At 41.8% G+C, this 202,823-nt stretch overlaps 3 protein-coding genes across 9 annotated transcripts; 2 read left to right on the top strand and 1 right to left on the bottom strand.

Moving 5' to 3' along the window:
* Positions 1 to 42,826: 42,826 nt before the first annotated feature.
* MTMR7 (myotubularin related protein 7) lies at positions 42,827 to 132,066 on the top strand. Of its 2 annotated transcripts, none has more exons than XR_012158656.2 (14): positions 42,827 to 43,016; positions 72,983 to 73,105; positions 75,271 to 75,433; positions 81,409 to 81,566; positions 85,300 to 85,428; positions 86,099 to 86,233; positions 97,562 to 97,694; positions 107,768 to 107,877; positions 115,311 to 115,436; positions 116,061 to 116,110; positions 121,312 to 121,512; positions 123,663 to 123,803; positions 126,904 to 127,121; positions 127,969 to 128,037. XR_012158656.2 is itself a non-coding variant. In XM_073341923.2 (14 exons), the coding sequence occupies exons 1-14, from the start codon at positions 42,993 to 42,995 to the stop codon at positions 129,120 to 129,122; spliced, it is 1,977 nt and encodes a 658-aa protein (XP_073198024.2). In that variant the 5' UTR covers positions 42,827 to 42,992; the 3' UTR covers positions 129,123 to 132,066. The 2 variants fall into 2 exon arrangements, 1 of the variants encoding a protein (XP_073198024.2); XM_073341923.2 differs by lacking the exon at positions 126,904 to 127,121 and adding an exon at positions 128,766 to 132,066 and having other exon boundaries at positions 127,969 to 128,095.
* On the bottom strand, positions 129,279 to 154,338 carry VPS37A (VPS37A subunit of ESCRT-I). 4 transcript variants are annotated; one of them, XM_073341926.2, is made up of 12 exons: positions 154,023 to 154,336; positions 148,823 to 148,897; positions 147,367 to 147,481; positions 145,199 to 145,299; positions 143,901 to 144,108; positions 143,620 to 143,690; positions 141,945 to 142,072; positions 141,803 to 141,861; positions 141,653 to 141,721; positions 137,897 to 138,040; positions 136,618 to 136,698; positions 129,279 to 136,294 (listed from the first exon to the last, which is right to left on the bottom strand). In XM_073341926.2, the coding sequence occupies exons 1-11, from the start codon at positions 154,148 to 154,150 to the stop codon at positions 136,618 to 136,620; spliced, it is 1,179 nt and encodes a 392-aa protein (XP_073198027.1). In that variant the 5' UTR covers positions 154,151 to 154,336; the 3' UTR covers positions 129,279 to 136,294. The 4 variants fall into 4 exon arrangements, with proteins under 4 accessions (XP_073198027.1, XP_073198025.1, XP_073198028.1 ...); XM_073341924.2 differs by having other exon boundaries at positions 137,897 to 138,058; XM_073341927.1 differs by lacking the exons at positions 129,279 to 136,294; positions 136,618 to 136,698; positions 137,897 to 138,040 and adding an exon at positions 138,254 to 139,860 and having other exon boundaries at positions 154,023 to 154,338.
* An 89-nt stretch (positions 154,339 to 154,427) lies between these two features.
* CNOT7 (CCR4-NOT transcription complex subunit 7) lies at positions 154,428 to 186,078 on the top strand. Of its 3 annotated transcripts, none has more exons than XM_073341934.1 (7): positions 154,428 to 154,452; positions 156,031 to 156,231; positions 156,733 to 156,926; positions 159,954 to 160,115; positions 174,582 to 174,726; positions 180,648 to 180,758; positions 184,421 to 186,078. In XM_073341934.1, exons 2-7 carry the CDS (start codon positions 156,115 to 156,117, stop codon positions 184,547 to 184,549), a joined length of 858 nt encoding a protein of 285 aa, XP_073198035.1. In that variant the 5' UTR covers positions 154,428 to 154,452; positions 156,031 to 156,114; the 3' UTR covers positions 184,550 to 186,078. The 3 variants fall into 3 exon arrangements, with proteins under 3 accessions (XP_073198035.1, XP_073198033.1, XP_073198034.1); XM_073341932.1 differs by lacking the exon at positions 154,428 to 154,452 and adding an exon at positions 154,459 to 154,629; XM_073341933.1 differs by lacking the exon at positions 154,428 to 154,452 and adding an exon at positions 154,459 to 154,625.
* The last annotated feature ends 16,745 nt before the right edge of the window (positions 186,079 to 202,823 follow it).

Genomic DNA, 202,823 nt, shown 5'->3' on the forward strand with positions numbered 1-202,823 from the left:
TTTACATTACTTTTTTTTTTAGACACCAAGATTTATGCAGCTCCACCTGTAATGTTTTTGTTGGGCTTCCACAAGTGGTAGTAACAGCCAGATTTAGAGGAAAAGAAGCAGTCTGCCTTAAAATGAGATTTGTTTGCAGTATTGTAGCCGTTTTAGTCCCTGCATATGAGAAACACAAAGCAGGTGAGGTAATATATTTTAGTGGCCCAATTTCTATTGGTGGCAGGTACAAGCTTTTGAGTTTCACAGAGCTCTTCTTCAGGGCTGGGTAATGTAACCAGAGTGTCTGAACTAAATACAGTTTAGGACAGAATGTTAAGCAGAAGGGGTTCACACTATATATAATATAGGAGACCATTTAAATGAAGTGGCCAATTAAGAGTTAACAGGCAGTAGGGTGTGTTGAAAATTGTTGTAATGAGCCATGAAACCCAAGTCTGGGAGTCCATCATTTTTAGTATCTAGCAGAGTGATGAACTTAAGTTCCCATGCTTGCCTTTTGAAAGTGTTGTGAAGGTGTCCTTTGAAGGTGAGGCCTGAGAGGTCAAATACGGAGTGATCGCTTTGTGAAAGGCATTCATCCATGGATGATATGATGTTTTTGTCTTTTATCATTTTTCTGTGTGAGTTCATTTGAGAGCATAGTGATTGTCTGGTTTCAGACACATAATTGTTGAGGCATTTGATACACTGGATGAGGTACACCACATATTGTGATAGGCATGTTTAGGATCCCCTAAAGGTGTATTGTGGGAGGGGTAGTGATCATCATAACAGTGGAGATGTGTCTGCAGGTTTTGCACCTGTTGTTCTGCAGGGGCTGGGGCTGCTTTGAGTTGGTGTGCCCTGGTCTGTGAGGAGCTTTTTTCTAGTAATGAGCGTGGTGAGGTTGGGGGGTTGTAAGAAGGCCAGAAGAAGGAGATTGGGAAAGATTTCTTTCAGGATGTGGTCCCTGTCAACTATGGGTTGAATTGTTTGATGTATACTGTATGGGGTGTCAACAACTGGGGGGATGTGGTCATTCTTTCCTCTTCCCCGCCCCCCCCTGCCTCCCCATATTGTAGCAGGTTTCCCGGTACCTGGGTAGCCTTTACCATGTTGTGATCTATGTCACTGGTGGAGTGCCCTTGTTTAGTGCAGGCAGTTTTAAGGGTGTTAGGTATATATCCTGGACTTTCTCTTCAGAGCAAATTCTGTGGTAGCTGAGTGCCTAGGATGACATATCAGCACCTTTGTGGTGTTTAGATGTTGCTTCTAATTATTAGAATTGGGAGCACTGGCTGTTGGGAGTCTGAAAGGACAGGAAACAGGAAGGAGGGGGGAGGAGTTGAGAGGCTGGGAGAAAGTTATAGAGGGTGCAGCAGCAGCTTGGTAAAGAGGTTTCCACTTTGAAAATAAAGTTGAAGCTTTATTTATTTATAAATATAAATTTATAAATAAATTATTTATAAAGTTGGAGTTTGTTAGTACCTTGCCTGGTTGATACAACATTTTGGTGACGAGGATGGATCTTCTGCCTCTGAACCCACCTGCACCCTTTCTGCAGAGCACAGGTGAGCCTCCAACTACTTTTACTACCTGGATCCATATGTTTGAGACTTATCTGCTTGCAATCAGTGCTACAGAGATTTCTGAAGTAAGAAAGTATGCTCTGCTAATCCACTGCCTTGGAGCAGAAGGGCAGCATATGTTTTACACTTTTCCCCTTGCAGATGATAAATATGAGACTGCACTCACTGCATTAAAGATTTTTTTTGTGCCAGAAGTGAATGTAGTAGCTAATCGCTACAGATTTTGCCAGCGTGAGCAGAAACCAGGGGATACTATAATGCAGTATATTGCTTCCCTGAGGAGTCTGATTGTAATTTGTGACTTTGGGAATATGGCAGATGAGATTATTAGAGACCAGCTCATTGAAAAAAACAGCCATGCTTCATGTAAGAGAACACTTCTAGAACCACAACTTACATTAGAAAAAGCAATAACCATTGCTACTCAGATTGAGTCAGCTACAGCTGAAGACAGAATAATGAGCATGGATACAGTCCATACAGGCACAGTCCAGACACACAATTGCAAGAGGAAAACTAATGAAAAACCACCGAATCAGCAAATTCAAAATACAGTAAAAGCATATTTTCACTGTGGATTCCCACAACACTTTGCAACCTACACAGGATGTCCAGCAAAAGTAGCTCAGTGCAATCGTTGCAAAAAGACTGGACATTTTGCTAAAGTATGTCGCAGTAGCCAGTTCAATCAGCAGGTGCATGCAGTTACAATACCAGATGTTATTGTGCTGAGCATGGACAAAATCACTACTTCACATATTCCAGAACAGATAAAGTGCACTGTAAACGTTTCTGCCATACCCTCAGGCAAACCACGCTCTATTCAGCTAATGTTGGACACTGGCTCAGCAGTAGCTATACTACCCGATTCCATCTATCTGCATTACTTTAAAGATGTGCCTCTTACTGAACCCAAACTTCACTTGGTGTGCTACTTGAAAAACCATATTCCAGTACATGGCTGCCTGCCAGTAAGAGTTACTTTTGGTGATTGCTGTGTAACTGCAGGGTTCTACATTGTCCACAAAGGCACTCCTATCCTTGGCAGAGATTTATTGGCTGCTTTAAATCTCAGGGTAGTTAATGGACGAATTGATCTTCCTCAGCAAAGCATTCTTGCGGTACACACACCAGTTTCAGCTGGGACCCAACACCAGGTTGAGGAGAAACTCGGCTGTGCTTATGAGTTTCTTCATAAAGTTAAAATGCGGAATAATGTGGTGCCTGTACGACAGAAGTTACGGCACTTACCATTTTCAGTCAGGGAAGCTGTTTCAGAGGAACTTAGAAAACTTGTTCAAAAGGACATTTTTGAAGAGATCGACCCCTTGGAATGGGTTTCACCTATAGTAGTGACACAGAAGAAGGGTGGAGGCATTCGCCTTTGTGTGGACTTAAGGGAGCCAAATAAAGCTATTGTGATGGACAGCCATCCTCTTCCTCACACAGAAGAAGTATTCGCAGAACTCCATGGAGCAAAGATATTTTCTACTCTTGATTTGCAGAGCGCATACCACTAGGTTATGTTTCATGAAGATAGCAGAGACCTCACAGCATTTATTACACATGAGGGACATTTTGTTTTAAACGTGTTCCATAAGGTCTCGCATCTGCCCCAGTGCCTTTCAAAAAATGTTATTGATTCTGAAGACTCAACATGGAATTCAGTGCTATCTGGATGATATTATCTTGTTTGGAAATACTTCTGAGGAGCATGACAATAACCTGCAGTCTGTACTAAAGTGCATCAGCACAGCAGGCCTCCAGCTCAATAGGTCCAAATGCAAATTTAGACAAACTGAACTCTCCTTTCTGGGGCACACAATTTCACAGGCTGGACTAAAACCTGATCTAGATCATATCCTGGCAATTTCAAATGCTCCTCCTCCAACAGATTTGCAAACCTTACGTTCCTTCTTGGGTCTTACCTCCTGGTATGCAAAATTCATTCTCAATTATGCTTCTGTCATTGAACCATTACGGGAATTACTACGGAGAAGTTCAACCTTAGTGTGGACAACAGATGCACGAGCTAGTTTCGAAACGGTGAACGACTTGATTGTACATAGTCCAGTACTTGCACTATTCAGTCCTGCATTGCCCACAATTGTAACTACCGATGCTTCTGATTATGGACTTGGGGCTGTTCTCACACAACTGCATGAGGACAACACAGAGAGACTGTTGCATTTGCTTCAAGGACACTAAGTAATGCTAAGAGAAAATATTCTACAGTCGAAAAAGAAGCACTTGCTTGTGTCTGGGCTACTGAAAAATGGAGAACTTACCTGTGGGGCCACACATTCAAGTTGTGCACAGACCGCAGCCCTTTTACGACGTTGCTCACCATGAAAAGACTGGGAAGAGCCGTATTGCTCGATGGTCTGCAAGACTACTCTCTTTCAATTATGAACTGGAATATAAGCCTAGAAACCAAAATGTGGTCGCTGATTGCCTTTCTCACCTGCCTTTGCCTTCACCTGATGGTCCACCGGAGGATGAGGATGTAGTGGTTGTGCTTATTACAAGCGCTCTCACTGCAGTTACAAGAGAACAGTTTCAAGCTGCTTGTTCAGCGTGTCCAATTCAACAAAAACTACGGGAGATTGAAAGAGATGACCCAGTTTTGCTGCCTTCTTTTAGAGTTCGGGATGAACTTTCTTTGTTTGATGGCTGTGTGCTACAAGGTACACACCAGCTCCTTGTGCCAGAAGAATTACAGTCAAAACTCATACACCTGGCACACGATACTCATCAAGGAATTGTCCAAACCAAACAACGACTACGGGATCTGTATTGGTGGCCAGGGATGGACTCTCAAACTGAAGAACTCATAAAATCCTGTGTCACTTGCCAAATGCATGATAAGACAGCAGTGACATGTACCCCTCCATTACAGCCTGTTCCTCTTCCTGATCTGCGTGGGAAAAAGTGGCGATTGACATTGTAGGGCCCTTTGGTACTGCTCCAATTGACTGCCGTTATGCCATCACTTTAATAGACTATTTCAGTAAATGGCCTGAGGTAGTGTTTACATCGCAAATCTCTTCTGCTACAGTAATTAAGTTCCTCTCTTCAGTTTTTAGCAGGGAAGGTAACCCCAAAGAACTGGTTTCAGATAATGGTAGTCAATTTTTTTCCCTGGAGTTTGAAACTTTTCTAGCACAGAGGAACATTTTACACAGAAGGTCATCCCTATATTACCCTCAAGCCAATGGGGAAATCAAATGGTTTAACAGAAGTTTGAAAGAGAGTTTGTAAATGGCTAAACTGGAAGGGCGATTGTGGATAACCTTCACTACTGATTTCTTACAAGCATACCGGGCTACACGACATGCCACAATGCAAAGATCACCCGCAGAGTTACTGCATGGGAAGCAGATGAATACTAAACTGAACATTGCTGTATTGTTAAAGGCATGACCTGATGCCCCAAAGGAAGATGATGTGAGAAAAACAGTTGAACAGAACCAAGCAAAGTCTAAGGCTTTCAGAGACAAGCAGCGGGGTGCTGAGGAACCAAAGTTTGAGTGTGGTCCCTTCGTTAGAATATGAAAACCTGGAATTTTACGCAAAGGGGATCATAAATTCACAGCTCCTCTTAAAATCATAGAGAAAAAGGGACCTTACACCTGTCGACTTTCTGATGGGCAGGTATGGAATGCTTCTTATCTTGCACCTGCCTATGCACTAGGAGGAGATTATGCCAACACCCAGTCTGCATTGGATGACTTCACCATAGTACCAACACAACAAGACGACATTGCACTGGAACCAGGGCTTGAGAGACGGACTGTCAGACCCGGACGACAACCTGTCTGGACTAGAGACTATGTTATGTAGTATCTACAGTGTTTTCAGTGTAATATTTCTGCCAACAGTATAGTGTCTTGTTTCATATTTGTTCCTGTGGTTAGAACAATAATGTTTATTTTAATTGGGAGCGTTTCTTAAGAGAGGAGGGAATGTGGTGTTTAGATATTGCTTGTAATCATTAGAATTGGGAGCACTGGCTGTTGGGAGTCTGGAAGGAGCAGGGAGGAGTTGAGAGGCTGGGAGAAAGCTACAGAGGGTGCAGCAGCAGCTTGGTAAAGAGTTTTTTCCACTTTGAAAATAAAGTCTGGTTGAAGCTTGTTAGTACCTTGCCTGTTTGATACAACAACCTTGTTGTGAGATGACATTGCATGCAAACTCCTGCTGCCAGCCTGCGGGATGCAAGAGATTCCATCCAGGATCCATGACAGGGCTGCCAGATGCACAAGTATCACATAAGATACAGGACATGCAGAAGCTCTGTCTCTCCATAGCTTGTCGAACTTGTCTTCCCCGCATATGCTAATGTTCAGCTAACATATCTGAGAGCTGCATATCACTTTCCCCCAATCCATGAGTTTAGAATCTTTGTGTAGACTACAAACACCAAAAATAGCTAGGGGAAATTCTTACAAACTTCTCTCACACGCATCACATACAAGCATATAACTTTTCCCTCATTACTACTCTAACATAAAATATGCCCATGATTAATAAAATCGCAGAAATTATTGTTCTCCAAGTTTCTACCTATCTACTTTCCACTCCATTTGTAAAGCCCCATCACCATAGTTTCTAGGTGCCAGAAATACTAACCACAACTTTTAAATGTTCAAAGAAAAACACAAAACAATGATTTATCAAATTATATTCTCACTTGAAATCTTGAATTTATAGCCATTGTAATATTAATTATTTTGGTATGATTGGTAAAATATAATTTAAGACATTCCAAATGGTGAGGACAGAAGTGACATATTCATCCATCAAGGTTATGCACACTGTGCTGTTATTTACCTTAGTAAATTAGATAAGATTAAAAGCAGCAGTGTTGAAAGAAAACAGAAGCCAGAGCTCCAAGTAGTTTTTATTTATTAGTGAATTCAACAATATTTTTATTGGTTTACTTAAACAAGGGAAGTGTGAGGGATGTTAAATGGTTTAAAGGAATTTAGGTCTGTTCTATACTTAAAAGTTATATTGACATAGCTATAGCACGCAGGGCAGGTCTACACTAGAACGCTACATCAGTGCAGCTGGACCAATGCAGCTGGGCTGCTGTAGCGCATCTGGTGAAGACATGCTACGCCGATGGGAGAGCACTCTCCTACCAGCATAATTAGTCCACCTCCATGAGTGGCAGAAGCTGTCAGTGGGAGTATGTCTCCCGCTGACATAGTGCCGATGTGGACAGTGATTAGGTTGATATAACTTACTTCGCTCAGGGGGGTGTCTTTTTCTCACCCCTGAGTGATGTAAATTAGATTGATGTAAGCGGTAGTGTATACCAGCCTTTAGTGTGAAAATCTACATCTCTGAGTGCCGTAGCTATGCCAACCTAACCCCACACGGTAGATGCAAGTAAGTCAATGCAAAAATGCTTCTGTCAACCTAGCTACCACCACGCAGGGGAGAGGGTGTTCCTGCAGAGATTGGAAAAAAACCCTTCTGTTGCTATAGGCTTCATCTACACTACAGGGTTACACCAATCTAGCTACACTGCTGTAGCTATGCCGTTCTAGTCTCCATAGCATAAACATGGTCTAAAATCTGAAAAAGTAAAAAGGGAAGGGAGTTCATTCAAGGCAGTGTTCAGACATGTCATTTTTATTTTACCATATGAGCTCCTGTAGTCTTCTCCCTAGTGCAAACTTGCATTGCAACAGTTCAGTATATGTTAAGGCCATGATCTTTCAAACACATGAGCTTATCTGTGTAAATTAGTCAAGTGCATAAGTGCTTGCAGGATTAGAGCTACAGTGTGTAAAAGTGGTATTAGTTTGAATGTATTGTAACTTGAGTTAGGCACTTGGAAATAGGATGACTAAATGTGACATTCTTTGCCATCTTTGATAAAGATCCTACATTAGTATGGACAAAGTTCTGTATTAAAGGAAGGAAGCCACCATGTCTTGACCTATTCTCCAACTACTCAAAGAGTAGTTCTACTATTCAATACACTATTGTCTCATCATTCCTGTTTTAAGGGCTGATGATGAATAGGAATTCTCTTTTGCCCTGTATGCTCTTACATTTTTTTTAAAACCAAGAATGAGTTCATCCACTTCTTTTCTTCCTAATTCTGAGCAGAGGCTGCTGTGCTGCTTTGCCATTCCTCAACATGGAGAGCTCCCAGAGCTACTCATGATGCTGCTCTCGGCAGCTGAGGGGGCTGTGGGAGAACTTAGAGAGAATCCCAAGATGCGCAGCGATCAGCTCTTCCTTCCCACATCACTGCACTGTGGGATACATACCTCCGGTGCATTGCTCACCCTGCCGACGATGGTATCCCCAATATGGACATGATCTGTCGACAGAGGGAGCAAGTGTGAACACACTTTTGCGATTTTTATTTTGTCGACTTTTGGGTGTCGACATAAGTTCTGTCAACAAAACTTGGTAGTGTAGACAAGCCCTAACATGTCTTTGTGGAAAAAAGATTCTGGCCCTTTGTGACGTTATTTGATTAAAATATGTAGACCATTATTGCTACAACTGTTATATAATTGCAACAAATATTGTGCAAAATATTTCAAGTAAGGTGTCTATGGAAAGGGTATGATTTGCTGAATATGATTATGCTATCTGTATGCATGTATCATTTTTGTATTTGAAATTATGAGTATTGGCACTATACCTCTATTTCAAATATGTCTGCTCCTGTGATAACGCCGACAAGATATTTAGCCTGCACATCTTGAAGGGACTATTCAAGTTAATTGGCACATCAAGGAACATTTAACTCACAATGGACCATGGGAGATGCCTATCTACACTTAATGGACTTTCCTGTAAATATTCTATCTGGAGTATAGGTAATGGCTTCTGCTGTGACTAAGAAAAATTATGCATGGACATGTGATTTGCCCATGTGACTCCAAACACATCTTGTTCCTTGTAATTTTCCACAGTGAGAACAACGGGTTTCCCTTCACTTGGCAAAAGCTATAAAAGGCCCTGGAAACATTTCCATTTTGTTTCTTTCCTGCTCAAACCTCTGGACTATGGACTTATACTAATGGGAGCATTCTAACCAAAGGACTGAGGAACTGCCAATGATTTGGAAGCAAACAAAGACTTGACTTAAGTCAACAGTTTATTCAATCACTGCTACAAGCTTGAACCAAGAACTTTGCAATTATTGTATGTATTTGATTCCTTTAGCCAATTTTAACTCTCACCTTTCTTTCTTTCTTTTTATAAATAAACCTTTAGATTTTAGATACTAAAGGATTGGCAATGGTGTGATTATTGGATAAGATCTGAGATATATATTGACCTGGGTATGTGGCTGGTCCTTTGGGATCAGAAGAACCCTTTTGTTTGATGAAATTGGTTTTAAATAACCACTCAACATTAAGTCTAGTGTTTTTGGTGGTGATACAAGAACTGGAATGGCTAAGGAGACTATTTTTCTGACTTCTTGTTAGCCAGTGTGGTGAGACAGAAGTTTACTTGTTAGCCAGTGTGGTGAGACCAGACGTTGCTGGTTTGGTATATCTTATGGGAGAATAACCACTAGTTTTGGGGTGTGTCTGCCCTATTTCTCAGCAGTTTGTCCTGAATTTGGTATTCGCAGTTGTGACCCATGAGATATGGTGACACCTTTAATTCTCTTAAAGGCTAAATTAGTGCCCTTTAGGAAATGTAGTAGTATTTTGTCAGATTTATCGTCGTAGATGAATAGGTTTTGCCTGTTAAACTGTGTATGCTTCTCCACCTGTTCAGCTCTTTAACAACTTACTATTATTTGTATTATTATAGAACCGAGGAGCCTTAGTGAGGGACAGGGACCCATTGAGCTGGGTGATATACAAATACAGAACACAAAGACAATCCCTCCCTCCAGGAGCTTACAATCTAAGTATAAAACCAGAGACAACAGATTAATATGGGCGCGAGTGGGCTAGAGGAGGGGAGTACAAGGAAACAATGGGACGGTATTGGTCAGCATGATAGACAGTGGTCTCAGTACACCTAAGCATTGTTGAGGTTTTTGTAGGCATCACAGAAAAGAAGAGTCTGAAGGAGGATAATGTATTTGTTTTGTAGATGTTTACAGGGAACTCCTCCCAAGTGTGAAGGGCAGCATAAGAGAAAGCATGAAGTTGCTTGTTTGAAAATTTAACAAGAGGGTGATTGAGGCTGGTATCATGGGCCAATTGGAGGTGGGAGTCAACAGATCAGTAGCGAATAAGAGATGATAGATAGTGCAGGGATAGGCTGCAAAGGACTTTGAAGGCGAAGACAAGCAACTTATGTTTGATGCCATAAAGGAGGGGTCAGTGAAGAGATGCAAAGAGAGGGGTGAAATGGTCACAGCGACCAACTAGGGAAATGATCTTTGCAGTAGCATTCTGAATGGATATCAGCAGAACAAGATTACATTTGTCAAAACTGAGAAAAAGATGTTGCAATAATCAAAATGCAAGATTATGAGACCCTGGATGAATGTTTTAGCTTCATAGATGGATAGGAAAGGCTGTATCTTAGAGATGTTATGCAGAAAGAATATGCAAGTTTTCAACAGAGTGGATGTGATGATCTAGACAGAGATTCAAATCAGAGATGACATTGGTATGTGTGACAGGCAGGATGGTGGGATTGTCCATAGTGATCAAGAAAGGAAGTAGAAGGGTGGGCTTGTGGTAGTGGTAGGGGGGAGATTAAGAGTTCTCTTTTAACCATAAAAAACCAGGAGTACTTGTGGCACCTTAGATACTAACAAATTTTTTGGGGCATAAGTTTTCGTGGGCTAAAACCCACTTCACTGCATGCATGCAGTGGAAAATACAGTAGGAAGATATATATACACAGAGAACATGAAAAAATGGGTATTGCATACCAACTGTTGTTACTCACACCTTCTTGTCAACTGTTTGAAATGGGCCATCCTGATTAGCTCTACAAAAGTTTTTTTTTTCCCCTCCTGCTGATAATAGCCCACCTTAATTGATTGGTCTTATTACAGTTGATTGGTCTCATTACAGCCTTAGGCTTGGTCTACACTGTGGGGCGGGGTGGGAGGGGGGAAATCGACCTAAGTTACATTGACTTCAGCTATAAGAATAGTGTAGCTGAAGTCAATGTATCTTAGGTCAACTTACCTAGTGTCCTCACGGCACGGGGTCAACTGCCTCTGTTCCCCTGTCGACTCCGCTTCCGCCTCTCACCGCAGTGGAGTACAGGAGTTGATGGCAGAGCAATTGGGGATCAATCACTACCTGCCTATCCGGCGGGTAGTGTAGACATACCCTAAGGTGCCACAAGTACTCCTCGGTTTTTTTTGCTGATACACACTAACACGGCTACCAGTCTTTTAACCATGTTGAACTTGAGCTGATGACTAGACATCAACAAGGAGATGTCAGAGGGACAGGCTTGAGATTTTAGTTCGGATTGAAGGAGACAGGTCTGAAGTAGGGAGGTAGATTTGTGAGTTGTCAGCATAAAGAGGGTAGCTGAATTTATGTTTGTATTTCCTCAAAATTTAAAGACAGAGTAGTTGAAAGAAGTCACAATGGTTGCATAGCAGCATATGTCACATTTTACATGGAATAGTTTACAAACTATAGTAGTTAAAGGAGCAATAGAAGCAATGGCCATCTTGCCTATGAGGAGAGAGGAAAGGGAAGGGAAAGGAAATTAACAGCTTGTCTGCACAAACAATTAATTTATGGCCATCAGCAGGTTCATGGGGATAGTCAGAGCATGGTAGGCTAGTGCAGGGGAGATTCATATCAAAGCTTGTCATGAACTAAATGTTTGTGTAGACAAGCCCTATGTTAACAGAACCATTGAGCTGTATATGAGCAACTGTCATCTTATTAGTATGCAATGTCGTTGTAGCTGTTTTGATCTTCTTCAGGTTTAGAGTTCTGTGTAAGTTCAAAAGCTTGTCTCTCTCACCAACAGAAGTTGGTCCAGTGAAGGATATTACTGCACCCACCTCATCTTATAAGTGCCACTCTGCCCTTCTTAACTCATTCCCTGCTTTTTTGTCTTATGACTCTTGTTTATTGTATCATACCAAGTTTAGGTTGTAATCTGGTTGGGGTAGGGGTCATGTCCTGGTCTTTTGTGAAGTGCCTAGAATATTTTTGTTTACTCAGATTATAGCTACTGTTGTTAAAAGGAGTTAGACAAGTAAATGGGGAGAAAGCCAATTAAAAAAAGGCAAGTTGTAGGGGACACTAGAGCAGTAGCTCTCAACCTTTGCAGACTGCTGTACCCCTTTCAGGAATCTGTTTTGTCTTGCGTACCCCAAGTTTCACCTCACTTAAAACTACTTGCTCACAAAATCAAACATACAAAAGTGTCATAGCACACTATTACTGAAAATTGCTTACTTTCTCATTTTTACCATATAATTATAAAATAAATCAATTGGAATACAAATATTCTACTTATATTTCACTGTATAGTATATACAGAGCAGTATAAACAAGTCATTGTCTGTATGAAATTTTAGTTTGTACTGACTTCACTAATGCTTTTTATGTGGCCTGTTGTTAAACTAGGGAAATATCTAGAGGAGTTGATGTACTCCCTGGAAGACCTCTATGTACCCTGGGGGTATGTGTACCCCTGTTTAACTCTGGCTCTGTTGGACTAGAGCCTCTTCCATCGCTACAATTTCCTTTCCTAATGGCCTTTTTAAAGCAGCAAAAACTATCTGGTTGGTTAGGTCAATGCATTTCCTATAAAATATGCGTCACTAACATGGATGAATGACTTAATTGAGAAATTTTCTTTTAAAAGGAGAGAGTTTAGCAGTAGGATAAGATTTGTCCGGGTATAGTGCAGAATACTACGGAATTGACTTCAGTCAATTCCACTTTGTCTTGTCAATTTATTTTAACTACTGGAAACAATACTCAGGGCATAGAAATTTCCCTTAGACTCGTGTACAAGGTGCTAAATAGACTAACATTTCATTAGAGAGTTAAACATCAGGTAAAAGTTACTGCAACCAACGTTGATAAAGGCTCTAACAATTCAGTTCTTCTTCTCTTCTAGTTTATCACTAATTCCATTAGTTTTCAATTCTTTTAAAACTTGTTTTGCCACATTCTAGAGACAGCCTACAGAAGCTATTGGTCTAGAAAGATGTTTTAAATTTAAATCCAGATCTAACTATAAAAAGAGCAATTCCCTCCAGAATCGAATTAGATAATGTTTGGAATAAATAACTGTTGATCAGGACCCAATCAGTGGCGGATTAACCAATGGGTACATGGGGCCTATGCCCAGGGGCTCCGGCCTATTGTGGGGCCCTGGAAAAATGTGCACCCCACCCCCAACAGACAACCACTGGGGTGGGGCGGGGGAAGTCTCCACACCTCAACCCTGCTCCCCAGAAGAAGCACTGGGTGGGTGGGGCAGGGCAAGCCCCTGAATCCTGACCCCATTCCCCGGCAGCAGCGCCAGAAGGGCTGGGTGGGGCAAACCCCCATGCCTCAACCCCAATCCCCGGCAGCAGCACCAGGCAGGGCAGGGGAAGCCCCCTGACTTCGCTCCACTCCCCAGCAGCAACGCCGGGCGGGCAGGGCAAGCCCCTGCACAGTGACCCCACTCCACTCTCTGACATCAGTGCAAGGTGGGAGGGGCAGGATGAGGGAAGCCCCAGCACCCCAACTCCACTCCGTGGGGGAAGCCCCAATGCCTGGATGCCGGCTGCAGCCCCGGGACTGGAGGAGCTCTGGCTCCCTACTGCAGCCTCAGGGCAGGGGGAACTCTCACTCCCCGCTGCAGCCCTGATGGGGAGAGAGAGCTTCTCTGGCCTTGGGGCCACAGTGGGGGGGGTGGGGGAAGAAAGGAGCAAATGGGAGGGCTGCAGTGGGGGGGTGCAGAATGAGCGGTACCGTGGGTGGAACAAGGGCAGGGCTGCAGGCAGCATGGGGTGGGGCCATGGGATAGGGTTGCCTGATAGGATTGCCAGTTCTCTGATTTTCAACTGGAACGCCCGGTCAAAAAGGGACCCTGGTGGCTCTGGTCAGCACTGCTGACCGGGCCATTAGAAGTCCAGTCAGCGGTGCAGCAGGGCGAAGGCAGGCTCCCTGCCTGCCATGGCTCTGTGCACCATGCAGCTCCCTGAAGCAGCGGCATGTATCCCCTGTCCAGCTCCTACGCATTGGGGTAGCCAGGGGGCTCCGCACACTGCCTCTGCCCCAAGCATCGGCTCTGCAGCTCCCATTGGCCGGGAACCACAGCCAGTGGGAGCTGCAGGAGTAGCATCTGCGGATGGGGCAGCGTGCAGAGCCATGTGGCCACACCTCTGCATAGGAGCTGGAGGGGGACATGCTGCTGCTTTCAGGAGCTGCTTAATGAAAGTACTGCCTGGAGCCTGCACCCCTGACCCTTTACCATGCCCCATTCCCCTGCCCCAGCCCTGAGCCCTCTCCTGCCCTCCAACCCCCTTGGTCCCAGCCCAGAGCACCCTCCTACATCCCTGGCCCCACCTGAGAGCCTACACCCCCAGCCAGAGCCCTCACCCCCTCCCACACGTCTACTCCATGCCCCAGCCTGGTGAAAATGAGCGAGTGAGTGAGGGTGGGGAGAGCAAGCAACAGAGGGAGGGGGGATGGAGTGGGGGACGGAGCGTCAGAGGAGGGGTGGGGCGGGGGTGTTCAGTTTTATGCGAGTAGAAAGTTGGTAACCCTAGCTGCAGATGGAAGGGGCAGAAGATGTGGGGTGGGGCCCCCCCACTTGCTCTGGCCCAGAGCTCCACAAAACCTTAATCCGCCTCTGGACCCAACTGAGTTTCTTTTTAATTAAATGTTTTGGTTGTGAATAAGGTGATTGACATATATGTTTCAGAGTAGTAGCCATGTTAGTCTGTATTCACAAAAAGAAAAGGAGTACTTGCTCAAATAAATTGGTTAGTCTCTAAGGTGCCACAAGTACTCCTTTTCTTTTGGCATATATGTGTAACCCATGTGCCTAATAGGGAGATCTCTTTAAGAGATCTATTGAGGGGTGGGTAGGAATGAGTTGGTCTGGGTCATTGTTGCTAGGCAGATGCACAATTAGTTTTCTACACTCAGAACTTTCTGGAATTGGATGTGGTGGTTTTCGGTGTGCTCAACAGGTTCCCTGTTGCTGGACTCAGACTCCACAAGGACGAGTAGTCAGGGCAACTGCTTTGCACAAGGTCATGTGCACTGTGGGGGTTGGGAGAAGCTGTGCCCAAGGAACAGAAAGCAGGCTGTTGTCCCTAACTCTGAAGCATTTTGCAGCAGGTTAGTGATGTTGTTAACTCTCCAACAAGGAAGCCCTGGCAGTGTTAATTATAGAAAGGGGAAATTGGGAGAAAAAATTAATTTTTTATTTTAATTCTATACTTTGGATGTTGTTTGATTTTAGCCAAACTCTTTTAGTGAAATTGTCTCAACCAGTATGATTCACATTTAAATAATAGAAAAGTTGGTGATAATGGGGAAAGAGTTATTTATATTTTGCTACTCAGATTTGTATTTTCTTGTCAGAGGTTTTTGTTTTTTTTATTTATATACTTAACTGGAGTGGTTGGTTAATTGGTTAGCTGATGAGCTAACAGTGATTTCAGCAGAGGAGGAGGAAGAGTCTACATGGATTCCAGCTGGAGATTTCTACAAGCAAGTGGAGGGAAGACCTTGCTTTTGACACAGCAGACTGTATAAATTTGATGATCAAAGACTAACTGAGATTCAGGTGAACTCAGCCTAAGCTTTTGGGAGCTCTTGAGTTTCTTCTCGCTGTGCTTCTGTTGGGCGTGGGGACTGACCTGTTTAGATGCAACTTGTTTTTCTTTCTTTATGTTTATCCATAACTGTAGATAATGTAAGTAGCTATGTTATGTTGTAAAAATTATTATTTATGTTTCTTTATCAAAAGATTTTATAAAGTTGGTACTTAAGAATTAAGTTCATTCCTGTTGTTCATTTGGGCTTGAATGTGAGGCGGTTGACCCTGTGCAATCCTTGCTGAAAATCCTCAGTGGCTGAATTCTGGGTCTCCAGTACTTTTCAATGAGATTTGGGTTTCTTAGGCACTGGAAAAGGGCAGTGAAGTAAACTTCAGCCTACCCAAAGATGTCCATACACCGCAAGCAGTTGATGGCCCTTATTATTGTGAATTTAGGGACAGATTGTGCCTATCTCTTGCTTGGGTGGGTGCAGAGGGATCCTCCCTCCTTTATACCATGCAAGGCCCCAATCTGTCACAGCCTGTCACTCATTGGATAGCTCCCTTCTGATGTTTCTAGGGGCTCAAGACACCCCATGGGGGCAAGAAAGAGGCAGCATAATGGATTCTCTCCTCCCTACTGCACTGGTAAAAGTGGCTGGGCACAGAGATGGGAGTTTGCTATATCACTAGGGATTCTGCAACATGCACACTTCCTCCGCATGCCAGGGAACTTTGGGACACAATCCCTCCCACACCTCCCTATAGGGCAGTACAGCTCTACACCCCCACCCCAAGTGAGCCAGTGTTTACATTGCACAATCAGGCCATTTATGTAATTGTACGCAAAGTCAACTCTACCAAACAAGTAGGACAGAAAAACACTAGGAGCAGCAAAATGTTTAGTGACACAACACTGCGTCTGTGACTGCAGGACTGGAAGGAGTGAACAAAAGTCCTAGAGCCACTGACTGTCAAGTTTTTTTCTCCATATGGGTTGACCTCTATTACTCTTATTCTCAATAGATTTTTTCAGACTTTTCAGGTCCAGCATGGAATGTCATGGGCATGCTGAGGGGAAAAAAAGATCTACACTGTTAACTTCAACAGTACATCAAAGAGTTTTTCTGTATTGCACATCACTTATTTGAAGGGATTACAGTACTATGAGGAAGGCTATCCAGCCAAAACACGATCTCCAGAATGACAATAAGGGTTTTAACTGAGTATTATAATCCGTCAGAATAAATGGTGTGCATCACCGGAAAACCCTTTGAAGTACTATTGAAGCAGTAATTTTATACCAATCAGATCTGACAGTGACCCTTTACCTAATCTCACTGTGCTCAGATATTACAATACATATATAATATCAGATGCGGATGGTAACTCTGTGGCACAACAGGACGAATTACAGGCATCACAGCAACTGTAATACAAACTTCTACTCTTTTTGCAAGTTTCCCTGAACATTATCATTATTGTTGAACTTCATGTTTATTATTGTGGGAATACACAGGTCCTTTTCCATCCCCTTCATTTATTGGGCCAGTAAAAGATTTTTTTTTTTAATCACAAATAAAGAAATCTATAGCCATTCACCCTGTCCTCCCACCCACAAAACTCCTACTGAAATGGTGCATGAGGAACATAGGACTGGGCCCTCAATTTGTAAGATGTTTCTTTCTGTCAATAGCTTAATGGATTGCTTTTCCCTCCTGCCATTTCCCTTTAGAGAAGATCCCAGTACAATTCTCTATGGGCTTATTAAATTGTATCTATGTAGAGCATCACTCAGTTATTAATGGCTTGCTTTATGTGATAAGTGAGCCTTTTACACTTGGGGGGAAAAAAGCTGCAGAGATATTTTTATATTTTGTGGCCAAATTTTTGAAACGTGGATCCCTGAAGTTAAGCTGGTTAATCTAAATTTAGACACCTAATAAAATGTATTTTCAAAGGTGTTAAAAAGTCCCAGAACCTTCTTCCTCCACCCTTTACAGTGGAATTATATAATATTCCAAACTTTTAACTAATGTTGTATGTAAGAATGTTTTCTAAGCAAAATGCAGGATTACGTTGAACTATACATTTTTTTGCTACAACAAACTTTGACGTGCTTCTCTTGCATATAATATATTACATGACCACTGAATACGTGCAGTAGTTAAGTTTCAAACAGAATACCCAATCCTGCAAACAGTCCAATATCTATGCTCGTTTTAGGGTTGCCAGCCCTCCCAGATTGGCCAGGAGTCTCCCAGAATTGGCTTTGTAGCAGGGTGCTTGTGCAAAAGCACCTAATTAGCCCCTGCCTGGTCAGCTCCAATTAGGGGAAACCGATTGAGTCTGATGGAAAAGGCCTGATGCTGGCCTGAAGATTGGCAACACCTGGTGGCCTGACAAGCCAAGGGTATAAAAGCTGGGAGTGAGCCAAAAGGGAGGGGGCAGCCAGGGAGCAGTCAGTCAGGAACTGGAGATCTCCTAGCTGAAGGCTGGCTCTGCCTGGAAAGGAGGAGATTAATCCTGTAAAACTTGTACATAGATGGATACTGGTTGGGCGGTTAAGTTAATAAAGGCATGGTTGTTACACAACCCTGCAGCCTCTCTGAGCCTTATTGGGGAGGGAAGAGGGGCAGGTCATGAATCCTGTTATAGGCCTTAATCTCCCAGTTGGTATTGAAAGCAATCCAGGAGATTTTAATAGGCCAAAAGTCTGGTCAGCAGCACAGTGGGGCTAATGCAGGCTCTCTATGTGCCCTGGCTCTGCACAGCTCCTAGAAACAGCCGGTATGTCCAGGTCCTAGGTGCACGGGTGCCCAGGGGGGTCTCTGCACACTGCCCCCACCCCGAGCACTGCCCCTGTAGCCCCCATGGGCTGGGAACCACTGCCAGTGGGGGCTGCAGGGGTGGTGTGCAGAGCTGTCTGACCACCCAGGAGCCACAGGGATATGCCACCGCTTCCGGGAGCCACCTGAGGTAAGCACTGCCCGGCTGGAGCCTGCACCCCCTCCCACACCCCAGCGCTGAGCCCCCTCCAGCATCCAAACTCCCTCCCAGAGCCCACACCACAACCCCTCTCCAGCACCCCTGCCCCAGGCTCAGCCTAGAGCCCCCTCCCACACTCCAGAAACCCCTGGGCCCCAGCCCAGGGACCCCAGCCCAACCCCCTGCTGCAGCCCAGTGAAAGTGAGTGAGGGTGGGGGAGAGCAAGTGATGGATGGAGGGGGGATGGAGTGAGTGTGGGATGGGGCCTCTGAGAAGAGGCAGGTCAGGGATGTGACCTCAGGGCGGGGTGGGGCAGGGCAATGGTGTTTAGCTTTGTGCGATTAGACAGTTGGCAACCCTATATGATTAGTCCCATTTATCTCAGTTAGACTATGCATAGTAGTAACCATAAAGTATGAGAATGAGATTGCAGCAGCACATCCTTCAATATCTCATTTAATTTCTCCCCCCTCCCTTTCTAAGTAGAACTAAAAAGAGGACTCACTTTCTGGGAAACTTTAATTAAAAAAAGCTAAAACACATACACAGGTAGTTCTATTGAAATCAACGGAACTATTCAGTTAGGGAGAGCAGGATTCAGTCTATGGTTTATTAGTTTGAGGAAAAACAGCCAAAGCCATATATATCTATTTCTATAGTTCTGTAATTTCTGCTTGCTTGATCTGTGCATCATTTATAAAAAAGAAAGTAAATACCTGTAGGGTTTACAAACTTGGGCCCTAATTCTGCAGTATTTCTGCACATAGAACTCCCATTCACATCAAAGGGAATTCACCACATCCAGTGAGTGGTGACTTAAGTAAACTTGATCTCTATATAATTTCAAACAGATTAAAAATTAAGAAACTTTTAATAATTGTTTGTCATTTTGCTTTTTTTCTTTTTTGGTAAAATGATACTTATGAAAAATCCAGGATTAGTTTTTTTTTTTAAACTCTTTGCTCTGATGTCATGGTTTATTACCATAGCTTTTAGTAAAGCTACTCTAAGTAATTTTTTTAAAAAATGACTTTAATTAACTGGTTCCAGATTGGGGGTTGCACAGAAAGGTGACAAAGCTTCTTGAATAAATTCACTTGACCTTAAACTCTCTCTTTAGGTTTCTAGAGAAAAGGTGAGGGAGCTTTTAGAGTTTGTATATGGGATTTGTTCCAAGATCAGTGAAAAATTTAACAAATTAGCGTTAAGTCTAAAGCATGCTCTCTGAGCTCACACAGAGCAAAGGAGATCATTTAACCTCACAAATCAGTAATTCCACATATTAAGAGCTGCATAATCTTTGGGCAATGGAAAAGTGCTTTTTGTGAGGATTTGAAAGCTTGCGGAGAGTTTTTCAGGTTGACAGTATGTTATTTTGTTATGGGATGGATTTACAGTGTAAACCACTAATACATTTTCCTCAAGGGTAAACTTCTGACACTATGTGATTTAGCTACATATGGCAGGCTTCTGATTAGAGGCACCAAGGGGGTGTGTGAAGGGGTGTGTGAGGGGGAGTGGTAGGGCAAGCCGCAATTGCTTTCAAACTTCCCCAGAACACTGAGGTTAGTGCCAAATACCAGGAGCAACTTATGACAAGCCTCAGATGTTGGGCAACTGAAGTGGTGTCAACGTTATAAAAAGTAGCGCAAATACGCGTGTACAATTTTCTTGGCACATCTGTGTGGAAAATATACGGTTTATTATCAGCAGACTGTTTACATATTAACCACTGCTGTACAGCCTCTTTTCTTGGCAGCTAGAACAGCTCACAAGCTCTACATTTTCTCTACTGAGGCTTCAATCTAACAAAGTACTTAAAACTATGGTTAAAATTAATCATGTGAGTAGTCTCACTGACTACTCACGTGCTTAAAGTTAGGTGTGCCCTTAAGTACTTTTGCTGAATCAGGACCATGCTAGGGGAGTTTCTTCACACTGAAGGAAGGAAGAGGTGCTCTCTGTGATCATAAGTGTTGTCTGGCTATAGTCTCTATTGGAGCTCTTAATTTTTTTAGTTAACTGCGTGAGTTAACTGCAATTAATCAATTGCAGTTTTAATCGCACTGTTAAACAATAGAATACCAATTGAAATGTATTAAATATTTTTGGATGTTTTTCTACATTTTCAAATATATTGATTTCTATTACAACACAGAATACAAAGTGTACAGTGCTCACTTGATATTTTTATTACAAATATTTGTACTGAAAATAAAAAATAGTATTTTTCAATTTCATACAAGTACTGAAGTGCAATCTCGTTATCGTGAAAGTGCAACTTACAAATGTAGATTTTTTTTTGTTACATAACTGCACTCAAAAACAAAACAATGTAAAACTTTAGTGCCTACAAGTCCACTCAGTCCTATTTCTTGTTCAGCCAATTGTTAAGACAAACAGGGTTGTTTACATTGATCAGAGATAATGCTGCCTGCTTCTTATTTACAATGTCTCCTGAAAATAAGAACAGGCATTTGCATGGCAATTTTGTAGCTGGTGTTGCATGTAGCTGGTGTTGCATTTACATGCCAGATATGCTAAACATTCGTATGCCCCTTTGTGCTTTTGCCACCATTCCGGAGGACATGCTTCCATGATGATGCTCATTTAAAAAAAAATACATTAATTAAATTTGTGACTGAACTGCTTGGGGAGAATTGTATGTCTCCTGTTCTATGTTTTACCCGCATTCTGCCATATATTTCATGTTATAGTAGTCTCGGCTGATGACCCAGCACATGTTCTTCATTTTAAGAACACTTTCATTGCAGATTTGATAAAATTCAAAGAAGGTTCCAATGTGAGATTTCTAAAGATAGCTACAGCACTCGACCCAAGGTTGAAGAATCCAAAGTGCCTTCCAAAATCTGAGAGGGATGAGGTCTGGAGCATGCTTTCAGAAATCGTAAGAGAGCAACACTCTGATGTGGAAATTACAGAACCTGAACCACCAAAGAAGAAAATCAACCTTCTGTTGGTGACATCTGACTCGGATGATGAAATGAACATACATCGGTCCACACTGCTTTGGATCATTATCAGCAGAACTAGTCATCAGCATGGAAGCATGTCCTCTGCAATGGTGGCTGAAGCATGAAGGGACATATGAATCTTTAGCGCATTTGGCACACAGATATCTTGCAAGGCCGGCTACAATGGTGCCATGCAAACACCTGTTCTCACTTTCAGATGATATTGTAAACAAGAAGCAGGCAGCATTATCTCCTGCACATGTAGACAAACTTGTTTGTCTGAGTGATTGGCTGAACAAGAAGTAGGACTGAGTGGACTTTGTTTTATTTTTGAATGCAGTTTTTTTTGTGCATAGTTCTACATTTGTAAGTTCAACTGTCATAATAAAGAGATTACACTACAGTAATTGTATTAAGTGAATTGAAAAATACTATACTATTTTTAGTGTACATATTTATAATAAAAAATATAAAGTGAGCACTGTACACTTTGTATTCTGCATTGTAACTGAAATTAATATATTTGGAAATGTAGTAAACATCCAAAAATATTTAAAATAAAGGGTATTCTATTGTTTAACAGTGCAATTAATTGACTTTTTTTTATCGCTTGACAGCCCTAGTCTCTCTTTTATCCTTCACACATGAACTGCTCATCAAAGTGATGCCCTAATCCCCATGAGAGGATGGGACATAGGGCAATCTCTAAAGTCAGGTAGATTGTGATTTTTTTAAAAAAGTGTCTCCCTAAAACATGAAATAGGGTTCAGTTCTGCAATCTGATCTGTGCAGGAGGATAGGCGGAGTTCCACTGAAGAAAACAGGGTTCTGCACTGACATTGGATCTGACTGTGAAGATTTGATTGCAAGGCTAGGATCATAAATAGAGAGAACAACAATGCCTAGCAGCAGCAGGGTGGGGGATGGGAGACTGTGGGACTTAAATTGCAGTTCCATTTTGAAAAGCAGTAGTGCCAAAGTGGCATTATGGGGTACCATGGCAATTATCTCTAAATGATATCCAGGACCAATGCCCTCAGTTTACCAATAAGAGAGATTCTCTTCCTCCCACCCCAACCCCCCTGCCAGCCCTGCAAACTCAAGGCAGGCTCTAGAAGGCAAGCTGGGTTATTTTCGTCTTGTACATTATTACCAGAGCCAATTCATTCCATGATTCTGTGGCCTCAGTTCTCTTCCTGACACAAAAATGTGCTCTCAAAATCTGCTTTTAATTCACAATGGTGTTTTTTCCTCTTATGATTGTAAAGAGAGCCTAGAAAACATGACCCTAATAAAGAGATGCAATGGCCATCTTACGGGGTTTGCAGACAGCCTGAAACAACTGCTCTTAGAGACATGAACTGTCCCATTCATCTTAACTGGCATTTTATTTTGAAATCTAGAGAGAGCAATTTAAATGCCAGTACTGTTAAATAATTTGCTGCCAAACATGTGAGCAGAAGCATGAAGCTAATATGCTTACTCTGCACTTCTATATGGTCTCCTATACCTATCAGCTACCAAAAGCCTCAGTTGTCCTCTACTCAGCTGCCAAAACCTCCGGTTTCCTCCTGGTGCTTTCTGTGATGCTGTTAGGTACTGTTACAGAGCCCCAACTGGCATTTTTACAGCATCACTTTACATTATTAGAGCTGCATTTTAACCAAGATTTCCCAGGAAGATTCCATTGACCTCAGGGTTGTAGCACAGTCCCACACACAGCTATTCTTCCCCTTTCCTTTGGTTAGGGACATGAGAAGAGAGCTTCCCACAGGAAAAGTGTGGGAGAGGGCAGCCAGATGTGGAAGACTAAACAGCCATGCTGTCCTTGGAAATGAGAGCATATGAACACATTTTAATCTCAGCATCTGCCTAAGAGAGAGGGAAGGAAGTTATCTGGATCATTCAAACCCACACTAGTTACACCACTAATGAAACAATAGTGTCAATATGCCCGGTTCCCCCCCTTTACGTGTCAAGAATATTCTGAAATGCTCCCCAAGGAACATAATTTTTATACTTGGGGCCTGTAAAAAACAGTAGATAATGTCACCAATATCATTATTAGGAATTCACATATTCTGAAGGTTTTTTTTTAAAGCAGGGGGGAAAAAATCCCTAAAGAGTATGTTTGCAGGTTTCCTCCCTAGAGATAAAAATATATATGTTTAAAATGGTAAGGAAGAATTAAACACTTAAAATATGGGATTGTTTTGGATATTATTTCAAAAGTCCCCCATTTGTTTTATAATTGATCATTTGAAGCTGTCTGTACATTTGGGAAAAAATTAAGACTTGGGGCTCTTTTCTGAAGTTACCACTGGATTTGGCATTCTTTTTTACTTCCTGCTGTGAACTCTTTAATACTAGACAAGAAGACAGCTGAACAGTTCCATCCCAGAGTTTACTATGCTTCAGCACTGGATGAAGTGATCCTTGTATATTTAGTTTGTAAAGTTCTTTGGGATCCTTCAAAGTGAAAGGTGATTAAATATCTAAGATATTATTCATATGATAGACATGCATATATCTTGGCTACAGGTCTTTATTTCATACACAGCTAATGTGGTTTGTACTCAGTTAATTCTGTTCTGATATCTACAATGTTGGCCTCTTAAGTGATGAAAGAGAGCTTTAATTTTCTGCTGTAGAATTTATGTGGATCAGCAGCCATATTTATGCCTTTTCCGCTTTTGGCACCCTATCCTATAGCTATCATTCTTTAGGCAGAGGAACTCCAAATGTCCCTCCTAAGCCGCTTTAGGTTGAGAAGCACCTGTCAGTACCATTCATCAATCAACAGGAGGGGCTGTTGAGAAACTGAAGGAGCTCCATCTTTCTCAAGACCTCAATGGGATTATTCTGGAGCACTCCTAAATTTCAATTGTCCTAATCAAATACATGCATTTGCTCTGAGTATAATGTCTGATTGCTGGATGCAAGAACTTATTGCTAGACGGAAGGATCCCATTTTATACAAGTTTCACAAATTAAAGGTAGAGGAAGTGATTTTGATATTGTTAGACAATTGGTTTTATTACTCATAATGCAAAGAGGTTAAAAGAAAAATCACTCTGGTCTAGCGATTCTAGCAGAATAGGAACCAGCTTAATTGGACCATTTTCTCTCTACAATACAAAGACGCTCCTTAAGAAAAAATTCCACATCTGCAAGGCCCTCTGTAGAAGCCCATGGGAGGAATCAGTAATTCTGATTCATGAGCACATGCAGCTGTGGGAGGAGTAAAGCTGAAGCATTATGCTGTGAATGCTGGTACAAGGAAATCTGCAAATTTTCATGGCTTTAAAGATAAATTTGGACAAACTTCATTAGAATCACTATGTTTGGGTGACAGAGTAACAGCCGTGTTAGTCTGTATTTGCAAAAAGAAAAGGAGTACTTGTGGCACCTTAGAGACTAACCAATTTATTTGAGCATAAGCTTTCGTGAGCTACAGCTCACTTCATCGGATGCATACTGTGGAAAGTGTAGAAGATCTTTTATACACACAAAGCATGAAAAAATACCTCCCCCCACTCTCCTGCTGGCAATAGCTTATCTAAAGTGATCACACTCCTTACAATGTGTATGATAATCAAGTTGGGCCATTTCCAGCACAAATCAAGTTCCCCCCCCCCACACACAAACCCACTCTCCTGCTGGTAATAGCTTATCTAAAGTGACCACTCTCCTTACAATGTGTATGATAATCAAGGTGGGCCATTTCCAGCACAAATCCAGGGTTTAACAAGAATGTCTGGGGGGGGGTAGGAAAAAACAAGGGGAAATAGGTTACCTTGTATAATGACTTAGCCACTCCCAGTCTCTATTCAAGCCTAAGTTAATTGTATCCAATTTGCAAATGAATTCCAATTCGACAGTTTCTCGCTGGAGTCTGGATTTGAAGTTTTTTTGTTGAAAAATTGCAACTTTCATGTCTGTAATCGCGTGACCAGAGAGTTTGAAGTGTTCTCTGACTGGTTTATGAATGTTATAATTCTTGACATCTGATTTGTGTCCATTTATTCTTTTACGTAGAGACTGTCCAGTTTGACCAATGTACATGGCAGAGGGGCATTGCTGGCACATGATGGCATATATCACATTGGTGGATGTGCAGGTGAAATCATATGTTGAAATCATGGTGGAATTCTTCAAGGGCTTCTTTTCCATGGGTCCAGATGATGAAGATGTCAACAATATAGCGCAAGTAGAGTAGGGGCATTAGGGGACGAGAGCTGAGGAAGCGTTGTTCTAAGTCAGCCATAAGAATGTTGGCATACTGTGAGGCCATTCGGGTACCCATAGCAGTGCCGCTGATCTGAAGGTATACATTGTCCCCAAATGTAAAATAGTTCTGGGTAAGGACAAAGTTCAGCCACCAGGTTAGCTGTGACATTATCAGGGATAGTGTTCTTGACGGCTTGTAGTCCATCTTTGTGTGGAATGTTGGTGTAGAGGGCTTCTGCATCCATAGTGGCCAGGATGGTGTTATCAGGAAGATCACCGATGGATTGTAGTTTCCTCAGGAAGTCAGTGGTGTCTCAAAGGTAGCTGGGAGTGCTGGTAGCGTAGGGACTGAGGAGGGAGTCTACAAAGCCAGACAATCCTGCTGTCAGGGTGCCAATGCCTGAGATGATGGGGCGCCCAGGATTTCCAGGTTTATGTGTCTTGGATAGTAGATAGAATATCCCAGGTCGGGGTTCCAGGGGTGTGTCTGTGCGGATTTGATCTTGTGCTTTTTCAGGGAGTTTCTTGAGCAAATGCTGTAGTTTCTTTTGGTAACTCTCAGTGGGATCAGAGGGTAATGGCTTGTAGAAAGTGGTGTTGGAGAGCTGCCGAGCAGCCTCTTGTTCATATTCCGACCTATTCATGATGACAACAGCACCTCCTTTGTCAGCCTTTTTGATTATGATGTCAGATTTGTTTCTGAGGCTGTGGATGGCATTGTGTTCCGCACGGCTGAGGTTATGGGGCAAGTGATGCTGTTTTTCCACAATTTCAGCCCGTGCACATCGGCGGAAGCACTCTATGTAGAAGTCCAGTCTGCTGTTATGACCTTCAGGAGGAGTCCACCTAGAATCCTTCTTTTTGTAGACAAATTGTTAATTTTCTTACGAGTGAAAGACCCAGAAAGCTAAATAAATTGTAGATAATGATAGAGTTTTATAAAGAGGAATACAGTATTTGGGGTTAGATAGCATCTGATTTAGGCTGTAATACTTATTTTGGTTCTTTTATGTAGCAGTGAAGTCATTACCTTGTGCTCTCTGCTAGTCAGTTGGTAGACTTTGTCTATGTGTTACGTTATGATTTGGTCATCTGTGATCGATATTTAAGTTTGTTAAAATTCAGGCCCATTATCTTGTATATAATATGTTAAACATATTATACATTAAGTATTACTAAAACACTGAAACTGAATATAATCTGGATTCTCCCATGGCAGTGTAGATCTGACTGATTGAAGTTAATCAGAGATTTGCCATTAACATTGACAGGGGCAAGATCAGGCAGGCCTGTTAGCACATTAAACCCAGAATAAATGGTTATCTAGCCTCTGCACACCAAAATGATCCCACATAACCCCATAGCCTGCAAGCATGGGCAGGAAAATCCTTGAGGATTTAAAATTTTGATAGCTTACAATTTTATTGTAGTTTTCAATACATCACATGCAGTTCTCAAGCCTTTGGACTACGTGGAGCCCCAATAGAATTCCAATGCTGGAGTTTCTCAATATCTTAAATATATTTTTGAAGCAGGCAGCTCTTACACTACTGTCAATGACTGCCTCAGTTTAAAGATGAAGATATTTATTCACTGAGCATTCTCTGTGTGTGCCAGGGAATGTACAAAAATAAAGAAAGCACAGTTTCTGCTCCAATTAGCTTATGATATCTACAAGTCTGATCCTGAGAAATCCTGAGCTCCCACAACTCACTGAAATTGGGCACAATCTATATGTTCGATGTAGCTAATATAATTCACATAATACAGAAGATACTGACCTCATTTGATGAGGACTGCCACTTGGTGGCTGGAAAAGGAACAATTTTATTTTGAGTTCTATATAGTATGACTGGCTGCAGTTTTATACATATGCAAACTAAAACAAGGTTTTGAACAGGTGTCTGACTGGTTGAGATGATAGTTATATAAAGTGATCACCACACCCAATCATATGAGTGAGTCACCAATCGAAAAACCTGGTTTTAGCAAATTATATATGCTACATCAAGTTTGTATAGCAGTTTTAACAAGACAAATTCTTTGTCACTTAAGTTATGCTACCTTCTTGCAAGCCAGCCTAGATGAGCATGTAGCTTATATGTACTGTTAATAATAGTCAATCATTAATATCTCAATTTTGAAGAGAGGTGAAGCTTTTATTCCTTTTTTTATTTGGCAGAAGAAAAAGCTCCTTGAGAAGTCAGCTGACTTTCCAGACTTATCACTGCTAAAAAGATGCTATACTACAACTAGAAATAAATGTAAATAAAATGTAAAGAGCTAGATGGTAAATTCCTCTGATCCTGGGATACCCTCAAAGTATCAGCGTACTAACTGACAGGCATGGTGCACCACTATGTTATGTCGTTCCCTGGATTCTTGTCTTAGCAAGGTAGCCATTGGCCAACTCATATCAATGATACCATTGACATCTGAACCCATCTTGCTTGTCATAACAGTATGTGACCAAATAGAATGTACCTGAAGAGTTTTCAAATGGTTGCTTAATCAGCATAACTGCAGTAAGTCAGCACATCAGCTATGGATGCAACCCTACCATCTTATGTAGGCAAAAGAGCCACTGAGTTCAATTAGAGTTTTATATACAGGACTATATACACATTGTGTAGGTTTCAGAGTAACAGCCGTGTTAGTCTGTATTCGCAAAAAGAAAAGGAGTACTTGTGGCACCTTAGAGACTAACCAATGTATCTGAGCATAAGCTTTCGTGAGCTACAGCTCACTTCATCGGATGCATACTGTGGAAATACACTTTGTGTATTAACTGATGACAAGTCCCAGATAATGGTGTGTAGATACCTATCCTGCCTGACATGAAACGTACATGGTTATTGCTATTTTTTCTTGTTGTTGAATACTGATATAGGCTCAATGATGTTCTGGAACAGAGATATCATATTTCCTGTTTTAAGGAGAGTAAAACTAGAGAGACTTGGTATCTTCCTACTTTGTGTCTATAAAAAGAATTAAGGAAAAAGCACCAAAGTTTTACTAATCTTGCTTTCCCATATAGCATCTGTAACAGGTTTTGACAGAGGCATGGATCAAATCTTGCACTTAGCAGCTTCAGAATAAAACACACTTTTTAACTTCATATGGTCTTACTTAATTTGATAACACTTGAGGGTTTTAATGTCTACTTTGACATTACTGTTAGTGACAGATACACACTAGTAGAGGATGGGGTAAGGACATCCCTCTTCTGAATAGATCAGAATTCTCATTTTGAGTCTTTTGACTCACCTAATTGTCCTTTTTCTAGAACCAGGTTGGTGTTACAGATGGTTTGAGCTCATACATTAATGCATACCAGAGTGGTCAGTCTCTTTTCTCTTGGCTGTAGACTTCAGACTTGGGTTAGCTGGTGGTTCACCTCTCCTTCTCCCAGAAGATAGCAGTGTAAGGCTTCAAGTGTCATCATTGGCATGAGAGAGCACTCATACATATAACAGTAGCTGAACTGCCAATGCAACGTTTTTTCATGGATTGCATGCACTGAATGTAAACTTATTTTAAAAAGAAGGGTCTTGTACTCAGGACCCAATCTTACAAGATGCTGAGCATCTTCTGGGAGGTGCTAGGCATCCCCATAATTCCCACTGAAGTCAGTGGGAGCTGGGGGCACTCAGTATACTGCAGGCTCGGGTCCTCAATCACTAGAGAAAAACATGTTTTCATTAGAACAGAAAGAGCAGTTTGGGTGTAGAAGGGTGTGGGACTATTCCCAGAAAAATGAAGATTTGCAGCTGACTCACACAAAGTACTATCTAGTAACAATAACAGAAACACTTTTTCTATACTTAATGTAACCCACACTCCTTCTGGATGTGGTGTTCTGTCCCATCTAGTGGCACTGAGACCCCTTATAGCAATGGTTCTTAACCTACGGTGCGAAATGCCCTTTCTGGAGGTGCGAGACATGCCAGATTGTTTTAGAAGGTAAATCATCAAAAACACAAATTAAGCACAGGTATGTAAGTACAACTATTTTGTTTCATCAAACCTATGTATTTATTAACATTATACATTTTTTAATGATTATTGTAATATACAAACAAAAAATATATCTAGGTTTAAAGAACTGACCTACTTCAACGATTTTTGAGAAGGGGTGCAAGAACATATTTTGAGAACCAAAGAGGTGTAAGCTGAAGTAAAGGTTAAGAACCACTGCCTTAGAGAGAGAGATAAAATGAGTCTGCTCTATAACCTTAGCTAACAGGCAGTTGGCTTTTAGCTCATGTGGTAGAGGCTCATGCATTAAGCTCCAGAGGTCCTAGGTTCGGGATACAGACATTACATTAGCACTACTTGATATGTGTCTTTTTTTAAGTGGAGGTTGGAAAAGGGATTGCTCTATTCCTTTCCAGCCAGGCCTGAAACTTTTTGTTATGACTCACTATACTAAATGAGAGCTCTCATCCTGTTCTCATTCTTACCCTCTAAATAAGGCTAATTTTGGCAAAATATTTTTAAATTAGATCTTTGATTTTATCTTACGTATTTGTCTCATTGGGTTCCACTCAACTAAAGCAAGGGAGACAGCTACATATTTTAGATGTAGCTTTTTCCTACCAGTTTTCTACAGTTAACACACACGAGTACCCTCAGCTTAATTTTTTGATCATGTACAGACATAGAAAAGACAAGATTCAGCTTAATCTTTCCTGTCAGGTACAACAGCTCGTAAGAACTCTTTACACAAAAACGCCTCATCTCACAATGACTCAATTACACAGGAAAAAATGTTTTTATAAACATTCAGAGTAATACAAAACACTTCTCGCATGTCATAGAAATGACATAAATTTCTTCTTTGTTTTATTTGCACTCTCTGGGCCAAGCTACCATTTATGGCTCTGCTTTTTCCAGTACCTTTCAGCTATATGATCACTATAAATCCTCAGAAAATACAAATATACTTTGCTCCAAAGAGATAAAGAGTTAAAATCTGCATTTAATCCAGTGGTGTAAAATCAGATTCTTGCCCATAGTCTCTGAAATTCTGGTCCTTTTCAAGTCAATGAGAGCTTTATATCAAGGGGATACAGGATTTTATCATCTATATCTATACAGCTTGCTTAAATAGATACTCAAAGATCTACAATTACCAGTATGATGAAGAGTTTTATTACTGTTATTGTGACATCATAACTATGATCCAAATTCTAATAGTCACCAGTAAGCCTGCTACTTATGTAGGATGGCCAGGTGTCTGGTTTTTGACTGGAAAGTTCAGTCGAAAAGGGGACCTGATGTGTCCACTCAGATCTACTGACTGGACACCCAAAGGGTGTGGGCAAGGAAGGCAGGGAGGTGCCAAGTCATCACCTGCACCAGCCCCTACTCAGCCAGGGCCACCTCCTACCTGCATCAAGTGGATGCAGCTCCTAGCCCCGGCTCTGCAGGTGAGTCCCTCCCAACCCATGCATGGGGGTGAGGGAGAGTGGAGAAGGAAAGAAAAGCGAACAGGGGGCGGGGTCTCAGGGGAAGAGGCAGGGCAGGGGTGTAGGCCAAAAGCCTAATGGGAAAAAAATTGTTTCAAGTAAATTGTACTCCATTTTGCTTATTACTCCATTTTGCTAGCTTTAAATTAGTAAAAACAAAAACTGTAGCCTTAAATTAGTAAGAAAAAATTGTTTTAAGTTTATTCTTTGCTAATTGTGTTAATAATCATTCTTAAAAGAATAAGAGTTTTATGCTGTAATTATTGCCTTATTTACTGTTTGGTGTGTAAGTAAAAAATGTTTGGTATACTAATTAACTAAGACGAGACAGCTGGGCTGAATAGTCAAAAGGGAAGTAAAAAAGTCAAGAGGCACCAACTTTATTATCAAAATCACCCTGATGGCAAATTAACAACCCTAAAGCAAAGGCATACACCCCAGAAACAAATTAAAAAGTTAAGCCAAAGGAACAAAATAAAAAACAGCTGCGGATCCTCCTGGTAACAACTCAAAGTAATGCTAATTAAGAACAACCTTGAATACCACATAATTAACAGCTCCAGTGTGACACAGCAAGGTCCATAGACTTGTATGGAAACTTATTACTATTAAAAAAGGGTGTATTGCCATGGAACTTTGCGTTCATTCTGCATCAACACTGGAGCTTCAAACGTGTTCAACAAAGACCCAGCTCCCCTCCCTCGTATGCAGTTTTCAGCTGGCCACTGGAACTGACTGAGCAACACAAGGAACTGGTAACTATAAAATCCAGCTGCAAAGCCTTTTGGTGTGTGTATGTGTGTGTTAATTTTAATGCTTAAATTCTACTCTCAATAAATGTGGCATATTGCCTTTTCCCTTTAAAAGGATTCTGTGTGCTTCTTATAAGCATAACAGGGATGAGGCCTGGGGGGAAGGTTCCAGTACTCCTGCTGGAGTGTCCAGTTTTTAAATATTACAAACTTGGTAACCCTATGCAGTAGCTCAAGGCAGAAGCTGACTGCCTCAGTGCTGGTTCTTCCTAAAACCTGTGGAACTGTAGGCTATGGAACCTGTATAATATGTGGAATCTGTAGGCTGTCCACAACAGGAAGTATCTTCTGGCGTAGGGCCCAGGCAGTATGGTTTACTTGTCTGTGTGTGAACATTGCGTAGCTAACCAATGATACCTTCATACAGGTACCTGTGAAGACTATGCATTCTCCTGGTGGGAGACAGCATGAATGGGCTGCTGCTGGGCAGGATAGTAGTGCATATTAATTCTGCTTTTCCAGGGGGGCCACACCACTTTCCACTTGCAGTAAGCATTTGACTCATAATTAATTAATTCTATAGTATGTATGAATATAAAAGAGCCATTCAAAAGAGAAGAATCTAGCTGCAGAAGTTCTGGGTATCCATAAAGGCCACACACATTAGGCCCAATTATCCAACTGTTACAAATTTGATAAAAACAACATGTGAGGAATTAAAGTTACACTAGTTATAGAGACAATGGCTGAGTGTTGCACTCATTTACACCCTATATATCAACAAAGGGTATAAAACGGTGCAGAACTCCCCACAAATTCACTTCTCAAATGTCTGAATGGATTCAGCCTCTGGTTTTGCACCTTATAACACATTCAAAGTTAATCTTTTGACGTTAGTTCCAGTACACTTTATCTTGTGGGGATTGTACCATTCATGAGTTGTGGGCTTAACAAATGTTACAAAAATGTGTGATTATGACGAAAGCTCTTTCTCTAAATTATGCTGTGAACATTTTATTTTATAAAATAAAATATATAGCTCAGGATTTGTCTCTCTTTATGCCTAGAGCATGACTGTGGCAGGCAGGTCAACAGTTATTGCTAAATCCAATCCAAATACAGGTCACTCATTGCAAGTTAGAGCCTCACATGGTTTAACAATTGTGGGGGAAAATATTTCCTGTGTTTGTTTACAGAAATAAATCGCCTGCAAATGAAGGAGCCTCTTGTCAAGCCAGCATTCTAAATAACACAACACCTCTGATCCCAACTCTAATCTAGCCATATTATGTGCCCCTATTAAAGCAAACTCCCAGGTCTAACTGACTGTGAAATATGTTGTTATACACATTGATAATGTCAAACTTTGTAAGAAGTTCAGACAAAATCGGAGGGACTATATCTGTTGTTTGAATCATGCATCTTCTGATCATATCAGCCAGCCAACTTACCTCTAACTCATGTTGGCTGTCACATAAAAATAAAAATACTTCGTATTCATAGGAAAATGTTTATAAACATTTTAAATTATCAGCTACCTAATACCGCTGCTCCTCCCAAAAACATCTCAGCTTTGTCACTTTAACTTTGCTGCAAAAAGGTCTATGCCTCTCGTCAAGGTGGTTTTATTTTGTTGGCAAAACAGCAGAGTTTTGCCACCAAAAGTAGCTTTGTAGTGTCTCCACTGTTTTGTCGGCAAAAGTTGCCTTTTGTCAGCAAAAACTGTGTAGCGTAGACCAGGCCTGAGCATGTAAGCAGTATACACCATCCAGGCATCTAAGAAACAGAGTTCTCTGTAACACTTTAGAGCACTAGTCGACCCCATCCAATGTCCAACAGCCTGCTTTTCAGCCTCTGAATCATTTTTGTTAGTGCCTAGCACACACTCTGAGTTCTCCATGAGTATTTAATTTTCTTGCAACCATTTGGAAGAGACATACAAAAACTGATGGCTGCACATTAACCTAGGCAAAACAAAGGAACATAGGAATTGTCATCTCAGATCACACCAATGTCCCACTTAGTCTGGTTTCCTATCTCTGGCAGTCGCCATTAAGGTGTAAAACGTTCAGGATGGACAGTTGTACCCAATCTACCGTGACTGTTGCCTCCACTGAAGATATCTGTGCTTCATGAAACACCTTCTACTACCTCTGCTTTTACCTAAAGATCACCTCTTTTCTTCTCTGACAAGGACCCATCGGTCATGTTGACTACATGCGGCAGCTCAGGATAGGACTACCGAAATTCCTAGGGTTGTTAGCCAAATCCATCAGAAACTCCACCTTGAACAGCATGCAGCAATTCTTGAACAGGACTCGCCAGCAAGAACATAATATGCCAGTACTCCGGACATCCCACTAATCCTAATCTTCAAAGCCTTCAGAGGTTTGGGAACAAATTATTTGAAAGACTACCTGTGGGCTAGTGCCTTAGTGCATCCGCACCTCCTTCTGGTCAGGTGGATCGTTCCACAGAATCAAGTGTGTGTCTGTACAGTAGTCGCATCCTTGGAGTAAGGATGTTAGTTTCTGTCTCTCGGATGTGCATGGGCTTCCCCTGTCGTTTGTCGGGGGACGGGTCCTTGTATTCAAGGGCCTTGCAGGCCCACTTTGGTCCTAAGTCTGTGTTAAGGAGCAGCTTAAGAGACCAAAGCCTGAGCCAAAGGGTTAATTGGAGTCACAGTCAGAAGGTGGAAGTGAGGGTCAGAGCCAGGAAGGAGCTGGAGCAGGTATAGCCAGAAGCAAGGCTAGAGACCATGGAGGTAGGGACAGAACTAAGCACAGCTGCAGGCTAAGAATGTGGTAAGCAACCGATGGACTGCTGCTGCTACTTAGCTTAGTATCAGCATGCAGACTCCTGCAGCCAATCAGATGCTGTGGTCAATCAGACAGCTTCTATCAAGGCCAGCTGCATTCATTGAGGTCCCAGGATAGCCGCTCTGCTGCAGGCTGTCCCCTGAGATGCCCACTTCTTGGGAGAACAAAATCCTCCTTCTTCTTTTGGCAGCCAGGGTGATGCTCTACTGAAAAAAGGCTGCCTAGAATCTGTTCTATTTCACTGGCCACCTCTGTTCAGCTTATCAACAGGTCTCTAATACTATCTTAAAGTGGGGCCAATCCTGTCCCAACAGAACTGAGTGTGGTAGTTTATGTGGTGGCCCGTTTGTCTGCCTACTGCTAAGTGGACGTTAGTATAGAAGTAGTCCCTCGTGTGTCCATGAAAACATGTCAGGGACACCAGGCCTTCTGAGTGGACTTTGGCCTCCTTCAGCAGGTATTCCCTCAGTAGGATTTGTTCGCAACTCAAGTCCACCAGGGCTTGTAACTCTAGGTCATTGATGTGTACTATGGTTGTCAATTTTGAACTGACCAATGTTTGGTTGAGGCTGGGGAAGTTTGAACCTGCACCATAACAACACTCCATGGTTAGGCAATTTTTCTTCATATGATCTTCCTGCTCACACTGGAAAGAGACCACCCTCCCTGGGAATCCTGTAATGGCAGGATACTCAGGACTTCAGCCTGGTGCAGCCTCCAGGGTCAGAACTTCAGAACATGGGTGGGGAGTAAGTTATGGAAAATTCTTTTTGTGAGGTCTTATCTCTTGGGGGTGACATTGGAGACCACAGGATGAGGGCCAATCAGATGCTCCCCGTTCAGGCAGCCCTTGTTGAATCAGGAGAGACAGACTCCATCCTCCTGGGTCAGGTTTGTGGGGTTTCAGCCTCTAAATAGTTCTGTTAGCCTCATTGCTTCTTCCAGAGTCTCCAGTCAGTGTCTCTGTAGCCACTCTTGCATGGCAGTGGGGAGGACACTAAGGAACTGTTAAGGATGATCAGTTCATGCATCTGCCTGCTTGTCCTAGTCTCAGGTTTCATTAACTTCCATCTGACATCTTTGAGTTTCTGGGCCAGGGCCATACAGGGTGAGTTAAATCTCTGCTGTGAAATGTGATGTTAAGTTTCTTCACTTAACTGCAGCCCGTCATCTATGGCCTTTACCATTGGATGCTCAAGGGTGGTTTGCAGCTCAAGGACCCTGTTGGTTGCCTGTGCTTCCTCAGTCAGGATGGGCACTAGGCGGATAGCCCATGTCTCATGTTTCCAGCAGATATAAAAGTGGCGAGTGTTAAAAAGTCTCCAGAAAGGCCTCCAGATCATCATCGGGTACCATTTTGGACAACACAGGGCTGCTGGACCAATTTGTCAACTCCATCCTAACCCCAGCTGGTGGGAGTGGTGTTGCCCTGGTGATTTCCCTCATCAGTTTATCCAGCTGCTGTTGCTGGGTGGCTATCATGTCTAACATTCATTGGCTCTGTTGTTGAGCCACAGCCTGGGCCTCCTGCTGCTGTAGCTGAGTGGCAGCTCGTTTTGCCACTGTTGGGCTTATAAAAGCGGTAGCATGAAGGTGAGCATTTCTTGTTGTTGTTCCTGTGCTGTTTGCTTATCTAGAGCAGTGGCCTGTTGCTGGGCTAGCAGTCATAGGGCTTCTTCCATCTTGGGTCTTGCCAGGGCTTGCTTCTCTGTGCTGGGGTTGTGGGGCAAGGACACAGAGGAATCCCATTTCTGGTACCACATGTGGCCTGGTGCCTGAATGCATCAGCACACCCTTTTGGTCACAGAGTCTGCTCAGTCCAGCTGGGTGGTCAATCAATCCTCCAGGTCTGACTCTCTGTAGTAATCACATTCTTTGGATATGGATGTTAGTTTCCTAGGGTGCACAGGCTTCCCCTTGTATTTGGCAGGGAACTAACTGGTCTTTGTCCACAAGAGAGTTGGAGGCCCCCTTTGGTCCTAAGTCTGTTAAGGAGTAGATTAGGGAACCCATGCCCACCCACTCCACTGGGTTCCAGCTCAGGACTCTTAAACCAGGCAGGCAGAATCAATCTTCAGTAATTCTCCTGCTGAGCTCTGAGCACCTTCCTACCTCCCTTAGTTTTCAGGCTTCTTCAGCTTGTGATTCTGGTCATCCCTTCTCTGGTGTGTTGTCATTAGTCAGGATGGCATCCTACCAGTTTGCTGGTAGCACCTTCTCTCTCTAGCCTGCTTGCTCCTCTGGTAGCCACCCCACCCCTCTGCTTCTCAGCTCTTTTATTCTCCCAGCTGTTGTGAGGCTGCCAATCAGGGTTGGCTGGTACTTCCTGCATTAGACCCTTGGTTGCCAGGCCAGCATGGAACATACACATCCCATAACACTACCTCTTCATGCACAATCCAGGAAGGTAATTAGTAGTTACCAAGGATATAGAGCTAACAGGCTGGAGGATGAAACTTTCAATAGTCACAGGCAAGGTATTTTCTGAGGCTTTCACAGGGACTTGAGCTGGGTCTTAGACTGTGGAATATTCTGCTAGGGAAGATCAGAATGAATCTAATTGTTTTCAGAACCCAGTCTAAAACTCACCTTTTCACAAAATTCTACCTGTAGCTGTGGAAACTGAAGAAGGAAGAACAAGGAAGAGAGATGCAAGGAAGGATAAAACACAGGTATAACTGGTCAAATTATGGAACAGCAAACACAGAGTCCGTTTTGATTCGTTTATAGGCTTAGCTACTGAATGTGGTGCCCAGAGATTGTGTTGATAGATGCTTTACCAATTAGATAGATGATTAGATTAGATCCATCCTCAATTTGGAGAGGAAAAAGTCTCTTGGTTGACACAAGGAAAAATGTGAGTGGGATGGAGAGAATTCAATCATTTTTTTGCAATTTAAACACTGAGGTGTCTATGATCCTTGATTAATCAGCTATTTCTTGGAAAACTATAGTTATTCTCTGTATTTGAAAGATTATCACTTAATCTTAACCTCTTTTCTCAAAATGCTTGGTAAAACCTCATTGACTGTACTTTTGGAAAAATCAGCTTAGCTTCTTAACACCAGAGTAGGCAAGGAGCCAATAAAATCAATCCCTCCAAAGCTGGGAAAGTGATAAGTCTTGTCAAAGATGTAGAAGTCAGCCAAAAGTGATTCTGACCACTTACTGTGATGAACGTTTGTCACTCAATGGCCTAGCACAGTGTGACATTTTGGTTCTTACTCGGTTACCAGTAAAAGAATATTAAACTGTATTTTCCTGGTACCTTTTCAATCATTTGTATATATATTTGATGTAACATCCAGCTGTTTCACGCTATTTTTCACAGAAATTCAACATATTCTATTTGTTTTCATGATTTTAACAGTTAGGTCATCTTATTAGAAACCCCACATCCCTATATCAAGTCCTTTGTGCTTTCCTCTCATGTGCAGAGGGGAGCAAAATATTTCTTTCCATTGTTTGATGAATTTTGTTTGATATGAAATCATTTATGGATTCTTCCAAACTACATTTCTGTATCATTGGATTACGCTTACCTTAGACACACAGAACAGTTAGGAGGTAATAGAAAATATTTTAATAAAGCTTTAGCTAATTCTTATGAGGCTCCTATAGGAGACAGTGCCTCTATCATCCACTGTCTCGTTCTCCTCCCTCCTTTCCTTTCTTTCCTTATATTGAATGCTGCACAGTCTCACTCTTCTTTTCTCTCATGCTGCAGAGCATGGTTTATGCAGACCACTTACAGGTATAGCCCCAGCCGTTCAGGTTTTCTTCTTGAAAATTTTGGAAGTTGCTTTATAATCATTTTATTTTTATTATTTTTCAGACAGCAATACCATGTTCAGAGGAAAAAAAAAGAGATCTGCTTTGAATACAGAGGTTTTATTTGTCTCTAAGGGAATGTGAGAATTTTGGAAACTCTCTGAAATCTGCCAAGGGTTTGAAAAATGTCCAGGCCTTCTCAATGTACTGCAGAAGATCATGGGGTGCTGGAAGAATTCCCAGTTCTGATTGACCTTCTGATTCTGAACTTTGGGATGAAAAGAACTTGAAAAGATAAAAATATACTTCTCTCTTTTTATATTACTCTCATATAATTTATGGAAAAGTTCCCTGTATGGGATCTTGGATGAAATGTTCTAAAAACATTTAATGTAACACAGCCAATGTCATCTGGAGAACCCCTACATGATTCTTTATGTGTTGGGATATACTTAACATTTCTTCAAAAAAGAGAAGATCACTCACTATTATTCCCATTATTCATGGTTCACATTTGCACGTCAGTAGAGTTAGTTGTAAAATCTCAAATTTTGAATTTGTTTTCTGAAAAAGGGACACATTTTCATGAAAAATGTTGTTTGTTTGTTCTAGTCTTCATTCTCTTTCCACAGTTGTAGACTTATCAGAGGACCAGGCTGGCCCAAATACATCCTTTCTGGGGCTGCTAGCACTGCTGATATAGTGGCTGGCCTCCCTTTGCAGGATCCCCAATAGAGACATCCAAATATAGCTGTTCAGATGCAATGAGGGATGAGGGGAGGAATCATCTTTCCTTTTATTATCTAACCAACTAATTGGCAAGACAATGTGGTTAGAAATATTTCCATGGTCTTGGTGATGGATTCATTGACCCAAGTGAAAGTCTGTGCTCATTAGCTCCTTTGTTTGTCTACTGTACCTTTTGATGTGTTGTAGCGGATCTGTATTGTGTTCTTCTGTACAGTGGGTGCCCTTAAAATTTTGTACATTTTGAAAGATTGTAGCATTTCAAGTGAAATTCCCCATTCTGTACCCTGTAAATATTGCTGAAAGGAGTAGGATCTTCCAAAACAGTGGAATTTTTTAGTTTGCCTACTGTATTCACAGAAGTTTTACAATCTTCTCTTCTAGTTATGGTGAATCTTTCGCTCAATAGGGAGACCTTTCTTATCTTGCCAATATACTAACAGCTGTTTGCTCAATTTTGAGGATCCTTGCCCTAGTGGTGACCCAAATTAAATCCTCAGTAGTTCTACAGTTGGATCTATTTTATTTCTCTCTTTCCTACTTCAGACCAATAGCATTTCAATTCAGGACATTCTGACCATAAAAGTCAGAAAGCTCCTCATTGCTACGGTTTCCCTAGCACAACTAATTCCCTCTTTCATTAGATCTAAGGTAAGGTAGCAATGAAATATTTATTTGAATGACAAAGTAAAAGTTAAACCAAATGGCTTTTAACCAAATTAAAGGTTAAAGTTAAAACTGACCTATCCTCAGGTGCAAGTTCTGTCACATGCAGCTTCCTGCTGGACCAACTGGAGGAGAAGTTTATTTGTCCAAGCACATCAGCAAGGAGAAACTTGGGATATGCACTTTCCCAGAAAATGGCCACATATGTTTATATTTGTTTAAAGACTTATCTAGCATTTCCAGATCCATAAAAATTCATTCCTCTGGTTACATATACAAGTACTGTAAAAACACAGACGCAAAGTATAGGTGCATTTGCACACTTGGATGCATGCCTATGTTCTTTAAATTAAGCATGTGCTAAAATGCTTTGCTGATACTGGGGTCTGAAAGCTGTCTCACTCTAATGACTATTTGGGGGACTATATGAATAAGTGTAGTGGTCCCAGTTCTCAATGGACAGGTATTCACATGACAAAAAATATAATCACTCCTATGCTTGGTGTTAATTGACAACTCGGTTGGAGGTTTCAGCAGATAACTCAAGCACTGAATGGGCATGAAAACTGAACTATCCTGTCACCCCTGAAGATAGTCACTCTAGGTCAGGGTTGAGGTGCATTGAAGGAGTTTATTGCCACTACCTGGGCTGTACCTCTCATCTAGATAAACAAAGGATTTCAGTCTCCAGGGTTGTCAAAATGGCACATTTCATGAGCACTAAATACACATGAAAAATGTAAAAGAAACTTAAAAAAAAAAAGCAGAGCTTACTACAGCTTTCTATGCAAGTGAGACTGTCATAACTTTTATTTAAACACTGTTTCTATTGCCGTTTCTACGTGCAGTTCTCCATTAATGATTTAATCAGTTCAAGACAGTAGCAAATTCTTGCAGCATATTCAAAGGCTGGTAAATAAACAATACTGTGTACACATTCTTGTCTTAGCACCCACTTAGGAATCTGAACTGGAGATGAAGGTACCGGTCATGTTCCCATTTAAGTCTGGTAGCTTTGCTATTGACTTGAGTGGGAGAAGGACTAGGTTGAGTTTGCACAAAATGTACCCAGGAAAATATAGATATCAGCGGTGACAGGCAGGAGTGCTGGAACAATTTTTATAATGGGGGTTCTGAGAGCCATTGAACCAAACTGTCAATAATGGAAAGCATTTCAAGCCAGGGGTGGTCCTATGGTGACAGGGCACTGAAAATTGGAAGCCTCTTTCTTATTCCAACATGATGATGTTCTCTTTCAATTTTCCCTATTGTACTGACAGCAATGACTGCCAAATGATGATAATATAAGCAGTGCACCATATTATTGTTACTACAAAGGAAACATTTAATGACTGGATAATTCTTAGCAGTTGTCTTTGCCAAAATGCTCAGAAGAAAGAAAAAAGTGCCACTAGTTAAATGTCTGTGAGATTCAAAACCTAGTAAATGCAAATAAGTTTATGGATCCCACTCAGTGTATTTTCAAGCAAGGCAGTGCATCCCAGCCCTCATTCCAGATCATAATTAGATACTGTCAAATGAACCATTAAAACCTCCCACCCTATTAGTTGATGATGCCTAGTGGTGTCTCAAAACAGAGGAGTTCAGGGGCTGCACAGAGATGTAGAACTCCTCCATGAAGTTAAGATTTATGGAGGTGAGCGCACACATCCGGACCTCCAACCAGGGATTTTCCGCAGGAGAGTGCAGCAATCCCCACGCAGGCACAGCCCTGGCAAGTTTCAGGGTAGATTATCATCCTCCGTTAGGGAACGTGCTTAAGCCATCCGAGCATGCCCAGTAAGAAACATCAAAACATCCGCTGAAGCAGCTGCAGAAACGGGGAAGAGTGTGCAAAAATGGGGGCGAGAGACGGGGAGAGCTGCAAAAATAAGGGAGAAGGGCTGGCCCTTGATAGCACCCCGTACACAGAACTGCGGCACTGAAGTCCCAGCCCAGCCCAATGCTTACACAATGCAGCGGTGCTCTGTCAGGAAAGCTGTAAACAGCTGCCCACTAGGGATTGATCCAATTACTCTCAGGCCGGCCCCCATCTCCCCCCAGGGTTAAATGCTTCCTTCCAGATATGGTTTCGGTGTTTAAAAGAATATCCTGCCGATTGAATCAATGCTCACACAGGCGCTTTTTGCCCCACATTCACCCCGCTGAAAAGCAGGGAAGAGGCATGAAACGGGGGCTAGGGGAGGACAGCTGCTGATCCAGCGGGGGCGTCGCTCCACACCCCCATTCTTCTGCGCTTTTGCGCGCCTGCCTCTCTCCCAGCCACGCGCGCCTCCAGCCCTCACGCAGGAACCGTCATTTCCGACAGATTCAGCACAATATTTACGTCCGATCCTCCCAGAGGATCAAAGTGAATCCCTAGGGTGGTTCACGCCAGTCTCTCTGTCTTATTGACGGGTCTAGCCGGAGGCACATAGAACGGAATAGTGGCTACAGTTCCCCCTCTCTGTTCAGAGAAGGGTGGCAATTCCCGGTTGGTTTAGAGACAGCTGTTTCTCTCCACTTTGCTCTCCGGCCCCAACAGCAAAGGACAGGCTGGGGGAGTCGAGGTGGTTCTCTTTGGTCCCTTAGCCTGCATCCTGGGGCAAGGAACGGGTGGGGGCAATTTCTGACGCAGGGCAGTGATTGTGTCAGGATTGTGTCTCCCCTTGCACAAAGTTGGGGATGCGATTTCTGACAGGGCTGTCTGTCAGATATCAGAAACGCCATCTCCTGGACCTTGGGGTCATGGGAGGCGGCAAGGCCAGCGACCGCAGCGTCCAGGTCTCATCCTGGACCAGGGGATGAGAAAAGGAGAGGGGATGCAATTCGGGCAGAGTCCCTTTCTCATCTGTCACATTTCCCTTCCCCAGGACCTAGGATAAGGGGATGCTTTTTAAATAATGGAGAAAATACTGATGTCAGCTAACGTCAGAATTTGCAACTGGATGCAAAATTAGACAGAGATGCATTCATTGGCACTACTCCGGCATCTCTGGAGCGGCACTAGATAAAGGCAAGCCTGAACCTGTCAGTCTTTAGGGCCTTGCTGACGGCGGTTCCTTGCCGCCTGTGCGGGCTCAGGCTGCATCTAAGCTGGGGGGGCATGGCAGCTGCCCTTGGGGGTGGAGCCAATGACTGACCTGCAAGCATCGAAACAGAGGTACAATGTATCCCCCCGCCCCATCTTCCCCGGAGCCCAGGAAAATAAAAATCTGATCTACAGACTAGAGATCCCTCTGAATCCATCCCTGCTCATTGTGGAAGGTGCACGAGACTCTCATCTGGGAGCTGCCTGGACGCCATGGAGCACATCCGAATGCCCAAGGTTGGTACCGGAGAAGCAAAGCGGAGCAGGTTGGATGTCTGCAGTGATGAGTGATGGCGAGGCTTCAATGCTTGGCTCAGGGGAAGCCAGCAGGAAAAAGATGTCTCTTGTGTGTTGCTGATGTTTTATTCTGGTTCGTATGGAAAAAGATTAGTTCATCTCTAGTTATTAAAAATAATAATAATAAAGCCCTGCAGATATCAGGGATGAATATCAACCTACCTAGCTGCTTTAACATTTTAGACAACTTCCTATTAAATTAGGCAAAATATTCCAAGACATGCAAAGCATTGCTCTGTAAAGTTGATTGAAATGTATGCGACGGCTTAGTTACCCTGGCTTAGCCATTGTTGCTAATGGAGACCTCAGCCATGGCTGCTCTTGCTTACCAGAAGTAAGGGAACCCAAGCTTATCTGCTTTTCATATTCCTTTACTTTTATTTTACTATTTAATTATCTTGGCCAAGATTTTATTTAGATTTTGGAATCTTGTATTTACCTAGTCTAATCAGTATATTTATATAGCTGTGCAGAGAGAAGGTCTATATTTATTAACAAAACTACAGGCTTCCTAAACAGAAGGAAATGTGATTTCAGCATACCAAAATTCAATATAACAGAAAATTCAATCTGAAGCAAAAAATTAAATTGTAGCTACAAGTAACATTTAATTTAGAGGAATAAATGCTAGTTTAGTCATTTATTTATTTTAGTTTTGGCTAATTTTGTGTGTGTTTATAACCCTAAATCCGTGCTTCAGCATTGTTGTTTTTATCTGGTTTGTATATATTCCTTGTTCATTATTGTTAGCCATCATGGTACCATGAATTCAAGATCAGGGCCTCTTGCTGCTGAACCAAGATTACTAGGCCTGTAGCTGCTGGACAGTGAGTATACTGTGAAAATAGAGTGATTTTCTGCATCAGAAAAGGCCTTCTTATTTCTTGGGATTTTGCTGCCTTCCTGGGTAGAGGAAGAATACCTGTTTTTAGGGTCTGTTCTACCATGGAAGGAAACACCCATTGAGAATAGTGTGTGTAGATCTTCTGCCCATCACACAGTGAAAGTGTGCATGAGTAAAAATTGAAAATACTGACAGATGGGAACAAAAACTTAAACTAAAATAAATATTTGTGTTTCACTTTAGATAAAGGGCCTGATCCAGCTGCCATTAAGGCAATGAGATTTGGCTCATTGGCTTTTCCAGAAGCAGGCTTTCAAATTGTTCCCACATAAAAAGAAAATATATTGTATATCAGAGTGTCAGTGACTTGAGACTCCCAATGTTTCTTTTGCATTGAATACTCTATTCAAAATTGGATGGCGTTGGCTCCTTGTCTTCCAGCCAGGGCCTTATATTGTGTATCAGTAATAATGAAAGAAGTTACCTCTCTGATATAATACAAGACATTTAGAATTAATATGTTTATTTAGAACAGTAGCGTTGTTACAAAATCATTTGTAATCATAATCATAACAGTTGATGAGAAAACAAGATGCTACATGTGAGTGGGGTTTGAAATAACTCACCTGCCCAGTTACTCCCAGATACCACTGAAATATCACTACTATCAGCAGTTAGCTGACCTGCCTGGTAACAAAACAAAAATCTTTGGGTTCAATGTGAAAAAAAGAAAAAATTAAAAAAGGAATTACCAGAAAAATAATTGTGTTTCATTGACTTCAATCCTGAAGCACTTACATGAGAGGAAAGTGATCAGGAACAGTTAGCATGGATTCACCAAGGGAAGGTCATGCCTGACTAATCTAATCGCCTTCTATGATGAGATTAGTGGTTCTGTGGATGAAGGGAAAGCAGTGGATGTATTGTTTCCTGACTTTAGCAAAGCTTTTGACACGGTCTCCCACAGTATTCTTGTCAGCAAGTTAGAGAAGTACGGGCTGGATGAATGCACTATAAGGTGGGTAGAAAGTTGGCTAGATTGTCGGGCTCAACGGGTAGTGATCAATGGCTCCATGTCTAGTTGGCAGCCGGTGTCAAGTGGAGTGCCCCAGGGGTCGGTCCTGGGGCCGGTTTTGTTCAATATCTTCATAAATGATCTGGAGGATGGTGTGGATTGCACTCTCAGCAAATTTGCGGATGATACTAAACTGGGAGGAGTGGTAGATACGCTGGAGGGCAGGGATAGGATACAGAGGGACCTAGACAAATTGGAGGATTGGGCCAAAAGAAATCTGATGAGATTCAATAAGGATAAGTGCAGCATCCTGCACTTAGGACGGAAGAACCCAATGCACAGCTACAGACTAGGGACCGAATGGCTAGGCAGCAGTTCTGCGGAAAAGGACCTAGGGGTGACAGTGGACGAGAAGCTGGATATGAGTCAGCAGTGTGCCCTTGTTGCCAAGAAGGCCAATGGCATTTTGGGATGTATAAGTAGGGGCATAGCGAGCAGATCGAGGGACGTGATCGTCCCCCTCTATTCGACATTGGTGAGGCCTCATCTGGAGTACTGTGTCCAGTTTTGGGCCCCACACTACAAGAAGGATGTGGATAAATTGGAAAGAGTCCAGCGAAGGGCAACAAAAATGATTAGGGGTCTGGAACACATGACTTATGAGGAGAGGCTGAGAGAACTGGGATTGTTTAGTCTGCAGAAGAGAAGAATGAGAGGGGATTTGATAGCTGCTTTCAGCTACCTGAGAGGTGGTTCCAGAGAGGATGGTTCTAGACTATTCTCAGTGGTAGAAGAGGACAGGACAAGGAGTAATGGTCTCAAGTTGCAGTGGGGGAGGTTTAGGTTGGATTTTAGGAAAAACTTATTCACTAGGAGGGTGGTGAAACACTGGAATGCATTACCTAGGGAGGTGGTAGAATCTCCTTCCTTAGAAGTTTTTAAGGTCAGGCTTGACAAAGCCCTGGCTGGGATGATTTAATTGGGGATAGGTCCTGCTTTTGAGCAGGGGGTTGGACTAGATGACCTCCTGAGGTCCCTTCCAACCCTGATATTCTATGATTCTATGACTTTGTCTTTAGTTTTTACCACCTGGAATTTAGTATAAAGCAGACCCCTTTCAACCCCAGCAATTTTAAAGGAAATAAAACAGAATAGTGTGCAGGTAAAAGATATCCTCACTGAGCTGTCTGTGTTCCTCTGAAATGGATTCCCCCATTCCAAATCCATCCTCAATCAAGTAACTGGCTTGTTCTGTGACTGTATCTCATCATACTGACACCCCCTTACACCCAAAGAACCCTAACCAACCCCTCAAAACAAATGTCCCAGGAAATTAATAAAATCTAAAAATTCAAAAGAAAATCCCTACCCAAAGAGAATTTTCACCCTGAAAAGGGAGAAGTGCTGAGATTCCTTGAAGTCCACTAGGGGCTTCATTATTGCTATTGTTTTTACGAAGAAGGTGGTTAGATGCTACTTTGATGGCTGCCAGTATAAAACCCTGAGATAAACCAAAAGTGTTATACATATAGCTTTGAATATCCTGGCATGCAACTATTTATTATTTTTAATAATCTGTAATTATTTCACAAAAAGAGTGACTAGCCAATCTACTGTTGTTAAACTACTTAATAACGATCATGTCCTCCCTCTGAAATATATTGTGTAAAATATATACATATTTTAGGAACAGTGTATGAAATATAGTAAGTCCCTGAAGTGTAATTTATAGAGCTGTTTGAAAAAAAATCAGATTTTGAAATTGTCTAGCAAAAAAGGGGGACAAATTTTCCACCAAAAGTTCATGAAAATTTCCAACTTTTCAGTGAGCGCTAATAATTTAGTCAGGCAGATCCACCTTTTTAATCTGAAATCTCCGTAAGAATCATCCTTTTAGAAGTTGAGGCATTAAACCAGGGGTGGGCAAACTTTTTGGCCCGAGGGCCACATCTGCTTGCAGGGCCGGGGCAGGGGGTTGGGGTGCGAGAGGGTGCGGTGTGCAGGAAGGGGCTCCAGGCAAGGGGTTGGGGCAGAGGAGGGGTGCAGGGTGTATGAGGGGACTCACGGAAGGGAGTTAGGGTGCAGGAGGGGTGTGAAGTGCAGGAGGGGGCTCGGGCAGGAGGTTGGGGTGCAGAAGGGGTGCGGAATGCAGCAGGAGGCTCAGGGCAGGGAGTTGGGGTGCGGGGTGAAGGAGGGGTTCAGGCTCTGGCCCGGCGCTGCTTATCTAGAGTGGCTCCAGGGTGGCAGCGGCGCGCACCTGGGCCAGGGCAGGCTCCCTGCCTGCCTGCCCCGGCCCTGGCCCCACGCCATGCCACTCAAGGAAGCAGCCTGCACCACATCCCTGTGCGGCCTCTGGGGGTGGTGGGGGAGTGCAGAGGGCTTCGCGTGTTTCCCTCGCCTGTGGGTACCTCCCCTGAAGCTCCCATTGGCCGCGATAACCCGTTCCTGGCCAATGGGAACTTTGGGGGAGGTACTCACAGGCAAGAGCAGCGTGCGGAGCTCTCTGCTGCCCCACCCCCACGGGCTGCAGGGACATGGTGTGGCCGTTTCCTGGAGCGGTGCAGCGCCATGCGGGGTGACAATCCCATGGGCCGGATCCAAAGACCCAAGGGGCCGGATCCGGCCCGTGGGCCGTAGTTTGCCCACCCCTGCATTAAACTATGGCTATATTGATCAGGGTCCTTCCATTTCCAAAAATTTCACCTTAATTCTGAAGGTGTGCTCCAAGCACAGTACTTTTTGGACAGTACTCAAGTCAAGTAGAGAAGCCCATTTTTGCCACAGTTGACTTCAGCCAGTTTATCAGTTCCCAATATACTACAATTTGTGACTTGTTCCGTTAAGCATGTTTTAATCATAGAGGCTGACTGAGTTATTTAAATACTCTGTGGCCAAGAGAAAAAGATGCAAGCAATTTAACAATTATCTAACAGTGATATTCAGAAATGGTATAAGTGAATGTACAGCTTTTCCTGCAATTAGTGATAAGAAAGAGACATATTATTATTATTTACAACATGTATTACAATAGCACCTACATGCCTCAACCAAGATCAGGATTCTATTGGGCTTGGTATTGTACAAACATATAGTAAGGGATAGTCCCTGCCCCAACAAGCTTACAGTTTAAGTAAACAAGACCAGCAAGTGTGGGAAGAGAAACTGACACACAAAGAGGTAAAGTGACTTGCCCAAGATCACAGAGCAGCTCAATGGAAAAGGCGGGAATAGAAAAGAGATCTCTTGATGCCTATGCCTATGCCAATGTGCTAGCCACTAGACCACACTGCTTTAGTTCAGTACTCTCTCTTTTGCATTCCTTAATCTCTTTGGGAGCCAGTCTCTTCCAAAAATTGTAGCTGGCATGGGAGTGGATGGTAATTTCTGCCATTAGCACTGTTTAAGAACATGAATTCTTGCCATTGAAACATTCTGATTCTAGTGTGCTTGATAGCTATGTTTTCTACAAACCTGTTAAGATCCAGCCTTATATTTCTAAGGGTGTTGTAGGTCCTCAGCACCAATCAGAATCAGGTCCAGTAACGGCAATAGAGTCATTCTAAGTTAAAAGAAGATATGGAGACCTTGAACATGAAGCATTCTATTTCCAGTTACACACAAACCAATGCACATATTTCTAGTAGCACATATAGTAATAATTAACTGCACATAATCCATTGAATTCCCCAGTAAGTAATTATGTAAGGCTACATATGTATTATACTATGGTAAGGTCCTCTTCACACTGTAGATGCCTTCTTATGCAAGAGAGGTATAATGTGACCAGATTTAGCAGCAGCTTACAATCACCCATTGTTAAGCAGTGCTGTGCATACCATGAAAAAAAGGACTATCTTTTTAGAAGCAAAAATGAACAGTCAATCACTTTCTGCCATTAATATGGATCAGACAGTAAGGAACTTTAGAGAAGCTGCCACTAAGTGAAACTAACAACCCACAACAATCTTCAAAAATTAATAAACTATGTTCATGCACAGACTAAAAATACACGTTGTTAATCTATATAGAAATGTTTCTGACCATGGACATGTTAAGAGAAAAAGAGCCCAAAAGATACATTGGCTTCAAATAGAAATTTCATTCACCGTTGCTAGTGAGATGTTACATTTTGTTTAGCCACATCTTGTAGCGTTCATCTTTCACTGTGTATTGGCAGCAGGCCTTCTGAACTGCAATATTATCATAATGAATATACCAGACTGATCCCTGGTGTAATTCTGTTGTCTTCAGTGGAGTTATTCCAGGGATGCATTTGGCTCAGTATCTCTTGTTAACATAGCACTTACGATGGTTAAGGTTGCTCTAGTACTTCCATTTTTATGCAGTTATAAAAAGATCTATTTTGATAGTCTATAGCTCAGTAATTATTTAAGGTAGTGGTTCTCAGCTGGGGGTATGCAGCAAGGAGGTTTCGGGGGGTCCACCAAAATAAATCATGCTTCAGCCCTGGGTGACAGGGCTCGGGCTTTGGCTTCAGCCCCACTTGGTGAGGCTCAGGCTTTGGCTTCAGCCCCAGGTGGTGGGGCTCAGGCTTCAGGGCTGTGGGGCTCGAACTTTGGCTTGAGCCCTGTGTGGCGGGACGAGGGCTCTGACTTCAGCCCTGGGCAGTGGGGCTCGGGGAGGGATTGTTATCTTCACCCCCTGACTCCCCTTAGTGGGCCACCCAGTAACAAGTTTCACACTGAGTAAGTAAAACAAATATTTTTTTATTTTTGTACCTATTTTATCCTTTTCTCTTTTATATTATATGTGTGTGTGTTTAACTGTATAACTATCAATCTAATACAGCTTTTAAGCTCCTGGGTATGCAGAAAAAAAGCCATGCACAGGTGGGCTGAGGCATTGTGAAAGCACGCTGGGAGGCATCAGAAAGCAAAAGGCTGAGAACCCCTGAGTTAAGATATAGATACCATTGTATATGCTTATATGACAATATTCTTGCCTGCCATATTACACTCCAAAGATAATTTTAAGTAGCCAGACTGAAAATTTGTATCAGAGTATTGTCTCCTTTAGTTTTAAATTCATTTTTAACTATTTTCGGCCAATAAAAATAATAATACTGTGCATTTATATCGTGCTTAGCCTACTTTTCTTCTGAGGAACTCAGTGTGGTTTCTTAAAGCTTTTTAACACTTCCTCTGTGAGGATGCAAATATTAGCACATACTTATATATAGGGCACAGAGTGCAGATGATTTGCCCAATGTCACATCTGGGTCAATGGTAGAGCCAGGAACAGAATTCAGGAGTACAGTCTTCCACTCTCCTCTTATGATCACAAGACTATGTTCCCGAATGGGAGCAGAAGCTCATACTTGAATCATCCCTGTTGACTTGCCAACATTCCAGTTTCAATGGGCAGAACATATTATCTAAACTGATTACAAGATTCAAATTGGTGAAAGTGGAAACAACTTCTGACCTCTGATCTTTTACTTGCAAAAAAGCACACGTGCTTTTTTTTTTTTTTTTGATAAACCACTCGTGCATGTAGAACATGGACTGTCAGCAAGTTTCTTTCTTTTTTGGAGCTGTGTAATGATTATGTGACCAAATTATAACATATGTCCAGTTTCACTGCTACTGAATACCACCCCATGACTTCACTTTTGAATGCTTGGCAAGTAGCTTGGCAACAAATCTGTGTTTTCCATGACCTTTATGTCTCAAAAGAATTGGATTGGAGGACTCCGCCACTTCAAGGACAACCTCGACTAAAATTAGCTATTCTTTTTCTCATTCTGTATGTAGAGGCATAGCAGTGATGGGGCTTGTTTGGCCTTTGCTCCTGATTGAGGCTTTGGGTCATTTACTTAACACTGTGTAAGGTACTTGTAACACAGTGCAGACTCACCACCACAGCATCTCCTGCTGGTCACTCTGGGAATTAGCTCACATAGCCACAGAGCACCCTCTATGGGCCGGTGTCTCGCCCTCTGTTACTTGCCCCATTGTCTCCACCACCTCTGGCCCCGTGTCCCTCCCAGACCCCAGTGTCCCTTACCTGTGGGTGCTGCCCCACAACAGTGCCCCCACACTCTGGGTCTCCGCTTCCAGGGGAACCCCAAGCCCCTATACCCACCTTGCTTCAGTGTCTGCTACAATTCCTCATCTAGCCCCTTCTCTCAGGGGCAAACACTCATCACGGGCAAGGGAGTTGGACCTGCTGTCTTTTTAGTCCCAGCTGCCTCCTTACAGTCCTAGTACCTCCCCTGGCCTTTAGCAAGGCCTCAGCCTGGAGACTCACCAGGCCAGAGCTCCTCAGCTCCGCCTGCCCTTCCCCAGCCCTGTTCTGCCTCAGATACCCTGCTTGCTCTCCCGGGTAGCCTGGTCCTCTCTGCTCCCCAGCTGAATCAAGAGTCTCTCCTATTGTATCAGCCTGCCCTTTTATTAGGGCCGGCTGTGCCCTAATTGGGTGCAACCACACCTGTGGCTGACTACCCAACCAGCCTCCCTGGGCTGCTTTTAACCCCCCACTACAGTACTATGACCCCTTTTGAGTGCCAAGTTTTTTGTCTGCTTTCCAGGCACTGTTGTGGCCATTATTTTCCATTCTGTTCTGTAGGCATGTAAAAGAACTCAGCAAGTACTGGTGCTTTCAGATTTGGTAACCATTGTTCGATCTTTTACTGTGTTCAGAAGATTTTAGTTTACATTTTGATTAGCCTTTTTCTTCTATTTTGAATATGATCACGGTATTTGACTTAGATTTGAAGTAATGGATTTTAACAGTTACTCACTCACTTAACTGAAAACGGCCTTGATGTCATGGTTTTGTGATAGTGCATTATTGAGTTTTTCTTATAGATAAGACTCCTATTTTTAGGCCACTATTAAAAGAATTTTTAAAAGATTCCAGTTACTTTGGTTTTGTGCCCTTTGACCTTGACAATGACTCAGAATCTGACTGCTAATGACATTTAAAATGTAATGCACTGGAAATCATTGTGATCAGACACTCCAGAGATACATTTTCTAGAAATGGGCAAAAACTTGAACTTCACGTCTGAACCATTGGGAATATTTGTGGACAAAGGGTTGGATTTGAATCCCTAGATCTGTACTTAATCCTAAAATTTTGGTTCTGGGTTGAATTAGAGTGCTGAAGGGGCTTGTTTACTACTATTAGTTTGGATGTAGCCTAACTCTTTCAAGAACAGCTATTCTAATAATATTTCATCATAAAATTGTGGAAATCTTATGAAAACAATTGGTTTTGTGCAATTTCCATCATTCATAGAATCATAGGACTAGAAGGGACCTTGAGAGGTCATCTAGACTAGCCACTGCACTCTTGGCAGGACTAAGTATTATCTAGACCAACCCTGATAGGTGTTTGTCTAACCTGATAGGTGTTTGTCTAAAAAATCTCCAATGATGGAGATTCCACAACCTTCCCAGGAAATTTATTCCAGTGCTTAACTACCCTGGCAGTTAGGAAGTTTTTCCTAATGTCCAACCTAAATCACCCTTCATGATCGTTACCTAATGAAATGTCAACCATTTGGGTCTGAAATTATACACAAGAACATCTCACAAGATTTCAGTCCTTTCAAATCTCAGCAAGCACTCTAGTAGAGATTTGAACCCCAGACCATAGCCTAACTACAGTGTGGCTCAGAACAGCTCTAGAATGGATGTTTATGTTCTAGTTCACTCACACTATTTTATTTCATAAGCTAATGACACTGACCTACAAGCCAGCTAGGAATTTCCCATCTCGGTTTCAGTTTTCCTATCCGCTTCATGGTACTTTATGGTACTGACTACTTTATGGTAGTCAGTACCTCTTTAGGAGTAGCACTGTTGGAAATCCAGATCTGTCTTTGATTTGGGTAGGCTTCAACATGATTTAATTATCTAGAGAGTTAAATTAGCTTCTTCTAATCAGCAATACTACACTACAGTTTAAGTGTATGACATAGCCAGAATTGCTCTTCAACGGTTTTCTTCATTACTCTAAGCATCATTGTTGTCTCGCTCATTTCCCACTATGAGGAGACATTGGGATGTTTTTGTTTATCTAGATTAGCAGGATTCTGCTCAGTAAACTGTTTTTCCTCTTCCTTGTTCACCATCTTTGATATTTGATTCCTTTCCCCCAGGTTTATTTAGTAGTATTGTTGTGCTCGTGTCCTCTGTTAGAGTGTTAGTTTAAATTACTCCCCTCTGTCTACTCTCCATCCTCAAGTTCCACAAGTTATGGCTGATCCTCTTAACAGTATAGTTAATTTATTGCATGCATCTTGCTTTCTGTCAGAATTTCAATGTGCATTAATTGTTCCTGTTTATAAAAATGTGTCATTCATTCATAGCCTTCTGTAATTCACAATTTCTGGCCTATAGGCCTGATTCCAAGCTCGCTTATGCCAGTGTAAATCAGTATTAACTCCACTAAAGTCCCTGGGCCTCATTCATCTGTGCCTCACAGTTCCTTTATGCCAATGTAGCGGAGTCATAATATGGTTGTAGGTACCGGCTGGAGAAATTCCGCCAATATTGAGGGAGCTCTTCGGTAGTTGTAGAGACAGATTCTCAGGCACTACGCCATCCTCCCACACAGAACCCCAGGCATAGGAGATGTTCAGGGAGTTGGAGAAGACATGGCCAGAGTGTCCCTTAACCCATAGCAATACATCGTTGCTGAAATTGGGCACAAGTTATAGGGCAGGCCTCAGGGCTGCTCCAGCTTGACCCAAGGGCCAAACCAACCTCCAGGAGCTCCAACATAGGAGAGGCACAGAGGTGTCATAAAACCCCAAATGCCCTCCTCCCTCCCCCTATGCCAAACTTGACTGTAGTATGGGGTGAAGTTGGCCTGATGAAGTTATACTGATGTAAAATTGGTGTAAATCAGATCAGAACCAGACCACAAAATGTCTTGGTTTTTTTTGTCTCAGAATTGTTGGAATTTAAAAATTTTATCTGAAAATTGAAAAGGAGTACTTGTGGCACCTTAGAGACTAACCAATTTATTTGAGCATAAGCTTTCGTGAGCTTAGGTGTAGCTCACGAAAGCTTATGCTCAAATAAATTGGTTAGTCTCTAAGGTGCCACAAGTACTCCTTTTCTTTTTGTGAATACAGACTAACACGGCTGTTACTCTGAAACCTATCTGAAAATTGTTGCTCAGGATCAGTTCCTAACAATCCTCTCTCTTTTTTTCATCTGAGCTCAGAGTGGGTCACTCAACAGAAACTGATATGTGGTCTGTAAAGACCTTGACAAGTCTAAATCAAGTGGGTTGTCATTTCTCTTGATATTTTTGGCTCTGGTGACAGCATTTGACATATTAGTACATGCAATACTGGTATCTAAATGATGTTGTTCATTTGGCACCAAATCCTGTTCCTGTTGGAGTCAATGGCAAAACTTGCTTGATTTCACTTGGGAAGGATTGGAACTTTGGTGTCCAGTTTTGGTTTGAATTTTACCTCTCTGATCATTTTTTCCCCCAGGTAGTTTGCAGTACTATTTTCCCCTCATGATTTCCTTTTTGGTGGTCATTTGGGCTCTATGCTTTATAAGCACCTCTTCCCCTTATGTCTTTACCTTCTCATTACACTAATCTATGTCTCTGGTTTTCATTATGTTTTAGATCTCTTCCCATCTCCTTTAGTCTGAGTCACATCTCTAAATGGATGTATGCTAATCTCCCATTATAAAAGAAACAGAAAACTGCTTTTGGCATGTCCACTCATCTTTCCACTTTTGAGCCTTTTCTCATTCCATATTATAGTACTTCTGTGTCTGTAATATAGAATCTGAGTAACATCTTTGATTCTGGCCTGTTGTTTCATATGCAGACTTGATTAAGTTGTTAAGACCTACTGAGACATTTGAAAAATTTAACATTTGAAAAATCTATTCTGGTTTATCAGTCATTACACCTAAAATCTGGTGAATGCAGTTGATTACTCTATAAATTCATTGCTGATTAGCATTTACTGGCTATGTCCGAACTGCTGTCTATCTAGAATCATCTGGCTCATCTGATTATTTGCTGTTCATACTTGTGTCAAGGGAATCAATTATTCAAGTGCATTATACAGAAATTGTCATACCAGCTGTGCATCTAGTCCAATACCCAGGGTTTCTGACAGTGATTACTAGCAGATGCTTCAGAGGAAGGTGCAAGAAGCCGCATAATGGAATCACCTGCCTATATGACATTTCTTTTTAATTTATGCCCTGAAGCATGGGAGTTCATGATCCTGATCCAAACCCCAGTTAAGTCAGTAGAAGACTTTCATTGACTTTAATGTGTTATATCCTTCAGACATTTTTTTATCCTATTTTCATTGGTGACTTTTATTTTTATACAACAATTGAAAGTTTGGGTCTAACAGCAGAGCTCTCCAGTTTTGGATGTTTTTCTAAATGTGAGATTTGATTTTCACGAACATCCCTGCTCACAGTCTCTGGTACGATTCTAGTGTAATACTTTTTTTTTTTTTTGCCACTCTGTCTAAATATCATGTTTTTCTCACAATGTCCAAGCTTGGAGGAACTTGCTCCCTTGTGAGATCCATGTCATTGACTCATTGTATTAATTGAAAAGAAAAAAAAAAGTTTAAGTCTTTTTATATTTTTATATTTCTAGCTATTATTTTTCCTAGATCTTGTCTCTATTGATATTACATTGCTACAATTCTTGCAATGAATGATTTAATAAATCCACCATAATGTAAGTATTTTTCTCGTTCTCATGAAATTGACAGACTATGCTCAGATTTTCTATACCAATCTTGTATATTTTCAATAATGTTAATCTTACTTACTGGATTAAGCAGTATAAAGTGTATGATATAGCCACCATCTTTCAATTTACAGCCTGTGTCAATATCAGCCTCTATCTAACACAGTGCATCCAAAGTTTAAATTCCATTTAAAATATGAAACTGATCTCATTAAGCAGCTTGACTGCAGTACAATCTCTTTATAAACTAAACTGGAACACTACATGTTTGTTTGTGACTGATGTTCTGGCGGGTATTTATGGGGAGCCGATTGTTAAAATTCTGCTAACAAACTGAAGGGAGGATTAGGATGATTTCCCTGAGTCCGCTAGAGCAGTGGTTTTCAACCTTTTTTTGTTTGCAGATACCTAAAAAAATTTAAATGGAGGTGCAGACCCCTTTGGAAATCTGAGACATAGTCTGCGGACCCCCAGGGGTCCGTGGACCACAGGTTGAAAACCACTGTTCTATGATAATGACAACCTTTCGCAGACCCCTTAGACACAGTCTGTGGACCACCAGGGGTCCGTGGACCACAGGTTGAAAACCACTGTGCTAGAGTTAACCTCCCTCTGGATACTGCTGACCTATTCCTGACAGAAATCTCTTATCTCTGAGGCTCTACAACAGGGGTGGGCAAACTTTTTGGGCTGAGGGCCACATCTGGGTGGGGAAATTGTATGTAGGGCTGGGACAGGGGGTTGGGGTGTGGGAGGCGGTGCGCTGTGCAGGAACGGCTCAGGGCAAGGAATTGGTGCAGAGGAGGGGTGCAAGGTGCATGAGGGGGCTCAGAGAAGGTGCAAAGGGCTCATGAGGGGTGCAGGAGGGGTGCAGACTGTGGGAGGGAGCTCACGGCAGGGGGTTGGGGTGCAGGAGGGGTGCGAGGTGCAGGCAGAAAGTTGGGGGCGGGGGGCAGGAGGGGTTCGGGCTCTGGCCTGGTGTCACTTACCTGAAGCGTCTCTGGGGTGGCAGCGGTGTGCACTGGGGCCAGGGCAGGCTCCCTGCATGCCTGCCCTGGCCCCACGCTCGCTGCTCCGGGAAGCTGCCGGAAGCATGTCCCTGAGCAGCCCTGGGGGCAGGGAGGCACAGGGCTCCTCACACTGCCCTTGCCACGCCTCCAGGTACCTCCTCCGAAGCTCCCATTGGCTGTGGTTCCCCATTCCCAGCCAATGGGAGCTTCAGGGGGCGGTGCCTGGAAGCAAGGGCAATGCACAGAGCTCCTCCCCCCACAGCCAGTTCTGAGAGCAGTGCGGGTCCTGCGGCACCATGGGGGGCAATCCCACAGGCTGGATCCAGCCCGCGGGCCATAGTTTGCCCACCCCTGCTCTACAATATACTGTTGACATGCACATATTTTTGCATGTGTAATGGAGCAGCTTACTCCAAATGGTAGGTATTTAAAAATTAATTTTCCCCAGGAAAGGATACTTCTTGGTTTCATACAAGGTCTTCACTCTCCACTCCTGGTGATCATTGTGCTATGCTGTCAGAATTCTCTGTATATATTTCAGGAACAAAATATAAATATTTTGAGTAAATGCAATAAATTTGACTGGCAAGAGGGGTTGCTTCTTTTCATGGTCATAGCTACATGAAAGGATTTTTGTCCAAATGAGACACCAAATTAATAGATTCCCTAGTCCTTCTCTTCCTCCCTCCGCCCGCCCCCGCTTTCCTATGGGCACACACATTCCTAGTACATGAGGTTTATCGCAGGCTACGGGTGAGAAATTTTGTGGAAAACGCTTGTTAAAATATTCACATTGTATCATTGGGTTATGTCAGTGGTCCCCAAACTTTTCAGGGTCATGCCCCCCCTTACCCTTGTCCATGCTCCCCCTCCTCCAGAACCGGGGACAGGAATGTGGCCATGGCTCCCAGGGTCGAGTGGGGGACGTGGACAGGGATAAGGGAGCTGAGGCTCAGGCTTCAGCTGGGAGTGAATCTGGGGCTGGGAGCAGGGCTGGGGCTGGGAATGGAATCGTGGCCAGTGCCCGAGGATGGGGGTGGGGCTGGGTCCAGGTGTGGAGGCGTGGCTGGGCCATGGCCAGGGGCCAAGGCTGCGAGTGGGCCTGAGCGAGGGGCCAGGAACTGGAGCTGGGGTTGGGGGCAGGGCTGGAGCAGAACTGGGAGCGGGGCTGGGTGGCGCTCCCTTCCTGCCTCCCATGGGGGCTGGCCTGGGCCCTGCAATGCCTCCTGAATGTTCTTCCCTGCCCCCCAAGGGAGTGTGCCCCATAGTTTGGGGACCTCTGGGTTATGTGAAACTGTAAAATGGCACAGGAAGTGAGTGCTGTGCTATCCAGCATGTGATCACTTCTCAGTTATATGTGGTAGGATGAACATGACATCCTATCTGTCCTTCAGATCATAGTAATAAAAATTAGAGACGAGAAGGATCTATTAGTTATGCTAATTCATTCTCCTGCCAACGTACCAGTTGTTTCCTACAATATATTTTTCAGTGCTTTGTCTTTTCCAGTTTTAGCTATTTCAGTTAATGAGATTTCTACCATTTTTCTTGGATGATGGCCCTCTAGTCTAATTAAGTTTACCCTTAGGAAGCTTTCCTGATATTCATCCTAAGATGTCTCTGTCTTAATTTTATTTTATTATATCTTGGCCATGCTAGTTAAATCCTAGTGAGGAAAATAGAAAGGAGCATAAACACTGGCAAATGAAATGTAAAAATACAATTTGGAAGGCCAGAAAAGAATTTGAGGAACAATTAGCCAAAGACTCAAAAAGTAATAGCAAAAAGTAATAGCAAATTTTTTTTAAGTACATCAGAAGCAGGAAGCCTGCTAAACAACCAGTGGGGCCACTGGACGATGGAGGTGCTAAAGGAGCACTCAAGGACGATAAGGCCGTTGCGGAGAAACTAAATGAATTCTGTGCATCGGTCTTCACCGCTGAGGATGTGAGGAAGATTCCCTCCCTGAGCCATTCTTTTTAGGTGACAGATCTGAGGAACTGTCCCAAATTGAGGTATCATTAGAGGAGGTTTTGGAACAAATTGATCAATTAAACAGCAATAAGTCACCAGGACCAGATGGTATTCACCCAAGAGTTCTGAAGGAACTCAAATGTGAAATTGCAGAACTACTAACTGTAGTCTGTAAACTATAATTTAAATCAGCTTCTGTATCAGATGACTAGAGGCTAGCTAATGTGATGCCAATTTTTAAAAAGGGCTCCAGAGGTGATCCTGGCAGTTACAGGCCTGTAAGCCTGACTTCAGTACCAAGCAAATTGGTTGAAACTATAATAAAAGACAATATTATCAGACACATAGATGAACATAATTTGTTGAGGAAGAGTTAACATGGTTTTAGTAAAGGGAAATCATGCCTCACCAATCTACTAGAATTCTTTGAGGGGGTCAACAAGCATGTGGATCAAGGGGATCCAGTGGATATAGTGATTTTAGATTTTCAGAAAGCCTTTGACAAGGTCCCTCACCAAAGGCTCTTACGCAAAGTAAGCTCCCACGGGATAAGAGGGAAGGTGCTCTCATGGATTGGTAACTGGTTAAAAGATAGGAAACAAAGCGTAGGTATAAATGGTCAGTTTTCAGAATGGAGAGAGGTAAATAGTGGTGTCCCCAAGGGATCTGTTCTGGGACCAGTCCTATTCACCATATTCATAAATGATCTGGAAAAAGGGGTAAACAATGAGGTGGCAAAATTTGCAGATGATATAAAATTACAAAAGATAGTGAAGATCCAGGCAGACTGTGAAGAGCTACAAAAGGATCTCTTAAAACTGGGTGACTGGGCAACAAAATGGCAGATGAAATTTAATGTTGATAAATGCAAAGTGATGCACATTGGAAAGCATAATCCCAACTATACATATGAAATGATGGATCTAAATTAGCTGTTACCACTCAAGAAAGAGATCTTGGAGTCATTGTGGATAGTTCTCTGAAAATGCACAATGTGCAGCAGCAGTCAAAAAAGTGAACAGAATGCTGGGAATAATTAAGAAAGGGATAGATAATAGGACAGAAAATATCATGTTGCCTCTATTTAAATCCATGGTACGCCCACATCTTGAATACTGTGTTTAGATGTGATTGCTCCATCTCTAAAAAGGTATGTTGGAATTGGAAAAGGTTCAGAAAAGGACAACAAAAATGATTAGGGGTATGGAACAGCTTTTGTATGAGGAGAGATTAATAAGACTGGGACTTTTCAGCTTGGAAAAGAGATGGCTAAGGGAAGATATGATTGAGGTCTATAAAATCATGACTGGTGTAGAGAAAGTAGGAAGTGTTGTTTACTACTTCTCATAAAACAAGAACTAACAAATGAAATTAATAGGCAGCAGGTTTAAAACAAATAAAAGGAAGTATTTCTTCACACAGTGTACAAAACAAATAAAAGGAAGTATTTCTTCCACAGTCAACCTGTGGAACTCCTTGCAGGAAGACGTTGTGAAGGCCAAGACCATAACAGGGTTCAAAAAAGAACTAGATAAATTCATGGAGGACAGGTCCATCAATGGCTATTAGCCAGGATGGGCAGGAATGGTGTCCCTAGCCTCTGTTTGCCAGAAACTGGGAATGAGCAACAGGGGATGGATCACTTGATGATTACCAGTTCTGTTCATTCCCTCTGGGGCACCTGGCACTGGCCACTGTCGAAAGACAGGATACTGGGCTAGATGGACCTTTGGTCTAACCCAGTAGGGCCATTCTTATGTTCTTATGATAGCAACACCTTTCTTTCCTTTGATGTTTACACCCTTCAAAATAGTTCTGTTTCAGACCACCTATTATTCTGCTGCACATAGCTTTCAAGAAGTTAGGAGCAGTCTTTTCAGTTAAGAACATGTAAGGAAGAACATGGTAACATGGGTGAGGCTTCATGACTTGTGAAATATTTGGTAGAAAAGCACATTGAATGGCAACATCAGTTCACAAATCAGTTTTCCTGTATTCTTATTCCAAACCTGGGTAGAAGACTAACAATGTATATTGTGTTTGATGGACACTATATTATACTGTATTGGCATTAGCACGTTGTGCTACAAAACCATTGGTTGTCACTGTTCCACATTTCATAGGTTTTTTTGTTTTCAAGATTGATGGTAAGTGTAGCAAAGAGGTGTGGCCGCCCTCGGAGATTGACAATGAGGGACAGCCAGACACCCTCTGTTGGGCAGAACCAGGAAGGCCACGCTCTCCATACCGTACGCAGAGGGGGGGGACAGGAAGAGGAAGTATAAAAGGTGGGCCCTGTAGCTCAGGTGGGAGGCAGCTGCCAAAAGAGATAGATGTGTTCTCCCCACTGCTGATGCAGGAGCCCACAGAAGACTACTGCAGTCCCGAGGGGGCCCTGAGCTACCTGACATGCCTGATGTTGAGGAGTTCCTGGGATTGCTGCTTGCAGTGTACCCTGTAGAGATGGAATATGACCCTTGGATGCAGGTACACCCGAGGGGAAGTGTAGAAAGCAGCCCGGGGAACCAGACTACTGTCTGGCTGTGGTGCTGCCAGAGATATGGTCAGCATGTTGCTGGTGGATTCCCCGCTGACCCAATGGCAGACCACTCTACCACTGTTAGGATCCTGTGCTGGGATGTGGGGGAGTTGGGTGGGTCTGTGTCCCACCCCACCTAGGGGTGGCAGTATTCCCCCTCCTGAGGTCAGGAGGCCTGCACTTCTTGGATGAGCATGCTAGACTGTTTGCTGGGTGCTCTACCTCTGCCCTGCCTAAGGGCCTGAGCCCCTGAACTGTTTGCTGCTCTACGCTGCCTGTGGATATGAGCCCTAGAGACAGCTAATTTCCCCCATGTACACACTGCCGTTCCAGGTGTGTGACAGCAAAGAGGCATGGCTGCCCTTGGAGATTGACAGTAAGGGATGGCCATGCGTGCCTACATAAGTATGTAGATGGTTGGAGTCAAAATTCAGATATTCCTCTTGGGCGCAAATTGTACCAGCTGTGCTCTGTTTTTACTGCTAGTCTCAGCCTCTTGGCTGTACAAGTTCTTTCCTGTAACTTTCATTACTGTAGCTGTGTGCCGGCAATATTGAAGTCAATGGGAGTTTTGCCATTGATTTCACATGAAGCAGGGCTGGATCCTAAAAGACAATTCCTGCTTGCTGTACTCACACATATGATACTATTGAAGCCAGTGAGATTATTTGGGTGAGTAAGGGAAGCAGGGTGTGGCCCCCAACTGGCTGTTCAGCCCCAATGGCTCCCAGTTTCCGTATTCCTTCCTCCATTGACACTTATGCAGCGTGTGTTCCAAATAGTCTGGATCATCGTTAATCTTTCCTTTTTTTATGTCTTTCTGCTGCTCCCCTTCCTGAGTCAACCCCAGACTTGCAAAAACCACATTTTCATCAAGGCTTTCTTGTAATAAAATCCTCATTGGGAAGGGGGATTGAGATATCGCTGTTGTCATTTTTACTCATGCGAGTTGCTCTGATGCTATGGTGATGGGGGCTGGGGGCCATAGAAGAACCTAGACAGAAAGACATGTCCTTTAGAGAAACTTTCAGAATTCAGTCTCTCAGTCATGGCTTCAGACGTTCCACTGGGCCTGGTGACGGAGATCCTCCCATATTCTCATTTTCTTTTACTAACTCCTGATGAGCCACAACAATCTCTATTTTTTACAATTGAGGCCAAATGATGTGGGCCTTAACTCAATTTATTCAGATCGTATTCAGGCAAACTCCGTTGAAGACAATGGAATTTTACCTTAGTAAAAACTAAGTCAGGTCCTCAAGTTTTGGCCTTAGCCAGGACATTTTCTTGTTGCCATTAGCTACCAGAACTCTCAATACCTGACATGTAACATCTACAGATTTTATTAACTGTCATACCTTTGAGGCTTGTCTTACTTTCTTTAATGGTGTTAAAGAAATGAGAGCTTTAAAGGGGTCTTTGGTGGTGTTCTGTTGTAGGAATATTTTTTTTCAGTTTGGCAGTTAGCTGTGGTCCTTCCATTTTCCTTCAAGATGTATAATTTTGATGCCTATTGCCCTTATGGCGACAGACCGCAGCAGCTGCTGAAGAATCGGTGATAGTAGGCCCCTGTAGTTAAGGTTTAGTTAATAAACTGATAAAACTGATGCAACTTGGTTTATGAGAGGGGTCCATTGGGGTGACTTTGCCTTCTGTAATTTTAACTTTCATTGTATTTGATATTTCTGAGGTGAGACTGTTAGTTTATGGCACTGAAACAGGTAGACAAATGTCACTGTCGTATGAAAACATTTATTGCACCCAGGGGCAAGGAGAAAGCAGGGTTGCAATTGTGACTGAGAGGTATATCTCTGAGGCACAATGCTTCTCAAAGCTTCGGCGCAGCTTGCACAGGGCTATACTAGAAATAAAAATCTAGCCCACGTTATTTTAGCTGAAAATGCTTTTCTGTACGAAGTTATAAAGGACATGAAAAATAGAACTAATCCCAGTTGCCTGATATTACAGTGACGTGGTAACAAACCCCTGCCCTATTCATATTAAAACAAGTTGTCTCATGGTTGGAAGTGCTTTCATTTGCCAGCTGTAATATTTAGTTAGGCACGAGATTAAAGAAGCATTTAAATACAAATACTGCTGTCAGTACTTATCCAAAAATATCTGTATCAAATGTGAAAACATATTAGGGTACACTAATATTTTTAGGGATGCTTTTAGGGGCATTCTGGCATGCTAACTTTTAAAAAAAATCTTATAGGGTCACATCTTTGGAGTCCTAAAGGTCCCATTGAAATTAATGGGAGTAGTTCCTGAATAAGGATTTGGCCCATGCTTTTCCTAATGTGACATTTTTCTTGAATGACCTCCCAGCAACCTGGTCCAGAGGTCATTTGTCATGTTTATTCTCTGAGTAAAAAGTGCCAACATCTGTTCTTAATTTGCTTTCCCATTAACTTCTATTTTTGCCTTTTTTTTTCTCTCATCTGTGTTTTATTGCAAATAGCATTTCTGGTAAACTTTATTTATACCCATGTAAGGGGTTCTTATAGTCAAAATAAGTCCCTTGAGTGTCTTTTGTTCAAGTTTCACATTCTCCTTTAAGCCTACAAAATCCAGAGTCCTCAAGCAAAAATAAATTATGAGGAACACAGTTTGATAAGTGACTGAAGTTGTATTTAGGTGCACAGGCTGGCACAACTCTGGAGACAGACTCAGTTCTCTCTCCCTCTCTCTCCTCTTTCCTTTGTGAGCGCTCCTAGCTCTCCACTATATTTCACAGGTTGGCTTAGCTATCTTTTGTCCATTACTGGCCATTTCAGATCTACCCTCCCTCATGTGTGGCTTATGTTGGGCAAGGCTCTTGCAAGTTACGTAGACAGCTTGACCCAAACTCCCAGATTCTATGGCACTCCAGTGCAGCAGAATATAGTTTATGTGGCATCTTCACATGAAAAAAATTGAATGGTTTTAGGTAAATTAAATAGGAAAATCAAGTAATTATTAGTTTCTGTTCTGTTCTGACTCCTTTGATGAACTTAATGAAATCAAAACTTGCTGCTGCGGCTCTTTCTGTCTAAGGGTGAAATCCACTTCTCTTGCATAAAGTTTGAAAAAGGGTGACAGAGGCAGGTGAGTCTTTTGGAAAAAATCCACACAGCCACCAGCCTGGGGCTAGGGAATAGAGCTTCAGCACAAATGCCCACAACTGCTATTCCAGCCCTAAACATGACTTGCTCATTACAATCATACAATTAATAGAGAATAATAAAGGGAGCCTTGTCACAGAATGTGCTATATGCAGTTCTGAATTCCAAATAAGCATATGGATTGGAAAGGGGATTATAGGAACAAGTCCAAACAATGCAAATGTACAATATTCCCTTTAAGAGGTGGTAACCATAAAGCTCTATCCATGCTACCAGTTTCAAACTGTGTGGGTTTAAAACTGGATAGTGTACTTTGCATTTGCATGACAGCGTTACAATAGAGTTGTTCCAGCACTGTGTTTGAGTCCTGTGTTGGAGTTTAGAGTTTAGCATGACCCTGATTTAGCACAGTTCACATTGCCTCTGGAAATAGTGCTAGATGCACAAAAATAATTCCCAGAGGGCTAGTTTATTAGTAAATCTGTTTTCAGAAGTGATTTAGCTTTCTGTTAGTGTAACCAGAGCTTGACATAGGTCTTCTAAGAACTCACCAAGACGAATCAGTGAATCATAGCAATTTTTATTGAGCCAAATCCTGAGGTCCTCACTAACTGTAACTTCCGTCACTCAGTTAACTTGAAATCACTGATAGTAAGTATTGAGTAAACACTCATTAAGGACATTAGTCACCCACCTCTCAAACATTCCCTTTTTTTTGTTTGAGTAGCTTGACAGGAAATAATTCTAGTTTGTTCTGATCCACACCCATTCACTCTGAAAAGCCTGATAAGGATTCGGGTGTGTTCCCATGTAGGATACTGAGAGTTTATAATATTTTGAACAGTTGGCTCATTTTAATGAGGCATATCTTACCACAGTGGCCTATTTGCAACTCTTTCCATTAGTTTATATCTTTTTTTGGGGGGTGGTGGTGTATATTTAATATACATACAAAGGTCTTTAGCATTGTCATGTCTTAGAGTACATTTCCTATTTGCCAGACAGTACCTTAGGTACCTGCTTTTGTTTGGCAAGCCTAATTTTTTCTCTTTTGTTTATTTGTTGGTTTGTGATGGGGTGCACTCACTCCCCACTGAACAGGTAAGGGTTAACTCTGCATTGTGGGCTGAGGATGCCACACCCTCTTGACCCTACTGGGCATGCTCCAAGAGTAGCTGTAGTATAAAAGGGAGCAGATCAGCTCAGACAGGGCTGACAGCTGAGGAAGAAGGATGCTCACTGTAGGTGCCAGCCCAGGAACTGCCAGAGACTCTGACAGCAGGAACTATGGATGTTGAAGCCTAGGTGGAGACCCAGACACTGGCAGAGGTCTGCGAGAACCCGGGGTTGCTGGTAGCCATCTGCGCTGGAAACCTTGGAGATGCCCCGTGCTGATAGGAAGTATCCCTGGGAGAAGTGGCAGCCGCACACTCGGGAACAGTCAGAATGTTTCAGTCTGGATCCCTGCTGACTCAGTGGCAGAGACCCTTGCTACTGATAGGGTCCTGGGCTGGGACCTGGTGGAGCAGTGAGGGCCCAGGTCCCCAAACCCTGGCTGTCACCCATCTCCAGGTGGTGGCCCACTTTCCTGACTGGCTGCTGGGCCGTTCAGCCCCAAGAGAGGGGGCAATCCTATTGACTCTGGCCATGAGGCCTTACAGACCTGAGAGCCAGGGTGACGCTATTGACTCTAGCTGCTAGGCCTTACGGGGTGAAATCCACTTCTCTTGCATAAAGTTTGAGAAATGGTGACATAAACAGGAGAAGTGCAGGTGGATCTTTCAGATAAAATCCACACAGCTGCCAGTCTAGGGCTGGGGAATAGAGCTTCAGAGGCCAATAGCAGTCCATTGAAATGATTCATGGGGTGCACTGACCCTGCACTGGATGGGGTACACCCACCCCATCAGATGGCTCTTTTTAGAAAGTATTTTTAAGCTACCATTTTATTGCAATCCCTGTTTTGTATGACATTCAGTTTTTTTCATGGGATCTCCTCTTTCACTTGATACCAAATGTTTACTGGGGTTGTGCTGTGTTTCTTCCAGAGGTCACATACTGGGGAAAGGAAGAATGAAGTAGATGGTCCTGGGAAAAGACTTCATCCAGGCTTTCTAGCAGTTTTATTTTTGTTTAAAACAGATTGTAACTGGCCTTGTGGGAGCATACTTGGTTTTATAATTTAAGAATTTTTCTACCAAACTGGCAAATGGTGGTTTTGAGGGCTTCTGTGTAAAATCACTGATTTCTCTTTCCTATTTTATAAAGTGGAACAATACACTCAGTCTGCATATTACATGCATGTGATTCTCAGGTGATGTCAAAAACAGAATAATGCCTTACTTCCTAGCAATTCATCTGAAGTTTGCATGTGTACGTCCATTTTTAATGTACTTGTTTTATTGCATACCCCCATGTAAACAGTAAGGTCAAATCCAGCTCGTTTAAGGGTATGTCTACATGGAAAAAAATACCCACGGCAATGAGTCTTAGAGCGTCGGTGTACAGATTCAGGCTCATGCTGCAATGCCAAAAATAGCCATGTAGATGTTTGGGCTCAGTCTCTAAAATCCACCCTCTTTCTTGGGCTGCGTTTGTTTCAGGATGGATTTTATTTTAATCAAATTGATTTAAAACACTAGTCAGGAAGACTCAATTTAATCATGGATTTCTACATAAAAGTGCATTCTTGGTGGTGGTTATAACCTTAATACATATTCTTCCCAACTCAGAGATGGATGTAGGTTTCATGTTTAGAAGGTATACACTATACATTTTTTTTAAGTGATTGATTTTGAAAACTTTTCAGATTAGTTTTACAGCTGTATCAGAAAATGAATGATTGTTTGGTTATTTCAATTACCAAAGATAAGTGAAGCAGATATTTATGAAGTCATTGGGAGGTGAACTATCTCCAATTCAACAGGTTAATATTTGGAGGATTTTCTTGCCATGCTATATTAGGAGGAGAACATCACCAGACAGACATTTAAATTGTTTTATTTAACTAAAACAATAATGTTATGTATTCAACAGCGAATAGATAATATTTTAACAAAACAAGCATATGAATTTTTGAAGTTAAACATTCAAGTTTTTTAAAATCAGTTTTTGTTAAAATTGTTAACTAAAATAGTTAAATGAAATATATATTTTTTATAAAACAAAAATTAAATCGACTTTGTAGCCAGGTCAACATGAGAAACTTAAAATATTGGCTCCTGCAGCTAACTCAGTCGTCTTCACCTTCATTTTCCTGTTTGTTCATAATCTGGAAAAGAAAAACAAGCTTTCCTGCTTTTTCAGGTCCCAACGGATTTCTCAATTTGGAATAAATTAGTCCAAAGGAAGAAAATATTCTTTCTACACCAGCAGAAGAAGCTACTGCTGTTAAAAGTGAGACTATCTCCAACAGTCTCTGAATCCAAGTGCTTAAGTAACTTTCACCAGTTTACTGGTGTGACTTTCTTTAAAGCATCATCTGCAAACATATGTTTCTTGAATGGTTCTTATTCTCAAACTGGGTCTCTTTTATGGCCTGCTGCCATTATAGGTTTTCCCTTCTAGTGAGAGGATGGTATGGTAGATCTCAAATCAATGAAGGCTACGCTCAGAAAGACCTCAAGAATTCTGGAATATGCTGCTCAAACAGTTTCACTTTTGTTTCTAATGCCTGTCCTTCCCTTCTCACATTTATTTCCAGACTTCTCCTTGTCCAGATCTATTCTGCCCCCAACAATCTTTGCATTTTTAGAGAGAGGTAAGGGATTGACTCTGTGTATACAAATTTGAAGAGGGACAATAGAGTTGAAGTCTCTTATTTCTCACCTTTATATATTTATTTATTTTAAAACATTTTTTGCTGTTAACTGTTAGAGGGCTTTCCCTCAACCCTCCCACTTCCCTGGTTCTTGTCATGCAGACAGCAAGCAACAAAAGACCAGAAGTCCGAAGTGCAGACAATGCGATGTTCATTGGGGTTAGTTTCCAAGCAAGCATATTCCGAAAGTCCGACTGTTGTGAAGGGCATCTCTATACGCCAATAGAATTGGTTCCCCAGTGTCTCCCTTCCCAGCTCTGATGCCGCAGAGCCTTGCTTGTGTCCCTGTTCCCCATTCCCGTTTCCCACCCCCCCACTTAGCAAGCATGATTCCAATTTCCCCTTTCATTTCCTGTTTGACCCCAGTTTATATAGTAATATTCTCAACTATACCTTAACAAATCATTTTACTGAAATTAAACTAACCAATCCTAACACATTGTAACACAATTCTCTAACCAATTATATCACACTACCCTAATTAACTTACACCTAGCAAAATTAATTATACAGCAGACAGAAACAATTAGAGAACCAGACAAATAAACAATAGAAAGGTGGGGGCAATACAGATAAAACAATATAGAAATGAGGGTTTCACAACCATTGATAAGTGATTTCTTGCCAGACAGGATGCTATCAGACTAAGTTTTCTTTAACTATCTTAAGATCTGTTTCTTTAGCTGGTGGTGATGGGCACTATCAGGACAGGATGGTGGTGATGGGCACTATCAGGACAGGATTGTCTTCCTAACAGCCCAATACCACCTTATTTCAGTGTGATTGGTTTGGAATGTGAGGATGAGCCAAAGGCCTTAGCGTAAGAACAAGGCCTCAGACTATCCTAGTGAGAGAAGGCCCATACACAGGCAGACTTGTAATTTTGATTCTTTGTCTTATACCTCTATAACTAGCTAAGTGATTAAAAATACACCTGTGTTCTTAAATTATGTGCCTTTATAGGCAGGCCTGAATATCTATATTCTAACATTAACAAGCATGGAGTACTAGTGGCACCTCAGAGATTAACCAATTTATTTGAGCATAAGCTTTCATGAGCTACACCTCACTTCATCGAATGCATCAAATAAATTGGTTAGTCTGTAAGGTGCCACTAGTACTCCTTTTCTTTTTGCGAATACAGACTAACACGGCTGCTACTCTGAAACCTGTCATTAACAAGCATGTTATCTCTGGAGACACAAATCCACAGTTTGAGAACTGCAAAACTAAGCATCTCTGATGGTATCTTCTAGACTGAGTCCCATTGGATAGAGAAAGATTAACCTCAGTCTATACAGAAACCCTTGGAACCCCGTAAGATTGGATCCCTAATCCATGAACTACTGGAACTCACTTACAAAATTTTTCATAAACATTACATGAATATGTTGTCTCATACTATAGAATTAGAATTTATAATCCCTATTCCATGATGAGATATCAGCAATTTCCACCCCACCATCAACCTCAGCCTAGACCAGTCCACACAAGAGATCCATTTCCTGGACAGTACAGTGCAAATAAGCGACGGTCACATAAACACCACCCTATACCGGAAACCTACTGACCGCTATGCCTACCTACATGCCTCCAGCTTTCATCCAGACCACATCACATGATCCATTGTCTACAGCCAAGCCCTAAGATACAACCGCATTTGTTCCAATACCTCAGACAGAGACAAACACTTACAGGATCTCTATCAAGCATTCTTACAACTACAATACCCACCTGCTGAAGTGAAGAAACAGATTGACAGAGCCAGAAGGGTACCCAGAAATCACCTACGACAGGACAGGCTCAGCAAAGAAAGTAACAGAACGCCACTAGTCATCACCTACAGCCCCCAACTAAAACCTCTCCAGTGCATCATCAAGGATCTACAACCTATCCTGGAGGACGATTCCTCACTCTCACAGACCGTGGGACACAGGCCAGTCCTTGCTTACAGTCAGGCCCCCAACCTGAAGCAAATATTCACTAGCAGCTATTCAAGGGACACGATCATAGGACCTAACCACATCAGCCACACCTTCAGGGGCTCATTCACCTGCACATCTACCAAAGTGATATATGCCATCATGTGCCAGCAATGCCCCTCTGCCATGTACAACCGGACAGTGTCTATGTAAAAGAATAAATGGACACAAATCAGACATCAAGAATTGTAATGTTCAAAAACCAGTAGAAGAGCACTTCAATCTCCCTGGACATTCAATAACAGACTTAAAAGTCGCCATTCTTCAACAAAAAAACTAAAGAAACAAACTTCAATGAGAAACTGAAGAACTGGAATTAATTTGCAAACTTGACACCATCAAATTAGGCCTGAATAAAGACTGGGAGTGGCTGGGTTACTACAAAAAGTAATTTTCCCTCTGATACTCACACCTTCTTGTCAACTGTTGAGAATGGGCCACATCCACCCTGATTGAATTGGCCTCGTTAGCACTGACCTCCCCACTTGGTAAGGCAACTCCCATCTTTTCATGTGCTGTATATTTATACCTGCCTACTGTATTTTCCACTCCATGCATCTGATGCAGTGGGTTATAGCCTACAAAAGCTTATGCTCAAATAAATTTGTTTCTAAGGTGCCACAAAGACTCCTCGTTGTTTTTGCTGATACAGACTAACATGGCTATCCCTCTGAAACCTAATAAATGAGCGTACCCCAAAGTAACAGGCAAATCTGGTGACAATCCTGATCATGAACCGATTATGTAGGTTTTGGTAGTCAGGAGTTTTGTTAAACCCACAGAATTCCTACATTTTAGGTGGGCAAATGGACTCAGTCTCCTTTGACGTTCTGTAAAATTCTCTCAGTGCCTAAGAGCACTGTCTGCTGAAGGTCACTGATAAGTCATGCACTCCTAATATGTTCTTTAGCAGCTCATTCATAACCTTAGGGTTTATTATTTATTTTATTAATACTGAAATACATCAGAAAATCTAAGTGGAGATTCAGGTAGCTCTAAATTCCTGTCACACATCACGCCCTCCACCCCCCTATGTATAAACAGTCATTTTGTGCAGCATCAAATGAACTTGGTTTTGGAGGTGTTGGGGAACATCATTTTGTCATACTTTTGCATTGTGGAGTGTATTTATCTGAACATTTTCTGGTTACAAACTGGTTTAAACTCTGTTTTTTTCTGTGCATTTTTTCCATGCTGAGGCTAGCTTCCCTCATTATTTACATGTAGTTTGGCTATGCTAATACTGAGTTTGCTTGTTTTCAATGTTATTCCCCTTGTAGTCATTCTGTACTAGTCTAAGAACCAGTAGTGCTATGGTTACCCGGTGGGATTTTGGTGGGGAATAAACTGTATTCTCTGCTGCCACACCTTTCAAAGCAAAACAAGAACCTTAGGGTCAAATTCACATCCCTAATTTCATCTGCCCCAAATTCCAGATTAGTCACTCATCCTGTCAATTGAATGGGGTTGCATGTATATTACTGAAGACAAGACATGGAACGCACACACGGCTTCCACTGAGATCAATGGGAGCTGCATGCATTTGATGGCAGAATATGGGTCTAGATGTACTTTTTGCTTGTTTTGTTAAAGAAAATAAATACAATGGTGTCAAGGTTCCTCCCCCACTCTGAACTCTAGGGTACAGATGTGGGGACCTGCATGAAAAACCTCCTAAGCTTATCTTTACCAGCTTAGGTCAAAACTTCCCCAAGGTACAAAATATTCCACCCTTTGTCCTTGGATTGGCCGCTACCACCACCAAACTAATACTGGTTACTGGGGAAGAGCTGTTTGGACGCATCTTTCCCCCCCCAAATACTTCCCAAAACCTTGCACCCCACTTCCTGGACAAGGTTTGGTAAAAAGCCTCACCAATTTGCCTCGGTGACTACAGACCCAGACCCTTGGATCTTAAGAACAATGAACAATCCTCCCAACACTTGCACCCCCCCTTTTCTGGGAAATGTTGGATAAAAAGCCTCACCAATTTGCATAGGTGACCACAGACCCAAACCCTTGGATCTGAGAACAATGAAAAAGCATTCAGGTTTCTTACAAGAAGACTTTTAATAGAAATAGAAGTAAATAGAAATAAAGAAATCCCCCCTGTAAAATCAGGATGGTAGATACCTTACAGGGTAATTAGATTCAAAGCATAGAGAACCCCTCTAGGCAAAACCTTAAGTTACAAAAAAGATACACTGACAGAAATAGTTATTCTATTCAGCACAGTTCTTTTCTCAGCCATTTAAAGAAATCATAATCTAACACGTACCTAGCTAGATTACTTACTAAAAGTTCTAAGACTCCATTCCTGGTCTATCCCCTGCAAAGACAGAATATAGACAGACACACAGACCCTTTGTTTCTCTCCCTCCTCCCAGCTTTTGAAAGTATCTTGTCTCCTCATTGGTCATTTTGGTCAGGTGCCAGCGAGGTTACCTTTAGCTTCTTAACCCTTTACAGGTGAGAGGATTTTTTTCTCTGGCCAGGAGGGATTTCAAAGGGGTTTATCCTTCCCTTTATATTTATGACAAATGGTATAAAAAGAAGATAATTTCCTTGAATGAAATCTGTAGGCATGACCAGAGTACCAGGTATAATGTAATATTTGTATGTTTCACTCATGCAGTCATTTGTTTTCTTCAAAATATTTTTAGTCTTAGAATTCATTTTGTTTATATAAATGGAACAACCTCTGTTATAATTCAGTTAGTGTTCTTCTTTGTTTACATGGTAAAATGTGTTGTATGTTTTAGCATATAAAACTATATTTGATTCACTTTGTTGTTATGGGTACAAGTATAAGAAATGGGATTGCTCTACAGTAAAATCAGACTTGCATGTCTTAATCTAACTTTCTTTCTTTATATGTCATCTTTTTGTTTAGGTGGAAAATGTCCGCTTGATTGATCGTATATCTTCCAGGAAAGCTGCACTGGGGACTCTGTATTTAACAGCTACTCATGTTATTTTTGTGGAAAATGTGTCTGAAACTCGTAAAGAAACCTGGGTATGATTATGTATTCGACCTAATTTTTACACATAAGCTTCTTGTAGTGGCGATCTTATCTTATTTTACAATAAAAATCCATTCAGAATCTGAATTTTCCATTATCCATTCAGAATCTGAATTTTAGATGAAAACTTAATTACCTAGATAAATTTAAAAATTTTATAAGAGAATTGGGATTAGAAACACAGGAATAGAAATGTAAGGATCCCCATAAAAATATTAGGGTACTACTGTAATCCCAATGGGAACACTGTTTCAAACTAGAATTAGTGGTATCCTGTGGGGAAGAATAGTCCAGAAATCCTGAGCTGCTCTGAATTTGTGTTCCTACATGAAGGTTAAGATGCTGATATCAATAGCTGTCTGAGCAGTATCAGTTATTTCTCTCTGTCCCCCTTCCACACAGAGAGGTAATTTAGTACAGTAACTCTTCGCTTAACATTGTAGTTATGTTTCTGAAAAATGTGACTTCAAGCAAAACGACGTTAAGCGAATCCAATTTCCCCATAAGAATTAATGTAAATGGGGGTTGGGGGGGAGGTTCCAGGGGAAATTTTTTTTACCAGACAAAAAACTATATAAACACAGTATAAGTTTTAAACAATTTAATATTGTACACAGCAAGGATGATTGTGAAGCTTGGTTGAGGTGGTGAAGTTAGAGGGTGGAAGAGGTTGGGATATTTCCCAGGGAATCCCTTACTGCTAAATGATGAACTAGCATTCGGCTGAGCCGTCAAGGGTTAATACATTGTTGTTAATGCAGCCTCACACTCTACAAGGTAGCACAAATGGAGGGAGGGGAGACAGCATGGCTGACAGAGACAGACACACCCTGTATGAGAGAGAGAGACGTGCATTGCCCCTTTAAGTACACTGACACCACTCTAAGTACATTGCCTTTTTAAAAAGAAAAGGAGTACTTTTCTCCTTTCTCCACAAGTACTCCTTTTCTTTTTGCGAATACAGACTAACACGGCTGTTGCTCTGAAACCTGCCTTTTTAAGTAGATCAAGAAGTTGAGACAGCAGCTGCGGCCAGTAAGCTCCCTCCGCCCTGAGCCCTCTCGTGTTCCTCCCCCCAGCTCTGTGGAGAAGGGGTAAGTGGGGTGCAGGAGCAGGGGGACACCCTGACATTAGCCCCTTTCTTCCCCCCTTGCACAGCAAGTAGGAGGCTCCAGGGAGCAGCTCCAAGGCAGAGGGCAGGAGCAGCACATGGCAGCGGGGGGAGGCTCAGCTGAACTGCCGGCAATTGATAGCCTGCTGGGCGGATGCCGCACAGGGAACTTAGGGGAGCAGGGAGCTGATGGCGGGCTGCCGGTCAACCCTGGTTCCAAGCCCCTCCCCTCCCCCCCCCAGCTAGCTGCAACGGGCTGCTCTTCCTGCAAGCACTGGACAAAGCAGGTGGCTGCCAAACAACATTATAAGGGAGCATTGCACAACTTTAAACGAGCATGTTCCCTAATTGATCAGCAACGTAACAAGGAAACAGCATTAAGCAGGATGACTTTAAGTGAGGAGTTACTGTATCTCTGTCTACCTGTTTTATGTGTCTCAACCAATTTGTCTGTCTATTTTATCAAATCTATCTAGGTACTGATGTGCCTCCCTCACTATACTGAGTGTCTATCTGTAGTTTAGTTACTAATTCTATTGCCCATTTGACATTAACCATAAATTCTGTCATTCTTCCCTCCAGTCCTCCCCTTTATTGTACAGTATCATTAAATAAGATCTGATATTTGAGCTTTTGCCAGTGGAGAGGGGCAAAGTTTTGGCCTAGATTTTTTTTTTATTCATATCACTGGTGCTGTTTCAACTTCTCATTATAAAGCTGGATCCAAAGAGCTGTCTCTTTTATAACCACTAACTTACATTTTAAGAAAGCAATTAGATGTCATGAATTAGATAGTGTTTGTAACACCCTTTGAATATCTGAAGCATTAGAGAACTTTTTCTTCTGGGTTATGTTAGGAGCAATATCAGTCTCTTATCATTTGTGCCCGGAAGTGGAGAAAAGAGGAAAGAGCTATAAGAGGAGGGTTGTGAGGATTCTCTGAAATGTCTTTGCTATTGTTTAGACCATGGGAAATCAGTGTAGTGTTGTCTCCTTACCACAGATGTCATTTTTGCTTGGCATACCCAATTTTTGTCTTTTTTTCAGATTCTTCACAGCCAAATTTCCTCCATTGAGAAACAGGCCACAACTGCTACTGGCTGCCCTTTGCTGATTCGCTGCAAGAACTTCCAGATCATCCAGCTTATCATACCTCAGGAAAGAGATTGCCATGATGTTTACATATCTTTAATACGTCTGGCCCGGCCAGGTATGCAAGGGGAGCGCAGCACTAGACGTTAATGCTTGTAAGCAATTAGCCTGATTGAATGCCCTTTGACAGGAGCTGAGGTTGTTAATGGACTGTTGCCTGCCTTTTGAAAAAGATGCTGACATCATCTCACCATCAGGGCAAGGGCAGTTTCTGTTTGTAATCTGCCTGGAGAGGCTCCCCTCGCTCCACCAGCAGCACTCCTATAAGAGGCAGCCATAATGTGGCAGTAAGTGCTAGTGAGCGCATATATAGTGGGACAACTAATGCTGTCAGTAGAACAAATAAAGCCCAGGGGCATGGCTAGGTAGAGGTCACTAGCATGCACTAGCTGGGGAGCACTGGGCTGATGGCAGGCTACCCCTTATGGAAAGTCTGAAAGAACTTAACAGTTATAACCTTTCCACGCAGTTTTGAAATGTGGCTGTACCTCACTGAAGCCAACCACAAAAAGCTCAAATACCCATGATCATGCTGTGAACAATTGTACAGTCTTCTGTGAATGTCATCCCATTCTGTGCCTCAAGTGGCTGGATCTAGTTTAAGTGACAAAACCTGGAAGAGATTTTCTGCCTTTTTTCTCCTCAGTTCATTCTGGCCAGTGGCACTAGTCTAAATTGTTTCTTGCTATGTGCAGATTTGCACATGACAACAGGAGGAAATGAACCTCTCCCTGCTTCACACCTGCTCAGGATCCAACCACAATGTAGCTGAGGAGTGCAGAAAACAATCTGACCTTTCATTTGTAATATTACTGTTCTGATATCACAGCTGCAATATACAAAACAGCCTCTCTTTTTTCACCCCTGTATTTAAATTTCTGGAAAAATGTTCAAGGAAGGTAAAATGAAATTCAATAGCCTTGGATGTTTTCATGCTTGTATATTCCTTGTCTGTACTTTGCAGTTTCACTTCTATTACATCTAGGGTCAATACGAGGATATAATGATCCTATTTTATTCTTTCAAGATAACTAATTGGTTAAGTATAAAACTTAAGAGAATGAACTTAACTGAATTAGACACATTAGGAGTAAATATTTACATCATCATAGCACCCAAAAGCTCCAATTGTGCACAGCACTGTGCAAACACAGAAAAAAAGATTATCTTTGCCCTGAAGGGGATAGAAAATAATGGGAAAAATGTAGCTGCCTTTGTGCTTCCCAGTTTTAGGAGATATATTTCATCCAAATATACCATGTAATTTGTGTGATGGGGAAATAGGGCAATGAGCACAATGGGATATAATTAAAATAATGGTAAGTGCTGGCTGTACACAAAAAATTGCTTAAAAAGTGAAGAGTTTGTGTTAAGTTAAGTATCTCCTGAGAAAGATTTAGCTGTACAGCATCAGTGGTATGACATTACTTTGTGAATAACACCTGCTTTAAGGATGTTAAGTTAAACTTGGGGGCCTTATTGAATGTGCTTTGAATGTATAACCTGTTCAGCTTACAGCTGTTGCTAAAAGGCTACACTATATCTTGCAGATATGTCAGATTTCATTATGTTTTGTTTCTTTTTACACTGAACACAGATTGCCAGGTATCAAAGAAAAGCTGCAGAGCAGGTGTTGTATAAAGAATATGCAGGTTGGCAGCTTGGCAGTGATTTAGTCTACCAGTGAATCTGTGTTTTGATTCACCTGTATCTGGATTTTGATCATGTTCAAATCTAGGACCTACTGTCAGTTTAAAATACTGAATTCAACTGTGCAACCAAAGGTAATTTTGACCCTTTACCCTTAAAAGTGAGAATCCAAGTATTGTAGCGGAGTCCAGCATCTCCTCCTGTGTTTGTGCTGTTAATTTAAGAATTAATTGGAAAGAATGCTGGACGCAGACTGGTTTGATGCAAACAATCCAGTCTGAAGCACAAGGTCCAACTCTGTCTTTTAATGTTATTTTGAACTTTGTGTAAAGGAAACATTGCTATAGTTCACACAAAACTGACAACATCAATGTTAATTTTCATCTTGCAACAAGACAGCTTGTTAGAGTCGATTTTCTCTGGTGTGTTAGAAAAAATTGCATAGCAAGCCACAGCAGCAGTTGAAGTTGGTAAAGTGCTTACTATAACTGGAATACTATGAGGGGAATATGTACACTGGAGTGCGTGTATTTGAGTGAGCTAGGTGATGTAGGGTGAAAATAATTGGAGTGAGTTATAGAAACAGTTAATCAATTTAAGCTCTTGGTTACGCTGATGTAAATCTGGATTAACTCCACTGGCTTCAGGATCTCATCATGTTTTCATACAAGACTGGAAAAATGAGATCCTGTAATGCTCCTTCCCTTGACAGGACAGAAGGTGTATATTAATGCCCGTGGAGAGGTGGGATTTTGACCCTGGTGTTGCTGTTCTCTGGAATGCCACAATGAAGAACAAATGAGGCCAGGAATGCAAATTGAATGGTAGGCAGCTTTTGAGAAGATGCCTGTTGGGCAGATCCACTGGTAGCATAGCAGAAGCAACTTGAGCAGGACACCTCTGCGAATGATGACAGACAAAAGGATGGATTTAAGTGGCAGGCCACAACTCAATTAAACTTAATACTGGGGAGGGACACTATCTACCCCATCTCCCTCATTTAAGTGAGTCTAGTGTGGGATTTACAGGCCTCCTATAAGATATCCCGTAACTCAGGATAGATATTCCTCAGCTTTCACCTTGGATTTAGCTCATTCTGCTGAAACATCTCATCCCTTTCTCCCATGAGGGAGAAAGACAATACCAAAGAGATCTCTGTCTGCAAAGGCTTATGGTCTTTCTCTTGCTCCCACAGACCTAAGGTCTATTATTTCTGGGCAATGACCCTTTTGGCCTTTTATTTGCACTGGACACTGTCTGCAAGTTGTGTAGAATAAAATATTCTTACAAATTACTGAGATGAGACTTCTAAATCTTATTCCTATTGAACCTAACTGTCCTTCCATGTTGCTGTCATGAAGCCAAAAAAAACCTACCAGGCTTCTACCAATTTTTTCCTAATGGGAAAAATATTTCCTGACCTCTAAAACAGGCAATTGGTCAGACCCACAGTATCCTAAAAACACAGTCTTTACAGTATAACTACAGAAGGGGAGGTTGGGGGTCAACTAAAGTGGAACAAGAGGCAAGAAAAATCTTGGGCAAGGATTTAAATTAATGGGGAAGGACAGGGAGTCCATTGGCTCCTATCTCCCTCTGGCTGGCCAATGAGTGGCAGAGTGCCTATGGGGATTAGAGACCTACCCTTGCAAGGACTGCCCCTCCCCTTTCCTTCTGAGGCTATCCAGTGCTCTGCAGATCCAGTCACATTTTCCACCAGGTGGGGGACATTGCTGCAGAGCAACATCATGTTTTGCCTCTAGCAGCAAAGCATCTGACATTGACATGGTTGGGGGGATGGGAATCTTACTCACCTGATGTTGAAAGGACTGATTGTAAAGTGAGCAAGATTTGGCTTACCAATACTAGTGGTTGCAACTTTTCTATCCTCGGTTTCCATCTGCCAGAGTGCTGCACCCTCTCGAAGGGTAATATAATTGCTGTACAGTTGTGGACTGCGAGTCTTCCCCAGGAGGAACTCTGGCTGAGTCAGGCTCTATTTTCCCTCCCCCACTTGCCTTTTTTCGTGCATTATACCGTACCTGAAACTGTGTAAGATCCCATCTTCTGTAGTGATATTGTGTAACGTATTGTAACAGTTTGTGACATAAGGTGGCCAAACCAAACTAAAGGGTCTAATTCTACTTTCAGTTGTACCTGTCAACTTCTAATGGAGCATGCAGAGGTACAACTGAAAGCAGAATTTCGCCCTTTAGCTTGGGCTACTTTGTGTCACAGTAACATTTGAAGTTGTACAAAAGCAGGATTTGGCATAATGACTATAATACTGTGTTTGTGTCAGGTCCTAAATATTACAGAAGGTATATGTTAACTAAGCTTTAAGGCACAATTGATGCATTTGGAAAACCTGTATGTACCACCATATGATATTAAAACCTGAGATGATAGGCAGGCTAGATTTACATACAACCAAGATATGTATATTTTAATTTGATATACAGTAGTTGTGAAAGTTTCCACTTAATTTTGTGAGTAGGTACAATGGAAAGGAAATATCTGAAGTGTAGTTTTATTCAGCTAGTTTAATGCATGCTTTGGCAACTGGGGTGCAAAATAAATGTCAAGATTCCAGCCAAATTTGTTATTTGAAGTTAAGCTTAACCTGAAAAAAGTAACAATTGTACATTAGCAAATGAGACATAAGCAAATGAGACACAGGCTTATGAAACCTGTGCTATAAAAAAACAAACAGAACGAAGTTTGATCTATCAAACTGCGTTTCAGTGGTCTTCCTTCTCTTTCTCTAAATAATGACTTTGCTGATCTTGAGTTCAGTGCCTGAGTCACAAAGATTTAACAAGGGAACTTTCCTTCCTTTCTGTCCTCATATTTGTTAATAATTGTTTCGAAAGAGGGAACTGAGTTCCCCAAGGAACTGTGATAACATTACAAACCACACCAGCTTTTTAGTTATGGAAACCATGTTATTAGAAGCCACAGACGTGTTTAGCTTTATTTTTTACCCCTAGATTCCATATACTATATATTTAATGGAAACTTAAAACTACTCTTTATTGCTCTGTTAAATCTAAAAAAAAAAAAAAAAATTACCTATGATGGAAGTACAATAGATGCTTGCTGCAGAAGAGGATGGAAGTTAAAATGAAAACTATTTTTATTAAAGCCATACATAAGTCCCCATTCTCTATTTTTTGACCTATTCTCCTTATCAAGGGCATAAAATAGAAGTAACTGAGGGTTGTATTTAAACCTGTCTGAAATCAAGACAGTCTGAAACAGATTTATCAAATGGTGACGTTTTGATAACAGGTGTGACTCAGTTTACCAGAATTCAGTGTACTTCAGTTCGTTTATATGCTAAAATCTTTGATCCAAAAGCTATACGGACCTTACAGTGAGAGGATGAAACATGAACTTTTGATGTGCTAGAGTTATAGTTCTTATAACCAATTTTCTTCAGTTTATATTCAGATTGGTGGGATCATCTCATCCACAGAACACAATAGTTGGCAGTGGAGTTTGGCCATGAAATATCTGTTTATATATAAATACTGTGTTTGAATCCAGTCAAGTCACTTCATATGCATAAATACAGCTATTCTTAAAACAAAGTTAAAACTATTTAAAATTATATTTATTGTATGTTCATGAACTGAAATGTGAGAATTGGCATAATTATGCAAACAAGAGTTTGAAATAATTTACATGCAATAATTTAGATAAATAATATTTTCATGCTGCTACAAAGTAGTCTGTGTAGCTAGAATGTCATTGCTAGTCATTTAAGGACAGATTTTCCAGTCTTTACTCATACAAACCATGGAGTTAATAGAAATTTTACTTGAGTCAGGGCAGAGTAAAACTTGAGTTAAGATTTAAGAATTGATGCATTATTACTGAGTCCAGTGAAAACTTCAGGATTTGGTCCATTGTCTCTGCCACTGGCTCTGTAATCCACTAATTAAAACAACTAAATTATCTCTGGTAAAAGAATTCTGCTGGACCACATGTGTTGATCCTTTCTTGATCTTAGTTTTTCCTCCTTTCAAGGAAACATGTTAGCTTTGACACTGCACCCTTTTGCTAGCTATGAGAATGTTTACAACTGAGCAGCAAAGAGGTGTGGGAGAGCTACTATATTGTAAGTAGGATCGATAATACAGGCCTATACAAGTAGGGGGCAAAGGGCCACAAACAGCAGAACAGCCCATTACTTTCAAAGTAAGCTTCTATGGAGTTAGATGCCGGTATGTGGGCTTTTGCATAGCAAAACATATGATCTGAATGGGATAACAGAGAATAGCATCCCATACAGAGAATAACATACCAGCTTTGCTTTTGGAGACTTTGATCTCAGCTTAGATTTATTGTCCTGTCTTATTGCCTCTTTTTCTCTTTCAGTGAAATATGAAGAGCTCTACTGCTTCTCATTCAACCCAAAATTAGATAAAGAAGAGCGAGAACAAGGATGGAAGCTTGTGGGCCTCAATAAAGAATATAATCGGATGGGCGTTCCAAATAACTATTGGCAGATCAGTGATGTAAACAGAGACTACCAAGTGTGTAATTATAATTTGTATTACAGTAGATTTTAGAGGCCCCAACCAAGGCAGGGGCCTCATGGTGTTAAGTGCTCTACATAGCATCCTAAGAGATAGTCCCTGTCCCGAAGAGGTTAGACAGAGTGGGAGAAAGGACTCATAATCTGTTTTACCCATGTGGAATGGAAGTACAAAGAGATAAAGTGACTTGTCAAAGTCACTTTAAGCACATGCTTAACTGCTTTGCTGCACAGGGCTAGATTTAAGCACATGCATAAAGTTAAGCACATGAATAATGGCTTTGGTGAATTGGGGCTAGTGAGTATTTAAAGACAATTTTTTTTCTGCCTAATAATTACACAAGCCATTAGTTTGAAAGAATTAATTTAACACTTAATCTTACCTTCTTGTTCCTGAAATTACATGCAGTGCTGCTGAGAATTGTTTGTGATGGAATATTCTCACAATGGTCTGAGAAGTCACAAATCTTAATTCCACTCCTTTCTACCTAGCTAGTTGATGTTCCTATCCTGCCCTACATTTGTTCAATTCAAACTTTAAAAATGTGATGAAGTAACACTAATGGAAAGAGATAACAGACTAAAGTTCTGAAGTCAGCCTGTCGATACAGGTCAGCTCACTCCCATTATGCCTTGGCACTGGAGCGCACACATGCTACACGTAGATCACTTGGGATTTTGAGACCTCCTCAGAGGGGACTGTATGTTCTGCCAGAAGTTAATTGTTTTTTCTTGTTTCTAATATAAAAAGCTTGAATTTATTATAGAATTGTGGAAATAGTATGATAGCAGTCATAATTTAGGGCAGGGGCTCTCAACCTGGGGATTACAACCACCCCTGGGAGTGGGGCTGGTGTTTCAAACAGGTGTCAGGGGTTGTGTCCACCCTTCACTTCCTAAATGATAAGGGAGGAGGAGAGAGAAACAGGTGGGACCTGGTAAGGAAGAGGTTGAAAACCTCTGGTTTAGGACAAATTTAAGGGTTAGTGTGACACAACTTTAAATGTAAGGGATCAGAATGAGCCACAGAAGGAAGGATGAATCATGAAATGTTATAGAAAAGCAAGGGAAATTAGACACCAAAAGCACTGGAAATGATTCTTCTAGATGGATCATAGAAGGGAAGAAAAGGGTAATGAAGGCAGGGTAAGGGAGAAAAAGGAGGAAAGGATACACAGAAGGAAGAGACAAAGTAGTTATTTTTATTATTTAATATTAAGTAATATACATTATAAATAAAGAAGTGTTTTTCATATATACATACATAAAAATCAGTCATTTTTTCATGCCCCAGAAACAGGCCTGAATCTGATCTCACTTAATCAAAAATAACTACATTGGAGCCAATCTTCATTGTTGCAAAACCAATTTCTTATGTGACAATGGTAAAGAATTACAAGAATTCAGTGCTCTCTTCCAACACTGAAAAGGGAACTCTATTAAAATAACATCCAAAAGAAATACCGTAAAAGAACATTAAGGTTGCAAAGTCAAGCCCTTACAAGTTAGGAAATGCCAGCATTAAGGTTGCATGTGTAACCTCAGTTCAGCCTCCCTTATGTGGCTAATTACATGATCACATTTTTTCCATGGCATCCCTGCCTCATCAGGGAATGAGTAGTTATTAAATATTTCTTTTTCTCCTCAGTCAGCTTGTGCCCCCAGATCTTAACCACACAATATCCAAACCCAGCACTGAATATACAGTTATTAATTTCCTCCTGAGTGTTTCTGTGGTGCTCATCATACTATGGTAGGTGGTATTTTTATCCCCGTTTTACAGCTGGAGAACTGAAGCACAGAGAGGTTTAGACCTAAAGTTGTCAAGTGTCCATCAATTTTGGATGCCCAGTTACAGATACTTAGGAACTGATTTTTCTAAAGAACTTAGCATTTTGATTGCACTTTTTATATTCAAAGTACAGCTCCTGGTGACTTCAGCTGCAGCTATGAGCACTTAGCACTTCTGCAAATCTAATCTCAGGTGTCTCATGTTGGGCACCCAAAAATGATGAACATACAGTTAGTCACTGACTGCAGACACTTCAGATGAAGTGAGCTGTAGCTCATGAAAGCTTATGCTCAAATAAATTTGTTAGTCTCTAAGGTGCCACAAGTCCTCCTTTTCTTACTTCAATTTAAGTGACTTGCCCAGCATCACCTAGGAACTCTGTGGCAGAGGCCAGATTCCTCAGGACAGCATTCAACTGTATAACCATGAATCAGCCAGGAAGAGAAAAGGCAATTTCCTTGCACACCTTCCAAATTCTGCAACTGATAAGACGGGGTCCTACAGACAATACCTTTCTTTACTACACAATCCTGATTCATTCCCAGAACCCCTGTTCAGCCTGTGTACTGAAATAGGCACATAAAGTTATTGGATACACAAATATATAGCACTCCCCTTTTTCTGCTTCAGTTTTACCATCTGTAAAATTGGGATAATGATAATAATAATTTCCTATCTCCTAGAGGTCATGTGACAGCCTGTGAACACACCATAGCACTGCCTCATGCCAGAACATGGCATTGCAAGCCTTCTTCTGTTCTTGTACTGCCTTCTCCACTGTTCTGGTTCTGCAATGGTCTGCAGCTTCCATGGCTGGGCCCGCCTGTCTGGTCACCTTTCAGTTCAGTCTCCTTCTGGAGTAACAGAAAAGTCCAAACAGAAAACCCAGAATCTTTATGCCAGGCCCAAGGTCCCCAGCCCCAGCTAGTATTCAGCTGTCTTTGCCTCTTTCAGTCCCAAGACTTGTACCTTCCGTATTGCTGGGGGAGGAGAACCCAGGTCCACCTTCTCCTCTGGGTTCCAGCCCAGGAACCCTGCGTTAGGCAGCTAAGGACCACTTCTGCCAATCTTTTGTCACTTCCTTGAGCTGCTTCTCTTTCCCCCCACATTTGTCCACCTTTCTCTCAGGCCTACAGCTTCCATTACTTCCACCCTGGAGTTTTGTCTCTTGGTGTGACTTTTCCCCAGCCTGCTGCTGAGGAGCTTCCTTAAGATCCTACGCAGTTTCTCTGGCAGCAGCTGGGTTGTACTGCAGACAACCACCCTCTCTCTCCTTAACACTGACACACACCCTCCTTCTGGAGATGGGGTTGTACTTCAAACAATCTTTCTGGTTTCCACTCCTCTTAGAGTCAGGGTTGTGATTTAAACAAGCTGTAGGGCCTTAGCTAGCTTTTCTTTCAACTAGCTTCCTTTCCCCCAGTCAATACTCAGAGGATGCACCAGACAACCTCCTCTTAGTGGTGTCTCCCTTGCTATGAAGGAGAGACAGCAGATATACTAGTCCCTTCCTAAAGCTCATCCCAGTTGGCTGAGAGAGAGAGAGGAGAGCCTTGTGCCATCCACTCTGCAAGGCTCCTGGTCCTAGGCCCTTAAAGAAACAGTAATGGGATTTCCTTCCAAACACTCCTTATTTCCAAACCACTTTCTTTCTACTGGTATCTGCTTGGTCCTTATATATATCAGGCCTTCCAAAATATTAAAAGGACCGTGCCAAGTGGTGGGGGTGGGTTAACTCTGAGGCCCTCTTCCATTAAGGGGATTAACTACCCCGTCACAGGGGCATAATTAATGTTTGAAACACTTTAGGATCCTCAGAATGAGGGTGGTATGTAATTGTGATTTTGTTTTTGTAATGGTGATGATTAAAGTTAACATTCATGCTAAGTTCTGTTTGAATAAACAAAGCAAGCAGACAAACAAAAGTTTCCTTTGGCAGGTCTGTGACTCATACCCTACTGAAGTGTACGTACCAAAATCTGCAACTGCACACATCATTGTGGGGAGCTCTAAATTCCGGAGCAGAAGACGTTTCCCAGCCCTTTCCTACTACTGTAAGGATAACAATGTAAGTGTGGAGCTGTGATTTGGGGTGAGAGGGTGTGTGACCACCTGCCCTGTAACCCTGGTGCCTTAAATGTTCTGCTGCTGTAGCTCACAGCCTGGACACCAACAGTCACCCAATAAGCATATAGTTCCCTGACCCTGCTGGTGGTTGCTACTCTGCAAATTATCTCTTCCTGCTGCAACCTCTAAACAAATGAAGAGCCCATTGAATTTGGCCACACCTGGTTTGAGGTGTTGGACTCTTTCCATTGCCTGAACAAAGGCGTTTATCAACGCCTCCTGACATGCCTGGTTTAAACGCCTTTTAGTCACAGACTTTAAAGCATAATATCAGTGAGCATCCATAATTTCACATACAGCATTGTTACATATATTTTACAATGATACTATTGACCAGAATATTAGTTTTCAAATGGTATTTCACAAAGCATATTTTATACAAAAATCATTGCAGTAATATGTAGGGTGTGAATACGGGTGCCTACAGACACAACAACATTAAATTATTAATATTCAGCTACATTTAATTAATAATATTGCTCTACTCTTCCTGTTAATTGTACATGTAATGGAGCTATTTTGTTCATTTCCTAGTGATCTGTTTTGTAAATAACTTTGTGTAGTAAATTATTAATGCACATTAAACACACGGGGGATTTGTTTTAATTCAGGCCTCAATCTGCAGGAGCAGCCAGCCCTTGTCTGGCTTCAGTGCTCGGTGCCTTGAGGATGAACAGATGCTACAGGCCATCAGAAAGGCAAATCCTGGAAGCAATTTCATATATGTTGTTGACACTCGGCCTAAAGTAAGTATGTTACAGTGCTGGCACATTTAACAACACCAGGTATGTGTTGCGAAGTCAGAGAAAATATAAAAGTCCAAAGTATGGTGGCCACTAGGGGCTAGATTCTAATCTCAGTTGCTTCCAGGTAAATCCACAGTAATGCCGCTCTGTAAAGTTACTTTGGATTTACCTTTTGAGTCTGAACTCCAGGTTATAAATCTTTGAAATATCACAGTTCACACATGCTTTGTAGAGAGTTGCTAGAGCTTAACAGCTCAAATCTCCAAGATTCTATCTGCACTGAGCCTCCTCCATCCCCTCACAACTCCTACCTGTGAGTGGACTGAGTATATGCCATTCCAACAGAGTGACTGAACATGCTCCAGCCCAGAGTTAAGGGCTCAGAGAGACTTCCTCAGTAATGGCTGCTCACAGCTGCTCCAGGCCAAGGTGGGGCCAGGCACGGGTACTAAGAGCAGTGAGCCTGTCTCTCTTGGGCTCTCAATGGTGGCACCCAGGCAGTGTGGAAGAGGAAAAGATCTGATTCAAATTCAGGGTGGACAAAAGCTGAGTCGAGGGCATTGCAGAAGAAGGCTGGGGGAATATATTGGCACAAGGAGCCTGGGAGGCAGAGACTGATACTGGCTGGGCAAGGAGACTGGGACCTGGGTGGGGTAGGGAGGCTAGGACTGGCTAGGTAGGAAGGCGGGAAGGGGAGGCTGGCACTGGGAGCCAGGGGAAGTAGAAGGCTGGGACTGGTTGAGCAAAGAATCCATTGGGAACCATGGTAGGGAGATGGGAGTTGGAATCTGTTGGGACAAATAGGGGGGTTGGGATGATTTTTTGCATGGTTGGTTGTTGTTGCTGAGAGGCTACATCACTTTGTGTTCGAGAGAACACTCATGTCTAATTCAAAAGGAGAGAGAGAGAGATTTGAATTCAACAGATTATTTATATCCTCCTAGCAAGGCATGCTGAGGACCGTCCTGAAAGAACACTGTCCAGACGCAACTTCTTTTACATTGTTCACTGACATTAAAAGATGAGCAGATGGGCGTTTAGTGCACTTGGTAGAAAATAGTCTGCCTACTTCTATATATATATATAATAAAGTCTGCTTACTTATATATAAATAAATGAATGTAACCCTTCTGTCCATCAGAGTTGGCAGCAACAAGGGCCGGGTTCAATATCTAGGGGATCCATTCCAATAACACAATGCAAAACTGGCTCGAGCCCCCACCCAGTGACCTGGGACAAGTATATACCACCCCCGCTGGGCACCTCTAAGAGGCAATACTTCCCCTCTCGCAAGCACAGAGTCTGAGTGTAGCAAAAGCCTTTTAATAACAGAGAGAAACAACGTGGCATTATGTTGGGGAAACACCACCAACAGGATCCATAACACAACCCATGAGCAAAGAGCAAAACCCCACCCCAAGCAAATTGGGCCGTGTTCTTTCTCTTCGGCTCTTGAGTCCAGCAACCCAAAAGTCATCCAAAGTCCCAGAAGTCCAACAACCTAAAAGTCTCTGTCCCTGGTCAGGGCAGCCCCAGAGTCTGAAAGTTTATCTGCAGAGTTTTACCTCCCAACCTGGGTGGAAATGGGGTGGGGGGGAGCTAAGGGGCACCTTACGTGGTCCAAAGCCAACTGCCCCACCTCTCCATGGGGGCTCTGCTCCACCAGCTGTCCCATGAACTGCTCTGCTCTGCCAGCTGCTCTGCTCCACCAGCCATCTCGTGAGCCACTCCAGCCGTCCTGCAAACTGCTCCATTCTGCCAGCCGCTCCGCTCTGCCTGGTGTCCTGTGAGCTGCTCCAGCAAACTGCTCTGCTAGCTGTCCCATGAGCCACTCGACGAACTGCTCTGCAATATATCTTCAGCCCCCCCCCCCCCTTAACACAACACTCAGTGATTTCAGCTCTTAGTAATTTTAGCTCTTTAGTGATTTCAGCTTGTAGTAGGGGAGCCTCAGTGCTGGTGCACCATTGGCTCAAAGTGAATTCAGCTTAGCAGCCTGTAACTAGACTCCAAGTGGAATCAAGACTAGCTCTGATATTCCACAGTGGAGAGAGGAAAAGGTGCAATTGGCATGTAGAGTCTCTCTCCATTCACTGGGTTTTGGAACCCATGACCCTTGCCTAGCGAGTGGTGCTTAGTTGATGGTGGGTCCCTCCATCATAACAAAAGGCCAAGTACAGTTCAACTGTCCTTGATTCACGTGATCAGGATAATAACAGTTTATTTTTCCTGCCCCAATAACAGAGAAACTGGGGCTCCTACAGCAGCCAAAGTGACCGTCTAGGCGGGGTGGGTGTGCCTATGCAAATGAGATCAGCCCCTGAAGTTCTTTTCCACAACCCACCACGACTCGCCACCAGATGTCAGGGTAGAGCTCATCCTGACTCTGCTTACATCTATCTATCTGTCTATCTGTCTAACTATCTATCTATCTATAACACACACACTGCAAGTTAAAAGAGCTTTCTGTATTAGAGATCTGGGATTAGATTCACAGGACACCCAACAGCCCCTTTAGGCTGCTTTGTCCAACATTTAGGTGCCATTCTGAGTCACAATGATTGGGCAACTGAGCGGTCCCAGTCTCTTTCATGTGAGGCGAGGAGAGAAGCCTGGAGTGGGGTGAGGGCTCCATCTCTTCATGCTGCCGCCTCCTCTTTTGCTCCCAGGCCTGCTCCAGAAGGAGAGATTGTGACTTGGTTTGGACATGATGGTAGGTAACCTGAGAAAAAACCTGCTCCTTAGGAAAATTCTAGTTGTGCCCTTGCATCACTGGCATTCACAAGACCTTTGCTCAGCCACTGTTTAACCCAGCAGGTGCCTAAGTTTCCACTGCTGAAGTCTTATAGGTGCCTAAATTTCAGCCAATGGGCATGTGCAAAGTCCCTAAATCCTGACACCACCAAGCTGCTCTGAGCCTAACTCATAAACCCTGGTGGGATTCATAAACTAGGGGTTCCCCTGCCTGTGTCACCTGTGGGGCCCAAGTCAGTAGACATGCTCAGAGTACATCTAACCTGCATAAAAGACAGAGGAGGAATTGGAACCCACACCTTAGCCCGCTTGCTAAAATACCCAGTGATTAGAGCACTCATCCAGGATGTGGGTGACCTCGGTTCAAACCCCTCCCTGTTCTGGAGCAGAAATTGGAATCCTAGTGTCCCACATTTTGGATGAGTGCTCTAACCATTGGATACTAGATGTAAGGAAGTGGCATCACCACTATCTCCCCATTGTTTTTCACAAGAAAGGGCTGGCTTAGGCACTCAGCTTTGGGAGAGGGTTCACAGCTGTGAATCCCAAGTGGAGATAGGTGCCTCCCTCTGACTAGGACCTAGGCATCTAACTTCCTTTGAGAGGCAGGGCCACCATCCTACTGGCCATCTGACTAGAAGCACATTCCTGTATGCCTGCCCCTGGTACCATTTCTTGAGTACTGAAATATCATACTATTGTCAATTTTAGAAGAATGTAGAAAATGAATTGTGTGTATAGAGCTGCTCCCATTTTAGAAATGTGGTACTCTGGTGGAATGAGGCCTGCAGATTAGCAATCAAGGGAGGAAATAGGGCATACAAACAAGCAAAAAACTCAATGAATAGTAAAAAGTTAATGAATTATAAAAGATGTAAGGCGGTGGCACAAATGATTATCAAAAAGCCAAAAAAAGAAAGAAATTGGAGAAATTTCGGTGGGAAATTGAACAAAGATTCAAAGCTTTCAGAAATATATAAACACATTAAAAGTGAATGGATTTCAGAGTAAAAGGAAATATCTATCTGCTCTTACTGTAAGCCATGAAACTGAGGTTTTCAACTTAGGAAAGGAATCTTTAGCAAAAGAATCCCGAAAGGCCAGTAGTGATATGAATCAAAACAACGAGTTTGGGGGTGGGGGGGAGAGGGGAAAGGAGGTTTATTGAGGATAACTGTGATCGATTATATGGCTGGAGGGTCTATAGTGATGATGTGTTAAACAAAAATGTTAGTGTGTAGGAGCTTATTGCAGCCATTAGAAACAGGAAAAATACAGCTCTAGGTAAAGATTGAACACTTGTCAGAAGGGAGCCTTAAGATTCTATTATGATTTTGTTATAATGATATATGGAAAAAGGACTGCTGGTAATAGAATGGAAACAAGTATTGGTGCTACTAATTAAGAAACAAGGTGTAAAACCCTGTGAGATTAGAACCTGGGACTATTGGGGATGCTGCTACATTACCATTGAAAGCTTAGAGGAGACTTTTTCTGGAGGACCCTGTAAAGCTAGGCTCTGCAGGAAGTACCACCCAGCAGGGCTTGAGTAGCAGCTCCTGCAGCCCACTGATTGGCTCATGCTGGTATATAAACAAGAAAGCTATCCTAGAGAGTGGCCTGAACAATGATGCAAACTGCCTGCTTGCTTCTGCTATAGACCCTGCTTTGTTGTAGACCCTAGACTCTGGCTTCTGTCACTGCTTTGTCCCTGACTTTGCTATTTGCCTGCTGTCTGTAAGCTGGTGCATGACCCTTACTTCCTGGTATCCTGACCCAGCTTGATCCTGATCCTGCTACAGAGAAACAAAGAAGCATGAGGACCAAGAACTTTATGATAATGGTCTTCCTGGACATTGAAAAAGCTTTTGACAAGCTATGGAGGGAAGTTTATAAACTAAACACACTTGAGTAAAAGAGACAGTATTTCAATGGATAAGGGACTTTTTAAGTGACAGAACTATACAAATTAAAGTTGGAACAGCTTTATCAAAAATGTACAGATTTACAGATAGAACTCCACAAGGCCGTATTATCAGCCCACTTTATTTTCTGTTATGATGTATGACTTCCTGGAAAGTGTGCAAATGGGAGTAGGTTCTTCCCTTTTTCCAGACAACTATGCTATATGGATTAAACATAAAAGACTTAAAGTAGCCATGGAAAAGACAAATCCGGTACTCCAGAGGATTTCCAAGTGGTGAAATGATTGGGGATTTGAATTCTCACTTGTAAAAACTAAGGAAATGCTTTTAACTAGAAAGAAAATTAGGGAAGAATAGGATTTATGGTGGAAAAAAATCAGATCATTCAAAAGTTTATGTACCTAAGAATAGTGTTTTGATAATAAATTAACTTGGAAAGATCACATAGATAATACCATGTAAAAGTAGGATCAATTTACAGGTGTAGCTCAAAGCAAATGGGGTACAGAAAAGAAGGTATTGATGATGTTCAGAGCATTGATAAGACCAGTTTCAGACTACAGATGCCAAGCTTTTGGTTTAGCCTCAAAAACAATTCTTAAAAACTTGGAACTACTCCATGCCCAAGATCTGTGATTGACACATGGTGTAATGTGACACCAATGTGTGTGCTGCAAATAGTCACTGGAGAGCACCTGTCATAAATATAAAGGGAAGGGTAAACCCCTTTAAAATCCCTCCTGGCCAGTGAAAAAAATCCTCTCACCTGTAAAGGGTTAAGAAGCTAAAGGTAACCTCGCTGGCACCTGACCAAAATGACCAATGAGGAGACAAGATACTTTCAAAAGCTGGGAGGAGGGAGAGAAACAAAGGGTCTCTGTCTATATGCTGCTTTTGCCGGGGATAGACCAGGAATGGAGTCTTAGAACTTTTAGTAAGTAATCTAGCTAGGTACGTGTTAGATTATGATTTCTTTAAATGGCTGAGAAAAGAATTGTGCTGAATAGAATAACTATTTCTGTCTCTGTATCTTTTTTGTAACTTAAGGTTTTGCCTAGAGGGGTTCTCTATGCTTTGAATCTAATTACCTTGTAAGGTATCTACCATCCTGATTTTACAGGGGGGATTTCTTTATTTCTATTTACTTCTATTTCTATTAAAAGTCTTCTTGTAAGAAACCTGAATGCTTTTTCATTGTTCTCAGATCCAAGGGTTTGGGTCTGTGGTCACCTATGCAAATTGGTGAGGCTTTTTATCCAACATTTCCCAGGAAAGGGGGGTGCAAGTGTTGGGAGGATTGTTCATTGTTCTTAAGATCCAAGGGTCTGGGTCTGTAGTCACCTAGGCAAATTGGTGAGGCTTTTTACCAAACCTTGCCCAGAAAGTGGGGTGCAAGGTTTTGGGAAGTATTTTGGGGGGAAAGACGTGTCCAAACAGCTCTTCCCCAGTAACCAGTATTTGTTTGGTGGTGGTAGCGGCCAATTCAAGGACAAAGGGTGGAATATTTTGTACCTTGGGGAAGTTTTGACCTAAGCTGGTAAAGAGAAGCTTAGGAGGTTTTTCATGCAGGTCCCCACATCTGTACCCTAGCGTTCAGAGTGCGGGAGGAACCTTGACAGCACCTGTAAAATTATGATGCTAGTAGATCTAATCTTTTGGGCAAAGATAAAAGGAAATCTTGAAAATAAAAGAACATAAAAGATTTATGAGGATTGCTAGGAACTTAGTAGACAAAAGTAGTATGAGGAAGTCTTTGACAATCCATGTATCAGGCCAAAAAATGGGTAAAGGAATTTTATCGAAAGAAAAATTGAGAGAACTAAAATATTTTAATAATGGAAAATCAAACTACAGCTGGACAATAATTCACCCATATGTGGATATGGAACTGTATGGAAAAAACTGAGGGAAAGAAAAACCACACATTATGACTAAGGCTGCGATTCCGTGACTTTCTGTGACTTCTGCAGCAGCTGGTGCTGGCTTAGGGGTTACCCCCTGAGGTCAGGAGCAAAAATTTGGGTGTGTGGGAGGGAACTTGGGGCAAGGAGTTTGGGAGTGCTGAGGGGTACTTACCTTGGGGTGGGCAGCTCCCCGGCTCCAACTGGCATGGCTCTGCAGCTCCTAGGTGGCAGAGGGGCCGGGGGCTCCGTGTGCTGCCTGCATTCGCAGTCACTGCCCCGACAGCTCCCATTGGCTGCAGCGGGAGCAGCATGCTGAGCCCCCGACGCCTCGACTGCCTAGGAGCTACAGGGACACGCAGAGCCGGGTAGAGAGACACCCTGCCCCCCAGCACCAGTGGGGGTCCCGGGCCATGCGCTGCTGCCCCCCCTGCACCAGTGCCCCCCCCAAAGTTTTAGTTAGGGATATATAGTAAAAGTCATGGACAAATCCTGGGCCGTGAATTTTTGTTTACTGCTCGTGACCTGTCCATGACTTTTACTAAAAATATCCGTGACTAAAACGTAGCCTTAATTATGACCAATTAAATTTTTGAATTTATTTGTGAAAAACTGGGCCTGCTTTGCCAAATCTATACAGACAGATCAAAAGATGATAGCATGGGTAGAGCGGGAACAGCCTTCTGTGTTCCTAGTCAGAATCCAGAAATCTAAAAGGCTGTTGAATTATGTGACTGTTCTGATGGCTGAACTAATGGGGATAATTGTGGCAGTAAACCTGTGTTGGCACTAACCTGGATAAGAGATGTGCATCCGGCTGCAGCTGTAATTTTAACTGATTCCTTCTCAAGCATAATGGTAATCAGAACAAGGACTTCAGAAAGCAGAAATGACATAAGTGAAATAATGTTCCTAACTATGGAAGAAATGTGAACAGGTATCCATAACAACAGCACGGATTCCGGTTATATTGGAATACCTGAAATGAGATGGCTGACAAAACAGCAAAACATGCTCTACAAAATGAGGAGGTGGATATTAAGATACCTTTAAGCACATAAGAATTTAGAAGTGTGGTCACGAAGGAGCCTGCAAAGGAATGGCAAGAACTATGGACAGGTGATGGTGGGAAAGGACAAACTTTCTGTGATGTAGGCTCAAATTGAAGATAATACTGTACTCCCCTGCCATGCTAGAAAAAGTGAAGTAGTCATTTTTAGAGTGTTCGGTCATTGTGCCTTAAATGATAAGTTAAACCTATTAAAAAAGACAAAGTGTGCACAACCAAATAAACTGTGGATCATGTTCTGTGGCAGTGTAGTGGGCAATATTTTATGGAAAGAAAGTCTCTATATGAAAACTTGACTTGGCTTGGAATCAAAGATTTTTCCCTAAAGGGACCAGTGAGAATGCCAGAGAAATGTAACAGTTATTCCCCCCCCCCCCCCATGCAAAAAAAATCTTTGCTGCATTTTCTTAAGGATACTAGAATGAGTGAAAGGATATTTTAAAAAACAAAAACAAACTTTGGCTTAAAAATGATGAAGATAGTGATGGTCAACTCGTATGATGAGGCTGCTGGGCCAAAAAACAAATAAAAAATAAATGGGGGAGAGAGAGACTATAGGAAGTAGGTTGCATCTTGTGGTAGTCCTTAGAGTAGGGAGAGAGATGGAAGAGGAAAGGCAACTGGGTGTCTGTTGAAACGTGACCCATAAATCCCTCAATGCCAGCTGACAAGGGGGTTACCAGAATATCCTGATACTGGTATGTACATTCTAGTTCACTAAAGAATATCATGTGAGGTCTTAAATGAAAGCCGGGATCACACTGGTTGTTAATATCATTGTAAAATGTATGTACAGATACTGTGTAAGGAGATATCTGTGCATACTAAAACATGTTCCGAAAGTCTGTATTGAGGCAGAGTTGAAAAACAGGTTTCTGCCAGACAAAGGATGTTTATTCACCTGTCCTCTCAGTCAGTGTTTAAATTAAGCACTGTTGGCCAACACAATGGAATCTCCTTTTACATACAAAGTTGACGGGAGGAGCACACTGGAGAATGAGCTATGTGAGGTCATTCTGACTCAGAGATACAAACAGCCAACTTCGGAGAATATAAGGAGAAGGCAAGGGAGACACCCCTTTAACCTGCACATAGGATGTAATTGGGCAGTGTGATTACATTCCTGAAGATGGGATTACAACCAACTTTGGTTGAAACACTGCAACCTCCCCAAGCTTCAAGAAAGTGTGTTTTGTTAACTCTCTGGTACGTTGGGCAAACTAATTCTAGCCATGGAAGATTAATGATCAGGGAAGGATTAGTATACTTACAAACATGAAGCTGTGGAGTGGTCAATAGGACACTTCTGGTTATATTCTACCATTAAAGGCAATGTTCAGTAATTGATTAAAATAATAAAATTAGGTCAGCTGTGTAAGAACAAATAAAACCCATGACCTTGCAGTAAGATCCCAATAATCTATATACAAATGGAGCTTATACAGAAACAAGGATCAGCCTCTCTGAACTACAACTTATATAGACCATACTTTTAGTCCTTAGGGCCTGGCTAAATCCTAGGTGTTTCATGCCATAAGGAAGCTAGGAGGAGGGAATGTTTCTAGCTACAGTGGGAGGGCTGGGTTGGGACTATTGGGAAGAGCCACTTCAGATCCAACCTGTCGCCACCTCACTTGGAACCCTCTCCAGCCTCCCTCAGCTACTCGTTTAGGCTAAGAACCAGCATGGCACCTGTGGTGCATGTCTAGAGGTCAGGCCAGAGAAGGGAAGAACTGGCACAGACACCAAAATGGCTCCATGTGACTGTTGGCCCACTAGAACATGGGACCTCTTCTGGCATGCAGGGTTCAGAGGTTTGGAAGGGGCTCATTTGTGTTATGGGAAAGAGGGTCAAGAAGCAGGGAGAGAAGCTGAGCCCCTGATGACAGAGGGTGAGAGGAGTGTATTTGCCTCATGAGTGTAGAACCCTCAGGATGTTGCATACTCATCCCCACAGGGTTAAATTGCAGTGCTGTACTCTCCTCTGCCAATGTCTGATTTGATTATTATTTAAAATTCTGACATTCCAGCAGCTTCGTTCAAGGTGACAATGTTGGTACTAGACAGTGTCTGTCCACTTATTGACAGATTGACAGAGCCAGAAGAGTACCCAGAAGTCACCTACTACAGGACAGGCCCAACAAAGAAACTAACAGAACGCCACTAGCCATCACCTTCAGCCCCAACTAAAACCTCTCCAACGCATCATCAAAGATCTACCACCTGTCCTGAAGGACAACCCATCACTCTCACAGATCTTGGGAGACAGGCCAGTCCTTGCCTACAGACAGCCTGAAGCAAATACTCACCAGCAACCTCACACCACACAACAGAACCACGAATCCAGGAACCTATCCTTGCAACAAAGCCCGTTGCCAACTGTGTCCACATATCTATTCAGGGGACACCATCATAGGGCCTAATCACATCAGCCACACTATCAGAGGCTTGTTCATCGGCACATCTACCAATGTGATATATGCCATCATGTGCCAGCAATGCCCCTCTGCCATGTACATTGGTCAAACTGGGCAGTCTCTACATAAAAGAATAAATGGACACAAATCAGACGTCAAGAATTATAACATTCAAAAACCAGTTGGAGAACACTTCAATCTGTCTGGTCACTCGATTACAGACCTAAAAGTTGCAATTCTTCAACAAAAAAACTTCAAAAACAGACTCCAGCGAGAGACTGCTGAATTGGAATTAATTTTCAAATTGGATACAATTAGCTTAGGCATGAATAGAGACTGGGAGTGGATGGGTCATTACACAAAGTAAAACTATTTCCCCATGTTTATTCCCCCCACCCCCCACTGTTCCTCAGACGTTCTTGTCAACTGTTGGAAATGGCCCACCTTGATTATCACTACAAAAGTGATAATTATTCCCCACCCACTCTCCTGCTGGTAATAGCTCACCTGAAGTGATCACTCTCGTTACAGTGCGTATGGTAACACCCATTGTTTCATTTTCTCTATGTATATAAATCTCCCCACTGTATTTTCCACTGAATGCCTCCGATGAAGTGAGCTGTAGCTCATGAAAGCTTGTGCTCAAATAAATTTGTTAGTCTCTAAGGTGCCACAAGTACTCCTTTTCTTTTTGTCCACTTATGAGTGATTGAATAAAAACCTTTAAGGCAGTGGTGGGCAACCTGCAGCCCGTCAGGGTAATCCGCTGGTGGGCCGCGAGACAGTTTGTTTACATTGACCAACCACAGGCACGGCTGCCCGCAACTCCCAGTAGCCATGGTTCGCTGTTCCCAGACAATGGGGTCTGGGGGAAGTGGTGGCCAGCATGTCCCTGTGGCCCCGCCGTTTCCTGCAGCTCCCATTGTCTGGGAATGGAGAACCGTGAACACTGGGAGCTGTGGGTGACTGCGCCTGCGGATGGTCAATGTAAACAAACTGTCTTGCGGCCAGCCAGCGGATTACCCTGGTGGGCCGCAGGTTGCCCAGCACTGCTTTAAGAGTTGAAGCACCCTTCTAAAAAAGATAAAGCTACTAGAATACACAAGTGACATGAGAATATTCAGTTACAAGCTTTGCATTTTTAAATAACAGCTTAATTAATCCCTTTTTCTTTTCTTCACTGCAGTAGACTGAGAGTTGTCTTTTGAGCATGACCTGTTTCCTGCTCTCACCCAGTGTCTTTTTTTTTTTTACCTTTGCAGCTCAATGCAATGGCAAACAGAGCAGCAGGGAAAGGATATGAGAATGAAGACAATTACTCCAACATCAAGTTTCAGTTCATTGGTATTGAGAACATCCATGTCATGAGGAGTAGTCTGCAAAAAATGCTAGAAGGTAAAACTTTTCTTGATATCGATATACAGAGAGGTGGCCTAATTCTTCTGTCATGCAGGTGTAAATCCAGAGTAATTTTCTTCGAAGTCAGTTGTATTTCACTTGTAAAACAGGTGAGAGAGGAGAATCAGGCCTATTGATATTGTACAGTGTATATCTCCCTGTTTGCTAAAACACTTGTGCCAAATATCATCATCCAGAGAAGAATGTTCTCTTGATTACAACAGTGTTTTACTTTAAGTGATATTTCACCAATATTACTTTTCTTATGTGGTTTGTAACTCGGCTGTTTAAAAAAAACCAACAGTTTGAATTGAGGGGGGAGAAGTGGAATGCCATGGGTACAGACTGGAGCCAGGAGGTTGATAAGAGTGTGTTGGCAGTGTCTGGGGGGAGCATGGGAAAGAGTTTTACGACAGCGGTTGCAGGGGAGGGTGGGCGTGGAGCTGCTTGGTTTGAAGAGCTAGTATCTCCTGGAGTGTGGCTGCCTGGCGTTCCATAACCTTTAAGAGCCGCTCCGTGGCTTCATTCTGGCGCACCGCATTCTCCTTTCGGTCCCTCTTCTCACTGTCCTGCCTCTCCTTCAATTCCTGTTTGTTGGTGGCGGAGTGCATCATAACATCACGCAGAAAGTCCTCCTTAGTTCTTCTTGTCCGCTTTCTAATTCTGCGCAGCTGTTCAGCTGCCAGTAACAAAGAGGGAGGCTGGGCTCCCAAGGTAATCTCTGTGAAGTTTTTAAATGCAACATTTTACAGAAGTAGTGTTGTTTGCAACACAGAGGACACTGATTCAGTGGTTTAAAACACAGCCAATACTCTCACACCTCTCACTAACTGGCTGCCCCAGGCAAGTACACATGAGCCACAAGACATACAAAATGGTGACCTGGACCCTGCCATACACTGGGCACATGGCTCTTGGGGAGAGCTAGCACTGTAGGGGGGTGCCTGATAATCATTCCTGTCCCCACACTTTGCTGCTGAGAGTGAGCAGGGAATCAAGGGAGGGTCTTTTCCAAGACTGCGGCTTCCGCCCTTGTCCCTATGTGGCTCGCCTGTGTACAGCAATGGTCAGTGTGTCGTTGTCCCCCCTCCCCCCCGTGACGGCACAGTGATGTGGGAAAGTTACCGTTAATGGGGCAAGAGACAAAGCAGCTCTGCCAAAGAACCTGTGGCAGCAGATTGCCCAGTATCTCCATGAGAGTTTCCTGGAGATCTCTGAGGGTGATTCCTGTGAAGTGAGCGAGTCAATCAACAGCCTGTTCCAGCACTCAGACTAGGCATGTGGTGGGAGACAAGCCTGCTTTCTGCAACCCTCCTGCCCCCAACAACTCACTTCAGCAATTCCCAAAATCAAATCCACTTACTAGTGGCCTCCTCTCCTGTTTGCGCTTCTCCAAGATTGAACAGCTGTGACTGGTTAGCCTCCTCCGGGGTAGAAAACAGCTCCTGGTTGCATGCATCTCTGGCCTCCGAGTCATCCCCTGCCTCTGGGTCCCCCTCCCTCTCCACATCCTCATCCAAGATTTCCTCTTCCTGGCTCAGTCCACTTTCGACTGGCCCACAAACCACCTAAGTATCCACAGTGGCCTTTGCAGTGGAAGTGGGGTCGCTGCCAAATATCGCGTCCAGCTCTTTGTAGAACCGGCAGCTCGTGGACTCAGCACCGGAGTGGCAGTTTGCCTCCCGTGCCTTGTGGTAGGCGTTCTGCAGCTCCTTCACACTGCAGTGTGTCCTGGTCATGTGCCCTTTCAGTCATGCATCATGAAATCTGCCCGTAGGTATCATAATTCCTATGGCTGGAGCGCAGCTGGGACTGCACAGCCTCCTCTCCCCAAATGCTGATGAGGTCCTGCAGCTTGGCATTGCTCCAAGCGGGGGATCGCTTAGTGCGTGGAGCAGGCATGGCCACCTGGACACGTCACCGAGCAAACAGGAAGGGGACTTTCAAAATTCCAAAGGAATTTATGGGGTGGGGATGACAGTTGATCACCTGAGGGCAGGGCAGTAGAGTTCAAACCGATGACCACAGAGGCGAGAACAGGCATTGTGGGACACCTCCTGGAGGCCAATCGCAGCGCTGTAATTGACCAGGGTGTCTACATTGGCACCGCAATGCTGTAGTCCCGGCGCAGAAAGCTGTACGCCTCTCATTGGGGTGTTTTTTTTAGAGCACTGCAACTGCGCAGTTTCTGCACACTAAGTGGCTTAACAGTGTGTGCACCTTGGGAGTTACACCGAGAAAGCTTCTTCACTGCGCAGAAACTTCCAGGTGTAGACAGGGCCTAAGATATTAAACTCTAGAATTAACTATTGCAATAGCATATGTGTTGTGCGAATTACAGACCGCACCTGAATCTTCAGCTAATCAGTTAGCTAAAACCTCTAGAGTAGGTTTTGCCGCAATAGTGCCTTAATATCATAGTGAAATGACAGAAGCATAAATCATGGTAGTGAGATCTGCATCTGAAAGAAAATCACAGCCTCCTGGCCAGATGCAAAGGTAAGAAAAACTCCCTGGGCTGTCCACTTTTAATGGGAAGTGCAGTCACAATTGCTCTCCTTTGTATGGTGCAGCATAGACCCCTGCTGCAAACCAGTCTCAGTTTGTAGACTGATACAGAATGGTGGGGAGGCCATGACACCCCCCGCACCACCACCACCACCACCCAGTTTGGACACAGTACATCTCAGGGGAGTTTGGAGGGACTGTAGGCTTTCCTGGCCTGTTAAATATGCTGTCTGATTCGGGGGAGAGTCTCCTTGCACACGTCTCCCCAATTATGCACCCATGTAAACTCGGCCCTAAATGAGTTTGCTGGTTAATCCAATATCTGCAAGGCAATTTATTTTCATACAATACATCAGCTTCTCTACGGGGTATTATTATTAAGTTCCTTAATCTAAGAGTTTTAGGATTAAGGCGCAGTGGATTTCCAGTTAATGGTAATGTATTGTTTGGCTAGAAGTAATGCCAAGTGAAGAAACCTGTCCTTGTATTTGTTCAGCGCAAGTCCATCAAAGATAATATAGTAAAAAAACACCAAGCTGCGTGGGATACTAATGTGCTTTGGCTCTAAAATGATGCAAAAGTTCATCAGATGGGACCATGCCCAAAACCCCTATCAAGCAACATCATTTATTTATTATGTATCTATGGTCTTAATATCTCACACAGTTTGGGAACTAAGCATCACAGCATCTATTTTAAAGAAGACAGTGTGTTGAAGCAGCCTTTTTTTCTTATAATATCCCATCTATAAACCTGGAAAGATTGATAAAAATTAGAAGTTTGAGAGGCCCAGGCCATGATTACAGGTACCAAGATATTTAAGCACATCACCATTATATTGGCAGATTTCAGAGTAACAGCCATGTTAGTCTGTATTCGCAAAAAGAAAAGGAGTACTTGTGGCACCTTAGAGACTAACCAATTTATTTGAGCATAAGCTTTCGTGAGGTTATGAAGTTTCATAACTTCATCATGAGCTGTAGCTCACGAAAGCTTATGCTCAAATAAATTGGTTAGTCTCTAAGGTGCCACAAGTACTCCTTTTCTTTTCACCATTATATTGAATCTTTTACTGAGTCTTATGGCTTTCAGCTCATGAGGACAAGTTAAGTCTGGTTTAAGAGTCAGGAAATCAATTTTAAAACAGTTGAAGATGTTTTATAATATACAAAGATGTACTCTGGAGCCTCTCTCTTCTCCTAGTTACAGTAGCATGCCATCATCTGCTTCTCTTGTTGGCCTTTTTCAATAGGTCTTACCTAAACTGTTTACAAAAAGTAACTCTGATTCAAAAGGAGACAAATAATATTAATATACATTTAATACTAGTTTTAAACCTTTGTATCAATGTGTATTTAGCTTAACCCAGTCCAATCTACAATGTAAATGTTTGTTTTTCTTACTTTCAAGCAAATATTTAGATATTAACACACAAACTGTCTACTGAGTGTGAGACATTGTGGAGCATTTCAGGGAACATAGAAATCTTTTAAAAGAGTAAACTGTGGATGCTGATCGAAAGTGATTTCAGTTCACCATGTGCTGCTGCTGGTTTTAAGTGGGCAGTGTAGAGAAGAAGATACGGAGACACAGAGCACCTGTTTCTGATTTCCCACTGGCATAAAATAGGGGTACAGTAACTCCTCACTTACAGTTGTCCTGGCTAACATTGTTCTGTTATTTGGTTGCTGATCTATTAGCAAACATACATGTTTAAAGTCGTGCAATGTTCCGTTACAAGGTTGTTTGGCTCGCCCCACTCCGCCCACCTGGCGTTCCAGGCAGGGAGTGGGCAAGCCCCTAACCCTGCTCCCTGGCAGGAGTGCCAGGCGGGTGGAATGAGGCAAGCCCCCCTGCCCGAACTCCTCTACGCCCCTGCCTCAACCAAGCTTCACAATCATCATTGGTGAGTACAATATTAAATTGTTTGTTTAAAATTATTTAAAACGTATACTGTATATGTATATAATGTCTTTTGCCTGGCAAAAAAAAAATCCCTGGAACCTGTTTCCACCCCCCCCCCCCCATTTACATTAATTCTTATGGGGAAATTGGATTCACTTAACATCGTTCCGCTTAAAGTAGCATTTTTCAGGAACATAACTACAACATTAAGCGAGGAGTTACTGTACTATAATTCCATTGACATCAATGGAGTTAAGATGGAGCAAGAGGAGAATTGGTTCATGAGTCTAGGATAGTGAAGGTTGCAGATGGCTTTTCTATGATGGAGCTCAGATAAATTCCCTGATAGAGCTAGCTGAATTTTTTTTTGACAGAACAGTTTTCCATCGGAAAATCTAGTTTCTTTGGGACTGAAATGTTTCACAGGTACATGTCAATTGTGAAGAAGAAATTTTCTATGGGAAAATGTCAAAACAGTTCATTTCAATTTTGTTTTGATTAAAGTAAAAATATTTCTTTTTGGCTTTATCAATTGATATAATTTCATTTTGACTTTATTGTATATTGATGCATGTATTTAATATTATATATAATTTGTATTAAGATTTACTCATCAGAATGAAACCATTTGATATTATCAAAATAACTTGATGATTGTGAATCAAAAATTTTTCAGAATTTCCATTCCAGGAGAAGTTCTGAAATTTTGTCTTTTTGTCCCGATTCAGAATGAAAACAAATTTCAAAATGTCAGAATTTCCCATTTTTCAACCAGCTCATTCTTCGCTAATTAGTGTGAGAGAATTTAACTGTAATACTGTAATACACACTTAATGACTAAGGGAAAATCCTACCCCATTGTTCACCCATGGGAGAACCCAAACAGTGGATGAACTGCACATCCATTGCATGGGGAAGCCAGCTTGCAAAGGGGCTGAGCACTGCAGTGGCTCTTTGTGCTGGAACATAGCGGTGATATATGTGCAGTAGAGAGAAATACCTGAACTCTGGAACAATGATTATAGCCACTTTTCTTCTTCATTCTGTGGAGGAGCACATCTGTTGTGCCACCCCACACCCTAATTATCCTTCCTCAGTTTTTCTCCATTTTGCTTTACCCTCCCCCACCCCCCAACAGGATTTAGCTCTAATTTTAAGGACAATAAACTTTCACTGAATTGTTGTCCAGATGAATAAAAAAGTAATGTTTAATGTACTGAATTATATTAACAAAGGGCCAAATTCTGGCCAGTGCTCCACATACTCACCTCAGAAGATCCACAGCCAACATTGGGAGTGCTGGGCAGAAGTTGGCTGACCATATCCTGCCTCCTGTGAAAAGCTGCAGGGAGATTGCTCCTCATATGTCTGGAAGGACATAACAGGGCATGGCCAAAGGGTCAGGCAGTGTGGTCCACACCCTCATGTGTGTACACATTTGTGGTCACTGTGACCAGGCAATAGCCCCTATGCACAACCCTGTGCCAAATCATTCCTGTGCTAAGTAGGAAAGAATGCACAAGGGAGCTGTTTGTAGGGCTGGTCTCAGCCAAGTAGGGGAACCAGATATCCCAATTTTATAGGGACAGTCTTGATATTCAGGGCTTTTTCTTATATAGGCACCTATTACCTCCAGCCCCGGTCCCAATTTTTCACACTTGCTATCTGGTCACCCTACAGCCAAGATTCAGGGGCCCATTAACATGGATTTGGTAGCATATTTGTATTCCTCACTGGGTGAGTTTAGTTTCCAGGTGGCAACCAGAATTTGATCCATTATGATCTTTACATTTAGATGATGCACATCATGCTTTTTGTCTGTATTTGAACAACAAAAATAGTGAAGAGGGATTTCTCTTCTATTAGTATTCAGAACATCAGTTGCTTAGATAGGAACAAAACCTACAGTCTTCGGACTTCATTGAGAGTTCTGCTACAGTAACCCTGTAAGCACTGCAGGGTTTGGCCCACAGACTTTAACCCAGTGGTCTCCAACCTTTTTACACCCAAGATCTCTTTTTGAATTTAAGGGTAACCCAGAATCTACCCTGCCCCTTCCCCAAGGCCCTTCCCCTTCCCCAAAGCCTGACCCCACTCACTCCATCCCCCCATCTCTCTGTTGCTCGCTCTCCCCCACCCTCACTCACTTTCACTGGGCTGGGGTAAGGGGTTGGGGTTCGGGAGGGGGTGCAGGCTCTGGGCTGGGGCCGAGGGGTTTGCAGTGTGGAAGGGGCTCTGGGCTGAACCTGAGGCAGGGGGTTGAGGTGCAGGAGGGGGTGAAGGGTGCTCGCTCCAGGAGGGGGCTCTGGGCTGGGGTTTGGGGTGCGGCCTCCTGCCAGGCACTTACCTCTGGCAGCTCCTGATTGGTGGTGCAGTGTGGCTGCTGCTAAGGCAGGCTCCCTGCCTACCCCAGCCCCACGCTGCTCCCAGAAGGGGCCAATGGAGGCAAGCAGGGGTCACATCGCTCCATGCGCTGCCCCTCTCTGCAAGCACTGCCCCCGCAGCTTCCATTGGCCACAGCTCCCCATTCCTGGCCAATGAGAGCTGCAGGGGTGGTGTTTGCAGGCAGGAGCAGCACGTGGAGGGAAACCCTACCTCTGGGACCGAGCTGGCCGCTTCTGGGAGCAGTGTGGGGCCAGGGCAGACAGGGAGTTGCGACCAGTTGATTGCGATTGACTGGTTGGTGACCACTGCTTTAACCCTTCCCCCAACTGAGCAAAGGCCAGCTATAGGATTTGTGGGGCCTCAAGCTGCTGGAAATGGGAAAATTAATCCGGCAGTTGCCTCCCCATCTGGTGCTATTGCTGGTGGGCACTATAGATCTGACAGTATGCTGTTTCTTCTCCCCCTCCAGTACAGTTAATGGGGAGAGAAATAAGGGCAGCTTGTGAGTTGCTGAGTTTCCATACAGTGTACTGCCCCAAGTGGCTCCTTGATTTTCCTGTGTGTAAAGTCAGCTCTGCCCCATACCATTCTCCTTATGAAATAGCTGAAGAGCCTTCTATAGTTCAAATGTTTTGATTCCTTTTCTGCTGATACACAGATATTTTTGTGTCTTCATATATGTTTTGCCTAGTAACTGAATTCAGCATTAGTTGAATTTAGTATTAAACTACAGATCAGTAGCCAGCATTACAGATCAGTAGCCAGCATCACTTAAAATATGTGGCATTTGTCTCTAATTTAGGACAAAATGGACTTTGCTCAGTAAAATGGTAAGTAAATATTGATTCTGATTTGGTAGCAGGAATGAGCAAAGTAGTATTTCAGCTTTACCCTGGGCTTTTGCAAACAGAGCCAGCAGCTTCAATTAAAATTCAACGTCTAATTGCTGATGCTTCCATCTGCACAGGAGCATTAATCATCTGAAAGACTGTTTGCTTTCAATACTGTTACTCAGGGTGTTTTTTTTTTGTTTTGTTTTGTTCTTTTAAGCCTTTCAAAAATGACTTGTAAAATAAACTTCCGTGAGAACCTGTATATTCAAAGATTGCAATGCTTTATATAGTACACGTTAGGCTAATGTGCCTTAGAATGGAAAAAGGTTAAAAAAGTCCAAAATTGAGACCTGGTGTGCACTAATTCTGAATTTCACTTATAGAGTGAATTTCTAGCTACACTGAAGAAAATGGGAATTTATTTCTTAGGATCAAATTCACTGATGCAGCTGTACCCAAGTCACCGGAGTTGCATGGTCTTATGTCTGTGATGGATATGGCACATGAAACTTTATAATGGCTGACACAGAATTTTATTGCCCTTTTAAAGAAGGGTTTCTACTGGATTGAGACCACATACCAGATTTCAGATGAGAGCGAGGTGCTTTTTTTATTTTTTGATTATTTTTTTTGACAGTGTTACTAATTTTGGAATAGTTAAAAAGAGAGAGAGGGAGAATGAAGATACACACTTAACTACAATGGGATGAAACTATCTCTATCATACAGACTCTAAAAAAAATTCAGACATTTTATAGAGATGAAAATATATAAATGTTATAGTAATTTATGTGTAGCATATAAGATTTCAAGGGATGAATTTTCATGTAATATAGCATGTCCAGTTTTCACTCACAGATGGTTTAGCAGAACATCTGAATCCCATGTTAGGTACATAAGTTCTCATTGTGTATATCTACAAATTGATTTAGCATTCACATTTGGGATTTTGACATCCTGTTAAAGCCACCAACGTTGGAAAGATGAGCTGAGTAACTCTCCTCCCTAATATTTGATATCTGCTTTGAATGTTGTGTGAATTGTGTGTTATTTCAAAATTAAAGGGAAATAATTAATAGAGATTATAAACTCTTTGAGGCATGGGCCATCTTTTTATTTTGTGTTTGTCCAGTGCTGGGCACCATGGGGTCCTTGTCCACAGCTAGGGCTCCTAGGTGCTACAGTAATACAAATAATACAAAAAAAACTACATGAGAAATCTTCACCCAGGGTAGTCAAGCTAAATGATGTTGTAATTTCAAATTAAACTCTTGCTGAGATGGTGGCTGTTGGGATTCCCTCTCAGACCTTTTCCACTTGGCTTGTCCAGAACACCTCAGCCAATTCTAGGAGAACACTTGTCTGCACCTCCACTAACATATACGAAGAAAATAACTTTTGGAATAATATGTGGGCTCCTAACAAACAGTATCGATTCTTTGTGAGAGGAAAAATTGTTCTGAATGGATTGGTGCAGTGGGCAATATCTCTGGCTATAGTGGATGAAAAGGGGCCCCTACGTATCACAGGAGGTGCCTTGGAGCCTGCAGGCAGCCAAGAGAATGGATTTTATTCACCCTGTCCATTTGCAGGATATCCAGATAAACATCAAATATTTTTGCTGTATACAGGGCTTCTGAATGTCACCCTTGGATGCTTAGCCCAGCACATATATGAATAAAATGGCCATTTACCTGCCTAACAGCTGATTAGAGCATTAGAGTGTGGGATTTAGACTTCCTAATACATTTATTTTCAATATTATTTAACTTCTTTAGGACCTTCTATCTGAGGAGCTCAAATTTTTTTCACAGTATTATTGAGTTAATTCTCAGAACCTTCTTACAGATGGGGAAATTGAGACACAGTGAGATTAAGGCCAACAGCTTCAATGGCTGGCTTAATTTCTTTGTGCCCAACTTAATGGCCACTTTTGAAAATTTTATCCTGCAGGACTTGGCCAAAGTCACACATGAAATCTGTGGCAAAGCTGGGAAAAAAACACAACCCTCTTGACTCCAGGTTCTGATAATTAATAACAGGTTAATCCTTCCCCACAGTAATGGATTTAATTACTACTGTTAAAATGGTTATGCTTATGGAAAACCTGCACCACGGAAGAAATATTTATATAAAATTCCAAAGTACTGCTTGGGAATCTTTTAAAAGAAGCATTTCTCTTATAAGTTTTGTAAAACCTTCCTTTTTTTCAACAATTTTTTTTGAGGCCAGATTTCACCCAATGCTGTCCCTTTAATTTATGCTTTCATACATACTGTATAGAACCTTATATATACTTAAAAGTAATCTTTCCATTTCAGAAACTGTCTGTTTTAACCAGAGAATCTTCAAACATATCAATTCTTAGGTTGAACAGTCAGTCGGAACTTATGAGTTAAAATGTTATGTTGTGCGTTAAAAATGTGGCTTACTTTGCAGTTTGTGAGCTGAAGTCCCCTTCTATGAGTGACTTCCTCTGGGGCCTGGAGAATTCTGGCTGGCTAAAACACATCAAAGCCATCATGGATGCGGGCATCTTCATTGCAAAGGTAAATTATGTAAAACTAAATCAAAATTGATTGACCTGATGCAGAAAACTGAGGGCCAGCGTCTCTGCCGGTGAAACTTCATTGACTTAGATGAAGTTACACTAGAAAATAATCTGGCCCTAAATGTGTAATGTTTCTGTGATGGAAGAAGAGACAATTTTTAGTGTGGCAAAAGTTGTCATTTGGACACTTTGCTTTTAAATTAGTGTTTTATTTCCCTCTATTCTTGTGTGCTATTTACCTGAATTGCAGTGCAGCCTCCACTACCCAATGCTGTATATCTTAATTTCTTAACTTTTCCCTGCAGACAGTTACTAAACCTGTTTCTCCTTAAGTTCCCCTTGTTGCAGGTTAAGTGTTGCAGCACTACCTCAAGGTATGATTGTCCCTGTGCACACATGTCAAACTTAATTATACTCTGGTCCCACTTATTTAATGGCTCAACTTCATTCATCGCCTGAACGAACTCCTTTGTGTTACCAAGGTATGCAGTGTTGTGACCATGTCGGTCCCAGGATATTAGACAGACAAGGCGGGTGAGGTAATATCTTTTATTGGACCAACTTCTGTTGGTGAGAGAGAGCCAAGCTATCAAGCTTACACAGAGCTCTTCTTCAGGTCTGGGAAACTTACTCAGAGGGCAGATTTACAGTACAAACTTCCATCGACCCAGCTGCGTAGCACTTCTGGTGAAGATGTTCTAAGCTGACGGGAGAGAGCTCTCCTGTCGGCTTAAAACCTCCACCTCTGCAAGAGGCGGTAGTTATGTCGGTGGGAGAGCTGTCTACGCGGGGGTTAAGGTAAGTATAACTACCTCACTCATGGTGTGGATTTTTCATACCCCTGAGTGACATAGTTATACTGAATCAGTGTGTAGTGTAGACCTGGCCAGAGTGTCACAACTAAATACAAGGTGGAACAGATGATTTAGCATAAGTAGTTAACACATATTTCAAGGAACCATTCAAGATAAGTGGCCTGTTAACACTCCTCCAGCCATAGGGCAGAGAGCTTGTGGGAGTGGGGAAAGCAGCTGGGGGTGGGGGAGGAGTAGCATTGTTAGTGGGTTATAGACCCTTGTAATAAGCCATAAATCCAGTTTCTCTATTCAGTCCATGATTTTTAGTGTCTAGCAAAGTTATGAATTTAAGCTCCCAGTGTTAACTTACTTAACTAAACAGTGTTAACTAAACAATCTGTTCCATTTTGTATTTAGCTGTGACACTCTAAGTAAGTTTCCCAATCCTGAAGAAGATCTCTTTGAGTTCGAAAGCTTTTCTCTCTCTCACCAACAGAAGGTGGTCCAATAAAAAATATTACCTCACCCATCTTGTCTCTCTGTTACCAATATCTAATTCAAGAGAAGCCCCTTTTATTCATACTTACCTATTTGTCCCAAGAAGCAGTTGTTTATGGTACTGAGAAATTGTTTATCCAGTATTTTGCATTTCATAGAATCATAGAATATCAGGGTTGGAAGGGACCTCAGGAGGTCATCTAGTCCAACCCCCTGCTCAAAAGCAGGACCAATCCCCAATTAAATCATCCCAGCCAGGGCTTTGTCAAGCCTGACCTTAAAAACCTCTAAGGAAGGAGATTCCACTACCTCCCGAGGCAACGCATTCCAGTGTTTCACCACAATCCTAGTGAAAAAGTTTTTCCTAATATCCAACCTAAACCTCCCCCACTGCAACTTGAGACCATTACTCCTTGTCCTGTTCTCTTCTACCACTGAGAAATAGTCTAGAACCATCCTCTCTGGAACCACCTCTCAGGTAGTTGAAAGCAGCTATCAAATCCCCCCTCATTCTTCTCTTCTGCAGACTAAACAATCCCAGTTCCCTCAGCCTCTCCTCATAAGTCATGTGTTCCAGACCCCTAATCATTTTTGTTGCCCTTCGCTGGACTCTTTCCAATTTATCCACATCCTTCTTGTAGTGTGGGGCCCAAAACTGGACACAGTACTCCAGATGAGGCTTCACCAATGTCGAATAGAGGGGGATGATCACATCCCTCGATCTGCTCGCTATGCCCCTACTTATACATCCCAAAATGCCATTGGCCTTCTTGGCAACAAGGGCACACTGCTGACTCATATCCAGCTTCTCGTCCACTGTAACCCCTAGGTCCTTTTCCGCAGAACTGCTGCCTAGCCATTCGGTCCCTAGTCTGTAGCTGTGCATTGGGTTCTTCCGTCCTAAGTGCAGGACCCTGCACTTATCCTTATTGAACCTCATCAGATTTCTTTTGGCCCAATCCTCCAATTTGTCTAGGTCCCTCTGTATCCTGTCCCTGCCCTCCAGCGTATCTACCACTCCTCCCAGTTTAGTATCATCCGCAAATTTGCTGAGAGTGCAATCCACACCATCCTCCAGATCATTTATGAAGATATTGAACAAAACCAGCCCCAGGACCGACCCCTGGGGCACTCCACTTGACACCGGCTGCCAACTAGACATGGAGCCATTGATCACTACCCGTTGAGCCCGACAATCTAGGCAACTTTCTACCCACCTTATAGTGCATTCATCAAGCCCATACTTCTTTAACTTGCTGACAAGAATACTGTGGGAGACCGTGTCAAAAGCTTTGCTAAAGTCAAGAAACAATACATCCACTGCTTTCCCTTCATCCACAGAACCAGTAATCTCATCATAGAAGGCGATTAGATTAGTCAGGCATGACCTTCCTTTGGTGAATCCATGCTGACTGTTCCTGATCACGTTCCTCTCATGTAAGTGCTTCAGGATTGATTCTTTGAGGGCCTGCTCCATGATTTTTCCGGGGACTGAGGTGAGGCTGACTGGCCTGTAGTTCCCAGGATCCTCCTTCTTCCCTTTTTTAAAGATTGGCACTACATTAGTCTTTTTCCAGTCATCCAGGACTTCCCCCGTTCGCCACGAGTTTTCAAAGATAATGGCCAATGGCTCTGCAATCACAGCCGCCAATTCCTTTAGCACTCTCGGATGCAACTCGTCCGGCCCCATGGACTTGTGCATGTCCAGCTTTTCTAAATAGTCCCTAACCACCTCTTTCTCCACAGAGGGCTGGCCATCTATTCCCCATGTTGTGATGCCCAGCACAGCAGTCTGGGAGCTGACCTTGTTAGTGAAGACAGAGGCAAAAAAAGCATTGAGTACATTAGCTTTTTCCACATCCTCTGTCACTAGGTTGCCTCCCTCATTCATTAAGGGGCCCACACTTTCCTTGGCTTTCTTCTTGTTGCCAACATACCTGAAGAAACCCTTCTTGTTACTCTTAACATCTCTCGCTAGCTGCAGCTCCAGGTGCGATTTGGCCCTCCTGATTTCATTCCTACATGCCTGAGCAATATTTTTATACTCTTCCCTGGTCATATGTCCACTCTTCCACTTCTTGTAAGCTTCTTTTTTATGTTTAAGATCCGCTAGGATTTCCCCGTTAAGCCAAGCTGGTCGCCTGCCATATTTACTATTCTTTCGACACATCGGGATGGTTTGTCCCTGTAATCTCAACAGGGATTCCTTGAAATACAGCCAGCTCTCCTGGACTCCTTTCCCCTTCATGTTAGTCCCCCAGGGGATCCTAACCATCCGTTCCCTGAGGGAGTCGAAGTCTGCTTTCCTGAAGTCCAGGGTCCGTATCCTGCTGCCTACCTTTCTTCCCTGTGTCAGGATCCTGAACTCAACCAACTCATGGTCACTGCCTCCCAGATTCCCAACCACTTTTGCTTCCCCTACTAATTCTTCCCGGTTTGTGAGCAGCAGGTCAAGAAAAGCTCCCCCCCAGTTGGCTCCTCTAGCACTTGCACCAGGAAATTGTTCCCTACGCTTTCCAAAAACTTCCTGGATTGTCTATGCACCGCTGTATTGCTCTCCCAGCAGATATCAGGAAAATTAAAGTCACCCATGAGAACCAGGGCGTGCGATCTAGTAGCTTCTGCGAGCTGCCGGAAGAAAGCCTCATCCACCTCATCCCCCTGGTCTGGTGGTCTATAGCAGACTCCCACCACGACATCACCCTTGTTGCTCACACTTCTAAACTTAATCCAGAGACACTCAGGTTTTTCTGCAGTTTCGTACCGGAGCTCTGAGCAGTCATACTGCTCCCTTACATACAGTGCTACTCCCCCACCTTTTCTGCCCTGCCTGTCCTTCCTGAACAGTTTATAACCATCCATGACAGTACTCCAGTCATGTGAGTTATCCCACCAAGTCTCTGTTATTCCAATCACGTCATAATTTCTTGACATCACCAGGACCTCCAGTTCTCCTTGCTTGTTTCCAAGGCTTTGTGCATTCGTATATAAGCACTTGAGATAACCTGTTGATCGCCCCTCATTCTCAGTATGAGGCAGGAGCCCTCCCCTCACAGACATTCCTGCCTGTGCTTCCTCCCAGTATCCCACTTACCTCAGGGCTTTGGTCTCCTTCCCCCGGTGAACCTAGTTTAAAGCCCTCCTCACTAGGTTAGCCAGCCTGCTGGCAAAGATGCTCTTCCCTCTCTTCGTAAGGTGGAGCCCGTCTCTGCCTAGCACTCCTCCTTCATGGAACACCATCCCATGGTCAAAGAATCCAAAGCCTTCTCTCCGACACCACCTGCGTAGCCATTCGTTGACTTCCACGATTCGACGGTCCCTACCCAGGCCTTTTCCTTCCACGGGGAGGATGGACGGGAACACCACTTGCGCCTCAAACTCCTTTATCCTTCTTCCCAGAGCCACGTAGTCCGCAGTGATCCGCTCAAGGTCATTCTTGGCAGTATCATTGGTGCCCACGTGGAGAAGCAGGAAGGGGTAGCAATCCGAGGGCTTGATGAGTCTCAGCAGTCTCTCCATCACATCGCGAATCTTAGCCCCCGGCAAGCAGCAGACTTCTCGGTTTTTCCGGTCAGGGCAGCAGATAGATGACTCAGTCCCCCGGAGTAGAGAGTCCCCGACCACCACCACCCGCCTCCTTCTCTTGGGAGTGGTGGTCGTGGAACCCCCCATCTCAGGACAGTGCATCTCATGCCTTCCAACCAGCGGAGTTTCCTTCTGCTTTCTCCCCCCAGACATATCATCTGGTCCACTCTCCGCAATGGTACCTGTGGAGAGAACATGAAAGCGGTTAGTTACCTGTGTCCACGTTGCTGGAACCCGGACATTCCCCCTTCTTCTTCTGGAGGTCACATGTTGCCAAGCTTCTTCACTGGCCTCTTGGCTCCGCTGTGCAACCTGCTCTAAATCTTTAAAGCTTTGTGCCTGTAGAAGCATATCCTGACTTTTGTCCAGAAAATCCTCCGTTTCTCGTATGCAACGCAGGGTCGATATCTGTTGCTCCAGACCTTCAATCTTCTCTTCCAATATGGAGACCAGCTTGCACTTTGTACAGACAAAGTCGCTTCTGTCCTGTGGAAGAAAGACAAACATGGCACATCCAGTGCAGGTCACAACAGCTGAACCCCCCCCTTCCATATCACCTTCCTACTATGAGCTTCCTCAGAGAAGTTGGCAAGATGTAAGCCTCACTGGGCTCACTCCAGGCGAACTCCCAGGCAAACTCTTGCTGTGTGCTGCTCTGCTGTTCCCCGCTGCTCAGCTGGTTCGCGAAGCTCTAGCTATTTTTAAATAGCCAGGCTTCCCTGAAACAAACAAACAGACAGCCCCAGTGCCCGCCCCCTGCAGGCTACCAGCCAATCAGGCACTCGCTCAGGCTCTCCCACTGCCCTCCCAGCAAACACACACTCGGATACTTACTCAGCAAACACGCCCTCGGATACTCACCAATCCCAGGCAAACTCCTGCTGTGTGCCATCAGTGTTCTACTTTTGAGCCTGCTATTACTCTCCCAACTAGTGTATTTTATTGTAAAGACCTGGTGTTTCTGCCTAGAGCAGTTCTACTTCATGGTATTCTCCTCAGAAATTTTATTTTGTTAGTCTGTGATATCTGTTATGGTTACTGCTATTCCCCTGCCTATCGTTTTTATAGTGAATAGAAATTATGCCATCCCTTTGATAATCGCATACACCTCATGTTTCTGAAATGTCAGCTACTTGCAGGTCTTCCCAATGTCAGACACTCCAGTTCTCTCCTTTTGGCTCTTACAGTGGTAATTAGTATATAAGTGTTTACATGACTATTTTTTTAAAATGATGTGCCCACTCTCACGTTTTTGCTGTCACTCTGTAACTGTCAGAGTTCTCTTTCTTGCCTTGCTTCTGCCTTTCCCATATATAGCTGCAACTGTCTGTTTTATCCCAGGTGCAGGCTAGATATATGTGTTTGTCTATCTATAGCAGAATTCATTAGGTGAAATCTTGGCCCAACTGAAGTCAATTGGCATTTTGCCATTGACTCCACTGCTGCCAGGATTTCACTCACTGACCTCAGCAGTTGCCATCTTTCCCCCAGTGGCAAGTTTAAGTAATGTCTGCAAATCTTCTTTATTTTTGTTGCATATGTGCCCACCGTCTTCCTGTTTCTCTTTGTTCTGGAATGCAGATCTACTTGTATAATTTTGGTTCCTGGGTAAAAAGCTACTTGGAATTTTTGCTCTATTTCTGGCTAGTCTCTAGTATCCAGAATTTTACCCTTGCCAATTGTTAAATATTGGTATTTTCCCCAAATGGATCCATTCTGGTGGAATTATCTGCCTCCTAAAATAAACATTGGTGATTAATTATTAGTCATTGTTCCACTTCGATTTAAAGTTTTCTAGAGTTTATTTTTCTAGGTACTATCTTTCTTAACTCATTTTATTTTTCCCCATTGAGATTTAAGTACAGCTTTCTTTACAAACCATAAAGAAACAAAAAAAAGGCAAAAGTCTTATTTAAAATAAATCCTTTTAATCCACAATGAATTCTAACTTCCCCAAAAGGATCTCCCAGATTTACTAAACATAACCCCTTCCTTGTACGCATCGCTTATCTATGCCTGAAACAGCTCTCTTCCTAATAATGTAAATTAAGATTACAGAATTATAGACTTCAAATCTTGCATATCGAATATTGACATATATCCCAAACACAGGGTTCCCCTGAAGTTTCCCTACGTGCTTTGGGGTCTGATACTCTTGTGTTCAGTAAGCTCCTTGAACTGAGAAACTACTTTTATCGGTCTAGATACCTCAGTGCTTACATATCCACTGTTACCATGGTATCTGAGCACCTCACATTCTTTCATGCAATTACCCTCACAATATACCTCTCAGGTAGGGAAGACTTGCTATCCCCATTTTATAGATAGGGAAACTGTGGCACAGAGAGGCTCTTTTGAAATCAGTAGGAGTTAGGCTTTTGAGGACCTGGGCCTCGGCTTACACAGGAAATCTGTAGCAGAGCAAAGACCTGAACCCAGGCCTTCCAAGTGCTAGGCTACTACCCTAAACCACTGGACCAGCGTGCATCTCTACTGTTACCCATTGCCATAACCTTATTTACTACTTCTATGAATCTTTCTGTATTTTTAGGCTGTGGCAGAGGAAGGCGTGAGTGTTCTGGTTCATTGCTCAGATGGCTGGGACAGAACAGCTCAGGTTTGCTCTGTAGCAAGCCTTCTATTAGATCCATTTTACAGAACTATGAAGGGATTTATGGTAAGCAAGTGTATTTTACAGTGGATGTAAATGTTCTGTTACATCATGTGCACAGTATTAACACTAATGTTCTTTCTGTGTGTAGAGAAAATAAGCTTTTCCTTAAAAATGTCTTTTTTCTTAAGTAGAAAGTTTAAAAAAACCCAAAGTGGTTCAGATTATTGAAGCCAAATTATCCAAATTAACATCAAACATTTGGTTCCATCAAGTGCAGTCTGTCTTTGCTTTTTGAACCATGTCAAAGAAACTGTCCTGGGGGCATCAGTTTATATTTAGGATAAAATTTTCAAAGATGGGCATCAAAGTTTTGCCTATCAAAATTGGGTGCAAACCAGGGGGGTCGGTTTGGGGAAACCATGTTTGAAATCTGTTCCTTTTCAACAAGGGGACCGATGTACAAATTGGCTCTGGCAGAGTATGCACGAATGTTTACCAACCTTATCGTCATTCCTGCGAAGATAGGTTTGCAAGGCTTGTAGAGTTTAATAAAAAATGATAGGCGGTCATTCTGAATCAAGCTTTGTTAAAATACAGCAGTGCTCATTTCCATCATTCTTTTGCTTGTTCTAAAAGTTAATCTTGATTCCATGACATGACACTTAAGTGCACTTTTGCTCATTTTAGGTATTAATTGAAAAAGATTGGGTTTCCTTTGGGCACAAATTTAATCACAGGTAAGGGTACTCTCAGGTTTGTTTTCTATGTACACTTTTTTCATAAGGGAAGGTCAGCTCTCTTCTGATGCTATTTTAATTTTATTTTCAAATGGCAATGAGAAAGTAAATGAACATGATGCCCTCAAGTTATTCCTCATAACTTTTTTCATTATTTATTATAGACCGTTGGAAAATAAAATAGAAATATTATTTTCTTACCATTCTTTCCCCATTGTTTACTATTGAGTATATTGGATGCTTGTCTCATGCTTACTTTTACCATTGAAGCATTCATTTTGGAGAGAAATTTCTGTTGAAGTCAATGGGAGTTCTGTCATTGACTTCAATAGGAGACAGGATTTCACTCATGCAGAATTAAGGCCCAGATCATGAAAGCATTCCTACTCAGGACAGCACTTAACTTTAGGCATGTGCTTAAGTGCAGTTGACATCAAGGATCTGTGATCTGAGACCTACTGAGTCTATAGGTAAATATTCTGTCAAATTAAAGCAAAACATACTTCAGGTAAAGGGAATATAAAATGTACTGATTTTACAAATTGTTTTATGCCTCCAAATATCATAAGAACGGCCACACTGGGTCAGACCAATGGTCCATCTAGCCCAGTATCCTGTCTTCTGATGGTGGCCAATGCCAGGTGCTTCAGAGGGAATGAATAGAACAGGCAATCATCAAGTGATCCATCTCCTGTTGTCCGCTCCCAGCTGCTGGCAGTCACATCCTAAAGACACCCAGAGCATTGAGTTGCATCAGTGATCATCTTGGCTAATTGTTGTTGGATCTATCCTCCATGAATGTATCTAATTCTTTTTTTAATCCTGTTATAGTTTTGCCCTTCACAATATTCCCCTGGCAATGAGTTCCACAGGTTGACTGTGCATTGTGTGAAGTATTTTCTTTTGTTTGCTTTAAACCGGCTGCCTATTAATTTCATTGAGTGGCTCCTGGTTCTTGTGTTATGTGAAGGTACAAATAATACTTCCTTATTCACTTTCTCCACACCATTCATAATTTTGTAGATCTATGTCAAATCCCTCCTTAGTTGTCTCTTTTCCAAGCTGAAAAGTCCCAGTCCTTTTAATCTCTCCTTATAGGGAAGCTGTTCCATACCCGTAAACGTTTTTGTTGTCCTCCTCCAATTCTTATTTATCCATCCATCCATCCATCCATCCATCCATCCATCCATCCATCCATCCATCCATCCATCCACTAATGGTTCCTAACATTTTGTTAGTTTTTGTGACTGCCGCTGCACACTGAGCAGATGTTTTCAGAGAACTATCCACAATGACTCCAAGATCTCTTTCTTGAGTGGTAACAGCTAATTTAGATCCTATCATTTTGTATGTATAGTTGGGATTATGTTTTCCAGTGTGTATTACTTTAACATTTATCAATATTGAATTTCATCTGCCATTTTGTTGCCCAGTCACTCAGTTTTGTGGAATCCTTTTGTAACTCTTAGTTAACCCCAAAGCAGACTATCTTGAGTAATTTTGTATCACCTACAAATTTTGTCACCTCACTGTTTACCCATTTTGCCAGATCATGTATGAATATGTTGAACAGCACTGGTTCCCGTACAGATCCCTGGCAGATACCACTATTTACCACTTTCCATTGTGAAAACCGACCACTTATTCCTGCCCTTCCTTTCCTATCTTTTAACCAATTTCTGATCCTTGAGAGGACCTTCCTTCTTATCTCATGATTGCTTACTTTGCTTTAGAGCCTTTTGGTGTAGGACCTTGTTAAAGGCTTTCTAAAGTCCAAGTACACTATATTTGCTGGATCACCCTTGTCCACATGTTTCTTGACCCTGTTCAAAGAATTCTAATAGATTGAGGCATGATTTCCCTTTACAAAAGCCATGTTGTCTCTTCCCCAACAAATCGTGTTCATCTACATGTGAGATAATTGTTTTCTTTACTATAGTTTCAACCTGCTTGCCTGGTTCTGAAGTTGGGCTTACCAGCCTGTAATTACCAGAATCATCTCTGAAGACTTTTTTAAAAATCAGCATCACATTAGCTGTCCTCCAGTCATCTGGCACAGAAGCTCCTTTAAGTGATAGGTTACATACCATACTTAGTAGTTCTGCAGTTTCATATTTGAGTTCCTATAGAACTCTTGGGTAAAAACCATCTGGTTCTGGTGACTTATTACTGTTTAGTTTATCAGTTTGTTCCAAAACCTCTATTGACACCTCAATCTGGGACAATTCCTCAGACTTGTCACCTAAAAAGAATGGCTCTGGTGTGGGCATCTCCCTCACATCATCTGCAGTGAAGACCAATATAAAGAATTCATTTAACTTCTCTGCAATGGCTTTATCTTCCTGGAGTGCTCCTTTAGCACTTTGATCATCCAGTGGCCCCACAGATTGTTTGGTAGGCTTCCTGCTCCTCATGTACTTAACATTTTTTTTTTGCTGTTAGGTTTTGAATCTTTTGCTAGTTGCTCTTCAAATTCTTTTTTGGCCCACCTAATTATACTTTTTAATTTGACTTGCTAGAGTGTATGCTCCTTTCTATTTTCCTCAGTAGGATTTAACTTCCAATTTTTAAAGGATGCCTGTTGGCCCCTGACGGATTCTTTTACTTTGTTGTATAGCTATGGTGGCACTTTTTTGGTCCTTTTACTATGTTTTTTTAATTTGGGGTATCCATTTAATTTGAGCCTCTATTATGGTGTTTTTTAAAAGTTTCCATGTGGCTTGCAGGCATTTCACTTTTGGGATTATACCTTTTAATTTCTGTTTAACTAGCTTCCTCATTTTTGTGTCGTTCCCTTTTCTGAAATTAAATGCTGCTGTGGTCAGCTTCTTTGGTGTTTCCTCCCACCTCTCCACCCCTCACAAGGATGTTAAATTTAGTTATATTATGATCATTATTCCCAAGTGGTTCAGCTGTATTCACCTCTTGCATCAGATCCTGTGCTTCACTTAAGATTAAATCAAAGAACTGCCTCTCCCCTCGTGCATTCCAGGACTTGCTGCTCCAAGAAGCAGTTATTTATGGGTGTCTAGAAACCTTATTTCTGCATCCCATCCTGAGGTGACAAATATTTAGCCAATATGAGGACAGTTGAAATCCCCCATTATTATTGAGTTTTCTATTTTTTTCGTCTCTCTAATTTCCCAGAGCATTTCATAATCACCACCATGATCCTAGTCAGGTGGTTGGTAGTATATTCCTACCTCTACACTTTTATTATTCAATCATGAAATTTCTATCCATAGAGATTCTATGGTACAGTTTGATTCATGTAAGTTTTTTTTGCTCTATTTGTCTCTATGCTTTCTTTTATATCTAGTGCCACTTCCCCACCTACTCTGTCATTCATATATATTTGGTACCCTGGTATCACTGTGTCCTATTGATTATCATCATGCCACCAAGTTTCTGTGTTGCCTATTATATCTAAATCCTCATTTAATACCAGGCACTTAAGTTTACCAATCTTAGTATTTAGACTTCTAGCATGTATCACTTTTTAGTTGTTTGCCATTATGTGATACAATTGAATGGGACTCTTTTTCATTTGACTGTTTCTCTTCAGTTCCTACCTGTGCTTTATTAACTTCTATCTTCTCCTCCTTGCTAGAATAGAGAGAATCCCCATTAATAGATCTTCTCGTAGGGATGTCTCTGTCTGAACCATGTGCTCCTACATACCTGTCGGCTTTCTCCCAGCCCTTGTTTAAAAATCCCTCTACAATCTTTTTAAATGTACATGCCAGCAATCTGGTTCCATTTTGGTTTGTCTGGAGTCCGTCTTTCCTGCATTGGGTCCTCCTTTCCTAGTCTATAGGCAAATATTCCATCAAATTAAAACAAAAGATACTTCAAGTAAAGGAAATATAAAACAATGTACTGATGTGACAAGTTGTATTTTGCGTCCAAATCTCAACTGTCTTTTTGCTAATTAAATAAATTGCAGGCTTTTTGTACATAATGTGGACATATGTCTACAGTTCCCTGGTTTCGTGGGTTAAGTCAAGTCCTTAGAAAAGTGCAAAAGTGCAAAAGTTATGCTGAAGGTTCATTGTCATATTACTTAATTTCTCTATAGGCTGAGCTACCGTGAGAGTTATTAAATAACATTCAATAATTTGAGGCGGTTTTTACTGGAATAAAGTTTTATAAGATTCCAGCAGGAGTTTCAGTGGTTAAAATAAAAGGAGGACTTGTGGCACCTTAGAGACTAACCAATTTATTTGAGCATGAGCTTTCGTGAGCTACAGCGCTGTAGCTCACGAAAGCTCATGCTCAAATAAATTGGTTAGTCTCTAAGGTGCCACAAGTCCTCCTTTTCTTTTTGCGAATACAGACTAACACGGCTGTTCCTCTGAAACCAGTGGTTAAAATGACATTCTACAACATATTTATAATAATTTCTACATATGTAGATTGTAGGCATACAATCACCATTGATAACTGTGATCTCCTTAATGATACTGTTATACCTCTTTGAGCACTTAAGTAATGGCAGGTTCTAATTTAGAAGAAATTATTTTTATGGTTTCCTACTCCATTGGCCTATATATACTATATACAGAATAAACAACTAAAGATACTTCCTCTTTTACAGGTCAAGGTCAGACATACAGCATATTGCCTCAACTGTATGCATTACATATTTTCAGTCCCCTCTTAATTGAGGTAATCCAGTGTGAACAGTACCAATAAACCTAATTCTATATAGAGAAGCGGTTGAAAGCACACCTGCTAACACAACAGAATGTAACTGTGCCCCAGGATGCTCTCCCCAAGGAATTCCACCAACAAAGGGCAGCCTTAAATTACGATTGGGGGGCACCATAAAAGTCTTTCAGCAAAGGTTGTCCTGGAGATGTGCTAATTAATAGTACATAGACTAAGGGTGTTCATGGAAGTGAGAGACTTGCAGCGCACACTACTACCAGGTATAAAACAGCAGGGGACTCTGGAAGTTTTCCCACAGAGCTTCTCCTGTGTGCTCTGTTCCTGACTGGCAAGCACCACGCTCCTTCTGTTCTGTGAACAGAGGTTTCCAAACCTGCCTGATGTTGTGATGTGACTAAAAATTCACCATGAAACCCATGACTCAACTCTCTCTCACAAAGTATTTTTTTTCAACCATGTAGTGCTCTGGTTTTCTTAAAGGATTCCTATTGGATTTCAGGTTATAATGGTAATATCTTGCATTATTTTAGGTACGGCAATTTAGATGGAGATCCAAAAGAGATATCCCCAGTTATTGATCAGTTCATCGAGTGCGTTTGGCAGCTAATGGAACAGTTTCCCTGTGCCTTTGAGTTCAATGAAAGATTTTTGATCCACATACAACATCATATCTATTCCTGCCAGTTTGGTAACTTCCTGTGTAACAGCCAGAAGGAGAGACGAGAGCTGAAGTATGATTTTCTGTTCTTAAACTACATAGGTATATGTTGGTTTGGCAGATTGTGTGTGTATTAAAGATTAAAATGTCTATATAGATTTGTATGCCACAAAGTGAAGCAATGTAAAATTCTTGCCTGCCTTTATCTGGCAAGATAATTCAACAAAAAAAAGTTGAGCTTCTGTAATGTAGGGCGTCACTTGAGCCTTGGCATACTCCTCAGTGTGATTGTTCCAATCCCAGAGTTATGTATGTATGAGAAATCCATTTCCCCTCCTAGGGTTGAATCTTCAAGTTTCCCCAGAGCCAGATTCCTATCTGTCCCACCCACTCTTTTTGGGTAAAGAACTGGGGTTCCCGGTGGTGACACCCTGGTTACCCTGGTCAGGGGAGACAGTGAACTGACCTCCTGCACTGTTAGTTTTGTACTCTCTGATTGTACTGGAGTTCTTGTGTTCATCACATACTCATCCCACTTCCTGTCCAGCAGTGCAGATTTCCTGGTTTCTTGTCCACTAGCCCCATTTTAAGATCATGTGGCTGGACATCGTAGAACTGTTCCAACCCACCCAGTGCACACAAATCATCTAGTAGTGGCTGTCCCGGTTGCAGATGTACTCTCCCTTCTGCGTTGACATTTCCATATAAGTCATCTCATTGTGCTTTTGCAGCCCCAGAAATTTTTTCCTGTAAGCCTCAGGAGTCAGTTCAGGTTGAAGGATCGAGGCTTTTAAAAATTGTTCATGGTCCACAGAACCTGTCCCTACATTTGACTGTTTCCATCTATGCCTCTTACTCCCAGTAAGAGGTGTTATAGACCAGAATGTAAGCAGTCATACCTAGTGGTCAGAGCAGTAGTGGTCAGGAACCATAGGTCAGAGACAGAGTCAGTAATCAAGCCCACGGTAAGAGCTGGGGCATAGGAGCAGGGACTTGGAGCAAGGCAGGAGTACAAGACCTAGGAACAGGATGGGAAGGCAGGAGTCAGGAAAGAAGGCAGAATCCAATGTAGCATCCAGCCAAGGATTCCTGTAGTTGCTCAGACAACCTCCTTTGTCTCCTTCTGGCTTAAATAGTGAGTCTGGACCATGCAAAGAGGCTGGACATCTCCTCCAATTGGGAACTTTGTGGGCAGTGCCTATGGTGAGCTAGGGTCCACCAGCCCACACTCCCTGCTGGTATCAGCAAGCTGCCATGGGGTGGCTTTGGCCTGAAGACCCAGGTTCAAGACCTGTGACCCCTCCGAAGGGGGTCAGAAAGGGCTCACCCTCCTTTCTGGGTTTCAGAGTCCAGGCTGAGCAACAACATCTACAGTGCTGCTTTTTAGCACCATAGGTCACACAGCACACAACTGTTTCAAATTGTATCTGCACAAACTGCTGATCCCTAGACCCTGTAGTGATCTACCCGCAGATAAAAGTAGAACTTGGCATAACTCCTGTAGCCTTGTAAGGGAATGGTGCCCCACTGGTAACTGGCCATTCCTCCTGTAAAGGCAGAGTTGTCGTTATTTGTTACAGTGCCACTGTGGCTGATCAGCAATCTGGTGCCAACTTGAAATGTCAGCACACTTGCATGTGGCTGAAATTCACCCATGGTGTGGAGAACCAGTGGAAGGTCCTCTGTCTACTTATGGCCTGTGGGAGGAGGGTTAATCATTGAAGAAGCAGCCGCAGTGGAGTGCCTGACCCATTACATGCTGCAAGAAGTGTCTGTGCACCAGGCCCATGTAGGTCAGCAAGGCCATGAAGAGCGGTGGGCAGTGAGAAAGTGTGGGAGAGGCCCAGGGATTCATGAATATACAAATTAGGTGGCCTCAACACAACACAGAACTGATACAAAGAATCAGTGGCTGCTGTTTAAACTCATAGAAGCCCTGGCATGGGCCCTGAAATGGAGGCTGTGTTTTATTTACTCAACCCCCATACATTCCATGTCCAGTTACTCTTCCTTTTCAGAGGTGCATTGAATTTCATCTTTAAAGTCCAATGAAGGAAAAGGGGCCTCTATATTCTACAGCTCTAATTTGTGTAATTTTCTTAAGAGGCTCTGAAGCTGATTCTAGTGACTAGCAAAGAGCACTGAAGTGTCTTCCCTAGTCTCTAGCTATACCTGCACCTCTGGAAAGCAGTTTATGTATTTTTCTTTTAAATCCTTTCTCAGAATTCAAGAACGAACATATTCACTTTGGGCTCACTTGTGGAAGAATCGTGCAGATTACGTGAATCCTCTGTATAGAGAAGACCACAGTCAGACCCAGGGGACATTGCGCCCACAGACAGCTCCCTGCAATTTCTTGTACAAGTAGGTGACTTCACTTGTTGTTGCCACTGCACTGTGAATTTTACTAGTGGGGTGTATTAGAACAAAACTGCACATCTCAGAACTTAATCTTGCACTGTATATTTTATTCTACAGTGGTTAATTCAGATAGCGTGGTAAATTCAGTGCCAGCTACAGTGAGTAAACTCCCTGCCTGCCAATACTCAGACAGGGCCTCTGCACTGTGTCATAGCATTGGATTGGCTACAAAAGAAGCTTGTGACTAAGACTGCATTGATTGTTGAGTGTACTTATTACATGCATAGGCACTTGTTCCACAGGGAGATGGCTCTTTGAATTCTAGTCTAGTCTGTGGGTACTAGATTTCTGCCATATCAGATTTTGTGATGAATCTTTGACTCCCTGGGTCAGTCAGCATCACAGGTGAAACAAGTGGTTTCAGAAAGATGGTAGGGTCTCACTCACACTTGTTCAAACAAGTACTTCATAAATAAGCAAATTCAATACTCTGTCCAATGTTGCTGCTAAATTCTGGGTAACACTGGGAGGGTAATTTAGGCCTCACATATTTTTTACGTGTGTACAAGTGTCTACAGAGTCTAATATAATCCAAAATGTTACTGTTGTTTTTTTCAAATAACAGTCTGTTTTGCTGCTAATACAAGAGAAGTGAAAGTGATTGATTGAAAGTATTAGAAGTACAACTACATAGTTAATTTCATATTCCAAGCTAGAGGATATGTTAAAATGTAAACAAACAACCTAAATGATTAAAAATTAATTAATGTTATTATTCTTTCAGGTTTAACACTCTAGGTCACATTTGCAACCCAGGTTTAAAAAACCAGTTTAACTAAAAACTCTCATTGTAACCTGTCAGTGTCCCTTTAGGTACAACGATATTTGCAAAAGAGCTTTACAAAATAGGGGCCTGATACTGCAGACACTTACTCATGTGAGAAATCCCATTAATTTTAATCAGACTACTTTGAGTAAGGGTTTGCAGGATTGGGCCTTCTGTGTTAATGAATATAGGGTTGGTGGGGGGGAACATTACTAAATTAACATAGGTTGTTTGGCAAAGAAAAAAGAAACCACTGAATACTAGGTAAAAATCTCCTAGAACTAGGGTGACCAGATGTCCCGATTTTATAGGGACAGTCCTGATTTTGGAGGCTTTTTCTTATATAGGCACCTATTACCCCAGCCGCTGTCCTGATTTTTCACACTTGCCCTCTGGTCACCCTACCTAGAATAGCTCTGCCAGCCCTTTGGCTAGACAGCTGAATTCAAGTCTGTTACTTAATCTGTCTGCTGAGCTACTTACGTAGACAGTCAGGTGCTGGCCAAATATTACCAGAGAATTAGAAAATAGAGGAGTGATATTACACAATTATCCAAACATACTTATGGCATACACCCTCATCCAAGCTGACTTTTTATTTGCAGGCTAACGGGAACAGTTATTTAACTGAGGACTATGTCAACAAATCACACAAGAGCACGCAGATGGGTGCGTCGCTAAGGACCAAATACACAGAAACTGTCTTGTAAAACCCCATGCTGCTTCCATGTTCCCAAAGGCTTCTTTTTTAGCCTGGGTTATTATTTTACAGGTCTCTTACTTTAAATTAATTGCAGTGCAGTCTACAGTAGCTTGGTATCACTAACCTGCAAAGATTTCATAAAATCAGTTGTTGAGGACTCCTTTCAGGAATGCTCTTTAGCATATACTTAAATCCATCCGTATTCAGCATGCTCTAAACCCTGCCTCTCAAAGGGAATTAGGTGCCCAAATCTGGGTTGAAGGAAAATGCCTACCTCTTTTTGGGATTCACAGCCATAAACATACGCCTGGAGTTGACACCTAAGCCAGTTTTTGAAAATGCTATACCAGGAGTCCCCCTTATAAACTTTAGTCCAGTAATTAGGGTACTCACCCTAGATGTGGTTACCCCAGTTCAATTCTACCCTCTGCCTGATGTGGAGAAGGGATTTGAAGTGGGGTTTCCCCTCTTCCCACAAGACTGCCCTAATCGCTAGGCTATCGGGTTATCTGGTCGGGTCTCTCACAATTTCTCCTATTGGAGCTGTTCCACTGTGTGTAAATAATTAATACGGGGGGCAGAGACTTGAGTTCAGATCACGCCTCCACATCAGGCGAGGGGGGTGGGGGGAATTGAACTCAGGTCTCCCACATGCCAGGTGAGTGGGCTGACCACTGGGCTAAAAGTTATAAAGGGGGTGGAAGAGTGGGTGCAGGTCGTGGGTCTTTCTCTTCCTCTATTTTGTGTGGGTTTAGAGATTTAGGTTTAGGGTTTAGAGAACACTTACTGGATCAGGCCCCGCAGGCGAGAGCGGAAGGGAGGATCCCCAGTGGGGTTTAGGGGTGAGAGAGGCGCCTGGTGCCCAGACTGAGATAACTATGCATATGTTCACTGGCAGACACTGAGATGCTTAGGGTACTTTAACAGTGGAAATTTAGATGCCTGTAGGGTTAGGCCTGTGTGAGGGTTCTGAGGATCTCAGTGATGCCTAAATATTGGACTTAGGCACCTAAATTGGCTGTTAGGCATCCAACTGCTTTTGTGGATCTAGCCCTAAATGCTTTCCTGAATCAATCTGGGACCTAATCCTGAAAGTTGTAGAGTATCTGAGCAGAACCAGCAGATTTCATTAGTTTCATTGAGAGTTGTGGCACTCAGCACCTCTCCAGATCAAGTTCTATGATTGTTCTGTGACAACCTGAGAAGAAATCATCATAATAAAATACAGTTTTACCCATGTGATGCAGCAGGTGGAAACAGGCCCCATGAATCTGTCAGGTATTTCATTTTAAACACATATTGAGACATCTCTGTGCCAATATGTGTAATTTTGTCTTTTAACATTAGGATCAAATTTAGAGCAAGTGTAAATGGGTACAAGTCCATTGATTTCAGTGGAGTCATGCTTATCTACACCAAGGACCCAAAAGCACTTTTCAGCCAAGCCAACAAAACACAAACTCATCCTTGAGATATTTTTTGGCTTTTGCTGTTAAACATTTTTGTTAAATATGAATTTTTAAGTAACATTTCACACCATAACTTTTAGATGACTCTTCTGCTTTTTACCCAAGGTTCCAGAAAAAACTACGCTCAGATGAGCTGTGGCATACAAAACTTCAGGAGGATCAGTTTTTGTGGAAAACTGGAGAAGGGCTGAAATAGGACTTATAATGGAAAGCTGGCTTCAACCTTAATTTTGATGCAGCTATTACTGCTCTATAGTATATTTAAATAGAGGATATAGAACAAATAAAAAATACAGCTTAAGTTATTGTTCTTCTCAGCAAAGGTGTGTATTTATTTTGACAGACCATGCATTTTTGTTGACAGTAAATACCTTTAATAAGTTAATGTTTTTTTAAAAAAGAATTACTATCCATCAGAACTCCAGACAGATTAGATCAAAGTTGTGGTATAACTCAAATGTAGCCAGATGTTTCTTAAAATTTTATATAATGGATTTATGCCAGTTTTAGTCTATAGATTTACATTCTTATGCTTCTTTTTCATTGTCAGTCATACATATCAAAAGTAGTAAAACACGATTTTGTGGTAGTAAATCTGTTTTTCAATTAACATAGAATATCAGGGTTGGAAGGGACCTCAAGAGGTCATCTAGTCCAACCCCCTGGTCAAAGCAGGACCAAGTCCCAACTAAATCATCCCAGCCAGGGCTTTGTCAAGCCTGACCTTCAACACCTCTAAGGAAGGAGATTCCACCACCTCCTTCGGTAACCCATTCCAGTGCTTCACCACCCTCCTAGTGAAAAAGTTTTTCCTAACAGCCAACCTAAACCTCCCCCACTGCAACTTGAGACCATTACTCCTCATTCTGTCATCTGCTACCCCTGAGAACAGTCTAGATCCATCCTCTTTGGAACCCCCCTTCAGGTAGTTGAAAGCAGCTATTAAATCCCCCGTCATTCTTCTCTTCTGCAGACTAAACAATCCCAGTTTCCTTAGCCTCTCCTCATAAGTCATGTGCTCCAGCTCCCTAATCATTTTTGTTGCCCTCCGCTGGACTCTTTCCAATTTTTCCACATCATGCAGTACAGTGCTTACATATGTTTAAGACCGTGTACTCCTGCATAACGCCTGCATTTAACACTTCTGAGAGTCCCTGCTATCAATTCCAGGTTCTGGAGTGGTATGTATACCCGCTTTGAAAAGGGGATGCATCCCCGGCAGTCAGTTACTGATTACCTGATGGCAGTGAAAGAAGAAACTCAGCAGTTAGAGGAAGAGCTGGAGGTCTTAGAACAGGTAATAGACACGTGATCTGATTTCCCAGACTTCATATTCTCTAAATAAGGCTAGTTACTGGGGAAGTCTTTGATGAATTTCAATTGGTTAGTCTCTAAGGTGCCACTAGTACTCCTTTTCTTTTTGCTGAATAGGTAGTTTTTGTTCACCTTTCTACAGGACATGTGCAATTCAGGTCAGGCATATATAATACCAAGCTGGCAAGAATAATCCATACATTTATACTGTTATTACTCAAAAAGTGGTGGCACCTACCATCTGCTGTGTGCTTTTCAAACACAGAGGGAGTTTCTGGGATTGAATTCAATGAGAATATTTTGCCTTTGACAGCTGTAGAAGCCAGGATTGGGGTTTCTTTTTGGGGAGGGGGGGAGAGGGAGGGTGAAATTTGGCCCTGATACCTTCACGAAACACACACATTCCCAAAGAAGTTAATTTTTCTTGGTCCCATATGGCCTAAAGGCTGACGTGATTAAAGGTCTGTGTAATCCCACTGCAGTTGAGGGAAGAACTCTGATTATCAAATAAGTAGTTGCAAAGGGTGTATGTCAGATTTTGACCTCAAGTATTTACATTGTGCCCATCACCAGGGTACACAAGAGCAGAATTGGGCCCGAAACTTGTGCGTGTGTGTGTGTGTAATATATAAACTATATTGTTTCTCTTTCAGAGATTGGCAGATCTCAAAAAAGTGCAGTTAAACAATAGAAAAGAAAACTCTAAGCAACAAGACCAAAACACACATTTAGGGCTTTCTACCTCTAACAACAGCATAGCTAATACACCCCAGGATTACATTAACAGTGTGAAATCATTCCCATCCCGGAGCCCTTCACAAGGAGACGAAGAAGACTCAGCCCTGATTCTGACCCAGGACAACCTGAAAAGCTCTGATCCTGACCTATCAGCCATCAGTGATCAGGAGTCAGGTGTGGAAGATTTGAACTGCAGGTCCCCAAGCGGTGGTTGCCTGCCTAGTGAAGATAGTGGCAAAGATTCAGATGAAGCGGTGTTTCTCACAGTCTGAAATGACATCTGTTCATCAGATGAAGAACAGGGACTGTCCTTGAACATTTTTAAAAAAAAATTCCAAAGAAAAGGAGCTGTGCAACTGTGTATGTAAAGGTCCAGGCAGAACAAGCACTTAATAGCTGTAATAAGACACAATGTTAAAGAAAGGTAATCTCTGCTATTATGAACATTTATTTAAGCCCCTTGCGGTTGCTTCTTTTAACCTTATCAGAGCCATACAGAATTATTCATTTATTTTTGCTTTCCAAATGTTATTTTTATATTTCCATAATTATGCCTACTGTACATAACTGTTTTTGTTGAGTATTTTTGCCTTGAAGGTAGCTGTGTACATTGTGGAAATATTGGGTTTGTTTCTCAAAATTTTCAAATTTAACAATTTTGTGAAAATTTTTCTATTAAAATCCTTTTAGCAAAGTAAAAGTAGAACTGAAGGAAGCAAATGAACAGGATTACTTGGGTGCGTAAATGGGACCCTGACCCTCCAGTTGGATCTGTGTGGGTGGGTCTTTGAGTAAAACTGGAAGAATATAAAAATAAACGCACAAACATTTTGGTAAACCATGACTTTGCACTGAATGATAGGCATCAGAGTTTACTTTATTTATGATTTGTATTACCATAGCTCCTAGGAGCCCAAGTCATGGAGCAGGACGCAACTGTTCTAGGCATTATATAAACATAGAACAAGGACAGTCTCCCCCCAAGGGTCTTACAATCTAAGTAACAAATAGCTTTGTTGTTTTTCTAGCCTTTACATAGTATTATTTCTATAATCATTCCAAAACAGACCAAAAAAGGGCAATTTTTAAAGACCACAGGTAAAATTTTCAAAAGTGCCTATGTCCCATTGACTTTCAATGAGACTTAGGGTAAAATTTCCAAAAGCACCTAAGGGCCTAAATTACTTTTTAAAATATTACCCCAAAACTGAAGTTAAAGGGATACTTTCAGTAGACGAGGCCCAGAAATTAGATATTGCAAAAAATATTTTCTCAAATCCTAATACTGATAGAAATGTCTTGTTTTAAAATAAATTCAATGAAGACATTTTCATCTGAATGTAAACTTTCTCTTGCTGTTGCATCTGATGAAGTGAGCTGTAGCTCACAAAAGCTTATGCTCTAATAAATTGGTTAGTCTCTAAGGTGCCACAAGTACTCCTTTTCTTTTTTCTCTTGCTGTATTTGCCAACCCAAACATGGTTGAATATTACTAGGACATAAACCCTTTATGTGAAACGGACTAGAAATAAGTAATTTATTTTCATTGAATGAAATGGAAAAAAGCAACAAAGTATGCTGTTTAAAATGATTTTTTAAAACATCTATCCATTTTAATAACTTAACATCTTATTAGTAACAAAGGTCTGGAAATATGCAATTTTAAAAAATTAAAACTCTGTTTGAAACCAGTAAAATACTAACATTTTTGATTCTCTTGTTTATACTAAATTACTTTACTTTGTCTTTTATTTTATGTGCCAGCATTTACAATTGAATAATTTAAAAATCTTCTTGAAGTCCCTTTGGGCTTGAGCTATAGTTGAACATAAAATGGTAAAAGGTGCAAGTTTGCTTTAGTTATATTTCTTGTTAATCTTTCAAGAACAGGTTTTACAGGCAGAGTTTGCCTAGTCAGATGCCATAGCTATTCTTAAATTTGTTGATTTTTAATATATTTCTAGTAATTTAGTCCACTTTTGTAGGAAAGTTTTCATTCGGATAAGCAGCTTTGTGTGTAAAAAGACCGGCTAGCCCCCAGCCTCATAGGAGAGCTACCATAATTGGACAAAAGCGTAACTTGCTCTTATTTTAGCATTAAACTGAATGACCAGATCCTCAACTTGAATAAATCCTTGTAGCTCAATTGAAGTAAATGGAGCTATGTCAATTTATACTGTGCTGAGACTCTGGCCCTATATATATTTTAAAATGTTTATGCATTTTTAATAAATGAAAGTCCTGATTTTAATTGTACTTTGAAAAAGTGTATTTCACATTTTGAACATAAACTTTACAGCCTATGATGTTAAAGGAGATCTTGAATGAGTTTTCTTGAAGAAATATACACACAACAAGAACAACGATGCAAATACCTACACAACGAGAACAAGTGATGCAAATAGATTCTGCTTTAAAATACAAAAGAATAATAGTTTTCAGAGATTCTGGCAATATCATTGCACATTAAAATGTAACATTGCAGATTATGGTGTTACTCTGGGTGGTTAGACATATCTAGAAATAGATGCAAAACTTAAGTATGTTATATATGCAAAATGGAAGCACTAGCTTCATGTTGCTTGTGAAATTATTGTAATGATCTTTATAAGTAAAATATGACTGTTTTAGACACCCATCTTTATAGAGCAGTTCCCATTTGTATACCTTACAGTGCCTGGAACTTTGGTTTAGTCATTTTCATTGTAAATGTGTGTGTTGTAGCATTATACCAGCCTGATGAAAAATACTTTAAAAAAATAAACTGCAACTGTTGCATGTTGTTGAGTCACATTAGTGCATTAAAGAGAGGCTTGCTCACACAGCTTTGTAACATAAGGCTTAGGAAATTCAAGAGGCATATCAATTGGAATGAGAGATTCTCCCCCTCCCCCCCCATGTTCTCCTACATCAGATAGTCATTATCTCCATTTTTGCGGAAGACAGACGTGGCCACTATTATGAAATCCTGTTTTAGTCCCCCGATAACTGTTGCATGACTACTCTGTAATTTGAGACACAACACAATGAGTATGATGGGAGGAAGAAAGAAATTAAAATAACCATGTAATATAGGTTAACTGTTTATTGTGGCAGATGGTTCCAACAGTGAAATCCTGTTAAAATCAATAACCTCGTTCCCATTGAGTTTATTGGAGCCATGATTTCACCCATCTTTAATTTAATAATAATAAAAAAAATCCCTAAAAGCTGGTATCATTGGTTGTCTAACTTTTTTCCAAGCAGGATATGGAGTGGGAATTTGAAGGGGTGGGGTGGTAATTTCACAAATTAATTCATTTCTACACACAGAGGATGCATGGATGAAAGCATGGAGATGGCATGGGAGAAGCAAATAAAAAGAGGAATGATTGGGCATTAGTTGTGGAGCACACAATATAGTAAAAAACAAGACAGTTGGGAAAGGCTTTAAAGGTGAGGCGAAGAAATTTGAACGAGATGGCTCAAAACCAGAGGCAGGCAATGAAGGTTTTTAAAATAATCAAGGAGAGGAATTATGTGGTCAGAGCCATCAGCAAGAAAAAGAATGCTAGAAGCCATATTTTCAGTGGATGGGGCGAGAAGGTAGAAAGCAATGCTGGTTTGTGAGGCTGGAGATGAAGGTGCACTAGTACAGATGGGCAATGTGTCAAGAGACATGCACACATGTCAGTTTCATAATGAGAAGGCAGGATTTAGAGACTGTGTGGTACAAAGCACAGGGAGTTGAAAAAAAAAAAAACCCAATTACAGGCCTACATGACGAGGAAGAATGTGGTGCCAGCAGTGATTAGAGGCTTTGTCTTCACTCAAGAAGTAACATGGGCTCTAATTTGGCTGATGCCCTTAACCTGGCTCCTGTGCACAAAACCCTCTCAGCCAAGCATAATATTGATTTACATCAGAGCAAACTGGCTTGTCCTAGGGTACAGGCTAAAGCCTTTGTGCTATTTACACATTGGTTAGTAACCTGCCAGTTTGCAGGGAATATGCAGGCCAAACCCCTCAAGCGCTTATAGCCCTGCACTGCCTTCCCACAATTCACTGGGAAAGAATCATAGCAACTTGGCTTACTGCAGCACTAAGAACTATGGGCTGTGTGATTAATTCCAAACCTGTTTATAATATGGTTATGCAACTGACCCAGCTAGTAACTTACAATCTGCTTATATTTAGTAAAGTCTGTTGCTCATAGTGCTGGTGGATAGAGTTGAAATTTGATAGTTATCAACCTGACTTTAAAATAAAAATGTGAAACAGATTGGGAAGTATATGGCAGATGTTAAAATGGCCCCTTTCAGGAGAGTGTAATCCCAGTGCGAGATCTTGTCAGCCAGGTATAGTTGTATATGAGACATTCCCAAAGGAACATATTTGACTTCGCTGCTTTATACTGCAGGTGGAAGAAATCTTTTCAATATATGAAATGTTACAACCCCTACACAGAGAATTCAGCTCTGCATTTCAGCTGTCAGTTGATCCAAAGGAGAAGGATAGAGATTTACATTAAATACAAAAGATTTTACTGCCGAGATAGAAGTTAATATAAGCTAGTTACCATTAAACTGCAAACAGAAATTAAATCAGTTACTGCAGTACAGAAGTAATCAACTAAAGTAGAAGAATAGTGATGACAAATTAGGTCCTCTGTTCCTATTTTGAAAATTACTGAACTGCATATTTACTGAATATCACCATTTTTCACTTGGTATAACACATCTGTATGCACTTTGTCACAAAGTGTGAGGCTACACAGTGCAGGCTGTCAGGCATTAGTCTGTCTCTCTTCTCTAATAGTACGTATTTCCTATAATAGTACGTATTTCCTAAAGTTTCATTAGGCCTAGAACATGCAATATTATAGAAAACAGACTTTCTATAGGCCCACAAGCAGCCTCCATGCTCCAGCACTCTCAATGGGACAGCTATTTCAAAGTGGAGTTGCAGTAAATCTACTTAAATGTACATGCACTACAAGGGAAAGGAAGAGGGAAATTGTGAGCTACTTATTGTTTTGAAAACCACACCTACATACTTTCATTAATCAGTGTGCAGAACATACTGTAAGGGCTACAAAGGAACTTAATATTTGGTTCAGGTGAAAAAAAAAAAAAAGGTCAGCCTGAAACAAAAATGTTTTGAAATTACTGGCAAACTAATATAAAAAAAAGTAGTGTCAAGCCAAAACATTTAAGTTTAGATTGAGGGTTTTTAAAAATAAAATTGAGGAAAATTCCAAAATATTTTTCTTAAACAAAAGTTGAACCATTTAACTTTCAGAAATGCTGAAGTAAACTGTTTCAACACTTCTGATGGGTGCCCCTTCCCAACTGAAATCAATTCAAATTCACCAACTGTTTTAGTGGACCAAATCTGCATTTTTCAGCAAAAAAAAAAAAAAAATTTGAGGCAAAACTTCTCCCAGCTGTACATTTTTAATGTTCAAATGTTTTTTGAGGATTAAAATGTGTAAGTCATCTTTCAGGGTAATGCTTTAAGTGGTACAAGGAATATAATAATCATATAGTCTCTTATTTGCCCAGCGCTTCTCATCCTGTAAGAGCTCTATCTGGTTTACAAACTGAAACTATGCCCAGAGATCACTTTGCCCACCACCATATTCAGCAGCTGTTTAAAACAGCACACCATGGTACAGAGGATAGAGAATAAGTTTTTCTAAATAAAACTGCCGGGCAACTATATGAATTTAAAAAGCACCCATCAACGTAATTTAAGTAAAAAGAATATTACCCCATTTGAAATTTGGGTAGCATATATGGTTTAACATTCCTACACTTGTAAGAAGTGCTAATGGATCTTTAATGACTACGAAGAGTCAGATTTAAGTTTTACCTCAAGCCCCTCCCCCCAAAAGAGCATTTCCAGGAACACAGTGGCTATATTAACACAATGCCGGGAGCATTCAATTCAGGACTGACTTAGAGGTTAGAGTGACACCTACTGGTATGAAACCTTTAGTACTGACCTGGTCTGACCCTGTTTAGCTTGTCAGATTTGACGGAATTAAGTAGTGTAGCTGTAGACTCAAGATCATGAAAAAAATTCTCTCTTTTCAGAAAGAGTCTAATGTTTTTCCACCCTGCTTCTCTTCACCTTGTCAGAAGAGGTGTGCGGGAGAGAGAGAACAAGATCAAGATTCCTGAAGAAAGTTACAACTATGATAGAAATAAAACAGAGAATTGCAGTAACTTAATCTATCCCAAAATTCAGGATGTAGCAAATGTATCTATTTCTCTAGAATCTGTATTTTTACTTCATGACTCAATTAATTGGTAAGATAGACCAGAAAAAAAGAATATTGTACCTTGGGCTCAGTTTTTCACCTGTAGAACATTATGCGGCCTTCGTAATTTTCCTGTTCATGCATTTTAAATATATATATCCCCTCCCCTCAAAGGGAGAGCACTTGACAGACAGGTCTCGTGATCAAAGGTCAAAGATCTAGAAATCACCAGATAAGAGTTCTATTCATGGCCCTTAACATGACTCTCTGCACAGCCACTGAAAAATCAGTTTCCTTGTATAGTAAATCCAGGTAATTACTACCTCAGAAGGGACTTGAGAATTAAATTAATGCTTATAAAGTGCTTTGTGTTTCTCAGATGAAAGACACTAAACACCACCAAAACTATGTAAAGAGGTGGCCTGACTTTTTTTTTTTTTTAAATGTTGTGCAACAACAAATTCCTTTGGTTTTGCTTAAAATGAAAGGTGATGTCTGGCTGACAGCTCTGTAGCTAGTTAGTGATGGGTGCCTTGTCACTTCAGAATGAAGAGTCCATTTGTACTTTTAGTATAATAGATATATCAGCAGTCTGTAAACATACTATTTTTCCAAAGCATCCGTTCCTTAAACTGACTCTACTTATCCAACAAGATGCAGGTAACGTTTAGTTTGATATTATTTGAAATAAAAATAAACTGGCATTGAACATTTTTGGCATCAAGGAAGGGAAGTCTGATATTTCACGGACAATGATAAAAAGCACTACCAATCTCCTCCCCACAAAGTTCACTATCCTCAAGAGTCTTCATAAAATAACCCAAGCAAATGTTTTAAATTCAAAATACAAAAGATATGAATTATGTTTTATAAAATGTACAAAGCTAGCCAAAGTTACATGTTTAGATATTTAATCTCTAAAGAATGGCTGGATAGCAGTAGGAACTTAAATATGGTAAGGACTATCAACAATAAATACAAGAAATATTAGTGCAAAGATTGCAATAGAAGGATTTCTTGAATAAAATGAGAATATAAAGAGTCATTCTAATTTGTACAAAACAGTCCCAGCACTGTATACAATCTGTTCTATAAATACAACCATTTACGATGAAATGCTTATTTGCAAATAGGTGTTAGAAAATGTGCTTTGTTGGGTTTGTTCACTCTTCTCTTGGCAGGTCTAGTTTGCAGGATAGTCTATGAAGACAAAAGTTTCTATAATTAGACAGCTTACCCCTAAAAAGCTATTTTGCAGCTCCTTCCCGCCCCCCAGTTACAGATACGTATTTCAGAAAGTAGATGTTCTCCCCAATCCACACTTTTTGAAGATACCAATTATTTCCTTCCTTTGTATAGAAACAGACAAACAAGGAATTTTGACTTGAAGTTGGTCTACATCCAGAAATGTTATGGGAAATACCAATAATTTTAACACGACGGTTTGCAGTTAGTAAATATAGAGTAAGTGCTATGAAGGTAATGCAAAGTGTGTGGGAATTTGTCTTCATGTAGCAGTTTACCTATAATGGAGCATGAAATTGGCTGTGCATTGTTATTGCCTGTTGAAGTTTCTCCTCTTTGGCTCTTCTACAGTGGCAAATCTAAAACACAAACAAAGTGGACCAGTTAGCTCTGAAAAGAATAACCTGCTGTGTTTTATTTTTGTATTTTACACACCCAATCCCTATTTCTTTTTTAGTTCAAAAGTTGCCTATTTCATGGAATCTTAAAAGAGAGACTGACCTGGGGACCACTTCCCCACCAGCAATTCCACCAAAATTCACTCATATTTGCAAGAACATTCCTGAAGCAGTTGCTTATGTAGAAAAGTAATTAGGAAAATATTTACAGTATCATTAGATGCCTTTACTATGATTTATCTTTTGAAAACAAGGACAGAGACGAAGAGCATGTGCAGTGATCATGAACCATATTTTAAGACTATCAATTTTAATTATTCTCTATTATTTCATCCTTAAAGGGTTAAGGAAATTTAAAAGTGATGAGGTTGAGACTCTTAACATAGCAGATTATTCTACAGATCCAGTCTCTTCCTTCCCCCTCTTTAAACTGGTTTTCTTCCTTATTTCTGTGCAAGAATAGAAGGACAATACTATATGTGGGAGAAATCACAGAAATGTAGTACTGGAAGGGACCTAAATAGGTCAACTAGTCCAGTCCCCTGCACTGAGTCAGGACTAAGTATTACCTAAATCACTCAAAATGTACACTCAAAGATACATTTCATTGCTCTTGCTCAAAAAATGGGATGGAAGACTACATTTCAGCACTCATACACATTTCTGTCCACCTTGTAACAATGATATTATGTCTCTGACAAAAAAATCAGTGCACACTCTCCCTTTTACAGTTTAGGGCACAAAAAAATATACATAGAGCAAAGAAAGTTACGGGGTCACTGCTATGTGAGTGTGGCAAAACCACAAGAGATGTAAGTCTCTGTCACAAAGTACCTTCTAAGATTAGGGGAACTGGGCATAATAAAAAGGGAGTATATAGAAGGCACATACAAGAATAACCTAGAGTCCAAGAACGTGAGAATGAATTTACAAGACTACAAACCATTTCTAAGGTTACGGACAATCTATATAATAAGATATGTTGCCATCTTGGAAGAATCAGAATAAATTAGTTAAGACTTTAAGAAGTGTGCAGCAGGTCACAGAATCCAGCATTCTGAATCACAGAACTGCTCCACTCTTAAAAGTGATAACTCAAGTACTGGTTTCATACACACCACTTGTACAATTCATTTCAGCTTGAGAGTATATTACATACTGTTCTCTTTTCCATGAAGCTACTAAGAAAGTCATCTATTTCCATTTTTCCTTCCAAGAAATCTTCTGCAATAGTGTCAGACTCCTCTTCGGCTTCATGAGCAGCTACTTTCAGTCTGGCCTGCAAAGCACTGGGACTGCAACTCTGAGGAAAAAAAGTTTCCTGCTAATCTTAAATAATCATAGAAAACCACGTTTATACACCAGACCCTCGCTAGAACGCAGGATTTGGGATCCATGCCAAGTACTGTGTTATAGCGGGGACCACGTTAAAATGAAATTACCGTATACAGTAAATGTCACATCCATAAAGTAAAGAAAACCTTAGAAAATAATCTCCTACTTGAAGGAAACAATAAACGAGAAAAAAAGTGTTGCTTTATTAGAGATTTAAAGTAGACATTACAATAAACTAGTCTAGTTTTTCTTAAAAGAGTCGGTGAGATGCTTTCGCTTCTTGCTGCTGTGCTGCTTCTGCTTAGCAAACTGCAAAAGACTATGTAGCTGTAGAATTTTTTTGGCTCAACGTCTTGCGTCTCAAACCATCTCAAAGCAGTCTCTAACCCAGCTACAGTCGCAGCGGATGTTGGAATGATGTCCACTTCATCTTCCTCTTCTTCCACCGCGAAGGCCAATTCTTCAGCTTCTGGAATGTTGTTTGGTTGTACCGCCTGAAGAATTTGGTCATCCATTAGACTTTCAGCAACGGGACAAAATTCTTCTGCTTCATTGTTGCCTCTTATCCAGGACTCAATATTTTGTGGCAGAACAGTTACCCCGAGCCCAGACAGTTGCTGGCACAGCTCCTGCATCCACTCCATGTCTGTTCTTCCAACTTCCTCCTCTGTAAATCCCTCGAAGTCGAATTCCTCGTCAGACTGTCATCTGCTTTCTTCATTTTCTTCCAGGAGCAGGTGGCCAAACGACACTCTCAGTCCCACCATCCAACAGCAGTTTATCGTTTCAGCACATAATAAATTCCAGGAATCGCTGCCAATGTAAAAGAAGTCTTTTATAGTCAACTTCTTCAGGAAATCGGTGACAGACAACTTGCTTTCTATCATTTGTCGTACCAAGTTCCGTCGCTAGTGCTGCTTAAAAATGGCGATAACACCTTGATCAAGTGGCTAGATTTTGGAAGTCGTGTTTTCAGGTAAGTATTGAACCCGTATTTTACGGTCATGGGTTCTGAGTCTTTCGGCTGGAGGATGCGCTGGACAGTTGTCTAGCAAAAGAACTGCCTTTTCTTCTAAGCGTTTTGCCCGCAAATGCTTTTGCGCAGAAGGGACAAATTCGGTGAAGAAACATTGTTCAAAAATCTCTCCTCATCCAGGAATTTTTGGAGTTCTTGTAAGAAAATGGCAGGCAATTCACATTTACGTGATGAAAGCACCAAGGCATGCGAGACTTTCCAATGCACAATGGTTTTAATTTATGGTTGCCTGTTGCATTCACACAAAACAATAAAGTAAGGTGATCTTTTGCCTGTTTATATCCTTCTTTCTTATATTCATCTTTTCTGACAGCCAGGGTTTTATCAGCCAACATTTTATAATAAATTTCTGTTTTGTCTGCATTGTAAACCTGTTCCTCTGAATAACCCTCTGCCTGTAAAATTTCCCTCAGCTTCGCAGGGTATGATTGTGCGTCGTCGTCACAATCGGACCAGAGATTGGAATGCCTTTCTGCTGTTCTTGCACAAACCATGGGTACACCACAGAATCAAGATTGGCATCATTCGCTAAATGGGCTCGTTTTCTTTGAAGGCCATGCTCTTCATCCAGGTTATGAATGTAAGTTCCGAGCTCGTCAGTATTCTTTAGCCATCCACAAAAGATGAACTCGTTGATGCCAATATCGCGGCTAATCTTTGCCTGGGTTTTGCAATTTTTAAGTTGTTCGATAGCTTCCAATTTCTCCTGCACCGAGTAAGCCTTCCTTTTGCCCGACATTTTTGACATCTTCCTAAAGATAAATACAGTACTGTACCTGTAAATTTTTGTTACATTACATTGGTATGGCGTTCTATGCCTACAGCAATCGTCTTAGGGCTTGTCTACACTACCGCACGGGGTCGATCTAAGATACGCAACTTCAGCTACGTGACTAAGCTGATGCTCTCCCATCGACTGCGCTTGTGCTCCTCATTCTGATGGCATACTAGAGTCGACAGGAGAGAGCTCAGCGGTCGATTTAATAAGGTGAAAAAAAAATTGTACTGTACTTAAATTTGGGATCCATGACTGCAACCGCGTTATATCCAAATTTCCGTTATACAGATGCGCGTTCTAGCGAGGGTCCGGTGTATTACACAAGGTAGATAAAGGAATGCATGAAAACAGCTTAATGGGTGTGGGAGAGAACATTACTGTAGTATCTTAAAATTAAGACTGCTAAGCAACTTAGAAATTTGCCACCTACAGGAATCAGTGAATGTTTAAATTGATTAAAAAAAAATCTAGACGGGAACACAGAATGAAGACAACATTTGGAAGAGTAGCTGATTTGGGCTGACTTACCCTTACACCTGGGCAGAGCTCCACTGATTTCAGTGATGCTGTGTGTGGTTGTTAAAGCCCACCCTCACAGATCTGACTGCAGGGTCCCCAAGGCCTTTGAGATCACTGTTTCTAGAAGTCATTATTAAAAGATGCTCTAAAGCAAAATATAGAAAGTAATCAATAGGCTTCACACTTGAAGTTCACGCCAGAAACGTAAGGACTGGTCACAAACCTGAGTAAGTGGAGCCAGGTGAAAGTACAAAATCTTTATAATCATGGTTTTCAGATACCTTTGGAATAAAACTGACTGAACAATTTAGTTTACTTTTTCTAGTTCAAAAAAGTTTATTCTCCTAGTCCCAACAACATGCTTGTATCTGTAACTTGGTATCTACGTGAAACAAAGAACTGAATGCATCAAGACAAAGGGAAATTTAAGCTGAACATACTGGTATTTTTCCTGAAGAAACACCAATTTGACAAAGAGGAAAAGTTTTATGGCAGCTCAAAACCAACTTTTAAGCTAACCAATTCCATTCACCTTTTCTTTATCCAGCTAGGCTCAAAGTCAATTACACTGGCCTCATCTCTTTTTTTGAAACACACTTTAGCTTTGAAAATAGTCAAGTCTTGTTAAACTGCGATACTGATATTACGTGAGAATGGTTCACTTATAGTTGGTACTTTTATACATATTATGCGGAGAACTAAGCTGGACTTCAGCCCTGGTGTTCCTTCTCCTGAAGTAAGTTTATAGTGTCTGGCCTAGAACTCTTAACCAGGTTTTAACTGTGTTCTTGATTTTATTACCTCGTCTGTTACAACTCCTCCCATCATAACAAAGAGTTTGATTAAGTCATCCTGCTAACTGGTTTAGTTAATGGATTTTTTTGGGGGGAGGGGGTGTCAATCTTTCTCCCCAATACCTGCCTTTGACCAAATTTGTCAGGAACAATTCTAATGGCACTATCACTCAGCATCTGAGAGATTTTTTGCTACTGTACCACTGAATGTGAAATAGGATTTGGTTGTACTACTACCGTCTGTTTTGTTTTTAAGCTAACTTTACACCTAAGAATTGACTGTCGCAGAAATATTACATAGCTCCACTTTACTCAAATCATGGGAGCCATGCAGACTCATATAAAAGCAGAATCTGGCCAGAATAATATTCTTTACAATTTTTATTATACTTTTGTCCATAGTTTGCAGTATGTTATTCAAAAGTCAACATGAAATTAAAAAAAAAGTTATACCTCACTAAGCTCATGCTGTCTTTGCATCTTCTTTTCAAAGGTGGCTTTCATCTGAGTAAGATGTTCATACTAGGGGGGGAAAAAGATTTCTTAAATACAAAGAACATTTCAGCTATTCCTTTTCCAGAAAATTTATTTTCATTCACTTACTTTATCAAGCACTGTTTGCCTTTTTGCCTCTAGACTGGGTTCCAACAGTAAATTTTTTTCTGTAAAATAAATAAGCTGTTTAATTTTAAGAGACTATGGTTCTGAAAACACACCCATAGTTATGAATATGTTGAAGTCTTACTTGCTAACTCTTCAATGCTTTTCACTAAGTCATCTTTATCCACTATGATTTGCTTCAGCTGGGGCAGATTCACAAACTGTTCCAGCAAAATATCCTCTTGCTCATTCATATCTGTCAGTTGTGGTATACTGGATTTAAAAAAAAAAAAAAAAAAAGGATATACAGCAAAAAGGCCAATCAAAAATGAAAGCTAGTAACTTATTTGGGATTTCTTTTCCTCCAGCAAAGAAGCCATGTTGTTTTATCTTTTCTTACACTGGACTCTACCATCTGCAGTGGACAGGCTTTGAAAGGTGGTATTAGGGCATGGCTACACTGGAAACTTCGGGAGCACTCCCACAATTGCGCTTTGAAGTGCGAGTGTGGTTGCGTGTGAGCACTGGGAGAGAGCTCTCCCAGCGCTCCTGGTAATTCACCTCCATGAGGGGATTAGCTCCAAGCCTCGGAGCCGGTTTACACTAGCGCTTTAAAGTGCTCTAACTTGCTGCACTCGGGAGGGTGATTTTTCACACCCCCGAGCCAGCAAGTTAGAGTGCTATAAAATATAAGTGTAGCCAAGCCCTTAGTGTCTTTAGTTTCAATCTTTACTTCCTTAATGTGCTCCTGAATGTGTTATCTATTTCTGATGCAACACAATTTGAGAAATTAGACTAGAAACATCACATTGTTGGCAAATTCTGAAGCGCTATGGAAAAGCTTAGAAGATGATACATTGAGTCCACATTTCTCTTTAGTCATCTTGGAAGGCTCAGACTTGCTGGTAATGTTTCTTTAAAAAAAAAAAGAAAGAAAAGAAACCAAAACCCCTTTGCTATATATTAAACATATGCTACTAGTGCTTACAAGCCTCATATCTAAACTGCTTGTTGATACACCCTTAAGGAATTCTCTGTTTCCAGAGACACTAAAACTGTTGTTCATCCTGCCAAACCTGGAAATGTATAGGAAAGGTCAACTGATTTGCATTCTACAAGAAAGAGTTTTTGGTTTAGTCAACTATTAAGAGTAGGACATCAGAGTGTGAGCAAATCCATTGTCTCAGACTAATTTTAACTGAAGAATGTATTTCTTTCAGACAGATATATCTGGCTTCAGAGGCTGTTTCAAAAGCCTGAAGGAAATTCTCCAGTGAAGGCTACTTGTTAATGCCTTGCCACAGCTTAAAAAACCAAAATCAGCCAAGTGGCAGTATGGATAAATGTTTATTGTAAGAGCAAGTATTTACAACATAAGTTATAAATATTCACAAAAGTGGAAGTCTTTTTTATGGGCGATTGCCCTAAATACAGTATATGCCTTCCTGCCTTTTTTGTGACTTTCATTTTCCAGATGTTACACTCATTGGGTGCCTGGTGATGCACAGGAAAACAGTTTGAAGGACACAGCAAGAGACTCTTTTATAGCTTGTCAGAGTAATGTAAGACAGCATTACCTATAGTTCCCAATATATTTTCCTATTAAAAACCCTGAGCAAGAAAAATACCTGAGTTAATAAAAAATGTCTAGCAACCTACAGAAACTAAGGAAGTCATGGTAAATATGAGTACTCTTTTCTCCTAATGAAACTTTTTGGTGGCTATCTAGCAACAAGAAAAAAAAAAATCTTTTTCCAGTTCAAGCAGTAATTGTCATATGCATTACCACAAAGTAAACACTTTTCTCTCCAAGATCTTACCTTAATTCTGAGAGCTCTGGAAAAGCATCAGGAACATCAGGCATCTTGTAACTGAAGCCATTCTGGCCCACCTGAATTGAAGTTTAAAAGCATTATTTAAACTTTGAATAGTAATTTCTTTCTTTTGCTTCTAATCTCATCTAAAAAGCCCTTGCCATAGCAAGAATGGTTGCCTCTGCACACATCTGCCCTGAGAAGGATTTGTATTCAAATGTCTGGACTAGCTCTGAGGGATGTAGGTGTAGACTGCTTAAGTGATAAATCTCACTACACATACAAACCTGTAATAGTGCTTCTGTTGTTGGAACAGGTAATGGCAGGTCTGTGATCAAGCCATAGGATGGAGCAGCGGGTTTGTCTGTAGTGTAACCTGATTCAGCAACTGGCACAGAGGCTATAGATCTATTTGTTTCTTGTGGTGGGTATGGAGGAAGAAACGGAAAACCCTGAGGAGTATAATGAGGCATTCCAGCTGGTTTACTGTAAAGACTAAAAAAAAATTACCATCAGCAACTAATTGTTTACTCTTCATTTATGATATTTTAAAAATACATCTGAAATTACTAGCGCACATGCAAGGTACATGGTTGTTGAGCTTTTGAAGTAGTACACAAGTATTTATTATCTTAAAAGTAATAATAAAAATGAGAATAAAAAAATAATTCTGAGGGAGATACTTTACCATATGTTGCTATTTATACAATATTTAGAAAGTTTTTCATAATGCAGTAAGCTCAATTGTCTCAGTTATATGCTCTCAGATTTGATATAGAGCCAATTGTAAATGTAAACTCAAGTTTTATGCTTCTCAGAAGTTTGTGAAAACATCAGTTTAAACCTGGTTTCCACTAAGAAGCCCTTAAAAAAAATGAGTTGCAATGTCTATTAGGGTTTATTCACCCTACAAAACTTAAGAGCATCAGTAACAGATAAAGCTTTTAAGCAGTTTCTGAAGTGATTAACTTTTTTTTAAATTCAAAATTGCATATGATATTGCTTGTCTGTGATCAATAATTTCTGAAGTATGGACAAGGCTATAGTGTCATTTGTGAATCTGTCCAATAGATAATATTTTAATCTAATTATCTATTGGACAGATTCACAAATGAATTAAAGAAAAGTTGCCTTCTAGTTTGGGAGTTTCAGATCCTGAGGTAATCAGCAGGGCACCCAGGAACAAACAACTACTTACAGGAATCATTGCCTGAAGTGCTTGTTTTGCTAGTGGTACACATTCATTAATCTTCAGAAACATAAAAGCACTAAAGTCAAACTAACATGCTAATACAGGAAAGCCAACTATATTTATCATTTTAAAATTGACCCGAAGTGGCCAGATCCATACAAATCAATTAGCTGAATTATACATTTCCAGCCTGAAACAAAACCATTCTTTGGACATTTTGCCTCTCCTTCAACTAATTTACATACTAATTGTTTCCAGTTTGTTCCTTGACATACTGTTACATTCATACATTTCCTAAGAAAATCTAAAGATTAATCTGGAAATTGCTTGTCCAGGTTTTGCATACACTTGAAAATGGTCTGATTTCTCAATTTTACCTTTATGTATACTTACTATGGAAATGACGTTGAGCTAGGAGCCAAAACTGGAGGATTCTTCCAAAACTCATCCAGTAAACTCTGAATAATTTTTCCAAGGTCAGAGTGCATTGTGAACTGGTAGAGAACAAAATCTATATTATATTTAGCACTCCTAAAGTATCAAAGAAGCTCACCAAAAAAAAAGTACATGAATGCAATTGTGACGTCATTGACATAAACTGTGACTGTATAGATTGTTGCAACCAAGGTCACATAGTGACATCAAATTTTGTACAAAAGAGGTTAAGTAAGGTGTCTATGACAAGGTTATGATTTGCTGGTTATGTTTATGCTACCTGTATGCATGTATCATTTTTGTATTTAAAGTTATAAGTATTGGCTTTATACTGCCTGTATTTCAAACTTGTGCTATGCTTCTGGGTGACATCCCAGACAATTTGGCATCAGCACTGCCTAGCCTGCTTGATGGCCCATTAAGGGCCATCAGCTATACAGCTGACCCATTGAGAGAAGGCAGATATACCTTGTGACTCAGCAAGGCATGCAGGGACATGCCAATGGACAGAACTCTAAAGTTTTTCCATGCCATGTGCTAGGTAGCTTGTTTTTGGAACAAAGGAAGCACAGGCTACATGGCAAGAAGACTATAAAAGGCAGCTGCATCTCCTCCATCTTGTCTTCAATCCTGTTTTTTACCTCTGGAGGAACTTTGCTACACTGAAGCTCTGAACAAAGCCACTGAATGACCCATCCAAGCTGTGGATGTACTCCAGAGACTTGATTTGAACTTGCAGTTTATTCCATCACTGCTACAAGCCTGAACCAAGAACTTTGCCATTACTGTATGTAATTGATTCCATTTAACCAATTTTAACTTTCATCTATATCTCATTCTTTTATGAATAAACCTTTACATTTTAGATTCTAAAGAATTGGCAACAGTGTGATTTGTGGGTAAGGTCTGACTTATATATTGACCTGGGTCTGGGGCTTGGCCCTTTGGGATCGGGAGAACTTTTTTTTTTTTTTTTTTTACTGGGGTATTGGTTTTCAGAACTATTCGTCCCCATCACGAGTGGTGACACTGGGAAACTGGAGTGTCTAAGGGAATTGCTTGTATGACTTATGGTTAGCCAGTGGGGTGAGACCGAAGTCCTCTCTGTTTGGCTGGTTTGGTGTGCCTTAATAGTAAAGGAAACCCAGCCTTGGGCTGTAACTGTCCTGCTCTAAGCAATTTGTCCTGAACTGATACTTTCAGCTGTGTCCCGCCAGAGGCCGCATCATTATTCATATGATATTGTTGTATGCCTAAACATGAGTTATAACTCATGTATAATTGCATCCACATTAGAAGGTTGTATAACAGTACAGAAACAGATCATTAAAGTGGTAACTCAAAATGTGTGTAAACAAGCCCTTAGCATTTTTAATAAGTCATTTCTTTAAGAGTTGAAGCCTCCTGAGCTGAGAGTGGGTACTGGAAATCTATGCATATCTTCCATTATCAGATATGGGCTATCTATATATGGAATTGTTTCATAGAAAAATGACTAAACAGACCTAATGCTCATCTGAAAGCTCAATAAGTTAACACATTAATCTGAAATAAAAAGCCATTCAAATAGTCAAAACTACAAAATTGGCTCTGTTATTTCTAAGTATCCAAAAATGACTGGGAATTTCCTAGAAAGAATTTTCTACTAAATGAACTGGAGTAAAACAACTCTGATATACATACATATACACACACACACCCTGGCAGAGAAAACACAATATGTCTTTCATTTGTTATCTAGGATAGGTAACATCTTTAAGACCTGCTTAGTGTTGCATGCATCAGTAAATTGCAAAGTAATCTAATTTTAGATTACAACAATTTCACAACAAAGCAGGAAGATGTCTTTGCAAATCAGACTTAAGTCACAACACATGGTGCTATCCATATTTAAGAAACCCTACAGTAACCCTCCAAGTCACTGAAGCTTACAGCAGTGCAATAGAAGTTGTTCTGAGTGATTATTCAGAAATATTGTGGGTTTTTCTGTTTTTACACAAAGCACATATAGATTAAGTTTTCTATTCCTAGTAATTTGTTATTAGATGTACTAGAGAAGTCAGAGTGCTACATATATGAAATCTGCTATATAACCGTTAGGGTGTGACATTATGAATTATACATACATTGCTTATTAATGGACATGCCACATACACTCCTTGTTTGTCCATTAAGTGATGTCTTACTGGTGGGAAAACACTGATCACCGGTTTTTCCTGAGGAAACTGAGGAGGAAGCAAGCTGTAAACACAAAAATACTTTATTATTATTGGCATTTTTAACTGTCTATTATAAGCTTGTCTTATTAAGAATGTGTTGCATTAAGAAAAAATATCAGATTATCCTACTTCCTAACAGGAAAAACTACGGAGACAGAGTGAGGTGCACAAGAGGGATTTTTACTTCAGGTATATATTACTAAATTTGTGGGAAAAAAAAGAGACAGTAACATGAGTAGTGACCTCTTTGAATATGTCTTTTCTGGGATCAGATCAGTTTAAACAGCAGGAAAAAAAACTGCATCATGTCTCTTCAATAAAAGGAAGAGAATGTTAATCAGAATGTTAAATGGCACCGAGGAAGGCAACTGAACTGAGAAAAGGAGAGAGCAGATTGTACTCTCCAGTGCAGCTGAATAGGCTTAAATACCTCCATGGTGTTTTGGGATATACAAACTTTGGGCTTGCTTACAACAGGAGACTCACTGCAGCAAGCCAGGGTGTGAATCTACCACTTGCATTGCGGACCCTCCAATGCCCTAAAAGTTTGGTAGTGCACTTATACATACTCCTGTTTCAAACACCAGCATGTGAAAGGTTTCAGAGTAACAGCCGTGTTAGTCTGTATTTGCAAAAAGAAAAGGAGTACTTGTGGCACCTTAGAGACTAACCAATTTATTTGAGCATAAGCTTTCATGAGCTACAGCTCACTTCAAGCATGTGAAAGTACACTATGGAACTTTCAGTGCACTGGAACAGGGTCTACACAGGACATTACCATGTGGCAAGCTAGTGTGCCACAGAGTCACACCCTGGCTTGCCATACACTAATGTCCCACATAGACAAGCCCTTCGAGAGAAAAGGGCGATGCCCTGGGAACCACAGGAGAATTAGGTTCCGTGACCAGGCACCAGAGCAAATGCTCTAGGCTAAAGCAGTAAAAATGTGCAACTAAAACAGCCTAGGGTGCCAGAGACCATGGCATGCAAATTCAGAGTAAACACTGTAAAAAACTTAATTTACAGTAGAAAAGATGAATGAAATAATTATCTTGTATGACTGATGTTTTAGTACAGAAAATAAAGAGAATTAAAAGGAAAGTTTCTATTAGTAATTCAATTCAAACTTTAGAAACTGCTTGCCATTTTATGTGACTTAGCTTCCTGCTGAAAAAATGTAGGCTTGCTTTAGAACTGAGCCTGAAAATATGACATGTACTTTGAGCGTTTACTAGTACAGTAAAGATATGCACATCTGTAAGTGTTTGCGGGAATGGGGCCTTAAGTTTTATTATTGTTACTATTTACGAGGCAAGATTTTAAGTTCCTAAAGTTATGTTTAAGTAGATCTCACGCTACTCACACGTTAATATTAATGGTCAGGTTGTTTACGGTGAATGGCAACCTATATTCCACATCTTTCTGTATTTCGGCAATGCTATAAAGGAAAAAATTGTTAGAGTCCAATTAACAGTAGATCCAGACATTACTTTGATTTATTTTTCTACTATACTTGTAAAAAATGAAAGAAAACAAATTGTTGCAATTATTTAACATCTTCACAGAATGCTGACCTAGATAAAATGAAAAAGAGAAGGACAGTTGTGAACTGTTAAGATACGTGACTGCAGGCAGCTTACATAAAGGCACGAGAAAAATCCAGGCTTCGTAAATGTAATGTCATCTCCATTTCCCCAAAACATAATTAATCCTTCTAATTGCAAAGATAATCTTCATACTCTGAACAGATTCCTGGTTGCCTTTGTTTCAGTGTGCAGCCAAGCAGGCTGAAACAACAAGACTAAGGGCTTGTCTACACAATGCAGCTTTTAACGACAAGGCAGTGTCGACACAGCCTTGTTGCTAAAAGTCAGTGTGTGTAAATGCTTTTTGTTGGTACTTTGTCGGCACTTTTGCCGACAAAATACTTCCAGCCCTGCGAGCGGTGTTAGCTTTGTGAGCAGGAGAGTGCTCCTGCCGACAAAGCCACGTTCACACTGCAACTTGTGTCAGCAAAACTTTTGTCTTTTGCGGGGAAGGGGGGCTTTTTAAAGTACCCATGAAAGACAAAAGTTTTGTCAACAACTTCGCAGTGTGTGAACTTCTTGTCCTCGTTTATGATAAATTAAATACCCACTTCACCAATTCACTGCAACTTTTCCTATTAGCCTGTCAAAAGTGCTGTTCTATGGCTTTGCCATAATAGATGAATTTTATATAGCACATTTTATCTATAGTTGAAGCGCTATATAAGAGCTACGTGAGCTAGCTATAGAAAGAGTCATTCTTGCACAATTGTGTTACAGTCTATTTTAAGAGTTATTAAAATTTAGTACAATAAACCCATAGCATGTCATTTTTGACAGATTAATAGGGAAAGTGAAATACATATCTATAAAAGACACTTTCAAACTGGAAGTCATATTTAAAACAAAATGCCTTACTTGTGTTGCTAAAAGTATCTTGTTTGCTAATAAAAGAAGGTTATTCATCTTTTGTTATTGCACTACCACCACTATAATGTAAATTGATTAGTCACTCTGACCTGTTTCTAAAGTTTCTAAAGTTCTAAAGTTAAACTTTCTGTTTCACTTTCAGGTTCTCAGGCACAGGATCAGTGCTTCAATGCACAGATTATAAATAATGTAGAAATGTTTAAAGACAAAACAGTCATTCCTGTAGCAACTTCACAGATATTAACAGAAAAGTCTGAAATTTGGGGGAAAAACAATCACACGCTCCAAGATCTTCCTTTAGGGGACAGAGCAGTGATACTCATTGAAGGGCCACTACTTTAATGAAGTGGAATCTCATCGTGAAATAAGTAATTGTAAAAGATGTTCTGAAATTGTGTTTGACACTTGACTTTTGCAACATTCTCATTGTTGGCCTCTGAAACATACACATGGCATGCCTTTAGTCCATATAAAGTGCATCCAAAAACTCATCTTCACTGCCCATCAATTTAATTACATAACTCCCCACAATGGGTCTCCATCTACTATCACATGGAAATTAAGCTTCTCACCACCTCAAATCTTTTGTGTCAGGCTTTGCATTGTCCTCGGTTCCCTCTGCTCTGCCAGTGCTCCCAGTCTCGTCTGCCCATTTGTTAGCTTCTCTCAAAATCACCTCCATGCCTTCCTCTGCACTGTTCCCTAGGCATGATACACCCTCCCTGAACTACTCCACAAAGCTCCTGTCTTGTCCACATTTAAAGTTCCACTCTACCAAGCTGCTTACAATGAATCAAGCTGACTTGTACAAACTTGTAATGTATATATTATGCTGGCCAGGAGCTCTGCTAAAGTTAAATTTGAGATTAGTTTACTGTTTTACAGCCAATATTTCCAAGTTGTCTAAAATCCACATACTTACTCAGACTGCCTAGAAAATTTCTCTGCCTCATGGGGTATGGGGTAGGGCTAGTGGTCCAAATTTGAGCTCTTTTGCTCCAGATATAGAATCATAGAATATCAGGGTTGGAAGGGACCTCAGGAGGTCATCTAGTCCAACCCCCTGCTCAAAGCAGGACCAATCCCCAATTTTTGCCCCAGATCCCTAAATGGCCCCCTCAAGGATTGAACTCACAACCCTGGGTATAGCAGGCCAAAGCTCAAACCACTGAGCTATCCCTCCCCCCCAACATAGTCTGCCTAAAAAAGTCACAGGAATCAAATTTGTACAGTTCTTAGCTGATCAGTAGTAAAGATTATCTCATTATAACACTTTTTGGTGCAAATTTGGAGTCAAGGGATTCCTCAGATAGCACACTCCAAATAAGGAGCTGATTTCAATATTGAAAGTGCTCTAAAACTCAGAAGCATAATGAGTGTGTCTTGAAAACTGGTATTCCACAATTGGGTCTTGGGCAACCTTTAGCAGGAGGGGGAAGGAGAACACCCAATTAGATGAATGAGTCAGTTCACACTTCTGAGCGTGGCTGTTGTATTTATCTCCAGGTCCCAATTCATCTGAGACTGTCCAAATGAGTCAAATGGGCTACTTCACACCTTTGCAGCCCTCCTATTCCACAGAGGGTTGTACAGAGCCCCTTCCTTCTATATTAGCCCCCAAAGTGGAGTACAGAGTCTGGGACTCTGCTCCTCTCCACTCCCCCTTTGCTGCCTTACTGGTTACTATTTTCCTTCTTCCCTATGGCCCCTCCTGCTGTATCGGGGGCACTGAGTGGCTGGGAGAAAGGCAGAGCTGGTAGCAGAGTGTCAGGCTATGTTTACAGCAACAGGAGTGTTTCTCTGGTCATCCTAATGCTATCTACACCAGGGGTTATGTTGGCTTAACTATGCTGCACAGGGGTGTGGATTGTTCATACCCCACAGTGACATAGCTGAGTCAACCTAACTGTTTAGTATAGACCTGGCCTCAGCAAGGTGTACCCAGAAGCCTCCTTCTCTGCGCCCCCACTCACACACGCCCTCACTATCTCCACTTCCTCAAAATCAAGGAAAATTCACTGCCAGAAACTTTTTTAATGCAGAATTCCTTAACTCTTTATTTTCAGAGGTTTAAGTATAATTGCACTCGATGTTCTGGAAAGGTATACGGCATTGCCAGCCATCTTTAACTCTGTGTTAATGACATTTTTGGGCAGTGAATTGTATATGATTTGCCTATTTTTATTCACATTCTCTTTCCCCTAATTTCTGTCTACTTGTCTGTCCTTAGATCATGAGTTCCTCAGAACACGGACCATCCTTACGGAGTGTTTCGGAAAAGCCTAGCTCTTAGCAGGCACAACCTTAAACAAACAATAGCAGTATCTCAACATCTGAGTAACACCACAACTCGAGCATCACAATGAAGTATCAGGATATTATATCAGGATTTAGCGGTGCTCTGCAACTACTAAACTTAACTTTGTTCCCCTCTCTTGGCTCTTGAAAGGGAGTGTGGTTTTCTTCTCCTGCCCTGCATTCCTGTCCGGCTGATGGAAGAGGAAAAAGTTCTCTCCTCTGTTTCTCATGCCAGGTTCTTGAAGGGATCACGCTTTATCTGTTTAGCACTCTCTTGCACATCTTGAAAGTATGGTAATGCTTATGTGATCAGTGCAAATATGAATGCACCATGAGAACTGCACATGGCTCTAAAGCCACAAGTTGAGCAACACTGGGTTATAGTGCTGCAAGACTTATGTTTAAGAATACACATTTCCAGTTAAATTTAACTAGGCAAACCTAGTTTTGGATTCTTATAGACCAGAAGTTTTCAACCCATGGCTCACATGTGGCCCAATTAACACACAGCTGCGGCCTAGCTCAGCTGTGTGCAAAAGGTCACAGGCCGGTTCACCAGCTGCCTCCTGGCCCTGCATGGTGGGCTCGGGGTCTGGACTGCGGGCCTCTGCCCGGCCCCGCACAGCGGTAGTGTCAGGCTATGGGCTTCCCCCCTCCCCGGCTCTGCAGAGAGGCAGGGTTGGGCTGTGGGGTCCCGGCTGCCCTTCCCTCCTGCAGCAGCGGCAGGGTCGGGCTGTGGGGTCCCGGCTGCCCTTCCCTCCTGCAGCAGCGGCAGGGTCAGGCTCTGGGGTCCTGCCTGCTCTTCCCCACTCCTGGCTCCGCACAGCAGCAGAATCAGGGTCTGGGGTCCTGGCTACCCCCTGGCCCTGCGCAGCAGCAGGGTCTGGGATTCCCACCCTGCGCTCTGCTCCTGGCTCCACTCTGAGACACTTTACTTTGATTCTTGTTATACCTTTCACCACTAAACAGAAGAGCCCTTTAGTTCCAGGTACTTGTGAAGGTACTAATACATCAGAACCATGATGCCTCACACTCTTCTCTTTGATAAAAGAACAAACTGAGCGTTAAGTTTCTCATTGTAAGACTTTGTCTACAGTAGGAGGGCTTTGCCAGGATAGTTACACTCGCAAAACCCACCAGTGTGGAGGCCATTCATATCGGTACAAAAATGTCCGTACTGATGCAGCTTAAGTTCAAGAGAATAAATTATATTGGTATAAACAGATATGCTAGTACAATTACTTCTACATTATGGCTTTCATAAGTGTCACAACTTTAGTCACTTCTGTTATGTTTTTGCATGGATATGAAAAAGGCAACAGATACCGCCACCTCATCTGAATTAGCAACAACATTCAATTGGCTACTTTTTATTCCTGAAGAGCCAAAATAAAGGAGGGCACAGCTGGTCTTCTGCATCGTTAACAGAACCGCTTAAGGAATAATTGGAGGGAAGGTCCGCCCTTTACAGACGTGCAAAGGCAAGGAAGGAGATGAGACTGCCCGGCTGTCACAGCGCCTAGCACTATCTCTGATGACGATGCAGGAGAAGGAAGCCCCCGGCTTGCCTCTCGTGTCCCAGGTGGACTTTGCAGGGCTAACAGTCACAGAACGGCTCCCCACAGCCCCGGACTCGCCAGCCCCTGGCGCGGCGCCGAGTAACTCTCGGGCGGCGGCTGCCCTGGGGCTCCGCGGAGAGCGAAGCAGACGCCGGAGGGAGGAGGGGAGGCAGGTACGGCCGGGCAGCCCGGGAGGGAAATAACGGGGGCGGCTCGGGGATGACTCCCGCCCCCCCCGCCGGTCACTCACGCGGAATGGGCGCTGCGCAGGGACTCGATCTGCCGCTGCTTCTGCTGCTGGAGGCCGGTGAGGGCGGGGAGCGGGGCCGCGGGGGACGAGGAGCCGCCGCCCTTGGACAGGGGGAACAGCCAGTTCATCCTCCCCGCGGCGCCCGGGCCACCCGCCGCCCCGAGGGGGAGAACGCCGCTCTGCCCGGCCGCTGGCGGTGCCGGTTTCGGTGCCCTCAGCCCTGGGCTCTGCTCGGAGACAGGAAGTAAGCAGCGCGAGCCACTGCCCTCTCAGACATCAACACACGCCCCGCGTGATTCGCCATACGTCATCACCGCTCGGCGGACGCACCTATTGAGACACGGCGGCGCTACTCCCGGAGTCGCTTGACGTGCCCCGGAACGCGGAGCGCGATTGGAGCCCGCCCGGGGTCAGGGGTCAGAATTGAAAGGTCAGGGCGCGGCGCGCGGAGATGATGTAATGGCTTTGTGCGGTGGGGGCGGCAGGTTCTGCGCTTCTCGGTGCGACTCGCTATTCTGGGGCCGCCTCCGCCGCCGCTGCCGGGTCCCAGGCAGACCCACCCCCACCCCAGGCCCGGCTCCGCCCAGCCCGTGTGAGCCCGGAGTAGGTGAGAGCGGGAGGGGCCTGGCTTCCGGGCGTGGTGGGCCGTGGGGATTCGGGCGGGAGGTTTTTAGGCGGTGGAGCTGGGCTGAGGGGTGCGGCCTGGGGGCTCCTCCGGTCCCCGTGGGGCGCGCGCCGCTCTCGGTTTTCAGTTCCCATGGGCGGAGCGGCCTCTGCTTGCGGTTTGGGTCCCGCGGCACCGGGCGCTGCAGCCCCTGACCCGCGCCGTGCTCCGTGTGGGCTGAAGGTAGCTGCCCTTGGGGAGGGTGGATCACGGACAGTGGGGGTTATGAAACTTCTGTCTGTTTTTATGAAACTTCTGCCTGTCTTTCAGTAGGATGCCATTTTTTAGACGCACTGAGCTGTAGGGCTGAAAGGTCTCTCTCGAGATCTAGTCCAGCCCCCAGCGCTGAGGCAGCACCAAGTAAGCTAGACCATCCCTGACAGTCCAAACTGTTCTTTAAAACCTCCAATGATGAGGCTTATGCAACCTTCCTTGAAAGGCTGGACCACAGGTCAACTACCATTATAGTTAGAAAGTATTTCCTAATATCTTACCAACATGTTTCTTGCTGCAGATTAAGCCCATTACTTTTTGTTCTGTCATCAGTAGACGTCCTGTTTATAACAGCCCTTAACATATTTGAAGACTGTTATCAGGTACCCCATCAGTCTTCTTTTCTCAAGATTAAATAGGTCCAGGTTTTTTAAAACCTTTCCTCATGAGTCAGGTTTTTCTAATTCTTTTATCACATTTGTTGCTATTCTCTGGACTCTTTTTTACTTGTCCACATCTTTCCTAAAGTGTGGCTCCCAGAATTGTACACAGGACTCAGCTGAGCCCTCACCAGCACCAAGCAGAGTGGGACATTAGCTCCCATTTCTTATGTACAGTGCACTTGTTAATACACTCCAGAATGATGCTAGCTTTTTTAGCAACTGGGTCACATTGTTGACTCATATCACTCAGTTTGTGATCCACTACTCTCCCAGATTCTTTTCAGCAGTACTTCTGCCTAGCCAGTTATTCCCTATTTTGTATTTGTGCATTTGATTTTTCCTTCATAAGTGAAATACCTTATACTTATCTTTACTGAATTTCATCTTGAGTTCAGACCAATTCTCTAATTAGTTAAGGTTGTTTTGAATTTTAATCCTGTCCTCCAAAGTGCTTGCAACCCCTCCCAGTGTGGTATCGTCTGCAAATTTTATAAGCCTACTATCCACTCCTTTATCCAAATTGCTAATGTAACTATTGAATAGTACCATGTTCATAAGCTTTCAGTGACTAACTTTTTCTTTCATTTGAGTTTCAGGAAAACTGTTGGATCTTGCTCTGAAATTTAAGGAAGCATTCTTTTTCAAATCATTGGGAATCAAAATTTGTATTTATGTTCTTGTCTTTTAGGTAAACAAATAAAATCTATTTTATGAAACTGACCCTCAATCAAGTATAACTCTTTGATGCCTGGTATCTAAATCCCCCCCCACTATGCCAGCAGCTACAGTAGATCATAGCCAAAGAATTTGTGAAGTTTGGGCTTGTAACCTGGATGAAGAAATGAAGAAAATTCGTCAAGTTATACGGAAGTATAATTATGTTGCCATGGTATGTCTATGACAGATCCCTATTTAGTGTACTACGTGGTCTTGTCATGTTTTCTCACTGGGTGAGGTAATATCTTATAGAGACACACAGCTGAGTAAGCTCGAAAGCTTGTCTCACGCACCAGTAGAAGTTAGTCCAATAAAGGATATTACCTCACCTACCTTGTCTCTCTAATATTCTGGGACCACTATTGTTACGACAACACTGTATACAAGTTTTCTCAGTGACAAGAAATTAGTCTTTTTAAATGGCTGGATCCAGAATCCATTGAAGACCATGGAAAGTCTGAATTATCGCTCCAGGTAGTCTATTGTGGTGATAGTAATGTTCATCCCTTTTTTTTTTTTTTTTTGTAAATAATACAGCCATATACCATATTTTCAGTGAGAGTTATAATGTTAAGTGTTTGGAAAAATGCTGTTTAAATATTTATATTTGGAGTGGGTGGGCTGCAGATAAGTTGTATCTCTTTTGTTGAAGCTGTAAACTTATTTTTTACAGGACACAGAGTTTCCAGGTGTAGTTGCAAGGCCTATTGGAGAATTCAGAAGCAATGCGGACTATCAGTACCAACTGCTGCGCTGTAATGTAGACTTGCTAAAGATAATTCAGCTAGGACTGACATTTATGAATGAGCAAGGAGAATACCCTCCAGGAACTTCAACTTGGCAATTTAATTTTAAATTTAATTTAACGTAAGTGGTGATAAAATCTTATTACTGTTGGGTTTTTTTTGTTTGTTTTTTTTTACACCCAAGCATGTTGTTGTTATTATTACTTGCACAGTATTTATTTAAAATCTCAAAGGACTGATGTTATGGTCCTTTCTACTTCGAGTATAAGACACTTTAGAGACAAGAAAAGGCCATTCAGGCAAATGGACTTCTGCTTTCTTGGTTTTAGTCCCACATTCCTGTATTTTCCTTTTATATATTCTGCTCTATCATCTGTGTAACTTAAGGGTCAGTCATGTGAGGGGCTGAGCTGGGAGTTGAAGGCACTCAGCCCCTTGAAGATTTATCCTGTATTTCTTTCATATGCATTTTTAGCCTTCAACTAAAGTAGTTCTGCCTAAATTCTTTGCTTCTAGATTGTCTAATTTCTGATGGTGCTAATAATGTGAAATATACTGTAAAAGGAATCTTTCTTAGTATGTAGCATGATATCGCAAAACCATTAAGTTGAGAGAAACCAGACAAGGATTTTTTTTTAAAAAAAGAGTGTTAGGAGAGAGAACTTCATTTTTGTTGCCAACAGAAGTTGTGTAGGATGTAGAACAAGATCTTGAACTTTCAGCCCAAACTTGGTTAGTCGAAAGAAAACAAGTAAGCTTTTTACAGTTCAGAAGGAAATTTCTGGATTTTATGAATAAAATTTAATCCTGAATATTACATTCACTTCCTGCTCATTAAAATTAGATTTTTTTTGACATGCACTTGTGTAAGTAATGGATTAGGATTTTTTTAACTGAACATAGGACACCAAAGTCGTCTTCTACACAAGTACAGCATAGGCAATGACATCTAATGTTTATAAGATCTGATTTGGAGCGGCCCATTCTTATATAGTGTCATTCATTCGTAATGTATCAAAGCAATTTACAGAGTGAAATAATAATTAGAGAAATAGCAGAAGAGGAATGAGAAATTAAGAGACAATTGGGGGAGATTCCAAACTTGACATCAGCAGTTGCTAGAATGTTGACTTACATGAGTAAGTCTTCGAAGGACAAGCCAGTAAAAGAACAAAGCTATACTCATGTTTGTTTAGAGACCAAAATGTGGTTGGTTACCTGAATAGGGAACCCGGTTGGCTTCATTAGGCCCCAGAAGTTAATAACTAAAAGAATGTTGTTGGTTGGTTTTAGCTACAGTTAAGGATTTGCTTCTCTCCCAGTCTCCTGTGCTGGTAGTCTTTGTTTGGTGGACTTGTACAGCAGTGGAATATTAAATATATAAAGATCTGTATGGGTCTCATTTACCACAATGATAAGTGTTGTACAGGACCTACCTAAATGTATAAAGTTTTTTTTATGGGTACCCTCTGAAATACATAGTATTGGCAATAGTATTCCCTCTTCTTACTATGCATCATTAGTGAATATATATCCAGCAAACTAGAAGTTGTTTAGGTTTTTTTAATCTCATTATTACACTGATCAATAGGAGGAGAGAAAAAAGTCAAGATTTATAACTTCAGACCTGGGAGAAGCAGGGAAGGAATTTTCCCTGAGTAATCTTCCCTCCCTAGCCCTTCCAGTTTCTCAAAATCAATATGCTCAGCTTGTCTCTTTCTTACTTGTTTTGTGTCTAGTAATAGCGTCACTGAAATTTTTGCAAGGGAAAATAAATTTCCTAAATATTTAGGGTGTATCTCAACTTTTAATTTCCTTGATTAAAGTATTGGAGTGAATAATATATCTTGGTTGAAATCCATTCTTACTACGTTAGTAGGGCCCAACCATGTTCACAGTCCATTCTGATCAATTTCACAGTCATAGGATTTAAAAAATAGTAAATTTCATGATTTCAGCTATTTAAATCTGAAATTTCAGAGTGTTGTAATTGTAGGGGTCTTGACCCATAAAGGACTTGTGGGGGGGTCGCAAGGTTATTGGGGCAGGAGCGCGTTGCGGTACTGCTACTCCCCCCACGCTTACTTCTGCACTGCCTTCAGATCTGGGCGGCTGGAGAGCAGCGGCTGTTAGCTGGGCACCCAGCTCTGAAGGCAGTGCCCCTCCAGCAGCAGCGCAGAAGTAAGGTGGCCAAACCATACCATGCCACTCTTACTTCTGTGCTGCTGCAGGCGGCGGCTCTGCCTTCAGAGCTGGGCAGGTGGAGAGCAGTGGCTGCTGGCCGGGAGCCCAGCTCTGAAGGCAGAGCCAGCAGCAGCAGCGCTGAAGTAAGGGTGGTGTGGTATGGTTTGGCCACCTTACTTCTGCGCTGCTGCTGGAGGGGCACTGCCTTCAGAGCTGGGTGCCCGGCTAACAGCCACTGCTCTCCAGCCACCCAGATCTGAAGACCGTGCAGAAGTAAGGGTGGCAACACTGGACCCTGCACCCCCAAATAACCTTGTGACCTCCCTGCAACTCGCTTTTTGGTCAGGACCTCCAATTTGAGAAACGCTGGTCTCCTCTGTGAAATCTGTATAGTATAGGGTAAAAGCGCACAAAAGATCAGTTTTCATGGGGGGAGACCAGATTTCACAGTCCATGATGTGTTTTTCCTGGCCGTGAATTTGGTAGGGCCCCAGACATTAGGGAAAGTAGTTTGGTTATGAGAAGGAAGAGTTTATAATCTTGTCTGAACAACCAGTCTTCTGCCAAATATCTATGATTAATATAAGAAAATAGTCCTATGTCGATCCCTAGAGAGTTTGGTTCAATTTCTTTGCTATTTTCTTTAAACATTCCTGAATTTTATCTTCTAATGGGATTGAGGATAATGTTAAAACTGCTTAGTCAATACTGTGTAAAAAATTGGTGATTATAAAACAATCAACTCTAAGTGCATGGTTTTCAGATATGTATATATTTAACTGTGAATACTTACAAAATGGAGTCTAAATTGTTAAATCTATTTTAACGTTGCCTGTTGAAACAATGGGCAAAAGGTTCCAAGTATACACAGCATTCTGTGCTGGCTTTTAATTATAAACTTGATATTGAGGTTGTGGTCTTTGTGTGGATCTGAATGTTGTGTTACTTATATCTCTCATCCTAGGGAGGACATGTATGCCCAGGACTCCATAGAACTACTAACAACATCTGGTATCCAGTTTAAAAAGCATGAGGAAGAAGGAATTGAGACTCAGTATTTTGCAGAACTTCTTATGACATCGGGAGTAGTGCTGTGTGAAGGAGTCAAATGGCTTTCCTTTCATAGGTAAATACTGCACCTACAGTAATATTTGAGTTGGCCATTTCTTAATCATCTATTCTGATGCCAGACTTAAAAATGATTGGCCTGTGCATTTTAAGCTGTACATCTAGTGCTGAATTAGTTCAGGGTATAGTGAAATAATTTAAAATGCTTTGTTAATGTTATTCTTAGGATCTGGGCTTCCAACTTCACAGTAGTTCATTTAGAAACTAATGACCTGTGTCTTGTAACAAGATACAAAAACATTGGTTTTCAGGAGCAGCCTTATAGAAAGGGAGCACTGTATCTTTCTATTTGTTTTGCTTTGACAGTTTCCCAGGTCAAGGGAGAAAACAAATACATAACTCTCCTTGTGTATGCTAGCTAGTCAAGTAATTGGAAAACTGAAAATAGTTGCTTAACATTGTTTGGGGGGGATGGACACCTCAGTACAGCCCTGAAGACTTTAATAATGCTGGCAGGAAAAACATGAACATGTCATATTAAATGCACAAAAAACAAAACTTTCAGATGACTTTGAAAAACGTATCTTGTTCTTATGTAGGACACTCTCAACTACTTAAACACTTTTTTTTTTTTAAAGTAGACACCTTTATGTTCTTGGCTGAGAGCATGTGGCCTCTCTAAAAGAACTAATTCCTTGTGAATTATTATTTTGGACATATGTTATTTAGGATGACAGTTATTAACTCAGTTGCAGCAATCAGCCTTTTTTGGGATGTTTTTAGCTGAGCCAAAAAAGGGGAAGACTGAGGATTGTGTGCCCAGGAAAAGTGATGTTTGAAGAGTGCTCCTCCCATTTTACCATGCTTAGTGTTATGAAAGTTTTACGTGAAACACTTCTTTCTGCACACATGCTTTGGGCTGTCTTGTGGAAGAAAGTTCTTACTACTTGGTGTGCTTAGCTTATTGAAGAGACATTATTTCTCAACAAGATGAAAGGGAGGGGTGTGTGTCTGTGTGTGTGTGTGTGTGTGTGTACACACAGTGCATATAAATGAAGAGATCCGTGACTGAGTTTTGTTTTGTTTGGTTTCTTTAGTTCGGAAGTGACTGTAATCAGGTTTCAAATTCCATTCTTCTATAATGAGGTGGAAGTGAATATATAGCAGGGTGGATTTGATTTAAATCACTAGTGAGGAAGACTTGATTTAATCGTGGATTTCTACATAAAAGTGCATTCTTGTTGATTGTTATAACCTTAATCCATATTCTTCCCAACTCCGAGATAGATGTAGGCTTCATTTTTAGAAGGTACACGCTATACATTTTTAAAGTGATTTATTTTAAAAAAATTTTCTGATTAGTTTTACAGCTATATCAGAAAATGAATGATTGTTTGGTTATTTCATTTACCAAAGGTAATTGAAGCAGATATTTATGAAGTCATTGGGAGGTGAACTATCTCCAATTCAACAGGTTAATCATTAATATTTGGAGGATTTTCTTGCCAGAACATCACCAAACAGACATTTAAATTGTTTTATTTAACTAAAACAACAACGTTAATGTATTCTGGATTTTTTTTCTTCAACAGCAAACATAATATTTTAACAAAACAAGGATATGAATTTTTGAATTTAGTTAAACATTCAAGGTTTTTAAAATCAGGTTTGCTTTTGTTAAAATTGTTTTTACTAAAATAGTTTAAAGGAAGTATTTAAAAAACAAAACAAAAATTAAATCGACTCTGTCAGCCAAGTCAATATGAGAAACATAAAATATTGGCTTCTGCAGCTAACTCAGTCATCTTCACCTTCATTTTCCTGTTTGTTCATCATCTGGAAAAGAAAAACAAGCTTTCCGGCTTTTTCAGGTTCCAAATGATTTCTCAATTTGGAATGAATTCGTCCAAAGGAAGAAAATATTCTTTCTACACTGGCAGAAGAAGCTACTGCTGTTTAAAAGTGAGATTATCACTTCAACAGTCTCTGAATCCAAGTGCTTAAGTGACTTCCACTAGTTCACTGATGTGAAATTTTTTTAAAACATCATCAGCAAACATATTTCTTGAATGGTTCACCCTTAGCTCTGAAGTTTATTGTAGTTGGCATTATGGAGGGATGATTGCTGGATGTCCATGTCGTAGCCAACTCCTCTTCTTCAGCAGTTAAGGTTTGACCCTAGTACCGAGTATTGAGAATATTTGCAAGAAAATGAGCTGGAGATAGTGCTTGTCCCATTTGTTTTGTTAATGCTTGTAATTTAACTCTGTCATTGCATATTTCTCTTTTTAAGATCTCACTCATTTCCTTCCACATTTCAACAGAGTCAACTATTTCCCTGCATTTTGTTCAAGGCTACAGAAATAGGCTTCAGGGCACTCGGCATGTGTTCAACATTTCTCTTAAGCCCAAAGTTGAGAACTTTGGCTGTGACAGTGCCATCTGTTTTTTCACTATTTTGTTCACACACTGTCATCAGATTAGGCCAGTTCTTGATCGAACCAGTCCGCTACTGAGTTCCATCACACATCTTGTGGGAGGGTTAGCTTGTTTCCTCACGCTTTTTTCGCAGCAGCTGCTGCAAAGTGGTTGTTACAGAAGTATTTTGCAATTTTAACAACATTAGCCTTTATTTTTGGAACACTGAAGTCTTTGGTTAGGAGGTGCATTAAATGAGCACTGTAACTGTATGTTATTAGCTTAGGACTCTCTTCACTCTTGTAAATAATTTCTTGGATACATTTGCAGCATTGTCTGTGACCAAGCTGTGTACTAGACATTTGAATTTTTTTCCAGTTTGTTTTAGCTTTTACTGCTACTTCTTCTAAGTGTTCTGCTGTGCATGCATTTCCTGATGTATCAATTGTTTCTGTAAGGAAGACCTTCTCTTCTTCTGTTGTCACACAAGCACATACAACAGGATCATTGTGGACATTGCTCTACCTATCAAGACTCAGGTTAACAATTTCATCCTCTAGACCTTTTGCACGCTGCTCAATTTCTCTTTCATACACTTTATGCAGCAATTTGCCTGCGACATCTGCTCTGTTGGGTGGACTGTATCCTGGTCTTAATGTCTGAACCATGTTAATGAATTGTGGGTTTTCAATCACGCGGAAAGAAGAGTTTGTTGCATAAGCAAACGGGGCAATTTTTTCATCAGTTACCTTTTTTGTAATCTGCTGGTTCTTATCACAAACTTACCTATGGTTGTTTTTGGATGGAGGTTTTTTTTTATTTTTGCTACAGGTGATATATTGTGGCTATGTGACATACATGATGTGACTGAAACACTATAATTGGCAGATAACTCCGAAACTGTAGAAAATGATGGTGATCTTGAAGGTGGATATTCTTCAGAATCCTGTATGTTGAGGATGGATTCTCCTAAACAAAATGTCAGTGCAGTTATTCTATTATTAACATACTGCTCATTTAGTATTACTCATTGCATTCACTAACACTCAGTACTACTTTAAAGGTGAAATTGTAAAAGGAAGATCTGCCTATTTATTTTTTTACCACAACTGCATCTAAAATGATAGTACCATAGAGGAACAACTATATTTTTTGCTCAAACATGAGAATTCAAGAATAGTCCAGAAGGAAGACAGGCAGTCCTTAAGAAAGAAGTATGAAATAAAAAATGTTTACCAACCTGAAGATCCTGCATGATCAGACGTGTTCCTTTCATCATCTTCAACGCAGCATCCTCCTGAGAAAGAACACTTCTCATGATGTTGTTTAATTTGGGCATCCAGGCCTTGCATTTCTTTGTTGCACTGTTTGCATTTTGCACACATGCCTGTCTTACCCACAGGTAGAGGAACTTCATTAAAATATTCCCAAACTAGGTCTCTTTTACTGCCTGCTGGCATTATAGGTTTTCCCTTCTAGTGAGAGAATGGTATGGTAGATCTCAGATCAATGAAGGCTACACTCAGAAAGACCTCAAGACTTCTGGAATATGCTGCTCAAACAGTTTCACCTTTCTTTCTACTGCTGTCCCTCCCTTCTCACATTTATGTCCAGACTTCTTCTCCTTGTCCAGATCTATTCTGCCCCCAACAATCTTCTATTCATTAAACTTTTTGAAACTTTGTACTTTTAGAGAGAGGTAAAGGATTGACACTGTACACAGATTTGCAGAGGGACAATAGGGATGAGCTCTGTTGTTTCTCGCCTCTATATATTATTTATTTAAAAACCTTTTTCCTGTTAACAAGCATGTTATCTCTAGCAACACAAATCCACAGTTCGAGAACTGCAAAACTAAGCATCTCTGATAGTATCTTCTAGACTGAGCCCCATTGGGTAGATAGAAAGATTAACTTAAATAATCTATACAGAAGCCTCTGGGACCCCATAAGATTGGGTCCCTAATCCATGAACTATTGGAACTTGCTTACAAACTTTTTTTAAACATTACATGAATATATTGTCTCACACTACAGAATTAGAATTTATAATCCCTATTCCATGGTGAGATATCTTTGAGCTATAATGTGTCTTAATTAAAACTATCTTTAGATAGGTTTTTTTCCTCAAAAAGCATTTTTTCAAAAAAATCATTGATTTTTATCCACCCTGATAGAGTGGTAGGGGGTGTGAATAGAGAGAATTCTTTTTTTTCCCAGTGGCCAGAGGGGGATAAGAAGATTTTTCATCTTAAGATGCCTGCTAGATTGAGTGTCCGTGGTAAGAACTGGTTCACTCCTGAATGTAAGTTACTCCTGGGGAAATTCTGCACCAAAAAATTAAAAATTCTGCTCATGATATTTTAAAATTCTACAATATTCTGCATATGTTGTTTGTCAAAAGAACACAATATAATCATGCCAGTTTCAATTATTTTGGTAATTTATTTCAAAATATCTGTCAGCAAGTATGTCAGTAACAATACAGATTTAAAAAAAATCTGGTAATTTTTTTTTTTGGACAAATAGATTCCTTACTAGGCATATTAATACAGAACTTTTGAGTAGCGCATTTAATTTACAATACAGAACTGTATTTCCTGCTCTCGTCAGAAGCAGTGCAAAGACTTGGGAGTGTCAGGGGTAATGGAGGAACTGAGGGAGAGGGAAGGAGCCTGGAGTGAACCTGGAGGGTTGCTGGGTGTGTGTGGGAGAAGTACAGAACAGATTTTTGGGGTGAGGGACAGGATTGTTAGGGAGTTGGAGAGCCTACCCCATGCAGACCCCAGCTGATCCCAAGCCTCTCCCATTCAGTCAGGCACATCTGCCCCTGTCCCTGCACCCCCCATCCTGATGGGTGTTTGCAGCCTCCTCCCCATGTGGCCATGTACCCCCACTCCCATTCAGCCCCTGACTCAACGCTGTCACCCCACTAGCTCCTGAGCCCCTGCCCCAATCTGTGTCCCCCACTAGCCATTCTGAGCCCCAGTCTGTGACACCTAACCCCCAGCAGCACCATGTCTCCTACTCTGTCCTAACCTGGCTCTGCGGGCCGGGTGCTGTGATGCATTTCTACTCCTGGGGGAATTCTGTTCCACTGCACGCGCGTGCAAATTTTTTCCCCCACAGAAAATACATTCTGCCCCAGAAGTGCTGCAGTTCTGCCTTTTGCCCACTAGAGGCCACTGTGGTGCCAGAACAGCCAATAGCTGTTGAGTTCCAAGTAGCTGCAAGTTGCGAAAGTTCTGAAATCTGTATCTATCACACTGGATGCACTATGATTATAGAATTGTGGGGGTTCAGTAGGCTGTGGTTTGTTGACTAGCTATATTTGACTTGTATTTCATTTGTGTGCTGTTTGACGGTAGTCTATGCAAACTTGCTCACTGCTATATTCAAGTTTTAAACAGATTGAAACTGTGGATGACAAATTAGAAAGTAAAGGATATTCTTGAGAGTCAGTTTAGAATTTCTTGTGCCTGTTCAGATGCCAATAGAATGCATTGTTGCATAATAGAAATTTTCCGTAATGATCAGGTAAAATATTCATGATACCTAAGTACATGCAGCTCTTGTTTTAGAGAAATAGTGCTAACCCCATTTTATAGATGGGAAAACTGAAGTTCAGAGCTGGGAAGAAAGGTCTTAAGACTCCTCCTGATCCAGCAGATAGTGCTTTCTCTTCTTTTTGTGCAACATGTGCACAAGTAGTAATGAAAATCAATGTTTTTTCCAATTTGGGAAAATATTTTTAAAATTGAGTGGATAATGTTTTAGATATCAGTGTTTATAGATAATCATGCAGTTTGAAAAAAATTATATGAGCAGCTTCTAATAATTTTCTAGCCACAGAACCATTTTTCTTTAAATTGCCTCCTCAGCTAAGACTGAAGCTTGGTCTATGCTAAGAGTTAGGTTGACATAAAGCAGCTTATGTTCACCTAACTAGGTCAGTGTGTACACTACAGCTTTGCTTCTGCTGATGTAAGTGCCCTACTAAACCGACATAATAACTGCACCTCCGCTTATGTCAGTATAGTTAGGGTGACTCAGTGTCTTTGTAGACACCACGTTCCCTACCCGGGCTGTTAGCTGTCTTTGTCAATTTTATGGCTCCACTGAGCCGTGAAATTGACAAGAAAGCTGGCTCCCCAACTGGGCTGCTGCCTGGTCTCCGCTTCAAGCCAGGCTGCCACTCAGGCTCCGCACTCCGCAGTGGGAGCCTTGGTGCTTCCTAGGGTCCCAGCTCCTCGCTCCCCGCTGGGAGCAGAGCAGCTGACTGGATGCGGGGTGCAAATCTTCTGGCTTGGGGCAATAAGTCTTGGGTGGCTGCCCCCCTGCTTCCGGCTGGGAACGGGGAGGCGAGAAGCCCGGGAGGCAACTGGGCTCCTGGTGGGGAGCTGCATGGAGCTGAGAGCCCTGGCTCTAATCCACCCACACTGCTCCTCTTCAGTTGGTGGAAGCGCTCCACGTGAGGGTACACAGCACTGATAGAAGGAGGGTAGTGTTGACATCAGCCATTGCAATAATTACTGCGGTGGCTGAAAATTGACCTAACATAGGTTGACTTAAGATTGTAGTGTAGACATGACCTGAGACTTAGTAGCCTGAGTTTCAGCCCACCCACATGGAATATCCACTCTGAATACCACACTGTGCACCTGCAGATCATTAAGATTTAGAATGAACAGCTTGAAGAGGTCCTAGCTATAGTAGCAACAATAAGCAAATTTTGAATCTCTCTTCCTTATTCCATTATATGAATGCATTTTCCAGCACAGAATGGAACAGGAAATATAAACGCGAAGCCTCTAAAAATATCTGTACAAAGTCTACTTGTTAATAGGAGTTTAAATCTTGCATTTGTGTAATGGACTTGTATAGTCAATTGAGCACCAAAGCTAAATTTTGCTCTTGTAGCCAACATTGAATTTGAAGACTTATTGCTGTTTAAATGCCCTCAACTTGTTGTCTTAAGTGTTGGCTCCTAGGCAATGGAACAAAGCCTTCCTAAAAATGTGACAAAAATATCTTAGCTGAGAATAAATAGCTCTTTTACAGTCCTATTTTGTTTACCATACACAATGGTAACACACAATTAATGGTTAGTACGGGTTTTAAAAAGATAGGGAGAATCTTTATTCATCCTTAAATACTGATGCTTTGTTCTTAATTGAGAACAAAAGAAACCTCTTTTCAGTATTTATTTGTTCATGATTTTCAAATAATTGAGAGAATAAAAAAAAAAATCTAACAAAGAATGGAGCCAAAAGCATACCAGTGCAAATGTGTATACAAGGGAGGCAAAGCCATTATTATACTAAATTTGTTGATAATACTGACTTTGAAGTTAAGGGAATAATAGTCTGTGTATTTTGTGCCTAGAGAGAGGGGATGAAGAGCATGTAGGTAGCATACAATTTTAATATTTGTTTCTTTTATTTTGAACACTTAACAGATATCAACAAAACTGCTGTGCTTATATGTATCAGTCTTTTGGCATTAATATAGAATATTTAATATAGAAATAGTGAGGAGAGACCTCTTAAATACTGAGAAGGTGCTATTTCAGGAGACTGTAAAGAATTTTGAACAATACTTTTAAAGAAGCCATTGGAAACTTAATCTTTGGATATTTCTTAAATTACAGCTACAACTAACCAGGAGACCAGTCTCCTGATCTGTTTACAACATGATTTGCAACTAATAGTGTGACTAGGAGCCGTCTGTCTTAAGTGTCCTGTAACTGGCATAAATCCTTGGATGGATGTTGCAACAGGATTGAGGACAGCTGTGTTGTAGAGAACCCCCTGACTCAATTATGTTTGTAGTGAACACTGACCCTAAAGTAGATCTCATCATCATCTTTGGTCTGCTCTACAGTAAAACTGAAGTGGCATAGCTATGTTGGTTAGAAGTATGGGGAAAATCACATCCCCTAATTGACATAGCTATACTGGCAGAAACCCTAGTGGAGACACAGATATACCGGCAAAAGTCTTTTTGCTGGAAAAGCTTATTTCATTTAGGGAACTGGTATAAGTTATACAGGCAAAAGAGCTGTTTTGCTGGTATAAGTTTGTCTCCCCATTGGGAGGGTTGTCAATAGTTATTTTTTGGAAAACCTTGTCTAGTGTAGACAAAGCCTTAAAGTCAGGAAATTTTTAGTCACCTAAGTATAAGCAAGTATACTCAAGACCTGATCTTGTGAGGTGCTGAGTGCTGCCCACTGTCACAGTTCAGAGCAACTGCACTTGCATTTCTCCTTTGTGGTCAGCGGTGGCACTGTTTTTTTGGCTCTGGCTCTCAGACATTGCCTCCCTTGGGTAAAGCCCCATGTTTGTCTCCCTCCCCGATTTTTTTTTTTTTTTCTGTTTTCCTCAGGCTGCACATTTGCCTACCTACACTGTTATTTCCAGCAAGCCAAACTGTCTGTGCCAGTACCTGCTCTTTGCTTACTCTTTGAAGGCTGTGAACAACATAATTGCCAGCAGTTATGAGTTACTACACAGCTCTTACTAAGCAAGCACATTTATTCTTAAGTTGAAAGCATTACAGAGAAGACGTTTAAAACAATAAAAGTTGCTACACACATGCTTACCGGGTCACCCATCAGTCTTTTATTCCAAAGTATGTAGTTTCTGGATACCAGAACTTGTAAATAGGTATTCACTTGATTTCCCCCCCCCCCCCCCCCCAGTGGTTCCTATCTTTCAGTGGAGGGAAGTATTCTCTTTAAGAGTAGATCCAAAGAGATGGGGGGGGGGGGTTTGTCTGTGTGTGTGTTCACTCCAAGTTTACTGAAACATTTCTTAGTGTCTTTTGAAATGTTGAGCAACTACAATTCTCGTTTACTGCAGTAGGAGTTGTGGATGCTTAGTACCTCTCAAGATCATGTTCTGTGAGTCAGTAGCTTAATCTTCACTTGGAATCTTGTTTCCTTGGAATTCACTATTTTGCAAATTGATTTTTCAAAGATACCTCGGAGTTCAACGGAGCAAAGCTGGAACCTGCTTCTCTGTCACAGTAGACAATCACAGTGTTTTCTGTTGACTACAGGCATTCTCAGTTGTTGCGGTGGTGATGTTTGTTAAATGTATCCGGTCCTCCAAAACAAATTAGTCATTTTTAAGGGACACTACTGACTTCAAAAATTATTTGTGTAAATATTTTGTACTTACTGTAGTTCCAAGTAACGCTTTACATAGCAAAAATGTCTGCGTGCGCGCATTTGGCATCCTTTCATGCATAATTAATTTTACTGTCACCCTAGTCAGTACTTTTTGGAACTTTTACACAACTTTATTTCAAAGCTCATTTTTAATAAGCTTGAAGGAAGACTATTCAAGAAGTTATCTCTGGATTTCTAACAACTTCAGTGACATCCTGACATAGCACTAACAAAGCTATTGTGCAGCCAGAGGCTCATACAGCCACCAATATGGGATGCTTTCCCATGGCTATCAGTTTGTATATACTGTAGTTTTCCCACAGTAACCTTGCTAAACCAGAAGAGGGACAGCAACTTCAAAGATGGGTAGTGGAGTGTTCTGATAAATGAAGGGGCCTAAATAAAATCCTGAAAACCCAAACCCCTGTTGAGGTCAGTAAGAGCTATGAGTGCTCAGCATGACAATTACAACACTAGTCAAATCATAGAATAGCTTGAATGCTAATTCTGAGGATAGTTAAGTTGTCCGGGCATTTGCATGGTGACTCCCTCAACAGTTGTATAGACTGATGTGCAGCTACCCTTTAAATCTTAACTTCAGTGCATGCCTGTTGTGTAGGGTAAGGGGAAAAAAAAGTTGTTCTGTTAAATTCTCTCCAGCAAGTCTTGTATAATGAGTGAGCTCCCCAAGAATCTTCTGATGTTCCAAACCTTGCAATTCCTGGTAGCCACTGTATTTTGCTAAGAAGATCAATTAAACTGTCAAGTAGGCAGCTACTTTCTAGTGCAGAAATAGAACTTACCATTATTAAAATGGGATAAAGCCTTTCCAGCCTATCTAGCTTTTGATAGTTCTCAAAATGTCTATTGGTAGCTTGAGAAAAGCACTTAACTCACAGTTAATTGGTTATTTTAAACTCTTCCCCACCCCCCAAGATAATGGCAAAGGAAAGAAAAATATGGGCTTTTCTCATCTTTTCAGAAACTTTTGGTTCTCGGTCAATTGCCTACAGCTAACTGTGCTCCTTGAACATACATGGTTTTGTGCACATGTTGCCATATAACTTCAGGGATTGTGGTTAGTTGTAAGCATCATAACTTTGAATAATTTTGTTAGCTAGGAAAAAAATATATAAGTAATAAAAGCCCTCATTTCAGGATGTAAACCACTAATTGCCGGATATTTGAAAGAAACTTCCCTAATGAGCAAGTAATTATATAATTGCTCATTGAGGTCTTTTTTGCCCCTTTCTCTACTGTGTCCAGTACTGGCTACTGTCCGATATGGAGTGCCAAGCTAGGCTAACAATTGGCTTGATCTGGAATGATAATTGTAATGTTCGATAAGTGGTGGAGCATAAAGGCATTTTATATGATGGCTTGAAATTTGTACTGTGGCTTGTGAAATGCAGTCTGTGGTGGTTGTCATGGCACAATTGGGAATGTGTGTCTAAATACTTCAGATTTATTGAATGTCCAAGAGAGATTGACAGGTGGTGAACTGACCAAAACTAGCTTGTGTTTCTTGTCCAGGAGCAGATGTTTGATTAAATGTCCATGTACTGGGAGGGGTAATCCATATTATTGAGCATTCCACTGTTAACACTCCTGTTGTGATTTCCCCCCCACCTCCACTCCCCCACCACGTGCAGGCCCTGGAACAAACTGCATCACTAAAACCCCAGGAATACCTAAAAGAAACCATTTGTCTACTACCACAAACGTCTATCATTTATTTTGGGGAAGTTCTATGGCCTGTGTTTTACAAGAGGTCAGACTAGATGATCAATTCATAATGGTTCCTTCTAGCCTTAGGATCCATGAACACTGTAAGTTGCAAGCCTGATACTCTAGTCCTGCTCAGCCAGGACCGGCTCTAGGCACCAGCAAAGCAAGCATGTGTTTGGGGCAGCACAATTCCAGGAGCGGCGTCATTCCGGCCATCCTTTTTTTTTGGCTTGGGCAGTTGCGCTCTCGGAGCTTGGGGTGGCAAAAAACCTAGAGCTGTCCTGCGCTCAGCACAAAATCAGTACCTCTTTGCTTTACTCTTTTTGTAATGGGTGGGTGTGTGGGGAAGAAAAGAAGGGGGTGGGTGGGTGCTTGTGGAGAAAACAAAAGCTCAGATACTAAACTGTATAATAACTGTCCATCTATATTGGAAGCAGAGTTCTGGTGCAGCCTCAGTTGTTACAGGGGATCACACTTAACTGTAGCATTATTTCAGTGAATTCCTGACTGCTACCTACAATCTCCACAGGGGCCCGATTTTCATTAATCTCTGAGCATTCTCAGGCTTCAGTTTTTGATGTCATTTCCCAGGTTTTTAAGATTTTCTTTTTAAATGCTTTATTTTGCTAGTGTAAGCAAAAGAAGCTGCTTTTATGATCTCAAGTCTACCTGTGAAGCAATCAAGTTGCCTATTCTGTAGTTTTATGCTATTGGTCTCCGGTGAAACTCCTGCCTTTCCAAGCCAGGGAGCAAAGGAGTCAATCTTCTGCTGTAAATTTTAGATTGCAGCCGCAAAAGGACAACTGCAGCATTGGGAACCTCAGATGCTGGGTCAGATTTCTAGTTGTTTGAAGGAGTCAGTGGTAGAATATGGGAAACTCTCTTGGGAGAACCATAGTCAGCTGTACCGTCGCTTGTTCCCCATTAGTGGATTTTAAGAAATGACCTGTTCTTCCCTGGTGTTGCTGTTAAGGATTTTCTAGTCTTTTTCTCCCTTTGGGCAGTATAACAGCAAGATCATAAAGATGATCAATAATATATAAATAGGGTGACACACATGCTATAAAAGAGCATAACTCGTCTTGAACCAGGGGAAAATAGCATTCAAGATAGAAATGAATAATGCAAGTTAAAGCCCCAGTCCTGCATCTGAAATCAGGGCTCCACGCAGGTGTGGGCATCCAGTGTCCAGGAACATAATACAGGATTAGAGCCTTGTTTAGTAGTATCAGCCGAACAAACAGTCCTGCCTCAGCCAATTTGCATCTTGTTTGCTTTTTGTGTTGTGGATTTTGAGTTAGTCGTAGATCGGAACCAAATGGGTGGAGATGACAGAAAAGAAGAAAGCTAGTAGCAGTTGGAGCAGATATCAGAAGGGGCAACCCGAGACAACACCTTACCACTGGGGGCACCCCAAGGCCCCACCTACACCCCAAGGAAAACCCCAGATACCTTATCATCCTACTTCTGCCACCATGTCAGGGTCGTCCCATCCCCCCCATTCTGAACTCTGGGGTATAGATTTGGGAACCTGCATGAAAGACCCCCTAAGTTTATATTCTACCAGCTTAGGTTAAAACTTCCCCAAGGCACAAATCCTTTCCTTGTCCTTGGATGGTATTGTTGCCACCACCAAGTGATTTACATAAAAATTCAGAGAAGGGTCACTTGGAATCCCTGTTCCTCCAAAATATTCCCCCCCCCCAGCCCCTTTACCTCCTTTCGTGGGGACGCTTGAGACTAATATACCAACCAATTGCCTTAGCAATGTGAGCACAGACCAGACCCTTTGTCTTCAGGACACTGAAAATCAATCAGGTTCTTAGAAGAAGAAATTTATTTATAAAGAAAAAAATAAAAGAATCACACCTGCAAAATCAGGATGGAAGGTGACTTTACAGGGTAGTAAAAGATTTAAAACACAGAGGATTCCCCTCTGGGCTCAGCTCCACAGTTACAAAAACAGGCATAAAACTACCTCTGTAGCATAGGAAAATTCACAAGCTAAAACAAAAAATAACAACGCATTTCCTTGCCCTACTTACAATTTCTGTGAATTTAAATGGATTATTGCAGGTATGTTTTCAGGAGACGTTGTACCTGCCTTGGCTTCTCCCTCCATCCAGAGAGGGAACAACAAACAAATCCTCTTCTCCCCTCACCCTTCCCCCGCCCTGATTTGAAAGTATCTTCTTTTCTTATTGGTCCTTTTGGTCAGGTGCCAGCTAGCTTATCTGAGCTACTTATAGGTAACCCCTTACAGGTAAGGCAGTTGCTAACCTTCCCTTTATATTCATGACAGTCCACAAAAGCCCCAGTCAAGATAGTACAGCACAAAAGGGCCCCAGACATACAAGAGGTACTTCCTGCCCTGAAGAGCTTACAGTCTGACTTTCTCAGCAGGCAGCAGCAGTACACGTTGCCCTTTAACCCAATCAATATATGTATTTTTATTTATGTAAATTAGTTTAGAAAATTCCCCTGTCAACTATCTATAAAATAGGTATATAACATAGTATTCTCTCAACATGAACTTACAGCTAATGGGTAAGTGAACTATCTAACAGTTATATCAAGGGTTTCCAATAACAAGATGTAGAGGCAGAAACTAAACTCGTATTGTTGCAGAACCCAGAGGAAGGGGAACTATGTGCAGCCTTAACTAGAGCAGGTGAAGTTCTTCAGGGTGCAAATAATCCATGATTCTATGTACTTTAGGTTCTGGCAGCAGTAGAAGTCATTTACTTTCAACTTCTACCGTCTCATCACTAGAAACTTTCAATGCATATGAAAAGAGCCAGCTTGAAATCTGTCCATTATACATTCCGAGAATAGGTCCAGTGGTGGCAAAGTAGTGACTCCTTCATAATGCTGCCCTGACAGTGTTTCTGCAGGAAAGTCTTCGTGTTCATTCCATCATTTGGCCTCCTTGAAGAGACTGCCAACATGGATTCCAATTTTGATAGTTTTTATGATGGTGGAAACTTGTCCTCTGCAAACTGCAGTGAGAACATCTGTGTTTCTCGGCTGTTAATATTTGAAGAGTCACATGATCCTTAAATTTTTTTGGTTAAATTTATATATAAAACGGCTCCCTATCTTTTGTTTTTAATTTAAATTTAACTAATTGGAGGTTTGACATTGGAGGTGAGAAGGATTTTTTTTATTATCTGCCTGACTTTGTTTTGTATATGTGATTAATTTGCAGTGGTTATGACTTTGGCTATCTAATCAAAATCCTGACTAACTCTAATTTACCTGAAGAGGAGCTGGACTTCTTTGAGATACTCCGGTTGTTTTTCCCTGTCATTTATGATGTGAAGTATCTCATGAAGAGCTGCAAAAATCTCAAGGTAAATGATTTGATATCTGGTTCAGAAAAGAATTTTTTAAGACGGCATTTTTTCCTACTGAAAGAACATATATGGCATCTGTTCACTGCCCTGTCCAGTAGTGAGCTCTACCTTGAAGGTATTATTTGTTACACACAGTTGACTAGACTAATGGTTATTTGATATATAAAAAGTTATTGATGAAATGTAAGCGGCAGGGAGGAGCACATATTTTTGTTCTTGTGGCTCCTAGCTATTTAAAAATTACAAACCAATCCCATTTATTGGCAGCATCATAGATCCATGCTACCAAATGATAAACCCATGTTCGGAGGAAGTTACATCTTGCTGTTAACTTCTCAGGCTGTTAGAATTGATGGGCTTGGCCTCTGTGAGCAGGGTATTAATGACACACTCTTGCATCATTCCTCACTGCTCAATCCACGGAGGGGTGGCAGTTATGATAAGGTGTAGTGAAAAGTGACTTTGGTGTGAAGGGATGGAATGGCTAGACCTGCTGGTCGCCGTGTAGGCAAAAATGAGCAATGACAGATATGCTCAGAGCCAACTTATGACTTCTAGAAAAATAGACAGGGTTAGAAACTAACCTCTCAACTCAAGCCAGTTGGGCTATTAATTGGCTTGTTCTATTAGGCATAAAATTTGGAGAAGATTTGATTGGCCTGGAGAATGAATGTGAACTGGAAACAAATGTATGAAGGGAAGGACATCAAAAAGATATGCTGCTGGGATTGTTACAGCCATGCTTGCCAAAGAAGGCCACGTATCTGGACTGGTTTTGAAATGAAAGGGGCACAACTCATCTGAGGCAATAGGTGGCTCACTGTTTTGATGGAAGGCGACACAGAACACTCTGGGTTTTCTAAATGAGAATACGTGGAAACTGGACACAGACTGACTGACTAATGCAGCCACCTCCGGAGTACAGGGATGGTATGCTACTCTTCATCTCAGAATGCTGAGCAAGTGATTTAGACGATGCTGATGAGCTTGAATTTTGTGAGGCTATGCAGGTAAAGGACATGTATCTTTTAATGAGGATCTTACTGGTGACTGAAGTAAAGAACATAATTTCCACCATCTCCTATGCTATTCAGTCTGCACTGGATGTGGCGAGGAGTGGGTGGGATGGTCTTTTCCAACTATCAGGAAAAGCAAACTAGCCTAGTATCTGGTCAGGAGTTTTGCATCCCAGCAGCAACCCTCACCAGCTGAGTAAAGAATGTTTATTGGGGACCATCTCATTGAAACTGGGTTTCCATTGGGATCAAGAGAAGTAATGAAGTAGTTGGAAAAACTGCAGAAGTCAACAAAATTGTGCACCCTCATGGACTGAAACAAAACCTTTGCTGCTTATATACAGTTGTTTTGTCCCAAGTACTAAATGTGTAATCCACCCTTATGGACTTGTGGGTGGAGTTGACAAATTTAACAGCTGCTGTCATTAGAGCTTTGTGATAATGGCAACTAAACTGCAGACCAATTATGACAGGAGGGGGAGAGATTGGGACTACTCTGTTCCTCCAAACATCATTGCTGAAACAGTCCCATTACTGTCCACAGCAATGAAATGATGCCAACTGTGTTGATCTGTCCCAAACTGAGAACAGCTGGTGTGAGTCTTTGGAAGCCGAATCCATTAATTACTTGCATGCACTGTTGCCTAAATGAATTTCTTCGCTTTTTTTGTTTAAATCTCTATTAAATTGCAGTGAATTGAATTGCTGTGTTGAGGTCCTTTATTGATTGGTGCAAGCCACTCTTGATGGTCACTTCATTTTATTAGAGACACTTGATTTTCCTAAGACACATTTTGGTGCTGATGGTCAGCCCTGGGGACCGAAACCTGCTCTACAGAATTGTGTGGATGGTGGTTGCAGCCATTCTGTAGAATTACCTCCTGACTCCAGCAGAAATACTACAGAAAGAGTATAGTCACTTGCTGTTGCTCATCTACGGCACTACTCCTGCTCTCCATCTTCTTTTGAGTGGGGACCATGGTGCAGCTGTAGCCTGGTGACCAATAGCAATACAGATTCTTCCCTAAAGAGGAAGAATGGTCCAGTGGTTGGAACACTAGCTGGGGACTTGAGAGACCCAAATTCAGTTCCCTACTCTGCCATAAACTGCCTGTGTGACCAGAGGCAAGATACTTAGTCCCTCTGAGCTGCAGTTTCCCATCTCTGAAATGGGAATAGTAATACCTCCCTGCCTGATGAGATGTTGAGGATAAATACGTTAATGATTGTGAGAGGTTCAGATTCTGCAGTAATGGAGGACAAATAAGTACCTTAACTAGACAGGTAGATCCTGACTGAATTTAATGGTGGGGTGGGGCTTGGCAAGCTGCACAGAGTAGTTAACACTCTATACCAATGTCCTGAGATTTGTGGAGTTGGGCTTGTGCTCCCCATTGATCTTGGGCCATCATCTGTGGTGATGTGGTTACAAAACCAAGCTGCTAACCTGTCTGTCTCAAAGGAATGATGCATCTGAAATATTTTGAAATATTTTTTTCTTTTCCTTCTTGTGGCTATTTATATCTAAGGGGAGGGAGGGTATGTTTTGACCTACAGTTTATAAAGCATTTTTGGTTCTCAAGGTTATATTAAAAACCTTTTGATCAGCACTGCCTTAATCTGGAGTTTAAAAAAAAAAAGTGACTTAGAGAAGAAAGGCTCTGTATCCCATAATTAGTCTCCAGAGAGATCCAGTGTTTCCCTTGTTTTTCCAACAGTTGTAAACTATTTGGTGTGACAAACTTTTAGGCACCCTTTTTGGAAAATTTTGGCCAATATCCACAACCAAAGGTGATGCTTTTACCCTGTCCTGAATTTTTTTTCTAGATCAGTGTTACACACACTGCAGGGGTTGGAATGTAATATTTCCACATTTTTTCTTTTTCTTTGTAACAGGTAGATTTAAGACATATGACATTCAAGCTAAGTTAGAATTGGTAGGTGTGCTGTCTCACTGTAATCACTACCCAGTAATGAGAGAAGTGATCTTCAGCTACTGTCTAGTCAGGCGGGCATGTGGCTTAAAAGGGATGAGTGTGGGTTTTAAGAGAGCCCAGTTTTTAATGAGGCATGTTTCTAATAGCAATCCATGTTAATGCTATGGGAACTGCTGAAAATGTCTATTCAGCAGCTCAGGTTTTCCCCCTTCTTCCCTCCTACCCTTGTCCTCATGGTGCTTATTTAAAAAGGGGAAGTTAGGTAATAGTGTGAGTTGAAATGCATGCAAAATTCAGATTGTAGCACAAACCAGCAAAAATGGCAAAAGTCAGAGAGACATGGTCACGCTATAAAATATTTAAATTACCCCACACATTTTCTTATCTGTCACATTAACACCTTACATAATTAAAATAATTTTTAAAATGTAGTTTTCACTACCTTACACTGTCCGTTTTTTTTAATTCAAATGGAAACTTTATTAATTCCCAAGTGGCATCTGCAAGCCAAACACTACAGAATTGTGCTAGGGCATAAGAACCTGACATTGAAACTAACTAGTTTATTTTAAATCATCCAACATGTGAAAAACAAGCAAACTACCTACTCATGGAAACATCCTTGTTGGCTGTAACATTCATAGATCTTTTGAACAACCTGCGTTTGGGGCCAAATTTGACTTTGTTAAAGTTCAATCTTGAACTTGCATTATTTCACCTCAGCCTCTTCTCCATCTCCCAAAATGGTACATGGTCAATGGAATTCAAATACTATATGTTCCCTTTTTAATATTAAAAAGAACTTGCTTTGTGCTAGCTTCATTCCTGTCTTTGACTACTTCTGTGTTTTGGTTTCCTTTTTTTTTCAGATGTAAAAAATGTAGTGCAGGCTAAAAGCATTTTGATGCTCTTCCTAGTTTCAACCTATTGCTGGCAGAGTAGTGATCCAAAGCAGTCTGCCTAACGCACAGTTTCACTATGCAGTATAGTGTTTCAAAAATTATTGTAAGGTAACTGATTTTCTCCCAGTTGTACAACCCTTTAAAGAGTGGTAACCTCCGCAACGTAGTCTTGCACGTACTGTAACTATATTGTCCCAAGGGGATCAGTTTAGCTAAGATTACACTAACCTGTCTAAAGCTGAATTGATCTGCAGAGAGGCTGCTTCTGCTTGTAGCACCACAATCACTTTCGTGACACTAAAATGAATGGGCGGAATTCATCAATACCTGTTTTGGGGATCGTTATAGGAGATGCTGATAATCTTAGGGAGAAACTGGAGTAGGGATAGTCTGATTTGTTCAGTTGTGTGTTTTTTATTATTATTATTTTTTATTTGTCCGTGAAAGTCTTTTGGGCATTTTCATTCTGTGGACCATTTCTCAAGATAGGACTCATACCATTGGCAGCTTTCCTCCCAATCTCTCACCTGCTGTGCAACTGTAGTGTTATGAAGTTATATGAAAAAGTAGTGCTAGGGCAGGGTAAAGGAGTGAAGATGAAAATAAACGTGGTTTGATTAAATGGATACAGCTGCTTGGTTAGTTCCCCTCCCATATTGTAAATTGTGCTATTTGTTTTCTCTCCCTGGATGTAGGACTTATATTTATTAGTTCCAAACCTTCCCCCATTGCCTGCAACCCCTAAAGACTCTGATTTCTCCTAGTGCTTTACTTTGGTTCTGTGTGTATGCACTACCTTGTCTATTTTGAGATTTTCTCCAAATTTGATTCAGTTGAATTTACACCAAAAATACACCCAGTAAAAGGACATGAAGGCGCTGTGCTTAGTTGGTCAAAAAGCTTCTGGAAGTCACAAGTTCCCCACTGGGCTGCAATTAACAGGAAGAAAAATTGCTTGAAGACTGAAGGATACTTTACTGTTGTTAGATAAGATGTGTAGACCACCAATGAACCATGCCCTACAATTAGAGACTCTCTGTAGAGCAGTTCCCAATTTTGAGCCCTATGTTTACTTGCTACACGTAGTGTCTAAAAGCTGTCCTTTTTGTACATGGGCTGTTCATGTGTGTGTGTGTATCGAGGGGCTTTCAGCACAGATGTGGCTTAAAATGTTTTCTTCAAAAAATACACTCAATAGCACAGTGCCTGTTTTTTGTGTGCTTATGGTATCTAATATCTTCTTTAACCTGGTTACGCTGCAGTTTACATTACTTTTTACACAGATGTTTCATTTACTCTTTTATGACAGTTGTTAAAACAAATTAAAACATTGTTAAAGGTCGGTTGAATGTTAGCTTTTTCACTTTGTTCTTTTTCCCCCTCTTGAATTTTACAACTTCACCTGGGTTCAGGGTTCTCCATTAATTCCTAAGGTAGACCATTTTCCTGGATTCCCTCTACTTTAGATGCTTTGAAGTTTTGTGGGGGAAGCGCAGAACCCTGAACTTAGGTGGTGGCAGGTAAGTGAAGGAAAAAACTGTGTTTTTTAAATGAAAGCTAATTCCTTTCAAGACAAGTTGGAGTGCACATGTTTGTAGTGATTTGGATCTTAAATTGCTTTATATTTGAATTACCATTGTTCACGTTTAAATTCTAGCCCTATTAGAAAAGTAGGGAGTTAAAGAAACACCTTGATTTCTGAAACTGTCATTCAGCAGCAGCATCAATCCTTTCAGTTTAGTCAATGTAATACTTGAAGGAATTGCCTTGTTCAGTAGTAATTCCTTCAACTTTAATTGGCTGGTGTGCCTAGGCTTATTAGGTCTAAGACAGTCATTAATACTTGAAAGTGCTTGATACTTAAAGCCTGAATGAAAAGCTTGGCTTTTCCAAGTGTGTGCTGGTTGTATATCTCTACTATAACTGCTATTGTGCTAAGCTAAATATATACAAATGGTGGTTGAATAGACTTCGTTATGCAGAATTCTAGCACTACTATTGAATGATCTGACTTCATAATTATTATCCCCGCTTTGACTGTGTAATGCTCCTTCCTTTTTCAGGGTGGATTGCAAGAAGTCGCAGAGCAGTTGGAGCTGGAAAGGATAGGACCACAGCATCAGGCAGGATCTGATTCTTTACTCACGGGAATGGCCTTTTTCAAAATGAGAGAAGTAGGTGTCCATATTGCTTTCTGTTGTAGTTTATGTGGATGAAAGTAATCTGCTTTAGTAGTCAATATTGACTACTGTTCACACTTATGAGATGTCCTAGAACCATTGACCCACCAAACCAGTGGCAGTATAACAAATTTTCAGAAGAAGTAAGAGAAATGCATGAGAGGGCATCAATTCTGTGACAAAGGGCAGAGTCTATGATGGGCATTCCCATGCAAAGTACAATCTACCACCAACAAATCCTTTCCTTTCCTTGTTTTGGTTTGTGTGTGCACTTAGTGAGGGGATGTCTCTACATGGTTCTCTTTCTCCTCCTTCCTCCCCTTGCTGGTGCTGTTCCTTCCTGTAGTCTGTGGGCCTTCATCTTCCACGGCAGGGAGCCCTAGCTACCTGAACCTATCGTCCACTCCCTGGGTCTTCTGAGAGATTGAAGTAGGTGGCTCAGGCCACTCTGTCGGTGCTTCTGTTCACCACCACCTCCTCCAGCTGACAAGTCATACATTCTTCTTTCCACAAGTCATACCTTCTTCTGTCCCTATGGGTGCTTCACATCAGTGCAGTCACCTTTTCATCAGCATTTTCTGCACATCCATGCCTACGTCCTAGATATCCTTGTGTCTGGTATGAGGGTATATGGGAGGACCAGACCTGTCACCTCTCCAGGTCCTTCTCAACTGCCTGTGCCTTGAGACAGAGCATCATGTCTGTTAGACACACAGCTTACTGTCTCTCTCGCTTAATCTTTCTCTCTTCTTTCTGGTATTGTCTTTTATTTAGAAGTTTGTGCTCTTCCTCCCCCACCCCACCTTCTTTGTTTGCCCAATCTGGGCCTTGTCTTTTCTCAGGACTTGAACCATAGTCTCGAGTATGGATTATGCCTGAGAGCCAGGGCTTCAAACCCTGCCAGACTTGGCATAAATATTTCCCCCTCAGTGACAGACATTCAGGCTGCCTCCACTGCCTGGGACAGATATATGTCCCCTCCAAATGAAAGAGCTGCTCTGGATTTAAAAGCAGATCTAAGAAATTGAGGGACAACTTCAGGTCCTCATAAGAGAAGGTCAGACAATTGCCAAGCTCTCTCTACAGGCCTCTCTCAATGTCGCCAATACAGCTGCATGTTCGATGGCTACAGCAGTAGTCATGTGCCAAGCTTCTTGGCTGCGCTCCTTCGTATGGCAGCTAGGGATCAACTTAGGGTAAAGGCACAAATATTTCTAGCCTTGTTAAGATGTGAGGAGTGTCCACGCTAGCTTTTACAAATGTGTGGCATACCTCGAGTTACTGGCAATCCGTTAACTTAGTGTACCAGTTTACTGAAGATGAATCTTGTAAGTCTCTTGCACATCCCTAGGACTGCTCTGTGGCTGGGGGGAGAAATTGGTTGCTGTTAATGTAATTTTATTACATTAATGTATTTATTTTTCACACAAGAGCATGTGTTAAAACATTGGCACAAGAAACTTCTCTTTTACCAGTGTGTCTGTATTCTGGCCACATGCTACAGACTTGTGGTTCTCATTTAATATGCAAAAAGTGTTCAGACAGTGGCAACCCTCATCTTTAACATCTTAATCCAAGTTAAGTTGGAGCGTTGAATGCTGGGATGTGTAGCTTCTGAAGTCCATGTTGCCATATGAAGGAGGCGGTAGCTGCATGCCTCTGGCAAATATTGTTTCATTCTAACCCTTACTGTACATCACACAGTCTCCATGTGGTTAGGCTTGCATTAGTGTGATTGGCAGGGCACAGGCTAGAGCTGCAGGGCTGGACTGATCTTTTTCTGGTAAGATCCAAGCATGAGGCACTGGTACTGTGCAAGTTTCATAGAATCATAGAATATCAAGGTTGGAAGGGACCTCAGGAGGTCATCTAGTCCAACCGCTCAAAGCGGGACCAATCCCCAATTTTTGCCCCAGATCTCTAAATGGCCCCCTCAAGGATTGAACTCACAACCCTGGGTTTAGCAGGCCAATGCTCAAACCACTGAGCTATCCCTCTCCCCACAGTACTCCAACTCCTCCTTTGAGCTCAAGCTTTACATGGGATCTAAAACAATGAAGGGGGATAGAGGGGAAAAGTGAATAACATCCATATCTTTCTCAGTTCACAGAGTGTGATTCTACATTTAAATGTGATTTGAGAGAAAAGGTCCAAACCCATGAAAATTCCCCTAATAATAAAGTGCAGCCAACTTGCATTCTTCAGTTACTACCACTGTACCTTGTTACATTTTCACTAACTACTAGAGCTTAGCTGGGAGCAATAAGAATCTGAGTTTTCTAATTAAAATGAGGCGTGATCTCACTGTTTTTATAAAACAAGCAAAGATTTTTAATTCTATTGTTCAGACCTTCATAGGAGCTTTGAAAATTTTTCTCCTCTATTGACTCTTGCACTGTTTTATTTGGGAAATGGTGAATTTTATGTTTGTATTTTGAATGAATCATATCAACAAGGCTTTTTGCTTTGCTAACTTGTGTTTTTGTCCTAAAACACACGTAATCTTTCACCAGTATTATTTTAGCTCTGGAAAAGGTTGTGTATTGATTGTTGATGTAGAACCAGCAGGGGGAGCACAACTTTCTGGTCTGGCTTTTAAGTGCCACAAAGGAGGTCACTGATCTCTCTCCTTTTCTCTCCCAGTCTAAAAGAGACTTTGCTTCTTGATGCTGCACCCCGGGGGAGTTTTTTTAGAAAAGCTAGTGGTGGGCTTTTTAAAGACTTTAAATTTAAAAAAAAAAAAAAAAAAAAACACCCCAAAAAGTAAAAGTGCCCTTAGGCAATTCCTGGAATTCACTATCCTACATGCAGGAAATGCTGCTCTAGGCAAATCCAAGTTTTTTGGGAGAAGAGAGGGTGGATGACTTGAAAGAATGTCTTGACTTTCTGCCTGCACTCATCCTGTCTCCCTTAATTTGTTGTGTGAGCTCTCTTCTCTTCATATTTACTCTAAGCCCTTTCTCTACTTCTTCATCTTTTAGCTCTTCTGTAATTTTGTAAAGTGCTGCATCCGTGCATTATTTATTCAGTTTTTATTTTAGCTTTGCCAGTTTCTCGTTACAGGGAGAGGATTTGTTTAAAGGTGACATACATGTATTTGCATCTTCCTGCATTCCCAAAACTTCATCATAGATGCTGCAGCCATGTTCAAGCAATAGGAAATTAATGCCCCTGAATGTAGACCGGGATTTAAAGTAGATAATGGTGGATAAAATCTTTAGGAAAAACTGGTTTAGTTAGATTTACACCCCATTTAAACATTCAGTATATCTTGAAAACCACACTGAGTAGTGTGTGGTGCTTAATTAGGAAGGGTGAAGGAGAAGGCCCACCAAACTCACTTACAAAGACAGATTGTTCTGTTGCATTTGTAAGACACAAGGCTCTAATTCTTGGGTTAAAATAGACTCCTGAGACTTCTAGAGTTGTCACCATTTACCACTGATCAAAATAAGGGAAGATGCATTGAAGGGCTAATATTCTTTCTCTCATGGCCAAGAACACTTCAGTGCCAAGAGTCACTTAGTTATTTTGGTTTAGTTTCACTTACATGTGGAGTATGAAAATTCAGACTTTTACAAAAGCCTGACAGTATTTGATCTCATTAAGACTCTTATTTTTCGGTATTGATTTTGTCTTTTTTAACTCCTTTTTAGATGTTCTTTGAAGATCACATTGATGATGCCAAATATTGTGGTCACTTGTATGGCCTCGGTTCTGGTTCTTCCTATGTACAAAATGGCACAGGGAATGCATATGAAGAAGAAGCCAACAAACAGTCATGACATGAAATGGGAGGTCATCTTTTCTGAGCTCTGTGTGCTTGTATATAGGTTTTATCTCTGGTTGAATCCCTTGGACAATTAGGCTCCCCCCACACTTCTCAGCACACTTTATTTTCTGCCTTTCTATGTACTAAATCTGACTGTTCCTATCACAGATCTGATCTTGATATGTTGAATTTTCTGAGTTAAATTTGGCCTTTGTACCTACCCAATCTGTAAAGAAGCATGTCTAGGATCAGCGTGGCAGAGAGAAGGGGAAAGCTAAATCATAATGAATATTCTGGTCAACTTACCTAGTTGGTCTTAGTTTTGTTTTTTTCCCCTACCCCCAAATTAACTAGCACTGATTTGTAACTAACTTCCCTGTTTCATGTCTGTCCCTTCCAGTATGCTGGTGTTTTAGCTATTCAAGATTGCGGACCATCAAATTTGCACTTTAGAGAGTGACTCTGACTCAGATCCTCTGTTTTATCTGAAGTTTTGGGGGTTTTTGCCCTGAGCTAGAAAAATAAGTCTGCCAACTTTAGCAACTTCACACTGTATTCCTTGGTTTTTGAGCCTGCAGAACATAACACATTCACTGCATAACAACGTTTGTTTGTTCAAGCGAAACAAACTACTGAAATCTTAGTAACTGCTGTTATCTTACTGGTGTTCAGTCTTCCAAGCACATCCTTCCTGCGCATATCAGCTTCTAATTGGCCTGCTGCTTTAAAGCCACTCTGTGATGGAAGAAAATGTTTGAAAACCAGCTTTACACCCTTCAGGAAAAATTGAGAGACTTACTTTTGTATTTTTGCCATTGAGCTGAAAATCTGAGGATATTGGAACTGCAGTGGTTCTATTATGGCACACTTCCCTGGATTCAGTTCCTAGCTTTTATTCCAGTAATGTATTACCTAAATATTTTTTATTTTTTAAAGTCATATTTATTATGTACTTGATTTGATGATTTTTGCAAGTGAGTTTAGTTAAGGATAAAACCCAAAGACCTGAAGTAAACTTTATATTGAATGATTAAATTAGAAGGAAGATAAATTGTGCTTTTGTAGTTGCTACAAAGACAGATGGTACAGATATATTTGTTGTAAAACAACAAAATATAAATTACTTATAGCTAATAAAGTTACCTGAGGAGTGTAATGCTAGTTTTATTTTTTGAGTGTATCTTAGCAATATATTTTATATATATTGTTTTAAAGGACTGTAATGTACTTTAACCATGCATAGCAGAGCAATTGTGCAGGAAGACTTTTTTGGGATTGAATAGCTAAATACTAGCCTGAAATGATGGAATGCACGCCTCAGTGTGAGTGCGTTATCTTCACTGAAATCAATATTTGCAAATCTCCAAATGTTCGCCAAATTGATCTGTTTACCTTGTACTTTACAACATTCTTTTTTCATTAAGTTACAATAATATAACTGGGTGGTCCTTTTTAAAACAAGAACAAATTATTTGCATAACAGAGGGTATTATTTGTTTTTAAAGCTTTTGTAAATAAAGGCTTCAGAAATGTTTTCTTACATATCTACAGACTGGTAGTTTTGTTCTGAAACCTTTACTGGAATGTATATTGTACCCCATTCAGTCCCTGTATACTTCCTATTCCACCATGCATACTAATTCGTCTTTCTGGTGTCTGAAAGAGCTTTTAACAGCTCCCAAGTGGTGCCAGCACCAGCTTATTTCTGCCAGTTGAGAGCATAGCAGGAGTCTGTTTCTGTGTCCAATTATTTCACTGCTGTTAGCCTAATTTATGAGTGTGTGGGTACAACTACCCAATTAAGTTTCTCTCTTCAGGTATCTAGAGACTGTCATTCTAAGAAGTTGTGCTGGATCACTCTTTATTTTGACCTCTGAGTCAGATGGGCATAGATAAGGACACTGTTGGCATTTAACAAATAAACATAGGTGTGTATCTTGAGGCCCAATCCTGCTTTCATTTGAATATCCAAATCACCTGATGACTTCAGTGGGAGTTCAGAGTATACTAGGAATGCAGGATTGGGCCCTTTGAAGGTCTGATGTACTTTTGTCAGACAGAAGCTGTTAAGATTTAAAACACTATGATGGGATTATATGTGGTTATGCTTTGAGGGAAAACTAGTTTTTATATGGTTTTTTTATATTCGGTTAACTTTTGTTTTGAAGGATCTTCTCAGCTGTGGATAAAAGGGACTTTTCTAAGTTTTTGAAATATTCCTTGGTTGTTTGTGGTGGTAGACATTTCTGCTCTCTCCCTCTCCTTCACAATGGGAAGGGTCAGTTTTTTTAATTTAAAATTGGACTAACTTGTTTCAAAGGTGGACATGATGTCTTTGCGGAGATAAATCCATATACATATTTTAAATTGAACTGCTCCAGAAATGTAGACACGTGCCTCCTTATTCTAAGGCCAAGAATTCTCATCATGCCCCTGCTACCTCCCAACCTCCTCGAAATCTGTTACTAGATAGCCTTGTTTGTTGTTCACATTTCCTTTGACGTAAGCCTATTTGTTGCGCCTAATGTTCCTTTTCTTGTCACTTGCATTTTGGCTTCTCTGGTTAGCTGTGTCTAACTCTTTGGGCACTGGTTTATGTGTTAGAGCTAAGTAGGTGCTGGGTGGCATGATGGCTAAAGAGATAAGCTCCATCAGATATTCAAGAAATTCAGCAAATGATTGAGAACTTAGTGTTTTTCTTTGAGTGATTGTCCACACGGATTCAATATGTGAGTGAGAGGATTCTTTTAGCAGCAGATTCTGTTGGGGCCAAGCCTGTGCCCTAGGTGTTTGTGCATCTCCTATCTATGGCAGAGCAGGCCCAACGGTTTCTCTTTACCACCTGTGACAGCAAGATGGAAGCCCTGCAGTTGTCCACTTTCTTTGCACATTGTGATTGTTTTAATTCTTTTTTTATTACCATTGTCAAAATACTTATTATTCAATTACCCTAAATGACTCCCCTTACAGGAGTACTAGCATTATGGCAGAAGCCAAGTTAACTGGGACTTAAGGCCTGTCCCTCATGTGACACTGCAGTGCTTATTGATGATGGGTATTCCTGCTCCCTGCTTTGTCTTGGAGAAGGACATGTCCCAGAGTGATGTTCCATCTGTTTGCTCTTTCTCCAAGTGAACTCAGAGTGAGGGAAGCCCCTTTGAAGCTGTTTCTACGAGACCAAATGGATGCAAGCCATCTCATGCCGAGAGGAGAGCTGCAGCCAGGCCTCTACTGTCCAGTTAGACTCTCTGTAAGTGTGTTGGTGAGCAGTGATTCCACCCTGAGCTCTTGGGCCACATCTACTCAGAGGCCCCACTCATCTGCCACTACATCGGCATCGAACTCTGACAGGCAGAAAGGAGCACCGATAAGCAGGCAAAAAGGAGCAAAGATAAGCCCAGACACAGGCTGCCGTCCCTGGCACCTGGCAGAGTGAGACAGAAGGGTCAGCAAGGCCATGACTCATCCTGGGTTCATCCATCTGAAGACCCTGAGAAGGTCCATTGCATTGTCCTGGTACAGACTCCCAGTGGACAGCACTGCTCTCTGTAGCAACCCTTCAGCATTTACCCCGACACTGATTTTCTTGGTACTCAAGCCTCAGCACCAAGTGCCTCTGTGATAGTAGCCCCAGTACCATACACATTGGTACCCACTACCTTGGAACCAATTACGTCTGCATCTAAACCATACACAGTGTTCAGTGATTTTAGCTGTGGGCACAGTGTCAGAGTTGTCTCCTCCAAAAAATTAAGGAAGGTGATAGCTAAACCCCCAGCCTTGGAGTCACTGGTATGCTGGGGTAGAGAAGTATTCCCAGTACCAACCTCCTCCGTGGAGACAGAGTACACCTGACATAAGTGCCTCTCCCTTAATGGAGGTCTAGTCCTTTTCGTCGTCGTCCTCCTCTGCTGAGCATAGCAGAGAATCATCTACCACTTGCCCACCATCCCCTCCCTTGATAGCCATCTGGGAGTCAGGAAGGAGTCTGTGAGAGGTAATAGAAGTCTAGGCTTCATGGGGATCATAATATCTGTACTGTTCTCGGTTTCTTCCACCTCAATATTCCTATCCATACCAGTTTGGGTTTACTGGTGTGCAGCCGTACTCCAGGAGACTTGCTTCATCCTCTGTCTGCAGGGCAGGATTGCCCTTCCTGAAAGGTAAATCAAGCCAATTACTTAAGGGAGGAAGAGAGTTGAAGAACATCATCAGCTACCAGAGGAAGTGAAGCTGATCTCTGCTATAATCTCATCCTCCTCTGATGAGATAGTGTCCACCTAAATTGGTCTCAGCTGAGTTTAATGAATTCCAGGACCTGATGAAGTGCATGGCAGAAACTTTGGCTATACCCCTGGAAGTAGTCAAACAGCTTGTGTTGGTGTTCTCGAACATTTAATATCCTTTTACAACAGGGAAACAAATCTAGTCTGTTCATAAAGGTCTACTGGAGCTTGCAAGAACTGTCTGGCATACACCTGCATCTATCCCAGCCAAGTCAAAGGAGCTGACGGGATGTACCAGGGCCCTCCTAAAAGTTTTGAGTATTTCTATTCACATCCAACACCAGGTTCTCTCATAGTGGTAACAGTTCAGGAGAAATCAAAACAGCAGAATCCTCGTATGTCCATACTTAGAGAAGAGAACCCAAACAAATTGTCCCTGTTCAGTGACCAGGGGTATTTGTCGGCTAGTCTCCCGATGAGGCGAACAACGTGGCCCTTCTCTCAAAATAGAACTACCTATAAAATGAGAAGCTTGTCCTAATTTTAAAAACTCTGTAAAGAACACCAGGATGACATGAAGCCTATTGTGGTGGAGGGACAACTGACTGCCCATAGATCATTACAGGCTGTGCTAGATGTTTGACAGTATGGCACATGCAGTGACCATTGCAGTAGCCACGAGGGGTTATCATGGCTTCAGTCCTTGGCCATTTCCAACAGTGAGGACCTTCCATTTGAGGGTAACAAACTGTTCGACAATGGAACAAATGAGGCCTTCCGCTCCTCAAAAAAATTCACTGGCAACTGGGCTCTTTGGGCCTCTGTTCCAACCTCTAGAAGAAAGCAGTCATGCCAACAACTGCCCTGCCAACAGTGTCCCGCTGTAGGAACATCTCCCTACCAATACAGAGTCCTGCCCTTTGATCTTTCTATAGTATCAAGGGTATTCAAGAATGGAGCAATAGTGGCAGCTCATCTACGGAGAATCCAGGTCTGTCCTTACCTCAGTAACTCGCTGACTTGTGGAAGATCACCGCAGCAGGTGACCGACTCTAGTCAAGTAATTCTAAATATTTCTGCTTTACTAGGTCTCAAAATCAACAGACAGAAATCCACATTGTAGAGGTCATAGGAGCACGGTTAGACTGAAGGTCAGTGAGAACTCACTTTCCATGAAAGATTCCAAACTAACCAGGTCTTATCAATGAACTAAAAGCTCATCCAAAGATACCAGTGAAAACATACCTTAGACTTCTAAGACACGTGGCCTCATGCATTTATGTTACAGAGTATGCCAGACTTCACCTATCCTGCATGAAAGGGTGGTTGAAATCTGTGTATCTATCCAGCATTCACCACATGAACATGATGGTCACAGTCCCACAAGAAGGCATTTCCTCATTAAACTTGTGGAAAGATCCTCTTCACGCATTCAATGAAGTACCCTTCTCTACAGCTTTGTTTGCCAAATTTCTGATGACATCTGACTCCACTCAGGGATGGGGGCACCTTTAAATTCAGGGCATGTGGTTCCATCATTAAGCTTGCCTCCACATAAACATTCTAGAGCTCAGACTTATCCTGGCATGCAAAGTATTCTTGACTCCTCTTCGGGGATCCACAGTAAAAATGTGGATAGTCAATGTCACAGCGATAGATCGTCAACAGGCAAGTGTGGATGATCTTGCTCCCCCATCTGTCAGGAAATCACATGTCTATGGGATTGGTTCTTCCAAACCAAATCACACTGGTGGGTCTTCACTTTCCTGGCCTTCAGGACATCTTGGCAGATCAACTGAGCAAGCAATTCTCTGACAACCACAAGCGGTCTCTCAAAGACTCAGTCCTACAGAACATCTTTCAGAAGTGGGCATTCCCAGAAATAGACCTGATTACCACAGATCGGAACAAGTGTCAGATATTCTGCCCCAGAGGGGTCACAGCCCAGTCCTGGTATTGAGATTTGATTAACATTTCAGCAACCCCCTCCCCCATCTGCTCTGTCCAAAACAGTCTCTCGGAATAGTCCAGACCAATGTTAGTTGGATGAGGTTCAGAACAGTTTGCTCCAAGGCAGGAAACCTTCAACCAGACTGACTCTTATAAAGCTAAATAGGAAAGGGTTTCTATTTGGGCATCTCAGCACCAGCTTTCTCCCTTGACATCACCAATTTTCAGTAGTACTGGACTGTTTGCTATTCCTGAAACAATTTGGATTTTCCATCAGCTCCATAGGGATCGATCTAGCAGCAATAGCTGCACCCTCCTATCTAGAAAAGTGGGTCTCAACCAGGGGTATGCATGCCCCTGGGGGTACATAGAGGTCTTCCAAGGGGTACATCAACTCATCAAGATATTTGTCTAGTTTTACAACCAGCTACATGAAAAGCACTTGCGAAGTCAGTACAAACTAAAATTTCATATGGACAATAACTTATTTATATTTCTGTATATACTATACACTGAAATGTAAGTACAATATGTATCTTCCAATTGATTTATAATTATATGGTAAAAATGAGAAAGTAAGCAATTTTTCAGTAATAGTGTGCTGTGACACTTTTTCGTATTTGTATGTCTGATTTGGTAAGCAAGTAGATTTTAAGTGAGGTGAAACTTGGGGGTACGCAAGATAAATCAAATTCCTGAAAGGGGTACAGTAGTCCTGAAAGATCCACTGGTCTAGAGCATTACTGTATTTTCCCTACCCTACATATTAAGGTTCCTGAAAGGTCTCATCTGTGGTTTTCCCCACAGCTGGGGAGCTCCCTCCTCTCTCTTGGGATCTTCATATTAGCAGGGTTGATGCGTTCTCCCTTTTGAGCCCTAAGCAACTTGTTCCCCATGCTACCTTTCTGGTGGCCATTACATCAACTGGAATGGTAAGGGAAATTCAGGTCAAGTCCTCCTTATACAGTGTTCATAAAGACAGATTTAATCTGTGACCTCACTCCACACTTCTGCCCAAGGTTGTCTAAATTCCATATAAAACAATCCATTTACCTCTGGGTTTTGTTTCCTAAGCCTCTTCACACACTTGATGCCGTAAGGTAGTTTTACTGAGACAAACAATAAACAGGAATCCCTGAGGACGGCATATTTCTAAGATCCATGGTAATGTAGGGAGTGATCTCCAACCTTTTTATGACCAAGATCACTTTTTGAATTTAAGGGCAGGATCTACCCCGCCCCTTCTCCAAAGGCTCCCCCCTCCCCACTCGCTTTCCTCCACTCTCTCTCACTTTCACAAGGCTGGGGTTTGGGAGGGGGTGCAGGCTCTGGGCTGGAGCCGAGGGGTTTACAGTGTGGGAGGGGGCTCTGGGCTGAGCCTGGGGCCAGGGGTTGGGGTATAGGAGGGGGTGTGGGCTCGGGGCTGGGGCAGAGTGTTGTGGTGTGGGGTGTTGGCTCTGGGAGGGGGATCAAGGCTGGGGTTGAGATGCAGGAGTGGGTTTGGGGTGTTAGCTATAATGACCCAAGTCAGTGCAATAGCAGGTACACTTCAATTGTACACCCAGTGTATTATTTGAATGCAATCTTCCTAACTTTTTCACCGTTTAACTAAGTGTGTGCCCATTAAGCATACTTACACTGATGTTTGATGTTTCATATAATGTGGGTCACCTTGAAAGCTGCCTTTGCTGCAATGGGTGCATTTGTGAAGAAAAGTTATATGGGCAAGTTAGACTCAGTCATACGAAGTCAAATGGAAGAATAATTTTATGCTCACTTGGTACACTATATTAAATATAGTCTAACTGTGCATTTGACATCTAAAGAAGTTAAATCCTATTGATTGAAAATTCAATGTTCCGTTTTGTAACACTGTGTAGAGCTATAGTGTGTTAATGTATAGCCCTGTTTGTGCTGCCAATTGTTCGGGTATGGTATGGTAGAGAGGACTATTTTAAATGTAAGCCAGCATTGAACTTTCTCTTCACATTCAGAAGGAAACCACTATCCTCCTGTGTGTGTCTGACACGGCTCATAGAAAAGGAGAATGGAGTAAATTGGTAGGGTATATGGAGGTACAACCACAAAAGTTCAGAAAGTAGATGGTTTTCCTCAACCATGCTGTATATTAATGTGCAGTTTAAAAAGAAAAAGCAAGGTTACCAAAAATATCCTGGCTCTGATCCAGACATCTTTCCTACCCACTCAATAATAGCAAATGAAACAGAACTTCCAGCAGAATGTGTGCAGTACAAGCAAAAATGACCAAGTTGTTGTGAGGAGATTTAGAATCCTTTCATATGTCTGCCAACAGATGGGTTTCTGGTGTGTTTTAGGACAAGAGGACTTCTCTCTTAAACTGGGCCTTTTTGTTAGCTTGCTGGTTGCTGTGAATGGATTGTAAAAGGATTACTCTGAGTGGCATTGATTATATTGAATTCTGTTATGCTTGGTCTTTTGCATGTGGTGGACTGAAAAATCACAAACTGCTTCAGTGCAGGTTTCCACTTCCTACAGTGAAGTTCCGCTCCAGGGTACCCAGGCTTGAGAGTACTAATCCTTTTCATATACTCATAGGACTGGACGGGACCTCGAGAGTTCACCTAGTCCAGTCCCCTGCACTCAAGGCAGCACTAAGTATTATCTAGACCATCCCTGACAGCTGTTTGAACCTGTTCTTAAAACCTGTTTTTAAAAATCTCCAATGATGGAGATTCCACAACCTCCCTAGGCAATTTATTCCAGTGCTTAACCACCCTGACAGGAAGTTTTTCCTAACACCCAACCTAAACCTCCCTTGCTGCATTTTAAGCCCATTGCTTCTTGTCCTATCCTCAGAGGTTAAGGAGAACAATTTTTCTCCCTTCTTCTTGTAACAACCTTTTTATGTACTTGAAAACTGTTATGTCCCCTCTCAGTCTGCTCTTCTCTAGTCTAAAAAAACCCAAGTTTTTCAATCTTCCCTCAAAGGTCATGTCATGTTTTCTAGACCTTTAATCATTTTTGTTGCTCTTCCCTGGACTTCCTCCAATTTGTCCACATCTTTCCTTGAAATGTGGCACCCAGAACTGGATGCAATACTCCAGTTGAGGCCTAATCAGTGTGGAGTAGAGCAGAAGAAATACTACTTGTGTCTTGCTTACAACACTCCTGCTAATACATCCCAGAATGATGTTTGCTTTTTTTGCAACAGCGTTACACTGTTGACTCATATTTAGCTTGTGATCCACTATGACCCCGCAGTACTCCTTCCTAAACAGTCATTTCCCATTTTGTATGAGTGCAACTGATTGTTCCTTCCTAAGAAGAGTGCTTTGCATTTGTCCTTATTGAATTTCATCCTATTTACTTCAGACCTTTTCTTCAGTTTGTCCAGATCATTTTGAATTATAATCCTATTCTCCAAAGCACTTGCAATGCCTCCCAGATTGGTATCATCTGCAAATTTTATAAGTGTACTCTATGCCATTATCTAAATCATTGATGAAAATATAAAAAAGAACAGGACGCAGAACTGATCCCTGTGGGACCTCCCTCATTATGCCTTTCCAGTATGACTGTGAACCACTGATAACTACTCTCTGGGGACGGTTTTCCAAGCAGTTATGCACCCATCTTTTAGAATCTAGGTTGTATCTCCCTAGTTTGTTTATGAGAAGTTTCACGCGAGACAGTATCAAAAGCTTTACTAAAGTCAAGATATACCATGTCTACCGCTTCCACCCTAGCCACAAGGTCTGTTACCCTTTCAAAGAAAGCTATAAGGTTGGTTTGACCCAGTTTGTTCTTGACAAATCCATGCTGACTGTTACTTATCACCTTATTATCTTCTAGATGTTTGCAAATTGTTTGCTTAATTATTTGCTCCATTATCTTTCCGGGTACAGAAATTAAGCTGATTGGTTTGTAATTCCCCGGGTTGTACTTATTTTCCTTTTTATGGATTGGCATGATATTTGCCCTTTTCCAGGCTTCTGGAATCTCTCCTGTCTTCCATGACTTTTCAAAGATAATCGCTAATGGCTCAGATATCTCCTCTCTCATCTCCTTGAGTATTCTAGGATGCATTTCATCAGGCCCTGGTGACTTGAAGGCCTCTAAATTGTCTAAGTAATTTTTTAACTGGTTCTTTCCCTATTTTAGCCTCTGATCCTACCTCATTTTCACTGACATTCTCTGTTAGACGTCCAATCACCGCCAATCTACTTAGTGAAAACCGAAACAAAGAAGTCATTAAGCACCTCTGCGATTTCCGCATTTTCTATTCTTGTTTTCCCTCCCACCCCTTGAATAACAGGCCTACCCTGGTCTTCGTCTTGCTTCTAATGTATTTGTAGAATGTTTTCGTGTTACCCTTTATGTCTTTAGCTAGTTTGATCTCATTTTGTGCCTTGGCCTTTCTAATTCTGTCCCTGCATACTTGTGTTGTTTGTTTATATTCATCCTTTGTCATTTGACCTAGTTTCCATTTTTTTGTAGGACTCTTTTTTGATTTTTAAATCATTGAAGATCTCCTGGTTAAGCCAGGGTGGTCTCTTGCCATACTTCCGATCTTTCCTACACAGTGGGATAGTTTGCTCTTGTGTCCTAAATAATGTGTCTCTGAAAAACTGCCAACTGTCTTCAATTGTTTTTCCCCTTAGAGTTGCTTCCCATGGGATCTTACCTACCAGCTCTCTGAGTTTGCTAAAGTCTGCCTTCTTGAAATCCATTGTCTTTATTTTGCAGTTCTCCCTCCTACCGTTCCTTAGAATCATGAACTCTACCATTTCATGATCACTTTCACCCAAGCTGCCTTCCACTTTCAAATTCTCAATCAGTTCCTCCTTATCTGTCAAAATGAAACCTAGAGCAGCCTCTCTCTTAGTAGCTTTCTCCACCTTCTGAAATAAATAATTGTCTCCAATACATTCCAAGAACTTGTTCGATAATCTGTGCTCTGCTGTGTTGTTTTCACAACAGATGTCTCCCCCCCTCCCCCCCCAGTTCTGTCTTCTCTCTTTTATTTCTGCTATAATAGCCCTTTCCCCCAAAATTCTGACCCTTTTCCTAGCTCTCCATGTTTTTGACTTACCTGTGGCTTTGGTCACCTGCCCCCTTTGAACCTAGTTTAAAGCCCTCCTCACTAGGTGTATCCAAATATGCTCTTCCCCTTCCTCAATAGGTGGATCCATATCTGCTTAGCAGACTTTCTTCCTGGAACAGCATCCAGTGATCAAAGAAGCCAAAGCCCTCCTGGTGACACCATCCAAGCAACCAGGCATTCATCTCCAGGATGCATCTGTCTCTGCCTGGACCCCTACCATTGGCTGGAAGAATCTAAGAGACCACCACCTGCACTCTCAACTCCTTCACCCTTACTTCCAGAGCCCTGTAGTCACTTCTGAACTGCTGAGGGTCATTCCTCACAGTATCATTAGTGCCCACATGGATGAGTAGCATGGGGTAGTAGTCAGATGATCCTCAACAGTTGCTCTGTAACATCTTGGATAGGTGCCCCTGGCAGGCAGCATATCTCCCGGGATGTCATGTCAGGGCGACAGATGGGTGCCTCCGTCCCCCTGAGAAGAGAGTCACCAACCACCGCTATCCTATGTTTCCTCCTGGGAATGGTGGCTGTGATCCTTCTAGCCTTGGGGTCTTCTCCTCCTCCACCTTTTGGCATGATTCCTCATCGTTTGTTACCAGGGCAGCATAACGGTTCTCCATTACCATGGTGGGTGGGTTGGGAGTACGGGGGGAGCGCTGCCTGCTGCCAGACGTAACCAGCAGTCAGTGTCCTCCCTGTGACAGAGCCATATCTTCCTCCTCCCCCAGCGGTGTAACAGCAGTCCTCTAGCTGGATAGCGTCCTCAGCCTTGGATGTCTCCATATGAATACTCTCAAGGAATTCCTTGTGGGCACGGATGCTCCTCAGCCTAGCCACCTCCCACCTGTAGCTCTCCCACCTGTTTCCAGAGAGATTCCACCAGCAGGCACCTTTCACACTGGATGGCTTTATGTGAGTAGGAAATGCAGGACACAGTCTCTGCAAATCCACACCAGGATCTGGGTAGAGGCACCCATGGTTAGGTTCTCAGTCTGGATACAGGTGCAGGTGGAGGAGACAGGAGCAGGGTTGGCATTGGCAATTTGGCCCTTCCTAACCATAGCGATTCTATTACTTCTCCCTCCAACAAACTCACTCTGAAACTCCCCTGTTGCTCTGGAGCAGTTTTATCCAGAGTTTTCTTCTCCTGTGGCTGAGTAGGTGTGGTTGAGGGGGAAAAAGTGCTACTGCTTGCCTCTGAGGAGGAATCCTCTACGCTTACTGTAGCTGTGTTTAGGGGAATGAAGAATTGCTGGTCCTGCTACAGCTTTGCAAACAGCTAGCTGCTAGTTGCCTCCTGTTAGTGGGAGTGCTGAAGAGGCCTTACTGTCTTATCTCTCCTTTGCTGAGATGAGGTCGGGTTTTTTTTTGCCAGGTAGGTCTTTTCTTACCGTAGTGAGATTCTGGCTTCAGTGATCTATTGGGTGGGGGAGAGGACGGGAAAAATCCTCTACAGTAGAACATCAGAGTTACGAACACCTCGGGAACGGAGCTTGTTTGTAACTCTGAAATGTTCATAACTCTGAACAATGTTATGGTGGTTCTTTCAAAAGTTACAACCGAACATTGACCTAATACAGCTTTGAAACTTTACTATAGTAGCAAGGGGGCGTGGTCTCTCTCCCTGACAGACTGGGAGAGAGCTGTGACTGCCCTCTGGTGGGCAGAGCTGGGACACCCACGACCATCCCACTGGAAGCAGAGGGATGGGACAGGAACCGGAAATATAAAAGACTAACCTTCCAGCTCAGTTTGGGGAGAACTGCCAGAGGAGCAGGATGTCTCCTCCCGCCCCCCACCACTCCCAGCGGCTAGAGCTCAGACCCAACAGAGACGCTACAGTGCCAGAGACCCAGAGGGACTGCTGGAGCTGCCAGACACCGGGGACACAGCGGAACTGTTGGGGCTGCCACTAGCTGTTTACCCCTGCGAGACAAATGATGACCCTGGAACCCAGGTACCCCCTGAATAGGAGTGCAGGAAGGAGCCCAGGGAAGCCGAAATAGGGTTCGGCTGCGTTACTGATGGCTGTTGCCAGATTCCACACTCACAGATCACTCCACCACTGTTAAGGCCTTGGGCTGGGCTGCAGTGGAGTCGGGTGGGCCTGCGTCCCCCTATCTCCTGCTGCCCCACCCAAGAGGCCTGCCTTGGTCTGTTGTCCACCTGAGCTAGGATGCCAGATGGTTTTGCTGCCTGCCCTGCCAGAGAGCTGATCCCCCTAGACCAGGGATGGCCAACCTGTGCCCTGCCAGAGAGCTGATCCCCCTAGACCAGGGATGGCCAACCTGAGCCTGAGAAGGAGCCAGAATTTACCAATGGACATTGCCAAAGAGCCACAATAATACATCCGCAGCCCCCATCACCCCCCCCAAGCACCTCTTGCCCACTGGCAGCCCTGCCAATCAGCACCTCCCCTTTCCTCCCCATGCCTCCTGCCTGCCACGATCAGCTGTTTTGCAGTGTACAGGAGGCTCTGGGGTGGAGGGGGGAGGATCAAGGGTGCAGCAGGCTCAGAGGAGGGGACAGGAAGGGGCAGGAGCCTTGGGGTAAGGGGTGGAATGGGGGCAGGGCCTTGGGTTGAGCAGTGGAAAGTTGGCACCTGTAGCTCCAGCCCTGAAGTCAGCACCTATGCAAGGAGCCGCATGTTAACTTCTGAAGAGCCGCATGCGGCTCCGGAGCCACAGGTTGGCCGCACCTGTCCTAGACTGCTGTGCTGCCCTGCCTGACAGCAAGCCAGAGCCATTAACTGTTTGCTGCCCTTCCCTGATTGAGGGCCCTGGGCCTATAGACTCGTCGATGTTCTGCCTGACTTCAGGCCAGAGCCCTTAATTGTTGGCTGTCCCGCCCTGACTTAGGGCTGGGGCTCACAGACTCAATTGCTGCCCGGCCTGGACTGCAGGCTTGGGCCTACTAACTTGTTGGCTAATTCCCCCCTGAACTGAGTTGCTCCAGAGGCATTGTAGAGAGGGGGCGTGGTCTCCCTTCCTGACAGATGGGGAGAGAGCCACTACCGCCTTACAACTATGCAGAAGAAAATGCTGCTTTCCCTTTATTTTTTAGCAGTTTGCATTTAACACAGTACAATACTGTATCTGCTTTTTTGGGGTCTCTGTGCTGCCTGATTGCGTACTTCTGGCTTCAAATGAAGTGTGTGAGTGACTGGTCATTTCGAAACTCTGGTGCTTGTAACCCTGAGGTTCTACTGTACATAAATGTTATGTTGCTAGCTTGATTTGAGATGTGGGAGGCAATCAGATGTGAATATTGGCTGCATTTCCCAAACATACTCTACAGTCTTTCTTCCCTTTTGTGTAATGACCCAGGGTTGCCATTCCAGTGCTGCCTGCCCCTTTTGCTGTCTTGCACTTCAGCTAATACTATTTTCAGTTGGGACAGTCAAACTGTTTTCTGCAACAGTACAACTTTTAGACTAGTTTTTGGAAATACTCTGCTGAATTAAGAGCCATGGTATCTGGGCCTTGCACAACGTCATGCAGGAGCTTGAGACTCTACTAAAAATAAGACCAAATATAAGCTAAATCAGTGGTGAAGGCCCTGTGGCTCAACATTCAAAGGTGGCTGATTGAGCCATAGTGGTCAGGCCCCAGCTCTTTTCTCAGTGTCCTGAATAAAGAAAGCAGGCACACTTTTTTGTTTCCTTGCTTGTTTGTGGTTACTCACTGTAACTAAAATATTTACCTACCTGGCAAGATTGGTCTAAAAATAAAATTTGTAGAAGCACACAGTGTATGATTTCAGAGCTTGTCAACGGTGTTAGACTGATAATGCTAGAGCCCTTTATTTATCTACAGATCTGGTCCAGCTCAGCCAGTGGCAATGAAAGTTCCTCTATACTCCTTCATTGCTGTGCCTCTGCCTGACACAGAAGCATCTCTTGTGCGGGGTAAAGTGGCGTGCAATCCTCTTTCATCACAGCCACCGTCCTTTGGGGACTGATGCCTAAGCTTGCTTAAACCATAGCGAGAATTGATTGTATGTTCCTATATTTCAGATTGATATGGCTTCCTGTTAAGGTATTCTGCTTTCATAAATAGGGCCTTCGGTGTACATTGAGAACAGAAGAATTCTTCACAAAGTGAAGAGGGGCAGGAGCAGTGGCTAGTGGCATTCTGCAGCTAGGCCAAGAATGTTTGGCAAAAAGAGCGAATAGCCACAAGAAACTGACGCAGGCCTTAAGGGACCAGGTACAGCTTTCTCAGTATTGGCCGCTTACAATAAGGCAGTTGATTACAGCCCAAAATACTAGGACTTATTTGTCAGATTCCAAGATGACCAAGTAATCAGATACTCCAAGAAAGGGAGCCATTGTAGGAACTTAGCTAGATGGAATAAAGGAGGGGCTTTTCAGAATTGGAGCCTAAGAGGAGGTAGACTCTAGAGAATGCTGAATTTGAAGGAAGATTTCTTGTTCACAGTTCCAGCATGAAGAAAATAATTGCGGACAATAAGAGAGAACTGATAAAGGGTTGCAAAGGGAGGCTGTAGGCAAGTGTATTGTGCCAATACAGATGCCTTTTGATCAAATGCAGAGCAGCGGAAGCATCTGTCACGCCGGTGTATGCTGCTGCTTGTTTTTGTTCTACAGCATCGTCACTGATGACAACAGTTAGCAGAGATGTGCTCTTCTTCAGTTCTGCGCACTATTCAGTCTGTCAAAGGTCAGATTCAGCCACATTTGTGTTAACAGTGCAACGCTGTGTGGGCACAAGGTCAGGGATCTTACCGCTGCTGTGTGCAATTATGCACAGGAACTCTCCCAGCTCTAGAGCCAGCTGCAACATGCTGTGGAGCAATGTTGCTGACGGATGCTGTCCCTGTTGCTCTAGGTTAAATCCTAATTATATGTGCCCTGCAGTCTTAATGATAACTTGACCCAAACACTGCCCCCCCCCCCCAAAAAAAAACAAACAAGTGGTACTGGTGGGGAAGATACAGTGAAATTCAATCCACCTCACAGTAGCTATATTGAAGCGGTTATTGGCACAGTGCTGTAAAATACGTGAGGGGTTTACTAAGTCAGCTTTGGAGGAGGAAACATGGGCTGGGAGAATAGGGTTTAGTAATGCAGCAGGCTAACATAATGCAATGCAATTTCACCTACTGTATGTAATTTGTTGTACATGAGGGATACAGTACATTTCCTAGCCTCTGTGGGTGGATAGGGTGATCTGGTCAATTGGTTTGCCTTCGTACCTCTCAGCCTTATTCTGAAAAATTTTCTTACACTAAGAAAAGTAAAGCCTTTATAGTCCGTGGCAAATTCATGATCACACAATTTCATCTTTTAGCAGCTTTGATAGTATTACAGTGTGTACACAGTCATCCACCATGCACAAAGCCATCATGTTTGATGTGGAGGGGGAAGTGTGTGTGATGATAAAGCACTGGAGCCCCTGAATTGAACTGCATTTGAACTGGAACCTGCTAGCCAAATATTTACTCCACTGAGCTAACCACAGCCTCCGCTTTACTTAAGTAGAGGGGCAGCTACCACTCTCCAGGCATGCTGCCCTTATCAAAGGAGAGCCTGGGTTAAGGTTCTACGTGTTACCAAGCACTTAGGCATAAAACCAAGCAGCTATGATGACAACATGCTGTGGTACAATACATAGCATGCAAGTGAAAGGCAGCCTCTAGCCAAAAAGGGAATGTTGGACATGCCTTTCATTATGAAATGCCAATTTCTTTGGACTTGCTATTTGGTTGGAAGGAGGTACTTCTCTTTTACGGGAAAGTCAGCTTTCTCTTCCCCATGCTCAGAGCCAGAAAAGCCTTTGGACTATCTCCATAATCTTAAAAGCATGTTTATTTTTATTAGCTTGTCTTAATGGTGCAGGAAGACTGTACAAACACCATCAGCGTTGGGGGAGTTGTTCTCCAAGAAAGGGAGTCTACCTTAAGAAATGGTGCAGTGTATGAAAGCTTAAGTGCTATGTAGGGGGGGAAAAAGCTTCCCCCTTGAAATGTGTCTGCTTATTGGTTTATCAGCACAAAAATGGCCTATTGTACTAACAGGTATAGACTTGTAAGGGACCTGAATTTTGCAGTACATTCAGCATTTTGAACTTTGAATCCTGACACTCATCACTCCTCTTCCAGATGTAGGCATAGAACCCCAAAATCTTAAACGTCAGTTAAACATGCAGAATTCAACAGCTGTGCAACCCACAGCCATGGATTCAATCCCACAATAGTGACTGGTCCAGGGGGAGAATTAGAGTATGTGTTTGAGATCTGAGTGTATTCAGTTCAAATGCTACTGATGACCTACTGGCTATTTAGGGTTATACATTAGAACTTATTTTTTGAGTTTTCCTTTTAAACTGGCTTAATTCATACAATGATAAAAACATCTCTAAAAACAACTTTCATAGTTTGTTTATACTCTGTCAATTATAGTTCAATGGACAATAGAATACAGATGTCCCCTATTTTTGTAATTTGTCACATTAGCAAGTTTGAGTTCTGGTGTACTTTCATAGGGAACTATAGAGAAGACACTTTTATATGCATTGTTTTCCATTCTGTTTGAAATAACCCTTAACTCTCTGCTGGTATAGAATTGGATTATGTCACTGAATAATGTCACTAGGCCTCTGGAATCTTTATTTCCACTGGGGGCAATGCTGAAAATTTATAAAGAGAGCACAAGAGTCAAAAGATGAAAGGCAGCAGTGTACTCTAGTGCAGAGGACTGGGGAGACATGAGTTATTATATTCTTAATTGGGCTACTGCGCTGACATATGGCTTTAGCTTTATCTTTCTGCCTCCTACAGTGTGTTTCAACTGAAAAGCTCTTCAGGAAGACACTCTTTCCCTGTGCCACCTTCATCCCCCACCCCTCCCAAAATCTTGGTCTGGGCAAATCTACTGGCTGAAGGTGCTCATGAGAGGGGTGGATCTCTTGCTATAGTTGTCAGCACAGAGATGATTCAAATGGCACTTCACCTTTCAGTGAGATCAGGCTCGCTCTTCACCTCTGATCCTGTACTGAGCT

The sequence above is a fragment of the Lepidochelys kempii genome, chromosome 4 (genome assembly GCF_965140285.1).
Source record: "Lepidochelys kempii isolate rLepKem1 chromosome 4, rLepKem1.hap1, whole genome shotgun sequence".
NCBI classification, from domain to species: domain Eukaryota; kingdom Metazoa; phylum Chordata; order Testudines; family Cheloniidae; genus Lepidochelys; species Lepidochelys kempii.

What these genes read in the sequence shown, in the direction of transcription:
- MTMR7 (XM_073341923.2), top strand. Translation starts at nt 42,993, where the DNA reads ATGGAGCACATCCGAATGCCCAAG. An exon ending in TCTGCAAAAAATGCTAGAAG is followed by an intron (nt 97,695 to 107,767) that starts GTAAAACTTTTC and finishes CTTACTTTGCAG; the next exon opens with TTTGTGAGCTGAAGTCCCCT. An exon ending in CCCTGCAATTTCTTGTACAA is followed by an intron (nt 123,804 to 127,968) that starts GTAGGTGACTTC and finishes TATCAATTCCAG; the next exon opens with GTTCTGGAGTGGTATGTATA.
- VPS37A (XM_073341924.2), bottom strand. Translation starts at nt 154,150, where the DNA reads ATGAACTGGCTGTTCCCCCTGTCCAAGGGCGGCGGCTCCTCGTCCCCC. An exon ending in AGCTCAACGTCATTTCCATA is followed by an intron (nt 144,109 to 145,198) that starts GTAAGTATACAT and finishes ATTTTTTTTTAG; the next exon opens with TCTTTACAGTAAACCAGCTG. An exon ending in AAGCATTGAAGAGTTAGCAA is followed by an intron (nt 141,862 to 141,944) that starts GTAAGACTTCAA and finishes TTTATTTTACAG; the next exon opens with AAAAAAATTTACTGTTGGAA.
- CNOT7 (XM_073341934.1), top strand. Translation starts at nt 156,115, where the DNA reads ATGCCAGCAGCTACAGTAGATCATAGCCAAAGAATTTGTGAAGTTTGG. An exon ending in AGAGCTGCAAAAATCTCAAG is followed by an intron (nt 174,727 to 180,647) that starts GTAAATGATTTG and finishes TTCCTTTTTCAG; the next exon opens with GGTGGATTGCAAGAAGTCGC. An exon ending in CCTTTTTCAAAATGAGAGAA is followed by an intron (nt 180,759 to 184,420) that starts GTAGGTGTCCAT and finishes ACTCCTTTTTAG; the next exon opens with ATGTTCTTTGAAGATCACAT.